This window comes from Prinia subflava, chromosome 6 (genome assembly GCF_021018805.1).
Source record: "Prinia subflava isolate CZ2003 ecotype Zambia chromosome 6, Cam_Psub_1.2, whole genome shotgun sequence".
NCBI lineage: Eukaryota > Metazoa > Chordata > Aves > Passeriformes > Cisticolidae > Prinia > Prinia subflava.
In genome coordinates, this window is record NC_086252.1 from 20,849,667 (window position 1) to 21,138,024 (window position 288,358).

The 288,358-nt window shown below is 37.3% G+C and overlaps 4 protein-coding genes across 35 annotated transcripts; 2 read left to right on the forward strand and 2 right to left on the reverse strand.

The window, feature by feature from the left end:
- Positions 1–3,961: 3,961 nt before the first annotated feature.
- On the forward strand, positions 3,962–23,146 carry GALNT3 (polypeptide N-acetylgalactosaminyltransferase 3). 4 transcript variants are annotated; one of them, XM_063400611.1, is made up of 12 exons: positions 3,977–4,138; positions 6,803–6,890; positions 11,697–12,291; positions 13,601–13,773; positions 14,964–15,113; positions 15,361–15,595; positions 16,312–16,429; positions 16,808–17,008; positions 18,110–18,241; positions 18,860–18,961; positions 21,590–21,742; positions 22,205–23,146. In XM_063400611.1, exons 3-12 carry the CDS (start codon positions 11,783–11,785, stop codon positions 22,325–22,327), a joined length of 1,896 nt encoding a protein of 631 aa, XP_063256681.1. In that variant the 5' UTR covers positions 3,977–4,138; positions 6,803–6,890; positions 11,697–11,782; the 3' UTR covers positions 22,328–23,146. The 4 variants fall into 4 exon arrangements, with proteins under 4 accessions (XP_063256683.1, XP_063256681.1, XP_063256680.1 ...); XM_063400612.1 differs by lacking the exon at positions 3,977–4,138 and adding an exon at positions 6,605–6,660; XM_063400610.1 differs by lacking the exon at positions 6,803–6,890 and having other exon boundaries at positions 3,978–4,138.
- A 3,542-nt stretch (positions 23,147–26,688) lies between these two features.
- CSRNP3 (cysteine and serine rich nuclear protein 3) lies at positions 26,689–125,460 on the reverse strand. Of its 2 annotated transcripts, XM_063400608.1 has the most exons (6): positions 125,324–125,460; positions 95,682–95,853; positions 53,484–53,654; positions 42,024–42,283; positions 37,728–38,024; positions 26,689–36,242 (listed from the first exon to the last, which is right to left on the reverse strand). In XM_063400608.1, exons 2-6 carry the CDS (start codon positions 95,827–95,829, stop codon positions 35,199–35,201), a joined length of 1,920 nt encoding a protein of 639 aa, XP_063256678.1. In that variant the 5' UTR covers positions 95,830–95,853; positions 125,324–125,460; the 3' UTR covers positions 26,689–35,198. The 2 variants fall into 2 exon arrangements, with proteins under 2 accessions (XP_063256678.1, XP_063256679.1); XM_063400609.1 differs by lacking the exons at positions 95,682–95,853; positions 125,324–125,460 and adding an exon at positions 67,430–67,633.
- Positions 125,461–128,375: 2,915 nt separating this feature from the next.
- On the reverse strand, positions 128,376–183,109 carry SCN2A (sodium voltage-gated channel alpha subunit 2). 14 transcript variants are annotated; one of them, XM_063400601.1, is made up of 27 exons: positions 182,127–183,109; positions 178,993–179,111; positions 176,388–176,477; positions 174,602–174,730; positions 173,836–173,927; positions 172,665–172,937; positions 168,702–168,765; positions 168,004–168,145; positions 167,016–167,222; positions 165,306–165,596; positions 161,805–162,152; positions 160,704–160,836; positions 158,826–159,064; positions 157,794–157,967; positions 155,722–156,078; positions 153,594–154,073; positions 144,389–144,509; positions 143,884–144,038; positions 141,651–141,824; positions 139,456–139,578; positions 134,440–134,721; positions 133,831–133,884; positions 132,608–132,745; positions 131,870–131,974; positions 131,438–131,708; positions 129,535–130,509; positions 128,376–129,492 (listed from the first exon to the last, which is right to left on the reverse strand). In XM_063400601.1, exons 1-27 carry the CDS (start codon positions 182,391–182,393, stop codon positions 129,314–129,316), a joined length of 5,982 nt encoding a protein of 1,993 aa, XP_063256671.1. In that variant the 5' UTR covers positions 182,394–183,109; the 3' UTR covers positions 128,376–129,313. The 14 variants fall into 14 exon arrangements, with proteins under 14 accessions (XP_063256671.1, XP_063256672.1, XP_063256673.1 ...); XM_063400602.1 differs by lacking the exon at positions 173,836–173,927 and adding an exon at positions 174,024–174,115; XM_063400603.1 differs by having other exon boundaries at positions 128,376–130,509; positions 161,943–162,152.
- Positions 183,110–228,130: 45,021 nt separating this feature from the next.
- Positions 228,131–278,699, forward strand: LOC134552188 (sodium channel protein type 2 subunit alpha-like). 15 transcript variants are annotated; one of them, XM_063400621.1, is made up of 27 exons: positions 228,131–228,397; positions 230,560–230,678; positions 231,552–231,641; positions 233,205–233,333; positions 234,011–234,102; positions 234,960–235,232; positions 235,552–235,615; positions 236,481–236,622; positions 236,753–236,959; positions 237,519–237,522; positions 239,853–240,136; positions 243,326–243,673; positions 244,579–244,711; positions 247,217–247,455; positions 248,562–248,735; positions 249,893–250,249; positions 251,116–251,601; positions 261,397–261,517; positions 262,125–262,279; positions 263,270–263,443; positions 267,639–267,761; positions 269,232–269,513; positions 272,130–272,183; positions 273,373–273,510; positions 275,217–275,321; positions 276,402–276,672; positions 277,507–278,699. In XM_063400621.1, the coding sequence occupies exons 1-27, from the start codon at positions 228,131–228,133 to the stop codon at positions 278,697–278,699; spliced, it is 6,024 nt and encodes a 2,007-aa protein (XP_063256691.1). The 15 variants fall into 15 exon arrangements, with proteins under 15 accessions (XP_063256691.1, XP_063256684.1, XP_063256688.1 ...); XM_063400614.1 differs by lacking the exon at positions 237,519–237,522 and adding an exon at positions 239,569–239,574 and having other exon boundaries at positions 239,837–240,136; positions 243,326–243,691; XM_063400618.1 differs by lacking the exon at positions 237,519–237,522 and having other exon boundaries at positions 231,543–231,641; positions 239,837–240,136.
- Positions 278,700–288,358: the final 9,659 nt, after the last annotated feature.

Consider the following 288,358-nt stretch of genomic DNA (forward strand, 5'->3'; position numbering starts at 1 on the left):
GGGAAATAACTTTTATTACAGGGGATTATGATCTTGTCTCACATACAGAATATACCTGTGAATCTATAGGGGAGCAGTAGCATGTCATGACTGAAAGGAAGGAGAAAGATCACATTTATTTTCACTGATGGAGCATTTTTGGAAAAACATTTGCACTGCTGTATTTGCAGTGCTCTTGGTTTTCAAACAGCACTTGATGTTGTATGTGTCTTACTAGAAAAATAACGTTTTGGCATGAAAAGGAAATTCTTAATGGCAGTGATTATGTTTATATATTTTATAAGCAATCTGAGTTTTTAGCTTTTCCTGTTAACATTGTGTAGACTCACTTTCAGTTTGATTTTTGGGTTTCCTTTTAGGACAACTCAATGTTAAGGCTGCCAAAGGGAGCCTATTTACTGTTGTATCTAATCTTGCTTATCAGTGAGTGGCTGCTGTATCTTGGGGAATTTTTGGCCGTGTTTCCTGAATACGTTGAGGTGCATCACTTAGGGATGCTGCCTGCTGGTGGTTGCCAGGTCCTGCAGTCCAGTAGTGTTGGAGCTGTTGGTCAGCTAAACTGAAATGAGTAGATGTGTCTCAGGACTTCAGAGTGTTCTGAGTGTTGTGACTCAACACTTCTGCAAGATTTGTGGAATATTAGTGGAGAAGAGACTCAAGTAAGTGGCCTCTTCTTCCCTAGGGGTCCTTGAAGCTTAGGGTGTGTCTTTGTCCCTTCTGTTTGAGCTGTCAGTCAGTGTGTCCATGACTGTACCAGGCACAGTACAAGCCCCCTGTTCCTTGCATGTAAGTTTTGCAGCATGACAGCTCAGAGGAGGAAGATCTAGTGTACTAGGGAAAGCATGGTATGGGAGTGGAATGAGGAACATGTAAAGATCTGGAAAATGCTGAGGCTGGGGGGAACTCTGACAGGTGGGCTGTGGGGGTCAGTAGGCTGTAAATTCTTAAACTATGCTCATTGGAGGGGGATTTTTCACTGTTAAAAAGTACCTATTGAGGCAGCTTCAAGTAAAACAACATTTCTTTGTACACAGCCTTATTTATTCATGCAAGATTGATGTGTTGTTACTTCCTGGGTAGCATAGGAATAACATTTAGCTGAAGTTCAGAATAAAACTAGGTGCAAGATGTTCTCAAACACATCAAGACATCTGCATCTGATATGCTTTTCTCCTAAGATAGACGTTAGCCTTTCATGAGATGGGTGTGACAGATTAAGTCATGACAATGGTAAGATACAGAAATCAGCTGATAGAAATCAAACTGAGACTTCAGGCTTTCTGTGGCTAACTTTTGGTGAAGAGTTTTATGTATATACCATGTAGGTAAGATTTCTGAATTCCCATTAACCATCTAGGCACTGGTGTCTTTTTATAACAGAGGTCTTTATAATAGGGGTACAAATGAAACACATCTTTGGATTGCAGTTTAAAAAAAAAAGAAAGGTTCTAAGTAGTCTTTCAGAAAAAAACCTTGCTTTGATATAATATTCTCAGAAGAAATAAATGTCCTTTCTATATCACTTTTGGTTTACATAAGCCGATTTAAGTTTTCCTGTGCTTCCTTTTTTTTTTTTTTTTTTTTTTTTTTTTTTTTTTTTTTTTTTTTTTTTTTTTAAAGTTTCTCTGCAGAAAAAATGGTTTGATGTCATACCTCTCTGCTTTTACTGTTTCTTACTTTAAAAATGCATGTTCTGGTAGTTTGGTGGGGGGGTTTAGCTCCTTAATAAGTGAGTTTGAATGGAACAGACTTCTGGGATGGAGGGGAGTCAGTAATGCTAATTTCAAAGCCCTGCACTCTTCAGTGTGATGTTGCTTAGCAACCTATCTTCCAGTTTTGCCTTTGATGAATAAAAGAGGAGAGTGAAGCTGTGGTTTCTATTGATTCATTCAGTGGAACTGAAAATCTAAGCATCTTGTAGCTATAGCAACATAAGCCATAGGTGTCTGTTCTCTCTTGTCCCCCTTTCATCTGCAGGTACAGAATGCCTAGAATATCTTCTAGAGGAAATGAAATTATTTTAGGTAACACTGTGGTAAATAATATTTTCTGTTTTAATTTGCAACCTTTTATTAAGATTTGTACCAGTGCTAGAAAGATGGTCTAGGGAGTCTCATTAAGCAAAAATAATGAGTATAAATAGCTAAAAATAACTGAACTAGTAAGATCCTTAACAAAAATAGAGTAGGAGGAATTTGAAGGGGTTTTTCCCCCTTTTTCTGGACTAGGCTTGACTGTTGGAAATAATTTCTCAAATATGGCTACAGCAATTTTTAGAAAGGCTGTAGACTTCCTAAAATCAGGCTGCTCTGGTTTAGTAACTTAAACTTTAATGTTGTTATTTATTAAATGAGTGACTACTTTTGTAGACATACTTTAAACAGAGCTTATAACGTTAGACAATTTGCTGAAGATTTTCCTTGAAAGGTGATACTTCAGGGAAGTCTCAGTGGCAGTGGCTTCTGGCTCTTTCATATACAGTGCTGAGCAGGGGAAAAATAGGAAAATAACTTAAGGAAATGTTTCACTACCAAGTACTTCTCCATCAGCTTATGACTATGCCACTTTTCAAAGATCCTAACAGTGATTTTGCTATCTAGCTTCGTTTGCTCTGTAGTTCTGCCTCTTGCTTCATCTTGCAATGAAATTAGAACTCTTAGGTTTTTGCAGCATTGACCTGCCATAAAATGTTGAGAATTGGACCATTATTGCAAAAATCTCATGCTTTAGCAGAGACAAAAAGTTGTTGCTAATTATGTGACATGGTCCTTGCTAGGAGAGAAGCTGTGTGCATGGTCTAAGTCTTGTTCTGAAGTGGGGTTTTCTTTGATACTGTTCCTGATGTTTGGTTGTGGTGTTTTGGGTTTTTTAAAGGAGTCTGTATGCCTGTTAATGCAAACTTTATTTTGGGAAACAGCAGATCTTTAAAAGTTCACTCTAGAAATTTGCCTTTGCTTGAATTTTGTGCTACAGAAGTTGAACACTGGCTATGCCTGTCTCAGGTAACATAGTGCATAGCACAGTTTAGGCATCAGCTGTCAAAGTCATAAGGAAGGATTTTAACATCCTAGAAATAACAGAAGCTATGAATTGTGAGAGATTCTGGTCCAAATCTTTATTAAGTCTTCCTGGGCAATATTAATTCCTAAAAGAAGTGGTGTCACCATTTTTGGCACTGCTGTGACAGAAATCAGTACAACTACTGCCAGTTCCCCTTCCACTTGCTGAGCACCTTTACATACCTGCAGCTCAGAGAAAGAAGTTTTGAAGTGCTGGGGTAAGACGGTGATTGTGTTGCTATTATTTGAGGGTAGGAAGGAGGTGGGACTACTCTCTTACAGCACTGCAAATATTACTTGGGTGTTTTCTCCCCCACATTAGACCATGCTTCTGTACAAAAGTGATTTTGTACCTATCTCTCTGGGAAACTACACTGTGAAGAAAGAGAGCTCAGTGTGATATCCCTTCTCCCAGGTTGTGATCTCAGCTCAGTGGGATTTTGTGTTCTGTTTTCCCAGCGCTAGGAGTGCTTGGTCAACCCCATCTTGCACAGCCTAGCGCTGGGGTGGTAGAAGCAAGGCCCGCAGCCGCTGCCGTGCGGCCCCGGCTGTGCCGTGCGGCGCTGGGTGCGCGCTCCGTGGCTGTGCCGGGGCCCAGTGTGGCTGTGCAGTGCCCGGTGTCGCTGTGCAGTGCCCGGTGTCGCTGTGCAGTGCCCGGTGTCGCTGTGCAGGGCTCGGTGTGGCTGTGCCGGGGCCCGGTGTGGCTGTGCAGTGCCCGGTGTGGCGGTGCCGGGGCCCGTTGTCGCTGCGCCGGGGCCCGGTGTGGCTGTGCCGGAGCCCGCTGTGGCTGTGCAGTGCCCGGTGTGGCGGTGCCGGGGCCCGGTGTCGCTGTGCAGGGCTCGGTGTGGCTGTGCCGGGGCCGGGATGGGCGCAGCGGCTCCCCGGGCGCGCTCCCGCTGCCGCCTCGCGCACCTGGGCGCCAGGTGAGGGCGGGGCGCGGGCGCGCGGGCGCAGGCGCGGGGCCGGCCGCGCGCACCTGGCGGGCGCGGGGCGGAAGCCGCAGAGCCCGCCCGGCTCCGGCCTCCGGGGCTGCGGTGCCGCTGGCTGGCAGCGCCTTCGCCGTCCTCCCGCCGGACGAGGTGAGTGGGGGAGCCTCGGGCGGCGCCGCGCGGCTCCGCTCCTCCTTGGCCTCTCCGAGTGGCCGGCGGCGGGTGCCGCTTCTCCGCTCGTGTGCGGGCGCGCCCGGCGGGGCTGGGCAGGCGGGCGGGAGCCGTGAGCTCAGCGAGCCGTCCGGGGGGCGCGGGGCCGCCGCTGCCCCGGGGGTCCCCTCAGCCGCCCCTCGCCCCACGCGCGGTGCCCGCAGCGCCCGCCGAGGCTGCCGGCCCCAGGGGCCTTCCCGGGGCAGGGACAAGCCAGCCCTGCGAGCTCCGCTCCGCTCCGGGGGAGCGGGCAGCGGGCGAGGAGCCCAGGCTGCCGCTGTGCGGACACAGGGCTCCGGGAAGTGCCGGATGCACTGTCCAAACCGAAGGTGTTGACCGAGGGAGGTGTCTGTGCCACGTACGGATCCCGCCCAAGGGTTTGCCCACAGGACCGCATTGATTCGGGGCGGCGGGGTGATAGCGATTGTGTACATTGCCAGCTAACTCCAGCTAACTTCATCCTCCTCTTTTAACGAGTTCACGCATTGTCTCTCCCCTCCGGCGGTTTGTTAGTCTTCTGCACAGCAGGTGACTGTACTTAGACAATGTTTGCTTAGGTCTGGAAACTGACAGGAGACGTGTACTTTAAATATAACCTTAGTGTCGTGGATTTTGATTTTTTTTTTTTTTTTTACTTCATGTAAAATATTCTTTTACAAAGAAGCATTTATTAATAAAAATTTTTGTTGATTGAATAAAAAAATTACTGGAAATACAAATATATATGCATCTCAGTAGTGTTGTACATGTTAGTCTTCTGTAACAAAAAGACCTCCTTTGTTTAAGAGATTATAAATTATATTGATCAATTCAGTCTTGTCTAAACGCTGCTGAGCTGCCAGACTTAGAGCCTGAGACAAAGCAGCCAACTTACAGGGTTTGGTTTCCTTTTTTAGCCAGGTTTGCTCAATGGCCTGGTCAGTTTGGCATCTGCTACTGTCATCTTGAGGCTTCTCAATAACAGAGCAAAGTAAAAATTAAGTCAGTTACAGAGAGCCTGAATTGCTATTTTTGTTGCACTGTGGGAAGGAGCAAAAGACCAGTTTTCCTCCTCCCTTTTTCGGGGTGGGGTAATACCAGCAGCAGCACAGATATCTTGAGCCCTGTCAAAATAGGAACTAGATATAATTGCCCTCTCTGTGACATTTCCTCAGTGTCTATGGTTCTAGGTGACACGCTGTGCTGCTTTGAGATAACTTTCTTTGCCCAAGTTTGCTGCCTGGTTTGCCAGCGCTGTTACCTAATGCAAAGTTTCCCCTCTTTTGGAATCAGTGTAGAGAATCAAGTTCATATGAAATGCTGATCAGTTGCCTGCCAACACTTACGAGTTTCTTATCCTAATCTGCTTGTTGTTGTGCCTGTCGTCTACAAGATCTGAAAGTGCCTCAAGTTTCTAAATTATAAAGTGCTAGATTTTTTTCAGTCATGTTAAGCATGAGTTTATTCACTTGCTGTCTGTCTTACTATTGTCTGATTTTCCCTAAGACTCGCTGAGATCATGTGCCATAGGAAATGGTTCTGCTTACAAACAGAGAATTGTATCACTGACAGTGATTTAGCAATTAAATTCTAGCATCAAGTGACTAACTGCAGTGGAGTAACATTATTCAGCAGTGAAATCTATCCGGAACATTTGAAGTGGGGAGAGGAGGAAAGTGAAAACACCTATGGACCTTCCAACAAAGATTAGTTTAGCAGTCACCCACCTAGTGTATCTCCCATGAGGAGACTTTCTTTGCTTTGCGCTTAAGTGATAAAAGTTTAAGGCCAGTTAGAAAACTGTGATTTCAAGACCTGCAGTTGATACTTGGAAGTATTTGTTATCTTAGAAATGTTCCTACAATCAGGAAAACAAACCAAAGTCCTCTGGTTATGGTCCAGACATTATCTTCTGGTGCTTAAATGAAAATGAGACACTAATCCTTCTAAGTTAAAAAAGCCCTTTACAGCTGCTATCATGCTCACTTTTCATCATGGCATTTTTAGGGACAGTCTAAAATTATTTTAATGGAGGCCCAAAACAGTCTGACCAAGGAAAAAAAGGAAAAATAGAGACTTGGGAGAAATTTAAATTCGAGATAAATGTGTGTTATTTAGGTGTCCCAGGTCTGTAAAAATAAGCCATAAATATTTTTATAATATATGGTTACTGTATATTATTACTATGCTATCAATTGTCAAAGGGAACTATCTGTCACTCCCCATCACATTCAGTGCTTGGCTGTAGAAAAATGGGAGTAGTGCTCATTTTGAAAGAGTGTGTGAAAGTTTGAGTTTGAAGCACTTCCTGTAGAATACACAGGAGGAGGTTTGGTGATGGTTTGTTTGGGGTTTTCTTCATTTATTTTTTTGATCTAAATGAAACTGCTGAAGGAAATACTTGACCAAGTTTGTTTCAGCAAGCTGTTCTGGCTGCTGTTGCTCAGAGCTTCTTCAGCTTCTTCAGTATGCTCCTCCAGAAGGTACAGCTTCTTATTTCTGTGTAATAATTAGTGAGGCAGGTTACATCCAGCATTCACTAGAATAACCTGCGCTCTTCATGTTTCTGAAATGAAGGCTCAAGAACTGAACAAATTCAGTATTCCTCTAACAACTTTTTTTCAGGAATAGAACCACATTTCTACTGGCTGAGCTTCAAAGAATGTACTCAGAGGAACAGCACCTGGGGTTTGGGAATTTCTGTTTCTTTTAGGTATGTGTACCCTATTTAGGAGTGTATTCAATAGGAACTATGACTGAAACAGATAAGCAAGTGTGCAGATAGAAACTAAACAACTGATTCTGTTTCTCATTATCATGTCTTTAGTCTTTAACTTCTGTACATTTCATTTAATCATTTGTTCCTTTATTTAAATCAAGAGCTAATATTTTTGTAAACAGTAGCATAGTTTGCTAAACTTAAGCAACTGTTTTAATTATCCCAGATTTCTGAAGTGCTTTTAAATGCTTTTGATTCTATGAAGAATCTCCATATTCCATGTAAAGCTAGACCTTTATGATGGATTCACTCTGAACTGGATGTTTCTTAGTTTGTCACCAAAGGTGCTTATGTGAATGGATGTTCCTCTGGGATAAACTTCTAGGAAGTGCAAACAGTTTTGTTCAGGTTTTTGGTTTTTGGGGTGGTTTTTTTGTTTGTTTTTTGGTTTTTTGTTTGGTGGTTTTTTTGTTTTTTGTTTGTTTGGTTTTTGGTTTGGTTTGGTTTTTTTTTTATTTCCCAACAGACAAAAAAGCATCGATTTCCATGGTGGTAGAAGATGAAAATATCATTTACCAAACTAATTATTTCAATAACGAATGTTTTTGTAGCACCAACATTGATACTCATGCAAAGGAAACAAGAAGCCCTGTCTACAATTTTAGATTCAGAAATACCAGTAGTGGAAGTAGCACTTTCTATGGTGTATCTTTGTCAGACTTTTGCTAATTTGGTGAGAACAGCTGATCATCAGTGTCAGGTTTGTTTGGTTTTTTTCTCAAGTATTTGCTCAGTGTTTTTATTTGCACACCCACCTTCCGATTAAGGGGACTCCAAGGTTTGAGGAAGGGATTTTATGCTTTGATAACAAGGAGAAATAGACAAACATTTTATGATACTATGCTTCTGGAATTATAGAAAAATTAGATTAAGCTATGTGGTTAAAGAGTTTTGATTAGAATAATTCTAAATAATTTTTTCCTTATTTTTCCCAGTTTTTAGGATTTTTGTTTTGGTTTTAGTATTTTTACTTATTCTTTTAGGTTTTTATGTTCTATAAGCAATATTGTCAGGAAACATTTGAAACCTGTTTAACATCTGGATAGAAGAAAAGTAGATTTTAATTTTTTTTTTAAACTGAGATCAAGTATGTTGTTATACTAACCCCGATGAATTTTGTCTCGCATGATTGGAAAGAATTTCTGCTAATTCAGGTTAGTGATACTTCCACTTTTTTACACAAGATTATTCTCTACAGGGTTGTTCAGATCAAGCTAACAAGAAAATCAGTTTTCTACTTGTTGGCTACATTACTACATTAGCAAGGCTTTCTTGTAAGGGTTTTTGCAGACAGTCTGACATCAGAACCAGTGGGTGGCATAATGTAACATAGACTGCATTGAATTCTTACACTGCCCATGTGATGCGGTTTGAAGTAGTGTGGCAGCTGCTTTTTAGCACTTTTAGAAGACTTTAGCAGTACATTTTAGATTTCTGGTTATTTTCTTCCTAAAAGAAAAATCCAACTTCAGATGTTTAGGGCCAGTTATTTCAAAGTGCTGTAAGAATCCAGACTACTATTAGTGAAAATAACGCTAATGAATAGAAGATTAAACGCTTTGCTAAACAGTCACCCCAGGGAGTTTAATCATGCCACATATTTCTTCAGCATGTCCTGGAGGATTGAATAGTAGCTTGGTGTGTGTTTGCTGACACATTGCTATGCCATGAAAATGTAAGAGGCATTTGTGGGGACTAAAGATTGTATTTCTGACTACAAAATTATCCTGCTAAAAACCCTAAGTAAGATACAGCTTTCATGGCAAAAGTTCTTTGGACAATGCAGCTTCTGTTCCGGAAACTGCTACTCTTTTGTGCAACAAAGAACTCTTCTCTTATTGTAAGCAATACCCCTATCAGATATTTTGTAAACAAAGCTACACTCAGCATTTGTCTAAATCAAAAGGTTTTGCTGTATGCTTGTGGCAATCAAGCCTCCGTCCACCTGGTGTTTGCTGCACATACTATTCCAAGGGTGTCACTTGATCCTTTCTTAGAGAAACATCACTTGCATTTGTTTGTGTGCACAGCATGCTTGTAGAGTGTAGTAATCCACACTGAAAGGGTTGTGTTGCTGTCTCCCACAACCCACCTAACTCCAGGGAAGGTTCATTTCTAGGGACAGAAGCATTTCATATGTGTCTTGTGGCAGGATGCTCCACATGTCTCTTGTTTCTAGTGCCTCTTATGACGTCATATGTTTCAAATATATGTATAGATAGATATAGATGTTAAATGTATATGTATAAAGATGTTTTCTTTTTTTCCATTTGAGGAAGATCTATTTATATTGCTTATTGATTTCTAAGGTTTAAGATTTACTGGTATCCTACGTGCTTGTGCATGGTGCACTGCAAAACAATAATGTGATTTTCTTTTTGATGGTGTTAGGAAAGCACTCCTGGTTAGCAACCTGCAGAGGCTGCAGCCCCTGCAACACTGGGTGCTGATCTGTACATATGGTTAGTGTTTTACATTGTGTATTGCATTTTCATGGCAAGGTTAGGAGGTGAGGATGACTGCACAGGTGGCCTCTGTGGTCAGAGACATGGGGCAGCCCCCCCACCTCCAGTCCCATCCAGGCCTGAACACAGCTGGCTCCAGCCAGCTGTAAAATAGACCCACTGTTGGCCAAAGCTGTGGCACCCAGTGTAGCAGGTGGTGCCTCTGTGATGAGGTATTTAAGAAAGGGTAAAAAATACTGCACAGCAGCTGTGAGAAAGAGGAGTGAGAAATATGTGAAACTCCGCAGAACGCAAGGTCAGTAAAGGAGGGGAGTAGGTATTCCAGGCACTGGAGCAGATATTCCCCCTGCAGCTCATGGAGAAGACTGCAGTGAAGAAGAATTTCTCTGCAGTCCATGAAGGACCACCCCAGAGGAGATATCCACTCTGCAACCTGTGCTGGGCCCCAGGCCAGAGCAGGTGGATGTACCCTGGAGAGCTGCAGCCTATGGGGAGCCCATGCAGGAGCCAGATCCTGGCAGGGACTGTGACCCGTGGATGGCCTGTGCTGGAGCAGCTCATGCTGAAGTACTGCACTGCATGGAGAGAACCCGTGCTGGAGCAGAGGAAAAGTGTGCAGAGGAAGGAGTCCTAAAGCCTTACAAGCTAACCACAGCCCTTATTATTCATTCCTTCTGCACCACTAGGCAGAAAGGAGAGAGAAGAATTGGGAATGAAGGAGTGAAGCTGAGCCAGGGAGGTAGTTTGAGCCTTTGTTTCTCACCATCCTACTCTATTTTTAATTTTCCATAAATTCAAATTCACCGTTACAAGTCTGTTTTCCCTGTGACAGTAACAGGTAAGTGATCATGCTGTCCTTAGCTCAACCCATGTTATTTTCCATCTTATTTTGTCCCCACTGTCAGCTGAGGATGGAAAGCAACAGAGTGGCTGGGTTGGTGTCTGGCAGCCAGTCAAGAGCAACCCACCAGACACTGTGAGAAAACAAGACATTTTTCAGTCTGACAGTTTGGTAATTTGGTTGCAATCCTTTCACTGGGAAGAAAGTTCTTATTTGTAGTCTTTCAGTATAAAGGTATCAGTATTGGAGTTCAAATGTTTCAAGAGTAAGGAAAAATAGGAAAATAATAGGTAACACAGAAATGGACTGGTTTGTTTGGTTTGGTTTTTTGGAAATTTTATGAGCTGAGAAGCATGGTTTTGGTACCTTTTACTATGATCTAATATGCTTCTACTCTGCATACTTTTAACAATAACTCTATGGTAAAAACACTGTAGTTTGAATGTGTGAGTTTATTAAGCTGACATAAGCTTTGAAAAATAGTATAATGTGAAGAAATCCAGATGCTTAGTTTCTCCTTCAGATTCTTGAAGAAAAGCAGGTAAGGGATGGAGATTTTTGTTTTCTCTGACTTGTATCTCTTCCTGAGTATATATTACTCCAACTCAGATCTACTTGTATTTCAGAGGAAGAAATAGAAAAGTAGTTTTTTGCAATTTTGTGGTCAGTAGTTAGCAAGTGGGAGCTGTGGCTTTTAGCTAGATACTGTTTATTTCTCTTCTTGATTCACAAACATGCAATTTAGACAAGAATGAAGCTATAGCCTGAATAGCTATTCCAGCTATTCAGACTGGTGGCAGAATGTATCCCCTTCTTGTGAACTACCAGTTTGGCAGAGAGAATTTAATTCAAATCACTTAGATTTTGAGAGTCTTCAAATATCTTTCATAGTTTCATCTTTGAAAGCAAATGAATAATTATTTGTCTGTGAAAAAAATAGTGGTGGAAACTTGAAAATTGTTGAAATAAGTTGATTGAAAAGTCTTTCTTATCTTTTAGCTCACTTTCCACATGGCTTTGTGACATGCGGCTTGAACTAATGTATTGATGCCACCTGTTTTTCTTCTGTCCCATCCTTGAACTTAAATTCCCTGCTTCTATAGGACTTTATTCTAATTTTAAACAAACTACTTGGAAGAAAATAAACTTGAAGTAGTGACACTGCGTAAAAATAACATTTCATTCTTGATGGTATGCTTGATTTCTGGTTCTTCTATATAAAGTGTATTTAACAAATAAAACCCAAAACAAAAAGCAGTGAAAGGGCGTTTTGGGTATCTTATAGCTAGGCCTGATGTATCTTTAAGTGATGTAGCATGCATGATGTTTGACTTTTGGGAGCTGTGAATTAATTCCTTCCCATTAATTTCTTATGGCTTTACATAGTTGATTATACTAGATGTCTAAATGAATACTATTTGTTTTAATTTACAGGTGTTATAATTTCAAGAAATGCTGTGATATATTTGAAGAACAACTCTCACAAAAACTTTCATTGTGTGAAAATTTTTAAAACTAGAATGGCCTTGAAAAAGACACCTAAACTATTTAAGACATTTTTTCACTGGAGACTTTGGAAGTTTAGCATTATTGTGTTTGTCTTTTTGGTATTTTTATTTTTATTACAAAGAGAAGTGGGTGTTCAAGATTTTAAGGATGAAGCAGGAATAGAGCCAGCTGTTGGAAAGAAAAGTCATGTATTAGGTCTTGTGTTAAATGCTATGAACAATATCAAAGGTGCAAAGCCAAAAATGCAGATAAAAGCACCCATTAGGCAAACCAAAATTCCTGGAGAGAGACACTGTTTGCCAGGGCACTATACTCCAGCAGAACTGAAACCCTTTCTAGATCGGCCCCCTCAAGATCCTAATGCTCCTGGAGCTTCTGGTAAAGCATTTAAAACCACCAACTTAAATTCAGAAGAACAGAAAGAAAAACAGATTGGAGAAGAGAAACACTGTTTTAATGCATTTGCAAGTGATAGGATTTCTTTACACCGCGATCTTGGACCAGACACTCGACCTCCTGAGTAAGTTGAAATGTGTATGTCCTGATAGTTGAAAAACTTCTCAGAAATTCCGACTGCAAAGTGATTTGAGATCAGCATGGGTGATAGTTTAGGAAAGTCTCCTAGCTATACATAATGATTGGCTGTACATAATGATCCACAGTGCCAAAGCCAAGAATGTTTAGAAAAGCTCACTTCTTTCACGGTTCTGAATTCAAAGTAACCATATTTAAATAAGGTGTTCTGCTTTTGCCTTTAAGGCTAAAATTTCTGAGTAACTTTCAGGAAGCCTGCTTAGTTTTACTTAGAAGAAGACTAAAAATGTGGTTTCAACATTTGTCCAATTAAAATACCACCCCACATTTTTTTAGTATTCAGTGTTAATAAAACTACCAGCATAATTTAATAAATTAGGAATTGTAAACTGTTGAACAAGGTAATGGAAGATCTCAGCAGCAATCTTGTATTGCAGAATTTTTTAAATGTAGACTGTAGGACTTGGGGAGAGAGTGGTTTTAGTTATGAGCAGAGTCTGTCAGTGTGAGATGAAATGTTGTCAGCCATCTGTGCCAGAAGCAGTAAACTTACTGAGCTGCTGCTGATACACCCAGTGCAGCTCACCGTAACCCCTCCTAGAGCATAACTGGGGAGGTTTAGCTTGTGCTTTTTGTGAGGCTCTGGTTATTACCTTGGGGTGTCCTTCAGGCCCTAAAGCTAACAGGCAATAAGCAATAAGTGTGCAACTTATGAACACAGCATTGTCATGTTGACTTGCCATTGGATCTAAAGTTAAGTTTAGGATATGTCAGTCTTGAAAAACTGTGGATTTAAAATTGGATCCCTTGAATGGGACATGCTGCCCTAAGGCTTACGTAGCATTTCTACAAAGGTTTGAAATTTGAATTACTTAGGTTATATTTTTTCCTTGCAAACTGAGTTTTTCTAAGAAATATTCCTTGTATTCTTAGTTTCAGCAGCAATGGTGACTTTTGAGTTAGCTCAATCAGTATCTGCTTCTCTCAATACAATAAAATAACTTTTTTTTTTTTCCTGAAGAAGGCCTGGGTATTACATGAAATGTACTCAAATGTGAGTGAGACAGAAGCAAAACTAAGTTGGTCAGTTCTCAGTCATGATATTTTAAAAAATATTCTGAACAGCTGCTCCAGTTGAAGTACCTACCTTTGCTCTCCAAAGCCAGGGTAGAAAGCAGAGAAGCAGAACTATTTAATGTCCATATTTATAAAGTTCTGTACTAGAAAGAGAAGTTTAGGAGTGTGAGTAAAAAATTGTTGTCCATTTTGTAAAGCCTGACCCTTCTAATTTGTAGATGTATTGAACAAAAGTTTAAGCGATGCCCGCCACTGCCAACCACAAGCATTATCATCGTTTTCCATAATGAAGCGTGGTCAACTCTGCTCAGAACTGTCCACAGTGTGATGTACACATCTCCTGCCATACTGCTGAAGGAGATTATTTTGGTGGATGATGCCAGTGTAGATGGTAAGAAGACTTTCTGCTTTCCCTTCTGTTTTTGTTTTTTGAATTGAAGATGTTTAGGATTGCAGATAAACTGGCTAAGAGGATGTCTCTTTACCACTCTTGACATGTATTACAATATTCTAAGTGGTTTTGTTTCTTTCTTTTTTTTTTTCAAATATAAAATAGCTCTCCCCCACCTTATTTTTAAGGTAGTCAAATATGAAATTCCTGTACTCTAAAATGTTTTTAAACCCCATTTCTATTTTTTCCAATTCTGATGCTAATTTACCTGCATAACTGTTTGCATGGCAAGTAGCTTTGTAATTTGAGTTTCAAACCAATTGCAATTTGTAGAACTTAGTATCCAAGTATAAATTGGCCCAGACTTGTAGAAATCTGCATTTTATCTTAGTGATTGTCTTTTTGCAAAGTAATTTCATTAACATGAAGGCCATGTCTTTATTAGCAAATAAAATTATTTAATGGCAAAATAATCTTCAACAGTCAAGCTGAGTCTCAAAAATAATTTTATATATAATTAGTGTGAAAAGAAATGTAAGTTCAAAAATCTTTGTATGCTAAGCTTTAGATGAATACGTTTATACATACTTCTATTCATATATTAACACTTTTTTGTAAGTCTATATTGAGTATATTGAAACACTGATGTATGTTCAGTAGTACAATTTAATACTAAGGATGCGCAGAATAAAGAAGATGATGTGGGATGTTCCATGAGAGAGGTGGGTTTCTTTCTCAAAATCTGAACATTTAAATAGTTTTTTATATGGTTTCTGTTGCTGTTGTAAATACTGTAGCCTTTGGAAACTGTGTAAATATGCCATTGTTAAGGAAAGAACTTGCATGATCTGCAGATAATGTAAGTACGAGATCCATTTGCTATGAAAATGGAATTGGTATTCAAATGGTTATCACTGCAGCAGAGATTAACTAGCACATCTTTTCTTCTTCAGAATTATTTTAATGTTCCATCTCCTGTTCTCTGCTGGTCACCTCTTCCTACACCCCAACCCCCATAATACTCAGCTCCTAAAAATAACCTTCAGCAGATGGGAGGTTTTATGGCTTTGATGTTGAGATCATTTCTGGGGTTAGTTGTGAGTTGTTTGCCTTGCTTGCTTAATAGCATAACATTTTGGGCAGTGGCATGTGTATACACTGAATCTCCTGACACTGATTCCTCTCTCTAGAATACCTGCATGATAAGCTCGATGAGTATGTGAAACAGTTTCAAATAGTTAAAGTAGTCCGTCAGAAGGAAAGAAAAGGTCTGATCACTGCACGGTTGTTGGGAGCTTCGGTAGCAACAGCAGAGACCCTTACCTTCCTGGATGCTCATTGTAAGTGTAACCTGCAACTATGCCAGGTCTGGTTTATAATGCTGCTTTTGATTTAGTGTTGCAGATTTTTTATGAATTACAAATGTTAGTAATATATCATCTTTCCTATTGCTGTTTCATTTATTGAAAGTATAATTAGTAATGCTATTTAAAAATAGTCCGTATTGGCTTGCTGGACATGTTAAAACATACCCTGTGTACTACTTTATAGCCAAGCCAAAATTCAGCGTTCCCATTTTCTCCACAGGTGAATGCTTCTATGGCTGGTTAGAGCCATTATTGGCAAGAATAGCTGAGAATCCTGTCGCTGTTGTAAGCCCTGACATTGCTTCTATTGATCTCAATACCTTTGAATTCAATAAACCATCTCCTTATGTGCATAGCCACAACAGAGGAAATTTTGACTGGAGTTTGTCATTTGGGTGGGAGTCTCTTCCTAAACATGAGAATAAAAGAAGAAAGGATGAAACCTATCCAATTAGGTAAACATAATTTGAATACTATTTAAATCCTTCTGTTTTCATGGGGTTTATCTTATGAACAGCAGTTTGTAAATAAATTAGTTCTTCAGATGAGTATAATCAGACATCTTAGATATTTTTTGTAATACTTTCTTTAAGAACCACATTTTAAAGCATTCATAAAAATATAGTCTCCTCAAGATAGTAATTGCTCTGCATTATTTCTACATACAGTGGAAATTGTCTATATTCCTAGGGGGAAGGGGCAGAGAAGGATTATAGACAGTTATTTTCAGAGACAGTACAATGATTCTGTTTCCTCATTCACTTGGCTTGAAATAATGACAAAAAAGCTCAGAGCACTCAAATACTAGGCTGATACAGTAGTGCATTCGATGTAATTGTACCTGCTTTGTCCACAGACAGGTGACTGGCCTGTAGGAGTTGTACTTTGCTCAATATCCTCCATACACAGAAAATTTGTTGGTTTTCCTGGTGCTTTCTCTTATGCCAGCAGGTGTTAGTCTGAACGCGTTCTTAATAAATGGCAATAAGCTGTCAAATGAGACTGTGTGAATATATTTAAGGGCTGGAAGTACTGTCTATGCCAGGAATATGCATCACTGTAGTGAAATACTAATAAGTGCATGGAAATATCCTAGAACAGGTGCACCATGATTTTACATCTATATTTTAAAAAACCTACTGTCTTTCTCAGTAAAACTTTGTTTTTGCAGAACACCTACTTTTGCTGGAGGTCTCTTTTCAATATCAAAAGACTACTTTGAACACATTGGAAGCTATGATGAAGAAATGGAAATATGGGGAGGTGAAAATATAGAAATGTCTTTCAGAGTAAGTTTAGCTCCCTAATTTGCAATTGTGTCTATGCTGGCAGTGTGCAGGGGATTTGAGAATAAATTAGTATTAGATATTGACTCCTCTGCTCATTCAGCCAACCAGGACAAGGAAAATTTAATTACCAATTACCTATGAAATAAAATAGAAATGCTCACTAAACTGCTTTTAAATTTTTTAAAGTATTTTTAGGGTTGCTATCTGAAATCTGTGTTTCCAGGGTTTATCTGATTAGGAAATTCACTAATAGTATGCCTGATATATGTACTCTTGCTAGTGGTTTGATGTGTTCTAGCAGACAACAGTATTACTGAATTTTTTTCCACCCCCTGAACTGTAATTGCAGTGTACTTACACACTAAATGTTATCATTAGGTGTGGCAATGTGGTGGACAGTTGGAGATCATGCCTTGCTCTGTTGTTGGCCATGTCTTTCGCAGCAAGAGTCCCCATACTTTCCCAAAAGGTACTCAGGTGATCACACGTAACCAAGTTCGCCTTGCGGAAGTGTGGATGGATGAATATAAAGAAATATTTTACCGAAGAAACACAGAGGCAGCAAAAATTGTGAAACAAGTAGGTGGTGGTGGTGGTATTAGAAATCACACTTGCTGCGGTGAAAGTTTTGGTGAGCAAAAGTTATTTATTGACAAAGTATGTAAGGATTCTAGATATTTTAATGAAAAGACTGTTCAGTTTGCTTAATGCTGCAGCCCCAACAAACATGATAAAAACTAGTTTGGGTGATGAATGTTGATTTTGTATGGTCACTTTTTTTATTGGCCTTTTTTTACACAGTATACATTCTCCTGGGTTGTTTGCATTGTGCAGGTACAGGAACTACCAGAAAAACATGAAAGAAACTACTGTGTGTAGACAATATAAACTAACTTATTTTCTGGAGTGAAAAAAATGTCTTGTTAGTCAAGTCAAATGTCAAGTTGCTTAGTATTCTTACTGAAAAAGCAGGTTTTGTTGTTCTTCAGCAGCAGAATAAAACTTACTTGATGATGGATGGTTATGCTATATAACCATCCTATCTCTATCTGCTTAAAAGTTCAGTTATTTTCAAGTAAATAAATATTTGGGCTTGAGGTTGGGTGTTGGCTTATTTATTTTCTAAGTTTTCTGCCCAGCTAGAATCTAGAGGTTTTTTTAGAAGCTATTTTTCCCCTTTCATGTGATAAAGTTTCGTGACTGTTTTATCACTTTATCACTGAAAGCTTTACATTTCCTAGACATGTTCAGCAGCTAAACAATTGATTTTTGTTTGGGAGATTCTACATTGTACTGGATATTATGCTAATTATTTCATTAGTCCAGTTCGTTATTTCTGCTTACACTTCTAGTGAGATCGGTTGGCTTTATGGCTGTAATCAGTATTTTCCCATTTCCTGGCACTGTGTTAAAACTTGCTTGGGACTAAAGACACTTTTGTGTTTTCCATCTTGCAATGTATTTTTCTTGCAAGTATTTTGAAATGCTGCAGGCAGGATGTCAGTGGTGTTAATACATTGAAAGACAGCAGTAACTGTAGTAGTACAGCATTATCAAGAAAAAATGAACAAAGGAAGTTTAAAACTTGTCTAGTACTACACAGAATATCATAGCTTTACATGTGTAACATGAAAGTTAATTATTAACTTTCATCCTTCTTTACCTCCTTTCCTCTATCAGAAAACATTTGGAGACCTATCAAAAAGACTTGATTTAAGGCAGCGCCTGCAGTGTAAAAATTTTACCTGGTACCTCAATAATGTTTATCCAGAAGCATATGTGCCAGACCTGAATCCCTTGTTTTCTGGATATGTAAGTTTAATTTTTATTACTTTCTATATTCTTCACAGTCCAGGAAGTTTGCTAATCTCTTGTACTACCTTAGCCATTGCTTTGAGACTTCAGCTATCTTTTAACTGCTGTAGGGTTTTCTTTTACTACTCTGGACAAAGAACCTCTTCTGCATACTTTTTATAGCATTGTCAATACCTATGTCATTTTCATTTTTCATTTATATCAAAAGTCATTTCCCCTGCCAAATAACTTCAGATATTGCATCACTAAAACAAAGAAAGTAATAGCACTTAGCTTGAGGTGAATGTGAATGTTTAACATGTATTTACAAATAAAACTTTCCCTTTCTCCTGTTTTAAATATTTTATGTGTATTTGTTCAGACTGTGATTGAGTAACAGTAACACTGTACAGAGCAGGCTAATAACTCCATGTGTGACTGTAGTTACTAGGCTTTTAGTTAGAAAAGATTAATTGAGAAAACAGGGGGTTTAGATCTGAGCATTGCAGAAACTAAAAATGAACAAACAGCTCTAATTATTGATAATCTAAAGGTGATTTATTTGTATGACTCAGACAGTTTAAGTTTCTGTCATTCCACTGAGCTTTTTTTATCCTGATAACACCCTTTCTTTAGTTAAAAAATATAGGTAACCACATGTGTCTGGATGTTGGTGAAAATAACCATGGTGGCAAACCATTGATTATGTATTCTTGTCATGGACTTGGAGGAAACCAGGTAAAGTATTTGATACCTGATTTTTATTCTCTCCTACTGTAGTAGCTTTACTGTATAAAAGCTTTTAATTAATTTTAGAGAAATTGAATAATTTTTAAAATGCAATTTCTCTCTCCTTATCTCTTTTTTTCTTTATTTTCTTTAACAGTTTATTCCTATATATATATTTAGAGAAAAAATCCATACCACTATTCATGTCATGTCCTGTTTCTAATATTTTAACTTCAGTATACAAATTCAGATTTCAACACTTGCGCTGCTTCACTTGCTCTCTCTTTTCTGTGCAAAACCTTTTCATGCCCCTTACTCCTGTCTTATAAGTGTTGTCTTCTTAATTCTTCCTTTCCTTATGCTTCCTCCTCTTGCTTCTTTCTCTGTCACCAGGACTCGCACTGTCAAGGAAGATGTTGGTTGGAATCCGGCCAGTGGGAGACCCAGTGTCCGGCCCTGAGCCACCTTCCCTCTCACGCTTGCAGCCTCACAGTGTGAGGTCAAAGTGCCCATCCTGTACTGGCTAATGCAAGTGAAAAATACCATTCCACTTGTTCAAGAGGAGCTCTCTTTGATCTTTGCTCTTGGAGGCAGCCATGGTGCTCTGTTCCTTCTGCAATAGCACAGATGTCAGATACCAAATTGTTCTGTCATTTCTGTAACACTTAACAAAAGGAACATCTCCTTCCCTGCCCAGAAATGCAGACTTCTCTGTTGCCTTTAAAAATGATCCTTAATAATTAAAGGTCAGCAAAGGTCTAAAAGTTCTTTATTTTATTTTAATATAGAATAATATTATTCTATTTTATTACATTATCCCTGATATCTTATGGGGGGAGGGTGTAAATTTTTTTTCAATCTTAAAAGACATCTATTGATAGCACTGTGAAAATTGAGACACATATAGTCTCAATCCTAGTCAGATGATAGTTTCTTGGTCATTTTTTGTGAGTTATGGCATGCTGTCTAGATTAAGAGCTACCCTATTATGCTAGCTTCTTACAGGATTGAATTTGGGGTTTTATTCAATTGTAAATTAATATTATGAGCCTTTTCACATTGTCACAGTCATTAATTTGGGAACACTGTAGTAACACACTGTATTAAGAGATCTGCTGTATGCATCTATTGTTCTCTAAGTTATCTTGGGCTATACTAAAACTCTCTTCTTTCAAGTGTTACGTTTTTGTTTTCCCTCCTGCTACAAAATAACAATCTGAATCCCTTTAAATGCCAGCCTTCACAGAACTGATTTTGCTGATAATGCTTAAGAGATGCATATTTGCTTACTTAACCCTTCTCATTACAATGCTGTTTTCAGTTGTCCTGTATTCTTTACCAGACTTTTAGCAGTATAGGCTGGTATTTCCCATGCTGTCATCTTCATCCATATATTTGAAATGGGAGTAGAAAAGAAAAACTAGTTTTCAGTTATACATCAGTTGTATGTTATTTTTCCTTTTTTGAATATTGGAGGCTGGAAACTTGCCCATCTCAATATCCAAAATTAGTGAAGTTCTAAACATAGCTTTCAAGTAACTATTTTCAGGGCTTGCAGAGATTTTGAAGTCCCAAAAATAAATCAGGACAGATTAAGTCAGATTACCAGATTAAGAGTAAATTACTATGTCTGAGAGCTAAATGACTAAGCAGGTCGCTCCTTCAGCACCTGTTTTGATGTCTAATGTTGATCACAGATTCTTAAGAGTGAGATGCCTGTTTGTTCCTCAGTGCTGTTCCCATTGTTTCCGAGGCAGCAAGGAGGCGATTGCTGACCACTGGAAAATGGAAGGCCAAGGGTGGGAACAGAGCCTGGCCTTGATGTTCAAAGGAAAGATATGATGAAGGTCACTGACACCCAGGGGAAAGAAACAGTAGCAGTGAGATGTAATCTTAGGGACTCTGCTGGTTAAGGCGGGAGAAAAAGAAGAGACCAAGATGCTAGGTTAGGGCTGAAGGGGTAAAAGAACAGCTGTGTCTGTAACTTACAGAAGCAAATCCCTGTTAGGATCAGAATTAAAGCTGAGCCTTAGGGGCATTCTGCTGTCAGGAATTCATGGTAAAATGAGCTCACAAAATACATGCTTATAATTACTTTTTTAGTGGTTACCTCACAAGAGGATATAACAGCATCCTATTGTTCACATTTATTATTTAGATCAAGCAGCAAAAGTTGGCATACAGCAAAGAGTATTGTTTTGTGTGACTACTTTATTTTTTGGCTGCTCTAAGAGAAACCAAAATCTAGCAACAGAATTGAATACAGATTTTTAAAGTTAAGAAATATAAAAATTTAAGTTATCTTAAGTTATCTCTACTCTTCAGTTTGTCTCCTTGAATTATATATGGTCTGTGTGAGAGTAAGATTTTGCATCATAGTCCTCATGCAGCAAATGCTATTTCCAACTGATACATTCAAGTATAAATTAGAATTGCATTACTACTAAAACCTGCTTTTAGTTTTGTAAACACAAAGTCTTCTTTGAAGTGTCTATGCTGTAAACCAGAGGAATTATTCTGTAGTCTCAAATTTTTGAATAAGAAATGTATTACTTTGTGTATCGGAATTTGAAAGGCTTAGTTTAATACTTTTCTTTGTGTTTGTTTGCCAAAATTTTTAAAAAATTATTTGAATAGTACTTTGAATATTCTGCACACCACGAAATTCGCCATAACATTCAGAAGGAGCTTTGTCTGCATGCTTCCAAGGGACCCGTGCAGCTTCGTGAGTGCACCTACAAAGGCCAGAAGACCTTTGCTGTTGGAGAGGAGCAGTGGCTGCACCAGAAGGTACATGTCCTGTGCAGTGAAATGGCATTTTTATTAGGGAGTTTCGATATTAGTTAATTTGGATTTCCAATAAAAGCAAGAAATGGCAACAAAACAAAAACTCTGAAGCCAAAATACAGTAAGTTTAGTTTTGGCAGGAAAATGGAGATAATTTCAGCTTTTCAGTTACAGATCAAAACTTGATGTCACTAATAGGAATGTCACTTAAAAAAATAGGTGATATCCTTTAGTGTGCTTGTATAGACATTCACCTGGAAGTCAATTCAGATGTTTTGTATCTTTAAATACTTCACAAAATTTTCCTAACAAAGCAAGTTGGCACCTGCATACTACTTATATATTTTCCAGCCCCCTCTGTACCGCCTGTATGAGCTTACTCTTTAGCACCCACCTTGGGGGAAGAACTGTGGGAGGAAATAGCATGTTCATTGTTTGTTCACTTTCCTCTTCTCCTCACTTTAGGATCAAACTCTGTACAATGAAGCACTACATATGTGCCTTACAGGAAATGGAGAGCATCCGAGTTTGGCATCCTGTAATCCATCAGACCCTTTCCAGAAGTGGATCTTTGGCCAGAACGATTAAGATTTGATATCACAGCCCCGATGCATTTTATCAAAAGAACCATTCTGAACTGTGATCATATACATATACCGCATTTTTACGTGGTAGTTTAAATGCAGAATGTCCCAGCAGTTTCTTTTCCCTCTTAAGTTGGATATAAAATGTGTCATCAGAGATTCCCTGGGAGTCTGTTATACCAAAGATAATTGGGATTCTGGTTATATTTTGTTTACAATATTTCTGTGATAAGTTGACCACTGATTTATGGATCCTTTTAGTTATCTTTCATCTTAGGAGGCCATAGTGGGGGGGGGGAGGTTTGACAAATTTTAAGTACTTCTGAAGAAGACTCATTTTCTCTGTAGTGTCATGAGAAATTATTGTCTACTGTCCAAAACCCAATACACTTTTTATGTATGTTTCTATGCTCAAATGGCTGGTATTATTTTTTTTTAATAATTTACTTTACTCAGTGAAATTTTCTCAATATTTTTTAAGTTCCTTCACTTGGAAAATTAAATATTTGACTGTAAGGTCAAAGCCAAATAGGATACCACATTGTGCTCAGTTTCTAGAAAGTCAGTTGCTTAGTAGAAGAAAAAAGTAATTCTCACCAAAATATGTATTTATTTTAATGGGAAATCTGCTTATTTTTATACTAATCTTTTGTTTAGCCAAAACTTCTTGTATAGTTTTTTTTTTTTACATTTCATGGACTTAAAATTTTATTATAGAGTTGTACTGTAGTAGGCTTCTGAGCTGCTTAATATTCACACATTTTTTCAGCATTCTGTTTATTACTGCTTTTAAATTATGTTACCTACTAAACTTCTACCCCTACCTTCTAGTGATTTATGCAGGATTTACCTCACAGGTTTCTAATGTTATCCATACGTCATTTTTTGCGCCAACAGCATATTCTTGTTTCTGTTCCCCCTTTTACAAAGGATCTCAGATTCATCAGTCTAAATGACACTTTGGGCGTTCTAACTATTCTGCTAATTATAGAAAATAATATAGCATAATCAATTTTTAAAAATTTGTAAAGTGAAGACAAAAATACTTGGCTGCATGATCAAATATAAAGCTGAGAATAAAACTGAAGGGGTGGGTATTAAAGGCTGAATGGGTCAAAAATGTACTAATAAGAAATATGTTCTTTTGTCCTAGTAATTAAGTAAAATCATTACAGATAAATGCTAACTTAGGTCTGGTGGGTGAATGGATGATGATGTCGGGGTTTTTTTACTTCTGGTGGAGAGGGAGCCTGTCTGCTCATAATTTAACAGTACATGACTAATGAGTCCAGTTTCTGAATAAAAGCAAGAAAAATTCCTTTCAGTACTTCTAAGTCATCTAAATGACAAAAAAAATTCTATATGCAAGGATTGGTGATAATTTGCCAGAAGCTTTAACTCTAATTTATTTTTTGAGCTTGATAATGCCTTTGATTTATGACTCAGCTTTTGTAAGGCTTTTGGAGACACTTGTGAGAGTATCCCATGAAGTTAAAGCTGTATGACTTAAAATAACTTGATACAGAGTGAACAGAAATTGTTCAAAAGACTGTACCAGGAAGGGTTATTTATAACACTGAAACTTGAAACTTGTGTAGAACACTGCACAATGATCTGCCTGTGTCCTCTGATAAATGTTTTAATTTGGTAATGGCATACAAAGTATTAGTACTTTTGCAGATCAAACCAATATTGGAAGGCCAGTACATGCACTTGATAAAATGAGGGAGTTGAGGAAAAATAGAACGCAGATCAATGAGAGAATTGTTGAACAGTATAAATACAGGATGGGAGATTACACAGAGAGCAGCCGTGTTGTGTTGAACCTTGGGTATGGAATGGAAACTCAGTGTCCAAGGAACCTGTTCTAGAAGACAAGGTATTTAGCATATCAGTTTAAAAGTACTTGTTCTTTTATTTCTGTTTATATTCAACAGAAAATGCATTATTTTTAATATCACCAAAGGAGAATTTCTTCATGCAACCTGATTCTCTTACAAGCTTGTTCAATTGGGATATGCACATATGAAACATAATTTATCTACTCATCAGTTGGGGTTTTGCCATTTATTTGAAGTTTTTTAACAACTAACATTTCAAACCAGGCTAGAAGTTAAATTTCAGTGAAATGAGTGTTCTGTTGCACTTGGAGGTAGGGAACCTCTTCCTAAGCGATGCTAAAGAAGCTAGAGAAGCGCCACTTCGTATTTTTGGGGTTTTTTTTGCAGATATAGTGATATATGTCGTTGTTTTTTGCAGAGATTAGGTGTAGCAATTCACCTAGTTATTATATTTTGTCTTTAGTTCTAGATATAGAAAAGGGAAACTAATTTTGTGACTTTAGGATGGTCTTTTAAGATTTTCCTTTCATTTTTGAGACCTCTTTTCTGATCTAACATAGATCACTAGTACAAAATACGTATTATATGTAATATTTTTTAAGGTATGTTAACTATCATAGTTCCTTAAAGTGTGACATTTCAGTCTGTATTTTTGCAGTTCAGTCTTACTTGGACTCCCTAATACCTGCCAGAAAAGAGGGAAGCAGATCTATAAATGGAGCTAAATTTTAAGTGACTTTTTTTTTTGTTCTGTTCTATTTGAACATCTGAAATAACTTTTAGGTCACACTATTGCACTTCCAAATATTCATTTGTGTGTGTGTGTGTGTGTATGCGCACATATACAGGCATCATATAATACTAGGAGAGCAATAAGAGATCTGCAGATATGACTAGAGGTTGGGGAAGTTGGATTTGGGTTTTTTAAAGCTATTAAAAAAGCAGCATTATCTTCTGGCTGTTGATAATGTTCTCTTGAAAATGAGTAATGGTTTCTAATAGAAAGGCTTGTTGAAAATCAGTTTGTTGCAGAGGTGTTCTATGACTCTTACAATTTGGGGTTTTTTTACAATTTAGATCTCTTTCAGTTATAATGCCCTTCTCTGCCCCTATGAAGGGGACAAAGGTAAATAGTGTCCCATACACAGCATGTAAAAACTGGCACCTCAATCAGATGGCTGTATAAGCTACTGAAGGTTACCAGAACAGCTGGCATCAGTGTTAATCTCCATCTCACCGTGTCTCTTACGCATCCAGGGAGCAATCACGAGGGCTGAAGAAGGCTTGCCTTCAGGCCAGGCCAGTTCAGCCACGCTCCCAGCAGGACGAGGCAGGTCCTGCACCCTTTGGGAGTTCAGGGCCTCTGGCTCTGGGTAGTGCTGCCTGTGAACAGGAGGTCCCCCTGGTTGCTTGTGGCTCCACCTGGTTACGACACCATTCACCAGAGTGGGAATCTGCCAGCCCACCATACCTGAGGATTTTATCACCCTTTGGAGTAATTGCTGCTTTATTCTAGGGTGAGTATAGAATATAACGTGAGTACGATTAACAGATCAATTTACAAGTGAACCTTAACAGTTAAATCTTCCTACTTCTGAATGGGCATTCTGGGATCTTGGATTAGAACCAGTACTGAAAGTTGTTTTTGCATTTTGTGGTATCATATGGCTTAGCAAGCCCTGGAGCAGCCCTTGTAGCCACAGTTCATGGCAATGCCAGCAGCAGTCTAATAGCAAATATGGGACTCCCAACAGACTGCAACCAAGTGATACCATAATTCCTGTAAGAACTTTTTTATAATCTAGAGAACAACATCTCATCTTTATCAGTTTTTTAAAATACAAACAATTTAGCTATATGTAATTTATCATATAAGCAAACTTAAGGACAACTTTTTATAAATGCAGATCTTATTTTGAGTAAATATCAGAATAAAAAGGTAGCAGAGGTAGTGCTGTACTCGATAATTATTTTCTTAATGAAGCTATGTTGATCATCTGTTTTCAAAATAAGCAGTTGTCCTGAAATTTAGCAGTATTCTTTGAATGTTGCAATTGAAATGATCTGATATGTAAAATTACTGCAAATCGTCCACCAGAGAGAGCTGTTGCAAAATTTTATTCCAACAGCTGTGGAAAACAATAGTTTCATTACCTTATTATGAAAATGATAGGTACAGAGGACTCAGGTACAGTATTTCCCTGACCAAAGAAAACTATAGACAGTAGTATCATTAAAGGGCAAATGGATATACCTAAGAAGGCATTTGTTTATTTAATTTAATTGAATACAAATATTTAGAAACAGAAACACACACAGAGAAAAATTCCACATGAACTGCTTCTCCTTATGCTATCAGACTATCAGGAATGGGAGAAATGCTTGAAATTTCACAGAGTGCCTTTGGAGGCTCTGTGGGTGTCAGGAGGAGGTGCAGTATTAACTCTGCCTCTCGTGGGTGAGAGAGGCTCTCTAGTGACTGCAGAGCAGAAATGAGACGCACAATGCACTGGCAGCCAGGATGTAACGTAGAAACCCGGTTTACTTCATTGCAAACAAATGGACAATATATATTGTACAATATAGAATAAAAATACAGCTGATACAAGTGCCACTAATTAACAAAAAAACCTAATGTTAAGACTTAAAAATGCTCATTTTTTGGAATATATACACTGCAGTAATAAGCCACAATAAATACATCAAATTTCATATCATTCATAATAAATACCGAAAATATAAATACAGAAGATACAGTTAATTTGAATAAATTATTACAACGTAAGATCTAGGTTAAGTTCTGTTGAATATTATTGTAGCTTATATTACCCTTTGGCATCTTTGATGTTACAACTTATTTAAAAAAAAGGAAATTGAGGAAATACGTAGTTCATGAAGCTTAAAATTATTTCCATATACAGATTTTAAGATTAACTTTCTTTCCCTTTGCTTCTTCAAACAGTTTAAAAGCAGCAATCCAATTAAATATCTTGCTTAATAGTTGAGACCTCCATAATTTTAGTATGCAAGATCATCTGTAATGGAAAATGTTAAGTATGTAACATAATTATTTTTCTCAGAAATTAGTAACGGTAGAAGTAATGTACAAATTTTAAAGTAATGGCTGCAATTACACAATTTTACTAGTCCCATTTGAATGGATTACCTGTCTGAAAGACCATCAACTTAAGTGCTTCTGAATTTATGCCACAGTGTACTATTTACCACTTGCCAACACAAATTTCAAAAGCAGTTTTATATTCTTGTGGGGATATATATATATATATATATTTGTATGTATACAGAGAGAGATGAACCTGCTAAAAGACAGGGTTGGACTAGACAGTGTGAATGTTAATACAGTCTGTTAAAACAAAACACTTTAAACATATAAAAGATAATGTGTTGTTTCTGTTTTGTGGTTTTTTTACAAAATTTCTATTAGTTATAGATTGAAACAAATCAAAATAACCAATTGCCATGTTTTAACAAGTTAACAAGTATTAACCAGTACATTTGTATTAATAATTTTATTTGTAAAAGGTTATTACACCAGAATGCAATTTAACTTAAAAGATCAACTTTACTAAGACAATATTACAGGCTGAGGATCTTAGGAACAGTTTTGTAATCTACAGATCTTGACTATTTTTGCACTGTTAAATGTCTAGCGCTTATTTTACATCAAACACTTTTAAAACATATTTCACAAACTACACTTCAGACGTATTTCCATAGAAGTGCCTACAATCAGTCAATTAAAAGAAGTGCCCAGTTATTAAGCCTTGTTTACACGGGCATTTGAGACCTGAAGTATTTGTGTGAAATGGCTTGAAAAAAACCAGTATGCTTCTGGTTTTAAGAACCAGCTGCCAGTGCACATGATGATCGTTTCAAGAAGCTGAAAATTGGTGCTGAATCTATATCTGAGACTCACAAATGGTTCTTTACAGTGATTCCCCCATTACTCCAGCAAGGTCAACCTTCATCCACAATTCAATTTCATTCTTAAGAACGTATTTTAGAAGTTTAAAGATGGAGAAACCTAAAACAATTACCTGCCATAATGTACTAAGCCTCATTTGAAAATGGCAAGATAAAATGCTGGTAATAGGACATTCTGTCTTTGCTTTTAGCATCTCTTGCTAGCTGAGAAACTGGGTATGTGAGAATACATGCCTGGGAGCAGAGTTAAGTAAAATAATTTTGAACTTGTCTTTGAAATTGCCATCAGCAAAGAGTGATATGGTAGCAATGCTTCTAGGGTGTTGCTTTTTAGTTTTTTTACCCCATGCATTTGGATAAGTCTTTTATTTAATAGCCGCCTGTGTAGCTCTGGTCTGGGAAAAACATCATTTCCTGTTTCCACTGAGTTTGTGTTTGGTTACAATATATGAAATAACAGACACGGTTTTTTGATCTAACATGGGCAAGCTTGTAGTGAATGTCCATATACTTTTCCATCCTTGCTCTGAAGAGATCTTAATTTGCCTTTTTCCTTCTTTTGTTTTAATATGCTTTATTTTTCCCTTTAGAAGAAAAATAATCCTCATCAATCTGCCTCTGGCCTTCATTTTTCTTTTCCTCTAAATTGTTCTTTCTATCCTCCCTGCACTCAATCAAGTGTTTGAAGACAAAGTATTATCTTGATCCTTGTATTAGAATAATGTTGTGCATTTGTATCTTCCACCATTTTCCCTATCAGGAAAAGCTAATCCCATCTTCATGGTTAGTTGGAAAAGTAAACAGTTAGAGAAGAACATACATGAGAGACAAATGTTTTTTGACTTAGGTCTACTGGACATTCATTCATGAAACAGAAGTGTCATTTTTAAGCTCCAAATTAAAATAATTGTGTTAATAATGTACAAAATCTACCTTCTGGCTTTGTTCCACCCCCAGCCTTGGATGAAGGACTGTGATCTCAATTGAAAAGGTGCCACACAGAGCACCAGGAATATGGTTCTGTGGTCAGTGGGACCTTCTTAGGGGTGGGTGTGCCTAACCTTAAAGACAGCAATGGGGCAATCCATATTTTAACTCTCAGAATCACAGAACGGCCTGGTTTGGAAGGGACCCGAAAGGCCACCTAGTTGTTCAAAACCCTTCCCAACCTGGCTTTTCAAGATCTCATTCTCAGCACAAATGACAGTAGAGCTGTCCTTGTACTCCATTTTAATGAAAAGTCTTACTGTACAACAGACCTCCTGGACACAAACAGGAAGAAGGAAGGAATTAAAAAGAAAATACTAAGGCTGTGAAACAGGTGTTTTCATAAAGTGGATGCTCATATAAAGTAAAATTCTTGGTATCAGCTATTACGGTAGCAGAAAAGTCCTCAAAGATTTTATAACTTTTCTCCTTAAGTGGAAATACTCTGGCACATTTATTAGCCAAAAAATTAAAAGCTGCCTTGGATTTAGGAGAGGGAAGAGACAGTGAAAAAGGAAGAACTTGTGAAGAACTCAAGAATGTGTTCAGATATCTTTAAAACTACATTGCACTTCATCACTTCACAATATTTGTACTTTGGATTTGACACTTCTTGGAGAAAATGGATAATAATTTTCACATGGACAATGATTACAGAGAATAGCAAAATCAAGACTATTAAAAAACCTTGGAACACTGAAAAGGCAAATGCTGAGATTTCTCATACCAAGGAACATGTAAGTCAGCTAGACTCTGTTTTGAAAATAACAGCTTTCTACCATTTTAAAAAAATAGGAATCAGATTTAGTATTTTAGAAATAAATTCTATAGAATATATTCTCTGAGTTAATTCTAGATTTTCAAAGTATTTTACATCAACTGTCCTGCAACCATAATAAAGCAGATGGTAGAATTATTCTTCAGTCTCAGCGGGAAAGCGTAACACTCCTGAATGCTTAAGGATTTTCCATATCATCCTCCTCTGTTCCCGACTGTTTCAGGAAATAAAACAACTGGCACAATGAACATTGGTTGATAAAACTCGAGAGCTGTAACAGTGGAGATCCTTATTTAGCAAATGCCTTTTAAAAGGGTATCATGGGTCTGTCTTGCTTTATGTTTGAGTAAGGACACCTGCATTGCTACAGGAGCAGCCTAGACAAGGAGTTTCAACTGAGAGAATTCAGCTGGCAAAAGAAGACAACATGCAGAGGAATAAGACTGCCTGTTGCTGCCAAGTATGGTGTTGCAGGAAAACTACAATCTCGCTGCTCAAATGTTAAGCACTAGATAGGTAAATGTTGTATATTCAACACAGCTTTTATTCTAATTTTTCACTGTGAAATTTACTTTTTAACTTCTGCTCATTAATTGAGTCCAAGGAATGGAGAACTCATTTCAGCTGTGTTCCATGTTCGTGAAAAATTTCTGGCCACTTTTGAGCTGGGCTGGGCTTCATTTGGAAAGCGACATAGTCTACAGTAGAAAATTTAGTTATGATGCCAAAACAAGAGAACAAAATGTTATTTTACCTGTTCTATTGAATTATGTTTTACTCGAGTGCCTCGAAGTACATCACAAACCACAGCATGGAGAACGCAAAGACACAACAGGACAAAGGCAAAGTCTCCTCTCTCTGAGCCCAGTACTCTCTATCCAGTGTATCACATTTCTGTCAGGAACACCTGAGCTAATAAAAACCTTTATAGACGCTCAGCTTCGCACACAAATATATGTGTGCGATCTTTAACAAAGCAGCTGTGTTTGTGAAGGTACTGCCTGGGAGGCAGGGAAAACAACATGATCAGTTTATTAGGCTATTTATTGAAATAAAACAGCCAGATCAGGTTAGGATCTGGGCTGGGATCAGTCAGCAATCTAGTGAGTAACAGCACCACCAATACCAGACAGGAACCTGCACGTGAACCACAGGCAGGATCCCACTGTGAACAGAGCAGGGGAGCAGCTGAACCTTATCTATAGCAAGTGGTAGTTACTATGGAGTGGAACCAGTGGCCTTAAAATAAACAAATGTCAACTCCAATTGTGATTCACTAGCAGGAACTTATGTAAATGAAAAATTGTGAAGCTTAACAAATCTAGAATTTTCTGATCTAAGTGGCATACAGCTCAGCAAAGAATATTAGAAACTTCCACTGACCAGCTTTTAATTTTAAGGATGTTTCAAAGGATATGAGTTATAGCTCTTAAACAACAACTGAAATCGTTGTAATCATGCCAACAAAATTCTAATTTCATGTCTAACATCAATTAAAGCTTTATATATCTTTAACAATGCACCTTTTTCAAGACAGGTGAATCTCACCTTATAGGCAAAAAGGCATGTGCTTTTAGGTGCTGTTCCAGTAATGGTTTGTGTGAAAATTCCAGTTTATTTCAAGAAAGGGAAATGCTTTTGTTACGACTCATTTTTGTGAGCGATGCAATATAATCAAAAATATATACCGGGCTTCTTGGAAGTCTTAGAAGTGTTTATCAATAGCCAAATATCTTGGAAATAAATCTGATTAAGACCATCAGTAAAGTACGTATTTTCACAAATAATACACTGTGTTGATAAGCAAATACTGCTGGATATCATTTAGCAACATAATACTTTTATCAGACAGAAACAGCCTACCCAAAATGAAAGGACTGGTTATCAACATGAATATTAATCAGCTGGGAAATTGGATACAGCATGTATTATTATATACTAGTCCAGAAAGTAACACTGAAATATCTTCCATCCCATGACTTAAACTTACTTTTCCTTAAATGAAAAGTATGGGTTTTTGTTCTAAAAAAAAATATCAAAGTTTAATCAAGTGATGGGAAACTTGACTCTCACCTGACTTCTACATCCTACTCTAGATTTCAGCTAAATTAACCCACCTGTTTTGCTCAGGGTTTCGACTATTTTTTTTCACTCTAGTCAATTTATACATGCTAGAAAAGGCTTTAGCTTTGCTATTTGCTGGCATGGATTTGGCTGGGCAACAGGTTTAACCTGTATTGAAAAAAAGAGAGGTTACTGGGTTTTTTCTTCTGTATGAGTTTATCTCTGTTAGAAGGCTTGGTGGTATTATTAATAATAGCTACCAGTTATTATTAATAATAACTCTTCATGAATTATAAACCGACTTGACTTTATAACTTGCTGTAAGAACTAAAGATTTCTTTACTTTGTATCTTGAGATCAAATCTTGATCACAAAATATCATATTGCATCAAAAGAAAAGTATTATTAGCTACATTATTACCACCTAGTAAATTTATTTAGGAACCAAGTTGAATTTATTCAGCTTAGATCTTTATCCTGCACGTTTTACTTTTTGACTCCCAGGAATGAGCTACTTCAAACATGGCAAAACAGTGTATCACAAACGCTTTGTATCGTCCCTGCTCGCTCTTCCTCTCTCTTACAAGGTACTGCCTGTTATCCTGCACTGCAGGCTTTACAGAATTTGGCTGTATGCACCTGTGACGCCCCAATGGCAGGGAACATGCACATTCAAACACTCAGAAGTTTTTACAGATACCAGTATTACAGAGGACTGGGATTGGTGCCAATGGAAATAGTAAATACCCATCACCTCAAGATTTAAAACTAGCTGAGAAATATTTTGTAATGTTAATCACTTGTGATTGCTGATATTATTAAAGATATTTTTTCATGTGAAAGCACAGGGGCCAAGAAAATAACTTCTGATTGCTCAGTAAGGGCATGCATAACAAAGCAAAAGATTTCATTTAACTTTCCCCTGAGAGAAATACTCCAGTAAAGTGTGTGTGGTTCTCCAACACACTCTGAAGTTAAAGAGCTGCTACTGATCCTCCTCTATTGTCCCAGCTGAAGCAGAAGAGATTTGTGCTTTTGGTGCTGGTGTTCAGGGAGAGTGCCTAATTTAAGCCTGCTGTTAAAGCAAGACCCCTACATACACGGACTTGTTACATTTGCCCTTAGAATATCTTGAACAAAATAATCTATTCTTAAGTGCAGAATTTTAAGGATTAGCACGTGTTTTTTTTTTTTAAGTCATGGGTATTTGCTGTATGGTATTGGAGAATACAGGCACTTACCTGGCTACTCAGCCTTAGAGAGAGAGACTAGAGTGGTGTGTGACTGAGGAGCAGAGGCTGTGGGATTTCTCAGCCAGATCACCAACACGAGTGCGCCTTCCCAGGAGATGGAACACGTTGCAAGTTTGGAATCCAGTCTCTAGAGAACTAGACTTTTCAATGCAGTTCATATAAAACATGTAGGACTTCTTGTGGAAACAACTAAATAAAAAACCATTCCAGCTACTACATGGAGTAAAAATATTTTGCTAATTTAGCATAAATATGAGAAATCGCTTTGCCCAGATTTCATATAAAAACAATTAAGTTAGCTCTTTTTTTGAAAAGCGTATTTTACATCGGCAGTTTTTCTACTGGAGTACTGTACATGATGTTTTAAAAGCTTCCAACCAGAGGAGTCACTGTTACAGAGATAAAATTTACACTGTGTTTACATGCACACTGTTAACCATCTAGATTTGACACAGATAAAAACTAAGATGCTGATCCTTATTTTGACAAACAAGACAGGCCTACATTTCAATTACTTGATGTATAATAAATGAAATTTCAGTATTAGAAGAATAAAAATGCTGAAATAGATTTTGAAATCAAAATAAGGCAGTGCAGAATTATCAGTGCAGAGAAAAGCTGGTTCCTATGCCTCCTTTTCTAGACAAAAGCAAGGTTGTTTCATAACGGTATTTTCATTCCCATTTCATTTAAAAACAAGTGTAGCACAAGATAATGGATATCCATATGATGCACATGTTCTTTTGCTTGCAGACTTTTGCAGGTACAAAATTTCTGAAGCTATTTTTCCTCACTGAATGGACTGTTTCTTAATAAGACCAAATGGTACTAAATTTGAGATACAATCAGAAGTCCAAAAAGCCAGTCTTGTATTTCATAAAAATTTAGGCAATCCTGACACTTGCACATTTTTTTTCCGTGCTTTATTTAAACTTTGATCAGTAAGGCTCTGCTTTTATAAACTGCATACTAACATATTCATAAACTGGCTTGGTAAAAACGTACAGGTTTTGTTACAGTGAATTTTAAGATCCTACGTTGCCTCAGGGTCTGGAGCTATGGCATTTCTCCCAAGAGGTTCACAGTTCCTGCAGTTCGTACAGTACTGCAAAGTGGCACTAAAGTGCGTAAATGTCTGAACCGTGGCTGGGCTGAAGGTGCTGTGAGCTTAAGCTACTGCTTTCCCAATATATACAAGATTGTTTTTCTTTGGGGAGGGGGTACTAGCTCTGGAATGCCACTGATTTTAGTTTAAATGGAGGATTGTCTACCTTTCTCTATTCTAGAAGACGTAAATGCTCCCTTTCTGACTCTTCTGTTTGTCAAGAACAATAAAAGAGAAAATAGTACACTCTAAAAATGTGTTTCAAGATGATTTATCAGAAATGATTTTAAGAAAAAATAAGGAAGGATACAAGGTACTCCAGATGAGAAGTGGACATGCTCTTCGTAAGCAGCTATGGATCTTATGCTCAAATGAACATGCTGTTCCTTTTTATCAAAACATGAATCTTAAACTACCATAAATAAAATACATACAGTACAGAACAATTAAAACCTTTTTTTTTTTTGTACAGTAGTTACTTTTACATTAAACTTACCATCTTTTCAGATATGTTGAAAATTAGGACTCTAAACATGATTATTTCAAAGTATCATTTTTAACAATCTTGCACAGGCCCGACAGTCAAACACATGAAGCTGTGATTCAGATAGCTTGGCAGGTTTCACATATGTTCATAGGTAGGCTACTTTGAAATATGTTGGGTGTGTTTTTTACTTATCTGTTTAATTTTATCAAAAAAAGGATTTGATTATTTTTATTTAAATCTTTACATGAACTGGTTTTGTGCAATACCACTGCCAGTGTAGCTTGCGAAAACAAAATGTTTCTGGAACATTCACTGTAGTCCAAGTGCTGTCTACCTCTTAAAAAAGTAAGCTTCTAGGAAAATCCAATGGGAGTGAATTTTAACACAGGAAGTCAGTCCTAGAATAATTTTGATATTAAACAGGTACTGTCTCTACCACTGGTGATTTGATGCACTCTTCGTGCAGTCTGCTCTTTTCTGGGAGGTTTAGTGAACTCTCAGCACGGTGTTCTTGCACATGACCGCCACCATTCAAGGCTGAAACAAAGCCATCTGCAGAAGGAGCTTTCAAGTAGGAGTGAAATTCCACTGGCGGGTGACTGGGCCTATGCTCAGTGTATAAACTGTTACAGGGAGCACTGCCATCCCCTTCAGAAGAGGAGCAGCAAACAATCACTGAGGGGTTTGCAGAGGGGTAATGAGGGCTGCTGAAAGTTTCCTCTGATTGCCGTGTGTAGTCAACAAACTGTTCTGAAGTCATGTTGTAAGGCACCAGAGAAAGACTACCGTTCTTGACAGCATCCCTTTCTGAGTAAGTCTCACCGATCTGGTTAGCAGTGCCAGCAACGTGGTTCTCTATTTGGTAATACAGAGTTGAAGAGTTAGTATAGTATGAGGCATTTTTAGAGTGGTTTTCATGCACAGCAGTTCCATCAGAGTAGCAAAGGACAGAAGGAAGAGGCACCATATCAGCATGGGAGCTCATACTTTCCACAAAATCATCTGCTTTTTCTTCCTCCTCATCTTCCTCCTCATCTTCCTCTTCCTCTTCATCATCATCTGATTCACTAGGGGCTAAACTCTGTGTACTAGAATCTGTAACTCCGCTACAAAAGCTACTCCCATCTTCCTCTTCCTCCTCTTCCCCTGGGCAGTCCAAGTCCTCGGCTGACTGGGAATGCATAACTGCAGCCGGGGGTTCAGTTTCAATCTCAAAATTTTCTGCAATTGAATATTCAACTGGGTGGGGTCCTGGACTCATGGAACTACTGTGTGCACTTATCTCAGCGTGACAGCCATTGAGCGCTGGAACTTGCTGCTCTCTATTTTTCTCCAATTCAAGTTTCATTATTGTGTGCAAAAAGTGAGTCCGTACACGGATGGGGTTAAATTCGATTCTACCTGCTGTATTGCTACACCCTTCCTTAGTGCAACCGCATGGGAAAGACATACGATCCACCTTTTAAAAAAGAGAATACACATTAACAACAGGAAGCAAAAGCCTGGCGACATGACAGAACCTAGACAGCCTAGTGAAACACAAAGGTGAAGTGGGATTCACCTTGAGAAGTGCCGGCAGAATTAGTCAAAGCTAATCAACAGTCAGAGAGTCAGCCCTAGAGTTAGCGGTACTGAGAGAACAGTAAAGGGCCTGGACATGCTCCACTATTGCAGAGAAGGGGAAAAATGATTCTGTTCCATAGGTGAAAGTATTACACAGTGGAACAAAAGATAGGCAGCTTTTCAATTTCTCAATTTGCTACAGCTTTACTTCATTTTCTGCTCCAATCCAGGCTAAAGCATTACCAGAAACACCTCAAAATTCGGTAAAAATCATTGAAACTAAACACCCATTGAAACAAAATGAATGATATACAGAAACCTTTATAAAGTAACCAATGGGGACACCTGAGCTGAGAACATAGGAACAAAAACTCAAGTGCGTTTTCAAAGGCAATCCAGTCAATTCTAGATGAGATGTTGCAAGCTCAACAGACTGGGCACAGGACTTCTACATCTAATATCTTAAATTTTTGAAAATGCGACTGAATGCATGTGTTGGCAAGTTTGATTAGACAGCCTAAGGTCTGTGACTTTCATCTGCACTGTAACACCTAAACATCAAATATGCACAGGAGAACCACACAACACAATCCAGTACATCCTCCCCACACGTGGAAACGAAAACAGGAACAGCAAAGAGAATGTATTATCTAAAATAGCAGAGAAAGTTTAGCTTGGATTTACGAGATGATGAAAAATGCATTCAGGAAGAAAACTCAGCTGCACAACAGCAACTCAGCAGAACTAGCACAAAGATCTTTTAGAGAATGCTTTGGGGCATGTACAGCTGACACTACGTAAATGTGCAATATGAAATACCTCTTCAGTCTGCAGAGGAAAAGCTTACCTGCTACATTAGCAGATACCTTTTTACTGCCTACAAGCAAACCAATCATGCATAGATTTTAAGTATCATGCATGTTACATAAAGGGCAGTATAGCAAAATTTCATTTATTGTTTCCCACAGAGTTTGGACTGTAATTCACATTTGGAGTGTCTGCTAATTGTTTCTAAAATAAAAGGTAATATCCCTCCTGGAATCTGCAGGCTACTTATTCTTCTGCTGTCTGCGTCTGCCTATTTAGATAAAGGCCTAAAAGGAGTATGATGAGCAGAATACTTGTGTAAGAACAAAAAAACACCCTAAGCCATGTATGTGCCTAAAATCATAGTAAAGATATTTTAGGAGATTGTATTGACTGCCCACTACACATCCTTAAAATGTGGCCTTAAAAAACAGGTTGGACATCCACAACTGTTACTGCCTAATACTTAATTTTCGATTATTCCAGTTATAACTTCAAGAACAGAAAGTACACACGTGTGCATGGATACACCCTTCCCCAGACAATAAATAATGACAATAATGTAGGCATTTACCTGACATTTTATGCCTGCAAGGCTGCAGGTGCAAGTTTCTGGGTCACAGAACACACGGCAGTCACAGCCACAATCCTCTCTGGACAGGCGGATGGCTCGCAGCTCGTGCTTTTCCTCCACGTCGATCTTCTTCACTCCGGAAGCTCGCAGCAACGCCCGCCGCTTTTTTGTGGGCAGGGGTTGGAGAAAGAAGTACTCATCGACCTCAGTGTTGTCCAGATCAATATCATCATCAGAAATGTCATCCAGAGTCAGTGTATTGGCTTCCTCGGATTCCACCGTACCGTTCTTTGTCATCTGTTGCACAGAACAATCAACAAAGTCCTTAGACGACGCTCACACGTAGGTCATGTCATAGACGTGTCTGTGTGAAATGCACCCTCAATGTACAAAGCTGCATGTAAAAATCCTGCATGACTGCCAGGGAGTTCCAGAAAATGATCACAGAGAGAATGACCCGGCATTTCTTTCACATTTAACACATGAATTAAATATGCTTTTTAATACCAGGCTTGTAATGAAGGTAAGAAATTATCTGTTCTTTATTTATCTAAATTTATTGTTTGCCATTAGCTGCTAGGTTTCATAGCTTTCTGAAATTCTAGTCTTTTCTGTATTGTTTGACAAGATAATTTCTGAGACTTTAACTGATTCCTGTCTCTGAGCTCTCTGATATTCTTAAATATCCCTTTTGAGATAGCAATGATACTAGTGACAAGGGTTCAGGTAATGATGCATCACAGGTTTGTAAAATGATGTATTTTATGCGCTATTCCATTTTCTGTTATGCATTTCACATTACCCTGGTAAAAGAGGGGGTAATAGCTCCTCAAACAGTTCTGCCTGGCCCTGGGACAAACAGGAGATTATTTACAGCAGGTATTTCAATGTATTAGTTAAGTAAGGTAGGAAAAGCAACATTAGAAGTCATCCTTTTTCCTGTACATTCCTGAGAGAGAGAGGTAAATCCACACAGGGATTAAATGCATCTTGAATTAGCTGCCTGAAGCCAATACCTTACCATACACACAACTCAGCCTGAATATTTCAATCCAGAATGGCACTCTTGCTTATACCTTTTCATTTTACATTGGCAAGAATGTACTTATGTTTCTTTGCTTCCTTTGTTTGTTTGTTTAATATATAATAGGGGAATGACCTACCTAAGAAATCTGATTTCTCTAGTTTTATGTACACAAGGCTCAAACTACTCCTTAAACAGATCATTGTTATTTAATCTAAGTTTGAAACTGTGGAGGGAGAAAAACTCTAATCCCTGCTTCTGTAATTAGTTTACTAATTAGTTTACTATTTTATTCAATTACTGTTTAATACAAATTAACTTTTAGGGCTCTTACCCATGAGGTGAATGCTGTAACTGGTCAGCACACAAAGGCACCTACAGAACCATACCAATCCTGTCACATACTTCTCCTCCTCCTCCTGCAAATCTTAATTACTTTGCTCCACAGCAGCAGAGCATTAAGGACTGGCCTCCAGTGATGTGCTGAATGCCACATGCATCCAGCAGGCTGGAACATCAGATGTGTGGCACCAGCCAGCAGTTTGCCATTTCAAAGCTCCTGACTCCTTTGCAAGATGATTTCCTTGTTGTCTCCTCTATTTTTTTCCTCCATTTTGCCACATAAAGAACAAATTAATTAATAAAAGGAAACATTTCTCAAAAAAGTAACTGGGTAACTACAGAGGGAAGAAGATTATCAAAAAATACCAAATACGTTTTCCAGAACTTCAGGGGAACATTAAGCTCTCTTGATTGTCATAACATTGTTCATCTGAATTAAACTTGGTATGTAGATGGGTAAATTTCCTCATAGATCTAAAGGTTAATATCATAACCACAGAACAAAGGCCAATGAATATGTGAAGCCTTTGGGTGAAATTCAGTCCCATTCAGTAAAACAGGAAAAATGTAGGATGGACTTCCTAGCTGGAAGTTATTCCTTATGGCTTCCCACAAAGGGAACCTACTGTGTCCACAGACCAGGGAGCCTTAACATCACTAGTCTCATGCCAATAATGCTAATTCAGGAGACATTATGAATAAGCAATAAGGACTCTTTTAGGTAATTTTCTCAAATGATTACCCTGTACCTTTCATTGGTAAGATGGCTTCTACATCCAGAATTTTCACACTCCGCTGCTAACAAGTGTTTATGTTCCTGTCAGCAGTGTTTACATCAAAGTGCTGGTAGTAAATAGCCAAAGTGACTTGAAGATGATTTATCTGTGTTTAATTAGAGCTGTTTCTTATTTGGCCCTTTGCTTTTAGCAACTAAAACAATAAACAGTACCTAATATTATGGAAACTCCATTTCAATATATTTGTGTATTTTTATCTTTTTTAAACAGGTTCTACAGGAGCAAATACTTTCTACCCACCAATTTGCATATTTTAATGCAATGCAAAAAATAAAGAAAATCCCAGGGAAGCTAAAATTAAAAACCACACTGAAAATGTTACTTCCTATTCACATAATGGTTTTCAAATAGAAAAACCTCCAACTAAACTTCGTTGTACTCCATTTTCTCATTTTCTTAATTTTTCTGTAATGTACAGTAATTTTTAATGCGAATTCTGATTAGCACATTTTCATTAAATGAATAATAATTTTGCTGACTGCTGACACTGTCACCTTAGAATGCCACATTTCCTTTTTTATTCATTAAGAAACTATGTGAATGACCAAGCAGCTCTTCCATCTCTGCAATGAAAAATCAGCAAGGCCCTGTTTTCTTAAGCAGACAAAACATGTTCAGTGCTTTACAGTGACTCTTCACTAATTCAGCAAGTCCTGGATTTTCTTTTCGTGTTTGAAGTTTTCTTTATTTTTCAAACCCAAGCACATACTCAGGGATGTAACTAAACTGAGGTTAATGGACTAGTTAAAACAGGAAGTTTTCCGTTGCCTATTTTTTCATACATGCTCCAGATGAAGAGGACTATTCTACTCTAGTAAAAGATTTAACACCAGTAAGATACAAATAAAGAATGCAAATACGGCTCTCCTTATTCACTGAATACTTACGAAGAGATTTTGCAGAAACTTAATAATCATCCACTCAAAAAAGTGACTGGGAAGATGGAAAAACACGTATTTGGAAAAAGAGCAGAAAGGGTGGTCTGTGTCCCCAAAACAGACTGGGCTGAAGTGAAATAAGTTAATGAAGAAAGGGCCAAGAGAGGGGTTAGGGAAGGATGAAGAGCCAAGCTTCAGTGCATAGAGGCTAAAAGGCCTCATCTACTCTTTCAAGGTAAATAGGATCTGTGATTTTCTTGATTTACTTTCTAGCTAAGGAAAGAGAAGTGAAATATTTGTATGCTTGACTATTCTTTACTCACTCCACTGGGGATTCCTCTCTTTGAGCTGATTCTTGGAAGTCAGCCAAGGGATCTACAGCTAGTCATCAGTTACAGAGCACAATTCACACCTGATGCTCTGAAAACCCTGTGATGCGAGATGTTACAGGTATAACCTCGATCAAGGGATAAGTCACTAACACTCTACTAGCCTCTGGTTTCCAACCTGTCCAAATACCTGCCTTTGATTTGCCTTTGTCCTGCGTGTTTTATGTTTGTATGTATGTATTTATGTTGTATGTATGCTCTAGGTGAGCCCTGCTTTGGCAGGGGCTGTTGAGCAGATGATCTCCAGAAGTTCCTTCCAACCTTAAAAATTCTGTGATCCTGAAAACTAGCTTGACTTGTTCTGACTAGCAACTGATATAGCTGGTTAATTTAACTGACACATTTCTTCTTTAATGGACGTTCTTTGGCATAATAGTACAGACACACAATCATAATTGGTATACTGCAAATAAAACCATTTTAATATCATTGTTTCACACTTTTTTCCCAAATTCACTCAAGTTGGCCAAGAAAAGAAGCTTTCACTTTCTGTACCTATAATGTTACCATTCCCTTCTCTAATAGGCTGTTGGGCTTAGAAGACTCCTTCTCTTCCTGGCATTTCCAGACTTCTGCTGGACACCCTGTTCAAGGCTAACTCACACCAGTCTTGGCTTTTATTTTCCTCTCTGTTTTCTACAGAGAGTAAACAACGACCTCCCTGTAAAGCACTTGGAGGTACAGCAGTAACAAGAGCACTTGGTGTAATCAAACAAAAATGCATTAGAAAACCCAGGAAAACATCCATTTCAACTGAAAATGGAGCTTATAGAAGGTTTTGTTTAACACACACACCTTGGGCCCATATAGCTCTGACACTGTTCATTTAAATTAGGGCAGAGACCAAAGTCTTAGACAAGTTTTACCTTTAACTTCAGAGAGTTGAGTTTCTCCTCCCTTAGATGCTCTCTCAGCATCTCCCGGTGAAGCCTCTCCTGCTCCATGGCAAACTCCCCCAGTGTATACTGGCGCACACTGTTGTGGCGAGTGGACATTCCCAGGGTGCTTCCTCCTTGGCTGGGAACGCTGGTGAAGCCTTGCCTTCTCGTGAAGTAATAGACAGTAACACAGTTAAAATGGACATTTTTTGTTCTCTTCCTCTTCTCTCTCTTCAGGATTGAAGATGCTGGAACAGAGGCAGATTTCAGTGTGAATGGTAGCTTGCAGTTGGGTACCAGATGTGTTAAGGGAAAGGAATTGCATAAGGGACAACATCTGACTACACAGACACCGTACTCCAAGGTGAGAATAATGAGAAGATAACGTTAGAAATATTTACCACATATGCAAACCTAGGAGCCACTACAAGCTGTTGCAGTCATGGACACCACTATCTACTTCAGAACAGAAATACTTGGCCAGGAAAGTTTTTCTTTCCCATCACACCATAAAAATATTTTATTATTTTACCAAGGAAGCAACCAAATACCAGCAAAGGAAACCTCTTTCAGTGTCACTACACAGAGATGGTGATCCACTGACTTCCACCTCCTCCAACCCCTGCCAAAAAAGTTGCACAAGGCAGCAGAGATCGACATCACTACAGCACTGACAAGAAAAGATTAGTACATCCTATAATCTAATTTGTGATAAATTCATGTTGGGAAAACTATAAAAGCAGTATGTTTAGTGTTTCATACTGTCTCAAAAATTCTTACCATCATCATCACCACTGAATGATACAGAAATAATTCTGACTTGCAGTCAGACCCACATTGGTTTTTTTTAACCTTCATCCTTTTTTTTGCTGCCATCCACTGAATACGTGTGTGTATAAATTCTAATGTGTAGAATTCTGACAAAAATCTAGTATTTTCTAACTCTTCTCTGATTCCACTCATACCTGTGCTCAGGTTAATAAACACATGCAGTAACATATGAAACTTGTCTAAAAATAAATGCCAAATATTAACTGTTCAATATTCTTCTTTTGGTTCTACAGACAGCAACTCCTTCCCATGACACCGATCTATTGTTTCTCATTGATAACAGCTGCATGCCTTTAGAGGAAATAAAAGACATGCAAACCTTAGAGAAAGGGAAGGGACACTCCTTGATTTTTAAGATGAGCAGTCCAATTTATTTGATATGTTGCAAAATAGCAACAGGTTGTTGAGAATGCAGCTTATAGGTCATTGCTCTGCAGTTTGTAGGCAACAACTGCAGGTGTGTGCAGGTATGAATGAGAGACCTCATTACCAGGATTCATTCAGTAAAATGTTTTAAAGGGTGCCTGACCATTCTTGAATGGCTTGGAATCATTCTATAAAAGCAGTAAGAGTAACAATATGTACACTGATAACCTAGAATTCCACCATTTCTACAGATGGGATGAACTTGGCCTTCAGGTCTGGTTTCGTAACAAGTCTCTATTATTCATAGAACATAGTTCAGTCTCTGTTACTGTTATGTTGTGAAATGTTAATCACCACAAACGTAAATCCACAAACTTCTACATGAAATGAAACTGTCACAATCCGCAGCATCATCTACCAAACTATGTGAAACCCAAGTGTATTAGAAAATAAAGTCCTGTATCCAAATTACAGACAGTGTATCCTACAGATATAACCGCAGAACTCTTCTGTGGCTCAGTAAAACACTGAAACATGACTACTTTTCCTAAATACTAATAAGCTGCTAAAAGTATGGTTTGCTATGTAAATAACAGGCACTTCAGACCTCCTGCAGGTATGTTTGACTATAAATATAAAACAAATAAATAAGATCAGGTCCTGTTACTCACATGCTCCCAAATAAAGTGTGCTACAAAAAACGGTGTAGGATGTACAAAGGGAAATCAAAAGACAAATTCTATTACATTAGACATATTTAACTTACATCCAAGTTGAAGCAAACCTCATACCAACAGAGCTTGTCAAAAGTGTTTATAGGAAGCCTTTGGTGAGAGGAGAGGGTATTTCATTAGCAGAATAGTTGATAGAGATGTATCAATTTTGCATGATATTAAACACAGTTTTAATGTGCTGTTCTTTTTCATATCAGAGTTCCAACAAAACTACCTTTAATAAAACCAATTTTTTAGCATTTGTAAGATGGGGTAATTTTCATACTGAAACATGCTTTTTCAATATAACATAAAAGCAAATACTCTCAATCAGAACCTGCACTGCCAATATGCTCTAATACATAAGAAAGTGCATATTAAAAAAACCCCTTTTTCTGCTGCAGGAGGTATCTAAGCCATTCTAGGGTGCATCCAATTTCTGATATAACAGTATCAATGTTATTTGGATATTAACTGGATGATGCCTCTATTTCAGAATAAATACTGGCAGCTATTGAAAGGCAGGCAGCTTTTTCACCAGATAAATGAACCAGTTACAAATGAAATGAGAAATAAAACTATTATAAAATACTAAAGAAAAGAAAAGTTGCTCTTGAAAAAAAATATATACACATATGTTTCATGAAGAAATCGAAGGTAACTGCACCTGTAAATCTCACAAGTTAGAGAATCACACAAACCTTTGAATGCTCATCTGTAAACCTGAGTATCTGTGACACAGGGTCTGTGCTGCCAGTAATCTGGTTTAGATCTTAGCTGTGGAACTCCTGACAGGGCTGCTTTACTGGCAGGAATGAAAAATGCTGCAGTAAAAGCACTTTTGTTTTTTTAAAGTCTGTCAATCTCTTTGTGGTAGAGACACTACTTCATACTAATGGCTAAACCTAAATAAATTACCCTTAAGTTTTATTCACACACTAACATTAATAGCTAAATGAAACTAATCAGAAGAGTTTGTGATTTAGTTACTCCCAGATGGAAAAAAAAAAAGAATGTTGTCTTGATAAAAACTAGATACCATGAATGACCTTTTACAGTAAGTGTGTTTTTGCCCATGTGTGTGCACCAAAATTTAGAACATGAAATTCATGCACTGCCATACATTTATGCCTAAAAGTTCAGTCAGCAATCTCTCAGTAAAGACTGCAGATGTCATGGGCTGTCTTAAAGAACCCACTAATGCACGTCTTCAATTTTTTATAGTTCTTATCAATTTCAGTAACTGAATTGTCAACACCATAGCATCAAAGTTGCTTGTTTGTGTGGGTTTTTTTGATACATCACTGATTAAAACCGTGCCAAAATAGAATTAAGCTGAACTTCATGAAAATACATATGGTAACTGCTCCATCACTGGCACTGTAAATTCAGCACTGGATTGAAGACTTGGATGAAGACAATGTGAGAGCTGGCGTGCATTTGTTGTAAAGGCCATTAAAGTTTGTGATGTTATTTACTAACGTTAAGAGTTCTGAGTCAGACAAATTGTATGACACTCTGTAACTCAACATGCGTGTAAACATTCAGAGCCCTCAAAATATGTGGGATTATTTTATCTAGAACACATTCTATCGTTTGGTAGAGTTCACTGAAGGGCAGAGTTAAGGCCCTGTGAAGAACTCCACAGTCATCTCCTGAATGCTACTGTCAGGAGGAGTTAGAATATATTCACATTTATGTGAATGTTGTTTCCAAGAACAGATCTGGCAGGAGCTGCAGCAGTTCACAGGATTGTATGCATTACTCAAAAGCACAGATTAGAATGTCAGCAAGGAGACATGAAAATTGTGACCACCTCAGCTACCAAGGACACGGAAAGAAGCACAGTCAGCACTGCAAAGCACTGTGTTCTTGTCTATTACACTTCCTAAAAATCTCTGAGCAAAGGGCTGGCTGATGTGAGCTCAAAAATAACATAAAATAATATTAGATATTGAATGGAAATGTTGAACATTTTCCAATGTCAGGGACAAAGTGCTCTATAACTGATTCAAACCCTTTGCTTCAAGGCAACCAAAACAGAACTACCACCTTATCAAGAATCAGGGGCATTTATTATTTTGATGCACTGCACCTTACACAGTATGTTAAATCTGCTGGAATCACTGCTAAGGACACTGCTTAACTCAAGACAGAGCAGAAGAACACACAAAATACGTATGTTCTGATCTATTAGAAAACATGAATATACACCCAGCAAAATTTACTGAAAATTTGAAAAATTTGGGGTTTATGATATTTAATCATTTATTTCTTATCTCTTGGTAACAGGTGTCATCATCGGCCCATCCAACTCCCTAATCCCATGAAAAGTAGTTTTCTAAAGGGGAAAATCAATATTTCCACTAGCAGTCCAACGTGTGCTTAAAAGAATCACCTAAGTTCCATCTGTATATGAATAAATTATAACTGATGCAATAGGTAAGCAAGAGCAGTAATATGCAGGCAGACTGAAACAAAGCTCTCCTGGCTGACTCTCTCATACATGCAAGGCACAGTGCAGCAGCACTGTCCCTTTGCCTTTCAACATCCTCGTTTTCCAAGCCAGGCAGTGGAGCTATCGCAGCGTGAAACCTGTGGAAGATGCAGCACTCCCTCTGCATGTTTAGTGGCTAAAATGCAATCCAAACCTCCACCTAGGAAAAGCACTGCTCTAGCTGTATTCATCCACCAGATGAAAAATCCGCTTCTTAAATTTTATACAGTCCTGATAGGAATGACATTTTAAGCTCATCATGTTTTTCTAACATTTTTTACCCAGAAAACTGTTAGTTCTTTGATTATGAAACTTAAATGATCTCAGTTCTGGCTGAAGTCCAAGACATAAGCACTTTCCTCTGCTGTCTCAGCTATTCTCCTGATGTCAAAGACATTTAAAATAAATGTGAACCATATGGCTCCTCAGCAGATTACTCACACTCCTGCATCAATGAGGGCAAAGCAATTCATTGTCACCAGCGAGAAATATCTTAGGCACATGAAAATTTCAAAAGGCTGGAAAAAACATGTGTGAAGCAGCCTTTTGGATTAAAGCTCTATCTTAAACCAGTGGAAATGCTGCATTTCTTACATTCTACTACCTATTTGTCTGCTTTTTACATACTCAGTGTCACATAAACCATTATGGCAAGAAGGATTAGCACCATTCTCCACCTGCCCCATGACTTTCCATCCAGTGTTTCATCAAGTCTAACAACACAGAATAGCAAAGCCTAATCCCTCCCTGTAATCCAGGTCAGAACACTGCCTGTAAAAGCCAGCTTGCTTCCCAACCCTCACAGAAGACAGAATCTGGGAAAAGGTTGTATCCAGAAATTGCTTCTACCTCTTTCTCTTACCTCTCCTTCTTTCCCACTGTCTTCCAAAAGGTATTTTCTAAGAGTCTCCATACACTCTATTTACACGTTTCCTACCTGAATGATAAAATGCTTTTCCTACATGCTGGAAATCTAAATTAAGAGGAAATCCTGTGACATAAAATATACCCTCCAAAAGAAACATGTAGTTTTGAGGACAAGGGAGGTATTTTCTATAAGAAATTTGAATCTGGAAGTCTTGAGGGGAACTGCATACTCAGGTGCAAATTAGTGAAAATTTGAGAGAAGAGGGACAATGCTGTGGAACACCACCACCTACCTAGAGCACTTCACCACTCTATCCTTCTAGTAGCTTCCCTTCGGGTAAAGCCAAATATAAATTCACCCCATAGGAGGAGCTCAATGAAATGGTTTATTTATTTAAGTCACATTTGAAATTTATTTAAGTCCCACTTGAACAGGTTTTTTAAAATTTCTAGCCCACAAAGAAGTCTGACACGAATAGAGAGAATTTAATTTTTATTTTAAGCATTTTACATCACTGCCAAGGGTTTTGTCTGAAATCTCACAGAAATGTTTAATTGTTAGGATGCATACTAGAAGCTGGAACTTGACCATTAAAATTTCAGTGAAAGCCCTAAGTTTACTTCCTCAGCACCCTCTACCTCAAGAGTGCTTTTCTGTGACATCCATCAGACTAGTCCAGTTTCTCCATTCTGCAAATATCATCAGCCTGTGGGGAGGAGTGGAGATGGTTAAGCGCTCTCTGACTCCCCATTTCCTCTAAATGCCAGCTGCTGTTCCACAGATGATTATTGCTGACCTTGGCCCCAGCTTTGCGAGGAGCAAGGTCCTGCCAGGGATCCCTGTAGGAACACCCTGCACAACAATGGCACTCGCTGAGCTCTCCTGTGACACTACAGGCAATCCTTTGTCCCATCCCATGTGTGACTTCAGTGAATGGCATTTCATACAAACACAGACTCCCATTCAGCTGACTGACACTTTGCATTTACAAACGTATTTTATGTATCTATCATGAACATCTTCTGACAGAACACTTTTGTTGGTTTTCTAAGCCAACAAAAACATCATGCAAGGCAAAAACTGTCTCTCTGGTTGTACCAGAGAACTTATTTAAAAACACAGGAAGATAATTAGTTGCACAAATCATTCTGAAAACTAGTAGGAGCCTGCCTTATAACCCCTCTTTTCAATTTTTAACAATTCTCACCAGTATTCCCCATTCCAGATGAAAAGATGCTTTCATGGTATACCCTGTCCTCTCACTCTGTGTGAGTTTGAGCAAAGACATTGCCCAACATTTCACTGAATTTATTTGCATTTCTTGCTTTTGAACGCTCAGATGGGCTGACTTATTTTAAAATCAAATACAAGAACCTCTCAACCTGTTAGAATTTCATAACATGAGTCAACAAATAGCAGTAAGAATATATTCCTCATGAACAAGAAAATTCCAAGCCTTGTTGCTGGCAACAGAAATAACTGCAAGATGTTGAAAAAAGGAATGCCTGCATTTAGTTAAACGTAAGTGTTTTCCCATAGTAAACCAGTACCACCACTTCTAACTCACTTAGATTTCTATCATTAACCAGCAATTAAACACACAGCTTAAGTTCAAAGCTCAGGCAGTGTCTTTTGCTATTGACCTTGGACCAAATGAAACTTTATCCCTCTATAAATATAACTCAGGAGAAAGCTACACATTCCTACGGATTTCACACTTTCTCTCCCATTATTCATGGCCACATAGATGAGGCAATCTCAGTAAATTAGCAACTCTACAAAATTCAAATAGTACTTTACAGGGCATATTGAAGGAACTGCAATAGGGATGTATTTGTTTTCAAATTCCCCATTATCTTTAGCAGCAAAATCAAAAGATGGCAAGAGCACTTAGAGACCAAAGTATTTCCTCAGAGCCCTCAATGACCTGCCCCATTCCTAATGAACCTAAGTACATCCAAAAGCAGTCTAAAGACTGTACCCTAATTAGGATGGGACCTATGATTACAGCCCCAGGATAACCTTGCTCATGACAGTGATAATGTTAATGGCAGTAGAGAGATAACTGATGGAGACTATCAGCCAGACTCTGAGATGGCACCACCTCCTGTTGGTGATAATCACCTTATCAGATAAGCTGCTGCTGGCCATCTCAAGTGACTCTGCAGGCGAGGAAGAGAAGTAAACTTTCAGCTACAACCCTGAAGTTAAAATGGCAGAGGAAAGCAGCAGCTCCTCATGTTTCTTAGGAGATGCATCTATGATTAATGTGCTATGGGGAGTTATTACCAGCACCGAAGTGCAAAAGACAGGACTTCACAAGGTCCCCACAGGTCTTTCACTTGTATGTGATTCTGTAAGCTAAGTTTAGATATCCTGTATCAGAAAAAAACACCAAGCATTTAGAGGCAGGTATCTCACCAAAGCCAGGAGAATCACAGAATCAGCAAATTATTAATGTTGGAAAAGACCTCCAAGATCATCAAATATAATTTTAGACTGAATACCACGATGCCCTTTAAACTGTATCATGAAGTGCCATGTCTACTTGTTTTCTGAACATTTCCAGGGATGGTGACTTCTCCACTTCCCTGGGGAGCCTGTTCAATGCTTAATTACTCTTTCAGTGAAGCAATTTTTTCTAATATCCAGCCTAAACCTCTCCTGGCACACTTTGAGGTTATTTCCCCTTGTCTGTGAGAGGAGACTGACCCCCACCTTGCCACAACCTTTCATGGAGTGGTAGAGAGCAGTAAGGTCTTCCCTGAGCCTCCTGTTCTCCACTGAACACCCACAGCTCCCTCAGCCGCTCCTCACAGGGTTTCTGTTCCAGACCCCTCATGAGCTCCATTACCCTTCCCTGGAAGGGCACATATTCCCCCACGGCTGAGCAGTAATGAGGAATTCAGTGTTCCTCAGTGCACACGAACATGGGAATGCTCAGGGTGCTGTACTGACGTGCTCCAGTCAGTAATTCCAGGTTCTTCAGCTTGCTGTGGAGCAGATGAAACACAGCAGTGCGGTGCCAGAACTGAATAGGGCAACTGAAAGGAGCTCCAGTGGCATTGTGAGTGCCCCAGCCCTGTACTCCATGTATGCCTAAGTCCTGACTAATACTGTACATGCATGCCTGGACTGCTACTTAGGATGAGCATCCTTCCTTCTGATGTGAAGGCAGAGCTGTGAAACGAGACAAGCATGTGGACTAGCTAGTAATATGCTTTGGCATCCATTAAACTAAATCTGCAACGACTAATGACCTCCAGAATCAAACTGAAATTGCTTCAATAGATTAAGAAAGGTAAGTAAAATACACAACAGGGATTATATCTGCCACCAGTAATGAAGGTACTCCATCAGCATTTGCTAAGAGATTTAAAAATGTGCACATCTGTAAAAATACACACATCTAATCAAGAAAATGCTAATGGTAAAAGTTGTCTATTCTTTACGGACTGTAATTTTTATTTACTGACTTAGAGGCCTGCAACTTAGGCTAGGGATTTATTAATTTCTTCTTGTTGCTGTCTTTATTTGTTTAAATGGCTATATCATTAAAGAAACTCTGTACTTATCCCTGTATAGTAGTCACAAGCAATAGCACTTAGGACCATCTCAGTCGTGCTTTTTGCCATCACACTACAGGGTTAATGGCTAAGAACAAAGTTATCTTCTGGTAGTTCTGCCCCACCTGAATGATCCACAGAGGCTGTGTGCCTCATTTAGCTGGCAGGTTAAACTGACTTTAAGACTAATGGAGCAGAATTCTTGCTAGGCTCCCATTTATCTGACCCAATACATATGGTTTCAAGAGTTGTGTAAATACAGGGATGCATCAACTGTGCTGGATGGATTTATATAGAAACTGCCTGCTTGCTGAAGTGCGGAAGAGGTTGTAGTTACAAGCAATTTAGAATTATCTCTTTGTCAAGTCAATTAGAAAGAAAAAATAAGACTTAGAGGACCCTGTTAGGTTTTGGGTTTTTTTAGTTCTCAATTTAAGAATTAATATATAGATCTTGATGCTGACGATAGGTCACACAACCCTCTCCCCGTTTTCAGTCAGTAAAAGAGAGTTTATAGTGAACTTAATATTCACCTATATGAAAACAGACCAAAAAAAGACAGCACACAGGGTCTGACAGTGTCTCACTAAATAGAACAGAAAATGGTGTAACATGTCAGGAAATAGCTTAGGAAGATAACCTCCATCAAGGGGGTATTGAGGCATGTAAGAGAGGCAGGAAATATCACCAGGGTTTTTTCTGCAGTGTCTCTGTTCAGTCTGCTCACTGAAAAAGTCTCACAGAACTCAACCTTATATTTAGATTCAATTATTCATTTTAGAAGAGCTCTTGCCTTTTATTATGGAAGATGAATGAGCTTAAAGCATGAACAAAATACCTTCCAATGTACACTGTTAACAGTTTTGTTTGTATACGTTACATGGGCATGTGATTTTCAGGTGAGTATCACTTAATAGCTCTTAAGTAATATAGGGGTTCTGTATTTGATTTCTTGGCATTTAGGCTGGTACATCTATTAAAGACATTACTTTTTTAAAAATACTATCAATGGACACACAAACTAATTGCTCTATTTCTGTATCACCGACATATTTTAAAAAAATCTAATACGTACAATTTCTGTATGTATGTGAGTGCACATATAGATAAACATTTCTTATTCTGGCCACAAATATCTCAGTTAGATAAACCATTGACCATAACACTGAAATAATGTAGTTTCTCTTACAGAAAGGGTAGTTCCTTTAAATTAAATTATTTATTATGTCAACTACAATTAAATTTATTGTTTCATGCATGTACTACAACTTCCAAGTTTGTCCCTTTCATTGTATCACCTGTGCATGTATTCACAATAAAATTGTGGTCTTCTGTGTGGGTGGGAATGACTTTGATATAAGAAGCCTGTTTTCAGTCTATGATGAATAATCAACTAACTTCTTCAACAGATAAAATGTTAAAGTAGCAGCATGCGGATAATATTGTCACCATGACATTTCTAAATAACTATCTCTTTGGTAGTATTTAAAAATATCTTGGAGACAGTGGTTTACTGGTCACTTACTCCTTTGTGGCATTTCAATAAAATAGGTGCCTGACTAGCACTGCCTCTTAAATATCATAAAGCACCTCAAGCATGTTCCATGTAAACCCATTTCCAAAGCCATGCCTGTCCCTCCTGTGCACAGGAATGTTCCCTACCAGAGCAAAGAGGAGTCAGACCCTCACATCCAAACACCCGCTCAAACGAACAGCAGCATCTGCTAGATAAGTCAGTTACAAGAACATTCATATCACATGCTACAGACATGATTCCTAGGCACATCCAAAGCACTCAGTTACACGGACCACACTCTGTACAAGAGCAGTGAGGAGCCTCACCTTCTCCTTGGCTCACAGTTTGAAGGAATATCTCCATAGAGGAGATCTAAATGCAGAACAGCAGAAGGAGACAAATCCCTGCCTTTTAGAAGATGCAGTTCACTATTAATAAATAATATAACCACCTAAAACAAGTATCACAAACTGCAAATATAAACTGTAAATTTATCATTCTTAGAAATATATACTGCAAATGTACCTTGGCTAACTTAAGACCAAATTCTTATTTGTACACAAAACCATTGAGAAATACAGACATATCCTCTGGTACCTGAAACGTAGAAACTGCTGAAATAATGTGGACTATATGTAACATTCACCAGTTCCAAATAAAAGAAAGCTTATATTGTTTCTAGAGAAGAACTCTCACCAATACTGTATTACAGAGAGCTGACAGCTGCAATACATTCAGCTAAGGAAAATAAACAAACTGAGCTAAAGCACTTTCCCTGCAGTACCTGTTCGAAATATTTTGAACACAACTCCTAACATTAACTACAAACAGGTACATAATTCAAACAGCAAATAGGCAGGAGCTTCCTGACTTAAAAGACTTTAAACTTTTACAACAACAGTCAAACAGACAAGAAGTCAAAAGAATGTGAGAGTATTTTACTAAGTTGTTTTGAGCAAGTCACAAATTGAACATCATGGAGAGACTGTTTTATGATCTGTTCAATTAAAAATCATCACGGTTATCTAACCACAAAATTTATTTTATTTTGAGAAACAGGAATAATTTGGGTACACAGAGTTAATACTTACGGGTAAAATGATTAGAAGTGGATGGATTGACACTATCACCACTGTCAGCACTTTCACTGCTAGAAATGTCATCATCTGATTCCCTCACAGAGGAACAAGGTGAGGAGCCATCAACTTCTTCAAACTTCCTCTTTAAAATTCCACTCATTGCTGCAATGCTGTCACATGTACCTGAAACAGGAACAGAGGCAATGAGGCACTGAAAAATCCAGCTGCAGAATATGCAATCATAAACTCAAAAATAATTTTTATTTCAAAATAGCAGTAAATTGCCACTTCCAGTCTTGAATAATCATGTAATATGAAATGACACATAACTAATACGGAGAGTGAAACACAGAGAAGAAAAAAAATCTTAAGTTCTACTCTAACTTGGTATGTATGAAGCTGATTATTTCACTAGAATAATCAGTAACAGATTGCTTTCAGGGAGTATTTTTCCCACAATGTAAACTGCATCCCTTTCTTCTTGTAGGTTATGTTGTGAAATTTCAAACAAAGAAAAAAATTACTGCATTGGTCCCTCCCATGGCTGCCACAGAAGGAAGGAAAGTTCACAATCAGAAATGAAATTAGGAAGAAATCATCCTGAACACTACAGTTTCCAATACTAAATATACGTGATGTAACCAGTGTTCACATCAACCTTTTAAGAATTCCATCTGATAATTCCAGTATTATAGACAGATAAAAAACAGTGAAAGCACAAAGACCATATATGAATTTGTGCTCAAAAAACACCTGGATTTCAGAAGTTACCTACACCAGTTAAAGACACCAACTGCCTCCCAAACATTCTCCTGTCCCAGGCACCACAGGTTTATGAAAGGCAGGTCACCCTTGACTAAGCTGATCTCCTCCTATGACAAGCTGACCTGCCTAGTGGTTGAGGCAAAGGCTGTGGATGTTGTCTACCTGTTGTCTACCTGGACTCTACTGAAGCCTTTGGCAACATTTCCCACAGCATTCTCACGGACAAACCGACTGCTCATGACTTGGATGGGTGTAAAAACTGACTGGCTGGATGGCCCAGAGAGTGGCGGGGCATGGAATTAAATCCAACTGGTGGCTGGTCACTAGCGGTGTTTCCAGGGCTCAGCTGAGGGCAGTCCTGTTTAAATATCTTTATCAGTGACCTGGACAAGGGGATCAGGTGTCCAGCCCCTCGGTCAGTTTGCAGATGACAGTAAGTGGGGCATGACTCCAAAGAAGGGCAATGAAGCTGGTGAAGGTCTACACAGTGACTCATATGAGGAGAGGCTGAGAGAGCTGGGACTGTTCAGTCTGGAGAAAAGGAGGCTCAGGGAGGCCCTCATCACTCTCTAAAACTCCCTGAAAGGACATTTTAGCCAGGTGAGGGCTGGCCTCTTCTTCCAGGTAACAAGTGACAGGACAAGAGGAAATGGCCTCAAGCTATGCCAGGGGAGGTTTACGTTGGATATTGGGAAAGATTTCTTCAATAAAAGGGTGGTCAGACATGGGAATGGGCTGCCCAGGGAAGTCACCCCAGTCACCATTCCTTGAGGTATTTAAAAGACATGTAGATGTGGCACTTGGGTACATGGTTTAGTGCTGGACTTGTCAGGTCAGTTTAATGGTTGGACTCAATGATCTTTGAGGTTATTTTCCAACCTAAATTATTCTGTTATACTAAAATTAAGAAATTAAATGCCTAATATACTCCTGAGGTTGAGTAGAATATTATAAAGCTAAGTATTGAAGCAGAAATTTAGCAGCATTTCCTGGTTTCAGCCAGGACAGGGTTAATTTTTTGCAGTAGCCTGGAGGGGCCACAGCCAGGACACCAAGATCATTCTGTACCAGCTCCAGTCATTACTGGGGGCAGGGGGAAGGAAGTCTTTCTTGGGGACTAGAAATTCCTTATGGCTCCAATTCCAAGCCAGGGGGAGTGGTGGTACCTATTGAGGGTTTCCACAGTGAGCAATAGCATTTCTTTTCTTGTACTCTCTGTCATTAATATTGTTGGCCTTACTGTTCCTTTTCTTATCTCATTGTCATTTCCAGTAAATCGTTCATATCTCAACCCATGATGTCCATTCACATTTTGTGCCTCCAACCCTCCTCTCCAGCCCACTGCAGGGAGGTAGAGTGTGGGGGCTAGTGAGCAGCAGCGTGGAGAGTTTCTGTGCAGGCACTAAATTGGAGAGTACCCCTCCTAAAATGTGACACAGCAGAGGTGGAAATATTGCATGTAATTAACCATCTGAGGAGAGATCAAGAACAGCTGGAGCGTGCCCAGAGGACACACAGCTCTCGCCATCCTGCCTGCAGCACTGCAAAGACAAATGCTCCTAACACCTATCCAGACAAAAGGTTTGTCTGACACACTGTCAGGGACACACAACTCAGCAGTACAGACTTGACAAAGGGTTCTGCCAAATCCCACTGAAAGCAAGAAAAATAAAAAAATTAATTTACATTGTTCATGAAACAAAACTATTAAAATCTCTACAGCTACCTTTAGGATTTCTTCATTCTGGACCAGCCACATTCTGCTCCTTCCAGGAAGCTGAATTAGAAACCCTCCAGAACTCCCTTCCAACCAACATTTCTATGGCTCTTGGGGGGGTTTAAAACCCCAATATATCTGTGAGGAAGCTTGTATAAGCTGGGCTAAATGGCTACAAAGAAGACAAGGTTAAGGCAGAGTACTGGCCAAAACATTTCACAATTAGCACATTTCAGCGTTTTGGCTCAGGCCGCTTTGCGCTCTCCTGGATAACGCAGGGTGAAGCAGGTGCCAGAGCCATTCCCAGCAGGCAGGCTGGATGAGGGCACCTGGGTTTTGGCAGAGGCCTGACAGCTCAGCCATTGTGGACAAGAGTTGTATCCTGGCACTTGGCAGCAGAAGGCAGAGAATGCTGTCCCCAGCCTGCGTCTTTCTTATCTTTTCATTTAGTTCAGAGGCAGTCTCAGGGATGTAGCTGCTGTGTCCTGACCCTGTAAGCACAGCACTTCAGCAGGTTCTCTGCTATCTTTGCACACACTTGGCTCCAGACTAAGTAGTTTCAATCTCTCCTATGTATTTTATAGCTTCCTTCAAGCCCCAACACCAGTTTCTTTCCTGGAAAAAACAAGTGACAGTGTGAAGAGAATTGCAACCTTTCAGCATGGTATGAAGTCATAACAAAATAAAGGTGAGTATATGAAAATGAGAACTACCATTAAAAAAAAAAAAGTAATGAGGAAAAAAAAAGGAAAAAGTAGGACTCACCAGCTTACAGAGTCTGTAAGACTAATTCAAAATCATGATTCTGTAAACGCTGAAGCCTATCTATATGAAATTCACGAATTGAGGTGGCAAGAACACAGTGGTTTCTTCCCAGTGCAACAGAAATCCAGTTCCAATTACTTGTTTTGCTTTGCTGACAAAGCATTTTACCTTGCCTGCAAGCTCCTAAGCACAGCAGGAGGGACTTATGAGCAGGTTTAAACTTGCCTTTGTAAGTCAAAACTAGAAATTGCATATACACTATACAACATTTTTATGTTATTATTAAATTACTAGGATTAGGCCAGAAGTTCTATAATAAGGGAGTTCAATCACTTCTTAGAATCAAAAGCTCTAAAAGCACACATGTGATTTTACCAAGTTTAATATCCTGTCTCCAGCAGTAGTCACTATTTAATGCTTCAGTGGAAAGCAATGGGATGCAAAATCCAGCCAAAACCACTGCAGATACACAGCTCTGCTTCCTCATCCTTGCAGCCAATTTTCCCTAAGCATGAGAGTGAAATGTTGCCATATGATAGTGCCCAGACTCTTAGAAATACCCTTGACTTGGTCTCCTGAGGCAACAAGTTTCTTACTAGTTTTCTGTGAGGAGAAAGAAACCACAATATAACACATCTTCTGAAACTATAGCCACACCCCCTTCAAATCACTGCAGTTTCAATCTGTACAGTATTTTGGACAGTAAGAAGCAGAAAGGCAGCAGTGTCCAGCAGCATGCTGTACTAAACAGAACTATACAGGTACCCCCCACGAAGTGGAGACAGCTGAAGAGAAGTCATTGACACCTTGCTGCTGTGTTACTGTGGTATTTCCATTTCAGTAGTGACTACATTACATGGGAGGCAGAGTGCATCTGCTGATCCTGCACAGATCCTGTTAGGAACTGCCTTTACACCTAGGGGTGTGCAGGGAGGGCAAAGGAGACACAAATGGAACTGCACACCAAGAGGCACATCCCAAAGCTGGGGCACATGTCCAATGGCTCCAGCTGCTGGAAAGAGCCTGGTGTGCTCCTGCCTCCACTCTCAATCTCACAGCTGGGCAACCCTTAACAGCCTGCCCTGGGGAGTCCCCAAAGCCACACAGCCTCTTGCTGACACTATTCCACTTCTAATGTGGGGACTGAAGTGTTCATCAGCAACAACAAGGAAGAGAAAATGAGCAAGAAACTGTGCAGGTCTGAAAACACTTGAGCACTTGCCTATTATTCAGATTCTTCCCAATTCTGAGTTAATAATCCCCAGAACAAGACGCAGATTCCCATCAGAAGGTGTAGCCCATAAGAATAATGTACAGGGATCACTGGTCCCCAGTAGAGCCAACACGTGCCTCCTCTGAGAACTGGTGCCATATTTCCTAGGGCTAGAAAACAAGAACAGAGGGAGCAATGTGCCATCTCAACAGGTACACTTTGGCACCTCACAGCTACACCTGCTCAGTCTCGCCCCTGCAAGGGCACAGGGACATACAAATGGCTGATCACTGATGGAGCAACAGCTGCTTTCTCTTGTCGTAACCAGAAACTTTGAAATTACTCCAATGTCTTTGTCGCTGGTTGTCCCTCAGACCACAACCCCCTTCCTAGAAGGCTCTGCCAAGCTGTCACCAAATTGTCTTCAAAGCCATGTGAGCTTTTCCAGGGTCTTACTTTCAAGTTCCCCTAGCATAAAGGCAATTCTGCACATACCCAAGTTACAGAGTTTTGAGATGTCTGAGTTCCTGTTGAGGTCTCCCTGGGAGCCTGAAACTTCATGTTCTTCCAAGTAAGGTGTCCAAGAATGAAAGGAAAATCTATTATGAGTGCAAAGCATGTTGAAAAGGAAAAGAGACAGAAAGGTTGGGCCAGGCCCAAACCCATGAGCAATTGTTTATATACCCAAACACTGGTAAATCCAGTACAGCTCTTGGCTGCTACCTGTGCCCACCCTCTTTGGACTAGGAATCTTAGCATTATTTTCTGTACAGCAAAATGGTCTCCTCCTAAACAAAGGATTACCACACTCTCCACTAAACTATAACTGAACAACAGACCCAGCTCCCCAGCACCTGGGAGGGTTTCTTAGCTATTCTGCTGTGTAAACTAACAAGAGAGCCATCCAGCAGCAGATCTTTACAAGAAAGATGTTTTGAGAGGAAGAGTGACCCATGCTCTGCTCTTGGAAGGGAAAGTCTGAGAACCTCCCTTGAGGAGCAGGCACTGGACTGTGACTGCGGAGCACAGGGAGCTCCAACTGCACCCGCTATGGTTCCGTGCTGAAGGGAAACCACACGGACACTGGGGATTTACACATTTCTCTCTCAAGCATCTAACCTCCAACTGCCTCGCTTCTTACTTCACCAAGGGGGTGTGACTTAGAGACTAATCCTGAAACCTTACCCAGAAGAAGACCTGCAGTCCTCAATGGCCACAGCCAAACCTCAGTGCAGGAGAAAACCCACTCCTGCCCAAAGAGCCATTGAAAGGAGAAGGAATTTTAGAGCCAATCGACACTGCTAGAGAACATGCACTCCTCTCTACACTTTGCACCTCTGCATCAGTAAAATAGCTTTGCTGGTCCTGTAATTCGGCCTTGTCCTCAAATACAATGGGATTCTGATCAATTCTAAAACACTCCAAAATGAAATGTTTGATATACAAAGCAGATGTATTAAATAATAGGATCTCTGGGGGAATAACAGTTCGGTTTATTAACTTTCAAAATTATTTTTCTGAACATAAATTCCTCCCTCCTCCCCTGTCAAAAAAAGGCAACTGAATTCCCTTAATTTATCTTCTGGACACCTTAAAATCAAATTTTCTCTCTAAACAGCCTTAATTACATTTTTAAAGCATTATGTTTGCATATCTCAGCTAACGCAATATGAAAATTACAATTTCAATATCTAGTCAGAACTTTCCTGTGAGGAAATACACCTTATATTATACAATGCTTGCTTTAATTGAGAAAGAATTGACTCTTGGGATTAGAGTTCTAGAGTATTTAGTTGTAGCCTACATGCTTTCTTTCAAAAATATTTACAGGTATTATGACTTCACATGCAGAGGAAGTGTAGTGAAAGTGTCAACAATGAGACTGCCAAGGGCATGGTCAAAAGAAATGGTTACAACAATTTAAATGGCTAAACAAATATAGGCTAAAAGTCAAGTCAAGGGTAAAGATATAAATTCATACTGCCTCTGGCAGGAATCAATTATGCTGGCTATTCTGACCTCTAAATGGGTTCTTCTGGAGAGGAAGCATAAAAAGCTTGCTCTCACTCTCTCCCTTTTTACCTCTTTTCTCTCATCTTCATTTAAAGTTACATATATATGTTCCACATGTCTAAACTTGGCAAAAGATACATAAAAATGAGAAAGAGATAAACTCTTTTATCTGCGTTAAACATCAGTGATAGTTAAAAATTTTGCAACTGCAGTGCTCGAAAAGCATTCTCACTCCAAAGAACATTACTGAAAAGACTTGAAATTCTTAGTCGAGACATTTTGAGAAATGTCAAAGATTTGCCTAAAAACATGAAAAAATGCCTAAATTACTTGGTTTGTGAAAATGATAATACAGACTAACAGGTAATTACAGAGTAATACCACAATGAAAGAGGCAAAATTGAAGAAAGAAAAAAACATGAGACGGGATTGAAGCAAAAGGTTATGAAAAGATACCTTTCTTACACAAATGAGACTCAGACAAAAACACTGAGTTTCAAACTTCCTTCACCATTTAAAAGAAACATAAATGAAATAGCAAAGCCATGCTCTGTCATGATCACTGGAGGCCAGTTATAAAGGAGAAGGTACACAAAGCAGACACAGAAAAATGCAGGTGTCCTCAAAGTTAAGTGTTACCATTCAGTGGTGTTCATCCATGCTATGTATCTGAACATACAGCTAAGGCCTCGCGTTAGCTCAGCTCACTTTGAGCACAATCAGCAAAGGCAGATCAGCTGTACTAATACACACAGCTTTTGAGCAGAACTAATCTGGGGAGCAGAACACTGCCCTAACACAGACCATTTGCAGCAGCCCTGTGAAATACATCTTTATATTCAACAGGCATCTCAGAAGTGGAAATACACACTGCTTTGAATATCAAAACAAATACACAGTAGAGGGTCATACGATGGAAAAACGATGCTGTTTAGTAATTATTCTTTACTGAATTGCAATTTTTGTTGCTCTTCTGACATAGGTGTTTCTTTGTCATACGCTGGTAGAATTTAATTATGTATATACATTTAACGTACACGTTTACTATGCTGTAACAAATATCAGTAATAAGAATTCACCAGAGGGGTGGCATGAAAAAGGGTCTTAGCTTATTATGCACCAAATCCTGTGATATTAAAGACCTGCCTGTGCACAGCCAGCAGCCATTTGCATTCCAGTACTGCTGCAGCCTCACACAATAGACACGCTCAGCAGGTGCCCTAATGGACACTCTTTCAACTTTCCTCAGTCCAGCCGTCAAATTCCAGCTTGGCAGATGATTTTGTCCAACCTCAGCCTTGTCGCATCCACTCAACAAAAGGTACAGCTGCAGGAATGCCTTCTCCTATTCCTATGACAGATCTGGGTGCTCCAGGAGTCTCCAGGTTCAGTGAGGGAACCCATGAAAAACAGTGTGGAGCCCTGATACTTCAACAGTCAGATTACATTCTTTTGACTTCACTAACAAAACATTTAAAATTTATGGTATGATCTTGGTTCTTTGCATCCAATGACTTATAAGCAACCAATCAAAAGATTTTTGGCTGATGGGCTTTTTATTTTTTCCTTCTCTCTTTTTTTAAACACCAAAAGCATAAATATCCCCCATAACCACTTGTTTTATCTTTTTAATAAATGCTGACATTAGAAAGAACATAATTAACCCAATTCTCTAATAGAATCACAGTGCTGTGCACATTTTTAAGACACCAAGGAAATATTTGACACAGCTATTACAGTCATGTAAAGTTACAGACTGGCTTCACTGGTAGCCCAAAACTCTGTTGCTATTTTGTACTATAAAGCTGAAAGAAAATGGTAGAAACTACACAGCTAAGAAAATACCAGAAAACATATTTTTGTCAGCAGAAATATCTGAGGAATAATAAAACAGGCCCCCAAAAACAAAAATAATTTTGGTCAGCAGGAGTCAACATGTAATTGCCACCAATGAAATGAATGTAGTTCCATGGCATAACAGTAAAATCATTACTTTATTCAGGCTTGGCTTCAAGTAAAGCCAAAATTAGTAAAAATACATTTAAGTGCATCTTTCTCCCTAGCGAATAAAGTCAATAAAACTATTTGTACTGGAAAATATAAATTATTAATATCTACTGGAAGGCTGTAATGTTTTGAAATTACTATCTTCAAAAACAGCTTTATGGCTATAATAATTCAAGCTTTCTATCTAGATCAAGGACAACGCACAACCAAAATACAATGCTATAATCTGCATTTTTTTATGCACACCCAAGACAGTCCTAAATCGGCATTCAGGCCCACAAAAAAGTTACACAAAAATAGAAGATGTAAAATTGCTATCTGTTTCTTGGATTTGCTTTTTGACTTTGCACCATATATGGTATATCTATTCAACTCTGAAAAACAACACATTTATTTTTTAAAAACCTGCAGATTTTTAGAAATACTACTGTTTCACAATTAAACACTGATGAGGGAAATTCACCAAAAACCCTCCTGTAACATACACAACAAATTACTGAATGCAGAAAACAGTGAGTTCATACAACACAGCTGTGAAGTCCTCTTCTGCCACCGACATATATGTAAGGAATTGACAATTCACCTTCTCTTCTAAGAAGAGCACAAGGTAAAAAGAAGCTACTCAGCTACCAGCTAAAAAATGAGTAGAATTTAATTTCAAGTTTACAAAAAAAGCCAACAACAACAACAAAAAACACCTGAGAAACCAACAGAACTTTATTTATGGATTTGTCTCTTCTGGATGGATTAACCAAGGCACAGTATGAGGGCTGCTTCACTAATGCTCTTCCCCACGGTCGTGGTGTTTAAAGTTTCCTCTATGTGTTTACTTTGATATTACAGGGTCTTAGTCACAGTGCAAATTGTTTTTTACTGGTGTGAACTAGCAATCTCTCTTTCCCATCTCACCACCCATTTGCACAATACTTGAAGAATATTGACTGCTTCTGCTTCAAGCTCAGCTGATATGAGCTAACAGGTTAAAAAAACTAATTAGGAAAATATGATAGACATAGTGAACAATATGGCAGGCACCGAGAAAGCATAACTGCATAAACCTAATTTCCTTAAGAAATGAGTCAAAAAGATCAGTGACACTAACATTTCAAAGTCCCAGATTTAGTGACCATGATATCAGAGAATAAGGTTCTTTTTTAATGAAGGCACAAAAAATATGTGTAATCAATAAAGTAAAACGTTTCTCTGTAAGCCAGTAGTTTTCTCTGTAATTTCAGTAACTGCAAACCTCAAAAAGGATTTTAAAAGCACGTATTCAATTACAGGGAAAATTTCCAATAGTAAATTTGTATTTGTGGCCAGCAAAAATTACCCATAGGTCCTTACTCACCTGTACACGTGCATCTGTGTATAATCAACACAAAGGAACCCAAAGGAAGGGCCTATGGTGCTAACACAACACGACAGACCACAGTAAGACTGACCTAAAATTATATTCCCAGTTGTGTTAAAACTGAATGTTGACTCTCTTAACTTCTTTTTCATACTAAAGAAAATCAGGAGTTTATGCCTGTAGTGACTTGTATACTAATAAACATGTCTAAGAATTCTTTTCACTTTATAATTCAAAGCTGAAAACTTCACTAGAAAGCTGACAGAAGAGCTGCAGGTCTAATAATAAGTATGTACCCATCCAATTCCCAAGGCACTCTTGTCACAGAGACAGTGATGAATAGAAGCTGAGCAGGAGCCCACTGCCATCTCACTGCCTGACTTGGAAGAACCTGATGACCATTCAGCACCACTTCAGCCACGGGAGTCTGCTGGGACAGAATTAATTACCTGCCCCACGCTCTCCTGGAAAGCACTGCTGTGAAGGTATGTGGCTTACACTTCCAACCTGAGGTGTTTTATTATTATTTGATATATTTTGCTTTATTAAATCTCTGATCACTCTGTCTTTTCCAAAGGAGCTAATAGGATTAATACTGTGCCATTTCCACTTTTCCATTTTATAGTTGAAAGATGTTTGTTTAGAAGCAAGAGTGGGTGAGAAGGGCATAATAGTAAACAACTGAGCAACTTAATTGAAAGCTACAAAGTTAAACCTCTGGCTACCCTGAAAGTGAATGCTTCAATAAAGACTCTGGTACAACAAGAGAGCAAAACAATGGCAACTCTGCAAGTCGATCCCCCCCTGAGTCGTGGGGTTTCCCTCCCCGCCCCTAAAATAAAATATTCAAAAGACAAAAATGTTTGCTTCAGAATAGCCTGCTCAGCTGTCACAGTTCATGTTTGAAGCAAGCAGCGCTACCGTTTGTTGTCCACACTAAAAACAATTAACAAATGCATTTTGTGGCTTTCAACATTTTTTGTTTACCCTATCACCCTCACACAAACGGCATTTACTAGAGATGGCTATCGCTTAGGAAGTGCAACTAAAAACATTTGCAATCCAGCTTCCTTTTTAACATATTCATGATACATTTAAAGCAGATTTTGTTCAATAGCGACAAAGAACAGATTTTAAATCATTGAGCAGTTCACCATAAAATTCATACACCTATTCAAAAAACCCAACCTCCTCCTGAAGCCGCCACCATGTCATTCCATTTCATCATGCCAGGAGGCTCAGCCCGGTGCTCCTCAGGTGGGACAGGCACGGACACGGCAGAGCCCTGTCGCTCTCCCGGGCAGCCGGGGGGTGTGTTTGCAGTGGGAGCTTTCTCCCCGAGCTGGGGTCCGGCAGGGCCCGCTCCGTCCCCTGCCCTGCAGAGCAGCGCGGGCAGCGCGGGCAGCGCGGGCAGCGCGGGCAGCGCGGGCAGCGCGGGCAGCGCGGGCAGCGCGGGCAGCGCGGGCAGCGCGGGCAGCGCGGGCAGCGCGGGCAGCGCGGGCAGCGCGGGCAGCGCGGGCAGCGCGGGCAGCGCGGGCAGCGCGGGCAGCGCGGGCAGCGCGGGCAGCGCGGGCAGCGCGGCAGGCGCGGCCCCGCAGCGCGGGCAGCGCGGGCAGCCCTCACCCCCCGAGCAGCACCGACGAGAAATATCACTTCCTTATAGGCACGCACAGAAATGATTTGCCAGAATTGAATAAACACATGTAATGAAGGGGCAGCATGCTAATGAGAGCTACAAATACCACAGAGGCTTATTTACTCTGCAGCCTTCCACTGCATAATGGTATCACTGCTTGCATTTCCTCATCAAAATCCAGCTACGGGAGATGGTGAAGCTACAATCGGTAAATGATGTTGCAGTTCCTGCCCGTATCCCTCAGAACGACTGATGAGGGTCAGGCTCCACACTATGCAACCCACATTTCCTACATCACATTAGACAATGAAATAAATATGCAAATCCCTACTGCTTATGAAAGAGCAGGATACAAACCAGCCCCCAAATCAATCAGGAGTTCAGGTTATATATTCCATGAAATTATTTATGAAGTACTAAACAAAAGCCATGTATCTTTTTATCCAAAAGCCTGAATGCAAACTGTCCAATACATCTGGATGCTAGTTTTCAAGAAATATCCTTCCTTATATTTTTGCACTTAAGCATAGAAAAACCTTAAAAAACTCAGGCAACTCCTTTTCCTATCATCCTTCATTTCACAGTATGTAAGTTGTCCAGTTACATGTATTTAGTGCATTTCCCATCAAATTGTTGTGGCAATACAAGCTTTTACTCCTTTTCCCATTTTCCTATTTCTTTGTGGAAAAATTATACAAAGTGATGGAAAACTGAAGCAGAGGTGCTAAAAACGCAAACTTCTTTTGTAGGGTGGAGAATAAGACTAGAGATAGGGGAACTGTAGGACAGAACTATATGCAAATGTGAGGAAAGAAAAAGGCCACGGTTTTCCAGTTTGTTTTTTCTTTTTTTGGTATCAATTACTCACATCTTCCATTTATCACAAGTTTCACTAGAATACTGTATGTATATCTGTGGAGAGATGGAGAAATTAAAGACATGCTATTTATCTCAGTGCTGTTTTAACCTAGTAAATATTTTCAGCTTCTGTACATTTGTAGATGAGTCGTATCTGTCTTTTATCTACACTCAATCCCTTTATCCAGGGTCAAAAAAGCCTACAAAAGAGCAATGAAGCAACAGTGATCAAAAATCACTGCTAGGACTTCAAATGCTATCAGCGTTTTAAAGATGTGATGGTGTTTGGCAATATTTTATTGAGGCAAGGACACATCTATAATCCAGTTTTTCTCAGCATCATATCTGGCTCAGAACAAGAGCAGAAAGAGATACTGACAGACTGCATGTAAATTTATCTTTAAAACATCTTTACCGATGCTGCAATATATTACAGCTGCCTTCCTTCAGCCTGACTCTCCACCTGCTTGTTCAAAGGGAAAACAACTCAAGGTTCAGTTACTAGAAGCACATTTTAAGAGCAAGTAGAAGTTTTAGATGAGACAATCATCTGTTGCTATCTCAGGGAAAATATTTAAGCTTTGGAAGTAGTTTCCAAACATTTGCCACTGTGTACTCTAAACCATGACTTATATGTCTTCAATTTATATTGAACATTCATTTAGTCGACTACTGCATTTGTCCAAAGCAAGGTATTTTACAATAAATGCAAATTCGTCTTTCTGATAAACAAAGGAGACCAAAACCCTAAGATAAACAGTAAACAATGCATCCTCAAACCAAAACATTGCAGATCCAGAAGTAAATGATGACAGTAAAATTAACACAAAACTTAACTAACATGAGAGATCAAAATCATGTCTGTCTCGAAAATGCTGGATACATTCATAAAGATTTGGTTCTATTTACGATTCTTAAAGAGATTCAACAGTCATCATTCAAGTTGCAGCATAAAATGTTTACATAAACCACAATTTTAACAGAGTTTAGATGGGGTAAAGAAAAGCGTGTCTTAAAATCACCATAACTTGGTAGTAACACAGCTCGCCTTCCTGCTTCAGGAATTTTTCCTTTAAGCTTTCTTTAAAAACTTGATACTGGGAATGTTTTAGAATATGAAGAGCCTGATCGACAGGAAAAACATTTCGGTTTTTTGTTTCCTTCCTATATAAACAGACAAGACAGGTGTATTTCAAAGTTGTGATTCCACTGTAACAGTGGGAATGCTGTTCTGTAGGGATGCTTTTATTGTTATTTTACTGCACACTGTTAATTTTATCTCTGTATGCACTTACTGTAAATACCTGCCTCATAAATTTAAATTTAAAATCCACTGTACTCATTTTAGAAAAATATAGTAATTATATGATAATTGCATGACAGTATACTGCTATATTTTCTCCATTTAAATTAGCACAGAGCGACACGTTCAGCATTATCCCATCCAATATTATGGTACATACTGCAGGTGTCACTGCGATATTACCAGGGTACCCTGTTAAATGAATTAATAACTGCATGTAAGTATGGTGAAAAAGTACTTTTACATATCCTTTCTGATCTATTGTCTAAAACATGAACAGGCCTTCGTCCTGAGATGCCAAGTTGTACCAGGATTGTAACATAAAATTACCTTTTACAGGAGAACCGCTTTAAAGCAAGGACTGCAAAGCACCTTCGCTTAGGTATCAGCAATATTTGCAACTGGAAAATGATGCCCTTAAAGCCCAAGCACATTTCCGACTGCGAGAGCGCGCGGGCTGCGCGGCCCCAGCCGCGGCCGAGGCACCGCGGCCCCGCCCGGGCCCCGCGTCCGGGCCGCGCTCCCGCGGAGGGGCAGGAGCGGCCGCGGAACTCCGCGGGGCGGGCACTCCGCGGGGCCGGCACTCCGCGGGGCGGGCACTCCGCGGGGCCGGCACTCCGCGGGGCCGGCACTCCCCGGGGCGGGCACTCCGCGGGGCGGGCACTCCGCGGGGCCGGCACTCCGCGGGGCCGGCACTCCGCGGGGCCGGCTCTCCCCGGGGCCGGCACTCCGCGGGGCCGGCACTCCGCGGGGGCACCGCCCGGCCCGCGCCGCGCCCTCCCGGCCGCACTGCCCGCGCCCCTCCGCCCCGCCCCGCCCTCACATTTGCATGTCCCGGCCCCGCCCCGCCGCGGGGCATGCCGGGCACGCCCCCCGCCCTGGCCCGCCGGAGCGGGGCGGCAGTGCCCGCGCCCCCCGCCCCGAACCGGGCGAGCGCCGCCCGCCGCGGCGGTTTCCTGGGAGACCCGCTGCCCCCGCCCCCGGCTCTGCAGCCGGAGCCCGGGCTTCCTTTCCCCTTCTCCCTTTCTTTAACTCAGAGGGCAGGCGGCGCGGGCTCCGCACAAAGCGAACCTGCGCGGACTGACCGCCAGCGCATCGCCCCAGCCCCGGCCGCGCAGCGCCGGGCCCTGCGCCTCCCGCACGGCCACAGCCGCAGAATAAACGTGCTATTTATACAGCACATTTCTCCCTCGAAATCATCAGTACACATGAAACGAGATACTGTCCTCTACATTTCCAGTTTTGTTTCTTTATTTACCCAATCGCTTTTCAAGGGCTCCAGCCCCTTCCTGCCGAAATACTTCCCCGAAATCAGTATACCTAATTTACGATCTTCAGCACTCAGAAAAGAAAGAAAAAAATCCCCAAACCCAATATTGTAAAGAGATTTAAGGATTAAAACGTTTACATGCTTAATTTCTACATGATGTGAAACGACCGAGAATTTACACATCTATCGTCTGTAAAACAAGCACAGGCCACAGAAATCTTTGGGAGCCGTTTTCAAAGAAAAAAACAATTATGTATAATTAAACTAAGAACTACTATGAGAAATAATTACTTGCTCGAAAAATAATAACATATTTTGCATTAATATTAGAGTGAAATGCATGCAGAGGGTTATAATGTATCACTCCCATGTGTATACAATCGCATTAAAAATAACATAAAACACCACTTCCAAAAATTTCCAAGAAGAATGTGGAGGAAAAAACCCCATGTAAGTGCACTGTTAGATATACTCTACTGTTACACTGTTTTTAACCAAACACAAACACTACAGATCTCCTACTGAGAAAGAATTAGTCTTGAATATATAGCAGAGTAATAGACTGTTGTTACTAAATATTTTATGATATTGGTAAATGATCCATCTAGCATAAATTTAATTTTACTTGCTATCCCATTTTTCATGCACAATTGAAGTTTGAATTGCATAGGAATAATGGTAAAAACATATTTACAATGAATTTGATCACAGAATTTACACAATTTATTCAGCTTGGTATCACACTGATGTGCATCCTTCCAATCCCACCTTACAAAATGAAAAAAACCTGGCTTTATTAACAATTAAAAAATACCAAAAACCCCATTTATATTTAAAACACTGAAGTGTGTGAAGAATCTATAAAACAACTGACCTGTTCAAATTGTTGTTTTTCCAATCCATGCACTGTTTTTATTAATTAGGACCCAAACCAGATTGATCGTCATTTTATAACGTTTGACATATTCACTGTCTTCCCACTTCCAGCAGAATCTTCTTAAATTTCCCAGCACTGTGTTTTATTGCTGGTACCATATGCTTTATTGTTCAGCCACAAGAGCTTCACTCTGCACAAAGACTCATTACCTACTGCTTGCTGAGCAGCTTCGGGCTCACTGAGGCTGCCTGTGTGATCACATGGGAGTTTTGTCTGAGAAAGCCAGGCATGCCACTGATTTCACCAGCTACGGATATTTTTATCAGCTGAGGTCTACTATGAGAAAGGAATAACAAATTCTACGGCTTCTTTAGTTCATTAAGACAGCAGTTGTTATGGAAATCCCATCAAGTTTTTGGTTTTTTTTAATTATTAAAATTTGCACTGTAACACTGGTCCAAGAAGAAATTAAAGAGATTTGTTAAAAGTAATTTTTTCTTGTGGGGAGTGGCACAAGCCATGCATTGTCTGCATCACTCTGCACACAGTGCACACTGAAATTAATATTCCAAAGAGGTAATATTTTGCCAACACTTAATCTGACAGTGTTTATCCTTTACGTGGAAGACGAGCTTCCAGATGAAAAACTGTACCTAAAAAACAGCCCCTTAATTTAAATTTGTCCCATCAGTCGAGGGCATTATCCTGTAATCTTTGGTTATAAAATGAGTTTTGCTGGCTTCAGTGAGGCTACTCAGGTAAATAAGAATTGGCCCTTTGAGCAAGGATTACTCTCAAATCCAAATGACAAATTATGTAATACAATGAAGCCTAATCGCTTCTTGGTAATAGTTGGTGATGCTCTGGGGTTTGTTTTCGTGTATGCATGCGTGCACGTGTTTGGTTGGTTGGCTTCAGTTTTCTTGTTTATTTTAAACAAAAAATTATAAATTTAAACAACATTTTATAATGGTTAAAAACTTAATATTTACCTGAGTATTTAATATTAGAATAAGTAAATATCTGAATTCAAATTACAAAAGCCCTTACAAGAAATGGTAAATATTAATGATTATTTTCACGGATCCATTATCAGTATCAGGGTTCCATGCTAGTATATTTGGAGATAGCTTAATTCTTACTGCAGAGTGGATTCCCTGAATATTCCAATTTAAAGACAGCTTTCTACAAACAGCTAGTGATGATAAACTAACATCTCTCCTCCACCCTGAAAACTCATAGCGAACACGCAATTATCCATAATATTAACATTGCAAAGATGCAGCTATTCTACAAAACAGTCAATTATCTCTAGAATAATTCAGAGCATTTTGATAACATGAGATAGCAAAAGAAACTGTTTTCTCATTAACATTCCACAAATGAAATACCTCCTTATTCTATTTAAGATCTCTCTCATTAGAATAAATGACAGCTTGTAGCTCGTGGTTGGCATTATTCTGGTCCTATCAAAGTCAGTGGAAGTTTTGCTGCTGATTTGCATGGAAGAAGGGACAAGCATGACTAACAGATTCATTCGCCTTACCGTGTCGTCATGCAAATCAATGACAAAACTCATTTCTTTGTTGTTCTTGGCATCTTGCTCGGTTTGTATTAATAAGGTTTTGTAACAGTTCATATGCAGTCTCTATGATTACACTGAATTACACAAGATGGTTAGTAAAGGATTCAGAATTACCCACAACTAAATCCACTAATGAGTATTTTCTATGCTCTCACATTCATTTCAGTTTTTAAAAAATGCCATTATCAAGAATGAGTGTATTTTGAAGTGCCACCATTTTCATCTACCCAAAGACACGGACTGAGCAGATGTTTTGAGGCTGAGAACCTTCCACGTCTCTTAGGCAGGAAACACTACTGTGTGTACACTAATGAGAAGAAATGAAAGCAGACTAGGAGAATTGCTAACGAACAGCTGGTTTAGCTACAGCTATGCATATTTTTTTCCCCTGGCGATACCACTGATGATGTCACAATGCTCATGTAGGAAGACATAAACAAAAGGCAGGCATTTTTGCTGCAGTAGCACTAGAGGAAAAAAGAAAACCCAAACGTTTGACAGATGGAAAGAACAAAAACTGGTCAGGAAAAGAGTACTATTGTCACATTTCTGTGTGTTGTTATATATACTATGGAACAGTCCTCAAATCCTGAAAGGTGATTAGAGGGAAACATGTTCAAGGACATGATACAGTTAAACCAGTTAGCAGCAAGGAGTTGTTTCTGCAGGAGACAATAGCAGCAAGCAGTCTCCATGCTGAGAAGCACCCTCAGTTAATCACTTCTTCAAGGCTTGTGGGGGGAGGGAAGCTCCAATCCTCCATAGTGGAATTTTGAATTTCCTAAATATAACCTGACATTTTTAGGTAGCTAAATTATACTCCATCCTATCCCATCCTCTCTTCTCACAGGGTTACTAAATAGAAGCAAGTCTTTGTCAGGGGCACATTGCTGAATTTCTGCCCAAACATACTATTGAGGAAGGGCATTTTTGACACCACCAAAGGATTATAGCTCACCCAAGAGATTCACAGTAGCCAAAGCCTAGGCCTGCCTTGTCACTCCACAAGGTTCAAATGAGACAACACTTCCTGATACCCCGCCTGTAACAGCCAGGATTTCTTCAAGAGAATCCAAATTCAAGTCTCCAAAACAACAGTGGGAGAATACAAATGCTTAGCAATCTCTACCACCCAGGGTCTCCCATGGGAGTTGAGGTAAGCAAGGGCTCTCTTTTCTCGAATAAAAGGTTCTTTGTGAATCCAAATGGAAACAGAATCAAGACCATCGGTAAATAAGGGTAAACTGTCAGATCCTACATCTACTTTGTAGGAAAAACAATTAATAGGAACATTCTTATGCTCTCACATTTTACAGAAGCTACAGCAAAAGTGAACTGGCTAAGGAAATTTGGACTCTGAGCAATCGCCATCATTAGTAAGTAATAATTTTATAAATTCTGGTTTATTCTACTCTATATGCATTTAGACTTGAGTACTTTTATAAAGTTTATATGCATTGAAATTCCTGTCTTGGACAGAATTTAAAAACAAACAAAAAACCCCAAACAAAAACCCAAAGATCCAGAATAACCCAAAACCAGCCATATATCACAAATCAGATTAAGTCCATGATTTGAACTTCAAATCATTTCCACCTAATACAACTACATTATTTTCCTGGGTATTGAACTTAATCTGCTGTTCAGCATCCTGTATCATAGTTTGATGAACCAGATAAAAATCAAAACAGTTATGAGAAGAGCAATGTTCAATTTCATGAAACAAAAAAGGGAAAACTTGTACTCAATGCCTTGTCATTCTAAACGCTGGAATCCTGTACCCTGCAATAAAATGCAAGACGTCTGGTTTCAAGTACACCAGAAATGTAATAACTTCCATACCAGTTAAGTAAACAGAGGGCTTTGCTGAAACTTTTACAGTCTTCTAGTAACAAAAAAGATTTGAAGTCCAGGATTTATAAAATGTATTCAGTGGACCATGTATGCTTCACTCCAGCTCTTACAAACAGCATGGTTCATATGCCATGGTTTGCAATTTATGAGCTACAGCAGCAGCAGCTCTAAATGCCTCAGCACTGGTTTTCAGGCTTGGAAATAGATGATTTGTGGTTGCTTCTTTGGTAAAATCTATAAACCCAGCCCGTGCAAACTCCTCTAAATTGAATTTGGGATGAGGCATAGCTGCAAACTTCCCATGGAACTGTGCCATTACAGAAGTTCTACAGAGTTAAAAATAATCACCTAAGAGAAAATAGTGTAATATTAATTATTAATTATTATCTAAAGCTCTGATCAATAACACTGGGTAGGATAATCTTAAGTATAAATTCCACATATTTCTTTCTAGATCAAATATAATTTAATCAAATTAATTTCCTCACCCTGGCCCCAAATCTCTAGCTTTCTCTAGATCAGTCTTCAAGCAATGTCACGATAACTATTCAGTTCCAAATGCCGGGGCTTGATAGATTTCCATAGCCTTCCATGACAGGAGGAATGCCATTCTTTGGGTTCCTGAACTGCACAAGTATGAAAATATTATTCATAAATGGCATTCTCAACAAAGAAATACAACCATGTTTTGAAATAAGAGTCTAGTCAGTGAAATGAATGGAAATACACAAAATCTATTTGAAAGGTGATATCCTCAGATCAACAGACGGATGGAGAAAGCAGCTTATAAGTGAGGGGCAGGCCTGTGAGTAGCTGTTGTGATTTCTGGCACTCTAGCAAACCCATCACCAAACTTCATACAGCGACTCCTTACATTTCCATCAATGTAAGGCTGCCAAATGCTGTCCTTCACTCCTACTTCCAGCACCCTTACCCTGCCATGCCAATTTGAAGGCCACCATCTATAGTTTGCTTTTTTTCTGACTCTTAATATCTGCTTGACCAGAGGCAACTTTTTAAATCATGGGGTAAAAAACTGGCAGAGAATACTGCAGGATATAGCACAGCATAGCCCTTCCCAATGATTTTTAGCATAATTCTTGAAAACAACCTCATTTTTAATGACATATTCTTGCTACATCTTACAAAAACTACATTTTTCCAAGATAAAATGAACCTCTTCCAGGCTGATATCCCAGAGGAGAGCACACTTCCTTTCAGAAAACAGCACTGAAAAATATTATACTTTAAAAGAGCTACTGTACACAAACAAAAATATTCATCTGCAGAATACATACATAATTTCTTTTTCCTTTCACAACCTTTCTCAAAACTGATAGTTAACTACCAAAATCAAATAAATGCTAAGTTTGGCAGGCAAACTAGTGTACTGAGAGGTGTATAGCCAAGCAGCAAAAAAATCTCTTGACTGCTATTGCTTTAGATGATGTGAATAATCAAAGCAAATAATTAATAATGTAATGCTTGATACAGCCATCGTTCAAAATGCCAAAAGAGCATGGATTCTTTCAAATAAAACAAAGTAAGTTCTATTTGAAAGAACAGAGTGGTCATTTGAGGAGAGGAGAGGAGAACTTAGAACGTAGAACATAGAACTTAGAACACAGAACGTAGAACTTAGAACGAGCTTAGAACCTAGAACTTAGAACAAGCTTAGAACTTAGAACTAGCTTAGAACTCAGCACTTAGAACTTGCTTACAACTTAGAACAAGCCTAGAATTTAGAACATAGAACTTAGAATGTAGAACAAGCTTAGAACTTAGAACGAGCTTAGAACTTAGAACTTGGAAGAGAACTTAGAAGAAGGCAGATACTTGAAGAGAAATTGCCTGTGCTGTCTGGTATGGCTTCATAAGCCAGCTTTTCTCCATCCAGTTTCCATGACACCTCAGACATTCCAACATGACCCATGCTGAGCAGTAATTCAGAACTACACAGAGCTATGCTTGGTGTGGTTAGAAATTTTAAGACATAAACAGAAGAAATAAAGGTGCCTTTTGGCTTATAATTAACTGAAATACTTCTTACTCCATCCCTTTTCCTTGCTTGGTCACTAGTAACACCTTTTCTCATAGTATCATTTTCCAACTTAAAAGTTTCAAATTAATAAAAACTAGGAGACATTTGAAGCAAGCAAGATAACTAGTATTTTCTCTCTTCAACTATTTGGTTTTTCTAGTTCTCTTTTATGTACTGTAGTAAACAAAAAAAAAGTTTACTGAGTCAATGAAGTTGGAACACGAAAAAAATCCAGACAGAAGCAGACTGCCTTTCCTTACTGGACTTATCATCAACAGACCTTCCTAAAGCACCACTGTTGCTAAACCAGCAACATGACCTCGTTCCTTGTTTTCTCAACTTCCTCAGTGAAGCAAGACAATCTCTTTAGTTTTCATCTTCTAACAAAGATGCATTTTTTTATTGTTACTATCTTCAAATTTGTTCCCACCTACCATAAAAACAAGTATTTTGAAGATATGAAAATACACCAGACACACAGACATATCTAAGCAGCAATGTAAATAGGTTTTTACATTTTACTGCAGTTAGTTTATGAAGCATTCCAACTCACAGCCCAAGACATTTTCAACATACTACTTAGAATAAAATACATAATGTTACATGGTGGACTTTTAATCTAATAGACAAGATGAAATCTAAATTCTAAAATAAAAGGTGCCTGCCTAGAATTGCGGAACATCAGCTTAGGATCTCATTCCACAGGAAGTGAATCTGCTACAACATTTCTTCCCACCTTGATACATCCCACATACAACACAATCATTTAAAGCTTGAAAAGACACTGAATTCTAGGTTGGAAGGTAGCTTTTCACTGTTTCAAATAACCTTTAAAGAATAGAAACTGATTCTTCTTTAATAATTCCGCCCATTTCCATTTAGCCAGCACTGATTTCTTGTGTATCCAGGAGAGCTTGAAAGTAATTTTTATTTACTTTGTTTGTCTACCAGCATCGGTGATAACATCAGCACAGCAATGGGAATTTTATTGCTTATGCTGAGTTTTTTTCTACCAGCACAACACAACACAATTTCTCCCCAGACCAACTTCTCCCCAAATATTCTATGGCAGCAGCCTACATTAATAAAGTAAAAGTCCTTTTGCAGGTAATTTCCCTTCTCCTACCCTAAAACCACAACAATGATTTCACTTGCCTTAACATCAGTGTTAAAGAAATTAAGTGAAAAATCTTTTCATATATCTTAGCATCCAAAATAATTTTCCTAGCATATATATGCAATTTCCATCAAGTTAAAAGCCGAACTGCTGTACTTTTACAGCAAACTTTTTGCTATGTCATTGTAACATTCTAAGGCTTCAGGAAGTACATGAGCCAGCAGTGTGCACTCACAGCCAGAAATCCAAGTTCACAAAAAGAGGAGTGAGCAGCAGGTCAAAGGAGCTGATTCTGCCCCTCTACTGTCAGAAGAGTCCTGAGAAACTGAGGCCAGCTTTGGGGTTCTCAGCACAAGAAAGACACAGACCTGTTAGAGCAGGTCCTGAGGAGAGCCACAAAGATCATCAGAGGGCTGGAGAACATCTCCTATGAGGACAGGCTGAGGGGGCTGTTCAGCCTGGAGTAGAGATGGCTTCAGGAAGATCTCACTGTGGCCGTCCAGAACTTAAAAGGGGCTTAGGAAAAAGAGGGAGGGTCATTTTTAAATGGGTAGATAGTGATAGGGCAAGAGGGAACTGTTTCTAGAACTAGAACAGGGGAGATTTAGATAAGACATTAGGAAGAAATTCTTTAGTCAGAGAATAGTGAGGCACTGGAACAGGCTGCCCAGAGAAGTTGTGGATGCCCCCTCCTTGGAAGTGTTCAGGTTGGATAGGGCTTTGAGCAATCTGTTCTAAGTGGGTAAACATCCCTGTCCATGGCAGAAGGCTTTGAATTAAATGGTCTTGAGGGTCCCTTCGAACCCAAGTCTACAATTCTATTCTATGACAGTAAGCCAGTCCAATTCAGAAATATGCTTTCTAAGGAACACTGACTGTCATTTCTTTCATACAGGAAGAAGATGGATAGCAGTATTTAAATAACCACATTCATATTAGCAAATCAGTGGACAGTTCCAGGACACTCTGGTATAACTTTAGAGATAAAAATGGACTGATTTATAATTTGATACACTATTGTCAGCTGGTGTTCTAAGTTCAAAACAGTGTGGTTTTGGTCTCACTTTCCAAGAGCATAAAGGGTTAAGTGTAGCAGCTATATGCCCTGAGACTGCAAGGATCAACACTTCTGCAACATGATCAAGTTTAGAAGTTCTTTTGTAGTAGTCATCGAGTGACTGCTTTATCTAAGATTTCTACCTAAAAGGGATCAGAACTAAATTCTTTAATTAGAACATTTTTATAGCTCAAATATCTTTCAAGATTTCAGCATTTCAGAAACCATCAGGATTTTTTTTTAATTAAACCGCTTGAAACCTACCAGCTGCAGAACTTAATGTTTCAGTTAGGTTTTTTATTCACAATATTAAGTAGACACACTTATCACCCTGACAGCAGTACAATAGCCAAGGGCTGAGGAAATCAGACTACAGTCTCTAAAGACTGCAGCCTCTTGTGTTGGTGCACTTGCAGAGAAGGAATATTTTTTCCTTTTTAAAATCATTCTTCAACATATTTTCAGTGAACATCTTAAAAAAATGAATTAGACTTTCAAGCAGGATTACATTCAAATACTTTGCATTAGGATCACCAATTTATGGGACAGACAAAACCACAGGGAGAGCTGATATCACCTGATATAAAGTTGCATCATCTGACAGTTTCCTGTGTTGCAGAAAAGAAGCAATTACCAACTCAGTGTGGTTTTTGGCATCCCTGCAATGATTGTGACTTCTCAAAGAGATTAATTCTTTTGGCCTAACATCTTTAGGCACTGATGGTAATATCGTTTCCATCATAATATTTTCCCTTTTAGGAACATGAGGACCATGTTTATTTCTGCTATATTAAGTTGAGATAATACTAGGCTTGTCAGATATTTAGAAACAGCGTAGTCAGTGTGTCTGTTTTGACCCTCCAGGTCACAGCAAAGGTGCAAGCTGACAGCACCAGCTGTCATTTGCTGTTAACAGACTTTTACCACATCATCAGCTCCAAGCTCATAGGGGAACTCACCAGTTTTGTGACTGAAGAGCAGATCCTTGAGAATCAAGATCCTTGGCTCTCTCTTTGCATCCTCTGTGGTGGGCAGATTTCAGTGACACTAGCACTGTTCTAGCTGCTGGCCTGGAACTGCTCTCCTGCCCTATGTCCACTTACATACGCTCTAGGATACAGGACTGCAAATGCAGACTTCAGCCATTTAATATTTAAAAAAAAAAAAAAAAAAAAAAAAAAAGATCTGCCAGTGCCAAATGTTCTACTTTTCCAGAGCAAAAGACGTTCTCACTGCCCTGGATGTCTTGGATCGAGAGACAGGAGTGGCCCATTTACATTCAGAAAACATCTTCTGTGTCATTTACAATGGCAATGAGTTCATAACTGTGCAGCGTGTATCCTGCAGTTTTTCTTATTATCTCCAGCACTGTGAGAATTCCTGAAAAGCTGTCACATTTAGCTTGCTACATACTCACAACAGCAAATTGGTACATGCTCTGTGCTGATCTTCTTATTCTTTTCTGTAGTTGCAAAATTGCAAACAACTCAAAAATTCCTTTATGATCATAATCACACAGGAACAGACCCAGATCAGCAGCTGCCAGCCTTGTCGTGACATTCAGTGTGTCAAGCAATGACACAGGCAGTTTGTAGAGAACAGCAGTGTCTTGAAGCAGACAGACTGAGATGAGTAGGAAAACCAAACCCTTTGAGGACATGAGAAAGGGGTCACAGACAAAAGCCTGCCTACTTTTCCAGCTGTAGAAGCTAATCTAATTAAAAAATGCTAATTTCCCCACAAACCTTGCCTGATGCTTTAAATTAGTATACCACAATAATGACAGCATTTACAGCCTTAAAAGCTATATATAACCTGATATATAATCTTAGAAACGAAGTAGCTTAAATGTCAAGCAGGAAGCAATGATAGATTCGAAGACCTAGCATTGCAGAAAAAGAGCTATCACTTGTCATCTTGTAACAGCCATTTTTGCACAACATCTGACAATTTTATACACATAATGACAAAGACAGGGTTTAAAAGAGATTTTAAAAAACAATTAAATACATTTGCAGGAACTTCTCCAAAACATTTGAAACTGCAGGGAATTTAAAAATTTTAAGTTACCAATATTAGTAAACCCTGACTGGTAGATGGACAGGAAAAGATCAAAAACGTGTCTGTTTCAAGAGGCACAGACAAAGAAAGCACATTTATGACAGTAAAAAGTAATGCTAATGGGGACACAAATAGATGCATCAGCAGGTCAAAGTAACATGACTTTTAAAGTACTATTGAGATATATGAGAGATCACAGCAAGAACGCATTTTTTTAAGGCCAGGATTTTGTGATCTTGAGATAGGAATTGCTAAAGAGTTTGCATATGATTTTTCTTTTACTTCACAGCTGAGCTCAGTCAACTATCTTGGAGGAGAGACAAACTGCTTACTGGAAAACAATCGTACAGTAAAAATCTGAGAAGGATACATATGTTGTTAGCACAGACATTACACAGAAGCTTTTCTTTTTTTAAAATTAACCAGAAAAAGTACAGATGGGAATGAAAAGCTCACTAAAAATATAATTCTCTATAAAGTTGTAAGATATGGAAGGAACAAAGTGACTTTTCAAAAATAAACTGAATACAATTAGAAGAATAAAAGAACCAAGAGTGGAAAAATACATAGGCAAGCCAACATTTCAGAAGATGAAATATAGTAAATTCGTGAAGATGAACTGTGAAAGATGAGGCCAAAATGTTTATTTTGAGATCTAAGAAATATATTTTTATCTAATATATATGCTGAAAATAAGGCACATGGGTCCTAAAGTAAATGAATGACTGGGAAAAATTAATTGAATGAGAATACTAGAAATACCGTACTGTGGCACTGATGGCCAATATATGCTAGGAACATAACTCTGTCCACTAAAAAAGAAAAAGCAATAAAAAGGAATTCCCTTGCCTCTTAACCTCCTTAATTCTTAACCTCCAGCAAGCGCAGCAGCAAAATTCTCGAAGTGCAAAGTGCACTGAGCAAGAAGTGCAGGATTTGAAAGGATTCACTCTGCTCTAAAAAAACCAGAGAATTTGGTGAAAATATGCGACCTCAGACTACTATCAATGGGTGTGGGAAATGCCAAAACCCAAACACTAGACAAGCTGACAGGCGAGTCAAATACAGCCTGAACCAGAAATGAAAATTCCTGCCTGTCTGCACATCCAGTGTTTTGTTCCACGCATACAAATAAGGTGAATCTGTCAGTGATATCCAACACTGGTCTCTATCCAACACCCAGGCATCAGCCAAAGTCAAATCTTCAGAAAACAAAAGTTAAGATGCCTGCATAATAAATGTCAAATAAAATGCAGAGGAATTTTTACTAGACAATGGATAACTGATGAGTACTCTCAAGCCACAGCCAGACTGCATAAAATTCAGCAGTAGGAACAAAAAACTGGTAACAAATGGGAGGCCAAATACTTATTAAATGCTATGCTACATTTATTTTCAGTCTACAGGTGTTAATAATACTTTAACTACTGGTTGTATTTCAAAACTTTTCTCTGGACTGTAAAAAGAACCTACCAAATTGCTAGCATTGGACTAGCAGAAGAGATGGGAAATCAGTTTGCATGATCAGTTGCATCCTGAAATCCATTTTTAATGAGGACTTCTGTGGGACTTTGAGCAGTTTAATTACTCCATACCTAGCATTTCCATTTGAAAAAATAAAATAAAATAAAATAAAATAAAATAAAATAAAATAAAATAAAATAAAATAAAATAAAATAAAATAAAATAAAATAAAATAAAATAAAATAAAATAAAATAAAATAAAATAAAATAAAATAAAATAAAATAAAATAAAATAAAATAAAATAAAAATCATATATCTTACTGTTACCCATCTATCAACTGTGCTTTTAGTGGTTACAAGTAAAAGGTTTGCTTCAAGACCACCAGTTAAAGAGAACCTGTTCCATTGAACAAGTCAAAACAATTACAGGAAGAAAATATTTTGCATTTTCAACAGTAATGGGGGGGAAGGAAAATTTTTATGTCAGGTCTGGAAATTTAAATCTAATATGAAATTCAGGATACTATTTCTAAGTTAAATCAGTAAGTGGGTGGCAAAGTACTGTTTCTTGGTGATATCCTGATGCTTGTATTTAAAAGACAAATTTTCCAAATGGGAAAAATTTAAAGCATCTAGCAGTATTTTAGTACACATGAAGCAGTTAAAAGCCATTTATTTCTCCTCTCAAAGATAATCCCTACTAATTGCTCTAGTTGTGGAAATACATTTTGTGGGAAAGGATAATGAAGCCTACTTGTCAAATTGCTCATGTCATTATTTCACTGCAGAATGCAAATACTACAGCCAGACACATTCACAGCATGCTGAATATCAGCCTACAGAAAAGGACCCTTGCAAAAGCCACTCTGACCCTTCTTGCTAGTTTCTTCTGACCTTTCTGACCTCATTAGACTGGTATAAAGAAAATAAAGGAGCTGTTGGGTACTCTTGATGGATTAGAAATAACAAGAATGTGTCTAGGACTTACTTAAGTACTAAACCAGACCACTGAATTATAATGCTTTTCAAACAATCAAAGGGAACAGTAATAAAGAAATAGAGGTAGAAAGAAATAGATTCTTAAAATATTGTGAATAGTATGCTTTTTGGAAATTGTTCATCAGCATCCTTTCCTTATTCTGCTGCCATTTTAGATGGTTGTTTTTTTAAGGCCCCATTTGAGTGAGAACAAATATGAGAAACCAATGGTCCCAGCACAATTATTTTGATTAACCATGAATCCAACTTAAGCACCTGGCTGAAAGAGGGCTTTAATCTCCTCTGGTCAGATTTATTTAATGAATTCTTCAAATTCCCAAAGGAAGGAAACTGTAGAGGATAGAATGCAAGTCTCAGAATTCCCTGTGTCACATTTCAAACACACATCCTGCTATCAGCAAAATCTGTGTCTTACCAGACAAAAGGGTAGAGATACTATCAAAGTGCTCATTCTTTACATAATACATACCTTCTCCACTGGAATTACTCTGGGGTTTTAAACTGTCTCCCAACCCTGAAATGGTCAAGTCATGCATTTTTATAGCTTACATCGTAAGAAGTACAAAACCGGCAAATTAATTTTTGTCATCCTCAGTAAATAGTTATTTATTTAGTTTTAGCTAATACTGGCAGAACCTGAGCAAAACTCTCAGAAAGGAAACCACAGGCCACAACTTACAACACAAACCCTAAGTATACAACATAAATTTTACAGCAATTGCAACACGGGACACGTCTTTTTATCTTTTTATTTTGTATTTCTAAATTTTAGGGGAAAAAGTGCTATGAGGGTATTTATAGTCACAGAAACCTTCCAAGTTCCCATATATTGTGATTTCTAATTAAAAGCTCTTGAATTTAACCACTAGAAAGTATTTATGGAAGAGAAGAATTTTTTTCTTAATATGCTTAACAACTCCTAAAGGAAGACACTAGTAGATAGGCTGACCTCAGCCAGAGGGTTCAGGCTTTATTGTGCTGTACATTAAAATGCAAGCACCATCACATAAAATTAAATTAGGTCCTTTTTAAAAATAAGACTATGCCATCATTTGTTCCTGAAATATCCTCTGTTCAGCTGCCCTGCAGTTTTATGGATCCTGACATGGGAAAACTGTTGCATTTGTGCTAGTGGTGATTGTCCCCTTCAGAAATTTATAGCCTTTGGTAAATCTCTGTATGTCTCACATCTCTCCTGCGCCAAGTGCACAACCCAGCCCCGAGCCAGCACCACTGGAGAGGCTGCAAACACTGCATTTGTGCAGGAACTCTCACTGGGCTTCATCCCCACGACCTAAAATGTCTTAAAGCAGCCACTGAATCCAGATACTGTCATACTGTTCAACGACACAGTGGTTAAAAAACAACTTAATCAGGCTGCTAGCACGGATTTCACGGTTGCTGTATCTGGGCAGCTGTTCTAGCACAATTGGATTAGTGATTTATGCTGTCTCTCCACTCTCCCCATTTTAAGACAATGGATTGAGATTTGAGCATGTAAATTTTTCATCCTCATCACTCTTCAACCTCGTGAATGCGAAGTCATTTCAAGACCTGTAGAAGGGGTTTTGGTTTGTTTTTGTTGTTTGGGGGACTATTTGTTTTATTGTGGTGGTAGTCTTTTTTTCCCTTTGTTGTTAGCCAGAGATTGTGGTATAAAGACAAATGGTAGACAAGGACCTCGTGTTTGGATATTTAAAATAAACAAACAGAAAAGTCAAACAAAAAGCCAAACCAACCAACCAACCAAAATCAAAGCAGAATTGCAATCAGTTAGCAATTCCTTCCTTTTACAGGTGATATGAGTAAAACCTGTTTCTTCAAAATTCTGTTTGACATCTTACATTTCTATCATTTGTCTGCCCTGTAACTGAAAAATCCCACCTATTTGAGGTTAAACTATTCTTTTTCCCACCTTGACCTTGTTTTGGAATATGCTTTTTCCTGGGAATTGGCTACAGCAGTTAATCTGCTGTTTAAAGAGCACAACAGAGCAAAATTGCTCTTCACAAAACAGAGAGGAAGGTGAGCAAACAACAGAAAACCCACCATTCCTGTTCTTTTATAATTTTATTTATCCTATTGTCTCATGCATTAGATAGGTTACTTAAGTTCTTTACTAAATAAAGCCCAGAAAAAGAAACCCTTTTCAACTCATCTCATATGTAGACCAGAAACCTAACTCTGAGGACCAGAGGGAGAAGTGGGGAGGGGTTGGGAATTCCTGTCCATCCTCCACATCTCAAATCAGAACAATGTGACAAATTGTCACATTTAGACCCACAAAATCCAGACAGGTTTGATGTCTGCATTCATATCATGGTTAACTCCTAAATCTAACAGACCCTTCAGAAGAAGGGTTACCTATAGTCATGCTTTCTGGTTTTTCCTTCATCAGCACATGTAACATTTAAAAATAACATCCTAATAAATAAACAAATAAAAGAGAAATACCCATTTTCCAGAATCCCAGTAAAGCTTACAGGAAATTATGAATCAGTTAACCAAGAGAAGATGCTATCATCATTTTCTGGCTATTTATCAAGCATTTTAAGTTACTTTGTGACATTATTAAAATGTTTCACTGATTACACACAGTTCTCTGAACACATTTACTACTTGAGATGTGTTGGCCAGCTCTTTGTGGCTGAATAAATCATATCCCTTACTTCCAGTCTCTGGAAAAAAATAAATCACATTATGGTGTGACAATTAAAACAAAAGCCTTGAAAGTATCTCTTCAGATAACTTGGTGTTTCCCTTTCCAAAATATTAAACAGGGGCCAGTTTTGCAAGCAAGTGACAAAGGATGCAAATATACAATACTAATTTATTAACAAACACAGACAACAAGTTAGGAACATTTTATCTGTATAAATCTAATTTTACTGGAAGTTGCTGATGTATGCAAATCCAGTAGGTTTCAGCATGAATTTTAAGCATTTTTAAACATAAAGGTGCAGCTGGAAAACAATTTTTTTTACTTATGTTCTTCCAAAAGTGCTAATCAAAATCTCTGCAGAGATGTAAAATATAGCATCATGTTTTGTACTATCAAATGGTACAAGATGAAATTGGGCTTGCATAACTGTAGATATATATGCATGTGAATAGCTGCTACTGTACTGCTGACCTTGTGATCTCAAAGAATGCCAGTTTCTCTCAGGAGATTTTTAGACCTCTGAAATCATGTTTTTAGTCTGTAGACATTTCCTTAATCTGTCCTCTAAAAAATGAAATTCATGTCTCATTACTGTTAAAATGATACCAACAAACTGAGAATTTCTATGAAAAATGATTGCGATGCCCTATGCAAACTCAGAGAATAAACAGAAAATTCTATTTGTTCGCAGGGAAGCCAAGTTACCACATTAGGGTGAAACAATTCAGAAGAGCATATTGATACATCAAAAATAAATGATCATACAACCTTTGAGCATGCAGCCAGTATGCACATTTGATTTCTGGTACACAAGAGGTACTTCTGCTCTGACACAACAGGGAATCTGAAAACCTTCCTGTATTTCACTGAGCAGAGCAAAATTCAGTAATTGCAAGGACAATTAAACATTAATCCTGCTTACCATGGCAGGTGACAGACTTGCCATCTGTTGAAATCCTTAAAGTGAGGTTGGATATCTTTCTAAAATACATTTTTGGATATAGTTTTTGGAAAAGCAAAACTAAACCAAGCTAACATATAATCCATACTGCAAAATCATGGTCATCATATACAGAGGAGGGGCTGGTGGCCCAAGGCAGTGACAGTAGCAGCTTTGCCATTGGAGGTGCCTGTTTGTGTCATGGTTTATCTCCAGCCAGCAGCCAAGCCCTGGGCAGCCGCTCGCTCACTGCCCCACCTGCAGGATTGTGAAGAGAACCGAAAGGTAAAAGCTGGAAAACTCGTGGGTTTAATGGGGAAAGCAAAGGCTATGCATGGAAGCAGAGCAAAACAAGGAATTAATTCACTGCTTCCCACAGATAGGCAGGCTCAGCTCTCTAGCAGCAAGACCCCATCTAGGGTAAGGTGACTTGGGAAGACGAATGCCAGCACTCCAGATGTCCTCCCCCTTTCCTCTTTCTCCCCCCAGTTCATACTCTGACCATGATGCTGTGTGGTCTGGAATGTCCCTTTGGTCAGCTGGGGTCCCCTGTCCCAGCTGTGTGTCCCAGGCACCCCCAGCCCCTCTCCAGAGTGGCTGTCCAAGGAGCAGAAAGGGCCTTGGCTCAGGGTAAGCCCTGCTCAGCAGCAACAAAACATCTCTGTGTTACCAACCCTGTGCTCAGCACAAATCAAACACAGCCCCTACCAGCCACTGCAGAAAGTTAACTCTGCCCCAGCAAAATCCAGCACACTGTCCCTTTCCATTCTGCCCTAACACTTGTGATCCAGCTTTAAAATAATGTAGGAATCCTAGCTTAGTTGGTCTTAGCTTTGGTGCAGCCTCCAGTTAGACTCTGGTGATTTTCACATCCTCCTTCAGCTCAGGCCATAATTCTCTGGGCATACTGCTCTTACATCCTGTCTCAGCTATGATCTTGAGATTCAGGGCTGCAATGTTGCTATTGTGACATGCTGCTTAAGGAATACGTAAGAATTTTTAGGAGCAAAATGATTTGAGGAAAAAATGGTTTTGATCATGATACAGGAAGTTTAGGTGATAATTAAATTTGGCAACACAAAGGCAAACTACATCAACTCCCAAAAACATTTAGCACTGGCTGTTTCACTCAAGTAATTAATATTTCTTGCCAATACTACTGCTGCTGTTTGCATGTATCAGAGTGTACACAATGGACATAGAGCTTACAACTCCAGCTTGCTGAAGCAGGAAAGAAGGTAACAAACAAAAACCATTTTCTTTTTTGAGGTATGCAAACAAATGACTATAGCTAATCTAATAACACATGACTGAAGTGATGGTACAAAGCATGCCGTGCAGTATGGATGAAACTGAGTGGGCTGTAGAAACTTCAAAGCAATAAACAGGGTACAAAAGAAGCGTGGGGCAGAGAGGAGAAATGGAAAATACAGGAGACATAAGGAGGTGGTTCCATTATCAGCTGCAGGATGCATATAATATTGTACATGGGAACAGTGAAGAAGGACTGCAAGAAATGGATCTGGATAGATTCACCTCAGCCTAGCAGTTCCACAAAATGCCATGATAGACTCTCATGGCTATGACAGGGTTTTTGTAATTAGTATGAAAGTCCATTAAGTTATGAAAAATAAAATTTGGTCTCAAAAGCCTCTATTGTAGATTTCTCTGTCCTTCATTATTGTGAAATTAAAGATTCCTTCACACTACAAAGCACAATAAATAATTCAAAGTAGAATACTGTATTTATCTGAAGACTACCAAAGTCACTCTGATTTAAAAAATAATATTAAAGAAGAATATTAAATCTTTTCTTGAAGAACCTATTTTAACAAAATCTTATGAAAATCCAGGCCTGGCTCATCTGCAAGAGAAATTCTAGACAAATCACAACATTTAATGACTTCCTTGGGCACATGCTCTGACCCAGCACCTCCTCTTCTGTGTTAATCTCATTGTAAGAAATGTATATTTAAAATGCCAACTCAATTTTTATCTGAAATGTCACATTTTGTCATCTCTCCTAGCTGCTCTTCTGTCTGTCTGCAGAATAGTCTCATTTTTTGAGAAAATTCTCCTTAAAGGCAATGACAGGATGAATTTACTACAACCAAAAGCATTTTTGATGCTTATTCAAAGTCCAAAGTTTGGGTAGCTTTATTCAGACCGTAGCCTACTGACTTGTAATGTTAGTGAAATAGATAAATTTACAACAATGAGTGTTTCCACTGCAAGCCATTATAAACCACACACTGGTAAGCATACAAATAATACATTATTTTAATGCAGCTGTAATTAATTAAATTGTGTTACCTTCTTCCTAAGAACGTACAATTGGGCATGACAGCAAAGGTAAACATTTCTACCAATTTTAAATAGTACTGGAACAATGAAATGGTATCTCTGCTCCAAAACTTTTTATGTCCATTTCACACTAATCACTCAAACCTAAGAATATTATTTAAGTAAAACAATATGTAAAAGATGAAAAATAGTAGTAGAAGTCAATGGATATGCTCCATTAAAAAAAAAAAAAAGCCCGCCACATATCACTTTTTGGTAAAATGTAGGTCACCTATGGTTGTCATGGTAACCACTGCTGAACTATTGCTCTATAGATGACCACTGCCTATGGCTGCTTTCTTTGCTAGCAGTCACACCTCAATTAAAAGAAGAAAGAGTTTGGAACTGACATTAGTTTTGTTGCATACAACTCTCCTGCTTAAACATTTTCAAAAGCATCTCCTAATATCCTTGTCTAAATAAAATACTCAGATAACCAGTTGACAACACACAAATCCTACTTTTCAGTACTAAAAAAATCTGTTCTTTGTCTGTATCTAAAGCCTTTGGAGTTTCCAGAAGGGAGAAAAACAACTTTACAAGAAGTTGCAAATACAAAAACTATTCATACAGAGCAATTCACTAAACATCAGTAACTCAGAATTTCAATAAGCACTACCATTAGGTCAAGCTGTCTGATAATCTCACAGCAAGTCCTGTGACAGTGCAGGTTCAGTACCTTCACTGCAAGTGGGGGTTAATGGCTTGGCATATTATTATTTTGCACACAAGCACCCATTGAAAACGAGTCATGTAACAAGGCTGGAGCCACGGATAATAACAGCTGAAGCCTCACTTGGGATGAAGTCATTGAGTCTTCCATCAGTTTGATGGTGAAACTCCCCTTCTCACCACTATTACTCTGGGCCATACACACTTGATGATGAATTCATTAAAATACAAAAGAGTCCACATTACAAAAAGAATCTTAATTGGCTTTGATAGTGAACTGGGAAATAACAGGATGACAAGCCAATGTCCTTGATAACTGCTAACTGGTTTTCTCCTTCAGAACAGTCATATCACTATTATGTAAGTTCAGACTAAATGAGCTGCTTATCTTCTCTCCCGTTTTTGTTTGCTTTTTTCTCCCCTGGGTTTTGGTTTGTTTGTTTTTGGTTTGTTTGTTTTGTTTTTCTTTTTGGTTGGTTGGGTTGGTTTCTCTCTTGTTTTTATTTTTTTGTTTGTTTGTTGTGGGGTTTTTTTGTTTGGTTGGTTGGTTGGTAGGTTGGTTGGGTTTTTTGTGGGCTTTTTTTGCTACAGGTATTACAAAAACTCTGAAATATGAACTTTGAGGTCTGGATGCTACCCACATGCCTTAATGCTGTTAGTACTACAAATAAATTGTGGTAGGCTAGCATCAGTATTCACACAATCAGAACACCAAAAATGCTGCATATTTAGTGAACAAAAGAATGATGATCAATATTACTGAATACCATCTATGAAGAAGCACATCCCCTCAATTTGCTTTAAGTTCTCGAAAGCTCAAAACAGACAAATGAAAAGGTAGATGAACAGAAGATACCACAGCAAGATTGCTGGGAAGCCAAACAGAGAAACCCTTAAGGGAACAGAGACAGCTCATGAAAGCTTTAGAATCAAACAATTAATGTAACTGTTCTTAATTCACTGGACTGGCAAACTCCAAAGAAATGATAGCTTGTTATTATAGTCTCCTAACTGCACCTGCTGAAAACATCACTAGAGTATTTTGTAGGAGGGAGAGGACTGGTACTCCATTTTTTTATATTCCTTTAAGGATCGGGATCTTAAATACACCTTCACTCGGTGCACACCAGGGGACTGCCCTGAGCACCAGGACATCTCAGCAAGACTAAAATACACATGGGAGATGGGGCTGGTCTACAGAGGAAGAAGAAAGGAAGAAGTCAATACAGCCTCCAGCAAGCAGAACACTTCTTTTTCCCTGATGTTTCAATCAAAGTTCTTGAAATCTTTGCCCGTGGGTCAGTAATTTCCATGCATTCATTCCTCCCTGCAGCAACCACAGTTTTACTGTTTCCATTTACTGTATGTGGTTGCTGGTTTATATTGGAGAAAATCAGTCTGTATTTTCTGTATGCAGATACAGGCTTTCATCTTAAGCAGGTCCAGGTCCCAGTAGAGAGAAAAAGTCCTAGTACAATACAAATGATGTAAGAAAAATCAGAATATAAAACTCGACCACTGAAGGCTGGTAAGACTGCAAAAAGAGATAAAATACAGTTGGCATCTTTCTTGTAAGCATTAGAATGGTTTCATTACAAAGCATCAAGATAAAACTACTCAAGTTCATCTGCTTGTTAACTGTGCTTTGCAAGCAGAACTGCTAGTCTATTAAAACAAACCACAAAAAGACCAACCAAGCCAAACCCCACAGAAGGCTGTTCCCAGCTCACTGCTAGAGACTTAAGATCAGCATGTTCATACAAACAACAGCTGGATCAACTGACAGAGAAAAAACCTTTGAGCAGGGTGAAGCCCCTGGAAGGAACTTCTTTTAGAAAATCCACCACCAGTAGTGCCTTTATGTTTCTGTCCTTCTGAAGTTCACTCCCTTCAGTCATCCCTACTGCTACATTAGTGCTTGGCTAAATGAGAGCAAGGAACAGCAGAGCAACGTTCAGTAAGGAGAAAACCCTGCACAATGGCACCTGTACTGAGGGGGCTACAGTCTGAAATTAGTTATAAAGGTCACTGCAATGGACAATCACAGAATGGTTTGGTTTGGAAGAGCCCTAAAGATCATCTAGTTCCAGCTGGGCAGGGATGCCAGCCATGAGGATGAGGCTGCTCAGGGTCCCATCCAACCTGGTCAGTAAGACAACACACTGTCAAAAGCACTGAATCTAACTTGGCTTTGAATTTCAAAACATCCTTAAAACCATCTTTACACTGACTGCTAGGAGACATTGTAGAATGTCTAGCATAAAATGAAGAATATGTACTAATCATGGCACTAGATGAGGAGAGAGGATATCGCAATAATCTTTCTGAAGCTTCATTTGCTTTGTAAGAGCACATAAAGCAATTCAAAGAAAGCTGCTGAAGGCCACTGGGACTCTTACTAGGAATAAAAGTGAGCATTAGGATGCAGCAGTCAGGAGAAAGCAGGCATGAAACTTTTTTTTCAGACAAAAATGAATCTATTCATAGATTCATTTTTCAAACTGGTAACAGAAAAATCCATTTTCCCCTTCTTTGTGATTTGATTCACCAATTATTTCCCTACAGAAGGTAGTGTAATGGTATCAGGCCACCCACAGCTTTCCTTGGTATCCAAATGTTATCATAATGCTTCCTTTTACTTGACAAAAAGCACAGCTACTTTTAGTACCCAAGACATCTTAAGGCTTTTTTACCCTTAGAAATACATTTTAAAATTCTGATCTTATTTTACAAAGACCATGGAGCAAGTCTTCACTAAAATAAAACTCACCTACTTCCCAATCTTATAGTTTCTCCAGAGAAGTATGTTAGCTGAGCCTAGTTCAAAAAGTTAGCTGAAAAGGAAAACTTCTGAAGGAATTTGAAAATCTGTGATCTTAGGCATGTTAATCCCCCTTTGTCAAAAAAGCCATGGTCATAGTGATTTTGTATTTCTAAAATTACATGCATCACTGGTGAGAGAAAAAAGAAACTTCATATTCTTTGACTTTATAAATGAGACTGTAAAGTTATTAAAATTATTTTGCATATTGTAATAGCATCTAGAGACAGCAGCTGCTATAAAAAGTCTAAAACCAGTGACTAAGATATGATCAGGTTTTAATTCTGTAGAACAAATCAAGGACAATATCTAACCATAATGTTTAATTTTTATTATGCAATCTCACAGACAACATTCAATCAGGAAATAGAATCCCGTATATTGTCTTAGCATCCTTCTGAACTAAGAATTGCTGGCAAAAGATGGTTCCAGACCCGCTGACAGTGCCCACTCCTGAATACAGACCAGGCCTTAGAGGTATGTTCTGAGTGCAAGGCTTTTCTCTAATAAATGCAGCACAGATACAGATGTGCTGTAGAATCAAAATCAACATTTCCCAGTAATTTTCTAATTTTTGAAATACGTTTTTTGAAGTAAGATTTTGAAATAGGTTGCACATACATCAATGTAGTGAAAGAGAATGAGTCACTTTCAATGAGTAAGAATTTGCAAACTCCCGGAGCATTAAATTCCTTTGATCTTGATAAGCTGGCTCGCTCTCATTTTGTTCATTAGCCCCCCGCCTCCTTTTCCCAGTTTTGAGCCAGCCAATCTGCAGCCCTTTCTGCAAGCTGACATATTTGCCAAGTAAAATCTGTTACCACTGCTCTCCTGCTCTTACTGAAAAACACCCTGTTGCTTGTTGAGCTCCTCATCTTCGGGGACCTCCTTCTCTCTCCTCCTTCATACATGACACAGTCTGCAAGCTGTCTTCAACCCTGATGTGCTCTTTATTAGCTCCTCTCTGTATTTCCCCAGTAACCACAAATTGTTCACCTGTACATTCTGGTCATCTCCTTTTTGTTTGACTCCCATCTACTGTAATTTCATCATTAGTCCCCATCAAAGTACCATTTTGCTGATGACTCGCAAAAATTGCCTAAGAATCTCAGAAAATCCAGTTGTGTTGCTTTGAACCATGTCTTGAAAAGTACCTTTCTTTAAGGGTTAACACAGGAATGTCAATACCCTCATGATTTGAAAAATAAGAATGTCTTAAATTGTAAGCATAAATTATCATTAATTTTCCAGAAAATTATTTGGCAACTGCAACAGGGCTATTTTCTCATCTGTTCTATCTGAAAAATTAGTGTATGTGGAGCCTGCCACAAACAGGTATCCACATTTAGACAGCAATTCAACTTCAATCCTGATTAGTGAAAAGCATCTTGATATTTCCACTCTACTCCTTTGATGGAAAAATGCTTTACAGCTCCAAAAATCCTTTAGTGCTTGATTTTTTACCAATCAAAAAATCACAGTTGTCATAGAAACTGTAAAAACTGAAGTCAGTCATGACATAACAACAGAGCAATGGAAAATGTCTGCAGGCTCATGTTTTTGTGCTGGATATATTTATATGAATTTAACCACAGAGTCAACAAGTTTCCCGAATCAAACAAAGAATATTATAACAATAGGTATTATTATTGGTTTTTATAATCTGTTCGGAGTCTGGAAAGTAATAGCATTCATCACTCCTGCTCTACACGCTGGCTGCACTAACAGCAAACAGACTCTTCTCACAACATTCAATGGAAGCTTATGCTGTAAGGGGATTGAATTTACCTGACCACACATCTTAGATAACCTGGAGTGGCTTTTGGTCAATGTTCTCAGCATTCCTGAGATCCCAATTCTGGCATTTTTAAACTGACACAAACCACTTTAAAAATCTATATTGCCATTAGTTTCTGTTCCTTACAAATGCTGTTCAGAAAAAGACTTCTATCTGCAGGCTTCTGCCCCACACAGGATGGTTCAGCTCCATTCCAAACATTATCTCAGGCTTTTTCCCTATGACATGAAACTCCATAAAATATAACTCTACTCCTGGCTAAGACAGGCTACACGAGTCTTCCCCTCTCCATCTCCCAGAGCTACGTCACAGACCAAGTTCAATTCCAGAGTTCTTCCTGCCTTTTACTGGAACCACTTGACACCTCATAATTACTGACAGGGCTGCCTTACTGCAAGCAGAGATCACCCTGCTGAAAAGAAAATAGTCATAATACACAGGAATATTACTGAACTGGCCTCACTGCAGGTGAGCAAACTGATTAGCTTAACTGCTAGTAACACGAAAAGCAGCAATATAGATGTGGAAGTACTCTGATCTTAAAATAACCATCTCAGAAGCTTTGAATTAAGTTTTATGGAGAAATTTAAGGGACTTTTTGTTTCAGCTGGTTTCCTCTGACAAATTGTCCCTCTGTACCTTTAATTTATTCTTTCAAAATAACTAGGTACACGTATTTTGAACAGAGAGAAAACAGGTACTTGGATTCCCTATGCTTTCCTAGAATTGCCTTAAATAAACTCTGTTTTATCATGACAGCATCTAGGACTTTCCAGACCTGCTAAACAACATCAGATGCTCACACCACACCCCTGTTCCCACCCTGCTTAAGGATTACATCTAATGGTAGGGTGAGCATACTTGTAACATGCTTCAGCAGCCTACTGAAATGTAACTGATATACACAGAGGAACTTTCCAGCTGCACCCAAGACAAAGTTTGAGACAAAAAAATTGCATGTTAACTTCCCTAACCATGAGTTTAGGAAATAAAACCAAATTGAAATCCATATTCCAGTAAAATAACCAGCAAACAACCCATGAGTGAAATAATAAACTTTTTTTACAAGGAACAAAGGAAAAAACCCCACAAATCTCTTTAAAAAGAACTGCATGAACTGCCTTATATGCAAGGTTCTTATTAGAAGAGTACCCAATTCCCACAGATCCCTAAACCTCAGTGGGAGAGAGACAAATCTATTTCTTCTGTTACCTTAGTTGGGAACCTAGTCAAAAATATGTATAAAACCCTGTAGCTTTTCACTCTTCAGCTCTATGGCATTCTGTCACAGAATTTACATTTACAATATCACTCAAGGCTTCTGTATGTCATTAGCACAATTACTGCACGTGTGCATACAAAAGTCCACAAGCACAGGAACATATATGTCACTTGAAAAAGCACATACACATAAACAGTTATGCTTTTCTCATACTATAAATATATGCACATGTGTATACATGCATGAACACTTCTATCTTTAATTCTGAAAAAGGCACATTCATTTCCACAGATGCCACTGAGGAGAAGAAAATCAAGATAAGGCTGCTATAATCATTTAATTGATTTGGATATGCACAACATTTATTTTTGTATAGGACAGGCTACCACAGGAAGATAAATATAATTGTATAATACTGAGTATTAATTATTAACAACAGCCTTAATCTACACACAGCTTATAAAATACTGTTATAACATTCTACTATCTCAAAGACTTACTCTCTACTGACATGGTTTACTGAAGTTCATGATGTAATAGAGGATTTTTTAGATTGCTGTTGTGTGTGTCAGCAGCCCCTTAGAGAAGAAATGATAAATAAGAGTGGGAAGAATTTATATGAATATTTCTAGATTTTTTTGAACAGCAGAATGGCTTTGGGCACACTGTATGAGACCAGACTTCATGGAGTATGTGATCTAATAAACACATTATTTCATAAGGTGGGCTGAGGGGGTGAGAATTTTACACTGAACTCAGACAAGGCTAGAGCAAACATATTACATATCATAAAAGCCTGCTGTTTTGTGTATAGCATATACTAGTAAGAATATACTAGAGTTGTCTGCAACAGCAAGGCATGTTCTCTTCTTTTGCTCCATAATCAAACATTATGCAACCCAATCCTTTGCAACTTTCTCACAGAAGAAATATTTACTTGCAAATATTCTTATTGGTTGTAAATAATCCTATTAGATGTAAAATGAATATTCTTGCAAATATTCACTTTACATCTAGAGATTTTTGACTGTTAATAAATTTGGCATTTGGGTTTTACAGAAGCTGATGACTAATAGAAAATAACCACAACACAGGACAGGAATCTGAAAACCAGAATCTGGTTGCAAAGAGATGTATTCTAATAGAAAATGAGAAATTCCAGAGCCTCTGAAATACCTTAAGTAAGTAGCAATCTGTTACAGTGCTCACTCCAATAAAGCCATTCTTCCTATATGAAAGTTAGTGTAGTTACTAAGTTATCTATAGTTAAAGGATTACAATTTTGTTCCTCCGTTTACCCCTGAAACCAGTGAAAGAAAAAGACTGAAAGCTGTATGGCTGCATTGGCTTAGGTGGCAGGATGACTGATCAGATTCTGTCACAGACTGTGTACACCCCTCTCAGCTCTGAACACACAACGCCAAGTGAGGCACTGGTCTCCAAGTCAGTTCCTGCCAATATTCCCCCTTTCCCCAAATCATCACCCAAAACGGAAGACATTCTCCTGTGTACTTAAAACATGTCACAGTAACCAGATGTGAATAATACAGCACAAATGTGGAATTTCCTCTGAAACTCACTCTGACATAAAAACTTTCACAGAAACAATTACCAGAGGAAATAGAATTTTTTTCAAAAGTAAGTACTTCCTCACAGCGCCAGCATTTAAATGTAATAAAACAGAAAAAATAATTCAAAAAAGTAGATAGCTTTCACTGTATTTCTAACACATAAAGTGAACCTTTCTTAGCTTGTACAAGAAGCTGTATCATGCCTTACACACCCCTTTAGTACTTACGAGTAAAATGATTAGAAGCAGATGGATGGACATTACTTCCACTGTCAGCACTTTCACTGCTAGAAATGTCTTCATCTGATTCCCACACACATGAACAGGGTGAGGTTCCACCAACTTCCTCAAACTTCCTCTTTAAAATTCCGCTCATTGCTGCGATGCTGTCACCATGCACCTGTAACAGGAACAGAGCAATGAGGCACAATGAGACACACCCACCTACTGCAGGTCTCCCAATCCATTGATCACGAGAGAGTTCACGTTATCAATCAGATCCCACTACCTGCAGCTGAACGGCTCCTTAACCAAGAGTTTTAAACATTTTTTCCAAGAAGGAATCAAACAACTCCACAACCTATCATCAGTGTATTTATATCTCACTGACTTTAAGACAGAAAGTAAATGCTAGTTGTATTCTACCAATGCAGATAATTCTATTGCCAATCTTATACATAAATACATATATATTCAGTTATGCAGCAAATTTAGGTCAAGCATAATACTCCAATGTAATACGTCAAAAATGGACTTTTATACAACACTTGGCACCAAGAAACGTTACATGACAAAAATTTTTCTGTAATAAATACAGTTCAGAAAAAAACCCTCATTGTTTCTTTTGATTTATTTTAAAGGTCTGATTTATGTAATTCTCAGTACTAACAAATGCCTGCAATTGCAATTAGATTTGAAGGCTGAATGAGACACTTTGCATCTTTCCAGGCCTGCCCCTATGTAAACAGTTCTGGCTCATTTTGTCATTTTAATTTACTCAGAAATTTCTTGCCGAGAATTTTTGAAATTCAGATATGATTACTGGCACACAAGTAGACTATTTCCATTCACACAAGCATCAAAGGAGTGGATCCATCCTTAACAACCTGACTTCCTAATCACATTGCCCAACAAAGTCAGAGTCATGTTGAACACTCCTTATTGTTTCCCTTTCATATATAACAGCTGATCTTCATATCTCCATTTATGGAATACTAGGCAGAAAAAGATTGAAATAATTGTAATGCCATTTTTAGATAATTTTAACACATCTGATTTTTTCTCTATCTTTAATTAAAGAACAGTTTATTATCACATTCATTACTGATTAATTCCTAGTGCAGATTGAAAATTTATTCTAAGATCTCAAGTTAAAAGTTGCAGATAATATCTAGTCTCTGACTATGCTAATCGGTGAAATGCTGCCATAAATAGCTGAGCAAAAAAGGCTGTTTGATGCTTTTAGGCTTTTAGTATCAAAAATTCTCATCTGATGTCAGTTGCCTTCAGCTTGTTAAGCTGCCAGTTTAATTCATTTTATAACATAGTTATTTCTTCCAGTAAGCTTCACTCTACCTTTATGGACGTGTCTAATTTGGAGAAAAGACTTCACTATAGATGTGGAATCCTGACATAATGCTAAGAACAGATGCTGCATAAGATGATCTTCAGCACCAAACTTGTTTGCATGCAGAGCACACTAAAAATTAAGTAACAAATATATTAGGGTTTCATACAGTCAGTCACACAGACAGCTTTAAATACATATGCTCACCATGATGTTCTCAGCTTGTTTTACTATTTATGAAAAAAAATAGTTTTCCTGAAAGGGATTTCTTCAGGCTAAATGTATGACTCAAACAGAACTTGCTTAGATCTCAACCTCTGCCCTTTTGTCCAAAAATGAATTACTATAAACTGCAAAGAAAGTACTGTATTTTTATTCTGAGGACATAGAAAGGAGAATTTAGCATCACTTTGCAATAACCTTTGCAAAAATGTAAGAATGCATTTTTATGAACCAGCTTCTAATAAAAATACTTTTACAAAAAAAGAAAAGAGAGAAAGAGATAAAAGAACTAAACATACACACACTGAAACCTCACAATTATAAAGAGTCACCCCCTAAGTACAGGTTCAGAAACAACTCCTCTGAATTGTCCCCCATATCCTCACTATATCTCTTGCCAACCACCTTTTCCATTGTCTCCTGCAGTGCTTACAGCACTGAAATTGTGAAATCACCATTATTTCCATGGCAACAGCCTGCAATATCAAATCCACAGGATTATAGCTTGACTGTAGAAGAGGGTAAAGAAGCAGCTGGAGTGTGAGAAAGAAAATGCTTACACTCAAACATCTCAGTGAAGAGAGTGAGAAATGAGCTGACAAAGAGTTTATCGTACAAGGGAGACCTAAGTCAAATCCATGTGTGCACCCATTGAAATTGTGGCTACAGGAGTCATGAAGTTCCAGGTCCGAAGACCGTAAGTCATAACTGCACTGCAAGGCAAACCTAGCATCTGTGATCATCATGAGTGTGCAGCCAGTCAGAGAGCAAGAACTCATTTCATACCCTGAGACAACTTCCAGACAAAAGCCCTTTTGTCAGACACTGTCTCCCACCAGTAAAAGCACACAGTCACTGGATGACTACACGGCGTCTTGCACATCAGTAAAGTCGCTGCACATAGTGACAGTGTCAACAGCCAGAACTGTTCCCAGCAAGAAGCAGAAACAAATAACTTTTACACCAAAGGGTTTTAAATTTGCTTGGTTTTAGCATGGCCTACATCTGCAACAAGTGCCACAATCTGGTAGCAGCAAAGCCATTTCACTAACATAACCGTAACAAATGGGTCTCAGGATCCTTGCTTATGACACAGGTTAGCTCTGCATTGCTAGCTGATCAAGAAAAGGTACAGGAGGTACAGGCATACTGCAGAACCTCAGCATCACCACAACACAAAGAAGGCATAGCTAGCCATCACATATATTTAATGTGACTGTTGTCTGTTGTTCTGAATCTCTTCCAGGAAGATTACTGAGAAGGTTGTTTGACAAAGTAGTTGTGATCAAATTTAGGTGTTGCCACTTTTCTGAGATCTGTTGATTCTAATCTCTCTGTAATCAAGTCTCCCCAGGAATATGCTACATGGGCGAAAGGAGACACGTCCATTACTCAAGAGCTTGGCTATCACAGAGCTAAAGATTAAAGAGTATCTAAAGCTGTTTGTACACACTATGTACCAGCAGGAGATCCCTTTAGAATAACATCTGTATAAACAGATGCTGCTCCATAAGCCAATATTCCTCAGAAAGAAGCACATCTGCACAGTAGTGCAAAAGGCATGTTCTTATCTGTGAGCCTTATCTACACAGGCATCCTGCAGTACCTGAGTGAGATCCACATCTCCAGAACTAGGACATAACCAGCAGGGGACACACAACCCAATGTTGTTTATGAAAGCATTATTTTGCTTATTTTGCTCATTGTGTGATATATCCCAGTGGAAGACACGGATATATGCTGAAGACCAACAGGAATAAGCAACAGTCAAACTTCTAACAGCACTGAGGCCACAAAATTAGTGATATCACTAAGGGTTCCCTAAGTGCACAACTGAGGAACCAGGACAGAGAACTCAACTGAATTGTTCTTTGTCCTGCACCGTAACTACAATTGCATAGGTAAATTCAGATTTTTGGGGAATCAACTGAAGCAACTGCAGTCACAAAGAAATGCAAGTCCAATCTCATTTGAACAGAAGACCCGAGAGGTAGGTCTAATGGTACAAGGTACCGAAAGACTTACACAAGTCAAATTTTCAGTACATGAATGGAAAGCAAAACTATAAACAAATCCTGTAACTGATAGGAGGAATCATAAGGGTAATGTAACTACGCAGTGATACAATTTTGCTAACAAAAGTCACTTAGGCTAGGTGAGACTACCATTATATAGGGAATACTCTAAAATACACAGAAGCACTTCAGCAATATGTATATTCTAAAAAGAAGTGAGCAAATGTATACAGGTATAGAATGCAGTACACAGAAGTCCATGTCTGACTATAGGAACCAAACAACAGCACATGACTAAGACAAACAAATGGATGTTCAATCAGTATTCTTGGACTTCCACTAAGGCACCAGCGAGGTTCAGCCTTCAGAGGCTGAAAAATTACAACTAGCTACAGGTAAAGAGATCTGCTATATCATACTTATCCAATTGGTTAAAAAGGGTGAAAGTTGGCTTGAAAGGTTCAATTAGAAACAGACCTTTCCAGATGGTGACTAAACAGCTGTTTAGTAGCTACACTTGATTTGGAGCAGCATCCTTCCAATTCACACAACTGAGTAACAAGCAGACACTGGAATCTTTCCCGTTTGTAGATATAGCCTTCACAACAAAAAAAAATCCTTGCACAGTGATGTGATACATTATCCTTTGCCATCCTTCTCACTATGCCAGTGTGGCATTAGTCCATAGCAAGGCAAAACAAAGTGGAAACAGAGGGACGGTATTAAAGCAAGGAAAATAAGCTAACACATTGCTATGAGCTCTAGGTCACCAATCACCTAACACAGTTAAGGACTCTTCAGAAAAGTGACAACTCGACACAGCAGAAGCATATGATGGCTATGGGCTGTGAGAAGGATGTCTCTTTCTTAAACACCCCCCATCCAATTTTTCCTCCTTCACTTCCTATTTTTCTTCCACTCTGATGAAAATACTCCTAAAATGAGATCATTTAGCCAGTTCTGTAGCTGCAGGTATGCTGACTGGTGAAGCAAGTCCTCAAAGCTCCATGGCAACAGGTTTTGCCTTCCCACGATGCCAGATAACTGGAAGGCACTCGATACTTAAAAATTTCAGAGGCAATATGCTATTACTAAAAGATAAAAATCCCACGTAAATATGGGAGATTCATTTCACACTGTCACAGTATTATCTGGAACCTACGAAGTGAAATAATATAAAAGCCTGGCTGGTTTGACTTTCTCTGGTACCTAAAAAGGCTGGAAATTTTAGAGAATCTTGATAACAATCTCATTGCAGCAGCCCTTTGGATACCTTCTTAAGATAGCAGGTATCTCCAAATCCCAGTGAAAGGCCTAAAAAGAGTGATGTCAGAATTACTGAGTGATTGCACAGGTGACCGTGCATTCATTACCTGTGCTCCCAAGAGAATTTTTTTCTTATGATACTATGGTAACATGCACTGCCAAACCTGCTCTACAAAACCTAACTTAAGCTGCCATATCCTCAGTGTTTCACTGACACTCATGGGCAGTTTATATACTGGGCATGATACTCCATGCTACAGAATATTGCTTTGGCCAGTCTGGGCCAGCTGCCCTGGCCATGCCCCACCAACCTCCAGCTCCTCACTGGCAGAGGTAAAACACCCACTGAAAAAGCAAGCACCACTTAGCAACAACCCAATCATCCGTGTGTTGTCAACATCATTTTCATACTGAATCTGAAAAACACAGCACTGACCCAGCTACTGAGAAGAAAATGAACTCTGTCCCAGGTAAAACCAGGACAAGTCACAAAAACGAATCCAACAATTTTTTCATCCTAGCCAAAATTTTCAAATAAATGTTTTGCAAAATTCAGTGCTATAGTATACAGCTCATACACCATCATCTGGGACACTGAACAAGTACGGACCATACCTGTAAAGAAATAAACATCAAGCATGTACTGTATGCAGTAAACATTAAAAAAGATACGAAATAATGAAGCAGAGCCCTATTCAAATTATATATCCTCATGATTTAGAGAAAAGCCTTACTACAGAAATCAGTTATTGACTAAAACTACAGAAAAATCAAGAGGAAAAAGACCTCAAGAACACACTGGTATTTGGAGTAGAAGGGACTGGGGGACAGGGTATAAGAAATCCAATTTCTTATTTCTTTGGTTTACTTATGAAACCTTATTTTGTACTAATTTCCTCTTGACACTTGATCACATTTCATGATAAAGTCTACCTGAATAAAAATTCTTATCTGAAAATAAAACCAAAAACAAACATCAAAGGTGGGCATTAAATAAATAACTGTCCTATGTGTCAAACTGCATTTTGCTTGTCTCAAATGTATCAACTGAAAATACAGAAAAATTTAAAGTCTGTAGCAACAATACAGATTCACTTTTGAACATAAAACACTTCTATGCAAATGACTGCAAACTGAACTGGAGGATGCAGAAAACAGATGTTACACATAAGACATTACTGCAAAGTACTCATCACTAACAACTCCCACCCACTGGCCAGTCAGCATGTACTATAACATTCTAGGGAGACTTGGCAAATAATTCCACAGTCAAATCACGACTATTGATGCTCACAAGCCAACATGTTTGGGTTATTTGTTGTGATTAATATCCTTTTTGAATGTAAGTATTTTTCTTAGCCTGCAAACAAAGCTTCGTTTTTTTAAAGACATTTTTCTTACCTGCTAAATAAACGTCAGCAGCAGAGATGGTTGTGAACTAATCAAGGTGGTTGCTTGGCTCCTTATAATACACTGAATTATTCTGCTCTTTGTGTAACTGACAGTTTTAAATTTGGGAGGGGAGGGGTAGTCAAACCCAAAAGCACCTACAGTGACATCATCACGCACAAAGACTATTACTTGCTTGTGAAAATGACTGCTCACGTAAGGAACTGCATTAATGCAGACAAAAAACCATTTGCATGAATGCTTGCAAACAGTGAACAACAGAGGTACATGAACATGAATCAAACAGCTGTTCAGAATTCAAATTAATGTTTGCAATACATGTTTTTCTGTATTTGGCAGCTCTAATCATAAACACCAGTTGCCAGAGGTAGGCTCTGGTAGTTTCAGTACTACTATCTGTAAAATTTACAAAAACATAGCAAGCTAATTCCACTTAAGAGAGTACACTATACAGGTACAGGGAATACCATTAGTATAATCGTACTCATATATTTTTGCTTACAGCAGAGGTCAGCTTACACAAATGTAAAAGAGGTGAAGTCTTTCTCTCCTCATTTGCTTCAGCCTAGCTAAATCCAAGCACCAAATAAATCCTGCAGGATAAGACTGCACAATTCAACCTCGGGAATCTGTTCTGGCATTGCAAGCCAAATCCTGCCAAGTCTGCTCTTTGCAGGGTTTCTATACCATCACGTTACAGTACTCCTGATTTCACACTTGAGTACTAATCCACTAATCTTCTAGACTGCCTACACATTGCTGTACACTCTAACACATGCCACCTAGCTCCACTGGCAGTGAGTTTAAAATGCAGAAACAATGCTGGCATATGCTCACCTCTTGCATCTACAAGCGGTACAGATGCTGATAGATCTGGCTCCTTTCGTCTTCCAAACGCATCCCACATGGTCCTTCATTAACCAAGCATGCAAATATCCCCCTCTCCATCACCTATCACAAGACTCCTGCATACAGCAGCAGTGAAATGGCCTTCTAATTCTTAGCTAAATCAATTGATGTCAACAGAAAGAAATGCTTGTATAATTCAGCCAATTTTCAGAAGAAAATCCTATGGTAGTTTTCTTAAATTTTCTCTCAGCACGGTCCCCAGAGAACAGAGTAAAATGAGTAAGAGGCAGTATTAATTCAGCCAGAAAGCCAGGACCTTAGCATTCAAGTCTCCAGCAATGAAGGTGCAACTTGGTAGAAAGGGACTCAGAGGAATGCAGCAAGAGGGCCTTCCCGTCAAGATGAGATCTGTCCACAAAAGCTGTTTTAGCTTGTGTTTCGTTTATAAAAAAATTTCTAAGCTTGCTATAGCAAGTCCTAGAGGAAAACAGGAGATTCAAGAGAAGAACATCCTGAAGCTCGGTCACAAACTCAGGTTCACAATGCTTAACCTCCAGATAAGTCAACTAGGACACTTTCAGCAGCATCTGTCAAAGTCCTTTCCATAGTCGTCAGGTAACACTACTGAAGACCTGGTATTAGGCACTTCTCTTCTAGGTTTTGAGTTTTCATGATGAAATTTCATCAATTAAAATCTCTTCACCCAAAATTTCTGCAGAACGTTTTCCTTTACTCTTTTTAAAGAAAAAAGAAATTACTACTCGTATCCCAGAAGACATTTCGAAGTTTGTATGGATGCTCCCAGAAAAGGCTTACTACTATTAGCACTGACTGTATTGCCAGACTGCCTGCAGCAAAGGTCTGGCCAGGAGAAGTCACAACTCTTTCTAAAACTGAAATGTGAAAACAGAAAAACACTGCTACAACAGTAGTCAGTCCTACTGATTTTTACAGATAGAGAGAGCTTTAGGAGCAGAATGAGCATGCAGGTGATGGGAAGAACTGGCCTGTTATCTGGAAAACAGTATGCTACCAACACATCTTTACTGCACCTCTTTGCGAAAGGACATACAACGCTGGGCTTCCTTAGCAGCTTCCCAGCAACTGGAATGAGGTTCTGAGACTGGCAGCAGTGTATTTGGCACAGCAGCTTTGCAGTATCCTGTTTCCAGCTGCAAGAATGGCAGTAGGGTCCAGCTCCGTAAGGAAGATGGGAATGCTATCAACTTCCTGAGTGCTGGAAATAAGTGCCCTTTAATATAAATTTTGCCCAGATTAGCCCATGTAGTAATAGTAATTGGCTCACTGCAATACCTTTTCATACTATTTCAGTGCTGATTCTCCATGCTGTTCCTTCGTGAACATCAATCTCGTGCCCTGCCTGCAGAGGAACTGCACAGCACGGCAGGGAATCTTGTGTATCTCCTGCCAAAGTACAGCATGGCCATGACTGGTACATGCCAAAGGGGCCTTCCCACCTCTCCTGCCCCAGTACACCTCACCCAGCTCCCTGTTACATGATACATTAGCACACAGCCTGGCCGCTCCTTCACTACTGCCACCAAAGCCACTGGAGAGAGAACGTGAATTCAACAATTCTCCTCTTCTGCGCCATGTTCTCTGCATCTTGACACGGGGGGTAGCCATTCTCTACTCTGAAATATGTAGTGTTTAATAGATTTTCAAAAATCCAACCAACCAAAACAAAGCAAACTCACAAAAACACTCAACTTGTCCAAATTCAGAACATTTGAACTGTAAGAGCAGCAGCATGAACTTGTAACACAAAATCTTACTGGAGCACATTTGGAAAACTCTCTCTGAACTAGGTTTTTCTCTTTTTTTTTTTTTTTTCTTCTAAAAATACAGGAACAGACTTGGGGGAACTGAGCTAGCAGGGATGGAAGATAGCTCAGCCCAGATAGCTTATGCAGAAATCATAAACGTGAGACTATGGGAGGTGGGATATGGAAATTAGGATGCTAATGGCATCATTCCAAAACAGGTCATGTCTCTGGTTTTGGTTCTCTGCTGTTTCGGAACCTGTGACATACGGAGCCATGTCCCTATCCTGTGTTCAGGACTGGACCCCTGTCCTCATGTAACCTTATATATTGTTAATTCAACCCCCACCCCGGTCTTTCAATGCTGCCTCTCGGACCATGAGGTCTCTATGTTTGTTATTTTACCACCACTAAAGTTTTGGTTTTTGGGCACTCCATCCTTCCTGCTCCTCTATTTTCCCCACGCTCCCTGGGCTGGACCAGACCCTGAATCACAGTGCTGACTGTGATACAGACTCTTCCAGTTTTTGTCCAGGGGGTGACAGGGAAGTGTAGATGCAAATTTTAGGTAAAAAATTACCAAAGCTTTCATACCTTGTTCTGGCCACAATTTTTGACAATAACAGTACTATTTCTTTGTGATAAAATAAAAAAAATCACTAACTTTAGGAAATTACAGTTCAGAAACAAGGTGAGTGGGTATTTTGGAGGTTTTCTGCACAGTGGCAAACGCAGTAAGATTGTCTTCACCTTGTGGTCTGATATTCACTGTACAGCACAGAATTCTCTTCACACATGAACAAGCAATGCTCAAAATTGCTGGAAAAATCTAGCCTGGCAGAATCCTCAGCTCATCTGTTTGCAACTTGCTATAAAAAAGTCAAACCAAACCAACCAAAAAAAAAGCCACAGTACTTCCTCCATGTTATCATCACTATCTTTCACAACCTAGACATCACAGGCAATATGCAATAAACTTTCTCATTACTATTTTTACCAGATGAGAACTTCCATTTCTATATCCAAAACCCAAAGGATTCATGACAAACTAGCACAACTTGGCTAAAACTATAAAAAGCAAAGATATACTTCTAGCAATGTATCACACCTTTACTTCCTCAAATAATGTTTAGATTACATATTATCTCCATAGAATCTTAAACTACATACACAGGAAAAGGAGGTTTAAAATTAAGGCAACTCAGGTTTGTCCACCTCAGTTGAAAACAAATTATTCTCAAGAAGACTCATAGAAAAGCTTCTATAATCCATTGAATTATCTGCTTTTTAATACATTGACAGTCTCATGTAGAATGAAAGATACAATATTCTTTCCTCTCACTCATTTTGCTGGGTAAGTACTGTCTGGATGGACAGGCCCAGAGAGCGATGGCAAATGGTGCTGCACCCAGTTGGTGTCTGGTCACTAGTGGTGTCCTTCAGGGATCAGTGTTGGGCCCAGCCCTGTTTAATATCTTTACTGGTGATCTTGATGAGGGGATTGAGTCTACCATTAGCAAATTTCCAATGTTAGGTCAGGGTGATCTGTTGGAGGGCAGGAAGGCCCTGCAGAGGGACCTGGACAGGCTGGATCGATGGGCAGACCAAGAGCAGGAGGTTCAACATGACCAACTGCTGGGTCCTACACATTGGCCACAACAGGCTGGGGGCAGAGAAAAGTGGGAAGTGGCCCACTGGGAAAGGACCTGGGGGTGCTGGTCAGCTGTGGCTGAGGGAGCTGGGCGTGTTTAGCCCGGAGAAGGCGGAGAGGGGACCTTATCACTGCCTGCAACTCCCTGGAAGGAGGGCGTAGCCAGGTGAGGGTCAGTCTCTTCCCCCAGGCAACCAAGCAACAGAACAAGAGATCACAGCCGTAACCTGTGCCATGGGAAGCTTAAGCTGGATATAAGGAAGATTTTCTTTATAGAAAAGGTGATTAGATATTGGAAAGCACTGCCCAGGGAGCCGTTTAACGAAAGAATGGACTTGACACTCAGTGCCATGGTCTAGTTGACAGGGTGGTGTTTGGTCATAGATTGGATTCAATGATCTCAGAGATGTTTTCCAACCTAATTGATTCCGTGATTTCGAGCAACCAAAAGCAAGTATTCAACTTTCACTTTAATCGACCTTTGGTACTTGTGATGTCAGTTAAAAATAGATTTTAGTATTAAATTGCAGAGGATTAATTATTTGTATAACAATATCTTGTAATATTTTAATTCTGTCTTTAAGATACTTCATAACAGGAAAAATGCTCTTTTCAATGATGAAAAATGAATCAGCATACTGACTAACATATGCTACCAGAAATCATATATACACCAACAAAATAAAGAACAAGAGGGGTATATTTAGCCCACTAAGAAAATGCTTGTCATGTGTTCTGTTTTCTAGGCACAAGCAGAAAGTCATCCAATGGGAAAGAAGCAGAAACAGAAAAAACCTGGTATTTTTCATTAATATTGAATACCAGCTAACAACAAAACAAGATATGATATGTGGAAGGAATAAATAATGAAGAACTGGATTTAAAAAAAAGTACTATGACAGAATATCCCAGGTTGGAAGGGATCCACAAGGATCACTGAGACCAGGTGCTGCTGCAGGTAGTGGTTACGCATTCTTAACTAAAAATAATTAAAGGACGAAACTGTTAGCAATGCTAAGTAATTTAATGCTATTTCTTGCTTCTAACAAGTTTTCTAGCGATATAGGTTTTGGCTTTTGCTTAAGGTAATTTAATATTCTACTTGAAATGGTTTGCATGATATTTCAATCACCTGCACATACAACTGATAAGGATGCATTCACTAATGTAACAAATAAAAGAAAAAAAAAATTCTTCCACTTGCAGGTTAACTTACAAAGTCAGTGCTTAAGCACACTTTTTCTATCATAGACTTCTCTGGGAATAAGCCTGTATCTTCAAATATTATACAACACCTTACCTGCATCACCACCAGGAATTTTTTTAACCAACTTTCTACCTGCCTTCCAACTCTTCATCTAGTCTACCTTCCAATCACATGCTTCCTTCTCAGCAGGGTCTCCAACCAAGGCTAACGAGCTTATCTCATTTCCACCACACTGGTGAATCTGGCAGCAGCTGACAGTGAATGCTGGACAGAAAATGCAAATCTGTAGTTCATGTAGAATACCTGAATCATTAGAGATCTTTAAAACTAGTGACAGCACAGTAGTTTTATTCAGTATCTTTCATGCTGTCATTATTAAGGGTAGATATTTTTAGCCACCAAAAGCCAAATCCATCTGCAGCAGCAGCGTTTCCAAGGAGACAGAATAATTTAAACACATGTGGAACTACATCTCTGTTTTCATCAACTCTCTGTTACTGGAGCACTTGTGAGTCAGATTTCTCATTTGATGGGGGGAAAGTGATTTGAATACATGGATTTGAGACTGTAATTTAACAGTTGAGCTTTTGCTTTCAGATACATATCCATTACCTAAAAATAACAAATGTTAGGATACAACTCCACTATTTTTCAGTGTTATTTACCAGTGTTTACATTCCAGTCTATTTAAAAAAACCCAATCAAACAAGAGATACAATTCACCAGTCTTTCAGAATAATTTTGTGAATCATTGATGTTTGCTGCAAATTACTGTGAGGGTTTTTTGGGGTTGTTTTTTTTTTTTAGCAAACGTACCAGGCTCCATTTTCTGAAGAAACAGCTAGGAGGAAAGGACACCACTCCCAATGGTAAGGTACTTAAGTAAGTGGACAGGGGACAAAGTTTCTTCCAGTCCTTTTTAGCATTCATAAGACTTCTATTGACTTGCTCCAGTTTTTCTTTATGGCATAAATTTTTAGTAATCGTAGGTCTGCTTTAAGGGAATTCTCTCAGTGAATACAAAAAAAATGCATTTATGGATTTTAATCTCTGAAATCTCTTAAAACTAAATTCCATAATTTTAGCTTTATATTTTATAAATTATATATACATTCAAATAAATTATAATCACAATTTATTTACATCAATTCATATTTTTGCTTCAAACCAGAAAAACAGGCTCCTGTATAACAATCATTTCCTACATGCAAAATGTAGGGGTAAGTCAATAGAGAGCTGACTCATTGAAATCCTTGCCCCAGTGAGGCAAATACTAAAATATCCTATTGTTTCAGTGGAGCCAGGACTTCTGCCTGTCTTCCTTTATTCTCATATAATGTGACTTGATAAATCTACTTTCTGTACCAAGCAATTTATTTGCTGCTTGCCATCCCCCCACTGTGTGAACTAACAGCTGCTGCTAAGACAAACTCTGCAGAAGCAAGCTATTTCAACAATTTATTACAACTCATACGTAAATGCTGTAGGTACTACAAGGTTTATCCATCTCATACACATAATTATATGCATTTTTATTTCTTTTATGACAAGGATAATTTAACACCTGAGTTATCAATCACATTCATTCCAAACCTAACAATAATGCAAAAAATCTACACAATCCCTTTCAGTAGTTCTGAGGAGCCATTCTTACTGTTTGTTCACCACTAAATAAGACAGTTTCAGAAGCAGTTCATTTTCCCACCCAAACTCAAAGAAAGCATTTTTAGATCTTACAGCACTCTCTTCCTGTTGGTAGCATACACTGTATTCTCAACAGTGAGTACTTCCATCACACAAAATGACCTCTCTCCTTACAGCTTACTGAGCAACTTCGGCATCAATGAGATGCAATGCGTATCCTGTCACATGAGAAAGCTGCCAGCATCAGGCATGCCTATGATTTCACTCTTTATGGATCTCACATCCGTTGAAACCTCCGAGGCAGGAGGAATAATAACGGGAAAAGCGGCTTCAGAATCATTTGTGAGGAACAAGCAAGATGCTTGCACATGCATTTTTATATCCAAAAAATACTGTGACAAGGATCAAGAATAGCTATTCATAACAGGAATTTTTTTTCACCCTTACCTGTAAATCGGGTTTCTGTGTTTCAGCTCTGTCAGTGCAGAATGGAAGGTTTACTCCCCCTTTTTCCATCCATCAGACAGCAGCCATCCAATAACTGAAGTCATCCTGGCATCCTCTGGAACATGCTCTCTGCCTTATTTCCCACTCCCCACCCCCATCTGCATGCTAGCAAAATGGGAAAACAGCAAGAAAACAGAACAAAAAAGCACATCTAAAAACCAGCTTTAATAAGCTACTTAGTAGTCAGTGAGGACACTCGGTACTAAAAGGTAATGACAAAATTTAAAGACAAGGAAAAAAAAGTCTATTAATAAACCTTCAGCTTCACTACTGAATAGGAATTCTCCCTTTCAGCTCCTTTTTGTAAGGAAAAAAGCAAACAGCTGTAGGAACACAGTTGCTGCCTGTATACATTCTTCGAGACTGACTCAGCTATCCAGATCTTCAGTGAAGAGTGCTGCTGTGTATTTAGGAAAGCTTGTGATTATCAAAGTAACAGTGGTGCTTTTAAACAAACAAGGATCTGAAATCTCAATGCAAATGAGAATAATTCAGATGGATGCCAGGAATTTCTACAAAATACGTTTTCTTTCCGTTTGAGGCAGTATTTATAAAATACCTCAAAAAGAATAATTAGTAGATATTTTTTCTTGAATGCTAGCTGTGGAAAACTCTGCCTGTATAACTGGTGTGCATGCATTTATTTTACTGCATTTATATAATACAGCAGCCAACATTCAGTGTGCTGCATGAACTTTACACGAAACTTTCTACCTAGATAAGAGTTCAAATGCAGAGAATGACTAGGCGAACAATTTTCAATTCGTGTCTGAAATATACTCCTAATCTCTTTATAGCCTCTTAAATCTAGCTTGAAAAAAGTTTTTTCCAAGATCAGAGAATTTTGATTTTCTACCTCCCTGTATAAATCAGGTAGGTATCAGCTCAGTTGAACACAACAGCATCACATTTAGTTTATGACAGTTTAATTACATTTAAAATCAAAATCAAACATGAGTCTTCTTAGCTAAGATATCATTTACTGCCATATCAAAGCATTTGTATTCCAGGATTTCCCCTTTAAAGAAAAACATTAGGCAGCAGAAGCTGACAAATACCTTTGTGTTTATAAATTTTAATCTTCAGCTATAGCTTTCCAATAAAATTAACTGTGAATTCCTTTAAATACGAGCATCTGTTCTCTTCAATGAATTATTGATCTTTAACCACAGCAAGACTATACCAATTAGCATACTTCCACTACAAAGTAATAGCTGATTTAGCTTCTAAAACATTAGCTGTCAGTCTTATCACAACAAACTGCCAGCAGATCTTGTGCATAACATTCAGATTCTGTCTTTACAAGTAGGTGTCTTTTTAACCAAATTACCTCAGTCTCACATAAAACCTCTTCTTAGGTGCCTAGAAAAATTGAAATCCTTCCTTGCAAGCATTAAAAAACTATCAGGTTTCAAATCCAAAAAATCAATACCATTTTCTTTAGTGGGCAAAAAAAGGAATACCGAGGGACACGTAAAGAGACATTTTGCCCTGATAAGCAATACTGAAAAGGGAATACTGAGGAACACCTAAACAGACATTTTGCCCTGATAAGCAATTGGCTGGAAGACTTCAAATTTCTTTTCTTTCTGATGTGCAGAAAGAAATTTGGAGTTGAGCACCAACACTTCACCTTTCAACCAACCTGAGTGCTGAGAGAAATTAACAGACCTATAGAACTGTAGTGCCACAACTAGACTTAATAAGTATTTTTTAAATACAGATGCAAGGTGCAGCACTGTTCCATCCCCAAAATACCATCAGAATAGCTAGTCAAAAAAATGGTCAATATAAACAAGTAAATCAGAATGCATTGCAAAATCTACTATGAAAATAGGGGAGTATTACCAATAAACCCCCCAATACCTCTACAACAGTCACAGAATGAAGCAACGCTTAATACAGACAGATAGTGTTTCTAAAGTAAAACACAAATAGCATTGCTACAAAAACTGATTAAGTAGGCTGCTCCTTCCCCGATGCTCCACAAGGGCTGCACACACAAGCAGTGGGGTCTGTGCAATCTCAAGAACCTAACCTTGCCATTTTCTTCAGATTCCTGTGTAACATCAGACAGTTCTTGTGAAACTTGCCCCAGTCTGCACATCAAGAATTGAGTAAAGCCGTTTACATGAGAAATACATTTTAAGTATATGAAATTCACTTCTGCAGGGTGCTGAGGACATTCTCCTGTGCAGGTGGGGGCGTTTGGCTGCCTGGGCACAAAGCCAGCCTACAGACAGCACAGCTGGTGGGCCTGAGAGGAAGGCACCAGCAACCCCTGCCCACCCTTTGCCAGGACCCTTCCTTCAGGTTCAGCCTCTTGGCCCTGGCCCCTGCTGGAGCTGTGCTCCTCTGCTGCAGCCCTGCTGAGCCCCAGCCAGGCACTCTCCTGACCCAGCCCCGGGGGGCTGACCCGACCCTGCCCTGCCTCCGAGGGATCCCAGAGCGGGGATCCTGCCCGTGCAGCCTGGCAGCCCAGCCCGGGCCAGGGCTGCTGAGCTGCCCTCGGCTTCTGTCTCACCTGCTCCTTCCAAGGCACCTGCTGCACTGGCTGCTCCCCGGCAGAGCACCTGGACCGGACTGGCCCTTTCCAGAGCCAGCACCTGCTAAATCTTAGCAATGCTTTCCAGCTCCAAAGGGCCATTATTGGACTAATTAACCACATACGCACGGAGATGGAGTAAGGGAAACTGAATCCAGGTTTGTACCCAGTCCCTGCTGTGACTCAAGGAAATACTTTTTGTACCTGTATTTGTTTGGCTATTTCTCCTTTTTTCTTAACTTACCTATACTTGAAATTCCTTACAACACATTTATTTTTTTTTCTCCAGAACTATTACATTGGAAAAAAGGAAAGCTTCACCAGAAAGCAGATTCCTGCAACAACGCACATTGCTTTTCCTTTCCTTGTTTATGTCTATTGCTCCCAAAACATTTACTTCTGTTTTCTCTGACTCTACAAAGAATGACATTTCTTTTGGTAATCTCTGTCTGAAATAGTTCAACAGGATCACCTTCTTCCTAAATAAACCTTCAGGCTGGGGTTCTGGATAGCACCTTCTTCAGCATCTTAGTTTCTCCTGAAATGCGAATCTTTTCAAGTAGGAGAGAAGGTAAGCAATGGCTGAGGGCAACACGGTCTTGCAGATGTACTAATCTCAAAGAACTCTGATTACTCGCAGCTAACATCTCTTGATCTCCACTTGATACACCACAGAGGCATTCACAGCCCTCGGATCCCAGCAGCTATCCTCAGGTTATGTAACTATGATAGCTTATCACACAGTCCTTCAGTACAACCAGTTACTGTAGATCTCACCTGTCAAGGGTGAGAGCAGCTCTAACATCCTTCATGAAGGCACAGATGGAGCTCGATGTTCAGAGAGGGCTCCAGGCAGACTTTTGTGACAGTCACTGGTCTGTTCACCAGGCTACTGCAGGCTCAGGCACTTCCTAAGACAAGCTGTGGCCACTGGCCAGCTCAGGAGCAGAAGAGCTATCTCCTGACCTGTCATAAAAGGTCAGGTCTCCCACAGCAAAATCGTCCTTCTGAAAGATAGTTCCTTGGATGCCAAAACAAATTTCTCACATGGGCCTAGAAGTAAGACCCTTATTCGCAGCTCTGCTAGCAGGATCCCAGGAAGGCATGGCACATTCCACATGTTAGATCTACAAGATCTCCTGAATGCAAACAGGTATTGTAACACCTTGTTTCTCAGCATCCTACATTCTGTGCAAAGATGCTGGAAGTGGGAGGCACCGGGCTTGTAAGGAAGAAACAAGACTATGTTATGTGACTTTCACAGCCAATGTGAATTTCAATGCCAATTCCATGTGGCAACTCAGGATATCTGGTGTTGTGCCACCATGGTCCCCAAGCAGAATAAACACCAATAGAGGGGAAAAAAAGATAAAGTGATGAATGAACTACGTGTGACTTACTGGTGTGTGCTCAGCTACCTAGAAAAATCCTGCGTGGTCAAAAAAGTTGGAACCTGCTGATGTTTGATTATGAAACCCAGGCCAAGGTTTGCCAAGAAATTACGTATGATTTATGACTGTAAACAAATGGAAAATGGATGTTTCTTTCTCACAAATGGCATCATCTAGTCTTAAGAAACACCTGCAGAATTCCAGTATTCTGAGGTTTAAGTAGTTTGAAGCTATCAAGCAGGATATGTTTGATACAGTTTCCACAAGTCTTTGAAAAAAAAACCAACTCCACAGTCAAACAGCAAAGTAAAAATGCAGAATCCATACAACAATTACTTACAAGCATCTAATTCAAACAGGAGAGGTGGAAAAACATTAAGAACAGGCATAATATCTAAATACATTTCCTCCAAACATTTGATGCTTACCCCAATGGTGGGCATCGCTCATTTGTTTTAAAGAGTAAAATTAAAACTCAATTAGGTTTAGATAAATTTTGCCCTAAGTATTATCATCCTAGTTTCAACCACATGCACAGTGTCATAATCCTCCTAATTTGGTTTTTCCTGGCAAGTTTCTGCTCTCTCTACCCTGTCCAGCTTCATTTATGAGTCTACAGCTACCCTATCTTCAGCCTCACCTATTGGTCATATTCATATTTATTCATACTGGTCACTGAAAGTAGCCCTTAGCCTTTCACTTTTATTGGGGATTGTGGGGCTGCTCACAGTTCACACAGATTGCCAGAGATCACAAGGCTACACTGATATCCAGAAGTCACCCTTCTCCTGTATTAGGTTTTGGATTTTGTGCCATACTCTACATGTATCCATGTGCCAACCAGTGAGCAAATGAGGCATCAAATGGTGAATTTGCTCCTCAAGTACATTATACAAACAAAACATTTTCTTTCATAACAATTTCTGTATAAATTAACATTGTTTTATATAAAAAAATTAACATGTTTTACACTTCTACCAATAAAAGTACATTTTTAAATACATTTGTGCAAAATTTAATTCCAGAAGTTACTGAAGGAGCTCCTCCTCTACCCCATGCATACTTTTAAGAAAGGCCATGCACAGTTGCTATTGCCAGTACTCACGGGTTTTCCCCAGTGCCACTGATGCACAGCGCACCAAAACAGACAAGGAAAGAGCATCCAAGGAAATCATGTCCAGTTCATAGGGACATGTGACTAACCAGTACGAGCAGCCTTTCAATACAACCACTTCCTTGGGACCATTCTCATGCCTGTTCCATACATGGTTTTATCCTCACATAATTGGCTCTTTAAAGAGAAATCACCCTCGTACATGAAAAAAAATAAGAAATGATGTATCACATAAAGATTAATGATCTTTAATCACAAAAGATGATGAGTAGGGCATTAAATTAAGCTATTGAATGAATAGTAAGCAAATTTAAAGCTTGTAAGTGGCAGAGCTGTTACAAAAAGGAAGGAAAATTATATGAAAGATCAGCTGCTTTTTCAGAAATTCAGAGTGTGCCTAATTTCTCTCCTTGTAAAATGAAAGGTCATTATTTACTTTTTGGCTCTGTCATGGCTAAGGTGGAATTCAAAATGTACATAATTTTGCTAATAAATTAAAATGTCCTCATTCCCCAAGAGACAGGAACTTCAGCTGCACCAAAGAAAGTGTTCTGCAAATATCGACCTGTGTCTTCATGTACAGATCTGAAAAAGCATTCGAGAACACTCATTGGCAAGGAACAGGAGTTTAGTTCCTATTTCCAAATCAATCTTGTGAACAAGAAAGCTCACCTATCCCTACACACAAGTGAGCAGCCCAGTATTAGTGTTATGCCCCATTTCATCCAGTATCAGCCAAGAGAAATGGCAGGCCCTTGCTTAGCACTATCCCCCCAATGCTATTTTAGAGCTTGTTCATTACGTCATATCTCTGAGAGATGCAGGTGTGAATATCAACACTTTGAGGCCAAGAAAAAACACTGGCCAAGCCTTTTTGTCTCTCACTATCCGATTTTCTTAGTAACTGCTCTCAACTACAATAAATAGGTACATGTCTATCACTGGTAGAAGACAAAATCCTACTATATTAAGAGTTCGACCATGGAAAAGGGATCACTGCTTTGGATTTCCAGTGCATAGAACGGACTGTACTCTAAAGCTCATAAATTCAGATATCCTACAGTGCAAATTTCAGCAACGCAGAAGCCCCAGTGAAATGCAGGATGACTGATGTTTTGCAGACACAAGTTCTACTGGCTATGCTAAAAAAACAGTAAGCATTACTTTCAAAGTTGTAGAGGCAGAGAGACATCAAATGGATTTCCTGACTTGCAAATGCCTCTTTAATCACCTTCAGTGCAGCAGCAGGCCTCCAAGAAAATGCTTAGCAGAATCACAAACTTTGAAGGAGCCATACCAACAGAACATCAGGGTTGGCAGTGAAAAGCAGGATACTCAAAAGCAACAACCAGGAACTAATTTAAACAGCTTTCTCAAGACACATCAAACAAGGAAAGACCAAAAAATTGTCACTGGGCAGAGAGCTCTTTTCAGACAGATCCGCTTCTGAAGAGAGGTTCTGGAAGAATCCCAAAGTTGTCATTAAAACCAAAAAGCCTCACTTCTTACACAAACTGTTAAGCCTTAGGCTAGGAACGATTTTCAAAGCAGTGACAGAGTCTGCTTTATTTTGCATCATTGTGAATAAATAATAATTGTTGGTAAAGTTAATGAGCAATAGAAGCTGGAGAACAGACTTTCTTTCAGTGTTCAGACACACAAAATCAGAAAGTCATACACAATGAGAAGTCATTCAAGCTCTCCTTTATTTAGAACAAGTGTTTATATTCAGTGTGTCTGTAAGGGAGAGGTGCAGACAATGGTCTCCACAATCTTCCTACTGCATCCTTTACAGATCTTCTTACACAAACTCAAACAAAAATAGTCTAAAAAAATCTGTCCAGTCAGATAGCTGTGTCCCATGATGAGAGATGCAGTGCTTAAATGTAACTGGAGGGCTCTGGCGTGGAAGAAATCTGCCTTTGATGATCAGACAGTTCCTGTCTCATAGGTAGGTGGTATGGTGAAACAAAGATGGCACCAAAGATGCACCCTTATGCAGCTACATCAAATAAGGAAAATACTGAAGGCTGGCCATCAGACAATCCCCTCAGTATCTCTGCTACATATCGAGTAAGTAGAAATACAGCATACAGCACAAGTCAAAAACTTGTCTTTGTAAGCAATCTAACTTCTCTTATCTATTATCATGACCATTGGCACTTCCCCGAGGGTAGCCTGGAACAGTTCTATAAAAGAACTCACTTGTAAATAGATTAAATATAAAAGGGTAAAGGGTATCATCTACCCAATGTTACAGATTAAAATATAATAGGAAAAGTTCAATATAAACAGGAAGATACAGGAAAACCATTTCAAATATTTTCATACATCACATGAAGGACTCTTTTTGCTATTTTAACCTACTAATGTACAGTTTTCATCAAACACTTTCACAAGCAACACAAAACATATCCATTTTGGAACAATTTAAATTTCTAAATGAATGCTGATCACTCTATACAGATTGAAAAGATGAGTTCCCTAATCATTTATTACTAAAACTAGACTAAATATTGATTTAAATCTGTTTTAAAAAAGAATTTAATCAGGTTTTTTAGTCCATCATTTTGAAAAATATTAATAGTGAGATGCAAGGAATTCAAGATAGTCTAATAAATATTATATTTCATTCTACGGATATAATATGATAAGAGAACAGAAAAACAGGCAATTTTAGCTATATTCATGGGGCTTTCCTCCCCTCTGACTGACATTTACAGACTTGATCTTTAACATCTCTTAAGGAAAACAATAGTTTTGATAATAATTAAGTGAATGTATTCATTTTACAGATAATGTATTGCTATAAAAACTACAAATTTTCCACATATTAATAGGAATTTATGTCACACCCAGGATCAGCAGCAGTGTGAGTATAGTGTTTCATCAGTAATATATCAGATGCTGACAAGAAAGCCTGATAGTGATCAATTCAGGAGCTATTCGAAGTCTCTAAGTTATCTTCATTAAGCACAAAACAGGATAATAATTTTATTTTAATATCAGCTTTTTTATCAGACTGTTTCTTAAAAAATGACTGAAGCAATTACTTTTACTCATTAGTTATTCTTAAATGTAATCCACATCACATTCTGGAAACAAAAGTGGGAATTTTCTTTAAAATCCCTCTTCATAGGAGAAGTACCTCAATCAAAGAACTCAGCAAGAGCATCAGTGTGGTGCAATCACGCACTGACACCTAGTGAATGCTCGCAGTTAAGAAATCCCTTCGCACCTTCTCATCGCCGGTGCCCGGCAAGTGCTACCAACACACTCACACTGACAAGGGCCTTCAAACACAACATTTCCCTTATTCCAGTTAGGGGGATGTCAGGATGTGTGGTATTCCTTGTAAACGAGCATGAGAATACACATAATATCTGACCAGCTCAAAAACGTGAATGTCCCTGTAAACGAGCCCCTTCTCTGTTTTATTTTTCATGCATAATGGCAGCCTAGTGACCAGTGCTCAGCATGGCAGTGAGAACACGAAGACAGACAAGTTCTTCAAGACGAGATGGATTCTGCAAACCCCCAACTCCACTCAGGGAGTCAGCTGGCTCCACACACAGCACAATTGTTTTCTTTCCATTATGCAGCAGATGGTGCTGGAGATGATCTGAAAAGCCCTTAAACGTGAACGGCACATGCAGAGAAACAGTGGAGACTGCAACCAGAGGATTTATAGCCGAGAACAATCTGGGGTCAGTGATTATGTCATCACATTGTCACTCCTAATGTGTTTCAACAGAGATGCAGAAGCTAGCTGTTCAACCCATTCATCGAGCTTCATGCAGAATCACCAGCCTCACATCCTCACCAGAAACAACAGAGAGTTCCTGACATTGTTACTCAACTCTGCTTATTCTTTATAACTGCATTTAAGGGATCACTTTTCCCAAACTTTTTGCATATTTTCAGCTTAAAACCCAAGGTAGCAATGAGCTGTTCTCTTGAATTCTCAGGGAATACTGGACATATTATTCAGTGAAAAACTGCACTGCCTAGTATTACAAGCAAAGCCAGAAAAACAAATGCCAAAATAAGCCTTCAAGCTCTTACAAGTGAGTTGAGGCTATGTTGGAAGGCAGAGGAGGAGGGGCAATGCAATACACTGCCAGATGCTATCCATCACCGTAAATCTTTTCAGACCCGTGTTCAAAATTCCAGTTTTCACAGCTTGAGTTTCTTGAATTTCCAAACAGGATGTTCCAAATCACATACAGCATTATGAATTATATACTTCTGTACCCTGTAAGCATTTTTCCAGTATTAGCTCTGAATTGACTTTGGTGGAAGTTGGTTGGAAGAAAAAGTTAAAATTAGCCATTCCAGAACTTCTAGCTTCACTGGAAAAAAAATTATGCATATCAAGGGTATTCATGCTTGGCTCTGGGTGCTAGGCTCAACTTCTCTCTCAGGTGTGTGCAAGTTATTTTGTTACAGCTACGACATACACAGGTGACAGCAGTAGTGAAGTCTTTAACAAGTGGATATTTGGATGAAGTTATTACTAAATACTAGGTTGCTCTTTCCTGTACGATCCTTCTCCAGCAGAACTGGTTGTTTGGATGAGTAGCTCCAGTTGTAGTGGTCAAAGTGGGGTTTTTTTCTTTTTCATGATTCCATAATAATCCCACATCTGTGTGTGGTGACAGTGGCAGGGGGAAACAGAGGCCTCCCAGCCCAAACCGTGAAGACCAGTAGGCTCCTGCCAGCTGCCTTTACTTTCCAAATCTGTTTTTAATACATCTCAAAATTACCTATCACACGTCATGAGGATAAATTTCCTAGATGTACTATTCAGAGGCTTTTACAACATTAAATTATCCAGTTTACCTGTGCTGTTTTTTTCAGCAACTGCATAATTCCCATTTTCTTTCTTACCAGTTACACAACAACCCAAACTAAACTGTGGGGTTATGGCATGAACTTGACACATCTGGCTTCTTATTTTGGAATGAGTGCTCAGAAGGGAAAACAACAACACAGAAAACCTATCTAACTTAGAAAAAATGACCCAAGCAGAGTTACTCTATCAAGGCTTATCCTATTAGCTATTTGGTTCAGGATACACCCTGAACATCCCACACCACTTGTGCTTATCTGAGATGGTGAGAAACAGACACTGAAAAACACACAAAATTATTGCCACTCTTAATAAATTTTAGTTTGTGAATCAGATGCAGTATTTTGAGATCTTTCTCTTAAAAAATCTAATGTATGTCAGTTAAAGAATTAAATATTTTATGAATGCATCTTGGAAACAAGTTCAAGTCAAAGTAAACATCAGCAGAAGCATGGCAAGTCCTGAGCAGCTAAACTCTCATTACTGTTTATAAGCATATACAATGTTCACAAATATATAAGCATACAAATTTCTAGGCATATACAGTGCTCTCCTGCTTGTTGAGACTGTATCTGGAAGACAACATGTTTTTCTATGCTATCACGACATAAGGCTTGACAATTTTTTCAAAATTTCTTATACTATGTAAAAAATTAGTACAGGTAACTCTATTCTTGTCAAATAGGAATTCACATTTAGGTGTAAACATATAGGCAAAACACAGATGATTAAGGAGAGGAATAGCAGAGTGCCTGATCAGCTTCCAGTGATCAAAATTTCTTCCATAATAAAGAATATTTATACTCCCTTAAACCAGTATCCTGCTTTGCATTACAAAAATCCTTGTTGCCATGGGAACTGCAAAAGAAGCCAGTTGTGACATAGCAAGACTATAACAGAAACAAGTCTGCTGTGAAATGACCAACAAGCCAGGGTTTTGTATAAAAAATGCTTGAGTATTTTCAACCTGAAAACAAAAAGCTGCCTCAAATCTTACTTCCAAATCCTCCTTCCACAAATATCTTGCAAATTTTCACTAAAACCTGATCATATATATAGACATTGTTCATACAAAAAGAGGTAAATTTGTATTTCATATCTACTACATTCAGTGCAAAAATACCTCCTTCCATATGTGTCTTTTCCAGATAAATTTGGTACAAAGTGTACATTAGTAATTTACATTACTGTGCTTTGTGTAGAGGGACTGAGCAAACAGATCTCAAAAAACCAGAAGAGACAAAAGACTAAAGCACACAGACACAAAGAAATAGTGCATAAGACAAGCTATACAAAGACAGATTCCTAATGCAATTACATAAAACAATATTTCAAGGGTATACATGCAATGTGCCCTTTGTATCTGTTCCCACCAGGTAATAAAACCCAGTGCTTGATTACTAAAATAGACCATCATGCCTTTTGAGAAGGCTGCTGGCACTTCAAAGCAAAGTGAAAAGCAGTGTCAAACCCAGAGTCATGCAGTTCCCACTTGAACACAAACAGTTTGCAGAAGTGTGAATAAAAAAACCCAACAGGCTGATCAAAAGATCTGTGTAATAACATGGAATTCATACTTTCAAACATATCAATTTCAGCACCTCATTATAATCTTATCGAGACACTAGATTTATTTTCCTGTCAAATACCTGTAAGATACATAATGTCTTGACAACACCACACGAGAAGTACTGCACTGAAATGATGTGACCTTTAGGTGCTGATTTGTGACACAACAATGAAGCTGGGGAGAATCCTGAGGGAAGCAGTTTCACTAAACAGTTACCTGCAAAAACTACTTTTATATGTCAAAGCAGTCTCTTATATGCTTAAAATAGCTTTTAACATTATAATTACTTAAGTATCAGATTATGACTAATTTAAAAAGAATCCTAGGAAACTAGGTACAAGTTTTATCTGCAGACTGGCTCATGCTTCCAGATTGCTTTGCAGAACCATTAATTAGGAAATACATTCTTTTTTATCTGTTCTAACAACAGTTGCTTACCAGACAGCCCATTATACAGAATGTATTATCACTGAAACCAATTAGTTTAGATTACCTTCATTTCAGCCCCCCCTCCTGGAGGGCAGATAAGAGCAGCTATCTGCATTTTGGCCGTGCCCACTCTCCTTTTTGACCTAGCCTGCACACTCCAGCACAGAACGGCACAGGTTCTCACAAAATGCTTGGACTAATCAAGAACAACTGAGAATATTGAGAATAATGGAAGGCATTCCCAACGGAGAGGGTAGTTGCCTGGGAAATGGGAAATGCAACAGGCTTTTCTTTCTTACCTGTCAAAGCAAAGCCACAGAGTAAACAGGATGAAGGAGAGGGAGAGCACCAACACTTGCATCTTTATTAAGGTCTGGAAAAGTATTTAAGCTGGCCTCAAGAAGTCAAGCAATTCACCCAAAGTGAACCAGTTTAGTGAGAAAACCTTTAAAAGGTAAAATTTTGCTTTCAGAATAATGTGGCATCATTCATTTGACAAGTTTTTATAATTAGCAAAAATATAAGCTTTCTTAAATGGGTTGTGGGGTAACAAAGTAAGAATCTAACACAATACAATGATGGATACTAGAAACAGCAAAAAAACAAAGGAAAATATTAAATCTTCTAGATCATTTTACATGCACGTATCAGTCCTTCACTTAACACTGCCTCTATTTGATGAATCCTTTTTCCAAAACCACAAATGCTCTATTTTTCAGATTCCTACACACATCAGGAAGATGTCTTCACTGCCAGAGACATCTGTGAGTGACTGAAAAGACTGATGTCTGCAGACACTCTGGAGTGCCTGTGTGAGGGGCAGGGGCAGTGAGGCACCCCCCACCCCAGGGCCTGCATGCCAGCCCTGCAGTGGCTGCCAGTTCCCGGCACAGGGGAGGCAGTGCCCCATCTCCACCTCTGGAGCCCTTCACCCAGCTCCTAAGTGGCCAAATGACCACAAGTGTCACCTGGGGGGAAGAGCCCGGGAAGGGCAAGGGGTGTTCAAGGCCAAACACAACGCAATCAGATGTCTTGACCCTACTTCCTCTCGGAATTTTTATCTGAATATCACTGCAATCCAGGAGTTGGTACCGATATGTGTCCTTTTCTGTATCTTTTCTGTCCTTCTTTCCTTCATCTTCTAATTCCCTCTTCTTGGAATTTGAGAACGTAAAACTTAACTAGCTTAGAGTTTGCTAAGTTGAATGGGCGAAGTTAAAGCTTTGAAAAGTTTTTTATGTTGACTGAATGCTGCATTAAACCCTTTTTAAAGTTTCTTTGATCTTCAAACGTTGCCAATAAAGTTCTTTTTGTTGTTTTGATCTCTTGAGAATACCCTGTCAGTGCTTCTCCTGTGGGTCTAACTTAGAGTACATGAACAACTGTAAGCCCTTTTCAATGGCTCATCCAGCGAGTTGCTTGGGGCCTTTACAGCATTCAAACCTTCTTAGTCTCTGGCTCAACATTTCTCTAAATTAGTGTGCTGGGTTTGGCTGGGATAGAGTTAATTTTCTTCACAGTATGTAGCATGGTGCTGTGTTTTGGATTCGTGCTGGGCACAGTGTTGGTAATTCAGGATGTTTTTGTCATTGCTGAGCAGTGCTCACACACACTCGATGCCTTTCCTGCCCCTCACACGGCCCCGCCAGTGAGGAGAATGGGGCTGCACAAGGAGCTGGGAGGGGACACAGCCAGGACAGCTGCCCCAGCCGACCACAGGGACATCCCACACCACAGGTGTCACGCTCAGCACACAAACCTGGGGGAAGAAGGGGATGTTTGGAGTGACAGTGTTTGTGTTCCCAAGCCACCGTTACCTGTGGTGGAGGCCTGGCTGTCCTGGAGATGGCTGAACACGGCCTGCCCATGGGAGCTGCTGGATGAGAGCCTTGTTTGGCTTTGTTTGTGTGCACAGCTTCTCCTTTACCTACTGAACTGCCTTTACCTCAACCCACAGGTTTTTGCACTTTTACCCTTCTGACTGACTCCCCATCCTGCTGCTGGAGTGAGCGAACAGCTGTGCAGCATTTGGTTGCCAGCTGGGATTAAACCAAAACCCATCAGTCACCATCAACCACCTGTAGAAGATATCCCCAACAGAAAGTAAACCAAACCACAGTTCAGCCCCATTCACCCCCCTTCACTTTGAACAAACAGATTGATGTAGTGCATCCATCCAGTAACATCTGTCTGTGGTTAAAGCAAGCTGTGCTACCAGTGTGACAAGTGCCAAACAAGGCTGTCTGCTGATCTGTAGTGTCTCTACAAGGCCATTTGTTTCCAAAATACAACAATTTACAATAGTGAACGTGTGTTGTAACACACATTACAACCTCCTGCAGTTGCTTATTGCTTATTCCTTCCACAGCTGTTGTGATCCAATCACAGAGCCAAGAAATAATTTTAAATTGTCATTAGAACACCTCACAGAAACAAAGATCTAAACACTAAGACACAAGACCTATCACAAAGGTAAATTCACAGCAAGGTAACAGTGCATGCTGCAAACACTTCTCAGACTATTACACAAGTAAGGGTCCCCACAGAGTGAAGAAACCAGTAGACATTCAAGTGCTTTATATTCCATATATACTACCTAACTCAAAATACCAACAGATTTCCCAAGGTTCAACCAAACTTCCACCATGTATTGAAGAAAATTCTATTTATTTCATAGTAAAAGCTAAATAGACCTAAAAACCTTTATGATGTGTAAGACTTTAAAATAAAGCATGCTTAGTCACAAACTATCCACATTTTCTCATTTTGCTGCACTTAATTGCATTCTCTAAAACAAATGACGATATTTTTAGTGACTAGTGAGGGATGTCGATGAGCTAACCTGAACTACTGTTCAAACAATAAACACGAAAATAACACATTGAAACAATAAGCACAGATAAGAACAAAAGACATACAAAAGGAGCAGACCTTTCCTTACAGTTAATTTTTTAAACTTGTATTCTAGAGATTACTGTAGCCTGCTTTCCTCTGATAAGACTAAAAAGCACGTAAGTTGTTCTGGAATCACCCTAGGGTATGTCACTCTAGCACCTCTGTCCTTGTCTTTATTTATGTTGCCACTTTTCAGGGTAAATATACTGGAATTTACAAATCTCTCAGAGCTTTGTTTTTTCCACATACACTACGCAAAAGTCCATTCTCCAATTTGCACACGGATAAAGTAAGGGTGACTAATGTGGATGTGAAATTTTTTGTGGCAGCCTTTTGTTAGCAATCTTTCCCCAGTAAAACATATCCTCATTCAGAACACTGCAATATATGGTGAGTATAATTACCCATTAAGTGTGAAAGAACATGGGAAACTGAGCATGTTTTGCAGCCTGAAGCAATCTGTTCATTATTTAGCTCTACTAGCCTGGGTCAGTCACTGTCTCTCACAACTGTTTGTCTTCCTGTCTACTTAGACCAGAAAATGTTTTAGACAAAGAATGAACTGGAGGTATCTCGTTGCTCTAGAGTTCGCTGTGCTGAGCGGATATAGAACACAGTTTCTCACACAGAAGCAGTACAGCCTTGCAGCACCCCAGGATCTATCCAGAACCGCAGACTACACAGAAATGCCCCGAGACGTTTCGCATTTACCCCGCTGTGCCGGGGGCAGCCGGGGCCGGCGCGGCTCTGCCCGCGCCCTCCGCGCAGCGAGGCGGCCGGGCCCGGGCGCTGTGCGCCGGCACCCGCGGCCAGGCCCGGCCGGGCACACCCGCACAGCCCGGGGGGCTCCGAGCCCCTAGGCGCAGCTGCGAATGGAAGTGCTGGGCCAGGGACAGCACCGAGGGACAGCCAAAACCCAGGGAGCCCCAAGGGGTGCCGCAGGCCGCCTCACCTCGCATCCCTTTACGCCTCAGGTGCCACGAACGCCACGAGAGACAGGCGCTCTTACGGGCGAGGATCCGGTAAGCCTCCGTTCCGGGGCCAGCCGCTCTCTCTGGGTGTCTCACAGACGCAGATGCCAGCGGGGTTTGTTCTCCTCACCCAGATCTCCCAGTTCCCGGCTGGCAGCGAGTGCGCCGGGCTCCACCGCCGCCTCTGCGCTTGCACACGCACTGCGCTTGCGGCTGCTCACCTGAGCCCGCGGTACCCCGGCGCTGCCCGGCGCCTCCCGGGCTCGCCAGCCGCCCCGCGCCGGCAGCCGCCACCAACAGGAACGCCGAGCGCCCGCCCTCCATCGCCGGCAGAGAGCGCGGCGAGCGGCGCTTCCCCCGCTCCGGGGCGGGGTAACCCCGAGCGGCTCCCGCGGGCCGCTCCGCCCTCCCCGGGCCGCCCTGGGCAGCGGCTCGGCCCCCGCCTCCCGCCTCCCGCCTGGGGCTGGCGGTGCCCGGGCAGCGGCCGCGCCCTGCCCGCGCCCTCACCCGCGCTGCGGGCACTGCCCGGCCGGGACCGGCGGGCGCGGGGCCGGGGCAGCGGCGAGGGGCAGCCCGCGGGGGATGCTGTGGGGACCCGCCCGGGCAGCGGCGGTGTCCCGTGTGTCTGTCACAGGGCTGTCCAGCACAGCTACACATCCGTTTACAAAACAAACAACAAAGGCAGGGGTACTCAAGGAAAACCACAGCTGCTTGTTGTTTGAGGCAATTAATAATTTCTTTCTTTATGCTAGTCTTCTGGTAAGCACAAACCCCTCTCAGACACACACTGATTCTTTTCAGTCTAAGTCAGACAAATACATTACTTATGTACCTGCAATTTTTTCAAGACCTTTCTCTCCACAAAACCAACCAAGCCAACATGAAACTTGCCCTTTAATTACACTTTTTGGATTTTGAATATGTTGGATTTTGGATTCATTCACCTCTCCCTATCTTACACGGTCCTGACAATTGTTTTTTTATAGCTGAGGTGAAAAATCTAAGTGAAACACTGCAGCCTAAGAGCTCAGTACATGAGAGTAGCAATAGTCATTTTTAGAGGAAACAACCTCAAGAGACCATCAGTGGTTGAAAATTGTGGAAAGAACAGATGAAAGGCACACACCATTGCACTGCTCCCTTTGCAAGTGGTTCTCCTGGGATGCACACTGAAACCTTGGAGTTCCACATCACACAGAGCCCTGGGTACATCTGGTTTTCCCAATACTCGTCAGAGGATCTGATAAATTCCACATCTGCACATCTATGATGATTGTTAGTTTGTGCTTTTAATTTGTTCAGTGTAACCTTCATGGTATTACTTTAAATTTACAACAGGGAAAAGTTCTTCTTAGAAATAACACTCAAATATGATTGCTACCTAAAAATTTGGCTCTCATATCTTAGCCCAAATTCATAAATAATACTTAGAAAATATTGAGATAAATAATTTTTCTTTATTACACAAAGATAATTTTTCGCTTCAAATGTAAAATATAATTGATATGATACATACATTACAGCCTTGGTAGCAAGAAACTTCCTTTAATACCTGTTTTTCGAGTTGTCTCAGAATACCTGATATGAAAAAGGGATTGAAGCATCATGAGCTCTTAGATGTTACCCTACTAGGATCCTGAACAGGATCAATAACCTCAAGAGTGTAAGTGTAAATCATGTTTAAGATCTTTCAGAAAGCATACAGCCTCAATTTTTTGTTTTACTTTTCAAGATCTATTTCTAAGACTTTATATATTTGTATTTTATTTTCATAGCACCTCTTGATACCCAATAGTTTTTAGTGGGGATAAAAAAACAACGACAAAACCATTAAATACAATAAAAAATGAAATCTTTATTCTTTTGGCTCAACTGTAATGTGGTTTACTGTTCTTTATGGTAATAGCATTTTCCTGCATGCAGTTCACCGACACACAAGTCAATATTTTTGTAAAAGGAGGAGTCAACATTGAATTTTGCTTGTGTAAGAAACACAAAATGTCCTGATGTGATCAATTATACAAGTTTTCTATTTAATTCCTGTGGGAAAAAAAAAAAAACATTGTGGATCCCATATTATATTTAGAACAGTTCTAGTGCAGCATGAATCAACAAGAATAAGAATAGTCTATGTAAACAAACACTGGTAAAGATTTCATGAATAAAAAGACTACCTTGAGACTTCTGATGCAGGCAGTGCTAGAATTTTAAACAAATCCTCCCCACCACATTTCAATGACAAGTTATATCTATTTGGAAGCAAGTGCATTTTGGACTCAGTTTTAAACTTATTTCACATTAAAATGTGTGCAAAAATACAGTACTAATAAAAAAGCAGAAACCTAAAGCTACCCCATTCTTTCCTTTGTTTCTTATTTTGTGAAGTTCTTGAATTAAAAAGTGCTATGGATAGAAAGTAATAAAAGTGACAGTAACATCAACCTGAAGATAATTCTCATTTCTTATTTTATGTACAAAACGCTGAAAAATAAAATAAAATGGTATTTTTTACAGTATTTATATTTTCTTAGAAAATTCTATCCATGTAGTTTTCAACAGATTAAGCAGTTTGCAACATATCCTGTACAGTCTGACTATGCACCGTACAGTAGTCACTTAAAATTTTAGAATGCAAAGCAAGAAGCTCTTAAATAACTCCAAACTATTGCTTGATGTCGTGAAAGAATGATGACCAATTGAACAATTTATTTCACTTAACCACTGAGCTATGGCTTCCCATATTAGACTTAACAGTGGAAGGAGTAAAATTACAGCAGCAAAGGCAAGATAAACATGCATCAGTGATAGCTTCCAAACTATCTATAATGGTACAGAATATTTCATATTAGCTGTTGAGAGCTTGCAAATTACACTTACTGTGGTACATATTTGATGCAATAAATATTGTGCACATGTCATTATTTGTTTGCTCAAACATGCACCACGGGATAAAATAACTATTTACATAGAGGGTACTTTTTTAATCAACACATATAATGACAACCTTGCTGAGAGCAGAAGATGGCTAAATGATACTGCAGGGTGAAGCAGAACAACTTCATAATCCTTAAGTTTTTGGTAAACTCAATTTCCCAAGGTCAGGTAAACTGTTTTCTGCAGAAGAATACTTAGAAGTGGACTCCATGTCTGTTGGTAGAATTGTTATGCAGAGATTGTTCAACTATTGTTAAATGACTTATGAAAAAATAAAACATCTGTTCTATTATTGTAGACTCTATGGGACTTTACAGGCACATTGAGAGTTGTCTGGATGAGATACTGGATGGATACTGTTATTAAGCACCTCAACATACAGAGCCACCCTGAAACATGGAAGTAGTCAGACTGCTGCTTTGTGCGACGTCATGTTTTCCCATGCATGAACTACAAGTGCAGCATGCCTTCATGCAAATCACTTCTGTCTGTACATTATAGAGAATCCGAGAGTAGAACACCTGGTCCTCATACCCCCTTCCCCAACATAAAACCCATTTACAAAAATAGTCACATATAATAGTAAACAACCTGTGAATTAAAAAATGATAAGTTCACCAACACTGATTTTTTTGTAAAAATATGGCAAATGTGACTGTTGAAATGCTAACAGTGGATACAATTTTTGTACGGTGTGTTTCATGTTAAACACAGAGATTCATAGGTTTGCACCTTTTTTTTTTTTTTAACTGGTCCCTACAGTCTGGTTGGCCATTTTATCATCTCTTCAGCAGTGTCAGCTGGTACTAAAAACAACAACCTCCTGTCAAGATGTTACCCTGTTTTACAGAGTTGCAGTTTGATGACGAGAGGTCACTGTCTTGCTATAGGCACTGACCTTATATATATATAATTATATATATATATCTATATACGTAAAAACTGACAGTTTGGCATGTACCTCCTACAGGAGTCCTGTTGACACAAATACATACTTTTTCAGGCTGTAAACAGTTTATTACAAACAGTGTTCTATGTTACTTTTTACTTTCCCTGCTGTCTTTACCTTTATCTTCTTTTTCTGATTTGTCTTTTTCATACTTATCCTTGTCTGGCTTTGTTACACTGTCATAAGAGGGTGGGGAGGTTGTGGATGGGGTCATATCTGTTTTTTCTGGAGTGGAGTTCTCATTTAGTTTATCCATAATCATATCTTCTTTCATGGGCAGATCATCTTCCTCTTTACCTTTATCTTGACTAAATATACATGATACTTTTTTGACTTTTTGCCTTAAAAGGTGGCGTCTGTAAGCACGCTGAATGATGACAGCAGACACCTCCTCCTGCTTTCGTTTCAGTGTGGTTGTAATTGGTTCATAGGAGACTTTAGAAGGATTGGCTGCCATGAACCGATCTTCCATCTGTATTCTGAGGGCGTCCATCTCCCCACTTTCCCCCAAGACACGCTTTGTGAAAGCAAACAAGATGTCAAGGCAGTGAATTCTGTCACCGCTCACCATGGGCAGATCCATTGCAATAAGCTGGACTTTGTTTGGTTTTGCTATGAGAAGAGGTGGATCTAAGGAAGCTGCAAAATCTGATAATTTACTGAACTCTATGAATTGTGTTGCATCGGGATCAAACTTCTCCCAGACTTCATAGAACATCTCAAAGTCATCCTCACTCAAGGGTTCAGCGCTTTCTTCAGTAGCAACACTGAAGTTCTCCAAAATCACAGCGATGTACATGTTCACCACCACCAGAAAGGATATGATAATGTAGCTGACAAAGAAGAAAATCCCAACAGAAGGGTTGCCACAGTCACCTTTCACAGAGCTCCCCGGATGATCTTTATGAGGGTCACAGTCTGGCTCCCCACTGTTGAGGATTGGGGCGAGCAAACCGTCCCAGCCAGCGGACGTGGTGATCTGAAACAGGCAGATCATGCTGTTGCCAAACGTTTCAAAGTTGAACATGTCGTCAATCCCAACTTCCCTCTTGACATAGGCAAAGTTGGACATGCCAAATATGGCGTAGATGAACATGACCAGGAAGAGCAGCAGCCCAATGTTGAACAAAGCAGGAAGAGACATCATCAAAGCAAAAAGCAGCGTGCGGATCCCCTTGGCGCCTTTGATGAGGCGCAGGATTCGACCGATTCGGGCAAGACGGATGACTCTGAATAGTGTGGGAGATACAAAGTACTTCTCAATCATCTCAGCTAAGAACATACCTAGAAAAAAAAAGAAGTTAAATCAGTAAAGATTATTATTACATTTAAAAACCACTGCTAAAGATATATTCTACAAGGATTGTAGAACTTTAGGAAGAGTAGGATACTTAAACAGATTTTTAGGAATTAGCAATTCAGGTTTTTTTACAAAACCTTTGTGTTCGGCATACTTTTTTAGGACACACTGATAACTAGTGTGTATATATTACCAAATGCTGAGATCAGAGGAATACCCTTTTGTTTAATTGTAACAAAAATAATCTCAGGTAATCTGAATAAAGATCATAGTATTAAAATTCCAATAGTATTAAAATTCCACGTAATCTAGTTAGGTTATTCAAAAAAATATGTATACTTGAAGAGAACTGAGATTTCTTAATCATACATAAAATAACATGAACACAGGTTTATTACTAATGACAGAAATTCAGAACATAAACAAACTGATAAAAAGGGTTGTTATAATTCACAGACGAATAAAAGAATTGAACATTGTATTATATGCCTGAAAGCAGAAAAATAACTATTTTGATACAAAAATAGCAAAATTGATTTGCGTATTAAGGAATACTTAAAAGTTAAAATAACACCATTTTTACTGAAGTTCTTTCTAGCTTGCTGCTTGATAAAGCAAAGATTAATGGACTCTTTCACCTGCAACTGTCACTGTAAGTTTATATCAAAATTGCCCTTCATGTATGTGTAGGAATCTGCTGATTTTAGAATAAAGATGATATAATTTCAACCAATAAAAAGGTAGGAGTTTATGAAATCTCTTGCTGAAAAAATTCTTACTATACCTTTCAGTTATCTTATGGATAAGACTTTCTAGTGACAAAGTTGAACCAAAATATAAATAGATTTTACATGCCAAAAATATTTCCATTTTCACAGAAATAGACATTTTATAAAAATGAATTGCTCTTACCTACTATGGAGAGAATGACAACCACAAAATCAAAAATATTCCAACCTATAGTAAAGTAGTAATGACGAAGTGAAACCAATTTCAGGACAAATTCTCCAGTGAAAAGCACGATAAACACCAGGTTAATCCAATATAAAATGTTTTCCATCTCTTCACTCTGATCATCTGTTTCTACCATCATTGTGACCATGTTAAGGCAGATGAGTATCATGATGCTGATATCAAATGCTTGTTTTGTTACAAAATCAAAGACCATGCCTTGGAATTTGTTCTGTGGCAAAAGAAAGAGGGGAAAAAAGGTATTTCAGATGAATAAGGCTTTTCTTATATCACATTATTTTTAGCTTACAACTTATTTCAGCCTAAGGCACGATAGAAAAAATCCAATTTTTAAATAGATGTAAAAATGACAGAAAATATTTTTATGCTTACTGCTGGTCGAGGTATAGGCTTTTGTGGTTTCTTTGAACCCAATTTTTTCATTGCATTGTAGTATTTCTTCTGTTCCTCTGTCATAAAAATATCTTGACCTCCAAAGTAAACCCAAGAGACAAAAACTGGTTACAATCATGTATTTTTATTCATTACTCATAAATAATATTAATGATCGCTCTTATTCACGTTCTCATCTGTTGGAAAATTTAGGACAGACATAAAAGTCCTCTTTTATGATTTTTATATTAAGTATAAAGTTACAGAAAGTGTTGAGTTTGGCAGCTGGAACACTGATACCTTTTCAGGCAGTGTTGACAAAACACAAAGACTAAAGAGGGTACAAATAAAGATAATAGAATGTTTATTATCAAACTCCAGAAATCTATACTGCTGAGTATACTACCTTCTGTGACATGAAGGTAGTATAGCACAGTTTTTATAGCTAAATTTAGCTGTTTCAATTTAGCCTTTTTATGAGTCAATTAAGGCTTCAGTTTCAAATCCATATCTTTACAAAGATGACAATAAGTATTTCAATAACTATGGAGAATCATAGATTGTCACTTGTCCATCAAACCCTCATCAAACCAAACCATAAACTTTAATAATTTAACGTATTTACTATGAAGCACTCTTAACTTATCATTAAAAAAATCTTATGAATAAAGTTGTCATCAGTGGACCAAAAATAAGCATTTTTTAATGTTCTTTTCAGAATAACAATGAAGTACTTATCTTCTTTTTCTGCTGGTTGAAATTGTCTATGATGACACCAATAAAAAGATTCAAGGTAAAAAATGATCCAAAGATGATAAAGATGACAAAGTAAAGATACATGTACAGGTTATCTTCATACTTTGGCTGATCCAAAACCTGCAAAAAAGGCATAGAAACTATGCATTAGTTTAACAGTGAACACAAAATATCTGCTGGATAGAATTTAGGGCTCTATCACTGTGACCTTTGGTTCTTAAGGTCACATTCTTACATATAGTCCACTGATCTTCAATCTACCAGAAGTTACATTCTTGAAAAAGGACTTTGCTATCAAACCTGATATTTCATTTTAAAAAATGTAACTGGCTTGTATGAATGTAGAATAAATACTGAAAACACAGTTGTTTTAAACTACCAAAGTTCCACCTGTCTGAGTGTACAGACAACAAGAAACACCAAGTTTTACATCTGAAGAATTTTTTGCAAATCTTGTGGGAGGCTGGTGTTGTGGGCTTGTGGAGATTTCATTGCTGCAGGTGCTTAGGAAACTGCACGGGATTATGGAATAGAGGCATCCAAGCCATGTTTTGACTAAATATATTTTCTTGGTAGAGCTATGCACTTTCACTATACTGCAATAGACCTCCTGCTGTGAGTGCAGCTAACAAAAAAAAAAAAAAAAAAAAAAAAAAAAAAAAAAAAAAAAAAAAGTTTTACCAGTATAGTTTATTCAATTGTCTGCTTAGAGCTAGAGGAAAACTTGCACCAAGGGAACAAGGGGTAGGCCAAAGGGTAAGGTACAGGTCTAATTAAAAATAAGCACTGTGCCCGAAAGAAAGGAGTCAGGCAGCTTGCAGAGCACAATCAAAGTCTTAAATATAAATAAGATCACTATTACAAAAAAAAATCCTCTTTATATTGGTGTCTGTTTCCAAATATAAAGAATGGCTCAGTGCATAATGAGAGGAGGAAAAGGTATTTCATGGCAATAGGTAAGTGTGTTGTAGGACTGAGGAACTATGATACAAGTGTACCACAGAACAGGTAATCCTTTAGGACTGCTACCCTACTTTCGTCGTTTCTTGTATTTTTCCCAGGGTTTCCATATTCATTAACTACAAAATTATAGTAACTCTTTGTTCTTTCATGTTTACTGTAATTTCTGAAAAATGTTAAAATTACATTCTCAAATCTCGGAGCTCATACAATCCAAACAAATGGAGTCAAGGGACTATACTTACATTACGAGAATCCACAGCTGCATACATGATATCCATCCATCCTTTAAATGTAGCCTATAAAAAGAACACAGGTGTTTAGGTCACACTTCTCCTGGAAAATGGCTTGTCAGAAGCATTTTTGAGGAGCTGAAGACTAAGTGTCTTTAGTACTCATCATAAAAACCAGCAGAGTGCAATCATAATAGCTGACTCTTGCCTTCTATTCTATGTTTTATTCATGTACAAGAATCGCAAGCCAATTCTAATATCTCACTATAGAGGACACAGCATCTTTTCAGACAAAGAGCTTTTGTCTATTATGAATAATATCTGATGTAAAAGTGGGGGTTTTTTGTGCATAAGCATTAGAGGTTTACTTGATACAGATTCAACACAGCTAAGGTGTATTGGGTTTGAATTACATATTTTTTGTCATAGTCAGTATATCCTCTAGGCTTTGTGTCATTTCTGTAGAATCATGGATTTATCCCACACTTCATAACTCAAACCAAGAACTGAGAGACAAAATTTTTAATTTAAAAAAAACCAACCAAACCAAACCTTTTTACTGTTTCAAGTAAACAACAGAGATATAGAAAGAGAAGTAGAAATTAAGGACTGGTGACTTACCACTTGGAGCAGAGAAAGGTAGCCAAGGCCTACGTTGTCAAAGTTAACCTTCACATTCTTCCACCGGGCAGTTTCATTGTTCTGTATGAGCTCCTCACATTGACTGAAGTTGTTAATTTGGCTGATCTCAAATCTCTCATCGGTTGTGGTGTTAACACAGTAGTAAAACTTTCCAGCAAATAGATTTACTCCCATTATACTAAATATCAGCCAGAATATAAGGCAAACAAGAAGCACATTCATAATAGATGGAATTGCTCCTAACAGGGCATTCACCACAACCTGGAGTACAAATGAAACCGAAGAGAGACACTGTAAGGACACAGGCACCAGGATCTTACAAATGCTTCATCAGCCTCTCTCAAATGTAGCATGCTATTATAACTCTAATACCTGTGTTATACTTCAATTATTGAGAGTAACAAGTCAGAAAAGCAGTATAGAGAAAAGATAAAATGCCAAACTTAATTAGAAGGAAAAAATACAAATAGTAGCAAATGGTAGCTTTAAATAATGGATAAAATAAGAACCAGTTAAAAAAAAAAATAGGAACAAGAAGTATTTATCAGTGCTTTTTAGAATATTTACTTAATGTATGTCTGCAAAACCATAATAATTATAATCACTGATTGAATCAAACAAACCAAATTTTTAATATTACATGTTTACTGGATAAAAAAATCCAAGTTCAAAGCTATTATTGAGCAAATTTCTAATTGAAATGATCTTTGAGTCCTTTTAAAAATAAAACCCATTGACAAAAACACATTCTTTTGGATGTTTACATATAGAATCAGAAAAGTAGAAATGTTCAAACCAGGAGAGCTATTGGGTATCTGAACACACAAGAGCTGTTAGTGTTCAGACAACTGGCAGATAAAACTTGAAAAAGAGACTTGATTTAATTCCCAACTGAATTTTGGGAAAAATCAGGCTTCAGGAAAGAAAAATGTGAAAATGATTTAATGTGTGATGATGAGCAATGATTAAAATCATGCCAGAATGAAAATAAAGCACTAAGGAAAATAAAATTTGGGAGAAAGTAGGTCCATTATGAATGAGAATTATTAATTTAATGATGGAATCAATGATGAAAAATTAGTTAATTCCTATTTTGAATCTCTCTGTAAATAACTCAAAGAATATAAAATTTGTTAAATATAGAGCACTGCTGCCAACTTTGCCAAAACAACTGAATCAGATCCTTAAAACTTAGTGAAGTCTGTTTTTTTTAATGCAAAACACTAGCTATAACTTCGATGGGATTTTATATAATTAATTTAGTTTATACAATGTAAGTAATAGGGTAGATTCTCTAGCATAATAAACTTATGGTTTCTGTTTGAAATACAAATATGTAGTGAAGGTCTATGAAGTATTTTGGCATTACAGTTATATCTGCAACTAATACCAGCTGCAGAATCAATGAATTATAAAATTAGTCATCCAGGTAGATGGGCTTTCATTCCTTGTCCTTTTACAGAAGAGAAAATAAACCCTCTGAAGATCAGATAGGTGATGAATCACCATCATGTGTACTATAAAGCAGAATTGGGCTCAAGGAAAGGAGAAATTCCTGGTTTACTTTCAGGGCCCTGTTCCTGTCAAAACACTACCTCTTTTGGGTAAGACATACTTTTAAGAGCCTATAGGACTTCAGTGAAATTATTGTTATATTTAAGTTTAGGAACTGGATCAAATTAAGGTTCTTTTGATGTAAACTACTCCATGACTCTATAAAACCACAGAACGGTGCACAAGTCCAAATCTTCCATGCTTTTTTGTTTGTTTGTATCTTTTTCCCCCCACAAATTGTAAATCAAGTGTTTTAATAAGTGGTTATTGCTAATGAGGAAATTTAAAACAAATTAGTGTATTTTCTCAATCATACTAAAAATCTCCTTAGCAGTACTTGTTATAAATTAATAAGCAAAAGTAATATAGAATGTTGTAAGTCAGTAGCTGGGTAGAGAGGATTCCCTGACTGATGGATAAATCTCTTCTGACTATTTCAATGGTGCTGTCTTATGTTGACAAGCTTGTACTCAGCACTGTGAACCACATGACTCTGGAAGGCCATAAGACATTGTTTGGCCTAATAAACAGTCTCATAACAATGCTGAATTAATTTAAATTGGAAAATCATGAACTCATTTATTTTTACAGCAATTTGACTGGAATAATAAATGGCAAGATCATTTTTCCCAAGTTGTGAATATTCATCAAATATATTTTTCCCCAATATATCAGATTTTTTTATTTAATTGACAGTTATCTCAATTCTTTTACTCAAAAATGTAAGTAGGTTTCTTAAATGCAATAATATCATCCATCAGGAACGATTCTTGAGCTATAAAGGGATAGTTAATGAAGTGAAAATATTTGTCCTCGAGCTTTCAGTCTCAGTACACCCAAGAATTTTGTTCCTCTTTCTGCTGCAGCTGCAGGACCAGTTATGTTCTTTCTTTAATTGCTGAATTTCTACAGCTGACCTACTTTCCCTGGTATTAGTCTGAGTCCTGAAGCTATAGAGAACCAGCTTGTGATACGAGTCATTTGAAGACACTCAAAACACATGGCTGAGCATCACTGAAAACACTGATCCCGACACCTTCCAGCTTCTACTGGTAGTAAGGCTGTGAGAAAAAGGGGCTAGGCCTGACAGCAAATGAAAGCAGGGGAAGCATAAGAAGGACATCAAACCCCTTGTTTTCTAGTTGAAAGAAAAAGGTATTGGTGCCTAGCACCATATAGCAGTGAGTGATACTGCTTGGGACAGAGTATGGACAGATTAATTATATTCCCACAGGCTACTTTAACGAAGTACCAAGTGCAAATGAAAGTATAACTTTCCTAGCAATAACAGTGGTGGGAAGATGCAGGGGGAAAAAAAATCATGTTTTTCATAGGGGCAATTTTTTTCTATTAATTACTGCTTTGAGTGGGCACAAGTCCAAATCCGAGAGAATAGTACAGTGAGTTAAAGATTTTATATGTATTGAACAGAATGTTCTGCTTGCATATGGGAAGTATAATGATCAGTGGAAGTAAATTTGAGCAATGTCTATGGAAATATATGCTTTGTACTGCAGTGCCATATTTTCAGTTCATACATGACAAACACCAATGGAATGATTAGGTTATGAACACACGTCTTCAATTTCCATGTATCAGACCTTAAAATGTTCTCATATTAATCTCTTCATCAACTTGAACAACTGTATATTTAAAGATACTAATCTTGGAATTAATTACTTTAAATAAGGCAGATTTCATTACATCCATTGGAATATTTCAATAGTTAATTGCCTAACGAAATTATGGGTCACATGTCTACCCTTAATTAATATAACTTCATCTACTACTTTTTATTGTATTTTTTGCTAAACTCATAAGTCTTCTCATCTGGGTATTGTACAAAGAGATACAGTTGGGAGATCAGGATCAAATCCGTAGGTGAAGTTTATACCAACATGGAAGTCATGGGATTGACAATTACCCATAAACCTTCATGACAAGATTATTGGTTTTTTAACTTGCAACAATAAATTGCCACTTAAGCAATTTTATTTAAAATCGGAAATATTTTTTTCTTGAGTTTTTTATTTTGCTAATCGTTGTCATTAAAAAAACCCCCAACAATTAATGTGGTTTTAGCGAGAAAATACTGATGATTTACACAGGCCTTACCTTGGATATAAACACCCCAAATTTTCAAATTTGCTTTAGTAAAGATACAGAATTTTTTTGGAGGCAAAGAAATGCTATTTCCTGTTTGAATTTATAACATTTCATCAAAGCCCATTTCCTTTTTCGTTAAAGTCTTCCCTTACTTTCCACACACAGAGAGTATGACGTTTCCTTCAGAAGATTACCAATTTGTAGCTGACTTTCAAATTAGCTAATCAGCTTATCACCTGGGGTGCCAAAGAATAGTGATTGCAGGAGGGAGCTCACACAAGGATCCCTTTTAATTATGGCAGTAGGGTTCCAGTTCAGGTGCATCTGCTGATGCCCACTACAGCAGAATGTCCAAGAGAGACAGATGGACTCTGGAGGTGTAAGCCAGACATCGTCCTGTGGCTGGAGCTAGAAATATCTACCATATCTGGTAGGAGAGAAACATTGCTAGATCTTTCGAGACATAGCAGAGACATCTGCCATGTATGGTCTTTGTCCACTTCAGTGCACTAAAGAAGTGATTTAAACTAACCACTTTGACTTTGCAGAGACAGACTGAACGTGCCCTGTCAGGCAGCTGAGGGTCTCAGCTGTGGGAACTGACGCGGTGATAATGAACAGCTGGGGACAGTAACTTCTCAAGTATACCAGCAAAAGTCTATGTTTTCAGGCTGCTTAGGGGTCTATAGGTTATAATCAACATTTTACAATCAATATGGAAAGCAGTAAGCAACCAGAAATCATAAAACCAGCTCGATGTCTTACATTCTAGGGAAGTTTTCTTAAACAGAAAGAGAGGAGGTATTTTAATAGTGCAAATTTACTTATTAACATACAAATTAATTATACAACTTTTAGTTCTAAAAGACATACCCAATTCATATGCACAGATAATTATGTTAAAAGATAGAGACTATGTATGATAGTCTAAACTGGTACAAAAGACACGTGTGCATGCATACATGGGTGTATGCGCACTCTTTTAAGAGGAAATATTGGAGGGTTTTTTTAAACTCTTCTGACTAGAGCAGGATGTGTTTGTATAGGATAAATTCAATAAGAATGCATAGATCCATGCAGTTGATAAATCCTTGGGCCCTCCATGAAAGTATGAAAAATGGTGAAAGGCCAAGGAGACTCATTAAGTGTAACAATATGTGCAATAACACATGAATTCATATAAGCAGATGAAGCCTTTTGCTTATATGTTAGTGATAAATGTGAGATATACAGGATGGTAGTGTAGCATTTCTGCATGGATTGGTCGCTGATTATTCTGCATGCATTGTTTCCGTGGATGCATGCATTATTTCAGATTCTTTCACGTTGTCTTACCCTCATCCCTTCAAATCGCGACAAGGCTCTTAGAGGTCTCAAAGCTCTTAGTGTCCTAAGGGATTTAATCGCACCAAGTTCTGAGTAGCCCAAGGCATTAGCTGTTAAGCTAACCAAAGAGACCTACACAAAAACAGAAAGGCAATATTGCTCATTCATCTTTATATCCTTCCGATACATATGGTGGGAATGATGTGTGCCCTGAACTTCTCAAGAAGATTCAAGGCTGGACCTCTTTCTCCAGGAAGCCCTCTATAATGCAGAAAAATCTTTATGTCAGACAAAGTAGAATAAAAGTATATTCTAGGTACCTGTTGATGAAATCATGTTGGTAGAATGGTATAAAAGTGCCGTCTACATTCACATAAACCAGTCAACATTTGGTGGGATTTAAAGAAAAATGAAGTCACATGCAAGAACAAAACACCCCAAAGCTGGGTGAATTGGAATGGACAATTTAGGTCAGGACTTCCCACGGTATCTTCAGAACTTGATGAGAATGTAAAAGCTCTCAAAAACCACATCCAGACATTGCTTTTGGTCAAACGTAACTTTCTAGTGTCCAGAAAAATCTTATTCAACAGCCATAGCTACCAGTGCTGTTCAGATTTAACCAGACTAATCAAGACTGAGAACCAACTGTTTGTTAGACAATGGTAGAAGCTTCACTGTTAGGGATATCCACACTTCATTACATTCCCTGTGACTCCTTTAACCACTTCATCAATTCTGGCTTGCATAACGCTGGTCTGGTCTGCAGGCAGATGAGTAAATAAACTAGAATAGCTGTAAAATAAATAATACAATTATCTTTCATCAATAATCCTTGGAAATGTATTTCTAATAGCCATTGGGAAGGAGTGGCCCTAATAAATCAAAAATAAAACAAATCACCTTCTATTTCCCTCCATTTAATGCCCTTCCCTTCCATCCTCCAATTTCTCTCAATTCTTTCATCTCCAAATAGTTCTTTTTGCTTTTTTATTTCAATGCCCTGATTAAGATTAAAAAGAATACTTCAGATATTATTTTTTTATTTTAAAAAATTGCACCAAGGCATGGTTGACATGGAAAACTAATAAAGCTATTTATAAGGGTCATAGAAATAACTGAACCACAGATTATCAAATAAGAATTAAGTATTTGTTGATAAATACAAGCTCTATTGTCATGGCAATTTACACATAGGATGACTGAGCCAATACATGTTTTACAAAGGTATAGACTCAATCATAAAATATTATATGAGCATATAGTCATATCTTATCATAGGATTTCCAATGGTGGTCTGGATTTACAAGGTACAGTGTTTTTCAAGCTCTGTGTAGTAAAGACCTCAAGATCTATCCCTGCAGTTTTAGGGAGATATTTAGCAATTTCTAAAGAATTCTGGTGCTTTTCATATTGCACAAATAGGTGGTTTAAGACATATTCTTAACTTGCATCCCATGGGAATTACATCTGTAGACCTGAGAGATGCCTATTAACACAAACACAAGTCAGGCCGTTGGGGATGGAAGGGAAATGACTATCTGCTATATGGTCAAAGACCTGTAGTCTTCCATTTATGCTACCCAGTACTTTACGTAGATTGTTGAGCATGTAGACGTGAAACAACAATGCACTTCCCACTAGGTCTCCTTCAGACAGTGTGTATCTGCTCCTTGGTAGTGCAGCCTTTGGAAGTCATGTGGGAACCCACTCTAGGGGGGCTCATCTATGGTTCTCTGGAGTGTCTCTTTGAGGTCACCCTCATGATACAGTGAAAAGTGCAAGGGTACTGAATAGTACAATGAAACTGAAAATTCCTAGCAGTATTTCCCTTTCATATTGCACAGAGTAAGTGACAGGACACTTACAGTAATTAATTAGAATATTAGAAATAGTTTGAGAAATTGCATCCATATACAAAAAAACTAAAGAGGATGAAGAACATCTTTTCTATACCACCAAAAAAGATAGTAAAAGGCATCATTTCAAGAAAGAATTGCAACTTCATAAAAGTAGAGAATTTCAACAAAACATCTCTAGAGAAATAAGCATATCAATTTTTTTTTCCATTGTGAACAGAACAATAAACCATATCGTCACAGTTAAAATAGAGTTTTTGTTGACTAGAACAGAAATCTTATCCTGAAAACATAATATTCTGATTTTTAAAGCCTGTTGTACAGAACATGAAAAAGAATACATACATCAACAATCAGGAAGTCCAGCCAGCACCATGCATTAGTGAAATAGGTCTGAAAGCCATAAGCAACCCATTTCAAAAGCATTTCCAGAATGAAGATATAGGTGAAAACTTTGTCAGCATATTCCAGCATGGTCTTGATAGTTTTACGTTGCTCTATGTAGATATCTTCAAATGCCTGTGAAAAAGATTTTTGAAGATATAATTATATGCCTTCACAATTTGCAGTATTGTATAGGAGTGGCCAGGAAAAAAATTGAATTGAAAAAATATACATAATGATAAGGCATGTCTCTTTCCCTCAAGTATAACTTTGGCTTTCACTTAACAATTTTCATAAAGCTGAATCCAAACAATATCCATCTTTCAGCTGAGCTGAACAGCAGTACACAGAAATTACTGTAAGACCAATCTTGTTTCCATAATGTTTCTCTGGCCAGGTTTTGGTAGTGGGGGGAGCTAGAGGGGTGGCTTCTATGGGAAACTTCTAGAAACTTCCTCCATGTCCAGCAGAACCAATGCCCGGTGGCTCCAGGACAGACTCACCGCTGGCCAAGGCCAAGCCAATCAGGAACGATAATAACACCTCTGTGACAATATATTTAAGAAGGAAAAAAATTATTGCACAGGTGGAATTGCAGGCAGAGAAGAGTGGAGTGCGAATCTGTGAGAGGAACAGCTCTGCAGATACCAAGAGCAGTGGAGAAGGAGGGGCAGGAGGTGCTCCAGGCACCAGAGCTGAGATTGCCCTGCAGCCTGTGGTGCACTCTATGGTGAAGCAGCTGTGCCCCTGCGGCCCATAGAGATCCACAGGGATGCAGAGATCCACCTGCAGCACGAGGAGGAGCCCCATGCTGGAGCAGGGGTATGCCCAAGAACAGGCTGTGAATCTGTGGGAAACCCATGCTGAAGCAGGCTCCTCACGGGGACATGTTGACCCATGGAGAGGGGAGTCCATGCTGGAGCAGGGGGCCCAGTAGGACTTGTAGGACCAGGAGGATTGAATCAGGCTGTGCCTGAAGGCCTGCATCCCATGGAAGAGGGACCCACATTGCAGCTGTTTTTGGAGAACTGTTGCCTGTGGGATGGACTCACATCAGAGGAGTTCATAGAGAACTGTTGCCCGTGGAAGGGACCCCATGCTGGAGCAGAGGAAGGACTCCTCTCCCAGAGCAGTGGCAGAAACAATGTGGGATGAACTGACCAAAACTCCCATTCCTTGTCTACCTGCACTGCTGGGTGAAGATGTAAAGCCAGGAAGGAGGCAGAGATAGGGCGAAGGTGTTTTTAAGACTTATTTTACCTCTCATTATCCTGCTCTGATTTTGCTAACAATAAATTCAGTTAATAGCCCTAGGCTGAATCTGTTCTGTCCATCACAGTATTTGGTGGCTGATCTCTCCTGGGTTTATCTCAACCCCTGAACCCTTCATTATATTTTCTATCCCTTATCCATGTGTGGAGCTACAGAGCCCCTTTGGTGGGTACCTGGCATCCAGCCAGGGTCAACTCACTACAGATAGCAACGGCTATTGACATAAGGATTTTCTTTGTGGGAGTTATAAATTTATATTAAAATTATATGAGGGATTTAAAAATTACTCTGTGATACAGAATTTTTGAGGAATAATTGAAACCAAACTATGTATACTAATCCCCAAAGCAATCCTAAATAGAGAGAACTGTCTTGTCAAAGGAAAATGTTTACATTGACAGTGACTCACTGTGCATTGAGCCAAGTGTAGCAAGAATATTATATTCTGCCCCTGCTATGAGAAACCAATTACTCCAATACCTACTCAATGCAGCTGATTTAACACCAGTCTGTGAAATATCTGATGGAATTGTGTTGGCACCTTCCTCCTCAGTTTGACAATTCGATTTGCTGCTGCTGCTAAGTTCATAGTGCAGCTTTGTTTTTATTTAAATGTGTATTTTAAACAAAAGCTATTATCATCAATATTAAGACACGTGAACACCAGTCTGATAAAACTAATTTCTTATTTCCATTAACACTACATTTTGAACTTACCAAACAATTTGTTTCACAGCCCACAAGCAAATTCTTACATGTCCTACAATATATGCCAAATATGTGCAGATATAGTTTATATTAGAACATTCATTAATTGGATATCAAATTCTAATTTATTACCTGTAGCTATGTGATTAACTGTTATTTTAAATACTTTTTGTTTGAAATCACAACAGTCACAATAGTTCCACACTTAATTTACCAGAGCACCGCTGCTGAGAAGAATCATGAAGACTATGAAGGTCTCAAACCAGTTGTGTTCAACAATCTTATAGCAGGTTTTCCTAAGATTCCACCAGATTTTCCCCTTTCCTTCTTCTACACTGACTTGACAGCATTTGAATCTCCGTACACACCCTAAATGTGATAATAAATTTTGAGATGTCAGAATAAAGTAAATATTTATTAGGAATCACAATGAATGGCAATCATTTGGCTTATTTCAGTGCTACCGCATTAGATCCTTATAATTCCTCTTTGAGCATTTTTGTTTAGTATTTGAATTTAAAGCTCTGTATCTGTTGCAATACCTTTGAAAGAGAGAACACATGAGAACAGTAAATCTATGGCAGCAACACTGAAAGAATTACAAACAGAAACAGATATTACAACTATAATCACTCCTTTTGATTTTGAATAAAAAGAGAATCCCATTGAAGTCAACACAATGGGGTCTATTTACCTTGCCTGTATTTTGCTTTGCCTACCTTCTGTAAAACAAGCTTCTGGCTCTAGAACTTCTTCAGGTTCTGCTTCTGGCTGTTCACCTTCTGGAGGTAGTCCAATATCAACTGTGCTGCCTTCTGATGAACTGGAGGCATTCAATTTCTGTGAACAAAACCCCACATAATTATTTTTTTTCCAGTTTTATTGTTTTGAAGAGAAATTAATGTTGGAAATGTATATCAAAATATTTTGAATGTATTCAGTGCTGTAGTACTAAAAAACTTCTTATCTGCAATCTATAAGGCCAAATTGCTCTACTACAGGTGAGGTCACAAGATTAGAAACCACATAATGTGCATTTTCCCTATTGAAAATATTTTGATATTTTGATATTTTCATACAAGGAATTGCTGAAATTACTAGAGTAATATTCTGAGCCACACACGAGAATTTTGAAGTGAAATTTCAGTATGCTAAGAATGAGTGCTTTCCACATTTTGTACTGTTTAATTATTCCAATCATGTGGCTGCATTTTAAGTTACACTTCAGATAGCATGTGTTAACACAAATAAATTTCCAACATCATGACCAAACCAACAGCAAGCTGCACAGATGTGTTTTCATGTCTCAAGTAAATGTTATTCTAGCAAGTCTGTAAAAAGCTAAATCTAAGAGGTTTGAATATAATTTTTCCATTATTGACATGAAAACACATGTTATGAGTTTTATAGGATAATTTAATTATCTTTATTTCCAAAAGAGCAGCACATTACTTCAGGAGCAGTAGCTGATATTTTGCATACTCATTTGCCAATGCATTTTCTAAATTTATTGTGCATTTTGAAACTACTTATTACTTTGGTACAGTACACATAGATGTCCAATTACTATAAAAGGCCAAAAATTGAATTACTAAAGTGAAAACAAATGCTTTAAAAACAATACTGTAATAAAATAATACTGCACCAATAAATCATACCAATATTATAATCCAAACCTTATTCTTTCATATCATCATATGGTGCTGGCAGCAGACAAATATGAGTACCATAATAAGTAAAAGTAGTTTGATTACAGCATTCTATGACTCTTCTAATGTTATCACTATATGGAGTATAACATCAGTAAAATGGCTGCATTGATAAGTTGCTAGTCTTATAAAGGGAATGATGTAAGCAGATTTAGAATAGAATCTATAGGGAATTAATATAAGACAGAGATGTTCTATGATAACATTAAAGACATGTATTTTTGCTGACACTTAAATCTGAAGTTAGAGGCATTATTCCTTTAAAACATTTCTGAGTAGCTTCAAATTCTATACAGTTTTTTTGTAAAGGAAATGTAAATAGTATTAGTCTGTGGATACAGAAGGTAACTTGAGACATTTGACATAGCAACAAATATTCAGTATGTTTTTCAAACAAAAAAAAAAGATTCATTCCTTTCTCCCCCATTCTGATTCTATTGAATCACACTGACAATATATTGTGTTGTGATTCTGATATAAGCTTAACTTTGATTTTTGTGCACCACGGTTCCCTATGGAGCACATTTCAGAGGAAGACCCAACAAATGGAGGGTGTATTCTGCACCTGTAGAATACTGAACTGTATTCAGTTTCAGTGATATCTACACACCCATTTCATCTATGCTTTTTTGAAAATTCCAGCTAAGACATTCATGCCTCATATTTCTGCATGAGTTTTAACATCTATTGAGGTCAGGTCCAATGTAGGAAGAGATGGATGCACACTTTTCTGCAGATTATTACTGACAAATTTCGCATTGCAACATGTTTGAATTATTGATAATGCATGGCAGTTTGGTCATTGTGGAATACTGCCTCTAAAATGGAGAAACTGGAAAGTATGGGATAAATACTGTAGTCCTCAAGCAAGGACCACAGCATTTAAACATCAGTGGAAGTCAATCATCAGTTTGAGGAAAGGCCAGAAATAGCATAAATGCAAGGTACATTAAAAAAAAAGATGTTAAAAATACCATTTATTAATACAATACAGTAAATAATTTTTAAACTGAGAAGTGACTGTTTTTATTACATAGTGTTTTCTTAAAAGGTTGCTTGCATCATTCCAGTCTGGAGAGCATTTCTAGCAGAATGCTGTAGTAGTAGCAGAGCAAACAAAAATTATGAACTAGCTGAACTGTAAGTTTGGAAGACCTACTGTCCATTCTTTTACAGGAAAATGAAGAGTTCAGTGACTCAGATATTATGCAGTTAGTTTAATAAGCACAAAAGGGTAATGAATTCCTATCACTGAAATTGCTTAAGACTAACAGTTAACTCAACATGGAAGATTAGATATAGCCACTATAAGGAGAGATCACAAATATCAGATAGAAAGATTTAAAAAAATCAGTAGAACTGTCAATTATCAGGAACATCAAAAAGAAAACTTTATTTATGTGGGGCACTATGTATGGTGAGATGTATCTTTCAAGTCTCTGCTCACTAAAAATCTGGTATGCTTCATTTAGCTGTAACAATAATCACAGGGGTTAAACTGAACAGAAGAATCCGAATTGAATCAACAGCAGCTGATACTTGAAATGCAACAATTAAATACCTTATCCCACTGAGAACTCAGTTACTCTTCTGTTGATGTAACAGAATATTTCCTTAGCATGCTGCTCTGTTATACCTGAATTTGGCCCCAAATAGATCATTATTTAAAGAATAATATTATAAAAATTAGTCAATAAATTCAGTCTGTAAGAATTCAGAAACCATTTGGGAAAGAAAAAAAAAATAGAAATTTTCAACAGTATAATTTCTTTTTTAAATTTTTCTTTGTTGTTTTTAACATCGAATTTATTGTATGGTATTATGTACAAAGTTTATAAAATTTAGTATGCATTAGAAACAGCTAGGAAGATTTAATGAAACAACATCTCGAGATTTTATTGAATCACTTAAGTTCAGTATGCTAGGAAAACTTTTTAGTAACATTTACATATTTCCACAGCAAACTGCTGCTCTGGTTTAAAGCAACTGACAAAAGGACTTTGTACTGATTTCTATGTATTCAACACAACCTGACATGGGAAAGGACCATGTTATTGCTATAAATGCTTGTCCACGCCTTAATAAATAGGAAGCCTTTTTCTAGCATTTACTGTGACTTGCCAGTGGTCAAACACATGGAATCCAGCTGGCTAGCTTGGCTACCCTAACTGCAGCCCCGGATGGGTTAGGTGTGTAGCATATATCTCAGTTCTTTACCTAAACGTACCTCAAAGTTACCTTTGCACCTGGTAAATTGCTCTCTGCTTACCAGCATTACAAATACTGGATTTAGGCTATTCACTTAACATGTATGCAGCTTTTTAAAAAAATGAACCTATAGAAATAAGACAATCATCAAAACCAAGCATTAGCTTTGATATACTAGTAAGTCCATTTTAAGCTTTTTGTTATACCATGATTCTAAATTTCAAAAGGATTCAGTCATGCAGATTATAAGAGATTTATCAGGATCAAGCATTAGACACTCTTTGAGAGTTATGAAGATAGAAATTTTCTGAATAGTGTGCTAAGAAAATTATTCTCAGAGAAATCTGTTTTTCAAAACTTTAGAATGTACATACTCCACCTCCTTTTTGAAGAAAACAGTAAGGGGACAAAAGTAGTTACATATTTCTAAAGCAGCAGTATACTGATTATCATAGAGATTTAAATATCTTTCACATCACATGTACCAACAGCCTTGCCAGTCATGCTTGAGTCAGCAATACAGAACAGTATGAGATACAGATTTTAATTTAGCTTTCAAGATAGGAAAGCAGCTTGCCTATCAGGGGAGCATTGCAAAAAGCAGCAGCCAAGAGTAGGTCAGGAAGTTTTTGAAATAATTACTTTCTGAACCTTGGCAAAATCGCATAGATTCATACATTCTGCTTCACTTACAGCCAGACCACTTTTAACTTCTACCATTTATTTGTTTTCCCAAAGATGATTATCTAAGAGTATATGGACAGCTTTTAGCTTAACATTTTTAACAAAGCCTGAAATTTCATGATTGGCCAGGATGCCACTAATAGATGCTGAAATCGTAATTTAAGGTACTGAAGGAGCAAAGAGCAGGACAGACATAAACAGGAAGATGATGCCAAGAGAAACCACGATTTTGATTTTGTATTCAATTTCCTTTCCTCCCAAATACCTGTGAAAACGCTAAATAATGGAAATCAGATTGGTTTTATTTTCTCAGTGCTGTGTGGACATCAGTATGAAAATGAAATGTTCTGTGATATAAATAGCAATGTTACATCCAAATTATCCAGTCTTCTTTGGTACAGCTGTATCACCTATAAAATCTTCAAAGTGGTAGATATCATGATTCCACTGGTGCAATTAAGTGGAATCGGGATGTCACTCTTTCTAACGCTTATACAGTTAGGCAGAATAACGCTATGAGTACAAAAATCCAGAACACTGTAAATCAAAGCAAAACCATTTTGTGGTGGTTGTTGGTTGCAAATACTGCAAAAACACAGTACCCCTAAATTATAGTCTACTCTGGACTCTATTGATATTCTTAATTCCTTTGATCTACTTATTAATGAGAATTTATTAAATGAAAATATTTGCAAAAAAAGTTGTATGAAAGCAAAAGCATTTTAAGTAGCAGTGGAAATATGCTCCAGTGGGAAAAAGCTTTCCCAGCAGAACCTACTTAAAAAGGCTCTTTAATTCATACAAGCAATAGTGAAAGGATATTTCTGAAACAGAGGAAGGGACTGCTACTTGCAAATATTAATCAAGCAAACTTCAGTTAGCTCTAACATTAACAACTTAATATCATCCACAGTGAATCACAGTAAGCCAACACAAAATGACCGATTCACAATACAAAGCCTAAATTCTTCAGCCTATCAAAGGATTTTAAATAATGATTATTTTAAAATCAATATACAGCTTAATTATTCTTTCCAGAATATAAGACGAAAACCTCTGGAACAATTATATTTTACTTCCACTGATTTACAAATCTGAAAGTAGCAACTGTGGTGTTGTAAATATTATGGCATTGTTTAATAGGTGAGATGTCAATCATACGGAAGCTGGGGAATTTCAGGACATTTTAATCCAAAGTCAGTAGCTTATTTACTTGAATGCTGAACTTTATTTACTACTGATGAGATGAGAATAAGTTTCTCAAGGCAGGCAACTTTAGATGTTTGGGGAGGTAATCATTTTTTGATCTTAAAGAGCTATAGTAAGATTGAATTGGGCCACATCTTGCAATCAGTGTTCTTTGCACCTCTACACCTAAGTGTGAGTGTAAGTAAGAGCAGAACTGATCTCTGAATGTTTAACCAGCCAAATAACAGTTTTGTATGAATTCTTTCAACCAAATTATGGTCACATGCTTTAACTGCAGAAATTAAATTAATTTCATGCTTAATGGTGCTCCAAGGACTGCATATTTATCTCCAAAATAACTAAATGCTTATACAAGTACTAAAGAAAAGCACTTCTAACAAAATGTGAAAAATAAAAAACATGACACTGATGAGTTTTCAGGTTACCTCCATTATTAGTTAAAATACAATAGTATGAAAGTTTTCTAAAACAGCTAGCAGCTTTTCATTATCAACACAATTTACAGATGGTCTATTATATCAATTCAGCTTCTGATGAGAAACGTGGCATATGTGTTACATAATCTGCCTTCCCTCAAAACAAAAACCCCTTCAAAACCAGAATCCTGAATTCTATATCAAGATTGGAAAGGTACATAGCATGCACTGCAAAATAGTATTAAGGTATTATGGAGAGTATCGGAACCACAGAAATCCTGGGCTGCCGCTCTTGCCTGACCATGCTGTGATGCGAGTCCCGTGGCTCAGCAGGGAGCAGCTGTGCATGTTGGACTATTGCAATGGATGGGACAGGATCGTAGCTGAAGAGCATGCAGGCCAGTCAAAATCTGCTAGAGGGTGATTAAATAGGATACAGAGAGATGGATAACTTGCTTAGGTAACCTGTGTAAAACTGGTGACGCGATGCTCTGCCTCGCTAAAAGGCACCAGAGCTGCCCGCTTGACTGATCCAGCTTGGTTCTACTCCTGTGAGAAGTAAGAACGGCAGGAAATGAAGTTCAGGACACAGCACCTCTGGTGTTTTGCGCTGAGTATTGCTTAAAGTAAAATATACATTATTAATGTGTCTGCAACAGCATTAGGAGATCCCATTTTTTTCAAAGCACTGAAAAATATTTTGTCATTCGTATATCTTGGTGTTATTATTGGCCTATAAGTTACAATTAACATAAATTAATTATTATCCACTATTATGCTTATTTTAGTTACTTATTATACAATTATACATGTACTACAAAATTTTCCATATAAACCCTCTTCATAGTACTTAAGAACCTAAAATGGAACAAATATATTTATCGTTTCTACACTAAACAGCAGCACTGCAGCTCAAATCCACAGACCTTTATTTATAGGACAATGGACTCAGCACAGTGATCCCACAATTATTAATGGCCTACTTCCATGATAAAGTTTTATTTAGTATTTGTTCTCTAATTTCCTTATTCCTGTATTATTTCCTATATTCACCTGCTGACATTCTTATGGACACTGTTTTTTAAATTAATTTTTTTTTTAGGATTCAGTAACTTTCTAGAAAATTCCTCATTAATTCACACCTACCAAGCATGTACAACATTATACGTATTGTTTCTACAAAGGCATAATCTAGTTAACATTTTTATCAAACGACTGGAAGGTACATGTGTTATAATAAAGAATTCACCAAACATTAACATGCTTAATTAAAACTTGCCAATAAATAATAATTATTTTGTTGGACTTCAGCTTATTGCCCGTTACAACAGTAAATCCATGTACTTGGTTGTAGACACAGAAGCAGGCAGAAGCACACAGACACACACTCATCACATCTGGCTATCCTGTGCAGTGTCCTCACAGCACCTGGATGCCTCAGCTGCCTTTCATCTGCACATCTGCTAATTGAACAGTCTGATGGCAGTTCGGGACTTACATTTTTTCATTTGTGGTGTAACAATGAAGTGACTGGCAGATCAACTTGGCAACAGCAGTGTCATATAAATAGAAAAATATGAGAGGCCAGAAATGCAAGGCACATTATGGTATGGCAAAAAGAAGGAAGTCATGTAAAAAAGCCATTTGTAGTCAATTTTTTAATTTTAAAAATGCATTCTTTTCCTATGGATCATTTTCATTACAAGTGTTGGTCATCTGACTAATAAGCCAACACTCCACTATATCAAAAACCCATGGTGGTTAAGAGTATCTAGTGAAGAGTAGGACTAGGATTAAGATTTTAATGCTTTTGTGTCACGCTTCTGTGACTCAAATCTACTTGAAATTCAGGCACTTTTATAAGAAAAGAGTGTTTTTAATAGGGAAAGTTTTATGCTCACAATCTTTGCTTACTGCTGTGTCTCTCTTGAAAATTGCTGAAACTGATAAACATTCCCTTCAGTTTTTCACCTTCAGCATCTGCATTAGTAAGAAGTTTTGGCCACAAATATGCTCAGCAGAGTTTCAAACTTGGCCAGTCAAAACTGCTGGTTTCATCCCTGATTTCATATTTCATTTCTTTGTCTTATCACCCGATCAGTTTGCAGTTCCTGAAGCACAACAGCATTAAATGCCTCCAAGAATGCAATGAAGACACTGTTTTCTTTTAAATATGGCAGATGAAGTAGAAAGCCTTTCTCTTATGGTGGAAGCTTAATGACTGGAGTTCATGCCTCAAATGTGGGATAATCCACTTTAAAACTTTTCCTATAGGAAGTCAGTATTGTCATCCTGTAGAATAACCCGATGAGGGTCCTTTCATGGGAAGAAAAGAAAGATTTGGCTAATGAAAACAGTCAGAAGTCACATCATCCAGTTCTACAATGAAGTAAGAGATGCACCAGTTTCATACTCAGCCCTGAGAACCACCAGCACAGAGGTTTGCACACAGCTCATCCTCCACCTCTCCTACCGACACAGCGCTCTTGTGCAGTGAAGAACAGAACAGCTGAAGGTTAAACTACAACTGATTTGTTCTACACCCAAGCACTGGTTTTGAAGAGTAAGATAAATAATAATACAATCAATCTGAAAAAAAGGAAATACTTTTATAAGAATAATAAAGACATTTGTGATAAGAAACAAGAACATATGACTAAATGTGTAATGCAATTGGTACAGAAAAGGATCTCAGGTGGAAAATTACTAGAATCTTACCCATATTTATACCCTCAGATTCAAGTAAGAGAAAATCACTAATGAAAGCCTTTATGTTAGTTTATGTCTACCCCACAGCATGCAATACTGTCCAAAAATACCCATGCTAATGCTGAATGAAGTAGCATCAGTACTAAGCATTGCAGACTTACTCCACTCGAGCTGACGCGCCTCCACCACTTTCAGTTGTGCAGGACAAAGCAGCGGGTTAATGATACACACACAATAATAACACCTTGGCATCCACTATAACTCTCAGTGCTAGCTTGGATTTATCCACTTGGCACCACACTGTGCCAGGAAGAGGTACATTTTATTAGTCACAATAAGTAACACATTCAAATACCCTAAAGCTTTGAAAATAACAAGTAGTCAAATGAAAAGATCTTATACTGGGATATTAAACTTTGTATCTTTTTAACCATAAAGCCATTACTTCACTTCAGTGGTTCTGCTACCAACAGATGGATTATTAGTGATTTATATGACATTGTTTAGTGATGCTAGGCCAGTATTGAAATGTACCTATCTTTGATGTATATGGATGCACTTTCACTACATAAAAAAGTTTAAAAATATCAGAATGAACTGTTAAAAAGGCAGATTAACAAATAAACTGCTCTAATGAAATAAACACAGAGAAATCTGCACCAGCCATATACACTTTTTATGACTTCTGGTATCCAGGACTATTAAACTGATTCCTTTGCTTGTTAAGGATTTAACTAAATAAAAAATAGAAAACAATATCCATTTTCTAAAAACTGTTCTTACACATCTTGATTATTACTGTAAATATGATATTGTATCACCATCTTTAAAAACTCACAAACTTACGTCAATTTACATTAAATAAGATTACGAGTTTGTATATGCTGTTGTAAAGGAATTAAAGAAAGATGTGAAATCAACACTAATAACCTCAGAAAAAAAAAAAAGAGATAAACATCAGAGTATTTTAAAATTAAAAACAGGCTTACCTCTTTGCTTTCTTCCAGGTCTGATTCACTGCTGAACTCCTCTGTGTTTAAATTTTCAAAATCTGATTCTCCAACTGCAATGGGCACTGTCACAGTGAGACTTGGGTTGTTTATGAATGACATGTAATCACTTTCATCCACAACATATTTTTCCACACTGCTGCCTATGCCACTGGTAGTTCCATTCCCATCTTTGAGATAGGCAAGGTTTTTACCTATGTCTACTATTGTGTGGTTGGAAATACAGCTGTCCTTTTTGTTGTTTAGGTCTTCAAGAGGTTTGATTTCATCTAAAACTTTCTGTTTTCTAACAAAGGCTTTTTGGATGAATTCACGCACTTTTCTCTTCACATAATCGATGCCTTTCTGAATCCTTGCCACAGCAATCTGGAGATTGTTCATTTCATTATCATCGTCTGTAGCAGCAAGGTTGTCTGAGCTAAATGAGCTCAGCAGCAAGGCCAGAAATAGGTTGAGTACCTAAAAGAAAATAAGGAAAAAATTATTCCTATTTTTAAGTCATAAAAGCAATGCCATTATGAGTTTTTCAATATGAGATAATTTTTATTTCACATGGAACACTTTATTTCTACGCACCTTCCTGCTATTCTTTTCAGTTCATAATCCCTGTCCCCAACATTTTATTATCTTGCCAAAAGAACTTTTAGCTGGTTTAACTTCACTAATAGAGGTGAAAATCTGAGCTGTTCCTTGTCTCCTCCACAATCTGCAGTAGGTAATCTCCATTCTCAGAATGGAGAATACCATAACGAGGCAAAGCCCAATATAATACAGTGATTTACACAAGCTACATGCACTGTAGTGTTCATAGGCCAGGGGAATGTAGGCAAAGGACAGTCTTCTACAGTTCAACAGACCATAGTGCTAGTATCTCTAATTCAGAATATAGTAAAATTTTGTATTTGGCAAGTATATATGAGTCTATCTTAGTTCTGGGAAGGCACACCAGCTAGGAGGGAGAGCCCAGAGATGTGATACATCTCAGTTTCAAGAAACTATTTCACTTCAATTACAAGAAGCTATTTCAGACTTTCTTGCGTGAAATTTTACAAACATACAAGAGAAATTTGGATTGCGTGCAACTATGATACAACATGTGCAAAACTGATTAAAAATCATTTAAATAAAAATCAGTTAAATTATATTTATCAGTTCTTCCTGTTCAAACTTGCAGAATATTTTGTAAGATAAGTCACAGTCATCACATTAGTCTGGTGAGACTTGGTAGTAATGTCTATAGATAAGCATATTCATGAAATTTGTGGATCATACCAAAAAGGGAAAGGATGCCAGCACTCAAGGAGAAAGAACTACAGTTAAACATAATCATGGGTTTATGGCAAATTGGTGAAATGATTCAAAATCAATATGGTGTTAAATTCTGAAGTACTGTTGTGGAAAGGATTGTTAAGAAAAATGAAAAGTATATATAGAGAAGGTGTGAAAACTGGCAAAGTGGAAGAACTGCAGAAAGGGGCACAGAGGCTGCATCAGGAAAGCAATGCTGGTACAGAAATTTCATGTGTCATTTGGGGATGCACTACAAGGAATGCTGAATGTGAGAAACGAAAGTATCATTACTCCACATTATTCAGTACTTGTGTCTTTATTCAAAATGTTGCTTGGGAGGAATTCAGAGGCCAGTAGCAAAAGGGATAAGCCATTTAGAAATCATCACTTATGAGAAAAAAAATTGAAGAGTTAGGCTTCTTTTGTTTCACTGAGAAATGACTGAAAGTGGAAACAGTAAGCTTTTAAGTATTATAAATGTTGTCATAAAGACCGGTTTTCCATCAATATTGAGACAATTTAGTTTACTTGGCTCTAAAATGTGATTTAAATTAGATTTTTTAAAAGGCACTCTTATCTGTAAGCATAATTCAGCACTGATCTTACTAAAGAGGATATAAACTTGCTGAAAATTAAAAGAAAAAGTAGACAAAGATTTTTCATAGGTAATCAAGGTATATTTGAACCTGGTGTACAGAAAGGGCAAGTGAACTATATGATTTCCTGAAGTCCTTCTCTAGTCTTCATTCAGATTTCTAAATCACGAGAAACAGGAGATAGCCCTAAGAATATTAAAAAATCCTCACTGATTACATACCACTAGGTTTCCAATCACCATGACCATCATGAAGACTGTAAGGCACATGGTTTGGCCAGCAACCTCCATGCAGTCCCACATGGTTTCTATCCATTCTCCACACAGCACTCGGAATACAATCAGGAAAGAGTGGAAGAAGTCATGCATGTGCCAGCGAGGGAGTTCACAGTCACTGGAGATCTTGCAGACGCATTCCTTGTAGCTTTTCCCAAACAGCTGCATCCCAACCACAGCAAAAATGAACACAATGATGGCCAGCACCAGGGTCAGGTTCCCCAGAGCCCCCACGGAGTTGCCAATAATCTTGATCAGCATATTTAGGGTTGGCCAAGATTTTGCCAATTTGAAAACTCGAAGCTGCAAAACAGAAGAATGGTTCTTTGTTATCTAATTGTAATGAAATTACTGTTATACTTTCCATATTGCAGTTATGCTGTGTCTACATCATGTCTCTTGTAATCTTTAGAAGTTTTAGTTACAAAATCTCTGTTTCCAGTTCTTTGTACAATACTACACATCAGCAGTGTTAAGTCCTATTCAAGTGATAAGAAATCAAAAACAATGTCTCTATGCTCATTTCAATTACATTGAAATTATCACAAAGACTCCAATTCAGACTTTGACTCTTTTGGCAACTTTAGGTATTTATAAAGAAGCTGTAATTGTTAAAGAAGTTGGACAAAACAGTCTTTCTCCTGTAAACTCTGAGAAAACATTGCTAAAAATAAATGAGCACATATGAAATGTGATCAGTTTAACAGGACCATAAGTGTATAGTCACTTCCTGATTCTTTCATCTTAACAGGCAGTGAGATGGAGGGAACGGTTTTCCTAAAAAGAGTAACAAGTTAGAATTGTTCATGACAGGCATACAAGTGACTTGCAAGTATCTTTAACAACATATTTTCTGTCATTTAAAATAAATGGAATGTGTCTTACAAAGCTTGTCATACAGCATTGAGCAAAACAAAGGAAAGTATTATATTAATAAGTACAACTTGAAACAGACAAAAATGGAATTATTGGAAAGGTACAGCAATTGTTCAGATAATTGAAAGAGGCAAATACTAAAATGAATATAAAACAAAATATTATTTCATGTGATGATTTTATGTTTTATAAAGAAAACATATAAATGTCAAGTTAAAACCAGAATCTACTACTGAGAGAGAGAAGTTAATCCAGACAGATTTTAGACTTCAGGCAAAGTAGAATATAATGCTATACAGAGAACCAGAAAACACTTATGTTAAACCCCTTATTTTTTAAAGGGAACATATTTAACTTTCATTTCAAATTAAATAATGTTTTTTATTTAAGGCAGAAGCTGAGCTTCATAACCAGGAAATCTAGTTTCATGTCTCTCACTGTATAGGCCTTTTCAGAAGAGTGTTTGGACACTGAATGGCATGCTAGCCTAGTCTGCAGCAAGACCAAGGTTTTTCAAGTTCCTGTTCATGAAAGAGATCTCTAATAACAGACACACTGTAGTGACTTCTGAACACAAAAGCTGTTAGACAGCAGATAGACCCTTGCAGACGATGGTATGGAGAAGGTTGGCAGGGATCAAAAGCCCCTGGACAATGAAAAATCTTAACACTAATCTCTTTTAAAACTAACCAAGAAAGGCAATTGGTAATGGAAGTTTATACCTTAAAATTGTCAAGAAACTTTTATTAATTAACCTATTATTTACCCAGCAATTCCCTAATCTTCAGCCACAGGTAGTGAGGGCCCTGTGGATCTTGCTTTTTTTACTCCCTCATCTAGGGAGAATACTCTAAGAAATACTTCTCTGATAAAAGTTAATCATTTGAGAATACTTTTGGCAAAAATAGAATTGATGTTGACAGTATCTTGAAGGAGAAATAGACATTAGTAAGCTAATATGCAAAAAAACTTGACATAATACAGACATGCCATCCAGTGAGTGTGCAATTTAGCATTGTGTAAGATCTGAAGTTATCTTTTGTCTCAGCCAAATATTTAATTTGCAAATGAAAAATGCACAAAATATATATGTACAAATACAGAAATGTAATATAGAAAAATGTTTTAAATAGTATATTTACCAATCGGAATGATCGAAGGACAGATAATCCTTCTACATTTGCAAGGCCAAGTTCCATCAAACTAAGACTCACAATAAAACCATCAAAAATATTCCAGCCCTCTTGGAAATAATAATAAGGATCCATGGCAATTATCTTGAGAAACATTTCTGCTGTGAAAATTCCAGTAAACACCTGCAAGGAAAATAAAGTTTCTTATTCCAGTTTATAAAGAAAATATTTAAAAATTAAGTAATATAATATATGCTGATACTAATGGTATCAGCATGTGCTAAGTTATATTTTCAGCAAGAAATTAATGATAAATCTGAATATCTTCTCCATATTTTCTTACACTGGGGTTAGGAATAAAATTCATATTTGAAGCTTACAATCATCACAATGTTTGGGTTCCAAAGAAAAAGAGGTAAATGGGAAAACACGTTTTTTATCCAGCCTGCTAATATGTATATATTCCAATACACAGAATATGATCTGATTTTAATCTCATTTTTATCTCCTTAGAGCTCATCTTTGCCTTTAGACCACTTTTTTACTTCTAGGGATAAAGGTAATTATTCCTGTCATAAACTTATTTTATTAAGAAAAAATTATGCAGAAAGTTGAGCAGAACTTTTCTTCTTCAGGTTGGCCTTTGGAAGACACTGTCATTCCATTTCATCATTTCCTTATATCTTGCTTACTGGGTCTTTCCCCTCTAAAATTCCTTGAACACCCAGATCCTTAAGAGGTGCTAGTGAGGAGCAGAATGGGTGTGGGAATGGAACTGAAAGTTCTCATGATTTGTAACTATCCATCAAGAAAAAAAATCCTTTTATGACCTTTAATGACAGAAGATGAAAATTTTAGAAATAAAAATGCATATTGAGATCTTTACTCTGCAAAATAAAAGTGGTGAAATTTACAAATGTCAAATTTAGGTTCAACAATCCCAAACCTCTAAACAGTCAACTTCTACATGAATGTGCATAAGTCACAAAAGAATTAAAGAAAAATGCACTTTACACAGATGGCACATCATGAAAGACTTACAAGGTTTCCCACTGAAAGCACACCACTGAACTGTTCTGTCATTGGGTAGTGCTCCATGGCCATGAACAGGGTGTTCAGGACGATGCAGATGGTAATGGCGAGATCAACAAATGGGTCCATCACAATCAAATTTACAATATGTTTGACTTTCAGCCAGGGAGTACAGCAGTCCCAAATCAAGCAAGTGTTAGCAAATTTATACCAGCATGGTGGACATTTCTGTCTGGATTCTTCCAATTCTAGAGAGAAAAATGAAAGTAACATTTTAAACATGTATCTCTATTCCAGAATCGCCTGGATATTTCCTTGAAGCCTAAATGCTGTTTTCCAAGGTACTGTTGATAAACTGTGTTGATGTTTTGAAACTAAGACTGCTTTCAGTCAAAAAGAAATTACAATTTAAAATACTCTATTAAAAAAAACCCAAACTCCCACACACAAAAAACCCTCACAAAACCCCCCAAAACAACTACACTAAAGATTCAGTAGATAAAAGAACCATTCACAAGCTAATGCTATATGGAATGTAAAAGAGAAATTTGTCTTAGAAAACTGTCATAAGGCTGCGTGATGAGGGGATTGAAAGCAGCCAAGCACGCAAAGGCTTGGGGTTATTGGTGGCTGAAAAATTGAGTGTGAGCCACCAATGTCAGTCCCAGCCCAGAGAGCCAATATCCTCCTGGGCAGCATCAAAAGCAGCATGGAAAAGCAGGTTGAGGGAAGGGGTTCTCTTTCTCTTCTCTAGCTGGAGGGCTGTGTTCAGCTCTAGGGTTCCCAGCATAAGAGCAGGTTCAGAGAAGGTCACAAAAATATTCGGGGGCCAGAGCACATGGGCCAGAGCCTATGAAGACAGGTGAGAGAACTGGGGTTGCTTATCTAGAGAAGAGAAGGCTCCAAGGAGACCTTATTGCAGTCTTCCAGTACTTATAAGGGGCCTACAGGAAAGATGGAGAGGGAGCCTTTATCTGGGAGTGGAGTGATAGGGTGAGGGTTTACAGTTTTAAACAGAAAGAGGGTAGGTTTAGATTAGGTAGTAGTCAATTTTTTTTACTGTGACAGTGGTGAGGCCCTGGCACAGGTTGCCCAGGGAACCTGTAGATGCCCTATCCCTGGACATGTTCAAGGCCAGGTTGGATGGGGCTTTGAGAAATCTGATCAGGTGATAGGTGTTCCTGTCCATGGCATCTAAAACTAGATGATCTTTATGGTCCCTTCCAATAAAATATTTTAAAATTCCATCATGAAAGATAAGCATTTAGAACATGCCTGAAGTCAGACAAGTATTTAGGCAGCATTATGGTCCACATGTGCACAACTGCTCATTTTTACCTTCCAATTTTCTATTTTGGGCATAGTCATTTAAGCCTCAACATAATGCTTCACCCTTTCTTACAACTAGTTTCTTAATTCCATGATTCAAAGTAACTGTATTTAGCCTTACAGAAAGAAGAAAATGACCCCTCCTTTGTGAAACAGCAAGTCTATTGCAATGGTAGAAGGGGAGTGTTCTACTGCAAAAAGCATAGCCATTTCAGTAACCTAAAAAGAGCTTACCCCAAAACATAACTTCACTAGAGAAAGACTACATTGAATAATTGGTTTTGCTTGCATTTAAATTGGAAATGTGCTACTTCTACCGCAAACCTGTCAGTATGTTGCAAGTTTCACTCATTTATCAAGTTTATCAGTCCCAAATTAAAAACAAACAAACAAAGAAACACTAAAGAATCCCACTCCTAACTCCATATAAAAATCTCTTCTTGTCTGCAACCTCTAGGTCTTAATAGCTAACTTAAAACATCACTACTACTTAATGCATCACATATTTAATAGCACTTTTAAGGCACTGTCATACAAAAAATAATCTGTGTTACATACCTTCCATTGTGTTGGTAAGCATGCTGGCTATGCTCATTGCTCTTTGCCTTGCACTAGGGTCTGTTAGGTAGTCCATAGGAACATGGTAAGAACTGGAATGTCTCTTTCTTAAGTCAGTTTCTGTAGTAGTGCCCTGAAAATAAAACACTGATGAAATAGCTAATTGATCATACATTTAATAACATTGTAAGTCACTGTGGAGCTCTACTGGTTTAAAACACTGCCCCACACTAGGCTCCAGTTACACTGAGGCATCGCAGCAGACTAAGGCATGCCCGACTGTACAGAAAAAACAGTCAAACATGAAGAGTATGTTTTTAAGTATTTTGCTGAAACAGGGCTGAGATATTAAAGCAGATTTCAGACTAAAAAATGTTCCACAATGCTTGTCAATGAGCTTTGCTGTAAATATCTTTCTATTTAGGCAGTGAAGTCTTTTTCTAAACGTGAAAATGCACAGCCCACACAGCTAGCAGTACAGGAACTAAGCGTAAGTGGGTTTTCTTAAGATAATTCTTAATTTAGAATAAACAATGAATTTCCTAGCACATTTTTCAGACAAATGAAAAAATATTTAGTAATGTTGACATAAAAAAACCCATAGAAAAATTAGCTATATTATAGGAACACTGACACAACCCTCGTTAGTTGTACTATAACGATAACATCAAAAGTTTCATGTATGGACAGCAGGAAGCTAAATACTCATTTAATATATTCCATTAAGTAAATGTAATTTTTTTTCCATTTTATATACAAGTACAGAACCATCCAGTTAAGTCGAAGTATAATGAATCAGTGTGTGTAACGCTACACCAACTAAATATATTCAATGGTTTACTATGCTATTCTGTTAATTCCCAGTCAATTCACATGTTTTTTTCACATGTTTAATTAATGAGAGCTGGGCAATTTCATTTCAACTTTAGCTTATGGCTGGAATACATGAAAGGAGCCAGAAAGCTAAGCCAGAAAGGTCATCATTGCCATGTGACTACGTTTTGTGGAAACAGTGATTGATCACACAGGGAGAGAACATCATGCCTGAGCTATTGCAGACTTTCTTACATTGCTAGCAGTGGCTGCTTTATCAATCATCACCTCTGGCAGAAGCTGTCCCGTAGGCGATGTCAAAGCGGGCGGCCCACCAACTAAAGAAACCACTCCATTGCAATCCACAGTGCTGTGCATCTTCCCATTTGCTGGAAGTGCAGGTACTGTTCTGGATGACCTGCTGGCCTGGCTGATGTTGCTGTTGCGCCGTTCACCGTGTCTATGAGGGACAAAGAGAGAATCTCTTCTGCTCTCATTGTCTTCAAAAGTGCTGTGCTCATCATCAGCAAAGTCATTTTCTGATCCTACATCCTTTGCTCGACCTCTGAAGCTGAAAAGGCTTGTTCTGCTGTTGCGCCTTGGGGAAAACAGGGAGCCACGAATGCTCAGCAAAGACTGCAGGTAAATAAAAACAATTATTATCAGATGAAAATCCTTTAAATACAACATTTTCATACAGAGGAAAAATCCACAATGTCTTAAAGGGTAAGGTCATCTACAAAGAAATGAACTGGTACAGTCCCCCCGCTAATACACTCCCTTTTGGGTAGTAAACAAAGAGCACATAAGTGACAGACAAAGACTAGTTATTTTACTGCTTTGGATATGTGAAATCAATCAGTTTAATTAGAGTAAAAGAAACTGCTTGACAGAATTGTTACCTCTGCTATTCTGCCTATGTTATTACCAACTGTTCATAAACTGAGTAAGTATATCTAGACACTCTTTACCCCGAGCTGGCATTAGTATGACAGGCTGAGTAAATAAAATTTTAGGCAAATTTTCTGTGACTCAGTCTGCACCAAGAAGTAGTTCCCCTACTGCCTAGTTTAAAAAGCATACCTATCTTTTCAGATACTAGTTAAGTAGGCCATAATAGGTTTCTTATTTCTGTTTTAAAATCTTAGCTATCCTGAGCATGCAACAATTTGCCTGTAATTTTGTATGAACAGGTTTGCTAATCTTCATCAGTTTACTCATAGGAGTAAACATTCTGCTATTGGAGGATCTCCAGTATTAGAGTCAAAATGCTCTAATCTTACAATTAATTATACATGTTCTTAATTTTAATTCGTATCAGTAATTGCCTTGATTTGATTGGTAAGTATTAGCATCTGCTTTCACCCAAGACCTCTATGAACAGCAGAGATGATATGAAACAAAGCAGTGTCTTTGTTTCTTTTCTGCAACTTATCTTTGTAGACCTGAGCCCCACTGTACTAGGGACTGCAAAATGCAGAACAAAAAGGCACTCTGCAAAGAACTTATCATTTAAATGTAACACAACAAATGGATACAAAAAGAGAGGGAATACACAGAGGCAAAATTGATGAGTATGATAAACAGTCATCTTAGCTCACCTGAGGTCACTTCCCTGTCAAGCTTTCTGTAGGCAGCATGGTAAAAGAGAGTTTTAAAGAGGGATTTGAGGAAAGCAATGAAGTGTTCTGTGAAAATTCATGGGAGCTTCTTCCAAGCATGAAGGGCAGCATACCAGAAAGAGCTCAAAGAAACTAGTTTGAAAATTTAACAGGAGGTTATGAATGCTGGGTTGGGTCAGTCAAAGCCGGGACTGGTTTACTCTATGTAGACAAGGTGGGTTGGGAGGAACTTTAGGTACAGTATGTTTTATGATATTAAAAAAAAAATCTTTAGGTAAATATATTTACTAGCAGATTAGAGAAAAGCAATGGGATAGGTTAGTGCTCTTTGCAACAACAATCTTGATGAATACAGCAGTAAAGAAGTCCAAGGTAAAAATGATTCACAGTTGTGGGTCCAGAATAGAGTTTAAAAAAAAAAAAAAAAGAAAAGAAAAAGAGAGAGAAAAGGGATCTAGAAAAAGGCCTTGTGGGAATCCCTTGGAAAACTGTCAAAGGGGTAAAAGGATCTTCTAAAGCACAACTAAACCAGGAGAATTGGGAGGAGACAAAGTTATGAATGTCAGGAAGAATAAGATTTCAAGAGGAATCAAATGGTCATTTACATCAAAAGAAAATGAAATGCCAAGGAAAATGTCAAAGATGATATATAAGCCTGAGTTTTCTCTAGGAAAATGGTGTTAAAAACTGGTGAGTGGAACTTCTGTTCAGTGGTTAGAATCCAGAGTGAAAAGGAACTAGGGTTGGAAAACCAGAGGGGAGGTGATTTCTAGACTGTCATAGTCAAACAACAGTAAATGAAGTTGGAGATGAAAATGTTAGAAGAATAAGTTGTATGAAGAATGCTTCACTTCTTACAAGATGGATGAATTGAGCTGCAGTTGAATAAAGCTGCAATTTAAATGAAGAGATAGGCAAGAATATGCACCAAGGGGATCAGATGGATCTTCAACATGAAGTTGAAGTCAATTGACATGTGTGAAAATTTGTATAAGGAACAAAATGAATCATGAACTAAATTCAGCAATGAAGCCTCACAGAGATTAGTTAGACAGTTAACAACAGAAAACAGTGGTAGACCAAGGAGGTGGGGTGGGAGGAAGGATGCATTATCATTGATAAAGGAAATACATTAGGAAGTGAGTGGAAGGAGGGGCAGAAATAGAAAGCCAGAAACATTATATTCCCACCACAATCTGGTCTAAGGAGGACAGTCCTTAGTAAGAAAATATTGGATGAAGAGTTCTGAGCTTCTTTGAGAATGGGAGGCCAGAGAAAACAATACATGAAGAGAGTATGAACACTCATGATTTATTAAGGGATGAAACAGGCTTTCCAGAAACAGAAGAGGATTAAAAAGGCAGGAATGAATTTAGTAATAATGACTAAAAAGAGGGAGAAAGCAAGTCATAAAGACCAGGGAAATTTGAGAAGGTGGAGATAAAAGGAAGAAGCATATTGAGGCACAAAAAGGGGCAGAAAAAGGAGAGAATGTATGCAAGATCTAGATTTGCAGTGCTAAGGGTAGAGTGAGAAGTGGGTAAATGAAGAGTAGCTTTGAAAACTGTAGGAGATAACATTACAAAACCATCAAATGAAATAAATGTCTGGATGGGAGATGCAGATGGCACTCTGAGTCACTGGTGTTTCAGTGTAAGAGAACACATGCGAAGACACATTGCGACACACATTTCCACCTTCTTTAAAAAAACACAATTAATGGTCTCACATCAATTAATTTCTCAAATTTCACATGAGCATTAATGTCATTTCTATTGAGGTTTTTGCATACTAAATTTTAATAGTCTTCTCTTTTGAAACATTACATTTTGTATGTATGCACCATGTTTTGAAGCTACTCATCATGCTGAATACATCCAACTTGGTGGGGAGATAAGTCCATTTTAATTATGAAGCTTAAAATACATCTCATATTAATTAATATATGTAATTTTGATTTTTCACTCAGGAATTCAGAGTAAACCCAAAATCTCTCAGATTCTTACAGCTTCATATTTGGCTGCAAGTTTTTACTTGGTTAGTCTTTGATTTGGGATATTAAAGAATCTGTGGTATCTTGCAAGACTTAATTAAACTACCATACAGGGCTTTCTTTATATGATGAGTAGACAAAAAAGGTGTTTAAGAGGTAATAATACTATGGTACCTGGTGTGGGGAAGAGAATCTCTTTTCGTACGTCAATCTATTCCCCTCAATGGAAAATCGGAAACCTTTCTTTTTGATGCTGTCCTCCGATTCAGATTTGTGAAATTCTTCCCCATCCTTCTCCTCGCCTTCAGACTGTTCTTTTTGCTTTTTTTTCTTTCTTCTGTTCCTTCTCTCTTTAGCACTCTTTGAGCTCAGTTTTGATGCCTCGGAAGAGCTTTCGGAGAATCCACCTATTCCACCTACTCCACTATAATCTCTTGAGTCAGCTGCTGCAGCTGCTGCCGCCGCCTATACACACAAGCACATGTGCGATTTACAGCATGCGTACAAATACATACACCACTCATTATTTCAAATTTATTGCCACTCTTAAAACAAATATTATTTTGAAATAAAAGCAATGTTTCCACTTCACCAAACCCAGCATAAGAACTGTAATTTGTGAAATACCACAGGAACCATAATTTGCCACTGTTCCATAAACCAAGAGCAAGCGTAACCCAAGGGAAAACTGTGGTGACAAAAAACCAAGTTAAAAAGCATCTGTTTCAGATTGAAGCAATATGTTGCAATGAATTTTTCATCTGAAGTACTATGTAAAAATAAAGAATCAAGGCTTAAACAAGTGGCAAAATCCCTGTTAACAGGAAGCAACACTTTCTTACAACATTTTGATGGGTTTTGAACACTCCCTAGTCTATTAAAGATTTTGTGTAATGTTGATATCTCAGTTTTGCAAATAATAATCAGAGATTTGTGTTGAACTACACACTATTACATACTTGTTGCTGTTTGATTTTCAAAACATGTGGATCATTTTATTAACATTTATTTACAAGCTGTGGTAAAAAAAAAAAAAAAATCCCACAATTTCTCCCCAACAGATAGCAATTGCTCAATGAAACAAAAAACCCTGACTGCTGATTTTAGTCATGTACTTATATGGAAGACATAGTTCAACTTCTGCTCTATGTGGCCACATGCCAAGCAGACATTATAAATTTTTCTATTAAAGATTTGAAAGCCTTCAAAAAATGAAAAGGAATTTCAAAGCAGTATGTAATCATTACATTTGTACCACAGAAGTGTTTTCTTTGGTTTCTCTACTTTTTCCAATTCTCTTTCAAACTGGAAAGCTATGGCTTTCTGCTGAGAGAGATAGGTAGGGAGTAGAAAAAGACAAATATTGGTGAAACACCATCACCTACAATAAGTTTGCTTCTGTTATTTATATAAGCACAATTACTCTTTGGATATTTTTTCTACATCTCCACCTCCGTTTCAGTCAACCACAGAATGGCTGAGGTTGGAAGGGAACCTCTGGAGGTCATAGTGTTCACCTCTCCAGCAGACAGGGTCACCTAAAGCAGGTTGCTCAAGGATCATATCCAGATGGCTTTTGATTATCTCCACAAACACTCTGGGCAACTTGTTCAAGTGGTTCAGTAAAGAGTAAATTTCCATCTCCAATTTGAAAATCCAGTGCTTTAGCTTGTTGATTATTATTTTTGTCACAAAATTAACAGGTTCACTCAAACCAGCAAAAACAGTGCAAGAGAAAATAGAGATTGTTTACAATATTAAGGAGTTTGTGAGACAAAGCAATACATTGTTAGGAGTAGGGGAGTAAAAGTATTCTCATATGTGGACATAAAGCATCTGTTCATTATCATGAACGAAAGAAGAAATTTTACTTTACAGCGATACCTGAGCTTCTTCCTGTTGCTTCTTCAGTTGTTCCAGCATTTGCTGAAATTCTGCCTCTTTCTGTTCTGCTTCTTCCATTGTTGCTTGATTCTGTTCTTCATAGGCCATGGCGACCACAGCCAGGATCAAGTTGATCAGGTAAAAAGAACCCAGGAAAATGACCAAAACAAAAAATATCATGTATGTCTTCCCAGCAGCACGCAGAGTCTGGAGAAAAAGACATAATACACTATTTTAACAGACTTAAACTACTGCTGCATAATAAGTTAGCCCCTGTGTTTTAATTTAGAAGTATGTTGTAAGATTGATTTATGTTAGCACAGGATTATTGAGTTACTTTTTCCTTACAAAAGTAATATTATATCCTGAATACATATGAAAAAGTTTTCTGTCTATTCTTGTCAAGGTAAATCCAATTCTGAATAGTTCAGAACTTATACCAATAAGAATCTGTACATCTACAGCCTTTAAATTTTAAACAGTAGGTGGGGCCACTGATCAGCATCTTACCTTCCTGTCTCATCCATCCCAAACTACACTGCAACAAAAATAGTGCATTATACAAAATGTTACAGTGAAGAAAATTACAGCCCTTCAGGTAAAGATATGCATACTTCAGGGACAAGATGTAACCTTTTCAAACAAAACAGATTTTTACTAGACTGCAAATCAATTTAACATAGCATCTATAGCATATTTGGGTAAGAAACTCTAACAATTTAAATTTATTTATTCATTTAGGTAAACAAACAATAATGCTTAACCATCTTCATAAAATAACAGCTACTTCTTCTAATGTATTTAAGAAGCACATGGGAACCCAAATCATGAATAAGGGCCTTATTGTTTTAGACAACAGTTTACATATATGAAATTAAAGATGATTTCTGTTCCAAAGGCCTTAGGGACAAGTGAATGAAAATAACTATACAAGTACTATATAGTAATGGTATTGGTGATGGTGCCATTTATTTAAGTAAGTCCTCACCAGCTGGTAAAGATTCTCCCAAAAGTCCTGAGTCATCAATCGAAACAGTGACAAGAATGCCCAACTGAATGTATCAAAACTTGTGTAGCCATAGTTGGGGTTTCTACCAGCTTTCACACATATATATCCTTCTGGGCATTGACTACAAAAGAAGAGGAAACGCTATTTTTAACAACTACTCTACATTACGATATGCTGCAGTAAAACAAAATTGTTCAGGAGTACCGATTGCTAGCGAAATCATGAACAAGTAAAATGTTATTCTACATACTTAAGATAAAAATATATAGCTTATAATTTTTCACTTTTTAATTCCATTTTCTAATAATATTTCAATGCTTTGATAATATAACTAACAGTATTCTACCATTCCCCACAATTTGTCATAACACATCTCCATCAGGACAAGAGAAGACCATCAAGTAGCATTGCTGATAAACAGTTGTTAGCAAGCTGGCAGCAACATTTATGCACAGATCATTCATGTGGTTACCTTACAAAAGTAGCCTAAGAGGCTGATGGAAATGCCTGTGTAAATTCAAATCACAGAGATGGTTGCATTGAGGTACAGCTTCAAATGCAAAACATCAGTAATTTGCAACTCTACAGTACATTTGATGTTAAAGTTGACTACCTGAGCTATTCTAAGTAGCTAATTTTTTATCTTTGATAATGAAAAATGATGATCATTTTCTTACCCTGCATCTGAGCTATTGCCACACAGCAGTGCATCATTTTGTCCTTCCAAGAAGTAGAAGTGACCTGTTTAAAAAAAAAATCAAAAAAGTGATGAGAAAGATAACATTTATGCCTGATGAAAATTGAGTAATTATATAGAGTTTTACACTTGAAAGAAATTAGCAGAGCTAACAAACTGTTCAACTGCAATATATAGTGGTTAGGAATGAAAAAAAGCAGGGAAAGTATTGTTTTGACAGGAAAATTATTTTCTACAGAATCTCCAAGTTAGCCTTTCTTTAGAAAATACAAAGTTAGTTATGCAGTTAATTCTTAGCAATCTAACCAAATTATAAGATACAAGGGGTGGAATACCAAACTGTGTATGTTAGCAAATCAAAAAATACCAGGAAAATGAGGCAAAGGATGAGGGCAATTCTGTGCCTTCATTCATGCATTTTGATACATAACATTTACTACTATTCATTTGTAATTATCAATTACATATTATTTTATCCAAGTATTCCTTGAAAAAAACCATGAAATATTAGGGATGAGATTTTTTCCCTGTACTCAGCACTGGAGAGGTCACAGCTCGAGTGCTGTGTCCAGGTCTGGGCCCCTCAGGTCAGAAAGGACATTGAGGTGCTGCAGTGTGTCCAGAGAAGGGCAGTGAAGCTGGGAAGGGTGTGGAGCACAAGTCCAATGAGGAGCAGCTGAGGGAGCTGGGGGTGTTAGCCTGGAGAAGAGGAGGCTCAGGGGAGGCCTTGTCACTCTCTACAATTCCCTGGAAGGAGGGTGTAGCCAGGTGGGGGTCAGCCTCTTCTCCCAGGCACCCTGTGACAGGCTGAAGGACACAGCCTTAAGCTGTGCCAGGGGAGGTTTGGGTTGGACATAAGGAACAATTTCTTCACAGAGAGGGTGGCTGGGTATTGGAATGGACTGCCCAGGGAGGTGGTGGTGTTTAAGGAAAGACTGGATGTGGCACTCAGTGCCATGGTCTAGTTGACAAGGTGGTGTTAGGTCATAGGTTGGGCTCGATGATCTCAAAGGTCTTTTCCAACCCCATTGTTTCTGTGGTAACACAATGTGCTCAAGAAATTTGTAACTGGATCTTGATTTGAGCAGCTGGGGGAGAAAACAAGCATTTATTGTACCTTATACAAAACCAATGCACAAAATTCTGTAGCAGGGGAATGTACTTGAACATTTAGGCTAACTATTAAGATGAGGTAAAATATAATTTACAGAGACAGAAGGCCTAAAAGCCCCCAACACACTCTTCTATTTTATTTTATTTTTCCTTCTTTGCAGCAGAAAGGGAAACACATTTTGCCATCAATTCCTAGTTTGCAATTCTTAGGGTAAAATGGGAATCTCTAATGGAGATTTTTGGGTCAGGTGGCACATTAAGCTAAAGTTGCCAGAACTAGGTATGTTCTGGCTGTTCTCAGGAAGCAGATGGTTCCGTGAGAGTCACTGCCAGCTGGCATGGACTAGCTCAGCTGGCATGAACTAACTGAGGGCTAATGCTAAACAGACAAGCAGGGAATTGCAACCAGTTCCTACTGACTGCTTCTACTCTGTCACCACCAGTATATGACAGAGACAGCATAAAATCTGCTTATTTTAAAGAGAGAGAGAAATTATGTCCATAATTTATATATCTGCAATTCGAGTCTCAGATATCATATAAGAAATCAGTGCATTTTCAGACCTCCTGGTGATCACAGAGTCAGACCCTGTGAGACATCTGACCCCTGCTTAACAAAGAAGTTTAGAGATGCAGACAGGGTCCAAGCAGAACTTGCAAAACTCTCTGTGGGCCTAATTCAGATTCCTATGTGGCATAGCTCCACTTTCAGTCCACTACTTTGGAAAACAAAAAAGATTTTTTTTTTTAATTCCAAAGTTAATAATGATAAAGAAATAAAAATAGTAAATATGAGTTTCTAGAAAATATGCCATATACAAAAACTATTCCTGTCTCCTGCCAACTTAATAACAGAACAGTCATGGGTACAAGTCCTTCATGACACTCCCGGATACAAAGAAAGGAGATGTGTTCTGGCTGGAAGTATCACAAAATACCTGAAAAAAGTTATCAGAGAGCAGTTGCCAGTGACACAAAGGGCATCTCTCTGAAGATCTCCCAGGCATCTGTGCTAGACATGATTTTGTAACAAGTTCATGACCAGCTTGAGACACAAAACAATAGAAAAAAATGCATCAAGTTTTCTGAAGACTTAAGGCTAGGAGAAAAGGTATTTAAAATTTAAAATGACCTTTACAAATTGAAAAGTCTGTAAAAAGCAATTGGATTTATTTCAACAGAGATAAGTGGAAAATGCTACACTTGACAAGGCAAAATCAAATACCTAAATACAAAATACCAGGATGTGGCTGCAGCCACCACTATTGCAAAAAGATGTAATAACTGCCAAAAAATACAAATTGACTGTGAATCAACAATACAGTGCTGACATAAAAATGAGGTAATTTTGAAACGTGTTAATAGGAATGTTGCATATATGGCATGAGGTAAAGATACAAATGAGAAGTAATTGCTAGAGGAGTCAGCACCCAATTTGAGAGTCTCGTAAAAACCCAGGCAAACAAAAACTGTCACAAAAAAGGCAAAATAAAAACAACAACAAGGAAAAAAAAGCCAGAATAATTGGAAAGATTGAAAAAAAGAAAAAAAATGAAAATAGGTATAGAAAATGCAAAATAGAAAATAGGATTGGTTGGCTTAGGAAAGACCAGAAATGCAGAGGATAAGAGTTTTTAAACTGTATAAAGACTAATATAAAGTAGTCTATGATTATCTTATTTCTAAATCCACAGCAGATGTAGTAATAGATTCAATCAGAAATTAGGAAGATGTAGGTCAGATATGTAGAAAAACAGCCTTTCTATTTGTGTGACATAGTATCAGAAACAACTAAAAGGGAACAGAATAGAATCTTCAGATGGCTTTAAGAATAGGTTATCATCCAAAATTTCTGCATGACATTTGTATATTTCAAGCATGCTTAGATGATAAGTACATTAAAAGATTATAAGGCAATGAGACTTGGATCCAAAAGCATTTAGTTCTTAAACTGAGGTTTCCTAACTTTCATTGACATAGTCACCAGTTAAAATATATATACAGACTTTATTAAAAACCTTTTATGCCTAATTATGAATACACTAAATATACTATATACACTAAAATAAATAGAAAGGGCTGAACAGATAAATGGGAGAGACTAACAACATTATGAAAAACAGAATAGCAATCTACTATAGATATGTTCAGAGTTGTTCTATCTGAATTTTGAAACAAGTTTTGTTAACACAGTACTAATATTAACTACCTAAAATGGTGGAAATCTTGTATTAAGAGGTAAAACAGAGAAAAAAAGTGCTCATTTCTTGATTTTCCGAAGATAAGAAACAAACTAAAAGACAGAAATATGTTCTTATTTTACAGGAAAAATGTTGGGGTACATCACCAGTATTCTCTTAGAGGCGTGTCTGTGCTGTGCAGGGTGTGTGGTGCAGAACCACTCACCCAGCCCAGAAGGAACAACGATCCCGATTGCTCTGGCAGGATTCTTCCAGCTGATGTCCAGATGTGGGCTTAGGAACTATCTTGCACTAACCTAACTATTACATTTCAGATCCCATGTAAGGGCTGTCATACTATTTCAGGAGGCTTCAAGCTAGCAGGGAAATTTCTGGCTTATGCTGCAATGTGATTTTACTCTAAAAGTCATATTCAGTGAAAGAAAAAGATATTTTGCTACCCAGTATAATATTATAAGTGTTAAATTATATAATGACTGTGCTTTTATTTACTAGAGAAAAATGAAGGCTTTTATGTTTCTTGGCCATATTACACACTTTTAAAGGCAAGGGAAAGACACTGGTGTTCTCAAATGTGTTTAAATCAATACCAGAAAATCAATGCAGTAGATGATATAATTAACTCTTACTTTTGTCTTCGATGTATTCATCCCAGTTAAATATTGTCATTGTTGCATTAATAAATGTACCATTTTCACCTATAGAGCTATTAAAGATGGAAATAACAGTTGTTTCAAAAGTAGAATTGTCTGGAGGCCACTGCAGGCATTTATTCCTCAGGTTGCCCATGAACAGCTGCAGCCCTATCAGTGCAAACACACTCAGACAAAACACAGTCAGGATCATCACATCTGAGAGCTTCTTCACAGACTGAATCAGGGCTCCCACTATAGTCTTCAGGCCTGCAAAGAGATAAGATTTTTATTATGATGTTAAATATATACTAAACACACACACACAAAAAAAATCATGTGACGTTTTTCCTGATAAAGATTTCATGCAAAAAGACTAGTAATTTGTGACACAATAATTTTAAAGAAAAGCCGTATTATTTGGGAAGATGAATGAAAATATGTAAGTTTATACTTATTTTATAGTGTACAAAAATAAGAAGTAGATAATACCAAACACATTGTTTATGCCAAAACAAGTGATTTTATTATTCATGCTATATCTCAACTCTGCATAGAATAGCATTTTTTGCTTTTGCTGATGCTTCTTGCCCAAACCTTTCTTTTATGAACTTTTGCAATGTATTCTATAATAATGTAACCCCATTGTAAAGACATTATACGTGCACATTGAAATGATATCATAATAATCTTGTTAAAATATATGAGGGGAGATGGTTTGGAGAAGAAAGACATCTTTAGAACGATACCCCATGCATGGCCCATGCTATCCTTTAGTGTTTATTTTTTTTGAAATAACTTAAAACTGAATTAAGTTGCTATATCAAGTGCCTTCAATAAACGAGAAAATTTGCATCAGTATGAAAGCTTAAAATTAACTTATATTTAAAACATGTAAAGGAAAGCTTGATGTTATAAGATGCAAATCACATAGGCTGTTTACTGCAAATATCTCATGCAAGAATTTGTTAAACTCAAAGGCTGACTTTTTTTTTGAGAAGCAAATACAACCAATACAAGCATGAATCAATTTAAATAAAATTACATGTCTTGATTCCTGCTTTTTTGATTAGTTGACAGTGTGTAGCAAACAAGGCTTATGCTTTGAAAATGTGAGTACAGCCTTTGTAGAACAAAAGTCAGCCTCGGTGTTTAACCTTGCTCTCACCTGGAATGACTGATATTGTTTTCAAAGCTCGGAGAACTCTGAATGTTCTCAACGCTGAGACATTGCCCAGGTCCACAAACTCTGTCACATATCTGTAATAGGGGAGTTCACACACAAACACAATGACAGCACACAAATAACAGTTGGAGATACGAGGGGCCTAACACCTTACACCAACTACTTCTTACCTGGAATTACAGAAATAGTTTTCAAAGCTCTCAATACTCTGAAAGTTCGAAGAGCTGAAACATTGCCTAGGTTTACAAATTCTGTTACATACCTGTAGGATTAAATCACAATTACTCAGAATTGAGGCAGATTTTATTGTATTTGCTTGGGTCTTTGAGCAAGACCTTTTCACCATTCACTGTATTTTGCCTGTGATATAAATAGGCTTCTGGCCATAAAATTAAATTAAGTTTTATCATAATAAACCACATTAACTTGATGTTTGAAAACTAATCTGGTCAGCTATTAGGAAGTCAAAAGGATTCCTTTAATTCTGGTATGCAGAAAGGAGACAGGATATGAATAGTTCAGGGTGATGGCATTCAAAATCCTAATGGGCTGGCACACCATGCTGGCCTCCACAGCACATTCTTGGCTAGAAATACTAAAATGTGTAAAAGAGGTAGAAGAAACATATTGAAACTGCAGGAAGTCCAGGCTCCAAATATTCTGGCTGACAAGATACGAGGCAATTTTTAGTCACTAATCTCATGCTACCAGAAAGAATTTTTATTAAAAAAATAAGTAGAAGACTTACGCAAATGTAATGACAGTGAAATCTAGCCAATTCCATGGGTCTCGGAGAAACGTAAAATCTTCTAAACAGAAGCCCCTTGCAAGAATTTTAATAAGTGATTCAAAGGTATAAATTCCAGTGAATGTGTATCTGAGGAAAATATGCAAGACAGAGTTTATAGATCACGTTATTTTTGCAGTTTATGCTCTCTGGTTGTCTTATTCTCATTTGCTTCTCTTTAAGCGGCATAAGAAATAATGGCAGTTACAACCAACTTTAATATTTGCATAATTTATACCATAAGGAAAGAGGAATGAAATTAGGCTTAGAAGACTGATAATCCACATGTTAAATTCAACTTCTATAATCTATGCAATAAAACAGATGCAAAATTCCCAGTTACTTCATTGTGCCATGTTTATGACCAGTCTTAATCCACGTTATAACAAAACACACAGATGGATTATGTTAGGATTTTAGAAGTTACTTTCAAGCTAAAAATTTCTTTCTTCAATGTTATTTTTATGCTGAAATGTTGCTTAGTCCCAAGAGTTGGCAAGCACCAACCCTCATCAGCCCTCATTCCTCTGTAACTGTTACAGAGTAGGTATATCCATTACTTCACCTTCATCAAGACAGATGTAGTACTGGAATCAAATGCAAGAACAACAAAAATTACTTACAAATGCCAATAAAATTCAGGTATTCATTTTGACTAAAAAATGTAGTTGAAATTTCAATTAAAAGAATATTTAATTCTGGCATTCTGAGTAATTTCAATCTTCTGTGTCCAAGTGATGCCATCCTGAAATCTAATTTAATTTATATCTTTTATGGAAAGGAATTAAATTTAAACTGCTTTAAAAGCTTACTCTAACTGAGCTAACCTGAAAACAGTTTTCCAATATGAAAGTTTTCTGTTAAACTACTAAAAAAATTATTTCCTGCAGAACTTTACTCCACAGATGAGGACATGCCCTGTAACTCTAAATGACACAATATATAGACATGAAGAAATATTCAAGCAATGAATCTTTATCATAAATATTTACTATGTGCTAGATATCCTGAATACATAGATGCTCACACTGAACTCAAAATGAGAATGTCTTTGTTGACCTTAACAGCCCTATGATTTCACTTTTGGTTTCTGAGGATTAAACAGGTATGGATCAGCCCAAGCAGTAAGGAATGAAGAAGCAGCAGAAAGGAAGCACCAAGAGCAGTGTTTGACACTGTGGCCTGCAGCTTTGGAACTGTCATTGTGTATGCCGCAGCTGACATCACACTGGACCAATTAGCCAAGCTGACATCATATTGCACCAATGATTAGCTAACCATTTCAATACTTTTTAAAGAGCTTATTTTGCATACAAGTTTTCCATTGTTAGATTGGTTTTGGTAAGAGAAAGCTGCACTGTGATCAACAGCCATCCATGAGATGATTCCTTTATCTGTAACAGTTATTGCAACAGAGATGAAAGACTGAATTTCCCTGGGTTCTTGCACAGATGTGACAGAACACAGTCAAAAATATTTATAATTCACTTTTCCTGTATTATCATAAGAAAATTATAATTTTCTTACATTTTCCATCTAGTACTGCAAACAGAAGAAGGACATTAAAGAACTTGTCATGAGACAACTATATGTATTTAATGTTACAGCAAAGGAAATAGCATCAGAATAGCTGTTGATAGGATGTCCCAACAAGGTGGCTGCTGCCAGTGGAAATCATCCTAATATAATTCACAGTAGTTTATTTTTGATTACTGGATATTATTCAGAGAAAATCCATTTAACTTACTCTACATTCTTTGTCCAGTCTGGAGGGTTACTCATGGTCATAAATACGCAGTTGGTCAAAATAGTGCACATGATAAGCATGCTGAATAATGTAGGCTAAGAGTTAAGGAATGTAAGCCAAAAAGTCTCATAAGAAGAGTATCAAATAACACACTGCTTTGGTAGATTTTCACTATCAGGAGCTATCTATCCCTCCACTGCTCTTTTAATAGCCAGGGGAAAGCCCTGAATATGTTAAAACTTTCATTCACTTCTTGTCCGCTAAAAGAAAACAATGAAACACTAAAAATTAGAAAATCTGAAAGGTATTTTGAAAAGTGCCCCAACTTTAAATTATTTTTTCTCATTGAACAAAAATGTCAACATTTAAAGTATTAGCTTCTAATTTCATGGAATAACACAAGAAGTATTTCTTTTAGATGATCTAGACAAATCTGATCTGCTTCATGCATGCAAAGCAATGAAAAATCCATTTTCTTCACTTTAATGTTTTATCATAAAATTAGGCATGTATCAACATTTTTCCTTATCACTATGATACTCTGAAAGCCAGCTGCCACATAGTAGGAGAGAACATAGGGAAATCTTAGTGAGAAAAGTATTTTTTTTCTGTTTGCTTTATATAACTTTTGTAATATAAATGCTGTTGGGAGGAGAAGGCACATGTGATTCTCAAAATAAGAAATCCAAATAGAATTCCACAACAGGTCCAAGTCATAAATAATTTCATGTATTTAAACAGAACCACTCTAAAGCTACAACCTTTTACTCTCAGAACTGCTGGTATTCTTCTAAGATACAAAAAAAATACAACCACAAAAATGAAAACCATGCAGATGAACCATGGAATGCCCACATGATGGCACCAGCACCTAAAGCTACAGAGAGGACAAAGCTCGAGCTGAAAACAGCTGCAGGTTCATGTGGTGCTCCTAAATAGAAATCCAAATATAATGGGGTGAGAAGGACTGTGAGGTTCCCCTCAAAAACTTTTCTTTGTATGTCTACATTAATTAAAAGACCTTCAAGTGATAATGATACCTCGACCTTCTGAGCTGTCAAAAAACTGTGGCATTACATTCAACAATTCTTTGGGTTCTCTGCACAATGAATATATTTAAAATCCTTACTGAGAACCTAGCTTCTCTTTATGTAACTCACATATGAACAGAGCAAAAGAGAAATAAATATATTTTTTAAACATTAAAAAACCATGCTACAAGTTTTTCACCAGCCTGTACTTTACATAAGCTTTCAAAATCCTTTCGATGAAATGTCCACTTAGAGTTGCAAATCCTTACTATGCTTTTGTTAGTGGAAAAATATCTATCATATACCTATAATATCTATAATATACCTCATCATAAACTTAAACAGCAACATGTTTTAACATTATGACTTTGGTGACTATCTCTTCACTACCACCTCAGTCCCAAATCTTCTATTATTCCTCATAACTCAATAATGCTCCAGAATATGGTAAAGACTGTCATATAATTGAAAAATAATTATTTGTTGTGGCACCTGTAGCAGGAAAATTGCAAGCAGGCTATGCAGTATCATGATAGTTTTGGAAGTCATTTGCAGGCTAGCCATTGATAACAATATCTAACACATACCAACTGTACTGCTGTAGTTATCAGTATACCAAGACTAAAAAAAGTCCTTTCAGGATTTAGTCCACATAATTTTAGGATCCCTATATGCAATGCTAACAAAAAACTACTTTCAGTGTGCTTATGTTAGACTTGTGTAAATACAAGTGCGCAATCATTGTATTTGTTCCTTATTATTAAGCTGGCTTTCTGAAGTCAATGCCCTCATTGCTCATATTGGTATTTGGGATCAGACCATTGGGATGCCAGCTATAGTCAGCTATTAAATCACTGAAAAAGACAAAATCACAGTTAAGTAATTATCATTTAGCTTTTCAAATCTCTACCTGCAATGTGGAAATCTCATGACCTTGAAGACTGAAATTAAACCATCAATAAACTTACAAGTGTATAATGCAATAATGATCAAGAAATAAAACATACAGATGGGATACATACAGGACTGAGAACATGTAACAAAACAAGAAACCTAAGCTGTTTTATGAATCTATCTTTCTGTAAGAGTTACCTGAATGAGAAAATGAAAAGGAATAATAAAACCACATTTTCACTAAATACTCATACAAGCACAGACCTGGGATCAAAGATTTGATTTTAATACACAGTGTCAGGGAAGAACTGAAAGTATTCTGAGCAATTTATCTGCAGTTTATGAAAAATGTGGAGGAGGGGAAAAGATGAAAAAAAGATGTGATGATTACAGAAAAAATAAGAGGGAAGGAAAAATTTTGTGGGGGAAGAAAGAAGACACAGAAATCGTAAAGGACGATGACTGGTTGTCTGGCTTCTGGTATTACTATATTAGGATCCAGCAATTAACAGAAATGTAAAAGGAGAATGAGAAAAAGAACAGAAGACAGAAATAGTAGAGAGAAGGGGGACAAAGCACTACAGATCATATTGATCCTGGGACACGTACCAGAGAATGATTTAAATACTAAGTAACATGTCATTCATTACAGTTTTAGACTAACCACTTGAAAAGGATATGAATGTACCAAAATCTTAATAGCTATTTTTCTAAGAGGATTGAAAGGAGTTAACATGTACAGGGCAGAGGTGGCACTGAATCGGAATATTGCCTTCCCTTTATTCAATACTATAAAGGTCTGGAAAAAGAAGAACAGAATGAAAAACAGCATTTAGACAATACCAAGTTACAAACCCTGAATCATTTTCAATTCATCATTAATCATATTTGGTCAATATGCTCTTTTTTCATTGACAAAATCCCCTTGTCCAGTTCACGCATTGTAGAGTCCAGCCAAATTACTATAAATACAATTAAATGAACGCTTAAATGCATCTATTTAGAAATACTAAGTAATCTTGATATTGCTAGCTAGTAAACAGAGACAAGTATAAAAGTAATGTAGGCAGTATTTGAAGAATTGGTATACTTTTTGTATGGTATATATACACTGAGATGTGTAACTGTAATCAAAATGAGAGCCATTAAAACTTCAATCCCTAATTCAAATAAGCAGCATACATTATGAAATCAAAGTACTAAGGCAAAAGTAACTCAAAGTGATCTAAGTTTCAAGTGATCGTGAAAATATGGAAATCAAGAGTGTTCAATAACCATTTTTGAACATAACACTAATGTACTCAATTTTTGCTGTACTCTGACAGTAATGTATTTGTCCCCTTCTCAACTATTGCTTGTGATAGTTCTGTACCTGCAAATCTATTTTCCTCATCATACTTTACTTTCACCTAATACAGAATTCACTCTATTCACTACATCCATGCATTTTCACTGTCTCTCCACAGTTTCAGCAATGACTCACATATATTACCAACATTTAAAAAGGCATTTTTAAATGTAACAGTGTTTTTAAAATTCAAGAAATAAAGAAAACCTGTAAGTTTTTTTTTTAATTATGTTGATTCCCACACATCTGGGGAAAGTCCTATCTATTTCCATCATCTCTTCTTTCTACACATGGATGAAAGTTCATGCTTTTTGTAAAGAAGTGGATCTAGACAGCATTGTGGCAGTCCTAGGAAGCCCAAAGGGCACAATAGCCATGCAGACCTGGAACACTGCCAGCAGCCATGATCTGCCTCAGGAGAAATCAGAGGGCAGCATTTGTCAAGATTATGCTCTACTTTCTGAGCAGGTGTGGCAAATAGAGCAGCTGAAACCACAATGCCTCTTCCTGCCTCAAGTAATAAATTATAAAAATCAGTGCTTCCAAACTTAACATTCTCCCATACTTAGTGATTCTCAAACTGCACTTCAATCTTTTATTGTACAGGAGTCTGTAACATGCTCTTTTCTATGAAGATTTTTCAATCCTCTTACTATTAGTCTTGGAGTTACTGAAAACAGGACTTCTAATAAGAGTTCTTTTGTTTTCTGTTCCCTTTACTCTGACAAAACCTCTGATGAAGTAGCATTTGTGCTACGCTGACTCATCAAGTTACATTAAAAAATGAAAATGGAACCTGACCCAAAAAATGATGTTCAAAAATATAAAAAGAACAATAAGAAAAATAATAGGAGATATTATGATTGCAACATGCAGTTTGAAGTCTTGCTTCTCCTACTGGAAACCACAATGCTTTTGGAAAAGATCATGACAACTGCTATGCATTTCTCAATCAGGAACAAGCAATTGAGCAGGATTTTACTTCACATCCACACTTAATTGCAGAATTACTCTTCTAGTTTCCAAAGCATGATGATACACACTCTAACTTTAGGATTTCTGGCACTGAACTGAGATTTTTACTACTATAGAATGCAGAAAGGAGTAGGTACTTTGACCTAAATTCTATTTGCCTTCCAGACTTCAATAGAGTAAATCACCTGAGTAAAGGAAGCAAAACTTGATAATTAATTGAAAATCTTGTTTTCAAATTTAACTCATGATTCTCCATATGTGAATTCAGTTTTAGAAATTCTGCAATGAACCCTTAAGGCACAACTGATGGGGTTTTTTTGAGCTGTTCTGCTTGGTTCTTCATGGTATGCCTATATTGCTATTGTCTCAACATATTACTAATGAGGCATACCCCTAATTCCTGCAGGAAATATCTTCATTTGCATTTTTCTCTTAGTCTGAGTTTGAATCATAACAATTCTTGGAGTTTTTCTTCATTTTTCTTTGAAGCAGTTTCTTCTCTTTCATGGGTTTTGTTTTTTTTAAATTCACTTGTTTTTGTTAGCTAGCTAGTTTCCACAGGAAAGAAAAGAAAGCAGGAGAAAAAATATTATGAAAACAGAAAAAAAAATTTCTTCTTTATTAGTAGAATAATGCGACTGCAATACATATGATGCCAAAATCGAAGAGACTGAAAATCTGGAGGAAACCCAAGGCCATCTGGACACTAGTCTAAAGTTCAACACTTTTGTGCTGGCCACAGCAGTTGTTGTTACTTTAAATCAAAGTAAATATGCAGATTTATTTTTTTTTTATTAACATATCTGTAAAAATGTTTTTTTAATTATGTAACATTCTGTCAACACTCCAAGGCCAATTGCTACCTCCTCTTTATTTAGGCTCCTCTTTAAACACCTCCTCTTTGAAAACAATCATAGAACAAAATAGAACTGGATAAAGAAAACATTCACCCAGACCAACTTGGATATATAATGCCTCTACAGAGTAAATATGGATCAGGATGATCATTATGACATCCTGAGAAATTACCTTTACATACTTCCCTATCCTTCACAGTGACAAGAGAATGCAACCTAAACTTTTCACAACAGTGAAGAAAACTAGTAAGAAGATGTGTAGCTACCTTTGAGACGGATTTCATATTGAAGGTCTGCTCTGTTCACAACTATAATACAGCAATTAGTGATTATTCTAAAGATAACTCCTGTGCTATGACTACAATTCTCCTGTGTGTAAAACACTGAAAATTACATGTTTTAATAAAATCCCAGTTTTATTTAAAAGAAGTGCATCTCTACTGATCTAGAAGGTCCCACAAACTTGCATTACCAATTTCTGTTCTTAGAGTGAAGATTTCTGCCAATCACATCAACTGTTGGGGGAACTATTATATAGAAGCTCTAAGTCAAAATAATAGAAATACTATGCCTTCAAAGGGTTCTTTGTTATTTATTCTTCTTAAAGTCTGATAGAAATATACAACACACTCACTTTTTTATTGATATAATATGGGTCCAGGTCTTCCAAGGGCTCGGACACCATTCCTGGAGGTATGTCGCCGTAAATAAATGGCAGTGTCTTTCCTGCCTCCAAGTCACTGTTTGGCTTCGGGCCATCTTCATCATCATCATCTTTGCGTTCTTGTTTGGATTTTTGAGCTTTCTCTTCGTTGATACGCTGTTCAATAGCTGCAAGTGACTCTCTTGTGAAATAGCGGAAGCTGTCGGGTCCTGGTGGTACCAGCACTGATTGTGCCATCTTTTCATCCTGCACCTCTTAATTACTGTTTAACTTCTCTCATAAAAAAGTGCTAAAAATATTAAAAAAAAACACAGAAAAAATTTAGAACAACACAGCTACAAACAATGTAAAGTAATATACCATCACAGAATTTTGTGTGGGACACCTTGTTAAATTCATTCATTATCATCCAAGAGGAGGCTGCCATGAAATTAATTTTTGAATTTGTTTTTATTTCGAGACAAACTATTTTCCTTTGCAGCTTGCCTCTTAGAGTTGTTTCAGAGGTATCAATTCTTAAAACGTTTAGTTTAAAATTCACTTAGTGCTTACAAAATAGATTGTCAGTTCCACAGGCTGATAAAAAAAGTCACAAACGATACAATAACATCTTTTGCCTTTATCAAGGGAAATGTTATCCATACCCATGAATAAAGTAGGAGATATTTTCCACTACATTCATTGTGAGGAATCAACAATTCTGAAGTATTTGGTTCAGTGTTGAGGAGTCAGACTCCAGACAATGTAGCTCCTTATTATCCTGAAAGCTGCATCTTGGAGCAGTCTTCCCTCTAGCTACATGGACCAGAAATGACTCTTAGAATCCACCATTGCCTCGTAAAGCCAGAAGGATCAGTTGAAAGCAATACAAGATGCTCCTTCTCTTTGAGTACAAATATGCTGCCTTTGCCGAACTGCCAGCTCAGGAAACAAGGATCAGGCATAAGCACCTGTATTCAGATCCCCTGCCTGGCAACACACTGTGCACTGGAAGAATTGCTGAATTAAACAAAACCGATTTTTAATCATTACATACTGCACTTAGATCTTTTATGTCTGATATAATATCAGTTGTATATACATTACACAAATTTCACTAGCAAGAGCAGGACCATCTCTTTTGAATGTCTCCAGAGAGTTCAGTTAAAAAGAACAAGTGGAAAATATTCCCAATGCAAATACTTTGATCTGAAATCGCAAACAGGATATCTGCTGTAACCTAAAAGAATTTTTCTCAAGCATCCTTCCGAGTAAGCCCATTAAAAATATAGCAAATGCAATAAAGTAACGAATTCTGAGTAAGGCAATATACCCAGAAACAATTATCAGATTAAAATGATAGAACAGTTTGAATACAATCAGCCTGATCCTATTTTACTGTCTTGCTTAGCACACATACTCCAGCACAGCCGCAACAAATTAATATTTTTGAAGGCTGTTGAATAAGCTGCAACATGATGCTCTCTCCTCCTTTTCAACCATATGCACACAGCACTTACACCTACACAAACATCCACACACATCCCAACTCCTGCAGGTCTCCCTGTGAGCATGCTCTTCCACTGCAGGCAAATGCACCTGGTGCATTCTGTCATGGACGGTCTGCTCCAAACTGCTGCTGGAAGCTACAGACTACCAGCAGCAGAAGGGTTCACTAGGAAAATGAAAGTGGACCTGCAGTAGAATCCTGTTAGATTTCATTTCTAATTACAGAAGGGAAAAAAAAAGAAAAAAGAAAGAGCATAAATCTGTTTTAATACTGCAGGAAACAATTAAAAATTCATTACCAGTGAAGAATCTTCCAGTTATGTGGGTTTGGAATGGCACCAGGGAAGACTGCAGTTAAAATTCCATCATGCTTTTTTTTTTTTTTTTTTTTTTTTTTTTTTTTTTAATTCTCCTTTTACAGACCACACCTAACTTCCTGCTGAAGGATCCTGGTTATTGAAGTAACGTCTAGCATTTCCTGTATGAGCCTACTAAGTGCTGTTAACTCTTTTTACCAGTAGATGGTACTGATATATACTCATAAATTCTTCTCAGAAATGGTAAAGGATTTTTGCATGCTTGAACACTTGCTTAAACTGAAACTCTTGGACTAAAATATATGATTTTATATAACCAGTCAAGTCTCAAGATTCTCAAAAATTCTTTTGAATACATAGTAGCTCATGGTGATGTGACCATAGCTGTTAAAACTGTGAAGGTGAGATAGAAAGAAAGTGGGAGGGATAGCAAAGTAAGAGAAATCAAAAAATGGAGGTTACACAGGCAGAGTACAACGTGAGCAATTGCTGAAACTGTATAATCAGCAGTCTGGATTACTTTAAACTATAGGTTGTGTAAATATTCTAAAATTGATGTATACGGCATGTTCACCGTGCATTCTTTGTAAATGCGGGTCAGCCAGCAGTGGGAGGGAAGGAAGGCACTCCTGAGTGTTCACTGCAGCAGCGAGTTCCTGTCCAGGAGTCATCTGTTCTTGCTCCCTGCTGCAGCAGGTGGTTGGGAGCACTGTAAGCCACTCTCTGTGGCAGATCAGTAAAACACCCCCTTCAGGCACCACTCCACCAAAACAACATTAAAACAATATCCTACTTCTTTCCACTCTTCTGCTTGCTCCATATTTTCCATGCTTACCAATTTTCATACTTTTTCCTCCTGCTGCACCAATAAAACTTTTCTACCTCTCTCCTAGCTTACCATCAACCTTCTGCCTTTCCCTCCTTCTTTCACACATTCACAAATCTCTTCCAAACTCTTCAAGCAAGACACATTGCCGTATCTCTACATTCAGATCTTCTGGCAGTCATTTACTCTCTGCCATCTCCTTTCTTTCAGCCACAGAGAGGACAAAAAAAAAGGTGTTGGAAGTAATAAAAAAAGATCAGTCTAAAGTGACAGCTGTTGGAGAAGGAATTAATAGAGTGGCTGAAGAAATGTCACTGTGGCTTTGAAAAACAGAAAGTGAAGAGGGGAAAACATTGATAATTTTTTCCTTTTGTAATTGTGGTGAGAGAATAAAGAGTTTGACTTGGTCAAAATAAGGTTTTTGAAATTTTCAGCAACTAAGAAAAAATGTGCCAAATGAGAACTATAATTGAACCACATCAAAAGTATTGATTTTGATTCATTTAAACAGTACACAATATTTTAAAATAATGTTAAAAGCCTTTTTGGAAAATTGTTTCATTCCATAGGGTTTTCTGTTTTCACAGATGATTCAAAGAAATCAACAAAAAGTTTACAAATAACTCAATGTAACCAATCTTTTTGGTTAAGAAGCTTTGGATGAAAACTTCTGGCTGGCTCTAATTAAGAGTAGGGTTTACTTGGGGCTGTTCTGAAGTCTCAGAATAAGAGGATTGTGAGACAGCACAGATCCACAGGAGAGGTAGCGGCGCTTTAAACTGAAAAAGCATTTTGATTATTTATTTGTATGGATACAAATAAATACTTATAAGGCAACTACTTATGTATGAAATCAAGTACCTGAAAAGCTGGGCTAATCCACACAACATGGAAAAGGAGCTTCATTTTTCCATTAATAGTGTATTAAGTTAAAGCCTCTGATTATTTTTTTCTTATAGTAAGGGTCTGAAATTACCAGAGATCTCATTTTGATTTCCACCAGTGCTAAACAATCCACATGCACAGTGTTAGGAAGGACATGCACAGTGTTAGGAAAAGAGAAGACAAGAAGAAACTAGCCAGGGGACATTGCCTCCCACTGCCTTAGAAGCTTGGGTCTACAGTCTTACTAGGCTGTAAGGAAAAATGAACAAGTATTTTAAAGAGACAGACTAGACAGGAAATGCAATAGCAGCTTTGCAGTCTAAAGGAGACTTTATATATATATACTTCTAAAGAGGAGACAACAGTAATACATCTAGAGAAGCGTGTAAGAATCCTTGAAATATATTAGATACTACACACAGCTATAGTAATTGTAACAGATAAAATTATTAGAGATAGAAAGGGAAAATTATTAAATCAAATAGCAGATATCAATGAAAACCCAATCCAACATAGCCTGTGTTTAAGAACTATTGTGCGAACATGGAAAACTTACCCAAAACATAAACATGAAATAAGAACGGCAATTCTGGTAATAAGGCATTCCAAATGCTGTCTAGCTTCCCACCTACAGCCATGGGTACATTTTACAAACAATTTTATCACTGATGGTATCCATCTTCCCTCTACTGGGGCATGTGTGAAAGCTTGAAATGGACCTTGTTATTTAATCATCTGGTAAAACACAGGGCCCACAGAGGGGGTAGAGACAAAGAAGTATTCAGTGTCATATGTAAAGAAACTCTACATGAGTATGAATGATTTTTGACAGGAGAGAGCCAAGAGAAACCTCAAAATCTTTTCCTAACATCCCAGGAACCCTCATTTACAGAATATCCTGATTAGTAAAATTAGAAGGAAAATAGATTGCCAGTCTTTCCTCAGAAATGTGTAAAAACTGTCTTTGTTCCATGGCAAAGCAAAGCATTAAAATGCACAACTGGCAACCTGCCATCATTCTCTGTGGTTCTGTGATCATTTTACTCTCCAGCTGTGTGTCCCTGTACTCTATTAGATTGTCCTAATTGCATGACTTTTCATTTATAGTTCTGAATTTCATCTCGTTCTAGTAACACCAGTCATCAAGCTCATCTAGTCCTTTCTGTATAATAGCTTGCTCAGTCTTTGACAATGCCTTACAACTTTGTGATAGGAGCAAATTACATTGGCATATTTCCATTTCTTTGCTGAAACAATAAATCAAACTTTTAAAAAAAAATCTGTCCCAAAATTAAAACAGTGGAAAGCAACTTTGACCAAAGTTTAGATTACTGTGATACTTGCTGTAGTTTGTGAAATATGTTAATACTACTCTAAGACCTTTATTTAAAAAAAAAACCCAACATTAAATTTATGTTTAAAATTAAATACTATTTTAATTGAAAGAGCAAAAGAGACCTAAGTGGAGCTTTTTCTTCTTGTAAATAGTATCTATTTAATCAAATAAATTGAATCTAAAGAATTCCTGTCATCTTTTCATACCATGATACTTTCAATGCTTATTATACTACTAAATTAATCATGGTGATCTACATGACTGAAAAATATGTTTGCTAGCTTTGAGATGACATGAAACTGGGAGTGCAACAAGTAAACAAGAGGATAGTAATAGAATTTAAATTGTCCTGACAAGCAACAAAACAGGCTCAAAAAGTAATGCAATTCAAGATATAGAAGTTTTACATTTTATACTTAGACCATATATGGAAATAATTCAGACCACAGAAATAAAACATCCAAGGGAATGTAGGATCCAAGAGATACTTGAAAGCTTCCAAGCAGATGTAGGATTTGAGCTCTTTCTGTCTTAATTCTACATTGAAAAGATCGATTGAAGACACAAAGACCGTTTTTATATGTCCAAAAAGCTCTTCCAAGGAAGCCAAGGAATTTGTTTTCTTTTTATCTAGCATACAGATAAACAGGTTGTGGCATTAAACTGCAGCAAGAGGGCTTGTTAGGAAAACTTTTTACCACTGAAAAAAAGGCAATTAAATTACAATCTTTCAAGGACTTTAAGAAAAGCTAAGACCTTGGAAGGAAAAGATCAATGGTGGGTGTGAGTTTTGTAGCAAAACCAATCAGGATGAGAATCAAGAAACTTGTAACAGGCCTTCACTGTTTTAGGGTCTTAATAGGCGTAGGTTTTTTCATTGTTTTGTGCTGCTTCATCTGTTATGTTTCTCCCCAGGCCTCAAGGAAGCTTTCAGCACTCCACAGAACTGCAGGAAAGATTGTATAACATGGGATTGCCCTGTTGGAAGGAGGAAGGTTTAGAGCTGGTGCAGTACCTCTGCTAAGATTTATGTTTCCACTGCTCCACGGCTGAAATTAGACAGCAAATAAACCCTGTTTTCCTGTGCTTGAGGTTTGTGTGTTTCATACAATGCTACACTGTCTGTTCAGTAGCCACAGCCGAGACAGAGGTCTCTTCATACAATATTGGTGTACTGTATTGTGCACTTTGAACAGTAGGTGTTCCTGCAAAACAAATCTTTCCAAATGGCTCTTAGAAGAGTTCTATAAAAATACAGCTTCCTACACATTTTCCAACATTTCAGATGGATATATAACTAGCAAGTCACCTTTGAAAACACAGTTACTTGAAACCTTAAGCCAAGATGAGATAGCTCTGTCAGAAAGGACAGCTGCATTTTCCACCCACTCTTACCCTGCTCATTTCCCACTGTGTTGGCCTGAACATTTCTGCATTGTAGCCAGATCAGCTCACTAGTCTGGCTGAAAACTGTAAATAACAGATTTCAGAAAGATCAAAATGCTGATCTATCACACTTAAGAAATTAGAAGTCTTAATGTCTCAAGATGTCCTCTCACTTTAGAGTGAAAATCACTAGCTGACTACCTTCGGTGTCTTCCAAATTCTGGTGCTTCACCTAAGTGCAAGCTCAAAAGGCTTAAGGCACCTAATTACGAATGAATGGATCTCCAGAGCTTGAACAATGGAGCAGAACAGGGCTCTAACAACTGCAGTCAATAAATGTAGGCACAGATGCTGTACCTGGTGTAGAACGCAGTATAAGTTGAATAAAACTGCAAAAAAGGTTATTAAAATGGCTAAATGCCAGCAAATCTAAGGATCAAATTAGGCTAGCATTGTTACAGCAGCCTCAGGACTACTCTTCCAAGATCAGCAGGTGACCAGGATTACCTATTTCCTTTCAACATGGACATCAGGACAGCATTTTGAGAAAAATGTGCAGCAAGGATCATATAATGTGAAAACAGATATACAAAGACCCATATTGGGAAAGTTTGTGGGCCCTTCAAATCAATTTTCTTACTGTCTTTAAAACTTATTTCAGGAAACTACCCATAGGTCTGTGGCAAGAGGTACTCCAAAGAAGTAAGAAAAACACATTGGTAAAAATCAATTCATTGTTATCTTTACTCACTGTTAACCAATAATTGGCAATTGCATTTGTTAATCTATTTTCCTCTTTTATCAGAAATAGCCTTTGAAAAATTGCTGATTTTCAATCAAATGTCAGTGCACAAACAAAAAAGCTACTTGTCTTTCCAGATAAGAGGCCCTTAAATCCTCCCTTCTAGTATAAGATATTTGGATTTGTCACTTGATGAAAATACCATTCTTAACTTTTTTATTTAATACAGTGAGATAAACTTTCTGCCAGGCTGTAATGACTTCCCCCAGTGCTCCTTCACCACAGGAAAAAAACCAAGGCTGATTTAAATCCACAAAAGGTTCAAAACAACAGTTCAAGTTTCCTTGACAAAAAGAGAAATAGTGTCTCCAAATCAAACAGCAGTGTAGGAAGACAATGCAAGAGTATTCACCAAATCCCTAATGAAGCCGATTAAGTGATTACAGCCGTTTCAGCTATCTAGCTGCAGTGGGCTCTTCAAATCAATCTTTGCCCTGATACACATCGTGAGAAACTATCCCCACAAGGAGAGTCTTGTGTAAGTGTCAGGCTAGAGATATATCCATTTTTAGTGTGTTTGTGTGGGGAGAGTGAATATACAATTCAAAGATGTAATGATAACAGAAGTGCCATATGTATGGGATGAGCTAGATATTTCCAGATGCCTGAATAGGAGAATGTGCTGACTACTTATGCTGTTAATAAAACATGCTGTGATTTCTTTCCTGACAAACCAGAACTCAGAATTTAGCATTCCCAGTATGGGCATTATGCAAAGATGTTTAGAATGAAATCTCCAATTAATCTTAACTACAGCATGCCTACAGAAAATTCAAATATAATTTATATCCTTCTGGATACAAGGCACCAGGTAGATGGGAGATTCTAATATCCCCTGAACATCTGTCCAGAAGTTTTGGATTAACAACATAAATCATGATTCTGAACCTACTGACAAATTGCTGTGAGAAGTACTCTGTGATTCCACTTTTATAGCCTCTTACTGTCTCCTGTTGGAAACACAACCTATGAATAAGACTGTGCCTTTTCAGTTATCGCTTACGTAAGCCCAGGTCAGGCTCAAACAGGGAAGCCGGGCGAAGCTTCCCTCGAGCCCGGGACAGAGGGCCAGGGACCGAGCCCTCCATCTTCATGAACTGCTGCGAGCAGCTTCCACTTTCACGCAAAACATTTCCACCCGCTCCTTGTAACCTGGCCACGCCAACACGCCGGCACGGCGGGCGCTGCGGCGAGCCGGGGGAAGGCAGGCGGGGGGGAAGCAGGGCGGAGCCCGCCGGGCGCCACCGCCCAGCCCGCCCCGCCGGCGGGCGCCGCAGGTGCGGCAGGCGAGCCGCCGCCCCGAGCCTCGGCAGCCCCCGGTGCCACAGCGAGGGAAGGCGGGCAGGCCGGTGTCGCTGAGGCGACGAGCCCGAGTGACAAGGCGGCCGGGAGGCGGCCGGGAGGCGGCCGGGCTCCGCAATGGCGCGGCGCCCAGGGGAGGTTGCCAAGCAACCGGTCCGGCGGCTGCGGCAGCGCTGCGCACGGGGAGCGGCGCCGCCCGCGCTGCGAGGGCTCCTCAGGGCCTGCGCTGACACACGGCCCGCTCCGGAGGGACGGCTGTGCCCCGGAGCTTCAGCCGGGCCCGGTCACACGGGGGAACAGGGAGGGAGCGGGTGTTTAGGGCAGATAATGGCAGGAGATGCAGAGGTGGAAGGGGTTGCTGCGGAGAACCCGCCCCTCAGAGCCGGCAGCGGGGGACGGCGGAGCCCCGCCGGGCGAGGTTCCTCCCTGCTGTCCCAAGAGCTGAGCTGAGCAACGACGCAGCCAAATTCAGGCTTTACCATCGGGGCGGGAAGAACCCGGGGGATCACCATCCCTCCTTCAGTGAAATCTGTGTACCGTCTGCATTGGATGCAGAGAGGCAGCCATGCTGCCTACTGCCTGCAGCCAGCCAATTCCCCTGCTCCGGGTGGGCGGGTGTGTTGTGGGGCTTTTTAAAATAGGAAACGGTGACTGTAAAACCATAGAAACGGACCTGCGGGGTGGGGGTGCTGCGACAGTTTTTTACATCATCTCCACTCATTTCAAGCTGTTGGTATATTTTTGATTAAAAATTAACCGCATCCACTACATGTCCAAACCCCTGAGGTTTGACTTGGTATATGTAAGAGGACATGAAGGAGTACATGTCCGATTTGTAACTTTGTAAAATAAACAAAGAGAACCTGGATCTAAACGGAGAATCTTCTAAATAAGCTTGCATTTGCAAAGATAGCTGACTAATGACAAACACAACTGCCTCTTGAGAAACTTCCAACCCCAAAACACAATAGGCACAGAAAGCATGAGGACCAACCCACATGGGGGAAAGAAATATCTCCATGGATAACAGATGAGAATTTCCCCCCCGGGAACTGCACTGACGCTGACAGGCTCCCTGCAGCTGCACAGCACCAGCTGCCAAGGGGATCCTGCAGGAGTTAATGCAGCTTGAAAGAAGCATTAACTCCCTGGATATCTATCAACCTTCAAGGGCAGGATGCCATGAAATGTTTCCTCATAAGCACTACTCATGCCCCTACTATGTAGCTGCACCTGGAAATATATCAAGGTCTCTAAAGGAGATAGAATCACACAAAAAAACACAACTACAAAAAAGCACAAGTACACAGCACAACTTCCTTTCTCATGCATGGTTCCCACTAGATTCCCTTTGCCACTGGAATGGAAGAGTTGGCTTTGTTTCAGTAAAATGCCACTTCAAATAAACCAGAAGCAAAGTGTTTTCAGTGATTCTGGAAATTAAGTCACAGATGAGGTCCCATATTTACTTTTAAATATTCTTTTAGTCTTAATGATGGTTTATGCTTTGCAGTTCTTACTATATCCTTAGGGATGATTGCAGATGGGTCTAAGCCCACTACTAGTTACAGGTTGTGAGGTCTCATGCTAATTGCAGATGGGGCTGATGGTACTCTGTTACTGAGATACTTGACATTGACCTGTCGTTTTCCTTTTTTTTTTTTTTCCCCCTTTCTTCCCTCAGTTATACCAAACTTGAAGTGCCGGGGCTAAAATTTTACATTTTTGACACAGACCAATTTTTGGACGGAAGCTTTAACTCAACTGAAACTATTTCTAATAAAAAGCCTATATATTTACCCTTAAAATTTTATAGCTGCCAATTTTCAAAGCATGAATGTCACATTCTGAATTTGGGAATTTTTCTCTTGAATGGTATCTATAATACTTGCCTAGAGTTGAAAAATTTTGAAAAATTAGTTGGCATGTATTTGAAAGAACACCCCAGAAATTTAAAGGTGTGAATTACAGAGATAATGCATTTTTCTGTTGTTTCATTGTCTATCAGAGGGGATTTTCCTTCAGCTGAAGTCTGTCTTTGTGGACTCTGCTGACCCAGGAGTGGGAATGTTTTCATCTTCTGTTCTAAATCATTCTGTATGGTGATTATTGAAGAAACCAAACCAAACAAACAAGAAAAAAAACCCAAAACAACCAAAAAACCTAAAACCCCAGAAGGAAATACAGAAGGAAAAAGAGGCATTTAGGAAAAACGGGAGACATATCTCAGACTGAAGACCAGCAGCATGAGAAACCTCCAGGGAAATGATACATGTAAGAACTGTCTGCCTGGATAAAGCAACTGTCTCAAAATTGGCTGCAGTAGTCCTGCAGGCTGGTTGGAGAGACATGAAAAACTCAAAGATTTGTAGGTTATTATGATCAAGAAATTAATCTAGGTTTATCAATTTGAAATTAAAGGAGACCAGGCTGGGGAACAGTCAAGGAAAAGGGAAGGCAGTATAGTGGAGCAAGCAGAGATAGGAGAAAGCAAAAAAGCCTGGGATGAATGGGCAAGAGAGGGAATAAAAACCTGAGATAACTGGACTGGAATTAATTGGAAGGAGGGAAAAAAGATATGAAAATGAGTTTATAAACATGACAAGAGCTTTGTGAAGTATGTGTGAATATGTATTCAATAACTCATTCATATGTGTATCAATGTTGTCTCCCTAAAATTGTGTACGAACACTCCAATAAAAAGCATCTATTACTGTAGGAAGAAGGACTGAAATGACAGCATAGAGTTGAGATCTGCTTTAGTTTTGGTGCATTTGTCAGTAGATACTGTAATGCAATATTCACTGTCTGATGTAGTATACAATATGAATGAGCTCTTAAAAGCAGTGAGATTTGTTTTGCAGGAGACTTCCTTGATTCGTTGGTGCTGCACAGGGATCAGAAGTGACAAGTGGGAAGGGGAAAAGAAAGATGCTAACTGCGTGTCCTTCATGCAAGGTCTGTATGCTGTCTTGGAGAACTGGCCATGCCACAAGTAGGGTTTGCCTTCTCTGGCATCAAATGCCTGTATCTATTGCCATCTGCATCTAAGCCTTTCATATTTCTAGAGAAAAATGAGTCCTGTGGAAGGCAATTCTTCTGACTATTTCAAATATCTACCTTAAGATGAGGCAAGTTGTGCCCTAGAAGTGCCTGTCTCTCTGGACTGACTAGAAGGGGCAAGTCATGAGTAGCCTGATGGCAGGCAATTCACTCAAGCCGCTGTGTTCACAGGTGGCTACAAATCATATGTGTGATTTCTAGAATGTAAAGAGCCTTAATTCAGTGTGCCACAACTGATTGCTTGCTTCTGCCTCTTACTAGCATACTTTTAATGTGATTTTTAAATGTGAGATATTTAGTGGATCCTCTAACTTCCACACCTCCTTACTAAATATCAGCCACCTATTACCATTGTTCCCATTTTGTGTTTTAAGAAGCAGAACCACCTATGGTTTGGGAACCAGAATGACATATGAAAATATATGGGGTCTGCATTCTGATACACATTGGCAGAGACAGGGGGTGAATTGAATATTCCTGTAGTAGTACTCAACAATAAGTATTAATTACTGTAATTTTAATAGTTATTATGTATTACAGTTCTGCTAACTGTCCAAAGCTCCGCACTACAGGCATCTCTACAGTTGAGTAACTATGTATTTTAAAGGCAGATGTCACCAGTGGGAGACACATAAGGCTGGATGTATATTCAAAATTTGGCAACCAAAAGGGTAAAATTAAACCAAACAGCATGAAATTAGATCCTATGATGAGTAATATGGTTGGTGATTTGTGCAGAACACAGCCAAATAGTTATATAGGATTTCCCAGACCATCATACAGGAACTGTTAGAAAGCTTTAGAGCTGCACCTTCATCCCCTCCACGTCCCACGCAAAGGCAGAGAGCAAATATCATCACTACTCCCTTGTGACCTGACCAGCATGTTTGTTTCCCTGGGTAATGAAAAGCTCAGTCAGATATATAACATTAGAAAGCATTAAACAAGTCTCTATTAAATTTAGAAGATTTTGTTTGATCTGAAAGGAAACAGAGTAGTTAATTGGCCCACAATTAAATAGAAATGCCATTAAAAAAATCCTGAAACAGTTTGCGAGGCCCAGTTTCTGTTTGCCTTTTATAGTGTCCTCAAAACCTGTCATATCAAGACATAAACTGAGAATATTCTGAACACTGTGAAAACATCTGTATGGATCAATTTATCCTAAGGGACAAAGTGCCTATGGCTGACACATGCAGTTAGGTAAGAGCAGGAAGGTAGTATCACTATTGGAAACTTGAATGGCCTGAGGGAGCAATGCAGATTCATATGTGTAGGATCAGAAGAGATGGTTATGAGTGTTTATTCTGACATTCTGCCCAGTGTGGATTCTACCAGTCCCCTGTATACTGTATACCAGTCCCCCCTAAAAAGAGTCTCAGCTGAAACACACCAAATTCATGAGAAACCCTTAGTAAGTTACCTTATAGCAAAGTATTAGTGCAATAACGTGGGTGCCTTGTTTCATACTTGGACATCACTTTCCTGGGTGGTGGTGTTAGGAAAAAGAGGAAAAGTGGCACGGAAGTATGCAAATGTGCCAGAAATGGAAAGCTGAATACTTACATCACATACCTGCCCCAAACTAATTTTTTAAAGCTCCTGATTGTTTCCATAAAAGGTAGAAAACAATTAACAGGTTTAAAGTTCAGTCACATTGTTTTAAAATGCAGATTCAGTCTCAAGGTAACTTTAAAAACAAGGAGTGGAGGTTTGTTCATTATAATATTTTATAACTATGGGAAAAAGAGGGATATCTGAAGACAATCTACAAAATTCTAAGCTAAGATACAATTGCAGCCAATTGTAACTGGACTATTTGGAACTGAAATTTGTTCAGTGGAGTTTGATAATTTTTTTTCCAGTTCAGAATAATTTCCTAAGTGTACAGGTTTTTTTATATACTCCATTTGCATTTGTTGGTACGTGTGAATAAAACAACAGAGCAGATATTGAAAACCTCCTCAGGAGAGTTTTTCCATTCCCACAATGTTTGAGCCAGCAAAACAGGTTTTGATTAGAGGGAATACAGGAGCTCCCCAAAGAGTTCTTAGAAGCATTCCTTACTCACAGCATCACCTGCAGCTTGGAGCTATACCACTGCAAGGACGTTTTCCAACAGGAGCCGTGCATGCCACACTGCTCATTTCCATACAGAAACAAGGATTCACATGTCAATATTTCCTTTATAATGTATTTAACTTTTTTTTAATATGAACTCCATTTGTATACCCTTCTAAAATTTCTCTTTCCCGCACCATACATTTGACCGCATCTTGTCCATCAGTCACTCTTCTCTAGATTCCCAGATGTTATTTTCTCTTCTTAGCCAATTCCAGAGCCATTTGCCCATCCTCACAATATTTATACCAACTCACCAGCTCACTCCATTTCTGCATCATATCCTTCATCTTTTTCACTAAGGACAATTATTTTGAGAATGTGTGAATTTGTGAACTAATTTGGAAGTGAGGTCAATACTGAGAAAAGCTATGTAATTCCTTTCCCAGCAATGGACAACACTTCTCCAGAGTTCCCATCCTCTGCCACTCCACAGAGCAAGATATCAGCATGAGTAATAACACCCAAGTGTCCCATATAACATTAAAGGTCATCATCATTCCCTGAGGCTTTTGTTCATTTTTTTTCCCCAGCAGAATACTAGTGGAGTCAAGTACCAGAATTCTGTGTGTGAGAGGAGCCTGCCTTCAGCTTGGCTTTGAGGGCCAAAGTTTTGCTTCAGATCAATCATGATATTCATAAAAAAATTCATCTGGAAAATGCACAAGTATCTTTTTACAGTCACAGATGGAAAGGCTGTGAAGCACTTTAAATGTTAACTCTTGGTGCCTTAAGCTTTAGCTTTCATATTTTCAGATTCTGTGCTGCCTAGGGGTGTGGTTCTGAGCCTCATATTAAGTGCTAGTAGGCTCTCTTCACAGAGCAGGTAGACAAAACAAATCCTTTTCCTGCTGAGGACCAAGGACAACTTTCAGCCCAACACCATAAACAACAGTGCACTGAAAAGAGCAAACAAGAAGGATGACATCTCACAACCTGAAGCTGTAATTGGACAATTAAACCCCAATATGCAAATGGACCAAAACTTATAAAAATGTAAAACCTTGTGACTGGTCAGCCATTTTGTGACCATTCTTAGTCCACCCTGGGTATATCCTTGGTCAGGCTCCTGTCTTGCCCAAGGTGGATCCTAGAAGCCTTTCAATAAATACCTGCTTTATTCTCTAGTTCTGTCCAGTGACTGTTTCCCAAGGCATCACTCTTAACTGAAAATATCTTAAAAATATTTGAAACAATAAGTCTTGAAAATGTTATGACTATTGCACATGCTTAGCCAACATAAGTACAAAAGCAAAGTGTTTGCAAGATGTAAAATGTTATTCTGTTGAAAAGTGACTCTTTTAAGTGTGGCCCAGTAACATTTACAGTCTATTTATTTCTAATCAAATTGACTTTCTTAATAACTTTAAAGATTTCCATCTTCCCATTGCTTCTGAGAGTAAAATGCTGTGCTTTCCATTTTATGTATTAGTATTTTCCAGAAGCCAAATGAAAGTAGACCTGCCCTCTAGTATTTTCAAAGCATATTCTCATTGCTTCATTAGGAGAACTTTTCCGTAGTATCATTGTGGTACTTGGGAGGCTGTTCACTGTCAACACTTTTGTGGTGCTTCTCATTTTACAAAATGGAAACCAGCCCCTACACTGAAAAATCTAACCTGTGTGAACGGATTTGCACAGGGTGTTTGTGCAGCCATCACCAAAGTCTCAATCTGCAAACAATCGTGCAGTGTTTGCCCCATGTCTGCTTTCAGGTTAACACAACTACAGATGGAAGATTTTTTCATCCTGCCTGGTGTCAGTACTTATCTTTTAGTTTCCATGGTTGCATTATTGACTTTCAGCAAAGAGAAAACACATGGAGCTCACACACTCTACAAATACACCTGTTAAACTCTTTGGATACAACCTTGTGTGCTACAGTGCCAGTTAAAATAACTTTGCCAGAGACTTCCAGGAGGGAAGACTTATCTAACAAAGCTTGCCACTGGTTTGCCTTTGGTACAAATGTTTACTTATACACAAAATACAGTTGGCATACTTGGAGATAGGCCATCAAATTTCCACTATCCTGGGCAGAGTCCTTGTTTCATTATAGAGTTCATTTAGAAGTTTGCCGTATACTTGCCTATAAGCACATGGTTTGTTTAGATACTTGGGTTCTGGCACCTATTTATGGAACTCATTTTTAAACAGCAAATTCAGATCCCAGTGTCTAGGCAAAGGACATGTGTTTCTAACCTTGCTCCCCACGGTTTATGATTCACTAAACTCTGGCCACTCTTTTTCTTGAGATCACAGACTGTCAAATATTTTTGCATGTATTTATCTCTATTTTGTATATATGTATGGAATCCAGCTCCTAATAGATCTGTTATCCAACTGAGACAAATGGGTGAGTCTAGAACACGGTGTATTGCTTTAGAGAACTTGAGTCAGACTCCTAATTTCAGAGTGAGTCATTTACATTTATCATCAAACAAAACTACATTGGGGTCAAAGTCTGTGGAGGATTTTGCAGTTATATAGAGGATGGTGAGACATGGTAAAGATGGTATGGGAAAAGAATAAATATAATTATCTTTGATTCAGATAGGAAGACTCTTTCTGCCCCACTCTGAAAGCCTGCTGGTAATAATTCAACTAAAGCAACACTCACCCTGCTGTGAGAGGAATGACAGCAGTAGATGGGGAAATTTTGCGGCTTTAAGTTAGCTCAGTCTCAGTGTCCAGAAAGCTATGCTGTCAGAAGTTAGCAGGCCAAAATAATCAGGTGGGCTTGTACAGTTCCATACAGCACAAATGCTGCCTTTGAAACCAAAGTGCTAAGCTAAGTGCTGGCTGGACCTGCTGCCATCCTGCTTTTTCCTGCAGTGTTGAGCAGTACCCAATATTTGGACTATAGCAGGTGGTTTGACATGTGAATTACTCAAAAGCTGTGTGTTACGACTCCATTTAAGGCCAGACAATGACCACCACATAAAACCCAGGCAGCCCCTCTCGTATGCAAGGCCACATCAGAAGGTCACTTGCTGTACGTTCAAAACCTGGACACCCATCATCTTCAAATGTGTGCCTGCTCATGCTATTTGGTATCAGTTTGTGCAGGCAAGGTAGCTGTACCCTGCATGGAGCAATCATTATCTTATGGAACATGAGCCTCTTTCTTGGTGAAGGATGTTTGCATAATGGCAACCACCTGCGAGGATCTCCAGAAAGAGGGTGAGAACGAACTAGCATTAGCTGCAATAATTCATCTGGCCAGAATCAGTGGAAACCAAGCAAAGAATGAAGCAGCAAGTAGGATCACAATTACACAAAGCCTAAGAAAATGTCACCTAGAACAATCACTGAACTTCAGCTTGAGAGACATAAAAATAAGCTATTACTAAATTTTATTTTTAATTGTTTTTTCCATACAGTATGAGCAACCTGACAGAGTTTTGTTTGCTTAATGTTTCCATCATGTGAATCACTTCATAATGCTTTCAGCTTTGCCAAATATTAACTGTTGAGGCTTGATTTATTTCTTTAATGGCACTATAAATGGTGAGATATTTCTTTCAATGAAATTAGAAAGAAAATATCAATTCCACAATACAGATACATGTATCCTCTTTCAGTTTGAATGCTTATAACAACAAAACCCTCACCATTTAATAGAGAAAGTACATTTTTAGTCTGCTTATTGGAAAATGTTTGACAGCATTATTTCCCTAATCTACAAGTTTAAAAAAGAATAGCCAAGAATGATGAATCTATGTTGTTGGGTTTTTAAATAGGAAGATCAAAAACTACTTTTGTGTTTATTTAATAAGCAGAGTGGTAATACTGCAGCATTAAAATGTATTTCCAGCCAGTTTTTTTGAGAACTTTTGCTACAATCTCTTTATTCTGGATTGTGTCAAGTAGGCTGCTCAGGCAATATATGAGTTTCCGTCTTGTTGCTCCTGTTTAAATTTATTGAAATCTAGCCATTCAACACTCCTCTAAAATAATTTCTAGATATGCTCAGAAAAAGCTTCTTAGCAGCTTTTAATAAATACTTAAAGAGCTCTATGTGTTGGCTGTGTTTCTGCATTAGCAGCCCCTTCAGCGCAGTTAATACTGAGAACTGCTGAGGCACCCAACACTGAAAGCAGGAGTGGAAGCAAAGCCCTTCTGCTGGTCCCAAACCAGGCAGAGACAGAAAGAGGAAGCAGCTGCACTTCAGTTGGATGTAAGGGTCAGAAAAGAAACAATAGTAGGTTCAGAAGCAAAAAAAGGAGAGGTAAAGTTGCAAACTTGGCATTTCAACTGAAGAGCGTGAATATAGTTATTCAATGTTTCTTTAAATTGTCCTCCATCAGCATTTTGGTCCCAAACCTTCTTTACAGTATATCTTCCCAAGCATGCATAAAGTACAGAATGATTAATTTCCTCAGCTTTTTTTTTAAATCCTTAAGGCATTTGGTAATTCACAACATCATTTGCCTCTCCTCATTACCACCTCTGGGAAATGAGGTACATTATTTGTCTTTCAAAGACAAAGAAACAGAGGATACAGAGGAACAGGAGGACAAGTGACCATTGGTAGAAATGTCTTCTCACCCAGCATTTCTAAGACTGGTGGGTGTCCTCAAGATGAGAGAAGGTACAAGAACTGGATTTATTCAAGTGACTTCAGGAAGCCTCTAGAAGGAGGCCCTGGGATTATTCCTGACACCTGCTTGGCAAGCCGGGACTGAGGGCCAAGAGAGAGGAACAGGAGGGCTGTGATGGGCAAGAGCCTCCTTCCACTCGGGGGGAGTGCAGGACCAGGGTCTGCAGCTGCAAAGGATCCACACTGTGGTTTGGAGAAGCCGGTGGGAGCATGTCTATGGCCTTAAAACATTGGAAGCAACATAGTAAAAATCTCACTTGAGATTTTTTTGTGTTCCAGCTGAGAGCTGAGTGCATAACGGGATTACGGTTGCATTTCTTCCTACCAGGTATGAGTCAAGCAGATAGAAGACATTAGATTTCAGTGTCCTCTCCACTCCTTTGGTGGGAGAGATTTTAGGGCTACCTGGGGGTGGAGCAGGGCTGCAGGTAGTGACCACACAAATCTGTTTGTCAAGGTCTGAGATGAAATCAAGGAAGCAGCACTTGCAGCACAACTGATGCTGAGCTCTTGCTCTTGCTGCCGAGTGGTACACTGGCCTCTCCTGTTGAGATCTGATGCTTATATGGGTACAAATAGAGTAATTCAGTGTTCAAAAATAACAAGGAGGCTTTAATAGCCCCTATACTTAAGTTTCACACAACATAGGGAGAGTCAGCTTTCTCTTAGGGTCAAGTTTTCCTTGAACTCCTTCAGAAATATCCAACTTTATTCCTAGGGAAAGGTAACTGTATCATGCTTTGATATGATACAGCCATTTATGTGCTTCTATTTCCCAAGACCTAATGTTCATAATAAATATACTCAAAATATGTAAGAATTCTGCTTCAATATTTTCCTTTAAGGGCTACAATAATTCAACTGATTTTCTTTTTATTTTTTTAAACAGAAAAGTTAATCTAAAGCTTGCCTTTGAAGCTACATGTCCATTTGACCTACTAACTGCATTTTATGAACACTGCAAAATTCCTGTGATTACAAATATTATTTTTCTCTGAAAACTGGTGCAGTCTAAAAATCAAGAGGACAGAGCCAGGTATTTATCCACTTGCCTAATATTGAGAATGTGAGTCATCCCATTGACATGTCTGTTTGTTGTTGAAGTGGGGCCTATAGACATAGGAGAGCATCATTTATTTAATGCATTTCTCACCAGAGGAAATTGCGGATCATTTGGACAAGATCATTCATCATTTCTCCAGATCTGTTCAATAATGAAGGAACCTTTACATCTTGGAAAGAGACCTTCAGACATTGCAATGGCTCAGCCATACCCAGATATGCATACTGAAAACACTGATGAGAAAAATGCAGCTAAGCAGGCAACCTGCAGAGATGGCAGTAATGTGTGTGAACCTTCCTAACGTTTCATCTTTATCTACGGAATAATCTAAAGCCAACACAGCATCGAGCATTCAAATAGCGACAGACAATTTTCTGTTGCTTCACTGATCACCACAAAAAGAAAAAAGTTTGCCTTTACACAGGTGTGTGAAGATTTTGATGAAGCTACTTACCACCTTATAATAGAAAGCAACAGGGAAAAACCTGATTGCACATATTCTATTTTTTCACAAACTGGTTACTGAGCCCCTTCTCTGATCTATGACTCTGGAAGTCAATGCATTTCTGAGTTGCTTTTCCCAACTAAAACCATTGTTGGTGTAATTAAGAGAAGGTAAGAAAAAAGACCAGGTTTGAAAGAAGAGTCAGGGGGTGCTGCATGAGCTTCCCACCTCCTGAGTCATTCTGCTGTCTCTCCCAGTGGGGATCATGCTTCTAAAAAAATAATGAAAAGAATATTTTTTTCTCTCTCATGCAATATGGAATGAAGTTTCAAAATAAAAATTTCATTCTTATATATATAAAACAATTCACAAAACATATGTGTTTCATATGGTATATGCAGCAGTGCAAAACCATGTTTAGTCACAGACAAATCCTCCATTCTGTCTTCCATCAGGGAGAGGCTGTTTTGGGAGATGAGGGAGGGGAGAATCCTATAAATCTCCTATGCCTCGCAGAAAAAAAATGACAAATTTAGGAAGTAAAGAGAGCCTCACACTGAAAATGCTATAAAGAAGCAACAGTACATCTCTGCATCAAAATTGTGCAATCCCAGGGATGCAGTTGTGTGCTTTAAACCACACTCCAATTTATATTCAGAATACAGCACCAATATAGCCTCCAGTAGAAAAAGAAAACACTTGTGGATGACCACCTTAAAATAACAGCAACAAATTACCACAATTAAGATGAAAAACACCAACTCAAAAGTAATTCTTATTACAAACATGCAAGCTTAAAAAACCATAGGACCAGAAATCTGCAAAGAGCAACATCATTTTTCATTATTGTGTTAAGACCCAATTAAATGCTATGAAAAATCCATGCAGTGGCAAAGATGGCTATTATTTCCTCTCCTCTTGCTCTATTAATATTAATTGAAAACTAGGTGTGGCACCACAAGAGCAGTATCTTGGTAAAAACGGGCTAGAATTTGTTGGTTTGTAGCATTTTAGTTAAATATAATGTTGCCTTACCTGATTAAAAGAGAATTAAAAATCATAGCATGAGAAATATCCATACACTTGTAGATAGAAGATGAGAGGCTCCTTCTACTGCAGGTACAGGCTCCTGGGCAAAGAAGCTTGTAAACTCTTGATTTCACTGAAATGAAAAAGGAAAGAAATAAAGAACCTCCCCATAAAAGCAACAAAGGAACCCCTGCGGTATTCTGTAGTCTCTTCGCCTGCCTCCTGTTCTGAGATTCACTCCTTGAATCCCAGCATCGATCAGAAAATTGGTTGTGGGGGGAAAAAAAGGAGGGGGGAGAGCGGAGAGGGAGGAAACGAAGCGGCGGCGGATTCGGCGCTGGCTCCACCTCCCGGCAGGAGCCCGCACGCCCTGCCCGCGCCGCCTGGCACCGCGCTGCCCCCGGGAACACGGCCCCAAACACGGCAACGCGGAGCACCGCTCACCGATCCTTGACAACTGGCCCAACACTGAAAGTACGCAACAGGAGGTTTTTTAACAATGAAGAATTTCAATACATTAGTGTACATGTAGTTGCAGAAAACTCAAGGTTCTGTCTGATATCTTTTGACTATGTACTAGTGCATGTTTAGGAATAAAGAAATCATTCTTCATGCAGAACTCTACATTACAGAATAGTGGGAAATAAGAGTGCTTGTTTATTTCCTCTGATTATTGATCCTGCAAAACACAAATGACATTTATGTATTTATTGAAAGCCAGACTGAAAAACAAAAGTTATTAAGACAGAAGGAATGGATGCTTGGATGTAGCAAGGACTATTACATGATTGTTCAATAAAGAGTTTTTAGGGTGATCTGTTTTACTTACTTTAATCTGAGGCTCCATTGCATTTTATAGCACCTTAGAACTGATCTTCGGTGTTCTGTATACTATTAGTTGTAAAAGACTAACGTACAAATTGACTGCCTCACCCCAGTTGTCTCTAGCCACAATTCCTATAATAGCAGTGTTGGATTTAGTGTTACTAAAGGATACCTTATACTGGAATGCTGTGTAGCTGACTGTTTCTACTTTTATCTTCTATTTCTATCACGTACACCTGCTCTGTCACATCACACAGCTAGCAGCCACCTGCATGTGGGGTTGGCTCAGCAATTCTCAGCTGTGGAGGAAAATTTAATCATACCAAAACATGGGGCCTGGGGGAGGAAAAAGTGCAAACTAGGAATGGAGCTAGATGAAAACCGTGGACTTTATAATTAGGATCCATGATCTAACTCATCACAAAAATCGGTGTTGTTGACACGAGGGAGTAGCTGAAGAGACAGTCCATTTGAGTAATGACGGATATTTGTGTCGCTTAAACCATTCATCATGGTTATCCCAAAGCCTTGGAGTGTCACAGGAAAATGATCCATTTTCATGCTTGTTCAAGCCTTCAATGGGATCTTGGACCCCAAAAGGACTCCAAAATACTAAAATACTGCAAGCAGTGATAATACGTCAAAACATCTATAGTGTGAGAATGGACGGAGCATTGTAGAAATCCTGTTATCGCCAAAAAATTCCGTCTAGTTTGACTTTAAGGAAATTTTTCCTTAAAATAGTACTTTATACAGAACTACTCGTACTTGTGCGGGGTTTCCTGCGGAGCGCCGCCGGTGCTGCCTGTGCCGGCGCTGTCCGCGGTGCTGGAGCGCGGCCTGGCTCCGCGCTGCTCCGCTCCGCAGGGCCCGCACCCCGGCACGGCACGCAGCGCCAGAGACTGGAATGTACTCTGACAACTTTGTATAAGTATGGAAATACATCGTGAACGCTATAGGCCTGCTTGAGACCAAAAATGCTGAAGCTGATATTCGAAAGCCTAATTCTAAAATCACTTTTGAATGTATTTTTGGCAAAATCATAATTTCATTGGAATATGTAATATTAAAGTTTTGAATATTAATTCCTCTTCATAAACTAACCAAGAACTTCTGTGCTATCTAAGGAAAAAATAAATACAATTTGAATTAATAAAATCTGTAATATTATTAGTGAGATAAAACTGTTACAAAAAATTTGGAAATTATATTAATCTTTATTACTTATAATAGTACTAATATGTAATTCTTTGCAGTAGAGTAGCAATTTAGTTAAAGGTGTACTGCTACTAAACATGAATTTCAGCTGCATTACAAAAAATATACACAAACCCAGGAAAGATTTATTCTGTAATCTTAATCCTTCTACTCACTTCTCACTTCTATAATCTCTAGGTATATGACAATTACCTCTTAGTGGTAAAGCTCATTGGTAAAGTGAGATTTGATTTTCTGAATCTTCCATGAAAAGTACAATTAAAATGAGATATGATAAGATCTCACATATACCACAATGAAGTACCACAGTAAATAAAAGACAATAGACTTACCTGTTGAGATCCTCACGAGTTTTCTATGTTTTTATTTTCCCATAAAAACTGGATTTTCACAAAGTGGCACAAACTTTCAAATACTTACATGTCTGTGAGAAAGTAAAGATTTTCTCTGTGAAAATTTCAGAAGAGATCCAGAGAGATCTTAGCAAATCTCTCAGAGCTGATTCTAAACCTCCTAAAGCTATCCAACAATACCTACAAACATGATTTATTAATGATTTTATTTATAATTTTAATAGTAATTATAGGAACACCATAGGAATGAAAACAAATATGCATTAAACAAATCTAATTTTCTGATTTTTTTTCAAGTGTCCTAAAACTAGGATAGCTGGAAGAATCTTTCTGCTTATTCAACCATGCTGATAGAGCTCATTTCTACCAGAAATTTCGCTTTGCCTCTTAGAGCATGGCTAACAGTCATCTGCATAAAAAATAACCATTCTATTAAATCATGCAAAAACATTTGCCCAGAAGAGATGGAGCAAAAGGTCAAACTCCAGTTTCCACAGCGCATGGGATGTTAAGCTTAAGGAGCAATGCTTGGAGCTATTCTGGCCAACAGATACTTATGTACGCCTGTCATTTACATGCCTCAAAAAATAGCTGTTTCACATATGTAGTGCCCTTTCTTTTCATTTTAATCTTTTTTTTAATCCAGAAATCTCAAACTCTCAACCTCCAGTAAATTGTTAAGGCAAAAGACAGGTCTACAGATCAGTGGTTTACTGATGTGTCATCTTTTTAAAAGACATAAATTAATCTCAAAAATTATTAGCTTGTCTTTAGTTCTTGTGAAATCATAAAGCCTATTATTCTTGCCTTTAATGTCTGAGAGTCACCTTTGCAAATTACTCACTGAAGTGAAACTGAACTTTAATGTTATTCTAAATATGAAGTATACAGTCTTCCCAGTTCCAGTTACTTTAAGAGAAACTGCTTTGGTGACTACTAATCATTAGCAAGCATTGAATTTTATTACATTGCTTTCAGATCTAAATCTTTGCATCTGAGTTGTATTAGTGCAGGCTGCCAGTATTAGTGCTTCTGCCTGAAAAAAATAGCTTTGAAATTTAAAAGATTTCATTTTTCTGTATAATAAAAACTCTTTGGTCTTGGTAGCTACTTTTGAAGAAGGGACTATTTTATACCACATTTATAATATTTTCAAACTTTAAAGCCAGTAATTTCTTTGCTGCCTGAGGCTAACACTGAAGTCCCTTTTAATGACCAATGGCGGATACAGATTTGAAAAGGAATACATACAATGGTTTTTGAAAGAACATATCACTTCCATCTTTGCTTTCTGTGACATTGTTTGCCTGTACTTTACAATTCAGTGCAGCAAACATTTTGCATGTTCTGTATCCTTATCATTCTTGGACAAAAGCAGATCAAGGTACATTTATTTTTCTTTAACTTGCTAGTCAATTGTTTGAAATGTTTTGTCATCTCTCTCAGTGTAATATATTTCCATAGTTTAGTTATAAAGGTACTATTTTAGTGCAGATAACTGCTACATGTACTATGAGATACAGGGAAACTTTCTAAAGCAAACTTGGCAAGCATATGTTATTAAACAGAGCAATTATTCTAGTCATTCCAGCTTTTAAAGTCTAGCAAATAAATAAATCATAACTTGAGGTTTGCTTAACAAAACCTCCCCTCTCTCCAAGTGATGATTACCCTTCATCTGACCAATTAAACCACATGACTCAGTAGCAATAAATGGAATGAAAACATATGAATGCAATCTCTCTGTTTATAGGTGTCCTGGGAGAACATTATTAGATTTTGTTACTAGCTCTGAGAGCACACTAGTGCACTTGTTGCTGAGGTATCATTTAATTCATTTCTCCACCTCTTAAAATCTGCCTACCTTAAATTGTATTTGTTCACTCTGAAATCGATTGCTTTCATTTCATCTTTGTTTATTGGTCTTGTTGTATGTATGTTAGATCCTTTTAAACATGGTCCATGTCCTGTGAACATATGGTGCCTGAAATGATTACTTCCTAGGCCTGGCTGGTCTCTTTGGACATTACAAGGAATAACAAAATATTTCTTCACTCTTGATCTCTAGAGCTTGGTTGTCTAACAAAATTAATTTATTTGATAAATTCCTTCTGACTTCAGGAATTATCTCCATTTCATAGGAGAGGAACTGAGACACATACATACGGTAAGTTCTGGAAGTTACACAAGAAGTTTGCAAGCCTTAGATATTGAACCCTTATGTGAGTCAGTGCCTGCCCCCTGTTCTAACTTTTGTTACTCACATAAATATCTAGTATTTTTCAGAATTCCCCCTAACCTGTTTGCCTGTATCTCTGTTAGTTCTTGAGGCATATGTCATGCAAAAAACGTATTTCCTAATAAATTAGATGCCTTCTATGATTCTTCTGTGTTGTGATGAAATAGACGTAAAAAAACCTTATCAAGCAAGATTAGCAAGATTAGAAGAAATATTGCTTCTAGCATGCAGAAATTTGTAAACTACTTCTGCAGTGGCAGCAGATACAGTGCCTACTACATACTGGAGGATCTAGAACATATATGGCGGGAAAGGTACATCTTTCCAGTTAACCTATGGAGCTTTTCACCAAATCTCCACTAAGTAGTGAACAATACCAAGTGAGTTTGGCTGTGAAGCTCCTGAAGACCAGTAGTGATGGTTAGGCCCACTTCTACCTCGAGGATCACTGGCGTAAGAGAAAATTTTATATTGATCAGTTATTTTATTATTGTCTGCTGGTAATTATCTTAGACATCAATTTCATACAATGATTTTATTTCTTCAAAATGTAGATACACAAGAGTCCTACTCTTTCTAAATATATGAACAGAGTATGCACATTTATAAAGTGAATATTTTAAGATATCTCTAAGCTGTGTTGTGTACAGCTCATGATAACTTAAGATCATGATTATGATTGCAGTTCATTTGAATGACACGGAACTTGTAACCTGAGATCAGTATTTTGGAAGCACTTAGGCACATATGGAAGGTGGTTGGAGTGTTTTATTCTTTGTGACTTATTTTTATTTCATTTTTATTGAATGAATGGAATTATCACAACCGAGTCTATTTGCATATGGCCTTCTTATTGGTTCTTCTACAAGAGTTGGAGGAGTTTAACTACTATTTAATAACATAATGTTAAAATAATTTTATTATTATTAAAATCCATAAGCATTAAAATACAGGTTGCTGATCATATATCTTTATTACAATGTTAGGAATAATTTAAAGCAGATAATTTTTCAGATAGTATGCTCTATGGCCTGTTAAAATAGATTCTCAAGTAAAAGTGCAGATTATTAGTTGAAAAACTACTATGTCAGGTTCATGGCTTATAAATATGAATTAGTAGCTGGTGCAAAATTTATTAAAAGCAGGTGTTTTTTTTTTAATTTGGCACACTAGAGATAAGGGGAGGAAAAAAGAGATAAACTAAAGAGTTTTATACAGTTATATCAGCCAGTGTTGAACTTGAATTAAAGTCATGTTCATTACACTTAGCTAAAAACTGCAATTTTGATCTCTTTCTAAAGGTAACATTGGTAAGTAGTTCAAGGAATAAGTATAATATCATGTTTTATATTTTGGTGCCTTTAAGCATGTTAGTTCATGAAAGTGCCTGAGAATTACTAAGGAGAATTGTTGTCAAAAAATAATTCTATCAACCAAATGAAATATTTGTGTTAAAACAAGTTGATGACTTAATTGCTGAAAACTTACACGTGAGCTATATACAGGGTTGCACTTATGAAACCAAATACAGGGGCTGTATTCATTCATAGTTAACACTTCAAAATTATTTTTCTCTTTGGAACGAAGATATTTCAACATTTGTATTTCAGCCATTTAGTTTAAAGTGACTGGATAGCTTTGCATTTATTCAGTCTTTACTGGGAGCAAAACTCCACCTGGGGCAGGATTCCCAGATGGATTATTTAGAAATGTCAGGGCTTTTCAAGTTACATTTTAAAATGTAATTTCTGAGTTGAACATTCAGTGATGATTCATTAAAATTTGTAATCATAACTTAAATTGAAACAAGTGGTAGGCTGGAATTGTTATAAATTACTTTTGTCAAAGCAGCCTATTTGTTGTTGTCTTTTGAGTGGCCACTTCTGATTTTCAGATCTGGCAGTGGGATCTAGTGAGGCAGAGGAAAGGGAGGAGATATATTTTGTGTATATACTATGTATCACATATACACATCTTATATAGAGGGTTTTTTAAATTAATTTTTAATATTAAAGATTCAGGGGCTTGGGGGGAGTTAATCCATATCCTGGTTTGATGCATTTATATTATAAATGTATATAGCTATTTGTTTGTGTCCTGTTGTTCCACTGATAGGTTTTAAAGTTCTTTAAGAACATTATTCAAAGTTCATGATTAAAGAAGAATACAGGCCATACATGATGTATGATCTGGGCCTGGTTAGCCTGGAAAAGACATGACTGAGAGGGGATCTCATCAATGCATAAAATATCTTAAGGACAAATGTGAAGAAGATGAGACCAGACTCCTTCCAATGGTGCCCAGTGACAGAACAAGGGACAGTGGACACAAACTGAAACACAGGAAGTTCCATCTGATCATGAGGAGGAACTTCTTTACTTTGAGTGTGACAGAGCAGTGGAACAGACTACAGAGGCTCTGGGAGTCTTCTTCCCTGGAGATATTCAAACCCCACCTGTATGTGATCCTGCAGCTTGCTCCAGGTGAGCCTGCTTTAGCAAAGAGGTTGGGTTACACGATTTCCAGAGGTCCCTTCCAACACAACCGTCCTGTGATTCTGTCAATGAACATCTACCATGACTTTGTGGGGCATGAGCATTTCTACAAACAAAACTTAGATTTTCTGGATGCTTCTTTTAATGTTAGTGAAGATTGATAATTGAACTGTTTGTATCAGTGACACAACATTTCTCTAATAGCACACCCATGCCAATGAGAAGACTGTCTTGGTATAGACAAATACATTAAGTATAGTCATTGTTCGAATTCTGTTGGAATTACATAGCTAGTATTAAGGACTATGCTTCTTTTTTTTTAACAAAGTTGAAATAGTTTGTTATTTAGATTCAAATTTCCTTATTTTTCCAGGAGAAACAGATTCCAACAGGTATTACTCCTCTTTAACTCTGATGTTACTAGATGATGATTACCTTTGGACAATGACGTAAAGACTTCCTAAAGAAAACCTCCAAAGACCCCTGAGAATTTCTTTTAAGATTAAAAATAAAAGAAATGTAAGCAAATGAAAGTCTTATTCAAGGACTGGTTTGATTTTCAAAACATGATATGTTTGCAAAAAAATGTTCCTAAGCAATTTAAAATGCAGACACCAGCTTCTCATCATTCACGGGTTTGCTAAGTCAACATAATCACATGAAAGCAAAATCTATGCTGTAGAGACAATGAACACTTTTTAATTAAAAATATATTGCTTCTTAACTTATGGAACTTTATAATAATAAAATAAAAATAATAATTTTTTAAACTTTTTTTTTTCAATAGGACTGTGGTACATGTTCACACTCACAAAGTTCCTTTGAAGCAAACAGGGGGACTTGAGTGAACAGTATGATCAGGAGCATCCCTGTATGCCTGAGGTTTACAAAACCCAAACATTTTGAAGGTGAGGATACAACCCTTTCACTTAGTATACAGAGATTATCCTGTACATACAGAGATTATTCTGTACATATGTACATCTCCTGAAAAAGTATTTCTGTTTCCTGCCGCCAGATTCAGGAATTTGGTGTTTATATCTGTCAAGCACACAGCAAGTGTAACTAAAATCAATAGGACTACTCACAAATTGACTCAAATGTTTCAGGATAAATGCTAACTGAAAAGGGGATATCCATTGATATGAGGGATCTGGGACATGGGTTGTAGGCAGCTATCACCACTCCTAGTGCTTTGTGCAGTTGTGACTTGGTGGGGTCCATCAGGGTGGATATGGGCTGGCTGCCCCGGGGTCCTTGCTTCCAAAACAGTGTGACCAGGGCACAGAGCATGGGGCTGTTTCTAAGCTCTGCAGAAGAGGCACTTAAAGGAACTACAGGAGCTACAAGAAAGCAAGATATGAATATACTTGTACTCATTTATTGTTGTTTCGTGGAATCATGTTTGTTTATTAAATCCCACATGACTGAACAAAGCTGGTAGCTTGATTTTCAATTAGGTGGGATCCGTAGTGGCCTCTGCCCCAAGGCTGTGAGTCATTATATTGCACACGCTGACACTGCTCAGCATTTCCACACTTCACTTTCCACAGACACAACACTCCTCAAACTGCCAGGCAGGGTAAAACAATACGCTGCCCGAAGGACATTATTCACTCAGTGCTGCTGCCCATGGAGCGGGTGGAGCTGGAGCCACCGCTCTGATAATCCTTCCCAGGTTGGGCAGAGGGATCCTAGGTACAAATACAATCCTAGACACAAATCTGCACGTGCCTAGGAAGCCTGTCTAAGGGAAAGACTTTCAGCTTTGCTTTTTACATAAGCATACTACATTTTACACACTTGAAAGACATGAACATGGTGCCAAAAATATATGGTAGTATTTAATGAAGGAGAAAGTATCAAGATAATTAGCAAATTCTGCATACACCAGTTAGGGAGGCAGTCAGTGTCTGTGCTGTTATTTACACATGGTAACATTTAAAATGTTACCATGCATTTTAAAGGACACAGCGCATTTAAAACCAAATGCGCTGCTCAGCGTATACGGCCAACTGTTTTCAGAGGTAATTATTTTCAGAGGGAGGTGTGCTGGGGGCTGTGCGGGTGCCCGGCGCCGGCGGCAGCGCGGCTGGGGCAGGGCGGCCGCGGCGGGCGGGCCGCGCTCGCTCGGAGCCCGGGATCGCCACCAGTAGGTGGAGCTGCCACGTCAGGTGCTGCGGGCTCGTCACTGCGCCCCTGCAGCCCCCTCCCCGGCCCCCCTCCGCCGAACAAGCCGTGCTCTCATATATGTTGGGTACCATAGAGGCACTGAGAACAGGAAGCGGAGGCAGAAGCAGAGAGGATTCTGGAAAGGTCTCTGTGTTTTCCACCGAGAATACAGAAATTACGATCAATTAGTAAGGCTTTGTGGATGAAAATCGGGACTGTTTCAGGAGGAGACATATATTACATTATTTTTGGATGCTGGGCTTTGCAGTGATTTTTCATTCTCTTTCAATCAGGTAAGCCGGCAAAACATTTCATTTTACCCATAATCAATCATGGCAACGTGATCTTTCCCACATTTTGGAATTGTGTTTTTCCCTCTGGTTTGCTGTTAAGGTAGACTCAAAGATGGAACGGGGAATTCAAAGCCATTTTGTACTGACTGATTGTGATGATGGTGTGATTTTTTTTTCTTTTTAACCCTGTTAAATCTGATGTCTGGTCTCTTAATGTGATGCAGTAATGCAGTAGTCTTCCCCACAAAATCAGATCATTTTATAATCAAGGTATACAACATTAATTCCAAGCATTTTATAGAAGTGACCTTGTTTCCTAGGAAGAAAAATCTGGTGATATTCAGACTCAGGAAGAGAAGGTCTCATAAGATTCTGAGCGTCTCAGATTCTGATGATTCAGGGATAAAATCTACATTGTTGTTTACTGCAGGTTTATATGTATATGTGGTATTTGAAGAAGTTCCCTTATTAGCTGAATTTTATAAAAAATGTGTAAGGAAATATTTTCTTTCTGTGCCATTTTTGCATGGTTGTATGTAGGAGAGAATGGATTCACCAGCTATTAATTAACCAGAGGTCCACACCAAATGTATAGTTCACATCTTTTCTGTAACATTACTGCCAAGCTTAATATGTGCTTCTTAATAGGACTGTTTGAAGATATCAACACAAGAATTATTATATTTCTTCATTTCATTGTCCATTCATCTATTGTCTCATTCGTTGTTATTATAATAGTTAAAGCTGTCAGTTATTAAAGGTAAAAGGAAAATATCTACTGAAGATCACTTTGATACGTGCATTCTTTTTTTCACTAGTGGTTCTACAGACACACATACACATTAGAGATACATGTGTTATGTTGGTATTGATTTGGAAATTACTGCAAAAGAAAACAGTAGGAAAAAAAAAAAGCCAAAAAAGCCCATACAGCAGAATAAGGAGCCCATCGTTTACAAATCATCACCTCAATCCATACATACAGAAAAATCAGGATTGGCTCCCAGGTGATATTCAGAGTAGCAAGCAAGGCCTGTACCTGAAGTAGTGATGTGAAAGAAAGAAGTTTTTAATTTGTATTCCTTATGGTGCCTGGGAAATCCTTGTTTAACTCCAAGATAAAGAATCAGTAGTAATGATGCTTGTTTTAGAAACATATCATGTTTATGTTTTCATAATTGACTTGTCAAGGAAACAGATTCAGAAGGGACTTTTTAACTCTAACAGTTTAATATTTCATATTTGCTCTCTTGCACATCTCCATTTTGGGATGGAAGGTTGTTAAAGATAGGAATGTGAGCTGCTGCAGTAATGTGAAGCTTCATAGCACCTGTTAAACAGATATGTTGTTTATTAGGCCGTGATATTTACAGAAATTGTATTTGTGTCGTCAGTTTACAATTTTTCACTCAATGAGCAGACATTAGGTGCCTAAACTGATTTTCTGAGCCACGCCAATTAAGCTCAGTATTGCAAAATTCTGTACAGGTAATACTAGGTGTTAGCAAAAAAAGACAATTTCACATTTTCAATTAAGAGCATGAAACAATTCCCCTGTGCCCTCTAAGATTTTCAGAGTGGTAGTTTGGTCATTTCCCTTTATTATCAGGTAACCTGGAGTGGGAAGTATCAGGGGAAAAAAGAAAGCATAAAAAGTAGGGTGTATTTAATCAATATGCTGGTGACACCTTTTGTGCTTTCACTACTTTTTCTTCACAGATAGCATTAGATGACTTAACTTTTACCTTATGAAGATCAGGCATGGAGAGAAATTTATTTGCCTTCATAAGAGCAATGATTTCTGAAGAGAAAAAGGGTAGTAGGATGTAAGATGGAACTTTCTGACTGATGATATCCATCTCCCTCTGCTGCTCACATCTCAGTCCAGTATAATTTGTTGTGTGTATGCTATAGACTAATGACATTACTGGAGTCCCACGACTTTTGGTGAATCAGTGAACAGCAGATACTAAAAGAGATCTGTATACAAGACAAGCAGGTTGTGACTTTGTTCTCTAAAGTACAAATCTTGGCCCCTTTTATCTATATGCTCTTCTTGCCAGAAGGTGACAAAGGAAAAGAATTGCTTGAACTCTGCTTCAGTTAAACCTCGGAAGAATAAATGCAAGTTTCTGATATTTGGTTCTTTAATTATATATTTTCCTAATTCTGACAATGACAATTGAAAATAAGTTTCAGAAAGTTACATTTACACCAAATTCTATTTAGAATTTAGAAATTTTACAAAATCCTAGTTAGCTTGTTTTCCACGCAGAATAACTCTTCTGTTTTCTTTTTTTTTTTTTTACCTTACAACTGTTAATCAGTAATATACACTCTTGTCATTGCAAGATATATTGGTTTTTTCATCCTCACTTGAATAAATAAATGGTTCAGAGGATAACAGTAAAATTGGTGCCCACTTGTTTAGGCTGCTTACAGAACACAAGTACATGCTCTGAGCTGTGGTGTCAGTCCATCAGATCAACTGCTAACCACCACAGAAATCACCTGTAGGAAAAAGGTGTCCTCTTAACTGGAAACCTGACATTATTCATTATATCTACTGATTAAAAGCTGTGAAGCACCTTGCAATGGTATGTCTAAGTTTGATATTGACCAATAAGACTCCCATAGGACCTTGATACTGGAGCTGGCATCCTACAGCCTGTTCATCTGGTTTCATCAAAATTTTCTTTATGAACAGCTGGAATCTCCAGCATTTTATTGTGATAATGTTATTGCTTGACCTTCCTTTCCTTATCATGAGGTAAAGCAGAGGGAATGGGGATAAGAGCAGCTCAGGCAGGGACTGTGATACTTGAAAATATAAATAGAATATCTACAGCATATGCTCTTGAGTAACCATAATGTGTGTACTACCACTGTAATCCGAAAGAGGAGTAAGAAAGTTAAATTCGAGGTCACAAAAGTATCCAGTTTCTCATTTTTTCATTATGCAACCCAAATTATTTCTTCACAGTACAAACAAACACAACAAACCAAGTAACAGCAAAACCCCTGCCTAAGACCCAAATCTCAAACAAAATGTACCAGATAATCCATCCCAAAATGGTGATTTCAAATTGTTGCTAAACTGCAATGTGGTCCCCAGTCTTGGTAATATCTTCTTATGAAAAATTGCTGTTCACTTACTCTAACAATTAAGATAGATCACAGAATATATTTTACAGTGGAAAATGCAACTAAAAAAGTTAATATTTAATTAAAGAGCTTATGAGGTTTTTTCACATGTAAACGCTTAAGGAAAAGGTTATTTATGGTCAAATTAATTATTTCTCTAGTTAATAATTCTTTATTGCTATTGATCTTTTTTTGACTGAGTAGTTTTACGTAGGTAAGTCTAATCATGGAGCTGCCCTGTGCACAGGTCTCTTTTCCAAACTGGAATTGTTTTTCCTGCTACTTCTTGGGGCCAACCCTCTGGATGTCATATACTCTTCTCAAATAGTGACATTTTGAATATGCATATATTGGAGTATATCTATGTGGAGTATATCCATATAAGGAGTGTATAGTCCATCTGCATGGGTCTGGCACATGCCAGATATATCATTTGCACACATGCTGTACCTACTCAGCAAAGCTGCTGTTTCACAGGTGCTGAAGTCACTGTGTGTGTGTGGATCAGCTGAAGAGAACATACAGCTGACTCCCTGTCCGTGAGATGCATCAGGCACACCCTCGTATTTCTTTACAAGATTTCCTGAATAAAAGTTAACAAGGCACATGGGTAAATCTGAGAGGATATCACAGATTCCAGTAAGGAAAATGGCTGGAATGAGCATCAGCACTAGATGTTCTGTGATCCCCCTTAACATACATACCCATTATAGCCACACAGCAGGAAGATCTTGGGATAAGTATACACTGCAGGCAATTTCCATTTATAGATTATTTATACTTAAATTAGATGTTGCTTATTTAATTTTAAGGCTCTCCTTTTCAGTGTGAGAGGGGATCAGTGTTCATGATCTTTTAGCATAATTTAGGAACAATGTGAAGCAATAAACTTTCTTTACCTGCTTAACCATAAAATATTCTTATGTATGATTATTATATAGGATTCTAGGAAGTTACAAGTCTGTATTTAAAATCATTACAGAAATGCAGATGAAGAAGTAAACAACGAAATGAAATGTTCACAAGAAAAATAGTTCCTTTTATGTAGGTCAACATAGCACTATGTGGCCTGGCTACTGTATTAATTGAGGAAAAGTCTGTCACCATTTCTCATAAATTATGTCCTTTCACTGGTAGTCCTGGAATAGAAGCAGAAATTTTCTGAGTCCATGTAGACTGAATTTGGGCCCATGTCCCAATTTCTTGCCTGCCTAAGTTTACATATCCTGAAAACTTTGTCCTTTCTTAGGCAGTATTGTACTATCTTTTAATGTTTGGGCACACTGAGGAATTCCAAATTTGTGTTGGTTAAAAATATACTCATAGGAACTTTAATTTCTTGGTTCAGTTTTAAATGTGTCCAAACAGAAAGTTTTCAGATGTTAAATGAATGTGCTTTCTTAACAACCAACCTTCATTGCCTTCTCAAAAGCCAGTCACAGAGAACAACTGTGTAACTGTATCAAGGCTCTGATACAAGAATATTTTTATCCCTTTTTATTAATATTGGAAATATACGTGGAAAATTGAATGTGAATTCAGCTGTGTCCCACCTAAAAACGCAGGATTTTTTTCTCAGATGCAATGAACGTACCAACTTGATTTCTTCGAGCACAGAAACTTCTCCACAGTTATTACTATCAGGAACATTTACTTTTGAATGTGTATGTTCTTGTGCAGTGATTAAATAGTAAGGATAAAACTGGTAGACTACAAAATTAGGATAGTAAGTCGTAGGAATGAAGAATTCCTGTATATTTTAGTAAAGTTAACCTAACTCCACAGTGACACTCGGGGATAAATAGATAGAAAATTATTCTTATTTTCACCAGATATTTGAGTGTGTTTTCAATTGAAAAGCATTCTTTATAGAAAAATACTGCTCTAAATCTAAGTTGTGTGATAACTTTTATGTTACATTGAGGGCACTTTTAAATGATGAGTGAAGGTACACACCTAACTTAGACTCTTGCACCTCATCAAGGAGCAAAATAAATTCCCCTCAAAACAAATAGCTTTGAATATTTTTAAAAGTTTTAAGTTTATTCTTATTTAATAGCCTAATAATCTTCAAAACTTTTTATGACAGATGACAGCAGAAATACCAGGCCTTAACAGTTAGAAAGGCAATCATTAATGTTATTTTTATGTCTGAGTGGCGTAAACTTGATGACAGAAATAAATAGGCAATTTCAAAAGGGCTCAAGATTCCAAGGTCAGATTGAACTGAAGGAGGGTAATCCTAATGTTTACTGTCATTTAAATGATATGTCTAAAGAAAAGCCTGTCACTAATATTTAAAGCCAAAATGCTCGCATGAAGGAATCTGACCTGAGACACAAGTTCGGACCAAAATCAATATAAATAAAATTCAACCTGTATTATGAAGGAATTTCTTACCTACTCAGTGAAGCTGTAACAGAGCATTAAAGGAGTCTTCCTGAAAGGATTTTGTTAACACTAGTTTAAGTTATTTGCCATGTACTTCCTACATATAAATTTACTTTAGTTAGTATTATAATAGGCAGAACACTAGAATTCTAGCAGCTACTACTGCACTAGCTGTCATTCCATGACATATATCACTTAAAGCTATAGGCCTCTAATTAGTACAATATTTTGTTAATATGCTGAAATTTCAACATTATAAGAGATAACTTTTAGAGAGGTGGTAGAAGTTGTAACTTACAGCCTTAGCACCTTTAGATTACATGCAGGTAGAGACTAGATCTAAGTCATACTTCCATACTCCATTTGGAAAACAGTCCAGAATTAAGGCTTGATTATGTTTTATTAGGCAGTTCTGTGACACCTGAATAAATGCTTTGGAGAAATTTTTCATATGCTGTGTTAAATCTTGGGTATAAAGCACTCTATTTTCATGTTGACTTTAATGTGCATTTTCTTCCTTGTAGTAATGATCACATTCAGCCAAGGACTCTGTGTAAGCCTCTCAAACAGAAGTTCCAGTTTTTCTCCTTTGGTTTCCTAGACAACTGTCAGATTCCAAATACAGTCCATTAATCTTTTGTTATATGAAGTTTATTCTTTCATATTTTGTATTGACTGGTTTCTGCAGCATAGTAAGACTAGGAAAGTAGGTGTTTCATCTTATGGTTCTTAAGGATTTAATTAACTTTCCAAGTTTACTTTGTTTCTTTTTCCTTAAATTCATAAACAGTGTTTTCTGTGCAAGTGCATTTTCGTAAGTTTCCCTATAAAAATTTAGAAAGGAGTACTTTCTATTACAAACAGAGCTTTCTATTTCTTTTATACAGCAAAATCAATATTGTGATGTATGTAGATATTGCTCACTGATGTTTTATTGTAACTTCTTTAACATCTTTCCTGTGGATACTGTTGTATGTACCAGTGTTTCACTTGTCAGCACATTTAAATTTTGAATACACCGAGTATTAGGAATTAGTTGAATTTGGACAATTAATTTTGTGGACAACTCTGTTTCTTGTTAATCTAGAATTGGGTTAACACTTTTATAATTGCTTAACACCAAATATCCATACAGCTGCCCACAACTTCTGTTCATTGCATTTGCCTCTAACAGGAGATTTCACTTAGGTGGCACCATCATTGGCATATTGTCCAATAATGGTCTTTATAAGAAAATCTCATTTTGAATAATCCCATTTCTTTCTTTTCCAGTTTATCATTACATTGAAAGGGAGCTAAAGAGCATGAGGATATAGTTTGGAACTATAGTTCTTTGAAACAATATCATGTCTCTGAATTTGAAATATATTCTAACCAGTTTTAGATTAAATGCTCATGCCGTATATGCAGAAGACTTCAGGAAAGAGCCCTACATGAAAGAATCTGTGTAATCTGTCCATCAAGAATCACCTCTGACTAGCCCTGACATTTTACCTATGATTCATTCTTGGGAGATGAATTAAGATAAGCTACTCTAAATAAAAATATTTTGGTCAACACATTATCAGGCAAAATAATTTTCTATCATCACTTTCAGCTGCAGTAAAACTGTATAATCTGGACCCATTTATGAAAAATTCTGGTATTGGAGTGACAACCAAAGATATGAGATCAAGGAAAAAACCCTAGAGATTTGGGGTTTGGGTTTTTTAATTTGCTGGAGGCAAGGGTGTGGGGGTGTTGTTTGGTTGGTTTGGGGAATGTTTTCTTTCTTTATTTGTTTGGTTTCTTGTTGTTTTTTAGTGTATTGCAAATTATAGAGAAAAAACATGTTAAAAACTGTATGAGATGAGATATTGGTTGAAATCTGTATTGAAATTACACTGACATGGCCTAGGTCTACCATAAATTCAGGGCAAAGGACACACAATTCAGCCAAGTTGCTTCCTTCAGGTTTTGCTGTAACTACCACTTGTAGTACCATGATGCATAGAGGTAGAGACAAGGTTTGGGTTATATGTGAGAAAGGGTTCTCTGCCTTGTGCTTTCATTCAAAATACAGATTTGTTGACATTATCTGCTCTTCTAATGTTATTAGTAATTCTCACATTAAAAATGAATTCCTCAGCATTTTGCAGACTAGCAGATATTTTACAACTGGAGAGAAATAACACTTCCTTTTTTGAAAATAAATGTCATATGGATGTTTAGTGTTAGTGATTGTTCTTTTATTAGAAACCTCTAGAATCCCTTTCATATTATTTTGCAACCTGTGAGCAAAAGCACTTAAACATTTTGCTGTATCTGACCATGAGATCAAATTTCAGCCACAGTGCTGCTTGAGAGGCAGAATCCAGATGCACCCAATACTCAAAGGGATGGGTTAGTCCCATCTGTACCCCCAGGGAAAGCTGCATTCAGTCTAAAATATGCATTGGTGGATAAGTATCAGTGGTGGCAGAGTCATGATTCCCTGAGGTCAGTACTGGAGACGCAGCTTTCAGATGTCTTCAGTGGAGCCTCTCCAGTAGTGACTCACCACAGCAAAATGAGCTGAATCAGTGCTTCCCTCAAAATGACCAAGGCATTGAAAGAATTGGCTCTTAGCCATCATTGGGATGAGTTTATGTTACATTATTAAACAATGAAAGCTCTAATTATGTTACCACTTATTGTATATTTGGGAAAATGAAATTCTAGATTGATAGGAAATAGTACTAGGCAAATTCCAGGTTAGTTTTTGAAACATATTCTCTGTACTTGAAGTACTTGGTGATCCTCTGTCTTTAAGAATAAGAGAAGCAGTGATCTAAGAGAAAGCTTTCACTTTTTGTTTTCCCACCTTTTGTGTTCTCTGGCCTGATCTGTGTCTACTCAGATTTTCTGTATTTTATCTACAGAGTTTCTACAGTGGCTGTTCATTCTTACTGTATTTGGAGAAAGGTATTATTAAGAGCTGCTTTGGCAAGAGCAGAGACCTAAAAGAGAGGGGTGTCATCTTCTTTTTTTCTCTAGGAGTAAAAGAAAAATAACAACATAAAACAATAATAAAAAAAAAAAGCCAGAAATATATCTAGATGAGATATCCAAAAGAGAATAAATGTCTCAAAGACAGATCATCTGAATCTCAGTGGCTGAAGACTATGTGTAAGATGTAAGTAGACTATTTAAATTTAATGAACTGGATACCCAGATTATTAAAGACTGAAGGAAGACATGGCCAGTCTTTGCCCAGCTCTTTTAATGATGCAAGTATTTTATACTGAAGAACCTGAAGATACTGCATTTTTCTGATATTATATTACTTGGCAGGGAAGAAAAAGATTGTTGCACAAAGAAAAGCATTCGTAAAGCATTCAACAATCTCTATGATAGATAACTTGAAGTACTACCCATATCTTCAAGAAAGTACAGAGTTAATTAACTTCCATGCCTGCTTAAGGACAGTAAATCCATTGGGAGTAATGATACCCTGTTCAGTTCCCCAGATGACAGGTGAGAACACTCCTGATAGTCTGGGAACTGCTGTCTACCATGTCTTACCCCGTGTCTACCAAAGACTGGACTGGTGATGCAGTAATTCCAACAAGACCCATTTTTCTCTTTTAGTGAAAGCATGCAGGTAAAAGATGAGGTGGAGTCTTTGAAATGTACACTTAAAAATATTCTTAAATGTACTTTTGTTCTGTATTTGGTCTTGTGAACTAACTAATTTTCAATCCTGTTTTTCTTACTTCTCAGTGCTCTTAGGTTGGAAAAATACGTTTATGCGAATATGTAGACATACCCTTGTCTACTGCAATTAGTTTTTGAGAAGCTTTGGACACAGGAACAAAGAATGAGAGAGTCTTGAAGGAACTGCAGTCTTGAAGAAGCTTCAGGTCCCAAGAAGAGGCCTTCCTTACCCATTCATTTTCTGCTAGAAATGCAGCCTTTTTCTTTTCACATTAGCAAAAGATGCAGTGGTTAAATTCTGAGATTTGGCATTTCTTAGAAAAATAAAGGTAAGACTGTCTTTTCTTCACAGCCAGAAATCTTCACTGCAAAAGTTTGCTAGTTGATGTTCTGCTACATATCTTCACTAAAATACCAGTGGAAAAATGAAATTAACCCTTTTTTGAGGTCCAGCTGTAGAAATTTTTGTTAACTATATTGTAGCTTTTTTTTTTTTTTTAGAATGTAAGGACCTCTAATGTTGGAAGATATTTGCAAAATGTTGATAAGAGTACAGTGTTCCAGTTAGGGTGATAAAGAGACCCTTTCTCTTCCTCCTAAATTGCATAAGATTTTCATTTGTCCTTCTCCATGTTTGTCCAATACTTCAAATATTGACACGTGATCTCTTTTCACACATTCTCATGATGTTAAAGAAAATACAGGGCAGGCTTACATTTAAAGAATTCCTAGAGGTTTTGGTCAATTTTATCTATAAGATGAACGGGTCAGATAATTTATTTTCGGAGTTCTACAACTTGCAGGTAGGTATCTGAGGAATTCAGGTTTATTCCTTTACATATTCTATCAAATTTTGATTACTAAGAACTAAGATAAGAAATAGGAACAAATTAATTCAAAAGCAAATGTTGGAGAGAAGTTGAAGGAAGGAAAGGGGTGACTGGAATGGCAATGGGCACAAAAAATAAGTGGGGGAAAGGCTGTCCATAGCAATGTCTGGTGAGAGGGAGTAGTATCCAACAATATTTTCCCAGGAAGCAGCTTCTGGATCTTTCAGACAGGTCTGAAATTGCTTCCAGTCTGTAATCTAATGTATTTTGAGTGTTTTCCCATCTGCCTAGCTTTTCACCAATCAGACTGAACCTCAAGTAATATATTCTGCACACATTTCCAAAGTCTTACAGTGTTTTCTTCTGCTGAGGCTGGGGTTCTTAAGGTTTAGTTAATGTACTTTCACACTTAATTTCAAGTCATTACTGAGAACATGAAATAAAATTGCATGTAATATCCCTGAAGCACCTGAAGCTTTTACTACATTTACTATTCTTTGGACAGGTTTCAGCCAATGTGAACTACCATTTCACATTCAGCAATTATTTTAAATCACCCCATTCTAAATTATTTTAAAGCAATTTCTTTATTAAGGAATATTATTTCTGTGACATACCCTTATTAGTTGATTTCATATTCTCATAACAAGTGTTTTTGTCTTTTGGGATTTATTAATTGTATTAATAAACACCTGGTGGTGATTTCATTATTTTTATTTTGAATAGTTATGTAACACTAATGCCTATAGGCTACTGAGGCTGACTGTACAAATACAGACAAAAGTACAAATACAGTAATTGCTACAGATGAATTAAAATCTAAAAAAGATTAAGATCTAAAAAAGACACAATGGATTAATAGTAAATGTTGAACTTAATGGAAAAAAGGAAAATAAATCCTATTTATTAGTCAGGGAGGACCTATAAAAATAAATTACCAAAGTTTAAATTACTAGATTACAGATTAAAGAGGCAGGTTCTGCCCAGGTGCTAAATTCCGGAGGCTGTTTTCACCTTTGAGGAAATCACTCCTTTCCTTGAAATACCTATTTTTATGAAACCAACTTTCTTGTATTCTTTGCCTTAGGACCCATGGATAATTTTAACTGAATGTCTCTTTAGATATCTCAAAGAAATCTGCATTGCATTGCATTTACCACTGTGAATTACAGCAGTGACATTTTGAGTCTCTTTTGATCTTTTTGTAATTCTGTTTTTTACTAGAATATTTTTAAAGCAGTAAAAAATAGAGTAAATATGCCAGGACAAATGGTAAACAACGATAAATGTCAATTATGAAAAGATAATGATCTGGAACTTAAAAAATATTTCAGACCACTTTTTTTTCATGAAATTATTCTCTGTGCACAAAACCCATGAGATATGTTAATAAAAAGATTTAATTTTAGTTCTTCTTCACAAGAAACTAGTATTTACCTATCGTTTTTTTTCTAAAACAAATTGGAGGCAGTGTTTCCTGATTTGGAATTTGATCAGAGTGCAGTAACTTAAATGTAATTTACCTTCACTTCCAAAAAACCAATACCTGAATTTTGCAAAGCAACTTCCCAAGCACTAAGAGAGGGAGCTATAATGACTCATTTTTTTCAGACTGTCCCAGCATACACTCTCTTGTATCTCTTTCCTCCTCGGGACAGCAAGAGCTTGAGTTGAGGTATTTTTCTGATATCAGCACACAAGAGCTACACATTTTATTTCTAAACTGCAGAAAGTAATCTCTAGCTGCTGCTGAAGGGGTGCCACTAATTTCTGTCTGTCCTGCTGTGGGAGACCCACCCTTTTGATTTGGACAAATTGCTTTACTTCCATTGAGACAGTTGGTCTTATTAACACTAGTGATTTAGAGGGAAGTTTTTAATCCAGGCTTTAGCATCTGAGAGGTTGTTGCAGGGCTTGGCACAGGGGAAGATATTAGTTCCAAATTACAGCTTCTCAAATAAAAGATTAGCATAAGAAAATTAGGATAGCTGGTCATTTTACAGATTCCATTTGCTATCCTTGCACTTACTCCAACTCTAATCACTGCTTCAGTTTTAATGGAATGAAAATCTCAGTAGTCAGCTTTTTCACGGTTTTAGCAGACAGTACTCTAAAGGGAAAAACCCCAGCAAGGTTTACGATTTCTCCACCTTGAACATTTTGAAGGGGGTCTGTGCTGTTTCATGGGAAATGCAAATAACCTGTTAGATAACATCTACCTGGTACTTACACTGGTACTTTCACTTTTACCATTTGCCCTATTTAAGATATCATAAAAATAGATACCTTCAGGCTACTTCTTCTGGCTTTTTCAGAGACATAGAAAAATTAATTTGACATTGTTAGCAAAGATATTTTACTTGCTTTCTGACTCATCTGTAAATGATGAAAAGATGATAATATTAAAAAATAAATTTAACAAGTTATCTGTGGACATAATATAACTAGCTGAAATATGTATATAATTAAAAACATATATGTGGGAAATGGATTTCGAGAGAATTCTCTACAAATCCATTTCCCGCACATATAGATACTGTTTATTGCTCAATCTTATTATTTAAAGGTAGGGACTGAAAGAAAACTGGAGAGGGATTTAAAGAATGCAATGCTCAATTACAACTACATGGCAAATGCATGACTTTAATAAATGAGAACTTCATTTTTCTAATGAAATGTATTCCATTATAGAGCATTACATATATGATATATAGACCAGAATTGTATTTCAAAGACTTGAAACTCTCTTCTGAGCAGCAGAAGGTACTGTGGGGCCTGGACCACATGCAGTTTTGAGACTCTTGCTTTAAAGATGATTTTTTAATGACAGTTATTTTGAATTGTTAGATATACAGAATGTTGAATTCTGCCTAATATCATTATCCTAGCAGTTTAGTTACCAGATAAGCAATTTTGAAACCAGTGAAGCTATCACTAACAAATGTGCAGTGCATGATTCAAGGATTGCTAAGAGCTTATTCAGGGCTCAGTATAGGCAACAGCACAACTTTTGTTTCATTGTTCTATTAATTAATACATGTATAGCAACAGTAATTAGATACATATATTCCTATGTTGTTCTGTTAAGCTTTGTAATCTAAATGAAAATGCTTGGGGCATATTTAGTAGAGGAAAAACCTTCTTGTGTAATAGCAGCAGCAAAGATATAATTGCACTAGACAGTAGTGGAGGCAGGTCTCAAGTAATGTTTCCAACTCGTCAGGAAAACTTTTTAGGGCATTTTTTTTCTCTGAGAAATACAGTGAATCCCTAAGTCTACCAATACTTTCCCCAGTCAGTCATTGGCTCCTTTGTGGATTTCTAGCAGTACAAATACAAATCTTTTAAGTGAGGACAATGCATTTTGTTACAGCATTCGTAGCTGTAACTGTTAATGGATGAAAGGCAGCCTAAACAAATGCACTGAACTATAAAGACCAGACAGACACACTGGTGACTTGATTTGAATGCATCTTTTGAGACTAATTTCATAGAAAAGGCACCTAGGGTGACAAGTTGAATCACAGACCTGTAAAATGAAGACTAGAGAAATGAATTATTCAGAAAGACCAAAGAGAAACCTCAGACATCTTCTTAGTTCATTAATCCTGCATGAGCAAAAGTAGTAATCAAAGGACTGTATCCAGAAAATGAGTGTGCTTTTAATTCTAAAAAGAAGGGACAAGTTTGATTTTAGGATCCTTATAATTGGGAGTTATGTTAATTAAAAAAGGGGATTAGCAAAGGCATCCATCTTGTACAAAGAAAAAATTAGTAGCAGAAATTTCAACATAGAACCTGTGATAAGGTTGCCTGCTGGAGACTCTGGCTGGCTTTATAATTTATTTTTCCTTTTATACTGCATCTGTATCTCCAGCCACTCCAAGGTCTCTGTCATTCTGCACATTACATTAACTCATAGTTCTCCAGAACATTCCTTGAGAGAAATTTTCTTATTTGTGTCTACAGTACAGTGTATTTTAATTCAGAATTTATGGCCAGGTATCTTGGTTCTGGTCTTGTATTACTTATCCACTTGGTGCTGTAATCTACTTCATTGCTGATCATAGATACTCATGCTGTGCCATGGACCCACTCCACAGATAAAGATTTGAGGTGAGGAATATGAGTCTTTACCATGTCATTGGATTGGTAATTTGGATTTAGGAGTATGCTGTTTTCTTTCTTTCCTCCAGTTTCTTGCTCTAGGTTTTTCAGGCACTTTTTGACATCCTCTTCTGCTTTCACATATCTTATTTAATAAAATCATTACTACACACAAAGTGCTACTACTTTGTGTGTCTTTGTGTGTGTGTATTTCTACAAACTGCTTCAGACAGGCAAGAAGCTTTAGGAGAAGGACTATAGAATGAGTGCAAATGAGCAGAATATTATGTCTCAGATTTAGATGTGGCATCTTCAGGATACAGATGTTGCACCTCCATGAAGTAATGTAGCAAAGGTTACATGGCTTCATGTAACAGAAAATATAATTAAAGCTCATTAGTTAAGCATTGAAACTCACTCTTAAAATTGGTTCTCACCATTAAAATGTTTACAACAGTATGCCATAAACTCTTGCAAAGTAGACACCAAGTGAGGCTTTAATTTCTTCCTGGTGGCAGCACTCTTTAACCATATCTGCCTTCATTTTGCCATTCTCTCCCTCCAGCTATTCAAACCTCTCTGCTGTACAGTACATCACTTTAAATAACTGATCCTGCTGCAGAAGGACTTGGAAGAGAGAAAAAGAACACTGCTTTCAGTTGATGCACTGCAGGACTTCATAAAGAGACTTGCTGTACAGTAGAGAGCTCAATGCAGAGAACAGGAAAAAGCAGCATCACCCACCACTGGTACTAAAGACATTCTTAGGGAACCAGAGTCTTGGGTTTCGGACTAGTTTCAGTCTGAAATAATACCATGACACTTGCCTTGCAAAGAATCAGAAGCAGCATCTTTTCCCACATAGCCTTGATTGTGTATGCTGTTTCCTTTCACTTAAAAGGCCTGTGGTTTTGATTCATGGCTAACAGTCAATAAACACAGCCTAAGCTGCTCTGCTATCTAATATTAGCCTTCACCAGAGTTGTCAGTAAGAAAGAATTATGCTTGTTCCTCCCATAATTCATTTACTCTCATTTAAACAGCACCAGTCATGCAAAATCTTTTAGTTTAATGAAAGAATTGATGTTTGGAAATTTTTATTACTGATGCTTGAAAAAATATGTAAAGATAAAGTCTATTAAGTAGTAGAATGTATGTTTACAATTTTCAACAATACCTCACAGAATATGCATTGATACTTGCTGTTAAAAAAAAAGCTGTACTGTTAAAAACACTTGTGTCAGCAACTTGCTCTAAGTGGGAGTGTCCAAGGACACAGGCAAAGCAGTATCTGTGGGCAGAAATAGTGTCTTTTTCTGGATCAGCAGGAAAAAGCTGAAAAATAATTTATAAAATATCTAAATAAATTCTTATCAGTTGCTTTTAACTGCCATTCAGCCTTGAAATATGCTGTATCTATTTCTATTTAAGCCTGGAAAGAGTTTCTGACCAAATGTTTGGGTTTTTCCTATTGGTACAATCCAGCTTGCCTAAATTATTTAATTTTCTTTTATAGGTCATTCTTATCCAAGAAGCTAAAAGTAATTAAATTTGCAGGATGAAAACATGGCACAGGCACTGCTGGTACCACCTGGACCTGAAAGCTTCCGCTATTTTACTAGAGAGTCTCTCGCAGCTATTGAAAAACGTTCTGCAGAAGAAAAAGCTAAAAAACCCAAGCAAGAACATACAGATGATGATGATGAAAATGGTCCAAAACCAAACAGTGACTTGGAGGCAGGAAAGACACTGCCATTTATTTATGGTGATATACCTCCAGGAATGGTATCTGAACCTTTGGAAGACCTGGATCCATATTACATCAATAAAAAAGTGAGTGAATTATGTTTTGCACAAAATAGGATACAAGTTTATACACTAGAAAAGTTTAATCACGACATATGATAGTTAGAACTATCAAGCTGCTAAATATCCAGAATCATCCTTTTATTTAACAGAACTGATTTACGCTCTTCCATATTTTGACTGCTTCAATTCTGTTGAGTTATTTGCTATTTACTCTCACTTTTGTGGCTAAATTTGTGTTTGCCTTTGGTTTATAAAACAGGTTTAAAAATTATGGCCTCAGTAATGGGAAAAGAAAATAGAGCAGAATCTGTATATAATTGCATAACCTAGCAGTTGCCAAAGTTAAATAAACAATACTGTAGATAATACAAGGAAATGTAAAAAAATAAAGCTCAAAGAATCAGAATTTCCAAGGGTTATTTAAATTTGTATGGTTTGTCTTATAACAGTTCCATGCAAATTCTTACCTACAATATAATTACCAGTACAAAGCCCTTTTCTGGACTAGCTGCAAAACTTCAGGAATAAAGTTGCATAAATAAGTTCAGGGATAAAGTTGTCTCAGCAAGTGAGGTTTCAGAAAGCCTGAGAAGTTCTGAACTATCATTTCTAACCTCCACTGATCAGCAAAAGTAGTCAGATTTTTGGAACAAAAGTGTAAAAGCTCACACTGATGATGCCTTTCTTAGTACATGAGAGCAATTAGTAAACTGTAGGATCTTTAGTCACAGGTGACATCTGTGTTTATATTACCTAGCAGTATAATCTGCTCAACAGAAAACAAATGGACATTTTAAATCATGGACTAGAGTTAGTCATCTTTCCTCTGGTGTATGGTAGAAACTACCCTTAATCATTGCCTTGTCAGTGCAGAGGAATTCATATGTGAATTTAGTCTGTCTTCAGGCTCAGCTGCAGCAGTGACCTTGGGACAGGCAACATCTTTTTAGCATTTCCAGCTGGGTGAAGGACTGTAGGGCAGGGAGAAATGCCAAGGAGTGTGTGTCCATTCTCTGCCACCCTCAGCAGTGGCTTGATGTTATTCTTTGAACAGGCACCAGCAACACTCCTTCACCTATTTTCTTTCCTCCCTTGGAGAGATTTGCTTTCCTTGCCCGAAATGATTGTCCAAACAAGCAGTAAAGGACACAGAGAGGGCCAAATTTTTATGATCACAGCCAGGTTTTTACAGAGAATGGAAATCAACATGGAGAACAGTGATACTGTATAGCTCTGCTGAGAGCATAACAGAGACGCTATTATCGTAAAGCAGAGCCATTACTATTGACAAAGACCAAAAGGAATGAAGAATAGTTATGTCCTGAAGAAATTTCAAGCGGCACCAAAAATGCAAGTAACCCTAATTCACAGACAAATGCACTTAGGCAGTGACTGCCCACAGAAACAAAATAAACTGAACACAAACCATAGGTTATCAGACAGAATTTTGAAAGATAATCACTAGCTAAATTTTCTGCTTACATAAAGGTAAAGTAAGACCACATTGTTAACAAGAAAACCAGCAATTAAAAAAAAAAAATTGTTGTAATAGGATGCCAAATTCTGGTGTATGCTTGTTCACATTGCTCCAAACTATGTTAGCTGGAAATATATTAATAATTTTATTTTTTTCACAGATATATATTTTAGAAAATGCGTGTTATTGATATTGATAGTATTTAGATAGAAAATGAAAGTAAAATTGTTTTTAAATTGTGGTTGATTTTGTAATGACAATTTCTCCTTGTCACTATATATATGTGAGTATGTAATTCTGTCAAGTATTTGTTCTAAATACAAACGGGCATTTAGAATTGTCGTTTTGCTATTTTGGTTTTGTTTGTGTTTGCTCACAAGGTGGAATGTATTTGATAAATTTGAAACTCTCACTTTAATCAAAGACTTCATAAGAATTAAAATTGAAATATTTTAGTGGCAAAATCCTCTATTTTGATTTTATTGATAAACTGCCATTGTTTTTTGTAATCCCCACCAATTTTAATTACATCATAATTCATTCCACATGCTGGCAAATTTAACAAATTGGAGAATAGGCCGTGGAAGGTTTACTCCATTGTATTAATATAAATCAGTTCTTTTCCTACCAAAGGTAGACAGTGGAAGGGAACATGTACCTCTCATGTGGAGAATGGAAACTATTTTAATTTTGTGTTTCTTTTTTGCAGACTTTCATAGTATTGAATAAGGGAAAAGCAATTTTCCGATTCAGTGCCACATCTGCCTTGTATATTTTAACTCCTTTTAATCCCATCAGAAAAATTGCTATCAAGATTTTGGTACATTCATATCCTTTTTTCTTAATGTTGATTTAAATGTTGTTATTTAAAAATACTTAATGACTGAACGAATACTTTTCATGTGGATATACAAATTGTGTCCATGGGAGTGAACTATGCTAAAAAAAAAATAAGTTGCTCACGCTTAAAAAAAGGACCAGTATCACATGTGAATTGCAGTATGATCTTCATCCCTGCTGAGAGAATCCTCTACTGAACCACCTAAATCTGTCAGAGTTTAAATATCAGGCTTTATATCTAAAGGAGACCTGATCCCATACTAAGCCCTGCAGCTAAGGCCACATTAGTAACAAACCATTGCACTTGAACATATCTAAGGTCACACTTTTACCAAGACCAGTAGTACTACTCATGAACTAGACTCGCTCAGCAAGGACAAAAGAGCATGGGTAAAGAGCAGCTTTTTTGGTATTGTGTTTTCAGCATTGGGATAGGTGTCCTATAAAAAATTTGGGATAAAGGAGAGTATTTTCCAATATATTTCAATCATGTTCAAAGAAAAACTCGGGCCTAAACAACCAACCTCTGACTAAAGATCTTCTAGAATGATCCACCTGTATTAAATGAATAATTACATTTGAGTAATCATTTCACGATTTACAGAGTTAAAGATATGTTTGAAGTTAATTTAAAACCTAAACCTGCTATACAAAAGTATTGCATTTTTTTACAGAAGTGCACCATTTGTGCCAGATGGCACACCGTTTACAATACATAAAATTATATGCAAAGTTTTATTTTTAGGCTTTAATTAGTGTCATGTTATTTTTACATATTTGTAAATACATAATATTTTTAAGTTACTTCAGTGTTATAAAGCTGTGTTACTTTTTTGACTTGTGTGCCTTAACTGTATCTACATTATTCAGCATGCTTATCATGTGCACTATTTTGACCAACTGCGTATTTATGACCATGAGTAACCCTCCAGACTGGACAAAGAATGTAGAGTAAGTTAAATATTTTTTACTTCTATATTTTTATGTCTTTGTTTTTGTGTGAGTCCAAACAAGAAGTATTTATAAAAATGTGAATGCCAGAATGGGCTTGTCCAGAGTCAGGAAGAATCAGATTCCATGAGATCATTAATATCTTTCCCGTTTTCTCCTGAATCACTTAAATGATTTAAGAGTAACACCACGTTTTGTTAAAATTATGCCTGAGGAATATCTGAACTTCTGCTGTGTAGTACAAACAGGAGCTCTTGTCCTTGGATATTCTAATCTGTAAAGCAGACAAGGAGCTACAGATGTGCACATAAAATTGTGCATGTAAAATTGTTGCCATACCTTGCTGGAGTATCCGTGATCTCAGCACAGTGGGACTTTTATTGTGCCTTACTGTTTTGACCTCATAAGTGCCTGCACAACAAGGACACACAACCCACAAACCACAAGAAACTCAAACTGCTGAGGAAAGGGCCTTACCTACAAAAGAGTGACAAAGAGCTGACCTAAATAAGGAATATTTCTCTTTCTTATTCATGGTTATAAATGGATGTTTATTCCTAAACAAACATTTTCCTCTGAAATACTGTAGAATCATAGAATGGTTTGGGTTGGCAGGGATCTTAGAGATCATCCAGTTCCAACTCCCTGGCATGCAGGGACACCTTCCACTAGGTCATGTTCCTCAAAGCCCTTTGTTTTTATTTGAAATAATACTACTCATGAAAAACATGCTTCTAATCACTTGTTGCTTGTTTCATTCTCTCCTTTTCTCAGAAAGCCATTACTGGTTTTTATTTATTTATTTCCTTGCATTAATGAACCGTACACTGAACCCTGTTCAGAAACAACTACCATTAACCCATTCCCAGTTAACAGTGACGATGGCTTGTTAGAGTTGCTGAGAGTCTGAAAGGAGAGCAGTAGGTCTGTAGGAAGAGTTCCTTTATTCTGGAGGTCCAGAGAGATCCATGTGGGTCTCAGGAAGTGCCTGCATTATGCTGGTTATAGCTGACTGTTTGATACTGTTAAATGAATAGCTGTTCCCACGAGGTAATCATGCTCCCCATCTTCGGAATAACAGTCTGGGCATGCTTTCTTGTATTTGATGAATATTTGTGAAATAAACATGTAATATAGGCATTACTACAGTTATTATCCAGAACTGATTTTTACAAAACTCTCTGATTTAGGCATAAAAAAAAGTTCTTCAGTTTTTGGAACACTTAGACATCTACCTGATTTACAAATGCAAACAAAGAGGCAACCCTCTGAGTGCCAAAGAATGTACATATAAAAGTCTGAAATATATCCATAAATACTAGAGTCTAGTAAAGCACAAGAACTGAGATTAAATCAACCTTTTAGAAAACGAGTAGCATATCTACCAGGTTCAAGTTTCCAAAATGACTGAACAGCAACTACAATATTTAGGGCAAGAGAAGTTAATAAATCACTCCTTTCACTTTAAAATACTTTTTCTTCTCTTTTAAGTCATCTTTGCTAAAGATTGGCACTGTCTGTAAGTATGCAAAAATCCATTATTCCTGCTCTAATGATTTTCAGGTACACTTTCACTGGAATTTATACCTTTGAATCACTTATCAAAATTCTTGCAAGGGGCTTCTGCTTAGAAGGTTTTACTTTTCTGCGAGACCCATGGAACTGGCTTGACTTCAGTGTCATTTTAATGGCGTAAGTGGTTCAAGCACTTTTTAAGCTTTCAGGGCATGAAATTAGTAGTAAATATTATTATAATAAATGTATTTATTTAAACATATTTAATTTTTGCAACCTTTGAAGTTTAGACAATGTATTTTAGTATTCAAAGTGAAATATGGCAGAAGCCAAAATGGAATGGCAGCCACTGGTGTAATTACTGCTGAGGGACACTAATTTCATGTCCTACATTTTCTGCTCACCAGAAATGAAGCCATCCCTTTGATTTCATGTTACCCTCCCATTACAAGCTAATTAGTTTAACTAGATGTTCAAATACAAATCAGTGGGTTTCATTTCAATGACATTTAAGCAAAATAGATGAAAATTATTAAAGCAAAATGTATTGAAGAGACAGGTAAATTTGGAAGTATGATTGCTAGTATTGCCACAGAGGTTTTGAAGACCCACATAATTAGTATAAGCTCTGCTTCAATTCTGAATAACTGTGATTTAATCCTACAGGTATGTAACAGAATTTGTAAACCTAGGCAATGTTTCAGCTCTTCGAACTTTCAGAGTATTGAGAGCTTTGAAAACTATTTCTGTAATTCCAGGTAAGAAGTAGTTGGTGTAAGGTGTTAGGCCCCTCGTATCTCCAACTGTTATTTGTGTGCTGTCATTGTGTTTGTGTGTGAACTCCCCTATTACAGATATGTGACAGAGTTTGTGGACCTGGGCAATGTCTCAGCGCTGAGAACATTCAGAGTTCTCCGAGCTTTGAAAACAATATCAGTCATTCCAGGTGAGAGCAAGGTTAAACACCGAGGCTGACTTTTGTTCCATTGAATTCACTTCCTTTGAGCATAAGTCTTGCTGTTTGCTGCTCCTGTTGCCAAAAAAAAGAAATTAAAAAAAGAAACAAAAAGGCATGGATCATTAACCTAGTTTATGATTCTTTGCCTTTTCAGCATTAGCTTCTTTTATTTTGCAAAATCAGCCTTTGAGTTTAACAGAGTCTTGCATGAAACATAAAATATGAGGCCTGGATTATTTTGCTTTGTTTTCCTGCATTTTATTGTGACAAATTGCCTCTACATTACAAAAGCTTAGTGCTATGGCTTTCTTGGTTTTGAAATTTTTTCTTTTTTTTTTTTTATCACTTAAAATTTACAGTAGTCTTGAAAATAAGCAAGTAACAAAAAAAGAAGATACCAAAGAAGAAATAAATGATGCACAGGAAAATTTATCAAATACAAAAGACTTTTTTCTTTCAAAGTTATTGGCAATTCTATCTCATGCTGCTTTGCACTGTTGTGGAGTCATGCTTAGATTTCACTGGAAACTGAATTACTGGCAGAATATTTAATGCAGAGAAAAATGAGAAAATGCGATCAAATCTGTACTAAGATAGCATGATTGATAAAGTTTCCTGCTTGAGAATATTATATATTTGATTTGTTGGAATATATATACATTGCATATTCATAAAAAGGAATCTTTTTCTTTCATTCATCGTCACAAGCTCTGAGGCTGCTCATGAAGCTTTACCTTTTGAGAAATAAAAAAATAATTTCTTTTTAAGTGTCTGCATGGCCTCTTAATATTATGGGAAGGGCAAAGATACTCTTTCATAATTCTGTGGATCTTTTCTCTTTGCAGGCCTGAAGACTATAGTGGGAGCCCTGATTCAGTCTGTGAAGAAGCTCTCAGATGTGATGATCCTGACTGTGTTTTGTCTGAGTGTGTTTGCACTGATAGGGCTGCAGCTGTTCATGGGCAACCTGAGGAATAAATGCCTGCAGTGGCCTCCAGACAATTCTACTTTTGAGATAAACATTATTTCCTACTTTAACAGCACAATGAATGAAAACGGTACATTTGTTAACATGACAGTGAGCACCTTTAACTGGAAGGATTACATTGAGGATGAAAGTAAGAATGTCTGATATACTAGTTTAATATATTTGTGGCTAAAATATGTAATTATTTGTGCCCAAAGAACATTGAGTGATTTGTATTTCTGCCTTATGTAGAGCTGTTTACAGTTACTGATTTACAGAGATCAAATACATACGATAAAAAAAATACAAGAACCAGAAACGTTCCTAAACAAGACACAAAGTGATCAGTAGCTAGCCACTATGATTTAACATAATTTGTTTTAATTTTACTTTGTAGCACTTTCAGGTTTATTTTGATTTTATATTTATAGATGGTCTATTCATATATATTTCTAATGCTTTCTACACAGCTCATTTTTACATTTTGGAAGGACAAAGAGATGCCCTACTCTGTGGTAATAGCTCTGATGCAGGGTAAGACCCTTTCAAAAATTCTGTTATGCTCTGTAGAAAAAGAAGTAACATGAGATCTAGTTGCAACTCCATATTTAGCAGGGTTACAGAACTTAGGAGTTTTGCAACTAAGTGGAGTCAAGATATTTTACACTCTGGCTAAACAAAACACTAATTAACAGCCTTTTTCCTGCTTGATTGGAAAATGAAGTTTGTTTGATTGATAAGTCTGGTTTTTTTTAAGTCTCTTTTGTTGATTTGCTGATTGAAGAAAGTAGGAGCTAAACAAAAGCTAAAAGTGAGCAAGAGAACATGGAAAATATTAAGAAAGCACAGCAGTGACTTCATACACAAGACTGAATCTGTTTTTTCAAGCCCAACTCTTTCACTAGTGGCAAATTCTGTCATTTACATGTGTCAAATTATGAGCCTAGAATTGTTAGCCTAACTTGGATTCCTGACTGGCAGCAGTAAAGAAGTTTACTAAAAATATATGTATCAGCATTATGTAGGAAATCCCCAATAGTACAATTGGATTTAGCTAATAATATTGTTTAATCTGTCTGTAACCTTAACAACATTTTAGCAATTATTTCTGCCAGGAAATAATTCATTTGGAATAAATATTCTATTTGCAAAATGTAATTGAGGAGAATGTTAATATTTAGGTCATTTCAACCAGAGAGTGGATGAAAAGGATATCTTTCATTTACTATGTAATTAGTTCAATTCTCGGAAAATGTTTTTTCTAAATTAATTTAATTGTAATTTATGGATTTTCTGTTGAAAAATAATGCATATTCTTCCAAAAGATAACACATATTTTTATAGAAGGGAATAAAAGTTATTATTAAGTTTAAGTGCCTCCTGTTTGATTTTCACATAGGCAATGCCCAGAAGGATATATATGTGTGAAAGCTGGCAGAAACCCCAACTATGGCTACACAAGTTTTGACACCTTCAGCTGGGCTTTCTTGTCACTGTTTCGGCTGATGACTCAGGACTTCTGGGAAAACCTCTATCAGCTGGTAAGAAATCATTATGACATAAATAGTAAACTGTTGGTGATGTCCAAAATTATATAAATAGGCTTATTTTTGCATGAGCTGAAAAAGATAAGTTGTGGAATACTATATAGAAATGCTCTCTACTTTCTAGACTCTGCGTGCTGCTGGGAAGACATACATGATATTTTTTGTTCTGGTGATTTTTCTGGGCTCTTTCTATCTGATTAACCTGATCCTGGCTGTGGTCGCCATGGCCTATGAAGAACAGAATCAAGCAACAATGGAAGAAGCAGAGCAGAAAGAGGCAGAATTTCAGCAGATGCTGGAACAACTGAGGAAGCAGCAAGAAGAAGCTCAGGTAATGATGGAAATTGTACTTTCCAAACAGTCTTGTTCTTAAGGCAAGGAAAAAATCTTTTATGATTAAAAGCACTAACAAATTGTGCAATGAATTATAGAAAATAAAAGATCTTGTTTGCCATGCAAGTTATAAAAGTGGAAATAGCCAATGAAAACCAGGAACTAACCAAATAATAAAAAAAGCAAGCTAATGGTACAGAAAAGAATGTTACTTCATTCACCAAAAGACTGTAAAAGTAAAATGTTTGCCATAAGAGTACACTAGAAACCTGACTTTAAACAAGTCATAAATAATGGTGCTTTTATGTTACAGGTCTTATAAATAGCATGAACAAAGTGTAGTGATGTTACTTCAGGTTTGCATCTGAGTTAGAATTGCCAAGCTCGATGTACTTAATAATTTTCCACAACTATTCATCAAATAGAGAGAAGGATTGTAATCAGTGTTCTAGGTTTCTATCCACCAAGATAATTAAAAATATCCCTAATTGATACTGTACTAAATCAGAAGTTTATGCATTCTTAGAACAGACAAGCAATATTCAAAACCAGATGAGCAATGTTAATAACGAAGATATTACTTCAGAATTCTTTTAAAGTAATCTTTGTTTCCTTTGAAAAGAGAAAAAAACTATTTAAAGTTTTATGAGAAAAAGACATTTTAATAGATACTTTTGTGAGAGGTTTTCTTACCTGAAAGTAAAATATATGCAGGAGTTCAGGTCTGTAAGTCAGCTATCTGTCTAATTTCTGGACTGATTTTCCACTGCTTTCCAAACGGCATTTAATAATTTTCAACAGGACAGTGTTTATAAAATGCTAGCAAGTTTGAAACTCCTAAGAAACTCTGGTTGTGGTAGTACATTACAGGTACTTTCACTAAGTTAGAATTACTCCATAAAGTGCTAACAAAAAGACAAACTGTCTTTTGCTTGAAAAGAAACTTTTATGTATGACTTGTGAAATTTAATAGCATATCTTTATTTTAGTCATTAAACTTTATCCATTCCAAATTACTAAACAAAGAGTAGGATCCTGCAAAATTCAAATGAAGAAAGGTTGAATGTCAGCAAAGTGTATATTGCTGGGGTTTTGTTAAATCTGGTATTTCTTAAATGCTGGTAATGTCTTAAAAGCACTAAATCACACTATACTAAAAAATACCAGCAGGTTCATCTAGATGTTTGTGTATCTGAGAGTGAGGAAAAATGAAGCTGATCAAGACTAAGAAAGAAGAATAGAATAAGAAACAGAGACTATAAGTAAGGTTGAATAAAACCCCTGGAAAGCAGTATTTTTTTTAAATCAGCAACCATTACATTCATTATAAGTAAAGCATTATGACAGTCAGGATCTCTTTTGTTTGTGAAAACATTAGCAGAAAGTAGGCAGTACAAGGTGGATCACTGAAGTGTTGAATTAGTTGCTGAGGCAGAAATCAGTTTATGTCTGAATCCCCTTGACACTGAACCTATTAATCCACAAACGTAAGGCATCACAGTGGTCTTTGGATTGCTCTACTTGTTTGACCTTCACTGTTAGTGTTTTGAAGCAGATGGGTGATGACTCAGCATCTGCTGCCTTTGTTTCTGTTAGAGTCTTTGAAGGATGATATTCTGAACCAGTATGACAAAATTTTGAGTATTGCTTTTTTATTTTATAAACACTTCAGAATCTTTTTAATACTCCATTTAGCAGAAAAAGTCTGTATTAAGTCAACTCCTATAGCCTGGGTTGTATATTGTAGCGAAGAAAGACATTAATTCATACTATGAGCTTTCAAACTATCCTTTCCTGCTGTAAAGAGATATGTCATCATTCCTGAAATACTTGGCATTGAATATAATATGTTTTGCTGGATAATTGCTAGTCATCTTTGTTATATAACCCTAGTCTCTTGCCATTTATCACACCACCCTTTTTTGTAAGCTAAGAGCAGCCTATCATCTCCTCAAAGATATTTCCACTACAGAATTTCATCGCAATCTCCCACAGTTCTTTCAAGGAACAGCACTGGACATACTCTCAATTCTTATTTTTTTGATGAGTAAAAGAACCCTTCCCTAATGAACAAAAACAAGTAGGCTGACCACTGTAGTTAAGATACTGGTCCTAAGTTTTGAGATAACTCAGTTCCAGTTAGTCATCTCACCCCTTTCCATCAGGGAAGAAACCAAAACTTTTTTTCTACTCTCAGGCTATAGCACCAACAGGCAATAAATGTACCTTTGCATATCTGTAACAAAGACTAGAGAGCAGATGCAGTGGGACATCTGGAAGGGGTCATGTGAAGAGGGAGGAAGGGCTTGAAGATGTATCTAGAGGTTGTGTCTTGGACAGAAAGGCAGAAGAAAAAGTAAAGGTAGTATTCTTCCTGTGAAGACAGTGAGGAAAGGCTGGATTCAACTTCTTTCAGGGTGCTAGCTGGATTTTGATACATTAACTCAGACGATGAATGTTAGGCTTTAGTTTTCTTTCTAAGAGCTCAGAAGGGATCAGCTGGATTAGACCGTGATGTGGGGCTTTTATCAAGAGAAAATGGAATACCAGGTCTGAAATACATGAAAAAGCACTGTTAAAGAACTTTTCTGACTACTTTTATTTCAGGCAAGTGTCTTGTGCAGCAATGCTTTAACAAATAGTATAACTACTGTTCTGCTGAAGTTGATGCTTCAAATAGCTCCTGCTGCTAAACAGTGAGGAGCTGTACAACTCAATAGTTTATTTTCAATACAATTTTTTGGGTATACTTACACACTCAGGAGTGTATGAAGAGCATTATTATCACTGTGATAATAAAAACCAGTTGATAAAAGACTATAAAATTATTCTCTTTTTTGGCCTACTAAGAATACCTTGCTTTGTAACCTGACAGACAACAGCAGCAGTAGCAGCAGCATCAGTTGCATCAAGAGATTTCAGTGGTGTAGGGGGATTAGGAGAACTCTTGGAAAGCTCTTCAGAAGCATCAAAGTTGAGCTCAAAGAGTGCTAAAGAAAGAAGAAACAGAAGGAAGAAAAGAAGACAGAAAGAAATGTCTGAAGCAGAGGACAAAGGAGATATCGATAAGTTCCCCAAGTCTGAGTCAGAAGACAGTATCAGAAGGAAAAGTTTCCGCTTCTCCACAGAAGGAAGTCAACTGACATATGAAAAAAGGCTCACTTCTCCTCACCAGGTACAGCACTCTATTTTACTAAGTCATGTGTGTCCACTCTACTTTTATTTTCACTGATATTACAGGTTTACATATTGGAAGTTATGTAAATGGTAAGTGAAGGAAAAATCAGTGGCAGTACCATTCACAGTGAAAGTTTGAAATGGTTTGACCCATTCTATTAGCAAAGGGATAAAAACAATGTGCCAAGAATACTTACAAACTTAATTAACCCATTTCTGAAAATGTATTTCTGAGGATGTGTCTTTCTGGAGAAAGAAATATCAATATTCATATATATGCATTAATGAACCATATGTTTTCTGTTCTGGATCCATTTCAAAACTATACAAATAAGTGGGGTTTTTAGCATAATGCAACATCAAAATACTCTGCACAGGAAATCCCACATTATCATTAATTTCTATTATTTTCCTCAATTAGTTTCTTTAATGTGAAGATGATGAGAAAAGTATCACTAGTACTGCAGAATAAGGAGAAACTACACAAGGATCTTTTGGGCCTGTATGTGTAATGATTTTGTCATACTCTTCTTTTTCAATAGAAATCCTTTATACATTATGGAAAATCATTGCAATGATAGGGAAAAAAGTAGCTTATGAAGGACCTCTGGAAATCATTTAATCCAAAGTTCTAAGCTCTACTCCCATATATTGAAGGGTCTCTTCTGTCACTTAAGGATATGCCCTTTGTACTTGGCACTGATGAGGCCACACCTTGGATCCTGTGTCCAGTTCTGGGTCCCTCAGTACAAGACAGATATGGAGGTGCTGGAGCAGGTCCAGAGGAGGGCTGGTGAAGGTCTAGAGAGTGGGTTATATGAGGAGAAGCTGAGGAAGCTGAGGGTGTTTGGCCTGGAAAAGAAGAGGTTCATGGGGCACCTTATCACTCTACAACTCTCTGAAAGAAGATTGTGGCCGGGTGGAGGTCAGCCTCTTCTCCCAGGCAACCAGTGACAGGCTAAGAGGAAATAGCCTCAAGACGTGCCAGGGGAATTTCAGTCTTGAAATCAGGAGGTATTTCTTCATGGAAAGGTTTGCAAAAAAATGGATTGGACTACCCAAGGAGCTGGTGGAGTCAGCATCCTTTGAAGTGTTCCGGAAATGACTGGATGTAGCATTTAGTGCTATGGTTTAGTTGACAAGGTGGTGATCAGTCAAAGGTTGGGCCTGGTGATCTTGGATGTCTTTTCCAGCCTAAATCATTCTGTGCTACCTTTGCTTATTTCAAGGCCATACACAGTTATGGCATTTTTAAACAAAAACACTCAAAATGCATCTCTTCAAAATGATACAGTGTGGTCTGAGCCAATAGATAACTTTTACCTATGAACACTACTGAGGTTAGGGATAACTTATTCATTAAAGATGCTCTTGACAATCTTTTTTTGCAGTTGTAACAAAGCTTTGGGGCAAAAGGTGACAGCATACAACTAAAATTTAGGTGCCACAAGAGGGAAAGAATTGCAAACAGTAGAACTGGTAAAGGAAGAGCTCATTTGTTTTGTTAGCCATGAAGAATCTTCCTGGTGAGACAGGGTCCAGAGCATGAAACAGTGAGGCAGAGTGGTAAGGGGAGATAATCTGCACAGTTGGGCCCTGTAAGAGGTTTTATCCTTTGATACCATGTTCCATATGCAGATGAATGATGCAGGTTGCCAGCAAAGTCAAACCCCCCTTTCAGTCCTTACTTTCCGATAGCATGTAGACACATATATTTCTGCCTCTACATGTGTTAAAATTGCAGCCATTTTGGCTTATATCTTTTGTCTCAATGCAGCAGGGACTTGCAGAACAGACATTACTTCTCCCAAATCCCTGAGGGGGCTGATCCAATTAGCTGTGCTCAAATCGTGGTAACACATATAGGAAAGATTGGCCTGCAAATAAAACAAGCAGCCATGGGAACATTCTCTAAAAGAACAACGGTATCGCTGGTAGTCAGATGAAACCCTGGTGAGCATGTCATTTTTGGAAGGACTGTAGGTTGGCCAGATATATTTACAAGAAAATGTAAAAAGGGTTTAGTAATTAGTTTACTGCTTTGTCAGTATTCAGTGTCATATACCATAGAAGCTAGGGTTGTTTTTTTTTTGGATGAAATTATCTTTCAGTATAAGCAAAACGGCACTTTTTCTCCAGCCAAGTTTACATAAATGGGTTAGCAAAATCATTTGGCAGATATTTTTCAAACAACTCAGCCTGAGGCTGACAGCCAGCATAGAAAATATTAGCCCAAACTATTAAAATTTGGTGTAGCTGTAAGAGCAGAAAAAAAAAATACATTTCGTAATGGTAAACACCTGCCAGGCCTTATAACAGGCAGTTCTACCAGTTCAGCACACACATAATGTGTGTGAATTTATATATTTCTGTCTATGCATATACAGAGATACGTATGGGTTGATATTTGTATATATACAGTGTTTGATTTTTCAAAGTATTAACGTAGGTTTATATAATATAGGACAGTTTTCACTTTCACTTTAATTATCCTGGGATCACACCATTGCTATTACACATGATAACTTTCCACCTGCAGAAATAGTGAAAAAGTGACAATAGTCTCAAACCAGGTTTTTGATGAAGCAAGATAAGAAGACTTGTACAAATGCAGAACTGAAGAAGGCTGAATGCCAGGTGACTTTTCTCCACAATTAGTACTCATTTTATTTATTCATGAATGCTGTTAATAAAATATGTAGCGAGGGAGAAGAACACTTCATTAACCATCTTCTACTGTAATTAAAAGATGAATTACCAACAACCACTGATGTATTTTTTTCACTTGTAAGAGAATATCTTTGGGTAACAGTGTCCCTGGTGAATACTTGCTTTGAGCTGCCTGATAACCAAGTGATACCTTCTGGCAGGTGTGTGCAACCTGCTCCCAGAGAGCTATGCCAGTCCATGCCAGTTCAATACACCTTCTCCACTCAGAACTGTTCAATCTGCCTTATGTCTTCTGCACAACATTTCTGCAGTCCTACTACATTACCTTGAAAGAATTTTTCCCCTCTGCTTCAGGGCCCCTGGTGAACACAATTCCCCTAGTGGACATACTTATACTATGGAAGAAAAAAAAGTGACTATCCTTCCTCCAGCACTGTAACTATTCTTTGAAAAGCCAAGAACTTACAACTTTTAATTCTAATGCTGTCTTGTTTGGTTTGTTTAAAATCTTTTACAGTCTTTGTTAAGCATTCGTGGTTCTCTGTTCTCACCAAGGCGCAACAGCAAAACCAGCATTTTCAGTTTCAGAGGTCATGCAAAGGATATAGGATCTGAAAATGACTTTGCTGATGATGAACACAGCACTCTTGAAGACAATGAGAGCAGAAGAGATTCTCTCTTTGTTCCAAATCGACATGGAGAAAGGCGCAACAGCAACATTAGTCAGGCCAGTGTGTCATCTAGAATGATACCAGCCCTTCCAGTAAATGGGAAGATGCACAGCACTGTGGATTGCAATGGAGTAGTTTCCTTGGTTGGAGGACCTTCAACTCTAACTTCACCTACTGGTCAGCTTTTACCAGAGGTAATTGTAGGTCAGCCAGTATTTATTACAGTTTGGTTCAGGCACAGAATTTTCTCTTATTCCTTCCTCATCTCTGCATTTCTTATAATTTCTTAAGAAAGAACTATTAAGAACTATTTGCAATAGTTTCTAAATAAGAGAACATAAAGGAAAAAAAGTCCTCAACCTCCTATGTCTAAGCCTTAGTAAAGTACTATATTCTTCTTGCTTTCAGCAAGAGATCTACATATAGAAAAAAAAGATTAATGGAATTTGACAATTTTTATATAGTTTCACTTCAGCAAAGTAGATACTCAATATATAAATAAGGCTATAGCTTTGAAATATGTACAGGAAAACTCCTATAAAATTAAACAGAAGGTAGTTACTATTCTCATGATAGATATTAGAATTACCCCTTTCTGAATTTTTCTCAAAGACTTTTTTTCTTATACCTTTCATGAGAAAAGTATGTACAATTCCTCTGTACCTTTGAAATTACATAACATTTTAGTCTCAGTTTAAGACTTCTATAAGCTATGATGTTCTTTCAAATAATCAAGTATTTTCCATACATTTATTATTACTAGCACTAGCACTAGCACTGTCACTGTCACTATTACTATCACTATCAAGGAGGTACTGAGCAAAAATTTTGTTCAGCGAGTCATTTAAATGTGAACCACCTTTGGTCCCACATTGTGTTGGTATTGGGTCCTCCAGTGGATTATTTGTAGTACTGTACAAAATTCCCACTGAATTCCTCAATAAAGAAGAAAGAAATCCTGACAAGAACAGAAACATTCAGTGAAAAGCATAGTACATTGCACAAAGCTGATTTGATTATCACTACAATATTTAGGCATTAAATACTGTTAATTGGCTGTTGAAAAGGATGGTCTAATTCCTCAGTATTTCATTTACAGGGCACCACTACAGAAACAGAAATAAGGAAAAGAAGACTGAGTTCATACCAAATTTCCATGGAAATGCTGGAAGAGTCTGCTGCAAGACAAAGAGCAATGAGCATAGCCAGCATACTTACAAATACAATGGAAGGTATCTGTGCATTTTATCTGACAGGCAGTTCATTGAAGTTCTGCTAACTTCATGTACAGAGAAATCATTGACATAATTTCCTTTGTAAATGTAAAACTGGTCAGGTGGAGTCTGTGAACATCAGATACAAAAGGCTTTTGAGCATTTCTAAGGTCATTTACACAATCTGAATGCTTAACCATGTTTCATGACGCCTTCCAAAATAATGCTCTACTGAGTGGACTAACAGAGAGAAAATAATGGTAGCTAGGGGATTGCCAGAGTCTCAAACAGAAAATATAGGGATTTTTTTTTTTTTTGATTAGACACCAGCAGGAAAAATCAATTAAGATAACCCAGGAATTGCCACAATAAAGGTGATGTGCTAGAACAGCCATTTGCCTTAGGCTTTAAATCCAAGGATAAACAGTAGGAAATTGGAGTGAAAAATATGAAGGAAAAAACCCAAATGTAATCAACCCATGCCAATGGCCACAAAGTGTCTTAAGTATTTCTTAAATTTTTGTAGTTATCAAAGATAAAAAGATATTGGATTTTCTGTGTGAAAAAGCATACTTTTGGGATTTTTTTTTATTTAATGGAAAATTAGTATGCTCACTCTCCATACATGTGCCATTAAAGTAATTTTATAAGCTTGAAGGATCTATCTACTGGATAGTGATAATATTAACAGTGAAATGTGGCAGGTGTTATAGTCAGACCAACCTTGCAGATTCAACATATATTCTAAAAAGACAAGAAATTACCACGAAACTTTACAGTGTTACTAAGCCAGCCTTGAAATATAATTTTAAATTGAGTTCTGAAGCCCTTTGCTCTGAGATAAACTGTAGTGAGAAATAAAAGCCTTGTATGACCTATTTTCTTCTAAAGAAAATTGTTCTCACAAACATCTATCTTTACGAGTATGTCTTCCTACTTTAATGCAAGTGTGCTCTCTTGGTACCTCTTAAATCTTGGTTCTCCTCTCTGTAAACAGGATATCTCTTCAGAAAGGGCAGCATTCTTCCTTCAGTTAAACAGTTAGTCCTTCCAGTCTCCTGATCAGAAAAAAACATGTCAATGTAAACAAAATTTTCCTGATAGTTCACCTCCTTACCCACGTCTGGTTCCCACCATTTCAGAAATTGCTGTGTGCAGCAACAGAGTCTGTGCCAGCTCAGCATCCAGGATGAGTGGTCACTTTTGTCCAAGGACAGTCATATTCTGCCTTTCAGCATTCTGAGTTGCATGTTCAGAAATGTGATTATACCACCCAAACCATATATTCCTTCAGCAGTACTGTCTTTGTTATGGTTCATAAATACTATAGAAAGCTTTAGCTACTTATGATATCCTTTTCTGCCTGGAGAACTTGTTTGTTTCAGTAGTTTGAAAGCTTTTAACTTCCAGTAATTCCACCCATATAGGACAATATTAGAGGCGGAGATCAATCCACTATCTTCAAAGTATATATTTTTGCAGTAAATCTTTATTAGCATATCTCTGAAACAGCTATTGCAGCAAAATCATCCATAAGTGTCATGATGATGGAGATCTCTCTGTGCTCTAAGGGATGCCTGAAAAATGGGAAATTCTGACTTAGGTTGATGTCACTACACAGAAATTTAATCAAAACTGCTGTGGACATTTCTTACATATTTTGTATCTAAGTATTTCTCACTTGAGCAATCAACAGTCTTCCTTCTACACTGTCAGCAAACATCCCATTGCATTAGATGTTCATCCTTGTTATTATTAACTTAGACAAAGTTACTATTCTTCTGTAACTTTGACAATATTGACAGTGAAATGAAAGAAAAAATACTTTCCAAAGATTCTAATTGAGAGCGGTTGCTAAACAGTTGTTTTGCTAATACAGATATATTTTGTTCTGTTTCTTAGTCAATAGACACTGCAACTGTACAAGACATTTAAAAACAAATTAAATTATAATTTAAAAATAAGAAATCAGGTATGCAATATATTAAAAAATATCAAAAAAGAAATTAAAGGTATGCACTCCAAATCATTTCTCTGATATTGTAGTGTTTCGGTGTAGTAGCAAATATAACCCTTTGAGTATCTCAATTTAAAATATGTACTCATGATACATATCCAAAAAATGTGAATCCTTTATGAAGCTTGTCCCATTTATATAGAGTAGGTCAGTGACAAGTGAGTCATGTTGACTTTTAATACCTGAAATTAAGATATCTGCTGTAGGCAAGTCAAGTAACTTAAACTAAATGTCTAGATTCTCCCTACTGTTCTGGGAAAGACGAACACATTTCTCCCGTTGGACAGTTGTCTCAGATGATTTACTCTTTAGTGAATGGACTTCATTGTCCACTGGTGGTAGAGGATCTTAATTAAAATCTTATTTTAAGGTGGATAAACATGGGTGAGGGAAATCACAAGTTAGTGAAAGCAGTTTATTTGATTGATATAACCGTCTTCCATCTTTTAAACAAAAACTTCTAGAAGATCCATTTATAATATTCTTTTTTTTCTACTTCATTTCAGAGCTTGAAGAATCCAGACAGAAATGCCCACCATGCTGGTACAGATTTGCAAATACTTTCTTGATCTGGGATTGCTGGAGTCCATGGTTAAAAGTAAAGCACGTCGTCAATTTAGTTGTGATGGATCCATTTGTTGATCTTGCTATAACTATTTGCATTGTTTTAAACACCTTGTTTATGGCCATGGAACATTACCCAATGACAGATCAGTTTAGCAGTGTCCTTTCCGTGGGCAACCTGGTAAGTAGTTTGTCATGCACTACTTGATGTAAACATACCCTTTTCTAAAAGAAGAAACTTATAAATCGATTGTATTTGTTTAAATCTATTCCAGAATGTCTTTTTATAATCAGTTTAGAAATGGTATATATGACTTTCACAGGTGAAGAGATTTTTTTTACTGGAATCTTTATCTTCCATGAACATATTTTTTTAACTACTATAATGAAATAACTGAATATGTATAGAAGTGCAGTCTTCACTGGAATGCCAGATTTCTTGACATCTACCTTGAGTTTTTTTCTTTGAAATGTTAAGGTAGATTATGCTATTTTTACCATGCTACTGATGTAACATCACAGAAAATGTTTTTCTTCTGTACAAAATTGATAAAATATTCAAAGTCAGAATTTCTCTTGGATTATTTTTCAATTACACTACAGTGAAAATACTTATACAAAAAAGGCATGATCCCAAACTTTTTGTTGTGCTGCACAAGCCACTGATCACTACACAGTGCAAGAGTGTGTTGAGGTAAATTCTGGACTTAAAAACACTAAGATGCTAATTTCACATTTGGCACTTGAAGATATTTAGAATAACATTATCATACTGAAGTTCATTTTCCTAAAAGGAAATAGCTGTCCCACAACATGGTAACTATGTGTGAAACCTCTACAGTCTTACAAAAAGCATGGTAGAAGAAACTCCTGTCTACAAGAAAGACTTTAGAGAGTCTGCAGTTAGACAGTCTGACATTAGAAACTGTCATCTTTTTAGACAACCTAGGAAAAAACTTGCTGTCAAGTCTTCTTACTGGAACCATCCTCATCAAAGAGGACTTAAAACACCAGGTCACATCATCATCTGCTGGATGAATAGTCCAGCACATACCAGTGAGCTGAAATGCTGACTGGTCAATAGCTTTCTATATGTTTATCAAACCTCTGTCCTACTATATATTTTGATTTAGTTACTTGTTTCTTGTGTTTAGAAATATTTAAATGCCATTTGGAGACTAGCAATCAGGGTTTTTTTACAGTAACAGGTAAGAGAACTCACTGGATTAAAAAAAATTTCCACAGGTATATAAATTTCTCATAACCATTCATTACATTTTGTTTTAGGTATTCACTGGGATATTTACAGCAGAAATGGTACTAAAGATTATTGCCATGGACCCTTACTATTATTTCCAAGAGGGCTGGAATATTTTTGATGGTATTATCGTTAGCCTTAGTTTAATGGAGCTTGGTCTTGCAAATGTTGAAGGATTATCTGTTCTTCGGTCATTCAGATTGGTAAATACCTTGATAATTAAATCTTTGCATGCAATTATCTCACTCAAAAAATATAAGTGCTAGTACCTCTAATAATTATCATATTTTGTAAATACATATTACATACTTCAATGACTCACATTATTTTTCATATGTACCTAATTTGCAAACCATGTATGGTAAGTACAAATTTAAGGTGTTTGATACCTCTTAGTATCAAATTATCCTACTGATCTTCTATCCAACTCATATCTTTTGCCAACATAACACTAACTACTCCCTTTTAAGAATTTTCTGAATCTTTACACTGATTTTGTTAAGAATACTAAAAGCTAAAATCTGTGAAAACATACATATTATCACCAGCACAAAGAATCATAGTATTTTTCTTCTTTATATTGTGAACATTTCTTTGTGTTACTTGTAAAGAACTTAAGCAGATCCTCTCTTCACATTTATTTTAACGGGCACCAAAACCAAACTTTTAGTCACTCCATGACATGTAGCAATTCGTATTGCACACAAACTAGTTTATATATATGTTTACTAGAGGCACAAGATTAATAATTTTAAAGTCTTTATTACCAGTAGTTACCATATTACTTGAAAAGCTTATCTCCTAATACATAGAGTAGGAAGAAGTGACTTATTTAGCACTACTTGCAGTGGTACCCAGCTTCACATAACATAATAGTTTGGGTAATGAATATTATTTTTAAGTTAGTGTTTACAATTTGAATGGACATTGCAATGTCTGCATCAAGATTTTGCTTAAAACATTTGCTGCTATCTAAGCATGCAACGCTTAATGTTGTGTTGAGGGAAATGTGGAACCAAGCCAGCAAAGAGGGTATGACAGTGATGAAAAGAGTAGAAACTTCTAACATGTCTTTAAGAATTGCTCAGGAATCATCTGTAAGTGGATGTTAAAAATAAATGTCATACAAACACAAATTATGGCTTCTTTTCATATGTGCATCACTGAAATGAAATTATAAACAATGCATTTTTGAAAAATACTCCATGTTCCCTGCTTTACCTTAAAATAATAATGTGGAAAAGATTAATAATGAAGAAAAAATTCATCTACAGAAACTGGTATGCTCTGGTAAACAACTTGGACCTAGTTTCTATTTTCTAACTCACACTAATGGTTTATCTGTGTTTTTGTTTTGCAGCTTCGAGTTTTCAAATTGGCAAAATCTTGGCCAACCCTAAATATGCTGATCAAGATTATTGGCAACTCCGTGGGGGCTCTGGGGAACCTGACCCTGGTGCTGGCCATCATTGTGTTCATTTTTGCTGTGGTTGGGATGCAGCTGTTTGGGAAAAGCTACAAGGAATGTGTCTGCAAGATCTCCAGTGACTGTGAACTTCCTCGCTGGCACATGCATGACTTCTTCCACTCTTTCCTGATTGTATTCCGAGTGCTGTGTGGAGAATGGATAGAAACCATGTGGGACTGCATGGAGGTTGCAGGCCAAACCATGTGCCTTATTGTTTTCATGCTGGTCATGGTGATTGGAAACCTAGTGGTATGTGATGAGTATTTTTTAACATTAACTCTGATGCAGATGTGCAGGACTTAGAGCTAAGCAATGAAAATGTTTGTCGTCCTTCTGGTTAGAATTAAAGAAATAATCTGAATGTGCTAAATTTGGGGTAAAACATATGAAGATTCTCTTCTCCTCTTTTTCATACATTTCTATACACTGAAGTACTCTTACAAAGGGTACAAGCATTTAGAGGGAAAATAAAATGTCAAATCCAACATCCTATCATGGGAGTGCTGCAGCTAATTTAGAGGTGCTGTTTAATTTTTAGTACTGAACTTTTTAGATTGTTTGCGTGTGAAAAACAAAAATGAAACCCAGAGTGATTTGCCATCCAGCTTATAAAGGTGTTAAAAAGCTTCTAACTCAAGGTTGTACAAGAAACCTTTATAGAAAAGTTTAAATTCTAGCTGACAAGTTAAAATGCAAAATTTCAATTAGAAAATATTGAATTGATGAGCACTTCCTAGAAGTGTTATAAAAGTGATGCATTTACACTTTAAGTTTCTCTTATTGCTAAAATTTGCAGTCAAAATTTCCCATCAAAATTCTCTTCCTTTCGTGATAATTTTAACATGATTTAAATTTTTATAAAATAGAATTCAAAATGTTTGTATCTTAGCCTGACCTTGCAATCTTGACATTTTACCAGCAAAAATGTGCAGAGCCTCAGAAAGTTATTTATGATCCACAACCTGCTCTACTGGTTTTTTTTTAGAGTCATAGAATCATTTACATTGGAAAAGGCCTTTGAAATCATCAAGTACAACTGTTAACCTAGCACTGCCAAATTTAACACTTCTGATATGATTGTATTTACTATTCTGCTGTATTCTCTCATCTTGTAGGTACTGAACCTATTTCTGGCCTTGCTGCTGAGCTCCTTTAGTTCAGACAACCTTGCTGCTACAGACGATGATAATGAAATGAACAATCTCCAGATTGCTGTGGCAAGGATTCAGAAAGGCATCGATTATGTTAAAAAAACGATACGGGAGTTCGTCCGAAAAGCCTTCGTTAGAAAGCAGAAATCTTTAGAGGAAATCAAAGCACTTGAAGAGCTAAACAACAAGAAAGACAGCTGCATTTCCAATCACACTGCCATTGAAATAAGCAAAGATCTGAATTATCTTAAAGACGGGAATGGAACCACCAGTGGTGTAGGCACAGGCAGCAGTGTGGAAAAATATGTAATTGATGAAAATGATTACATGTCATTCATAAACAACCCAGGCCTCACTGTGACAGTGCCCATTGCACTTGGAGAATCAGATTTTGAAAATTTAAATACAGAAGAATTTAGCAGTGAATCTGATATGGAAGAAAGCAAACAGGTAGGATTTTTCACATCCTATTAAATTGTAGTCATACATTTACATGTTTTAATTACATATTTAGAATTTTTTAAAAAGTGAGACATTCCATGTAAATATATTTTAAGTTTTAGAATTTTACGTATTGCCATTCAAGAAAAAACATATATGGTATAGTAGAGGATCCTTATATTTACAATTTTAGTATTTTGTTTATTAAAAATTGGAATATATTTGATTTTAAATCTGATTATTTCTTTCACAGTTTTATGAGGTTTTAGGACTAGTAAACACATGATAAAGCATTCTTTCTGTAGTAACTGTGATAAGATATGTGAAATAAGGGTAGAAAGCCAAGGAATAATTAAGGAGCTTTGCATACCAAAGCAAACATAAGTGAAGAAAAAATATTTATTTCAATATTTAGGGCAGTTATAAAAATTTACCCTGAGACATCACAAATCAGTAATGTATTCTAGATTACCTAAAACATTTTGCCAGTAATATTTATACAGTGTTTGGGTTCAGAGACTATGGCTGGCTGAAATAATAATCTAGGTACTGATGAATGTCATGGTAAAGCAGCAGGTCAAGTTATCCTGGAGAGGAGAATGACCCTGTGATATGGATACATGCAGAAACAGCCTACTTGAAGGCTTTATGCTGTTGTTATTGTGCAAAGTGACAGGAGTTTGTCTATAAATCCAATGCCGTGTGTTTCAAAATTTCCGTGGCTCAAATACAAGAAGTGATCATGAATAGGTGCTAATGGAACTTAAGGAAAACTTTGTATATTGGGATAGTGATCAATGACAAGCTAATAAATGCATTAGCAGAATCTAATTATATTCAGTGCCAATAGAAATTTAGGAACTGTGAGGTTTAAGGGATCAAGGACTATGGACAAGTTTGTTTTCAATTAGATTGGAAGCTGTGATGGTATGTAATAACTTATTAATCCAAAAGGGTTTGTTTACCATGAAGAAGGCTCTCCTATAAAGAAGCCCTGCATTCTTGATTTTACCATAGCTGTGTATCTGGCATATTTGCAGTAATGATGTATTCCTCAGCAATATCAAACTACACCACATTACGTTAATCCATAGCAATCCAGGTAATCATGGTATGGGGGTTTTGCTAGAGACCATCAAGAGTGTGTGGATTTGCAGCTGCAAAAAATGCTGCTCTATGTAACAATTGTAAGATGAAGAGCAAGATATTCTGAGTTGCTCAGTTATGAGACAGTTTCAATGCAGATGTGTAAGATAGTATAGCAGTAGTGCTTATCCATGTAAATTTAGAATATAAGGGATACAGGAAGTGTAAAGCAGTGTGAATTAGGAGATCAACTAGTATTAAAAAACTCCCAAAACACTCAGAATGATTCTGGGTCTGAGAGTTAAGTATTTTTCATATACCCTGATCTAAAAAAAGTTGGTTTTCATTTCCAATGAACCTTTAGCAAAGTGTTCTATGTTCTTTCACATATTCTGATGTTTTTCACTATGTTTTTTCTGTTGTCCTTGTGGCTAACTTTGATAAATACAATTATGAGTGCCTTCCTATTAACTCCATCAAGTTACAAGCCTAAAAATTTCCTGAATATGTTACTTTTTAAAAGGTTTGTGCTATACATTAGGAGGTTGGGGGCGCTGTGCAGATACTGAATTTGTGGTTACATGACATATTAGCCTCCGCACTAAAGGAACGTGGGAAGTTCCCATCCACACCTGGCTAGTGATCCCCTGGTGGTCTTTGCCACTTTTCCTGCCCCAGAGAAGGCCTAGGTATTATTGGTTTATCTCTCCTGTAAGGTAGATTGAATGGCTCAGTTAACAATTTACTGCCGTATATTCTATCAGAACAGCTGAGGAAAAAAATAAATGCAATGCAAAGGCAGAAACTCCTCTGCTTTCCAGGTGAATATGTGATGTATGTACACCCCAAGAAAATGAAGTAAAAGCCCTTCTTGATGTGCTGACAAGTTCTGAATACCAATTTCAAGGTGACTTTCACAAGTCAATTGTTCTGTTCAAACCCAACTTTGCTTTCAGGCATCATGCCTTATCTTCTAAGGCCATCCTGAAGTATCTGGACAGTAATAAATCAAAAGGGATTTTGTCCTTTTTTAAATGGGCTGGTATCTATATGTTTTCAGAAACCAATTAATAAGCAATTTGACAGTGAACATTTCAGGCAGCTGTGGGAAATCCAGCAGTAAATGATGGATGGTATTTATATTAAAAAATGGTGGAGAAATTTTCAATGGGGTAAGATAGGTTTAAGATTTTCATGCTGCTTCAGTATTTTTGTAGACTGTAGTCAACACCACTGGGACACTGGAGCAATAATACTTCCATCAAGTTCTGCTCACACACAACTGTTTGTTGTTTAACTGTCTGACATGTATTCATACAGTGCAAGTGTGCATATTGTGAACAGCATCTAATCAGACAGTATCCTGAAAATTGTGAATTCCATATTAATTTCACTTTGTGCTCTGGATTCCTTATTCTGTTCCTTCTGGATGATTCCTATGGAAAGAATAAAGTGGGGTTATTTGATTATGTGTATAAAAATCCACTGGCTTTTGGATTTAGGAACAGAAGTTCTGGCATGTGGCAGGAATTTGTGAAGTTTCCCAATCTTCTCCTACCAAGTCAACAACACTGTTGAGTCTTTTGCTGCCTTCTGACCATTTTTTAAGGAAGACAAAGAGTACACTGGTGCAGTGTTTAAGTTACCTCTCTAGAACAGTACACCATCACTTGCTTTGTTTTGCCTCTCAAGGGGTCCCACTGAGAAAACATTCCTGCTAGAAGGCCTGGTCTGCAAAAGGAGGGGTAAGAGATGGGTCAGAACTTTCCCTGCTGTAACTGTGGCAGTATTTAGCCCTTAAGATACACTGAGGAGGTATCCCCTGTAATAACATTTGATCTCACCACAGAGCTGTGGGAAGCTCAATCTGCAGAGGAACTGTAAAATGAATCTTTTTTTTTTTTTTTCTGGTGTCTTACTGACTGTCACTGATGGTAAGAGCAGAATGATTATTTGAAGTCTGTCATGCTAGAAGTGGGGCATAGCCTGTGTCTCCCTAAGGAATATACCAGGAGCAGGTACTTACTACAGACATTGTAATTGTGGGTGAGTGAGGAACAAATTGTAATATTTCCTATTTTTTTATCAGCTATACTATAGTAGAAAATAACTCTAGCCATCAAGCTTCTTTTGGAAGGCTAGCACTTTTTTTTTTTCCCCCACACTTTCATGGAAACATTTTTTAATTAATTTGCTAGTTAATAACTTCTGAAATCTGCCAGAACCTCTTCTGGAACCTGGTTGCAAATTCCAGTACTAAACAAGATCTTTCTAATACATATCACTAAAAATTTGGATGAAACAGAATGATAACATTTATTAGATTATAAAGTTACTCACTTCTTTAGAGTAATAATTGGCTGAAAGTACCTGCAAGAAGTGAACATTTCATTGATACTTTGAAGGCAGATTTTTTTAATAATCAGAAAAGAGAGTGCAATACCCAGTGAGATAACCATCAGAAAAGAAACAGATTTCTGCTCTGAAAAAAAAAGATACTCAAGATCACTAACTTTGAAGATAAAAAAAATTAGAAATAGCTGAAGGGGATAATTTGGTGGGTTTTAACATCAGCATGTTGATGCTGTTTCTGTTGGGAAATGAGTAACTATGTTAAGCCTATCAAACATAAGATGCCTAACTATAGTATGTTATATATCACTTAACAACTGCTCATTATAGCTGACTGATAATTTTATAAATATAGTTTTGCATTTCAACATGGGAAAATAATTTCAAATATAATTCTCAGCTATGGAAAAGTTATTTTACAACTAAAGAAATACATATACCTACAGGCCTCGGTCATTCAAAATTCCAAAAATCTTTCTATCTACAGTGTATGTACAGTAAATACAAATTCAGATTGGAAAACTAAGACTACTCAATTTGTTTTGATGATCACAACAGATGATTTTGATAAAATGAAGAATATCCTTCATCATTGAATCTACTGAATTTTAAAAACAATTAATAAATTCAGTTTTCTGATTGGCTTCATCCGGTCCTTTGTGTCTCGATGAAGTGAAAAAACTGAGAACAGAATTAATGCATTCCCAAAGATAAGCATTTTCATTGGGCTCCAATAAATTTCTTAGCCAAAACAGATTCAGCAGGATTTCATCAGTTTGTTTGATAATTTTTTTATCATGTTTAAAATGTCTAACAATCTAACTCTTTTTTCTAAAACTGACCAGTTCTCAGACAGAATCTTCAGAAGTGACAAATTATTTAAGTTATGAACTAGCTGTGGTTAATGATTTAAACCATAGGGATACACTGATCAGACTCCACTGTACAGACACTGATGCAATCCTCTTTTGAAACAATGAGATAAAGATTATAGATTCACAAGTGTATAGCATACTAAATCTAAACGACAAACTTACACAATGTGATAATTCATCACATTTAAGTTGAAGAGAAATTAAAGATGTTTATTTTCATTAAGATCTAGGAGTTCTACCATTATTAGAGGATGAAGGAGGAAAAGGAAAGCATACACCTTCAAAGTATTTTGCTTCCTGTATGTACATATTTTTCAAATAAAAGAGATAATCACGTAGTCAGTTAAACAAAGACTAGGACATGAAATACAGAAACAAAACCCTTAAAATTTTAATTAATAACCATTAAGGACTATATAAATACAGGAATAGTTTCCAGATCTGCTAACCTTGTCTTTGTTAATTTTATTCATTCCATTTTTATTTATGAATCACAATTTTTGTGCACAGTTTACTAATTCTAGCTTCTATATTTCTAATTTCTCTAAAATAAACTAACAAGTTCTGTAGAAAAGTTTGTTGAACATTTCAGGTGGTGTGTATTTCCCTTTTTCCAGCTAATAATAAAATATTTAATAATTATGTTTTAATTGTGTTAAAGCCATGTTTGAATTAGAGATTCCAAAAAGAGAAAAACTAGTGGTCCTTGTCTTGAACTTCACTACCTACCATTCTTACTTCTCACAGGGGTAAAACCAAGCTGGAGCAATCAAGAATGCAGCTCTGGTGCTTTTTAACCAGGTAGAGCAACGTGTCACCACTTTCACACAGGTTACCTAAGCAAGTTATACATATATATGTATATATATATATAATCACTTTTAATGGATTTTGACTGGCCTGCATGCTATTCAGCTATGTACCTCCCCTATCCATTGCAAGAGTAGAAACATGCACAGCTGCTCTCTGCTGAGTCATGGGACTCACATCACAGCATGGTCAGGTGGGATTGGCAAACCCAATATACTTTTTTAACTCTGCTAATGGTTTTTCTGAATATTTAAATACAGTATTTAGCAATAACTGCATGCTCTTCAGGTTTTGAAGTACAGATCATAAAAGTACTGGAATGTTTTATGCTAAAGAAGCTAAAGAAAAAGGGAGCATGCATAGTTTTTAAAAAATAAAAACAACCCTTTTTGATTCAGCCCTTATAAATGTAAATATTTAATGAAATGTGTTAAGTGATTTTGAAATAATTACTGCCATGAGTTCAACTCCTTAATGAATAACATCTGAATTACTGCAGTAGCTACTGGTGTAAAAATTACAGTTATACTTCTAAATGTACAATGCACTGTAATGCAGATCTTCAAGATGCTACAAACTACACTCTATACTCATTTGGACAGTGCATATCTTGAGTTTTATAAACTGGAAGCAAACCAAACAGTTTCATAATTGCTAAATGAGACTTAGCAAATAACTCTCCTTAAAGAGCCCTCAAAAGTGAAACATTTTACAACTTCTCTTTTCTTAAACTCCTTCATAAATAGTGGTGTTTGGAATGTGTTTCGCAATAGCATTCCGTAAATGAGTTGGCATAAATTATTTGTGTAAATTAGAAAGACTGTGGAGTAGTCAACATCATTTTTATGAAATCGCACATATATCTATTTATCCTATCTAGTTTTCATTGTAGGCAAACATGCCCTCCATCGATGAGTAATTGGCAGAGCCTTCAGGTATACCAACAGCAATAATGGCACAGGAGTCAAAGTTACATGAGTCTAAGGAGGTTAAATTATTCTAGTAAAACTAGGCAGCAAAATTTGAAGGGGATTGAGATTTCAGTCCTGTAGCAGGATTGAAAGCTGTTTCCTTCTGGCAGAGTTTCACTGGATTCAAAAGAATCAGGAAGTGGTTCATTTTATACCCTTGATTATAGTGGGGCATGATCTACCTATATTAAATTGTGGTCTAAATTGTCCAGAGATGCAAAAAAAATTAATATCGATAGGTATTCTGAAAATTCTCAGATTTTAATGAATAAATTTCAAACCAAGATATGCTTGAAATGCCAAATAAAACTCTAAGGAGATTTTAAAATTACATTCTTAACATCATATAAAAGTCAAATATCATAAGATCTGAGATTTAAAGTCAGTTTAGAATCACTTTGGAATCATCAATGTCTATTATTTTCTATTTTTTCTCTCAATTACAGTGCAGCTTTCAAGACTGAAAGGATAAAAACACATGGCTGAATTACTAAAGGCAATTTGTAATGGCTGAATCCTTTTATTTTATTGTCACTTGAATCATGAAGCCGTTTGTAAAGCTTAAAACTTCAGCAGCCTGCTCTTGCTCTTATTGAAATCTAGAATAGAATCAAATGAGAGCAAGACCGGGTCTTAAGTGAATGCATTTCCTTGTAAACGGGCACATTAACACGCTGTTGGTCAAAGCTTGTTTTAATGATCGAAGCTGTTGATAAGAGATGCACTGCTCTGAAAGAACATTATGGAGGCTGATTATACATACATTAACCAAGTATTTGGGTGGGTGATGAAGCATTTTTTCTTTTCTGTCCTACACAATATATTTATGATACTGTTTTCAGAAAAATATAATCCCACTGAGGTAGTGTGATTGTTTCTTTTATTTTTGTGTGTGATTTCCACAGTATTGCTCAGGCTTCTGCTCTAGTCAAGCATGTTGTTTTGCTGATTCAGGCCTTGAGAATGCTGCATCATAAGCAATTGCTTTCAAATGTTTCCTCACAGAGGAAAATGTGATATCATTGAAGATGCAAATAAATATTTACAGGGCATGGTGTCTTCTAGAGGTTGATAATCACATTTATGAGCTGATAAGAAGATTGTGCTAATCCATTGTGTATCTCGAGCTTTCTATTAGTTTTATTAGCTTTATTGCTATAAAGAATATCATTAATGTCACCTTATTTAAAATGTATTGGTTCTTTCCTGATTTAGGGTCTTGAAGCAAAGAAGAGGAGTTTTATTAAGTAATGAGGTTTTTCTCTTAATAATGCAGTTGTTCAAGATTATATGAAAGATAATGAAGAGAATGCTTTGTGTGAAAATTACTGAAAAGAATTACAGTAGTTTTTGTTTGTACTGCTTATAAATTGCACTTCTGTCACTTGGCTTTTAGCAACTATGCTGACAGAACTATCTGCAGCAGAGTTTACACAGGAAGATGCAGTTAAAATTTTTATTGCCTTTTAATTTGCGCTCAGGTTTATAATGGATGCTTACCATGAACCTTTATCTTGCTACTATTAAGTCAGTAATTTATTTAATAATGATAGATTAGGCGATGAATTAGTTTTACTTTTCCTAAGTTGAATGTGACAGAAAATCATTTTTACAATATTTGGGTTTTATTTAATGAAGAAACTGCCTATCATTTCATTGGAAGGTTTCTTATTTCTTGGTATTTCAATGATATATAATAAGAGAGTTAAATCACAAGTATTATTTTTAAAAGAGAGACAGCCTTATATGTGGATAATAAGGTGGTGTGCTAATAATATTTAATATAGTGTACATTACTGGGTATTTTGGTTGTAAATGTAACAGAGAAAGTGAAATTTAAAATAGTCTCTCAATGAGATACACAGTATTTTATCTCAGACTCACAGATTTACATGACCAGTAATAAAATTTTTCCATTTAGAGGCAACATGGCTGTAACTATTTTACATATATAAGTTTTGGAAATCATAGATGAAGTATGAGAAGTGAAACACGATATTTTTGTCACAATGCAGTAACAACCATGGGACCTGAGGTCTGAGAGACCCTATATTGACTACATGTTGTGTGTACAAAAGGCAGCTCCTTGAAAATTATGACTGAAATAATCCATCATTCAACATGATTTTTGTTTAAAATTTCATTCATATGATATAAAAGTTAAATATGAGGAAATTGTTCCTTACAAAGCTCTATTAAGATATATGTGCCACTTCATTTCTGGCAGAAAAAGCCCTTCACTGCCAACACATTTTCCTGAAGAGACTGGGTTTCAACTGAAGAGTTAAATAACTAGTTTTAATTTTCAGCAGTGTCTCTGAAGAAGACGACAATACATGGAAGTGCCTCTTTCAAGAAACAAGTTACTATTTATTATTTGTTGCAAAAATCTGAACAGTAGGGTTTTTTTCTATTCCAAAAATCTATCTTGAAAACTAAATGTGAAAAGTAGTTATTAAGCACTCTCTCAACAAAATTGTATAGAAAGGTCTTCATACTTTCTAAACATGACCTTCCTCCAAAAATCAAAAGACATGATCAGTTCTGCTTAGCTAAAAGCACAAATCTGCTCAGTGCTGGAATGCCCTTTTGTTACATCAGTACCTGTACAATTTAAAGTATTTAAGTGAGTGGTGTATTCTTCATCCCTTGTGAAACTTTTATGTACAAAAATGCAATTCCTCAAACTCCTATGTGTGATAAATCAGAATAATTTCATTGCCATGATTTCTGTAATGTTGCTTTCTGATTACAAGCCTTATTTCACAGTAAAAGAGAAAGTATTTTGGAGGAAAAAATTACAACAGTACAACAGTACTGTCAACTGAAAACAAGTTACAAACACTATGTCTGACTATTACATTTGTTGTTTGCACCTTTAGCAGGATATTCCTTTCAAAGTATGTTTTCTTAAAAGGGCAAAATTATGGGCAGTCTTGTGTGAGTTATCAACTGTATGACCTGATCACATTTTTAACGTACTGGGTAAAATTTTTCTTAATTTGAGCTATTTTCTGTCACTCTCCAGTTTTTGCTGTTTTCAGACCTAGAAGTGTTTTTACTGTAGTAAGGATTATAGTATTCCACTGTACAAAAAAGCAGTAGAATGATAGAAAAATTTGGGATGGAAAGTACATCAGAAGGTCTCTCTATAAGCCAGGAGAACAGAATGCAAAGAAGATGTTTCAGCTCTGGTAATTTGTGCTTTCTGCAAAAGTTAAATTGTGCAGAAATTTGCCATTAAATGCCGTTAAATTTACAAATTTTTAATCCAGATATAGCGTCTTTTTTTGAAAGTACCATTTGCAGTGGACAAGAATATACATGTGTAGATTTGTGTTAGTTCATTTTGATAGGAAAACTAAGACACACTTTCAATGTAATCCAGCATAATAATAAAGAAACTGAAATAACTTGAGAGTGTGGTGCATGCAAGCTCTCCGGTATAAATACTACTCAGAATACTTCTCCAGTCATATATATGGATCAGGTTAGTAGCCCAATCATATGTAATTGTTCCCTATGAGAAGATAAACTGGGAAACAGAACTGTAAAATTTACATGTCATTACTGTGGTTTTACTTTTAATGATGCATATTTATAAAGTTGTCATTCTTTAAAAGTTAGACTGGCATGATTTGATTCAGCACCATTTTTTACAGAATATGTATCTAATGAGAAAAAATTGTTCTGTGGAACTTTACTTACAGAAACTAAATGCATCAAGCTCATCAGAAGGCAGCACTGTTGATATTGCTCCTCCTGGGGAGGGCGAGCAAGCAGAAATTGAAAGTGAAGAAGCTCTTGAACCAGAAGCCTGTTTTACTGAAGGTTGTAGAATAACTGTTGACTTAAGACATTTATTACAAAAATGACATTGTTACTAGGCATATTTAGGTTCTTGAGGGTTTCAAATATGGTGTACCTTCATGTACTCAAAAATCAAAAGAAAATATTTTCAGCCCAGAACACTGGAAATCTGATGAAAAAACGAGGTTTCCATAGGCTTTAAGTAACTTCGTATCATATTTATATGATATGAGCTGCATACAACTTGTAATTAATAAACTTCCTTAATTTTTCTATTGGTAAAATGCTTTTCAGCTATTTGAAAGGGCCCTTGAAATTTGGAAGAAATAAATTTTTGTGTGACTCCATCAACAAATAGAACAGTTACATTCCAACAGTCAAAAATACCAATGTTTTCTGAATTGACTTCTTTCATAATTAAGTAAACTATTGTCTAGTTTCTCTCCAGTTTAGTTTTCTTAATTCAGATACTCATCATCCTGTGTGATGTGATAGCCTATTCAGCATTCCAGTGATTACTCAAAAAATCTTGTAAAATTAGTAAAAGCCGCTGATAATATATACCACAGTAAATATTGACTTTGAAGTGATTGGGTTTTGGATACTAACATCTCTTAATCTAATGCAGGCTGTGTGCAGAAATTTCCATGTTGTCAAGTAAGTATAGAAGATGGCAAAGGAAAAACTTGGTGGAATCTTAGAAAAACCTGCTACAGCATAGTTGAACACAACTGGTTTGAGACTTTCATTGTATTCATGATTCTCCTCAGCAGCGGAGCACTAGTAAGTAGAACAAAATTTGCAGATGGTGAACTATTTTGATATATCTTAGGAGCAACAGCAAAAAACAAATTTGCTTCAAAAGACTTGCTTTGCTTGGAGCTGTATAACTCCCTGCATTTCATCATTCCAGGATGGAATGAAACTTGACCCAAACTTTAAAAAGTTTGATACATTTCATATGCACTTTTTTATTCATACTTTTGTCTTGCTGCTTTAAAATGGTGCCATTTTCTTCAAGATAGGGTAGCTACTCAAAGTTTAAATTGCTTGACCATTTTCAGCACGTTTGTCAAGAGATTTGAGCATAAAGGACTATTGTTAACTGTGAATATATAGCTAAATATATGTGTTTAAGTCTTTAGTTCCTCCTAGGCTGATCCACTTTTTGAATTTTGCTCATGAAATCCCATACTAAAAGATGAAATAATTACTTCATTCTATTCCTCTTTTGAAGACAGGAAATATGCAAGAATGCAGCAGCAAATTGAACATAACAACCACTATCCAAAAACATTTGCATTACCCACCTTTGCAGCTTTACTCAAGCTGAACATTTGCTGCAGTATCAATGTGCATACTTGTACATTCTAGAAAATACATTGCTTTTTAAATTTGATTTTTTGGATGTAAGTTTAATCTAACTGCTTTTTAGAAAGCAGTATAAATATCTGGAACAGATATATAAGAAAAGGGGGGTTTATGTCTATGTCAAAGTTTTCTAATATCATAGAGGATAAAAAAATTATGCTGTGAGTTTCTTTCTTCATTTATTAGTGAAATAGAAATTTTTTTAAATTTTTTTTTTCAACTCCAGACAAGTCTCCCATTTTTTCAATTAGTAGTATTGTTAAAGATGGAAAACATATAAACAAGAAAATGAAGAAGAACAAGGGGAAATACTAGCACTGCTCTAATTTTTTTATTCTTTATTCCTTAATTTTTTAAAAATTTTCTTTGAAACAATGGTAATACCTGGATATATTTTTATAGGCTTTTGAAGATATATATATTGAACAACGGAAAACTATCAAGACCATGCTGGAATATGCTGACAAAGTTTTTACGTATATTTTCATTTTGGAAATGCTTTTAAAATGGGTAGCGTATGGTTTTCAAATATACTTTACTAATGCCTGGTGCTGGCTGGACTTCCTGATTGTTGATGTAAGTACAAATTAATATTGTAAAATTCCCCATAGCAAAGTTTCTGTGTTGTAGAATTCATTAGTACTAGATTAATATTATAACTGTGCAAACGTAATTCCCATTTTACAGTTGTACTGCATTAGTAATGGCATGTAGTGATTTGGAGGTGTTATTTAAAGTCCATTCATATGCCAAAAGGAAAAGTTTGGCTGCCTATCAGTTTGGCCATTCTTCACGGTTACTATTTTCATAAAAAGGATGTATCAAGCTTGAGATTTTATGAGGAAAAAACCTACTTTTTAAGCATGCTATCATTAATGGACTCTGACCATGCTACCTTATTCTTTAGAAAATAAGACAGTTCATTGTTCAAGTTTCTTCTTCGAACACTGCAGCTTTTCAAATGAAACAATTAATTTGCTCCAGATTTCATCTAAGTTCTCAGAACTCTGTCACTGAAAACCAGCTTGTAATAATTTCTAGTAAAAAAGAGAAATACAGTGGCTATTTGATCTAAAAAATAATTGGTTTTAATGGACTGACAATCTGCAATAGCTAAATCAGCTATGACTTGGCAGGGTTTATGATAGAGGAGAATACAAGGCTTCTTGGCTGCCTTCCCAGCTGTGATACACTTCTGTGCAAAGGCCTTGCTTACGTTGTCAGAAGGGATCAAAGCTGGTTTTGCTCCCAGAATATTTTGGTCTCTTGCCTCACACATTATCTGACCCAGTTCATTGGCAATACATGTCCTCAGTGTGGAACTGAGAGATGGCATCTCAGGGCAATTGTGCATTTATAGTAATTTCTGCCCTTGCTACCATATTTCTTGAGATATTTGCATAAATTCTGGTCTCATAAATACTTACTCCATATGTATATGATATATAGAAATATATCATATTTGTAAGTCCCACAGAAAAAAAACCCTTCTAGCTAGATTGGCCCATAATTCAAAATGGATTATCTTCTTTTTTTTTCTAACCTGCCCAAGTTAGTTTTGTTATACAGGTAATCACTAGCTCTGTCCTGAAAATCTACACTAGAATGAAGCAGTGTGAATGATTTTCCTAAGAGGATGTTAATGAAGTAAAGAGGTGCACTCTTACAGGATTGTGTTAAAACTGATTTTTTTTTTTTTTTTGATAAACTACAAGTTGTTTTAATTATTCTTTTTGTATCTTAAACCTAACCAGATTATTCTAAGCCATACTCTATGATTTCCTAGCTTAGCCTCAGAGATGCTGTTATCTGACCAGGCTTGCAAACTTAAAATACATCATTTTAAGTAAAGCAGCTTATGTTGCTTTTTACCATAGCTTGTAATTTTATAAACAAAAACATGAATACATAAGACTGGAACATTTTACTTTTGAATAATTTTTTTCAATGTTCTAGAAAGATGTAAAAAAATGCCTTACTGTGTTTAAGGCTAACTCAGCGATTTCTTTAGCACCACCAGCACTTGAAAGAAACGTGAGGTCATGTTATCTTCCTATAAAAAAGCAGACTCTGCACTCCTTTAACTGGCAGCTTAAATGGATGTGATTCAGTGGCATTCTGCCAGTGAGAACATCAGTGTGTCCTTCTTCATTAGAAGTGACTAAAGTTAATCAGATTGTTTAATTCCATTCTCTAAAATTATTTAAGAGTAAACATAGACAGCCCTTTCGGGCTTTGACCTTTAATATCTCACATGCATGAGTCTGCCATTCAGATAAGTAGCCATAGTTGCTCTTACTGATTGTGACTAAATTAGATTTTGATAATTACACTAAGAAATGGTGATTTTCAGCTCTGTCACAACTGTGAAAGATGACTCTTGGTACATCTGCCTACCTCAGTTTAAGACTGTCATGACATCCTACTGTATGGCCTGACCAAAGATCTTGAGCAGGGCTGTCACTGCTAGGCTTCTAAATGTTTTTGGTTTTGGGGTTTTTTTTTTGCAACAGATAGTCTATATTAGAAGAAAAACACAAGTGAGGACATACAATCCTTTAATTTTAGGAAACATATCTTTCTACCATTTTGAGTTCATTTTCATTTCTTAAAATTACTGCATTTGCATGCATTATCTATTTATCAGTGTACAGAGACATTTACCTTCTCACATACTAGCAGCAAAACAGGTGAAACAGATAAGAGAAGACCAAGTTAACAAGACTGAGATCACCAGAGAAGTGCAGAACAGCTCAATATGCAATAGAATTCCAAGCAAAACTTTGCATCCCATGTGAACTGTCCAGAGGAAAACACATTGTTTCCAATAGATAAAGTTTCTCTGAGAAAAAAACTTCACATTTATGGTGGAAGAGCACCATCATCTTCCTAAGAAAGCTGACAATAATGTAAAATAAGGAGCACAAACAAGATTGAAGAATTTTACAGTCTGAGCCTAAGAACTGCCAATACACACAGTGTCACTGAAGGCTTTCAGGAGCTGCTGCTACCTAACAGTTTGGAAGGGATCTTGTTTGTGAAAGATAGGTAAGGCACAGTGCAAATTTGAGGAGAAAAGTATAAAACAAAGGAGCCATTAATGTGAGTTCAATTTCACAGGACACCTCATTCTCCCACTAAGAGAGATATTTTTAAAATATTTGTTTCATTGTTTATTTTTTATTCATAAAGTGTGCTGTCTTTGCACTAAGGTGTATTGTTATGCCTGGTATCCTGTTGGTTTGAGTGAATAAATGAATATTTTATTAAAAATACAGAAAATTCCATGTCTTGTTATCTCTGGAACATATTATGAGTAGCTAAGGATAAAAATGATCTCTCTCACTGCAGTGTCACAGGAAAAATAAATTGTTTTAATGATAATTATTAATAATGTCAATAGTTAATACAATGGCTGAAAAATAATGTTATCTCTTATAAGTGAACAGACTTTGGTTACAGACTAAGAAAATCAGTAAGATTTTCTTCTTAATATGCTTATAGATCACAGCATGTTCTTTTTATCCATTAGAGCAATAAAATAATCCTTTCCTTTGATAAAAGAATTACATTCTGACATGAAATCCAGTTGAAATGTCCAGCAATATGAATTCACTGAAACACTATTTTTTGTTAGATAATACACATAGCAACATAGCAATGAATAATTGATTTGTATCTGCTCTTGGACTGTCCTTTTTAGCTATGATCTTGTACGTCCTGTGATTGTGAGTCACCTAATTGTTCTTTATGGATATAAGTAACATAGGAAACCAACTTTTCATATAGTGGGCAAAATCTTACCACCATTATCAGTGAATGCCTATTTCTGTACAGTCTTTGAAGAGTTCTTTAAACTGAGGCACAGAAATGAATATTTGAAGGATTTTCTTAAGGAACAAAATATGCCAATGTTCATTTACATGTCATCTATGCTTTTGCTAGTAGAAATGAATAAAATATGAGTAAGGTAGGATTTTTCCCCACTCCTGTCTCCAAAACTGCTTGAAGAAAATTAATTCCTTTCATATTAGCACTGTCTAAAGTTCAGTTCCATTTGAGAAGCAAATTAATTGCTCCTTACTTAAGTGGATTGTCTTATAACAAAATCCCAATAACATGCATCAGGAGCTTAATACTGTTGTAGATAATAAAGCTCTTACTGCTATAAGGTAAGCAGCTGTTAATATCTATCCCCCAATATTTTCCTATACATAGAAGTTTTTAAAAAAACCCAGAGACTTGCCAGGCAAGTGAGAAAATACCACCTCATTAAATAAGTATTTCAGAGATATCCTGATTATTCTTGCTACGAACGGTTTCACTTTGAAGTAATGTTTATAACAAATATTTTTAATTAGCTACTATTATATTTAGTACATCATTAGTATTTATAGATATTCACAATACTGACAAAAATTAATAAAATAATTTAATGTATTCAAAATTTTAAACTGTTTGGAAGGTTGAACCTTAATGAAGTTATAGAAAATAAGGCTATTTTGTATTTCCTTATTCCTGAAAATTTTTCCTTCACCAACAGTATGCTTCCATATGGCTGTTAAACTCTATCCAACCATAACAGATAGGTATTCAATAGCATATATTCCTTTTTCAACCTTGCTTTTATGAGACCTCTTTCCTTTCCAGCAAGTATGAAAATGGTAGCATTCTACAACTTGTTGCTGTTGATTTGTTGCTTGAATTTGTATTCTTTTTAAATAAACAGAGTAGAACTATTTTTAAAATATTTTCTTTCTGTATTTCATAGGTTTCATTGGTTAGTTTAATAGCCAATGCTCTGGGCTATTCTGAACTTGGTGCCATTAAATCGCTACGGACATTAAGAGCTTTAAGACCTTTAAGAGCCTTGTCACGATTTGAAGGAATGAGGGTGAGATAAAATGAATGAGTCTGAACAAATGTATGCATACAAAAATTAATGTATTTATGGTTACACTCACGCTTTCTTCAAAAACTCCAAAAAGGGAAGTCATGCAAAAATGTGTGAAAAAAGGCCTTTCAACATGTCCTTACAAACAAGACCTATATACACCTTGCATTTGGAAGGTGGACTTTGAGCTCATTAAATTTGCTGGTCACTGCTGCATAGTTTTCCCAGCCCCCTGGCTGTTAAAATTTCCAAAAAACCCTATTATAAACTGTAGCAGACTATGTTACTGAAAAAAATGACACATAAAAAATTAACAAGGAAATGTTATTGAGAAATCTCCTTTTAATCTTTCATCTCAAAATACCTCTGCTGCAATATATATTTGTAGTTCAGTCATAGGTCTTCATTTGCCAAATAAATAATGTGGTTCCTGTCTGGGCAAGGCTGCCAATATCCTAGAGGTGGCAATGCCTGCCAGAGTAGGGAAGAGGGTCCTGTGCACATCACCGTCACATCTATGTTTTACATGACTTGCAATCCAAACAGCACGTTAAGTGCCTGTCTTATAAATGAGCAAAACTTCTATTGAAGCTAGACTGTTTGTGGTCAACCCCATGAAATAAAAACAACTACCTTTTTCAAAACCATACACAAAAGACAACTGCAGTCTCTATTGATTTGCTTGAATTATTTTTTGATAAATATATTATTTTTTGAATATCTGCAGCTTTCTTTTAGTTGAATCACAATAACTAGGAGAAAACTTTTGTCCAAGGATTTCATCTAGTCTTTTACTACCACTTGCCCATACACAGTAGCTTAAGGGAATTAAATGCAACCAATTAAAAAGAAAAAGAAGGATAAGTGTAAGAGCAACTATACTGACCCAGGCAATTTACAAACCAAGACTTAGAGCAGATGCTGTTAATAAAGACTAAATAAGATATCCTTAATTATGTTGCATTCTATGTGGATACTAAAATACACTGATGCCAATATATACATAGCATTTCTAAGAATAAAATCATTAGTAATGATAGTTTTACTTGCAGACATTTTTATTCAGTCTTCCACATCATCATTTTTTTGAGCTTTTTCTGGTTTATTTTCTATTTATATATTTTAATTTATATTGCTGAAATTTAACATTTATTTCTCTCTTTTTCTCTAGAGCACACAATTTCTAAGAATCCATCTTGCTACTAACAGGTTTTCTTTTGCTTTTTGATTTTGTTTTCAGATTTTTGCAGTCTTTGTTTCCATCTCATTTTATTTCGTGCTTTTTGTAATCTCATTGGCATTTCATGAAACCTTAATTACAATTCCCCCACAAATTTTATTGTACTATTTTAACTCTCCATCCCATAATAATACTGTTTTGACATTTTTAAAGTATTTTAAAGTATTTTAAAGTATTTTTCATTTTCTTTTCATAAGCTAAGTTGCTATTTTGTCTAATTTGTACACTAGGTGGTTGTAAATGCCCTTGTAGGAGCAATCCCATCTATCATGAATGTATTGCTGGTATGTCTTATATTCTGGCTAATCTTCAGCATCATGGGAGTAAATCTTTTTGCTGGGAAATTCTATCACTGTGTCAACACCACAACTGGTGAGATGTTTGATATCAGTGATGTCAACAATTATACTCAGTGTGTGGAACTCATAAAAAGCAATCAAAGTGCTCGATGGAAGAATGTGAAAGTAAACTTCGATAATGTAGGAGCTGGATATCTTGCTCTGCTTCAAGTAGTAAGTAAATGTATACATTTTCTTTTTGCTCTTTTAAAAGATATATGGGACAAATCGGCAAGTTAAAACTGTTAAGTAGTGGAATAATTTCTTCATAGCAATTATGTACAGCTCACACAACTCTATTACATTGTTTGTTGTAATATTTTTTTGTTAATGATAGAGTAATTTTCCTTTCCAGGAATAGAGAATACAGCCTCAGGATGATGATGATAATAATAATGTAAAATAGTAAGTGTAGAAAATAAAAGAGTCTCTTTAGTGGCAGTATAGAACGATCATATTCCTTAATGCTTATTAAAGAGTCATTATAGTATACTAAATAAGTATTATGTTACTTATAGTATTATCCTTGTAAAGTATTGGATATTATTGCATAGCATATTCATTCCATGAATTACGGCTACATATACAAAATCTGTAAATTGCCTTTCTCCTTCAATTCCTTGTCTTATGCACTGTGTTCAGAACTGCCTTTATTCTAGGTACTGAGCATATTTTATTTGTGTCAAAGAAATAAAGACCTTACCTCTTTATACGTCCCTTGCTTAGAATGGAGCTTCTGATAGCTGGGATCTGATCCAAAACACAAGCAAGAAAGCACATAATTACATTTAGATGATTGAACTCTCTACAATCACTTGTCTATAACTCAACATACAGCCTCACTGAATGACAATATTTTTACAGCTCTGATATTCAAAGTTATCTAAGAATTATATGCTTGTCCCTTCTAGCTCAGAGCAGGTCAGTATCTCTAGGTGATCTTAATTCCAAAATTAACTACCTACATTAAAATGTTTTGCCTGTGAAGGCAATGTGACTCTTACATGCTGAGTAGTAGTTCTGTATGGTGACTCTGATTCTCTGGCTTCAGATCTCATTGCTACAAGTGCCTCTGAAGATATGTAAGGAAAACTGCTTCTCTTGAAGCTGTGTATGAATGTCATCTGTGTCACACATCCAGACAGTCTAGGTCTTCAATATCTACTTCACTACTGTGAACCTTTCATTCTTCTTTTTTTTTTTTTTGGTTCTGTTTTATCATAATTTTCCTTTTCAAATATTCCTTTTGACCTTTACTTTCCTCACAGAGATTAAGGGATCTTTGAGCATGTTTTGTGTCACATCTTCATTTGATTGCCTCCATTAAGATTTCCCCTACACCCTTCTGTATTTATTGCTCTTATCTAACTCTGGTGCTTTCCTAATATTGCTATGCAACGTGCATCAAATGGCTGGCAATTGCCAACTGAGCCAGAAAGATCTGAGAAGCTTGGCTTGAAGCACACCTTCTTAGTAACTGGTATTGCACTCCAAGATCCAGGATATGAACACTTCCAGAGTGCAAGTCTTCTGCTGTGGAAACTGGCAGCTGTACCAAAGTACCAAAGCTACTTCTGGCAAGCACAGATGGAAATATACTCTTTGGGATGATTCCTCTCCTGAACCTCCTCAGGAGTGATGCTCTTTGTTCATTTCACAGGCTTTTTAGCTCTTTTTTCTTTATTGTGAATAAGCTTGGAAACCCTGGGTAGTGGTTGCACACTCACACTTTCAACTAGCATGTCACACCAACTTTGGTGTTTCTTAGAAAATGGACATCCTGCATCCATTAAAATCAACTTTAGAGCAATAATGGCAGATTTTTTTTACTCTTTACTTGAAAAACGTCTCTATAGGAACTCAGCCAAATTTTTACAGATGTCAATCATATCTCTTTCTCTTTTTGGTCTTCAGGAACCAACGTATATTTTTACTTTGACCAGTCTATTCCTTTTAACTCTGTAGGATTAAAATATTTCTAAAAATACCAGGTCAGTTTGAATGTTGCTTTCTGTCTGCTGTTATTGTTTTAAGGACAGCATGATAATAATGACATGGACTCTCAGGCTCACTGCAAGTGAGAGCAACCTTTATTCTTTAAAACCTTCTTTTTATACAGTACTTCGGTACAATGAATGTGATTGGTCATTTAGAGCCTACACCTCTTTGTAAACATCTTTGCCCGTAAACAAGTTAGAAAAACACCACCTGCTAACGGTTTTTCACCTCCCAGGGATTGTTTGGATTCCTCCTTAGGATCTTTCCAGGCCAGAACGAGAGAGCTGCACACTTGTCTTTCACACAAATTATAGCCAGTGCCTGAAGCCCAAAATCTGACCACTGTCAGTTCCCACATCTGTCCAGAAGTTATATTACTGATTCCATCAATTCATGTTGTAAACTTAATAAAATGGCTGTGCCCATGAGTGACTCTAGTAGATCCTACCTAAATAGCTCCAGAATTAATGTCCACCTAAATGTGTCATTCTTCATCTGCAAAGTAAACATCTGCAAGTCCAAAAATACTGTTGACTTATTGGGATCTTCAGAGTCTGGTTTTTAACGTTATGTGTATAACTAAAAAGAAAATACGCAAAAAACCTAGTAATACTATACTTCCTATTATTACATAGTAATATTTACTACAAAAAACATTTATGACGCCTCTGTTGTCAAGTATGGTTTAGAAATTTAGAAATTATTTTATTAGAAGTGGAGGTCCAGATAAATAAATAAATAATGTATTATGAATTTTTATAGGGAAGATTAACAACTTTATTTTACTTGTAGGCTACTTTCAAAGGATGGATGGATATTATGTATGCTGCTGTTGATTCACGAGACGTAAGTGTAAATCTTACAAAACTCAAAGCTCATCTGTTGATTATCTTCTGATAAAGAGTATAGAATTTAAGCAGCTACACACACTAGAACAGCCACACACACACACACCAACAGCTGTACAGACAACAAAGAATTATCATCAGCATCAATACATATATTTTTCAGTCTCAAAAATTTTACTGGAAAGAATTAATCCCACTTCCTTCTGTTTAGACAAAAAAGCTAAATTAGCTTAACTGGATTTTTTTTAAAGACAATGTTAATGTAATAGAACAAAGAAATATTTGTGACAAATTCTTTTGGTAATTATGAATTAATTTAAGATTATATGATGCAGTTATTAAATATGGAATACATTAATCAGGTTTTATAATTTGTAACTGTGCATTTCGTTGTTTCTTTAGATTGAGCACCAGTTTTATCTAGATATTTAAGTGCAATTAGATTTTAATGTTGAAGATCACCTGTTAAGCTTTCTGGGGATTAGAATTTTATTTTGGCTACAAAACTATGACTCTGCTTAACTTACACAAATAGTCATGTTAATGATATTGTCTCCCATAGTAAAATGTCCTGTTTCATTATCTTTAGCATTCCTACACTCAAGCTTGTTGTGCTGTAGAGTTGCAGATGCTGAGATGTGGCATCCAGAAAAACTGAGACAATAACAAAATCTTCCTTCGAAACTTCCTCAGTGTGATGGATTTTACAAAACATATATTCACCAGAAATTTATTGAAAGCCTCTGTGCCTAGGTGGATGTAAGGGTGCTCATGCAAGACCAAAAGAGTTCCAGGGAGATTTAGGCGATAGTAAAATTTATAGATTCTGTTGCATAATATACTGATCACAATATAAAATATTTAGATTTCTGCTATTGAAATTTTAAGTATTAATGACTGTTCTGCATCCCATATTGCTTCTTTCTTCTATATGAGGAACTTTTTATATATGTACATACACAAACATATCTATGGGCACATTTACTTAAAAATTGCATATGAGCAATAATTCTCTCAGCTTCCAGTTCTCCAGATACTAACTGGAATGGGTGAGTTGGATATTTTCAATAAATTAGTGCTGTTCATAGCTTTTCTATGTGAGATGGAATATTCATAATTCTAAATTATACGTATTGTTTTTTACATCTAGTATTCTCATGGAGAGTAATCTTTTTTATATTTTTTAGGTAAAAGATCAACCAAAGTATGAGGACAACTTGTATATGTATCTCTATTTTGTCATCTTTATAATATTTGGATCATTTTTTACCTTGAACCTTTTCATTGGTGTTATTATAGACAACTTCAACCAACAAAAAAAGAAGATAAGTATTTAAAATATTTCCATATTGGCATGAATTTCTAGCTATAATGAATTTATAAGTTATTTCTGTAAGGCTAATAAAAATCAAAAGTCATTTCAAGACCTTAAATAAAGTGTATCTTTTCAATAATAATAATCTGTGCTAAAATCTGTGGATGTGATTCTGAACTTTGCATTTTTAGCATTTTGACAAGTGAAAAGTTGGCTCATAATAATTTGCAAATTGAGTAAACAGTTAAAATGAAGACATGAAAAAATGAAAATGAAAGTGAATTATTGGTTTGATTAGATGCAATATTATTTGGCATGAAATAATTTCTTTTTCAATTGACTCTAAAGAATTAAGATAAATTAAGGTACATTAATTATAATTATTCTTACAAACTCTTGACACAAGACACAATATGGCATTGTGTTCATACAATGAAAAATGGGTCTGCAAAATGATTAAACACTAAGTTAAGAGTAAGTCAAATAGACCTCAAATGAATAGGTTTATAGATAAAAGTGAACATGTGCACATAAGGGCTTTTTTTTCTAACACTTTTATGAGAAATGAGATTAATTCATTAGACACAAATACAATCTATAATTTCTTATCAGTAGTAAAGCAAAGATACACAGGGAATAGTGGTTTCTTTCTGTATACTTTTGACAGACAAGTATGTTTAAAATAATTGTATTGATAATGCAAAGAATTCAGTTTTAAAGATTTTAAAATATAAAAATACAAATAATCACATTTAAATATTTTGAAGCCTCACAGGTTTTAGTTTTCAAATGCCAGGGTAATTCTAAAGTTTTGTGTGCTGTGAAAAAGCAGTTTCATATTATTTGTTTTTTTCAAACCACCAATTAAAAAAACAATAATACCACACAGAATCTTTGGTAAAAGAAAGCTGTGAGCTACAGAAATTTTTCCTTGTTTGAATATTCTTTAGCTTCCTTAGAGTGATAAACATGTCTGGGGTTACTATCAATTTTGTGATGCTTCAGGCCGTGGTAGCTAATTTAGCAGACAGTGACGCTGACACTGTGCTTCCATCTGACTTAGTGCAGATTCATCAATAAGCACAATTTATTTATACTGGAAGCCAGTCAGTCAGTTGCACATCTGACTGGCAGCATTTGCATCTGCAAACAAAGGCTGTTTTGAGTTCATCAAGGTTCCAGTGGTGGTTCAATTTGCTATGGCATGACATGAATTACTTTTCTTAATTTTACATTGAAGGTGGGGGGGTTTTTTTGCTGTTAAAACCCACAAATTAGATACTAATACACTCTCCTAATACAACTTGAGGCTCAAAGTTATGCCTCCTTTGGACCTGCCTAGCTGTAATCCTAAAACTCTAAACAGAAGATAGGACGTGTAAGGCACTAGTCATGTTCCAATTCACTAAACATATCCTAATCAGCAAGTTATTGAACAGCATCAGTATAGCAAGAATGCTTTCAGACATTTCAGCAAAAGTGAGCATGAAGACATTGGAAAAACTCAACTGTCAAGCTGACAAGGCACCAATAATGGGTTTTTCCTGTGTGTTAGGAAGGTATATGAACACCCACACTATAAACATCTGAAAAAAACCCCTTCCATTTTTATATAAATTAAATATAATTTTAATATTATATTACAGAGAGATATACTGTAGTTAAATGTATTATGTGTGGACATGATGGTAATTAATTTTGATATTATTTCTTTACTTTGGAGGTCAGGATATATTTATGACTGAAGAGCAGAAGAAATATTACAATGCAATGAAAAAACTGGGATCCAAAAAGCCACAGAAACCTATACCGAGGCCAGTGGTATGAGTGATTAGATTTTTACACCCCTAATATTAAATGCTTATTTGGGAATATGATCTTGTCCACAATATATGGTCATAGGTCAGGAAATAAAATATTTTCCCATTTATTTTCTTGTAAAGGTAGAAATTGTCGCTTTTTGAATCCATAAGATTAGATCATTCACATTCTGTTGAAAAACATACATATTGAAGTATGAACAAAATCATTTAATAATGTTAATTGTGATAAATTTCAAAATTCCCTGCCTACGTCCTGGAAAACCACAATTGACTGGATCATTTATTGGTTCTTGTTACCAGGGATAAACTTCATTTTCTGTTTTTTCTCCTCACAGAGAATTTGTAGAAAATGGGGATGCACTGGCCCTTGCTGCTGAAGACAGAAAGGGGCTCTGGTAACCTAAAGGGAAGGACAGATGCAGAAAATCTTAAGAGAATAAAGAATGTCCTAGGGAGTAAAGCATAGACTAGGATAAATTTGTCTCTAAGATAAGACACTACTCTTGTTATTTACTGAACTCCTACACTGTTTGAAAAAATGAAATACTTGTTGCACCTTATGCACAAAGTAGTTAAAAATAGACTTTCTACAGAGAGACATATGGCAAAAAACATTGAGCTAAGTACTAAAGAAAAACTAGGATATTACAGTCATAGTGTGTTTGAGACATGTATCTTTAGCAGCCCAATGATCTCACCAAGCACAATTAGTTTAAGGAAGAAAGGCATTCTAAAACCATCTGAGAATAAAGATAAGAAATTAGTTTCTATTCGGCTGGTACTCTCACTGGCAATTTACACCACCTATTTTACCCAAATAATATTAATTTTCATTGTTATTACTCTTATTATTGCACTGTTTTCCTTCTTGTTTCTTCAGCCAGCACTGGTGAACTTCTTGATTCACTCTAACAGGATGAGATATAAACCAGCATGTGTTGGGGTTGTATTAATGCCTGTATTGTGCACGAGTCTTGCTCTGGACTCCTAAATCTTGAAGGGACTCATTTTATTATTTGGCATTTTAAACAATAATTATTTTCACCATATAAACTGTATTCCATCTTTGTGTTTGCAGAACAAATTCCAAGGCATGATCTTTGATTTTGTAACCAAACAAGTATTTGACATCAGCATCATGATACTCATCTGCCTTAACATGGTCACAATGATGGTAGAAACAGATGATCAGAGTAAAGAAATGGAAACAATCTTATCCCGGATTAACCTGGTGTTCATTGTCCTTTTCACTGGAGAATTTGTCCTGAAATTGATTTCACTTCGCCATTACTACTTCACTATAGGCTGGAATATTTTTGATTTTGTGGTTGTGATTCTCTCCATAGTAGGTAAGAGAAATTCCTTCTCAAGAAAGAACTAGTGGAAGAAATAGGAAAGATTTGTTTCAAGTATGTTGATGCTGATTGTAGAATTTCCTTTTTCCTAGATGACTTATATGTTGATTCAGATAGTCATACTATCTACCATACAATATATGCAATGTTGAATATAAGATTTTTATCTCTCCCATTAGATTCACTGTCATTTTCTACATCAAAAGACATAATGGAACTGTTTGGCACATTAGATTAATGTGTACAAATACAAAGAAGAATGTTTAGTGGTATATGCAAACTAACCACAGACTAACTTTCAGTACTAAAACTGAAAATTATGTGAAATGGGTGAGATTTTTTTTTTGCTTTCGCTAAGGTTTTCAGTTAAAAGCCAGTGACTGTCCAAGGTGCCAATGAGTGACACATCTGAGAAAGACTGTGCTGATAAAACATAGATCTGTTAAAGAAATCTCTGACTTGGAAAAATGAAGCCAGTATCATCCTTCATAAAAAACAGTGGTTATAGGCTCAGCTTTAAGAATTAACCATATCTAAGACATAAACATCCCTTCCCCAACCATTTTAAGAATTACTGAAAGCTTAGATAGGAACTACCTACTTGCCACAAGCAGTCTTTATTTTCCTTTTTTACCTTCTCTAGGATAGCACTTCAACGTAAGGAAAGACGCTTTCACCTTATTAAGAGCTTTTAATAACATGCAATAACTCGTATAAATTTTGCTATAACATAGAATCCCTACATTGATTATTCTGGAGACAGCAGTAAATAAATCTTTCTATAGGTAATTATTTTAAAATATTTTAATTATTCACCTTTTTTTCTAGGTATGTTCTTAGCTGAGATGATTGAGAAGTACTTTGTATCTCCCACACTATTCAGAGTCATCCGTCTTGCCCGAATCGGTCGAATCCTGCGCCTCATCAAAGGCGCCAAGGGGATCCGCACGCTGCTTTTTGCTTTGATGATGTCTCTTCCTGCTTTGTTCAACATTGGGCTGCTGCTCTTCCTGGTCATGTTCATCTACGCCATATTTGGCATGTCCAACTTTGCCTATGTCAAGAGGGAAGTTGGGATTGACGACATGTTCAACTTTGAAACGTTTGGCAACAGCATGATCTGCCTGTTTCAGATCACCACGTCCGCTGGCTGGGACGGTTTGCTCGCCCCAATCCTCAACAGTGGGGAGCCAGACTGTGACCCTCATAAAGATCATCCGGGGAGCTCTGTGAAAGGTGACTGTGGCAACCCTTCTGTTGGGATTTTCTTCTTTGTCAGCTACATTATCATATCCTTTCTGGTGGTGGTGAACATGTACATCGCTGTGATTTTGGAGAACTTCAGTGTTGCTACTGAAGAAAGCGCTGAACCCTTGAGTGAGGATGACTTTGAGATGTTCTATGAAGTCTGGGAGAAGTTTGATCCCGATGCAACACAATTTATAGAATATAGTAAATTATCAGATTTTGCAGCTTCCTTAGATCCACCTCTTCTCATAGCAAAACCAAACAAAGTCCAGCTTATTGCAATGGATCTGCCCATGGTGAGCGGTGACAGAATTCACTGCCTTGACATCTTGTTTGCTTTCACAAAGCGTGTCTTGGGGGAAAGCGGGGAGATGGACGCCCTCAGAATACAGATGGAAGATCGGTTCATGGCAGCCAATCCTTCTAAAGTCTCCTATGAACCAATTACAACCACACTGAAACGAAAGCAGGAGGAGGTGTCTGCTGTCATCATTCAGCGTGCTTACAGACGCCACCTTTTAAGGGTAAAAGTTAAACAGGTGTCTAGTATATATAATAGAAATAAAAACAAAGAAGGAGATGGACACATTATAAAAGAGATAATTATTGAAAAACTAAAAGGGAACTCCACCCCAGAAAAGACGGATGAGAGTTCTTCTACAACCTCCCCACCCTCTTATGACAGTGTAACAAAGCCAGACAAAGAAAAATATGAAAAAGATAGAGCAGAAAAGAACTACAAAGGTAAAGACATCAGGGAAAATAAAAAATAATGATCTAAGAATTTTGTTAATGGGATAACTTGTTTACAGTCTTTGAGAATGAATCATCAACTGGACTCCTGCAGGAGATTTATGCCAAACTGACAGTTTTTACACATATATATGTGTGTGCGTGCGCGCGCGTGTGTGCATATATATACATTATATATATAATTAAGGTCAGTGCCTATAACAGAACAGTGAACCTCCATCATCAGACTGTGACTCTGTTAATCAAGGTAAAAAACTTGACAAGAGGTTACTGTTTTCACTACAGCTGACACTGCTAAGAATAAGGGAAAAGGTGGCTCCGCAGAAAAGACGGAGCATGAAATGAGTGCAAAAGGATACTTTCTTTCCACAACATGTAGAACAGTAATTCTCTTCACTGTTTGTAATGCAACTGCCACATTTGTCATATTTTTACAAAAACTGTATTAGTGTATTTATGATTTTTTAATTCACAGGTTGTTTACTATTATATGTGACTATTTTTGTAATAGGTTTTTTGTTGGGGAAAGAGCTATGAGGACCAGGAGTTCTACTCTCAGATTCTCTATAATGTACAGATAGGAGTGATTTGCATACACATGCTGCACTTGTCAATTATACATAAATAAAAATATGACATTGCACAAAGCTGAAGATTTTAAGAACTTCCATGTTTCAGGGTTGCTCTTAAATTTGAAGTATTCTAACTACTTGTATGGCTGCATCCAGATTATGTGCATCCAGATTAATGTGCCTGGAGAGTTTCCTCTAATTTACAGGAATCTGCAATTACTTATTATGTGAATGATTAAACATGAACAAGATCTTGTTTATGTTAAAATATTTACAGCTCAAAAAATATTGTGCAGTTTCTGCACTGGAAAAATAGCTTCACCAAAATATATCTGGGAGTTCTTTTGTTTTGTTTTTAACAGCTCTCTCTTTTTGTTTTTTTTTCCCTGGGCTATTCTTTGATTACTGTCTTCTCTCATTATCTCCAACATCCAGTGAATCCATAAAATACTGATTTCCATGTAAATATTAACAGTATACTGTTGTGCATATCTGAGCATAGAATTAATGGCTTTGCCACATAGAATTGCATCAGATATGTACCACAGTATGGTTAATTTGCAAGAGCTCAGCAGAACATGTTGTATTCTGTGTCATAGATAGTTAGGAGAGTATCACTGATGCATGTCAATGCTTTTGCTGCTGTACCATGCTCCTTCCACTGTCCACAGTCTCCACTATAGGAAGCCATGTGTCAGTGATGAAGTGAATCAAGTTGTCCAACCAGACCTCATTCTTTCAAATCATTAAGCAATAGTTTGCAGCTATTTATGAGCTTTTTTAGTTTTGCATTTTAAATTTGAAGTGGCTGCTATATGGTGTAGAATCAGTACAGGCCATATTGTAAACTGTTAAACCTGTTGACAATGTGGTTAGCATACATAAATAATGTAAAGAAATACTATTTGGCAACAGATCCGTATATAAGAAAAGTGTCTTCAAGTTTAGATCACTGTTTCTTATATTTCTTTCCTCATTCACTTGACTTATTTTCTAACCACAGTAATTCCAAACTGGCATCATCACACTATGAGAAAAAAAGTGAGTATTTGTAAACTATCTTGTTTTAATAATATATCTGCATATATTCCAATGTGAAGTAAATTGTGTAAATCTGGAACCCAGCTTGTTTCCAAATAGTTACAGGACATAGCAAGGAAAACATTAGGGGAATGTGCAAATTTCTAGCACTATTTGCATCAGAAGTTCCAAGGTAGTCTCATAGTTGATTAAATCCTTGCTATCTTGCAGTGTCTGTTTACATAGTCTACTCTTATTATTTTTTGAATCACAGTGCACTAGGCTTGTACAAATAAAATATTTCCCAAGAACAAAATGGCACATTTGTATAATCGAGGACATCAGGACATTTTGTGTTTCATACACAAGCTAACATTAAATGTAGAATCTTTCTTTTACAAATGCTTTTGACTTGTAATGTGTTGGTGAAATGCATGCAGGAAATTGTTATTATCACAAACAACGCAACCAATATTACATATGAGCCAAAAAATAAAGATTTCTTTTTTTAAAAAATTGTGTTTATTTTGCTTTGTCTCTAACCTTCTGTTGGTTAAAGCAAGATAAAACCTGACTTCGGTGCAAATAAGAATTGCTTTCTTTTTCCCTAGAGCTAAACACCTTATTCTTCACCTTTTAACTTCTGTGTAAAATAATTATTTAAAAAAACTAAGAACTTTGATTAAACTCCACTTAGTTCTACTTCTTTGTTATAAGCATATTGTATGGGAATAAAACAGGACACATACACAATTCTACCCCCAAAAGGTCCTCTTAACCCTCAAAAGCCCTTCTCAGCCATAAAAGTACTGCTACCAAAGCACCCGTTTTTTAAGTCTTAAAAATGCAAACAAACTTTCCAATGTAGGTTTTTTGGCTGGTCCCATTAATATTTAGCTAAGCAGCTCATTGCAAACAGATAAAAGTTGGTTTTGGTTGCATAGTTGTTCTTTTTTATTCCAGTAATTCTCAAAATTAATAAATACCATGTCATCTGTTCTCACAAGTAAGCGGTAACACTGACACTCAGCTGTGAAAAGCAGTGTTCATAACCAAAGTATCTGGATGTTAAATGGTAAACAGTTTGACTCAATGTGGATGTCATTAAGCTGTCCAAGGCCAGAAAGTCTTAGGACATTGAAACACCACATTATAATATTATTGAATTTAAAATATATTATTTCAAAATGAACAGTAAGGAGACAATCCCCAGACTTTCTTCACTGGCATGTTTTCAGTGTTACTTATTCTGTGGATATTATGCCATATTAAACATATTTTGGCTAAATACTAAATTGCTCATATAACCATGAATGGAATAACTGACGGAACATTGTAACACTACAGTCTATCAAAATCTCTAATACACTGAGGATCAGCAGTTGCTGCAGCTGTCTCTGAGTTGGACTAGCATGCAATAAAGAAGCCATACTTCACTGGTTCACAGAAAATACTAAACTGAAAGGGACCCACTGCTACCCAAGAACCTTGTCCAAATCTTCTTGAACTCTGTCAGGTTTGGTGCTGTGACTATTTCCCTGACGAGCCTATACCAGTGCCCAACCACCTGAGTTGGGTTGGTGGTGGTTCACTCTCGCTCTGAGTGAAGGCTTTTTCTAATATCCAACCTAAACTTCCCCTGACACATCCCCCCTCCCTGCCATTCTCTCGGGTCTTGTCACAAGTCACCACACAGATCAGTTCCTCCTCTTCCCCTCACAAGGAAGTTCTAACTGCAATGAGGTCTCCCCTCAGTCTCCTCCAGGCTCAACCAAGTGCCCTCAAACACCCCTCATACAGCTTTTCCTCAAGGCCCTTCACCATCTTCATTACCCCCTTTTGGACACTTTCCAACAGCCTCAGATTTTTCTTATATTGCAATGACCAAAACTGCACATAATATTCACATAAGGTGAGGCCACCGCAGAGCAGGACAGTCCCTCCCTTGCCCGGCTGGCCACGCTGTGCCTGATGCCCCCCGGGACAGGGCTGGCCCTCCTGGCTGCCAGGGCACTGCTGACTCCCATTCAGCTCACAGTGAGCAGAACCCCCAGGTCCCTCTCTGGCACTGCTCTCCAGCCCCTCATTCCCCAGTCTGTCTGTACATCCAGGGCTGCCCAATCCCAGGTGCAGAATCCAGCACTTTTCCCTTGCTGAACTTTATATGGTGATTGTCCAGCTCTCCAATTTGTTGAGATTTCTCTGCAGGGCCTTCCTGCCTTCAAGGGAGTCAAGAGGTCCTTCCAGTTTTGTGTCATATCTGTGAACTTGCTCAATATCCCTTCCAGTCCTGTATCCAAGTCCTTTGTGAAATGTTGAAGAGAATAGGGCCTAAGATGGAGCCCTGTGAAACCCCACTAGCAACAGATCACCAACCCTGTGTCATCTCACTCATTGTAATGCTTTGCATCCAACGTGTGAGCCAGTTGCTCACTCATCACATGGTGTGCTTATCAAGCTATGTGCTTAATATGAATGGCTTCCCCTACACCAGAAAAATGCCTTACTAAGAACGTGCAGAATTGTTTAGCCTGTTCATACCCCGATCCTGGAGATGGTCTCTGACTCTCTTAGAATACAGGGTTAAAGCTCAAAACACAGCCTTCCCTAGACTTACAAGCCTGCTGGCCAAATGAGAGAATCCTCTAACTTGTGTTAATGTCAATATGTACATCCTCGAAGTCAAAGTTACATGTATTATTTATTCCACTGCTCCTCTGACTAACTCATCTAACCTTATAAATGATTCAATTTACTTCCAGAGACTTTTGGAGCTCTTCTGCTTCTTTGGTTCCTGACTTGAATCCAACAATTTCATTTTACTTTTATCTTTTCATATTACCTGTTCAAACCAGCACCTAAAATCTGCAGAACTTTTGCTCTGTGAACAGGATGACAAGTGTTCTGATGAGGAATGAAGGTTCATCATTCATTTTCAGGAACCTGGAGTCTCTTGCGGTACTCTGTAAAAGTGAGGTTATTGCATCCATCTTCACTACCAAGCACTGTACGTGAAGAAACACTGACAATGCTTTTGGCATGAACTAGCAGAAATGGCTGAGGGTCTTGGTTCAATCTGATCTGTAAATAGGCTCACTTTGAGGGCACGTATGTCCTCCTAATTACGCCTTGCTGCTTCTGTAAACAACTTCTTCCCTCCTAACTATTCCTTTTCACACAGAAATCGGTTGAATTTGTACAATTTAAACCTCACATTACTGCACTCCTATCCTTCCAATGCATTTGAATGGAAATGCCACTTGAAAGAACTCTCCACAAGCTACTAGGCAACCCAGTTGTGACTATTGTGACTGGCTATTCCGGTCAAGCAGAGTTTTATATTACTACCATATTGTGCTCGTAGTCCTTCCCCACTGTTAGTCTTCCTTTGTTTCCAGTCAGCAAAGGAGGATTCCTTATTTTATTAGCTCCTAAAATCCTCACTATGTGATCCATGTCCAGGTAAATTTTCAACATGTCCAACCACAGACAAAATGCCTTCCACTCTGTATTAAGCTTATCTGTCAAGCATTGCCAAAAAGAGAGCATTAGTAATGCTGACAGTAGAGCTAAGTCACTCTCTTAGTATAAGTTCATTACTTGGTACTTTTCCTTAATGAGTTTTCAGATGAAAAAATTTCCACATGGATGCCCAGATAGGAGACATATTCCTGTTCAGTACATTACAAATTAATTCATAGGGCAGCACAGCTTAATTCTGTTCCCAAGCAAGTGTTCCCAGAAGTCCCAGTGCCTCACATGAGCTAATGCAGCAGTACTACCATGTGCACAGTCATAAAAGAGTAACGAGCTTGCAGAATTAACTGGAGCTTATTCAGCACTGAAGTAATTTTAAGAACGGAGGAAAGACCAGTGTGTGCTGGAAAAAAACCCCAACTGTTTCCTCCAAGAAGCAGACTGGCCTCAATAAAGACAAGCAGGACTGCCATTATGGGAAGTTAGGATTCTGAGTAGCCAAATGTATTTACTGTGAAATTCATTAACACATTAAAGGAAATTATGAGTACTTGGCACTTCTTAGTCCATTATAAATTGCATACTGTATTTTATTGGAAAAAAATAAATCCTTTGGAAGGCTAATCATGAATTAAAAAATCAGGAAAGTCCTTGCCCATAGGGTTCATCACTTGTATATGACTGACATGATACATTATTATTATTGCTACATTAAATGTCACAATTGTATGAAGATTTTTACATTTCAGAGCTTAACTCTGTTGAAGTGCCAATTGTTGTGATTTTTATGTTCATCTCTTTAGTTCTTCATCTAGATAGATAAAATGGAAAAAAAACATAAAGAAATTGAGCAGGAAAGATTACTGGACTAACAACAAAATCTTACACTTAAAGTAAGTTTGTATTATTTTCTATTTTCGCCGTTTTGAAGAATGTTTGGCTATCTAGAAAAAAAGACAAGCCTTGGAAAAGACAAATAACACCATGAGAGTGAAGCTCAAAACCACAGAAATAATTATAACTAGACAAAGAAAATAGCAAGCAGATTTCATTAGTTATGTGTTCAAATTACTGAGCTTGTTACAATGGATGTTTTCTAAAAGATCATTATTAATTCATATACAATTTAATAATAAGACAAGATAAGGTAAAGGAGGATGGTGAAGTGTGGTGATCTGTTTCCACTAAATACCAAAGAGCAGGGACGTGCTTCATCTTTGTAATGTAACACATACTCTGCACCACTTTACAAATTAAATACCTCACCCTCAAAGAAGAAAACATACTGCAACATGAGGCTTGGCTAAGCTAAGAGAATAAATTGTACTGCAGTAGCCTAAGTAAATTGAAGCCAATTACCATCTCTCAGGAGAGAAGACAAATCACATGCATCTCTGCAGCAAGTGCGATGTTTGATGCATATATGAAAAGACATATCATGAACAATTTATAGCAGTAAAGCAGGCATTGGTTCCTAAGCATTCCACACTTCAAGTACATTTCCTGTATAATAAAAGCCACTTCATGTTTTCTTTTTCTCATAACCTACATTAAGGGGTAACAGGAAAAACACTATTACTCCTAAAAGCATTCATTTTTTTATAGGAAACACATACCAGACCTTACATAGCATTACTGTTTTTTTCTATAACTACAACAGGAATTTCAGTATCACAGGGATATTTACTCTTTATTCTAAAACCATGCTAGTCTGTACATGGATCACAACCACTCTGCCTCACCATTCTCCTTATATAGAAGTGTTTTGTTTGCTTTCAGAAGGCATGGCCCCAGCTACATGCTTACAGCGAAATACAAACTAAGTACAGTCTTAATGTGAAATCAGTCATCCTAAATTGAAGTGGGTCATGCAATTTTTTCCTTCATCCTAATGCAGTGATATCATATCCAGCAAATCAAAACAAGCAGTTTAACAACATATCATATAAAAGCAGTTATATTCAAAGATAACATGCACAGGTTTTTTAATTGTGTCACACAAACACTGAAAGTTGTATTATGAATCTCTTTCCCAGAGATTTGGACCTGACTGACTGAATTGAAAAGCCACAAAAATTTACACTTCTTCAATTTTTCCTCTTGTTGCTGTTACAGAGGGATGACAGTGATGGGTCTAATTTTATGACTGCAGGAAGCTCAGTCCCGGTATACACTTCAGAGATCCCAGCTCCAATCTAAGGAAAGAAATTGACTGACCCAGAAAAAAAAACCAGATTTTATCTCTGAGGAATATCAAAGGCCTTATCTTACCTCTTCATGCAAATATGCAGAGAAAGATCTGAGAAGAATGTGACAGCATGCAATGTGAAAGTTGTATAAATTTTCTCTCTCTCAACTAAGAAACATTAAAGGAAATACATAAACACAACAATATACAGAAGGTCAAAGGGATAGTAGTTTTAATTGAAAAAGTCAGATCCTAACATGTAGGACATATCATAGGTATTATTTATTCTTTGGATGGGAATTTGCTACTTTAGGTCCAGGGAACAGCATATTCTTTTCAAACTCTGAAAGTGATGAGACAAAAGTGGCAGAGCATATGCTACTTCCATGAATGTGTGCTGTGTAGAAAGGATGTTACTAACATCTCCCATCTGCACCAGGCACATCCTTAATTCATGTGTTGCAGAGTTTGTTCAGAAATTAGGACAAGCAATGGTTTTTATTTTACTGCTATCTTCCCTTCAAAATGCAGCACTTTAACCTAGAATCTAATTTACATGTGTATTTTCAATTTTATGTTTTAACCTTAAAATCTATAACTGCTCCATTTAGCATAATACTTTTTTCTTTTTTTTTTTTACCAAAGAATGAGAAAAAATTACCTGGTGCATCCAGGTTGTGCAATAGGCAGCTGTAGCATTTAAATTACCTGCATCCTCTACCATGCCTTTCTGGGTTCCTCACACACAGCAGAATTTCAAGAGTTCCACATGGGGACATGAAGCAACATCCTGCTTGCTGCCCATATACATGGAAATATACACTGAGTGCAAATAGCTGTAAGGGGTACTTGGCCTCCACTGGGCAGTCCTGTAGGGGAACTCTCAGTTCCTAGATTAAGCATGATTATCCTATTTTCATACTCTGATCTGAGTTCACCATGACTCTGACACTGACACCTTGTATATCTCCATGATTGTCATGAAAAACAAGATGGGTAACTAAAATACAAAGCCCCCCTAAAAGTTTAGTTAAACCCAAAATATTTGTCCATAGCATGCATTTTTTTTAGTTGGGTGATTTACACTGTTAATGAAACAGGCAGAGCAATTTGATGGCTGGGTAGTAAATTCTCAAAAAGATTTCGTAAGCCTGTATTTCTTGTTCTAACAATTCTATTTCCATTTTTCAGACTGTTCATATATACAAGAATATACAAGCTCTTTGTTTTGCTTCAGATTAAAATATGCAACTGAAAAAGCTGTTTTCTGGCTTGGCTGTTCCCAATCCACATTCTGCAGAATTTGTCTAGCTGAAGCTAGAGATTGTAAATATTTTACAGTAAAATGTTATTCCTATATTTTCTAGGTCACTGCTTTTTTTTTGTTCCTGAATCATTAGGAACAAACAGCAGAGTGAAGGAAATGCTTCATCTGAAGATGAAGTACAAAGGAGATCAATTGTTCTCTGCAGCTCACCACTGCTCCCACACTGCTCCACAGCACTGAAAATATACACAGAGCTGCTTCCCTTGGGAAACTAAGATCCAGATAGTAACTCTCATTTAACGTGGGTACTTAGACTCTTCAAGGAAGTACTAGCTGGAGTCCTTTCTTTCATTTAGCCAAATCACTCTAATCAATTCCCCATAAAAAGGTAGGATTTCTTTCCATCTTTATTCTCCCAGAGCTCTGTACTCTCCGTTATGTCAGCCTACATTAATTTGAAAAAGTGACTTCTTCCTGTTGTCAGTGTACAACATTGCTGGCTGAACTTTAGGCTGAAAACTCCATCACTGAATAATATTTATAATATCACAGATAACAAACACTTTTCCACAACCCATCTTTAGTAGGTATTATGAGTAGACATAAAGATACAAAATTTCACTTATGTAAACCACAAAAATTCCCAGCTCTCATTTACTTTCTTCTGTACCCTTCAAGTCTGACAATCCTTTACCTTTTTTGAGGTTATGGTAACTCTCTTACATATCTCTCAAGTTTCCCACTCTTTACTTAAGCGCTTCACTTCCTCCTGTTGCAGAGATGTTTACTTGTGCTGCTGCAAAGGAGGAGTGGAATTGAAAGGACAAGTATCCTGCAGCAACTCCAACTCCAGCTGTGGTCTTGGCAGATTGCAGAAGTTTAAATGAGGCCACTCCAGGTCAGGCCACACAAAGCATATGGAAGGAAAATACTGGCTATTCACTAGGTGGCACTTTTATGACCCGCTTGAATCTGAAGCCAAAGAAGATGCAACCACTTTTTTTTTTTTGCTATGACATTGAAAAGGTCAAACCATATTTCATCACTGAAAATGCTATAAGACCTCTTTCACAAGCAAAAATCTGTGTGTCCTAAGCAAAGCCCAGCTTTTTATTTCTTACCTAAATTGCTGGGATACACTGAGGGAAGACTGAG

Bases quoted from the DNA above. Each gene is read 5' to 3' on its own strand.
- GALNT3 (XM_063400611.1), top strand. From the start codon at position 11,783: ATGGCCTTGAAAAAGACACCTAAACTATTTAAGACATTTTTTCACTGG. The intron at 17,009-18,109 runs GTAGGTGGTGGT...TTCCTCTATCAG, and splicing joins CAGCAAAAATTGTGAAACAA to AAAACATTTGGAGACCTATC. The intron at 18,242-18,859 runs GTAAGTTTAATT...CCCTTTCTTTAG, and splicing joins ATCCCTTGTTTTCTGGATAT to TTAAAAAATATAGGTAACCA.
- CSRNP3 (XM_063400608.1), bottom strand. From the start codon at position 95,829: ATGAGCGGAATTTTAAAGAGGAAGTTTGAGGAAGTTGGTGGAACCTCA. The intron at 38,025-42,023 runs GTAAAACTTGTC...TCTGTGCAACAG, and splicing joins TCAACTCTCTGAAGTTAAAG to ATGACAAAGAACGGTACGGT. The intron at 36,243-37,727 runs GTAAATGCCTAC...CTTTTTTAAAAG, and splicing joins TTGCAGGCATAAAATGTCAG to GTGGATCGTATGTCTTTCCC.
- SCN2A (XM_063400593.1), bottom strand. From the start codon at position 182,393: ATGGCACAATCAGTGCTGGTACCACCAGGACCCGACAGCTTCCGCTAT. The intron at 159,065-160,703 runs GTATGTAACACA...TTTTCTCTCTAG, and splicing joins GCTTACCAACACAATGGAAG to AATTGGAAGAATCCAGACAG. The intron at 157,968-158,825 runs GTAAGTCTTTCA...TTTTCCTTGCAG, and splicing joins TGCTTTCAGTGGGAAACCTT to GTGTTTACTGGAATTTTCAC.
- LOC134552188 (XM_063400614.1), top strand. From the start codon at position 228,131: ATGGCACAGGCACTGCTGGTACCACCTGGACCTGAAAGCTTCCGCTAT. The intron at 243,692-244,578 runs GTATTTATTACA...TTTCATTTACAG, and splicing joins AGGTAATTGTAGGTCAGCCA to GGCACCACTACAGAAACAGA. The intron at 276,673-277,506 runs GTAAGAGAAATT...CTTTTTTTCTAG, and splicing joins TGTGATTCTCTCCATAGTAG to GTATGTTCTTAGCTGAGATG.